Source organism: Ambystoma mexicanum, chromosome 13 (genome assembly GCF_040938575.1).
Source record: "Ambystoma mexicanum isolate Mex_15411 chromosome 13, UKY_AmexF1_1, whole genome shotgun sequence".
NCBI classification, from domain to species: Eukaryota; Metazoa; Chordata; class Amphibia; order Caudata; family Ambystomatidae; genus Ambystoma; species Ambystoma mexicanum.
Window position 1 is genome coordinate 408,469,268 of NC_090938.1, and position 288,358 is coordinate 408,757,625.

A 288,358-nucleotide genomic window follows, 5' to 3' on the forward strand; every position below is an offset into this window, starting at 1 on the left:
GGGAAGGGACATGACAAGAGGTGATATCACAGGATAATTCCTGCTGCATTCAGAACCATTTTGTGCCTGTCCCTGGTGTTCTTACCCCACACACTTGAAATGCCATTGAACATCATAGACTTAAAGGAGTTAACCTTTTAATCTCAAAACATACAAGGGGTTACCTTTTATGTGGGTGCTGCGTGTGGCAATTGAAAGACCCCTTAATGCAAACTCACCACCTCTGTATCTCCTCCAGCTCCACGGGGACCTGTTGCAGGGCAGTGAATGGAAATGGAGAGGGCAAAAGGGCAGGACAGCGAGGGCGAAAAGTAGAGAAGGAACAGGTAACATAAACATTGATGGGACAGGAGAGTGGAGAATGAAGGAGGGCAGAAGCATGAGGGAGAGATTTAGAGTGAGGGAAGGCAGGAGATAAGATGATTGAAGGGAGCCAGGTGAGGGTAAGGAAACATCCAAAAAGACTGTATCCATTCGTACAAATGGTACAAAAGACTGAAAAAGGGCCTATACCATTCGTACGAATGGGAAAATACCGAACATGCGGAGCAGGGGTTGCAGGGGTGTCCCCTGCTCCCCATGTTCAGTATTTTTGGATTCAGGGGTTGTGGGGGTGTCCCCCTCATAGGGGACATCACCTATGTAAAAAAAAAGGAAATGACCCTGCAGCACCGGTTCCCAAGCACATAAGTGAAGGGAACTTGCGTTGCAGAGGGATGTTGGAGATGGCGGCACACAAGGAGGTGTGCCGCCCGCAGAGATGTAGGGGGGTGGGGGCAAGGGCAAATTCTGTAATGTCGAGGAGAGAGCAGACCGATTTTCAGAAAAATTACTTTCTGTCTTTTCTCCCTTGAACATTTCAGCTACGGTCTTCCAACCCCAATCCTGAGGGTAAAAGGGTGAATAGGTACAGAGAATGAACGAGGCCAGGAGAATGGAGCAATAGTTAATGAGGCACAAGAGTGGGGGAAATGCAGGGTAAAGACGATTAAAGGGAGGGGAAATAGAGAGCAGGAGGTTCAGGAGTGTAAGAGAATGGGGAGAGAAGGCAATTCTAAAGAGTCAGCGAGATGTGAAGAGTGAGGGAGGACAGGAGAAAGGTAGAAAAGGGAGGCACGTGAGTGAGGAATGGGGAGTGGAGGTGCAGCAATGTAAAGGCAAATGGTGTGTGATGAGGGTAAACAAGGTAGGGAAACATTGAGTGAAGGTGGCAGGTGAGTATGCGAATAGCAGCAAAATGACGAAAGGAGCAGGATCTTTTTAACAAAGAATCTTTGGCAGAAATGGAGAAAGAAAAGACAGGATGAAGGTAATGAGGCAAAAACAGAGGATGATATAGTGTTCAAAAAGAGCAGGAAAGAGTAGGATATTAGCGAGGAAATTGCTGGTAAGGAAAAAGAGGGGGGCAAAAAGAATGATGTATGGGAGAAAAAGTAAGCAGGAGGCAAAGGAGTAAAACGTGAACTTATTTGTGATGTGAGGTGAGCAGGTGCTTGCTCTGGCTGCCCACTTATACACTGTTACAGCTACAATAGATACATCAACAGGGAAACAATTGAAATGCAGCCTCTTAGATAAGGTTGCATTGAAATGGGCCGAAAAGATCAACATTGTTGACGAAAATCCTCTTTGTGCGGGTTCTCTGTGTTCACCTTATATCAAGTTAGCCGCTAAACAAGCCCAGATGAAACCCAAGTTCCGGGAACAGGGCTCGGTGTGTGTGTAGGGTGACCAACCATCCAGCATTTTGCGGGACTGTCCCAATTTCATGGGCCGTGTCCCGTGTCTCACACACAGCCAGCTCAGGACAGGAATAAGGCCTGAGTTTTCTCCTCTGATGCAGGATCAGTTATCCAAAGTATTCCAAGCTCACGTTCATGTGATAGTTAAAAGCACAGTGAAGCACAGCACCTTTCCCACTGCTCCCCCAGCAGCCCCAGGTTCAGTATTGTGTCAACCTAATTTCAATAAACAGATTAGAGCAGTGGTCTTCAAACATTTTTGGCCTGGGCCCCCCCCTGAGCAAATTTTGGGCAGGCCGGGCACCCCCAAAAATGGCAAATTGACAGTATGTACAAATGGCTATGAACTATTGCGCGCCGTCACCGCACCCTAGTCCCAGGATAGTCCCTGGGCTTCCCCACCTGCTCCCATCACAGTCGCTGGGCTCCCTCATTCCACTCCTACCCAGTCCCTGGGCTCTCCCCACCCCATCACAGACACTGGGCTCACCCTACCCTGCTCCCACCCTGCTCCCACCACTATCCTAGTGCTCCCGCCTATCCTGCTCCCACCACAGTCCCTAGGCTCCCCCCACCCCGTTCCAAACACAGTCCGAAGGCCAGTGGGTTCTGGTGAATTTTTTAAGTAGAGGGGCACACATATTTCCCACAAAAATGCCATAGCGACCGAGCGCAGCGAGGGAGCCCGAACCAATGAAGAGGGTTATCGGGGGGGGGTTTCCCCCATGAATTTGTTTTAAATAATGGGTTAAAATGTTGCATTTTACAGTATACTTTAAACAATAAAATGGGTAAAAAGCCAAACAGTTTGCAATTGGTGCTGGGGGGGGGCCAAGGGAAAAAGCATGGTATTTTTGACTGAACATCTATGATAGATATCCAGTAAGAAAAATACCATCCGTGTCCCCTGGGCTCCACAGTGCCTCAGAAGGAGAGCTTATTTTGACAGGTGGGTAGGGGGATTGTGCAACAAAAGCATTTTTAAAATGCCTTTGTTGTACAGCCCTCCTTCCCCCCTCGATCCCCCACTCGCCAAAATCAGCTCAACGGAGTAAAACAAACACACACATTCACACAGCAATCAATCTATCATTCATACGAGCACCAATCACCGTACACTCACTCATAATACAAGCATACACACATCCATACACATATTTTAATAAAATGTAAATAAACATGAATGTACCGTCTTCAGGGGCCTGCTTGTGGGTGCTCAAATGCCCCGCTCCAGGTTGCTCGGTCCCTATCTGCGAGGAGGCGCAGGAGCTTCCTCTCGCGCATACAGACATGCAGTGCCCCAGCCACCATTTCCAATGAGCTATGCAAGGCTGGCGAAGCAAAACACCCCCAGCTTTGCGTGGCTCAGTAAGCATGTGCGGCTGGGGAACTGAACTGTCAAAATGCTGGATCCTCAGCTCCTCCATTATGGGTGAGATGGCCATTGGGTGGATGCCCCCTCGCCCATTATGGATGAGCCGCCAGGCTCGGACTGGCCTATAGGGCAATGCCCGTCCCAAAAATACAAAATGCTAGTGTGGGCCAGTCAAAATGAGCCACTTTTGTGGCCAATGTGGGCCAGTTTGATGAGTTACTTCAATATGCAGCTAGTAGTTTGGCCATTGTTGATGAAAAAATACTCTTTAAATATCACAATTTGCTTACATTTTGACATAAAACACCCCCTCGGTTACTATTCAAACAGTCTGTGACTAAAGCAATGAATATCCATTTGCAACTGTGGGCCACTTTTTATTGTTGCCTGAGACAGTTTTATGGTCCAGTCTGACCATGTGAGCCACCCCTGCCCATTTCCTTCAAACTAAAAAAATTAAATTAAAAAAAAATTTTTTACATTTCATGCTAGGCTCTTGCGCCCACCCTGGAATGCGGCTGTGCCCCACTGGCGGGGCGCGCCCCACAGTTTGAAGACCTCTGGATTAGAGGTTGATTATCCAGACACAGGGGCACCTGGGTAAGGACTGTTGTCCCTAAGAAGGTGCAATTGGTGGGTGATAATAAATGGAAAGGGAGTATAATGCTGCATGCTGTGTGTAAAATAATGGCTCAAGCAGGTGACCTTATATAGAATTCTCTTTCACTGTTAATACCGTTCTTAAAACCAAATTATATTGTTTTTAGGTCCACATTTCTTTGCAAGCTGCTTCTGCAATCATGCGTTCACGGGGTGAATATAAAACTATACATATCGTTTTGCTTGACCTATTTCTATAACAATGTTTATAATATCAGGTTGGTTTCTTTCCTTTTCAAGGCATTGCTAGAAAAACAAATTATTTTGTTTTTGGAAACCCAACTTTAAAAAATATTTGTGACCTATCACTGGGAAGATATGTAGTCAAGTGGTTAAATCACAACCTTGGTCCAAAAACTGATTTCACCACTTCAATGAAATGTGTGATCCTGGGCAAATCATTTAATCTCACTTTGCTGGATCAGTTGACATTGGGTGTCACGAAGTGATTTAGTTTGCAATTTTTCCTATGAAGTGAAACCTTCATGGTTTACTAAATTATTGAGTTGGTGCATATTAATAATAGTGAATATTTATATATTGCACAGCACATTATTCTCTTAGCTTACACTTGAAAACCTTTTGTAATGCCTCTACCATTACTGAAGACTGATGCCACTGCGTGTAACGTTATTTACTGTGATGTTGCTTCTGTTCATGTCAGTCCACGTTGTGAAAATTAGGGTTGTGCATATCTTTTGCTGGATAGATCCAGAAGACAAATTAGAACATATCAGTGCTTGCATGCTTAACAGTGCCACCATGTTGTGATGTTGTTCTGTGTATGTGCTCAAAAGCATCAGGGAAGGGGGAGGACCCTAGCAGCTCCCCCTATCTTGGCTACTACACAGCAAAATATTTCTTACTTTCATGGCATTAAATGTGCACTTTGCCTTGTGTGCATGTTACAGGCTGCCCTTTGCCAGCTGCTTTCACCTTAACTGAATCTTCATCTTAACTGAAATGCAGAGGCATTGCTAGGGGGCGGCTGAGGGGGCTATAGCCCTGGGTCTTTTAGTTGTAGCCCCGGATAGAAGCTCATGGCCTGCAGAAAAAAAGGCTAGCTAGTCCCAAGTCCCAACAATCCCAACATCAGCTTAGCCCCGGGTCTTTTCCAGACCTAGCAACACCCCTGCTGAAATGTGAGCTTTGCAGCAGGTAGACAGCACGCAACATCCAGCGGTGTTATCACCTTTTTTACTCTGGTTTCATCTGCGTTAGCTCCTTGCTGACAGCAATTACTAACTTTTTTTAGTGGTAGTTTAGTGTTTCAGCTACACTCTGGATGCCTGCCCGTTGAGATCAAAGAGCATTCTTATTTAAGGAATGCAAGGGAGCCACAGACTGTGTCCCCCCTCCTAACTGTAAGCAAGGGGGACCCATTCAAATTGAAATGGGCCCCCACAAGCCATATGTGGGATGTATTTACCCATGCATCCGAGCCATACCTCAAAACTGTGCAGTACTGACATGGAAAACATCATGATGGCCAGAGCTTCCCAGAAAATGCACAGGGAAATGCATGAAGAATAGGCTGCCACTCATTATTGCCGATGTTATGGGCACAGAAGGACACTGCCTAAAACCACCATTGGACTACCCACACAGTAGTCTGAAACCATTGGGAATGGCAATGCTGATTGCCAAAAGCAAACCCATAACTGTTGGGAATTCATTTTCTTAAATCCCAAAAATGGGTGCAGTACCAGTACTCACCACTATCCAAAAGCCGGCATTTTAAAACAACACCAGATTTTACTTTTTGCAAAACTGAATAAATGAACCCAAAACAGGCCAAAGAAAGACTTACTGAGAGGTGGATACAATCTAAAGTTATATTCTGAAGTGACTTGAAGGTTTATAACAAGACTGGCTGTGCTGTGGATTTCAGCAGTTTAAGTAAATTTGGACTGAAAGACACTAAAAAAAAATCTAAATGTTTAAATTGACTGAGTGACCTACTTTTGAGTGTCACATAGGTTGCAATTGTTTAAATGTCATAGTTTTAAACTTAGAATCAGCATTCTAGCTGCATATGTAAAAATGTTTAGTTTTATTTGAATGCAGGAACTGGGGAACAAAAAGTGACATTTTATCTGAAACTTGGCTTAAGGAACTGGATTCTGGCAACTACCCCCCATCAGGAGTGAAACTTGAGTCACAGCTGTGTTCCCAGGCCTAGCTGCCCTTTTGCTGCTCACACCAAAAGGGATATGACACTTCCCTGATTGAATTACCTGGGCTCTGCAGGAAATTGAACAAAGCCCTGTCCTGACTCAGGCAAATGTTTTATTGGCGGGAGTCGTAAATGGAGCTTCCTCTTGGCAGAAGCTGGGAGGGGCAGGGTCTCTGAGCTTGCCAGAAACTGGAAATACTGGTTTCTGTACCTGTCATGACCGCTGTCTCCAAGGAGTCAGACCCAGCCCAACATCCTTGGAAGCAGGGTCACAACTTCCATTCCAGGCACCAGCCGGTCCCCACAGGGGCCTTTTGGACCTTGTCCTGGCGCCAGTGGCGCCAGGCTCATAAGGGAACCCAGTCCCGGCACAGGAAGCGCCGGGCTCATATTGAGAGGAATGGTGCTTGGGTGGACCTACCTGCTGCAGACCATGCTGCTCACTTACTTGTAGGATGATATCCTCATCCATTCCTGGCTGGAACTACTTTACCTTCTGGGTGTGGCCAGCACCACTCCCTGGGACTGGATACTGGAACTGTTCTGGAAGCTGGAACTTCTTTCTTGTCTGGGCGAGGCTGTGGAAGGAGACACCTAAGCACTCCAGTGGCCTATTTAAACCACACCCGATCAGTGCAACGTGCTTCGCGTTATTCTGCACTAGCAGCAGGACGCTCACCGTGTCAGCTCCAGAGAATCTTCAGCTTCTGCATCTGTGAATAAGAAATCTTCAGTCTTACCTCCCGGAAGATCAGTCTTCAGTCTTCAGCAGCGTCTGAAAGTGAACAAGGACACCAGGTTAGGACAAGACAAAACCAGCGCAGCACTTACCTCGTCCATCGGAGCATCCTGAGGCCGCGTGCCGCACTCTTCATACTCCGGCAATCCTGCGGAAACAAAGGACATTGGTTAGTGAACCTCCGTGATTATTCTACTCACCTGTGCCACGTACGCCTCGATCTTCGTCAGGCGCTGTTTGTCCGCATCTGCTAAAACAAGAAGGACATCATTAGGGGCACAGTACGCCATCACTACTCACGTGCCTTCTAGCTGTCATCGGCTTGTCCATTCTCCGGCACGTACCTCGGCGTCCATCTCCACGCCGATTGCTACGGCTACCTGAAAAAGGGAAAAGAGACATTAAGAAGTGCATTTAACTTCGAAAGGGAAAAGAGACATTAGGAAGTGCATTTAACTTCGAATAACATTCTTTTACTTACGTGCCTTCACGAGCTCCGGCATTCTTCTCGCTTACCTTATCTACATACTGGACCTGCAATGGCGAGAGACATTTAAGGGGTCATATAAATAAAACTCCATATTCAAGCAATCACCGTTCGTGCGGCTAACGACGGCCTTGCTCCCTGACTTCATCCTCTGCAATCAAGAGGCTGGGCAATTAACCAGTGAAGCAACTGGCATCAGCACCCCTGCACAGACGCAGGATGGAGAGCTCCGCTTTCACCTATATAAGGTGAGCATATTCAGCCTACGAGTAACGTGGGGAGTCCAGAAAAGGGGAAGGTCAGATTGGCCAACCAGACATACATTAACCCCTTGCTCTCCTGCTTGCAGACACCTCACCCTCCAGGTCAAAATTACGGTGAGGAGAGGGTCTATCCAGGGTGTTACCAGAGGCCTGCGCGTGACCCTAGAAGACACTGAAATCTCCAAGCCCGGACCTGCGCCTCCGAGGGATTCAGGTGAGCGATACAGAACGCGAAGCCTACCGCAAAATTCCCACCCAGGCGCAATGGAAACCTCGGACACAGATCAGTTGGCCCAATTGCTTGGGGCACTGAGAGCTGAAGTACAGGCATCCCGCCAAGAGACAAATGCTTTACGAAGGGAGTTGATCGTTTCAAAAGAACGAACGGATGATCTGGCCAGACAGTTGTTGCACACACAAGCGGGACAGACGCCTCTGTCAGCCTCGGGAGGGAGCTACACCCCTACAACCTCAAATAATCCGGTGCAAATTAATCTGCCAGGGAATGTGCCTTTGGCCCCGCCCGAACGTTTTTCAGGTGATCCAAAACGGTTTGCAGTATTCATCAATCAATGCCGCTTGCACTTTCTGTGTAGACCCGCCGCATTCCCAACTGACCAAACCAAAGTAGCGTTCGTACTTTCCTATCTTAGCGGTAGTGCTGCAGATTGGTCCGTTCCTCTTGTGACACAAGATGATCCGATCCTCCATAACTTTCAAGATTTCCAGACCAGTATGGAAAAGTTGTTCGCAAGACACTCACAGGGGCAGGCCTTGGACAATGAACTCCTATCACTAAGACAAGGGAATCAGGATCTCCTAGCATACATAGCATCTTTTAACAGACTGGTGGTTGAGACTAGGTGGCCTGAGGATAAGAGAATCACGCTTTTCTACAGAGGGCTGCGTGGAGAACTTAAAGATGTCTTAGCACAGGTGGTGAATCCCCCGCAAGATTGTTCCGATTATATTGACCTAGTAGTCCAATTAGATCACCGGCTACAGAACAGGAAGACCGATCGTTCCAGATTTGAAACCCAAAAGTTTTCAAGACCTCAGAGCTCCGCTAAAGGAACTGATTCCGTGGAGCCCATGCAGATAGGGGTTGTTAAAGGACCATTAACCCAAAAGGAACGGGAAAGGAGAAGACAATTACAGCTGTGCCTCTACTGTGGGAATTCCGGACATTTCCTTCGTGATTGTTCAGTGAAACCGGTCAAGAAGGCTGTAGGAGCTTCCGATAAGAATGTTAAAAAACTAGAATCGGGAAACGACCTCGCCCGACAAGTGTAGAGGTCCGCTTGCCGAGCGTTAAAACCAGTTCCTTGACCTCGCATTTGGTAATGCCTATGGTTCTCATAAGTCCAGATCGACCAGATCGCATGCATGCAATTAAAGCATACATTGATAGCGGAGCGATCGGTAACTATGTAGATCAAGATATGGCAACCAGGATGAATCTTCCTCTATGTTCTAAGATGGTTAAAGACATAATCACTACAGTGGATGGTACAGAAATAGCTTCCGGACCGGTTTCTCACACCACCATGGAAGTGATGTTGCTATGCCAAGATGGACATCGGGAGAAGATCGTGTTTGATGTGATCAAGGCCCCGCAGTTTCAAGTAATCCTGGGTATTCCTTGGTTGGAAAAGCACAATCCTCAGATAGACTGGCGAGCCAAGGTAATCCGGTTTCCAGAATGCGCCCCAACTTGCTACCCTCGACCCGATATCAGGCTAGCAGCCATCGCTTCCGAGAGCCCCCAATTGCCTCCAGAATACCAAGAGTTCCGCGACATCTTCCAGAAAGATCAGGCCAATACCTTGCCCCCGCATCGGTCATACGACTGCCAGATAGACCTAATACCTGGATCTACTCCTCCGTGCAGTAGAATATATGCTCTCACTGAGCCAGAAAATCTCCATCTCCGGCAATACCTGGACCAGTACCTGGCTAATGGATTCATTCGTCCCTCGAAATCTCCAGTTTCTTCAGCTTTGTTCTTCGTTCCGAAAAAAGAAGGTGACCTGAGAACATGTATCGATTATCGCGCCCTGAACCAGATTACAGTCAAAAATAGATATCCTTTGCCTCTGATTCCTGAATTATTGGACCAAGTTAAAGGAGCCTGCATATACACAAAGTTAGATCTCAGAGGAGCTTACCACTTGGTACGCATTAAGGAGGGTGACGAATGGAAGACGGCCTTTCGCACGAAATACAGATTATTTGAGTATCAAGTAATGCCCTTTGGACTATGTAACGCACCGGCCGCCTTTCAGTTCTTTATGAATGACGTTTTCCGAGAAATTCTTGATGTATGCGTAATTGTTTATATCGATGATATCCTGGTATACTCATCCTCAGAAGCTGAGCACCAAAGACATGTCACAGCGGTTCTACAGAGACTTCGCCAACACCGTTTGTTTGCTAAATTGGAGAAGTGTACTTTTCATGTAAAGGAAGTCGATTTCTTGGGGTTCATCTTGTCACCCAATGGAGTTCACATGGACTCAAGAAAGGTGGACGCTATCACCAAATGGCCGTCCCCAACTTCCGTGAAAGGAGTACAGAGCATGTTGGGCTTCGCTAATTTTTACCGGAGGTTCATTCCAGAATTTTCCCGAGTAGTTCAACCCATCACGGCCCTTCTGAAAAAGAATAAAAAATTCGAGTGGACTCCAGAGGCCGAACAAGCCTTCAAAGAATTGAAAGCTAAATTTGTCTCTGCTCCAGTCTTAAAGCATCCTCGTCCAGAACTTCCGTTTATCGTCGAGACAGACGCATCCAGCCTCGCAATGGGGGCTGTGCTATCACAAAGAGATCCCGAAACACACCAATTACACCCTGTGGCATTTTGGTCCCGCAAATTTTCGGCCCCCGAAATCAACTATACAATTACGGACAAAGAACTTCTGGCAATTAAGTCCGCCTTTAAGGCCTGGCGGCATTATCTCCTGGGAGCCCGGCACACAGTCACTGTAATCACTGATCATCGCAACCTCCAGTATCTGAAGTCAGCCAAGGCCCAATCTTCGAGACAACTCCGCTGGGCATTATTCTTCGCGGAATTTGATTTTGTGATCACGTATCGGCCAGGGAATAAGAACGGAAAAGCAGATGCCCTTTCCCGAATAGGGGTAGACGAACACTCAGCTAATTCAGAGCCGGTACCAATAATCCCTGAACAAAAGATACTGGGAGTAATCAACACGCTATCCCTTGAAGATATCGAAGCAAAAATCAGTCAACTAATAACTCCTGAAGATTCATTGAATTGGCAACTGAAAGGGAAAGATTTTACGATAGATCAGAATCTATTGTATTTCCAAGGAAGACTATATTTGCCATGTGTTGACTTACAGAAGCAGGTCATCACCTGCTACCATGATTCTCTAATAGAAGGACATCCAGGGGTGGGCAAAACCCTAGAGAAAATCAAAAGACATTTTTGGTGGCCGACTTGGAGAAAAGACATTAAAGATTTTGTGGCTTCTTGCGGCATCTGCGCACAAAACAAGAGTCAAAAGGAAAGACCAGCAGGTCTGCTACACCCAATAGACATTCCACCATGCCCTTGGCATACTCTCTCAATGGATTTTATCACGGATTTACCCTTCTGCTCCGGATACAACACAATCCTAGTAATCGTGGACCTTTTTTCAAAAATGGCTCATTTTATTCCACTGAAAGGGTTACCAACAGCTCCCGTTTTGGCCCGAGAATTCCTTGAAAACATCGTCCGGTTACACGGGTTCCCTTCAGTGTTAATCTCCGATCGAGGGAGCCAATTCATTTCCCATTTTTGGCGAAGTTGTTGTCGTTTAGCGCAAATTGATGTACGACTTTCCACCAGCCATCACCCCCAAACTGACGGGCAGACTGAGAGGACTAACCAAACTCTGGAACAATATCTACGCTGTATGTTGCAACAATCGGAGGGCACTTGGAAGGATGTCCTTTGGATTGCTGAATACGCCTACAACAATTCAATCCATTCAGGAACTGGAAAAACCCCTTTCTTTCTGCTGTATGGAAGTCATCCTCGAACCTCTAATTTGGATCCACCTCAAGCTCTCGGAACACCCGCTGTAGACCATCTGCATGCGACAATAACTCAAGCATTTAAGGAAGCCACAGCTCACCTTCAACGAGCCAAGGAAATATATAAGAAAGGAGCGGATCAACATCGAAAAGAGGCCCCTCAATACCAAGTAGGAGATCAAGTCTGGCTGTCCACGAAGCATTTATCCCTAAAAGGACCACGCACCTTCAACCCAAGATATTTAGGACCCTACACGATCACGGCTGTGATAAATCCGGTGGCTGTGAAATTGGAGCTACCTACTCGGATGAAGATACATCCCGTTTTCCATGTTTCTCTCCTTAAACCTATGCAACCCGGAACCCGTTTGACTAACCCTCCAGAGCCAATCCAGGTGGATGGAGAACTCGAATTTGAAATTCGAAACATCTTGGATTCCAAAATTTCCAAATCGAAACTGTACTACCTGATTGATTGGAAGGGATTTGGCCCCCAGGAGAGATCTTGGGAGCCTTCAGAATATGTCCATGCACCTCGTCTAGTCAGGAAGTTTCATCGAACTTTTCCCAACAAGCCAAAGCCTCCGGAGAAGACAAGCTTGGGAGGGGCCTTGAAGGGGGGTGCTGTCATGACCGCTGTCTCCAAGGAGTCAGACCCAGCCCAACATCCTTGGAAGCAGGGTCACAACTTCCATTCCAGGCACCAGCCGGTCCCCACAGGGGCCTTTTGGACCTTGTCCTGGCGCCAGTGGCGCCAGGCTCATAAGGGAACCCAGTCCCGGCACAGGAAGCGCCGGGCTCATATTGAGAGGAATGGTGCTTGGGTGGACCTACCTGCTGCAGACCATGCTGCTCACTTACTTGTAGGATGATATCCTCATCCATTCCTGGCTGGAACTACTTTACCTTCTGGGTGTGGCCAGCACCACTCCCTGGGACTGGATACTGGAACTGTTCTGGAAGCTGGAACTTCTTTCTTGTCTGGGCGAGGCTGTGGAAGGAGACACCTAAGCACTCCAGTGGCCTATTTAAACCACACCCGATCAGTGCAACGTGCTTCGCGTTATTCTGCACTAGCAGCAGGACGCTCACCGTGTCAGCTCCAGAGAATCTTCAGCTTCTGCATCTGTGAATAAGAAATCTTCAGTCTTACCTCCCGGAAGATCAGTCTTCAGTCTTCAGCAGCGTCTGAAAGTGAACAAGGACACCAGGTTAGGACAAGACAAAACCAGCGCAGCACTTACCTCGTCCATCGGAGCATCCTGAGGCCGCGTGCCGCACTCTTCATACTCCGGCAATCCTGCGGAAACAAAGGACATTGGTTAGTGAACCTCCGTGATTATTCTACTCACCTGTGCCACGTACGCCTCGATCTTCGTCAGGCGCTGTTTGTCCGCATCTGCTAAAACAAGAAGGACATCATTAGGGGCACAGTACGCCATCACTACTCACGTGCCTTCTAGCTGTCATCGGCTTGTCCATTCTCCGGCACGTACCTCGGCGTCCATCTCCACGCCGATTGCTACGGCTACCTGAAAAAGGGAAAAGAGACATTAAGAAGTGCATTTAACTTCGAAAGGGAAAAGAGACATTAAGAAGTGCATTTAACTTCGAATAACATTCTTTTACTTACGTGCCTTCACGAGCTCCGGCAGTCTTCTCGCTTACCTTATCTACATACTGGACCTGCAATGGCGAGAGACATTTAAGGGGTCATATAAATAAAACTCCATATTCAAGCAATCACCGTTCGTGCGGCTAACGACAGCCTTGCTCCCTGACTTCATCCTCTGCAATCAAGAGGCTGGGCAATTAACCAGTGAAGCAACTGGCATCAGCACCCCTGCACAGACGCAGGATGGAGAGCTCCGCTTTCACCTATATAAGGTGAGCATATTCAGCCTACGAGTAACGTGGGGAGTCCAGAAAAGGGGAAGGTCAGATTGGCCAACCAGACATACATTAACCCCTTGTTCTCCTGCTTGCAGACACCTCACCCTCCAGGTCAAAATTACGGTGAGGAGAGGGTCTATCCAGGGTGTTACCAGAGGCCTGCGCGTGACCCTAGAAGACACTGAAATCTCCAAGCCCGGACCTGCGCCTCCGAGGGATTCAGGTGAGCGTTACAGAACGCGAAGCCTACCGCAAAATTCCCACCCAGGCGCAATGGAAACCTCGGACACAGATCAGTTGGCCCAATTGCTTGGGGCACTGAGAGCTGAAGTACAGGCATCCCGCCAAGAGACAAATGCTTTACGAAGGGAGTTGATCGTTTCAAAAGAACGAACGGATGATCTGGCCAGACAGTTGTTGCACACACAAGCGGGACAGACGCCTCTGTCAGCCTCGGGAGGGAGCTACACCCCTACAACCTCAAATAATCCGGTGCAAATTAATCTGCCAGGGAATGTGCCTTTGGCCCCGCCCGAACGTTTTTCAGGTGATCCAAAACGGTTTGCAGTATTCATCAATCAATGCCGCTTGCACTTTCTGTGTAGACCCGCCGCATTCCCAACTGACCAAACCAAAGTAGCGTTCGTACTTTCCTATCTTAGCGGTAGTGCTGCAGATTGGTCCATTCCTACCCCTTATAGTTTTACCGCAATCGCGGAACACGCATTCGCGAATTTTGCCGCGATTTGCAAATTTCTCCACGTGTAAAAATCTGATGCTGCTTGCCTTCCATTTGCCAGAAATTCGTTTAACCTGATAATCATCCCTGAATCATTGCTAGTGTGAGCCTGGACTAATATTAACTAGATACCACTCACCCTGAACCTCTACAGGGAATTAAAAGCATTTTAGCATATTTTTCACTCCATTACCAGCACATATAGAAGCATTTTGGGTTGTGTTTTAAACTTCTGTTGTCTAAGCTTGCTGGGGTGAACTGAATCACATTTGATTGCATTTCTGAGAACTGTGTGCTTTTTCTTCCATTTCCTTGCATTGCATAAAAGGGGGGGGTGAATTGCCAGAGAAAAGTGATTACATTGTTTTGTTGAAATCATATTGAGTATTTTCTGTACTGCATTTCATTCAACATTGCATCCATCTGAAATCTATAAAGCATTCTCTACCACATTATTCTTCTGTCCCTATTTACCAGTGTGCTACCTTATCCATTTCATGTCAACTCCTTAGTGATTATAAAGAAGTGTGCTAGTGCCAGATTCTCCGTTGTTAATCTTTATCATATCAGATTAAGTGTGATATTCAATTATTAATTTATTATAAAGTGTGATATATATATCTATATTGTTTAAAGTCTCAAATAAACCTTTTAACTTGCAAAACAGAACTACTTCTTGGCTCAGTGGGGTCAGGGGGATTCCAACAGAGGGGTGTTATATAGGGGTAGTCATCCAGAACGCATGAACTGGACATAAAGATATATCAATAAGGGTTTTCATTCAGTATTATAGACTAGGCGTTGACTTAGCTGTAGTGTTGAATTGAATCCTCTTACACATATCAAATGTTTAGCCGGGCCCTGTGAGCGAGTGCTTAAAACTGCTCTTTGTTATTCCACTGTGCCTGACTGCCAGCAAGGAGGAGGGCGTCTGTGTTGTGGCTGGTGGAAGAGATTTGGAAGGTGTCACCAGGACACGGCAGGGTCGGCTCGCTCTCTGTCCATCATACAAGTGCTAATTCCACCTCTGCCAGGTCAGAGCCTCACTCAGCGTCATGACGCCATCATGGTTTTTGGGGAACGCTGCGTTACACCTACGCAGCCATCTTGTAATGGGACCCAGTGGTGGCTATAATGGAGAGGGGTACTCCGTAATACCAGGGGGCCACAAGCCGTAACACTGGGCCTGGGTGGGTCTCCATTGTCTGCTGAATGGCAGCTTCAGGAACTACGTCCGCCATCTTGGAGTTCCTAACTTTCTCTTCCTCTATATTTTGCTGGTATAGGTGTTGGCTGGTAGGTCATTCACCTAATGGTGGCTTCCCATTTGGCGGTGGGGCTTAGGCATGGTTGACAGCCTCCCAGATTCCTCAGCCTGGCTCGTGTCCCACTCGGTCCAGATTTAATAATGCTTTTTGCACCTGTGCAAAGGAACCCAAGCACACAGGCCCTGTGGGATCACTGCTCCTTGATTACCTTAAAGGGGGCCTCCGACTTGTCCCATTTATTCTACTGAAGCACAAGGGAGTGTTGAGATTATTCTCATGGTCGATGAAGAGAGGCCCAATCTGCAGGGCAGTCCGTTAAAGGGCCAGTGCCAATGCCCAGGTAGCTTGTGACTGTCCCCTGCCTTGATCTCCATGTGAGAGACTTTGTCACAGATATATTTCCGACTGCTGTGAATCCTCAATTTTTTGGAGGTAAAGTGGTGGGCAAACCCAACGCCAAATGCTTGAGGGTCTTGTTCCACATATGATATGAAATGAAATGTTATCTGTATCGCGCTCATACACATGTGTTTCAGAGCGCAACAAGGCAAGGGAGGGGAACAAGGGGGGGACAAAACAACGATCTTACTAAGACCAGTGACATTGAGAACGTGCAAGTGCAAATCACCTCTAAACATGGCGCTGCAGTAAAGTAAGGGTAAACTGACGGTAAATCCATTACTGCCACGTTCCTGCCACCTTTTACAGAACCAACACACTTATAGTGAAGACAAAAGGCTACGCCAAGCCAGAGCAAAATCCATTTTTAGACGCACTCTCTTATAGGCCTTTGCAATGAGGAGTGGCTACCTGCAAGGGCGGAGAGCGTCTCGTGAAACAGTACAGAACAGGGCCGAGGGATTGTGGCTGGCAATTCGCACAAAAGTAGCCGAGCCCTACAGTGAAAGGGATGTGGAGATACTGTCCGAGAACCTTGTCAGCTGACCCGTATGAATGACTAGTCAATAGGGAGAGGGATCTAAGCTGAAATCTGCGGCGTGCTTACATGGCGCTGTCCCTTTAAGAAGGGAGCAGTTCCCTTTAGGAAGGTTGTGAATGTTCTAACCTACAGTGAGCAGGCCTTGAAACAACACTGTGCTTGTCTCAATAATCCACCGTGCAGCAAAGCCGTCTTTGGGAGTCCAGCACAGATATTGTTCTTGTGTTCCATTAGAATTCGGTGGGGCGCTATTACCCCGCGCTCCCCGCTGTGAACCATAAGGTGACCCTCCTCAACGCCGCAGGAAGTGACGCAGAGAGAGGCCAGTGGAGCCACGGCCAGGCGGGAGCGCAGCCTTCAGCTGTGTTGACTAATGCAGGGATCACGCAGGTCCCAGAAGGGCCTCTACGCTTAGTGGATTCAAAGTGAAGCCCTCCCATCGCACACACATCTCAGGACCAAGTGTTAATTATGAAGAGCAACCCAGTGCTGCTCTGCTGAGAAAAGTGCAAGAAAGGAGGCATGGACAAATGAGAGGGGCACCCTCCCTGACATCCATGCCAGAGACAGTGCCCGTAGAATTTCCGAGCAAATGTACCAAAATGGATTTCCCATAATAAGAAAAATTAGCTTCAGTGAAGCAAATATTTCGGCTTTTCTGTAGGATTTCTATAGGCACGTTCCAGGCACTGCCGCAACTGTACTGTCTGGCTTTGACGTGGCAACAACTGGCAAATGGTATTAATACCTGAGCATATTATGTCAGTACCTGGCAAATTCATATCTAAGAAATGTTTAAGAGCCCAAACTGTTGGCTTAGCCAATGCTGGTTTTAAATAGAAATTTCGGCGCAAGGAACAGATACAAAGGACACATCAGTTTCTTACAAATGAAGGGACCGAAAGCACACTTGGTTAATACAATTGTATGACACAAGGCGCTGGTTTACAGCATCAGTTTTGGCGTTGCCTTTCAGAGGAATGCTTAGAAATAACATTTAGCACCCCCTTAATAGCACAGACCAAGCTCAGAGAGATCCCAGGGGGGTTGTGTTGGGTTGAGATGTGCAGGTAGTGGTGGGAATGGCCAGAAGGACTAGCATGGCCTTGTGCAGGTGATGGGTGTGCAATAAACCAAACAACGTGTGTCCTTCCTTGCATATCATCACTCTCCTATCTTCACTTCCCATGTCAAGAGTTTTGGCTTATAGGCAGCACTTACAGCAGCACCTTGTAAATACCTAAACCTAAAAATGAACACAAACAAAACTTTCCAACATTGATAAAGATCTGCATTTGCATTTGCCGCACGCATTTGTTATAAGAAACCACTGCCAGTCATACATGCTTTGTATTTAAAATGGAGTGGGGGAGTCCCTGCTGGAAACTTTTAAACCAATTTAAAATATTTGAACTAATACCATTGAGTAGACTTCATTTACATTTGTTCATTCTTTTTTTACACTCTCGTGGTAATTCATTATGCCTGAGACTAAGTCAGGAGCAGTACATTTTACACATTCTTTTTACTTCATTAATTTAATTTAAATTTAATTCAATTTATAAAAGAACACGCAAAATGATACTGTTTATGTATATATATATATATATATATATATATATATATATACACATATATATAATATATGTGCACATGTGCACATCCACACACACAAAACAGAAATTCTACTGCTGTAATGTTCTAGTTTCTGGCAGAGTAGGGCATCTCTTCTGCTCTCTAGTCACTGGGAAATGCTCATCCAGTCTTATTATATTTCTTTGCATTCTGGGACTTGTAGCTGCTAGATGTTATTTGCACACTATCTTAAGTTACAGGCTCAAAAAGAGGACAGCCGTGTGTGTGTGTATAGAAGTGTAAACTCATTTTAGGAGGACGCTTACAGATAGGGCTGTAATATTAAATATGTTATTATACCTACAAAGCTGCTGGGTTTATGCAGGATTCCCTAGGCTGTTTGCTGCAAGGGTAAATTAGATGATGACATCGGTGCTAAAATAGCAGCTTTGAGTTGCCAGAACCCAGTGAAGCGCTATTGTCATGTTAAGACACCAAGGGGCCGATTCGGAGCTAATGATAAAAAGAGTGTGGAAATACGACACTCTCCCCCTCCAGTTTCTAGCACCATTCTGAAGTGGGTGGAAGTATTGGAGGGGAGATGTCGTACTTTCCAGCAGCAAAAGCTGTTAAAAACTCCCGTTGTGGAGGAAACATGTGCTCCAGTGGCATTGCAAGCATTTCTTTAAAGACTGCCAATTTTCTATTTTTAAGAAAGTTTTCTAGAAAAGTGGTTCTGGACACCAATGTTCCCTCTAACCTGTGCGCTTGCCCAGCTTCCTTCTGAGTGCCGCTCAGAAGATTTTGAGCAGCGCACGCAGGCAATTCTCACCTTCTCAAGATTTAATAAGGCACAAGCCACAGCAATTACCTGCTATTTGCTTTCTCTTAAAATAACTAACTAGTCATGATATTCTAGCTCATTTACATTACAATATTATGCAAGCATGACCTCAAAAACCTAAACCCCCAAAAAAGAATACAGCCAGAAGAGATAAAAACTCATACGAAAAAGTGGCTCCATTAACATAAAAAGCTAAGATATGTTGCACACATTAACCAAATACTGCCCATCCATGGCTCCTATGCCTCACTCTACCCCACGTTTACTCTAACCTCTGCCCCAGAACATACATATTTAGATATTACCAGACAACCATGAGTCTTCCTCTCTTGGCTCTGTGAATGGTTACCCAACTTGTACCGACATCCACTTGTTTTATGTTTGTTGTAGTTTGCATAACCTTCAAGCACCAGAACTTCTGTTACTCATGGTGCCTTATCAAAAGTGCCCTTTTGGAAGGCCTTCCAGCAACTACCCTGGCAACCCTGAGATTTGTGCTGCATTCTACAGCACGGCTCAAAGGACTCTGGAAGTGGACCACTTCATCCCAACCCTACTCTAACTGCACTGGCTCCTGCTGCAAGACCATTTCATCTTCAAATCCTCTTGCATCATCAACAAGGCTGTCACCCTGAAGTCCCCAAGCTACCTGCCTGAGAAACCCAGCATCTCCAACAGAATTAAGGAAATGTTCAGACTTGAACTATAATGGTGCAGGAAGGAAAGAACAAGAACATCAGCCTTCCCTATTTATGCTCCAAGACTCTGGAACGTCCTCCTGTCAACATCAGACTCAACCCATCATGGCTTCAGTTCAGGAAAGAGCTCAAGAACATACTCTTCAAGTAATGGCTCCTCTGTAAAACATAGGTCCACATACCATCCACTCCTCAACGTACCCGAGACTCTGATCTGCTCCCACTGTCTTCTCCCCTGGTTGCTTGTAGATCCATTGCTGCAAATTGCCCATCCTTGCTCTCTCCTATTAGCTCCCACTCACTTTTTCTCTGCTTCCCTCACTGCTTTCTTCACCCTATGATTGTAAAGTGCTCCGTTGCTCCCAAAGCTAGGCCTGCGCCCAATAAATAGCCTAATGATAATAATAGTAATAATGATAAAAGTATCACCCACACTATGTAACCCAACTATTATCTCAAATATCTGATACTGATGGTAAGTAAGCAGGATACTTGGATGTGTAACCTCATCCCATGCTTACTATTCTTCCTATTCTTAGTGAATATGGCAACAAGCGCTTTGAAGCGGTCCCCTTGAAAGTTAATGCATTATATAACTCAAATATGAATTTGCTCTCTAAGGATTTTGAGTAGCCACGTGTCATGCGCAGCTTCTGGTTCTTTAGCATTGCTAACATTACCTAATGCGTGGAGAGGAACATTGCAATATCATTTACTTGGCATGCAAGGATAATGGGGATGGGCCATGGCTGGTTTTACTAGTCTATATTAGGGCACCAGATATTCAGACAATAGAATGCTTTTCACACAATCTGCATTCTTTCCAAGTGTTCAGAGTTGCATTGGGCACAGGCCTTATCAAATGATTCTGTAACTTGCTGCTATACACAACTGTTTTAATTATCAGTTGTTTAATCCTACCCAATTATAAAAGGGTGGGGTGAGTTGCAAACATTCTTGTATTCACTGCAATATAATTGTGTACATGCAGTTTAATTATATTTTCTTAAAATGCACATAATATCACGGTGAGGCACTACATTTGGATGCAAATATCCCAGTGAGTATTTTGCTGCTGTTATCGCTAACTTGTTACAGTGTCCTGTCAACTAGTATTGGAGGCTAACACAGTAGGCGGGGGAACGGGGGTACGGGTGGAAGGGCAGAGGAGAACACTCCTTGCAGGTAATAAACAAATTAGTAACTTTCAAAAACCAAGTGAGCTATTTTGACAGTACATTACAGTGAAAGAAATATGTTGTTTGTTTCCTAATGGACAGGAAACGCTAGTAACAGTCTAGAGAACTGCACCCTCTGCTTCTTTCTATGCTCAGCTGCTGAGAGCATTTCAATATAAACATGTGTTCTTCATTTATTGACTCTAGCATCACGCAGCATCTTGTTTAACTGACAACAATGAATTACAGAAGGATCTCTAGTTACAGAAGAATGCACTCAAGCTGTTGTACCTCTAAGCATTGATGCGATTAACCTCATATTTTCTTCCACTGGGCTACATAACAAACCTCAGTAAGGCTCTTGTTGAATTTTGTCTAGGATGTGGTTAGGAAGGGTGGGCAAAGGTATAGGCTGTATTATGTGCCCAGTAAATGTAAATCCTATGTCAGGGTTACAAGCAAGGCTCTGATAAGTATGTACTTCCTACTTGGAATGAAATGATTTTTCAGGGAGTACAAAATAATTAGCTTTGTCAACAGGGATACTTTATGCTTATTAAAAGATATTCATTCCCCTTCCCCTTAATATTCATCTTGAGATTGGGCAGAAATATTATTAGGGATCCTTCCTACGCCACTGCTGTGTTGGCACTGATTCGAAAAAATATCAGTGGAACTTTGTGGACAGAAGCCAGGGGTTGGCTCCTGTGTGTTCATTGTTTCCTGTTTTTTATGGGCTCATTTTTAGGGATATGTCTCTTAGCTGTACGGCTGAGTTTGAGTAAGCGCTGTCACAACTCACAGGACAATGTAATGTCGTTAGTAAGCAGAGGCTAGGGGATTTGTATCATCATGTCTGTGGTGCAGTTATTTGGATGCAATTATCATCCTTACACAAATTAAAGGAGGTATGTTCTACTTGACTCTAATTTACTTAAAGTGACACATGCATTCCTATTGGCATGTTCTGACATATTCCTTTTAGTTGCCATTATTCCATCTGCAAATATTGTATCCTGTCTGATTTCTTGACATCCACATCAGTTATGCAAAGCAATAATTGTTTATTGTAATACACATGAGTTTTTTTCCAGTGGCATAAAGCGCACATTTTTCTCTGTACATGACTACTTTTGCTAGCTACTGTGGCAGTTTTTGAGATCTTGAACTGGTTGAGTTCTCTTTATAATGACGCATAAAATATTTGTTTTTAGCCTATGTTTTTTGGAAAAATTGTTGTACGATGCACCTTTCACACAGATTTGTAAAGAATTGCAGTGGTTGGGAAGGGGAAATTAGTTTCCGACCTCTCTTCGGAGATGGTAGCTCACTAACTTTGCACGCTCACAAAGTGGCTTACCTCGTTAGTCAGTTGCGCACGTGGAAATAATTAGAGGGAACATTGCAGCACACTAAGAAATGCATTGTTTGTAAAGGGGAAAAGTGTGCAGTGTAGTTTACCGGCACCTCAAAGGTTCTGCATTTTTACTGCTTTTTTTGTCTTGCTAAACCAGTGCTGCTGGGAGGAGAATCCCCTACATTGGGCTGCCCTGCATTCCTCATGTTTGCTAGGGCTGTAGTCATGCCATAAATCAGTCTCATCCAGAAGCTGCTGCTTCCATGTCCCTGCACCAAATTCTTTCCCTGTCAGAATATGGTGAATTTTTAAAAATGTGCTATTCTGGCTCGGAACAACACATTTCTATTTTTACACGGACCTCTGAATCAGGCCCCAATTCTCTTCTGGTTTGCAATTGACATTTTATTGCAGCGCTAAGTGGCAAACAGGTGGACGTGGTTGTTTGGTCCTTTTAAGAACGTGGGCTCTTAAATTGTGAATGTTCCCCATGTTTTCGTTCACTTTTTCTCACGTTTACTGAAGGGGTTGAGTACATTTTGAACTTCGATTCAGGAAGGGGGTTTCAAATCCTGTTTTTAATAGTTTTTGGAAAGCTCATAAATTACTGTTTTTGCTTTCACTTTCACAACTCTGTCTTTTTCTTCTGGCAGTAAGATCATCAACAAAGGCAGTGCTTCCAGAGGACATGCGGAAAGAATCATTACACAAATTATACATTTTGACAAGTTTCTGGGAACCCCATAGCCCCACATGTAAGGAAACAACAAAAAAATCAGTCTCTTAGACTTCAGAGAGCTGGAAGCCCCCTCTAGCCAGACCAAGTGTGCCGGAGAAATTCGACATGTTCGCTTTAAGCGAACGGGAGGGAAACATGGTAACAATCCGAAGAATTAAATTGTTACTTTCATCACACTGACCCTGCTGCATTGGGAAGCAAAGAAAAGATTTTACGGTAATTATGTGGTTCACGGAACTCGCGCATATACAATGGGGGTCATCACGGCTTTCCCGGTCTGGAATAAATGGCGGTAAAAATTATGGTAATTCCAGCACCAGCATTTATTCCAGACCGGGGAAGTACAAGTTTGCTGGTGGTGGCAGTGATATACCGACAGGCCTGACCTGCCGATAGTTGGAGCCCCTACCAGCAAATACATGCCTGAATCACTAGCACTGGTGCTACAGATGCCGAATAATTCCAGCAATCCCATCCCAATGAGTTTTATGGGACTCCATGGGAATGGGAACTTATTGTCTCTCTGCCGCTCATAATATCCCAGTATAACCGGGATAACGGGCACCAGAGATGGTAAGTGCAGTTTGCTGGTAGTCCGCCAGTGCTACCTGCATATTCTCTGACACAGTTGCCTAGGAAGATGGCCACCCCCAGGTTCTTACCAACTACAGGTGAGACTCACCTATCATCCAAGCCCCACTAAGACAATTGCCAGAGCAAATGACAATTGAAGATGAAAACGTAATTACCGTGCACATACCATGGTGTCTTGGAGATCTAAAGAATGTATTTATTTATTTTATGTATGGTTTATAAAAATCTTGATACATTTGTCACATCAATTCATACACATCACCTAATACAGTTTATAATAATTCATACTAATTCATTCATTATACCTCAAATCTTCCACTAACATCATAAAATGGTCTCAATCATACAATTCCGCAGACATACATTTAATAGCATGAACAGAATACATCTCTTAAAACCATAACATTCCCCCCCCCCCAAAAGAACATAAATAGCATGAATACACTGTACTACAGAAATTATAAAAGCAGTTTGGTTGCTGTCTAAAAGGCGTTACCAAAGCACACTTAAATTAACAAATTCTTGATGGTAAACATATCTACTAAAGGGTATCACATAGTTTCTGTGTTCCCTCGCATTGTATTACTAGAGGTTTCTAGCATTTCCATAGTGAGCCGGCCCACAGAAGCGAAGGACCACAGGGATAAGGACAACTGCCTGTCCGTCCCTGTCCAGCCCTTCCAACCGCCAATGCCACGGAACCTGAAGTACCCAAAATCCCGCTGCCGTAGCCTACTGCGATGTCCATAGCCAGGCGTAACAAGGTTCTCCAGTGACCACTATTCTTGAGTGGCCTCACTTGATTTTGGGAATACTCCTGGGAAGTCCCCTGACATTGGCACCAGATCTCAGATTGAACCTCATCCCAAGTCTGCACCTTCTCCCAGTTCCAGAGGGTTCCCTGTGTGTATTTCCATGCCCAGCTCTGTTTACTCGATTTACACAACACGAGGACATCCACCTTCCAACATGGCCGCCCCATGCATTGCAACCCTCCCCTCCTCGAGCCTCTGAGCCCTGTAGTACCCGGATTGGCTGCTAGAATCTTTTCTAGCCAATCATCTCTCGCCGGAAGATGAGCGCCGGCCCACGAAGGAAGGCACACGGAAAAAGGCTCCTGACCGAGCTGGCCATGCTGCCTGATGCTCCAGGTCTCTTACTCCTACCTCCTCGACCCCTGCATCTGCTATCTCCATAGCCTTTAGCCAGCCAACCCAGCCTGCACGATAAGCCTGCTAAGGCTTCCACGGTGAGACTGTAAGGTTTATGTACAATTGTCCTATTCACTGCAGCCCCTGACATGAGTCTTAAGCTAGCTGCCTCCTGCTGCAAATACTATCGTACCTGGTGCACAGCAACGCCCTTATCACTTCATCACTTCAGACAGGCTATAATTTCGAACTTAGCCTGTGCCTACCTGTGATTGCTTCATTTGAACTGCCCTTTTGCACCTTAGCTATAATCTCGCATTTAGCCGGTGCCTACCTGTGATTGCTTCATTTGAACTGCCCTTTTGCACCTTAGCTATAATCTCGAACTTAGCCTGTGCCTACCTGTGGTTGCTTCATTTGAACTACCCTTTTGCACCTTAGCTATAATCTCGCATTTAGCCTGTGCCTACCTGTGATTGCTTTATTTGAACTGCCCTTTTGCACCCCAGCTATAATCCCGCATTTACCCTGTGCCTACCTGTGACTGCTTCATTTGAACTGCCCTTTGCACCTTAGCTATAACCCCGCATTTAGCCTGTGCCTACCTGTGATTGCTTCATTTAAACTGCCCTTTGCACCTTAGCTATAACCCCGCATTTAGCCTGTGCCTACCGGTTGTTGCATCATTTGAACTGCCCTTTTGCACCCTAGCTATAATCTCAAACTTAGCCTGTGCCTACCTGTGGTTGTATTACTGAAACTGCCCTTTCTGCACTATAACAGCAATTTCAATCTGTAATTGAAGTTGCCCGCCTCCGCACCACACCAGCTAGCTCGAACATAGCCCCTGCCTACCTTGCTGTGTCAACAACCAAACTGCCCACTCTCTCCTCAATTCCAATTATGATCCATTGGCTCATACTCACCATGTTCCCTTTCTGTATCTTAAACAATAACACTCCATGTATCAACAAGAGCTACATACCATATAACAATGGACTAGCCAAACTAGGCTGCCCTAGGCACCACCCCATCCCCTGCCCCACAACCTTCCTCCCCTCCCTTCCACCCTTCACACACACCCCTCACCAACAACTCATCGCTAAAAGCAAGGCCACACCAGCCAACATCCTACCTAACAGTACCAACTCAACAAATGCAACCACACTGCCTCCACCCCTCTCCTTCCCAACCCAGTAGATCACTGCCCCACAACCTACCCCACCCTCCAAGACCACAATAATAGACTCGGCGCTAGACTCCCCACCACATCTAGCAAATTGCCTACCAAACCTATGACTAAGACCTCAACCACTAAGGATAGCGCTAAGACCACTAACGCAACTCCTCTAAAAGGTGCACTACTCAATGTTAGATCTCTAGTAGCCCACCCCACCGAAATCGCTGACATTATCCTCTCAGGAGACCTCGACTTCCTTGCTACTACAGAAACTTGGTTACATGAAGCAGCAGGACCCTGCCTCACTCTTGCCGTCCCCGACAACTACTCTATCCTCAGAGCAGACAGACCTAATGCTCGCAGAGGAGGTGTAGCTATCATTTTCAAATCCTCACTCGACTTCAGACATGTCACCTCGCCCCCGCTAATGTCCTGCGAGCACCTCACCTTCAAAGTACAAACAACCCCTAAGAGTACCATTACCGTGCAACTAATATATAGGCCCCCAGGCCCTACAGGATCCTTTGAGGAAGACATTACCACTCTCATAGCAGAGAACTCCAAACCCCACTCCCAAAATATCATTCTAGGAGACTTCAATTTAGGATTTAATGACCCTAACGACTCTCCAGCTGCTTCCCTGGCCAACGCCTTATCCGAGCACGACTTCATTCAAGTCGTTACACTACCCACCCACCAGAAAGGTAGAACCATAGATTGGGTCGCAGCCCACAACTGCAATATCACTTGCAAAGCCCCACAACCCCTCGTATGGACTGACCACTCCCTCATATCATTTGAAATCAACCTAAATAATCCCAACCCCAAGCAGCGCCCCTATGCACCAGCCTGCCTGTCTAGAAACAAGCGCAATATCTCTGCGGAGACCCTCACACCTCTGATCCTCCCCTCTCTAAACACACTCCCTGCCACCGCCGACCTTAACCTTCTAGGCAACACCTACAATGATGCCCTCACCAGCGCCATTGATGCTGTTGCACCCCTAAAGGAACGCAAAGGTAAACCCATAGCCCACTTGAACCCTTGGTTCACACCAGAACTCAAATCTATAAGAAAAAAGAAAGCCAAGATGGAAACCTTATGGAAATCCAACCCCACTGCAGAAAATAAATCTAATCTCAAAACCATTTCCTCCTTCTATAAGAAAGAGATAATCTGCACTAAAAAAGAAACCTACAATACTAGAATAAATAATGCCCAATCTTCGGCTAAATAACTCTTCACCATCCTGAAGGAATTAGAAAACCCTAACCCTCTTACCGATACCTGCGTGAAGGACAAGCCCTGGTGCACCAGTATCCAAAATGCCCTGGCCAACAAAATTACTGGTCTCCAAAACAAAATTGAGGCAAAAAGACTACAACTCTCAAACAGCAATGCCCTCATACCTAGCACACCCACCCCGACCAGCAACACCTCCGGCTTCACATTCAAACTGGTCACTATACACGAAATCCAAAAAATCATAGCATCCCTTAAACCTTCTAATTGTAAAGGGGACAGCTGCCCCGCCCAGATCATCAAAGATGCTGCACGAGACCTAGCCCCCTTCATCTCCAAACTAATAAACCTATCTTTCTCGACCAATTCTGTACCTAACAACCTGAACCAGTCCTGGGTTCTCCCCCTCCTGAAAAAACAATCTCTCGACCCGGCCATACCACCAATTACAGGCCCATCACTAGGGTCCCTTTCCTGCTAAAAATCCTCAACAGAGTTGCCTATCTGCAAATCCAAGATTACCTGGAGACCAATCAACTGTTAGGCCTGCGTCAATCTGGCTTTCGTCCTCAACACGGAACAGAAACGGCCCTTGTTGACCTCAAAAGTCAGATTGATGACATCAAGGACAAAAACAAAGCAGCCATCCTACTCCTCCTAGACCTCTCAGCAGCCTTTGACCTGGTTGACCATAAAATACTCTGCAACCACCTCTCTTCTGCTGCCCACTTCTCACCCTCTGCTGTCACTTGGATACAATCCTTCCTAGCCAACAGAACCATGAGGGTTTTCTCATCTGTGGCTGCAGCAGACCCCATCCCCATTACATGCGGTGTCCCACAAGGGTCCTGCGTCTCCCCTACCCTCTACAATATCTTTACTAAACCCCTCTTTGACAAACTGGACCATCTGGGTGTCACCTACACCAACTACGCAGATGACACCCAGATACTCCTCACCATCACTGGCAACTACAACACTGACGCCACCAGGATCAATGAAATCTTCGCCATCATTCAGGCATGGATGGCCACACACGGCCTCTGCCTGAATGATGAGAAGACCGAGCTCCTCCTGGTCGGGTCCCCCAATAACCTACAGAAACTCAGCCCTGACTACTCCAAATTCATCATAGATGGCAACATCATTCCAGTTGTGAATCATGTGAAAACCTTAGGCTTCTACCTTGACGCCAATACCAACCTCTCCAAACAAGTTAATATGACCGCCTCAGCTACCGCCTACACGGGAAAATTAATTAGGGCTTGTAGACCCATTCTATCTACAAACAGCTGCCTCATTCTGGCGAGGGCCCTCATACAATCGAAGCTTGATTATTGCAATAGCCTCTACCTTGGTGCCAACCAAGCTATAATCAAGAAACTACAGATCCTCCAGAATAATGCGCTGAGAGCAGCACTAAATATTCCCAGGAGAGAGCATATCTCCCACATAAGAATATCTTGTAAATGGTTATTGACCTGAAAACCCTCTGCCTCACCTATAAAGCCTTAAATCACCGTGCCCCCCAGTACCTCACCAATAAACTCTCCCTCAAGCCTAACACAAGACTCACCAGATCATCCAATACTCTCTGCCTCACCGTGCCCAGATTCTCCGCCAAAAGAGCGGGGGGCTCAAGCTTTACTGTCCTGCCCCTTAACTCTGGAACACCCTGCCACTGAGTATTAAATTGACCAAATCCTTCCAATTGTTCAGAAGATTAGTCATTAGTTGGCTTCTGGAGAAGGAAATCCTCAAATAAACTAAGCTCAGTCCCTACTGCATTTATTGTACATACTTTGAATAGATTGACTAAGATCAGTACCAACTGTATATATTGTACATACTTTGAAATGTTCCTACTACCTGCCTGTACATGTTATATTTGGCATCTTAACGCCACAATTGTATAACTGATTATTTACTGTAATTATGTAACCTGTCCTTAAGCGCCCATTTACCCCTGGGTCTGGAGCGCTATACTAAATAAAACAAACAAACAAACAAACAAACAAACATGATTTTAGGAACTTGGTCAAAAAATGTCCAAATAGGTAGGATCCTCGTTGCTTTGCTGAGGAGTTGGTGACTGTTTTTCCAGTGTTACACCCCATTCATGGGCTTGCATAAACCCGATTGTGAGGGTCATTATGCGGATGTCAGGTAGAGACACATCTGGCAATTACAAGGGCCAATGGAAGACCCCGGAATAGGCACAGAATTCGTACAAGCTAAAAACAGACTGTTAGTGGCAGTCACAAAGGTGTTCCCCAGGAAGACGGATTACACAAGTGCAAGCAATACAAAGGGGAATCACCAACAGATTATTTGGACAGGCTAGGATAGTGTTCAGAAAACACTAGGGTAACCTTAAACCTACAAACAAAGTGGAGATATCAGTAGCTAATGCTTTTGTTACAAAATTACAACCCAAACTGCAGCAGATGATCAGAATGATCTAATTTGGATGGCAGATGAAACCCCTCTCTGAGCTTGTAACAGTAGCAAATTATTGTGTCGCTTGTCAAGAACAGAAAAAGGAGAACATTTAGAACAAGCTAAACAGCCTTTCACCTACGGAACCTATGGAACCTTCAGGGCCAAGTTCTGCGTCAGGAATGGTGGCTTTCCGAGAGAGCGCGGTTCACAGGAGGGGTGGGAAAGAGGCAGAGATGTCCCACAAGATTTCCAATAAGGAGAATTCCCTTGTACTACAGTATCTAATTCCTACAAATAGGAGGGTCACTGGAAAATTTGAACGCCCAAACTGGCCCCAGTGAAATGTTGAACCCCACCCACGGTTACAGACACCTTGCTTAATCCAAATGCCACTAGAGTAAGCCAAACAAGCCAGCACCAATTGGCCCAGATGAGGATCAATACCCCCTTATTCCATTAGACCAAGATGCCCCATATGTGCAATGCTAGTGAGAAAACCACCTCCTGCCTGAAAGATAAGGGGGCTACTAGATCAGTGATCCATTCTGTTTCCCTGACATCCCTTTATCCTCCATGACAATCAATGTTGTAGACATAGCTAATACACCAATGCCACGCTAAGTTACTGAACCGTTTTCTGCCACCCTAGCTTTCATTCCTGACAAACACACATTCTTATTGAGTTCATTACCGTCTGTAAACTCATTATGAAGAGACATCATGTGTATATTAAATTACACTACTAAAGGCGGGCTTGATCAGGTGCTACCAGCCCAGGTGCTTGGGCTTTAACAATGGGCCCTGGCACCATTACGACCCGATCCAGCCTGCCGAATCTGGTGTTAGTGCTATTAGCACCCCAAGTTTTCAGTCCGAAATCCGGGGGTGCTGAAAGCAATGTATTCTGTTTGAATGAACGGGACGTTCGTGGTGTCCCGTTCATTCAAGCAAAATACTTACCTAAAATAGCCTGCGTGGAGATAGAAGGCAGGGCTCCGTTTGGAGCCCCTCTTCCATTTCCATTGTGGCCATGGACAAGGCGCGTCGGCAGCGAAACCGCCATCGCCGAAGGAATCAGGTATGTGGGCTAAGGGGTTGGGGAGGAGAGGTTGGGGGAAGATGGCAGGGTGGCTGAGAAGCCTTCAGGTTGCTTGGAACATGATTGAGGATCATGGGATTCAGCCCGCGATCTGAGCAACCTGATTGGCTGGCTCCCCTTCCCCGGTTGCTACCAGACATTTCTGACACAAACACTACGGCAGTATTTCCCTTGTTGCAAACCTCAAGGCCAACTAGTTCTGACTCTAAAGGCACATCATTTTCCACAAAACTTATAAACCTATTGACCACAGTCCCACATTCCCTTTGGTCAACACACAATAACGAGGCGGGCTGCATTTGCAATGCAGAACCAGTAAGATTCAAAATAGATCAGTCTAAACGATTACCCAGCCTTCCTCACTTTCAACTGTTCCCATAATCTGAGGAAGGTATATCTTCAGTTGTACAACCGTTCCTGAAACAAGAAATAACAGTTCCAACCAGTAGCCCATGTAATACTCTGATATTGCATATAAAGAAGCCTGAGAGAAACACTTACAGATTTGTCCAAGACCGTTCTGCAGTGCTACCATCATTCCCTACGGTTCTGAATCCAGCCACCATACAAACTTGTTTACCCACGACAGCGACACACTTTACATTTGTAGATCGTTGTTCTGTTCTCTTTCCTATTCCTATTGTGAAAAACCAGAGGGTGTTTCACAACCTAGTCCCCGAGGATTCCATGCTCAGGTAGCCGGGGAAAGGCCATCACTTTTGGATCCCGACCCTGGGGGTGTACAAGCGTGGCAGTATCACCTGGGTAGGGGGTCCTCGGGGAGTGGGGAAGAAGCACCTGATGGTGAGACATAGTAACCCCCTTTCTACACAACTCATCTAAACCCTATGCATGCTTATTTTATGGGAAATGACAGCTCCCATATTGCCTCCCCATTTCACATTGACAACACTACTGAGCCAAGGAAGATGAGGAATGAGGCCAGGAAGATTGCTTCTACTGACTTGCAAGGGCTGTGTCACTTTAATGAGACCAGGCAGAGTCAGGCACATAATCCTAACTATACACACCTGCCACTTGTTAACACTCCCAGTCAGGATAAAAGGTGGCCCACACAGGCACACTGTGAGTGAGGCTGGGTACGAGAAGGAGCAGCTCTTTTGGGGCTGATGCAAACCAGGCTGTGGAAGTTGGAAGGCCAAAGGGATGCTCGGCAGTTGCGAAGAATAAGAGTAAGCCAGGCCAGAATTCCACACTTTCGAGAAGCATTAAGCGTTCCAAGATGGAAACCAAGTGTGCGGAAAGGAGAAACCTTCAAGGTGCTTCAGAGCGGCCTGCTACCCTTCGTGCATTCCAAATAAAACTTCAAGGAACGCGCCACATCCAGCTAGTGCAAAGTCCTTTCAGTCGGCGACGAAGGCGTCAGAAAAAACCCAGACAACACCAAAGGTTTGTTGAGGTGGAATTCCGACGGTACCTTTGGCATGTACGTCGGGTACATCCTCAGCACCACCCTTGTTTCGTGGAAGATCCGATAAGGCCTTTTGCAGGACAGGGCCTGGATCTCACCTACCCTCCTGGCAGAGGTGATGGCCATGAGAAAAGCCACAATAGGAACTTGAGAGGGGCCTGATGTATAGACTCGAATAGAGCTCTCGTGAGCCTCGTCATCACCATTTTGAGTTCCCACGCCGGGGCAGGAGCCTTCACCGGTGGAAAAGATTGAAATAGTCCTTTAAGAAATTCCTTGATGAGATGATGGGACCAAAGAGAGGAACGTCCTGGAGACCTGGGCTAGCGGGAGATAGCCGCCAGATGCACCCTGATGGAGGCATATGCCAGCCCCACCTTGGCCAAGGACAACATGTACGGAAGAATCTGCCAGGCTGTGACCCTCAGAGGATTGATCTCCTGCATCCAGCACCACGTTGCGAAATGCTTCCACTTGTGCCCATAGCACTTCAAAGTCGACGACGCTCTGGCCCTGGCAAAGACCTCACTGCAGTCCGCCGGAAGCTCGTATCCTCCGAATTCTAAGGCTGCAAGAGCCAAGCCTTCAGGTTCAGCAATCCTGAGTTGTGATGTAGGATTGTGCCTCCTTCTCTGGCAAGCAGATCCGCGACCAGCAGCAGCTTGACCGGAGGCACCGCTGACATTCTGAGAAGATCCGGGTACCAAATCTACCTCAGCCATGCCGGGGCGATGAAGATCATCCTGAATTGGCTCCGTTTGAGATGATTGATGACTTTCAGTAGGAGCAGCAGCCGAGGGACCGCGTACATGACAAGGCCCTCCCCTGGGAAGGAGAACATGCTCCCCATGCTCCTCGGTTGGTGGCACCTGCTGGTGAATCTCTGGCATTGGAATTCGCTGCCGTCACAAACAGAGCGATCTGGGGTCTGCCCGATTTGAGGAAAAGGCTGTCCACCTGATCCTGCCGAAGCTGCCACTCATGGCAAGCGCGCAGTTCCCTGCTGAGGGAGTTAGCGATGGTGTTCTTGACACCCGCCAAATGGAAAGGAATGAGGAAAATTCCCTGGGCATGGCCCAGTGCCACAAATCCAGCGTGTCTCTGAAGAGCACCAGGGATCTGCTCCCCCTCTACTTCCTGATTTAAAACACTGTGGTGATAATGTCCGTGAAGACCCTCACCAACCTGCCGTTGAGGGACAGAAGTAATGATTTGAGGGCCCAGAACACTGCTAGAAGCTCCAGGACATTGATGTGGAGATCCCTCTCTTCCAGTAGCCCCAGGCCTCTGGTGTGTAGACGTCCGGTGTGGACTCCCCAGCCCTCCAGGGAAGCGTCCGTGGTGACCGTCTCCTGGAATGGGATGGCTGTGCTCTGGAAATCCATACCCCCGGAGATGCTGGAGTGCACGCCGCACCACCTTATCGCTCGACAGAACTCCATTGAGAACAATCCTGTCTGCGAAGCAACCGAACACCCGGATCCACAGAGCGTCCAGAATTTCTTGAAGGGGTCACATCCGCAACCTGGAGAGCCGGATCAGGTATATGCACAATGCTATCATGCCCAGCAGCGACTTTATGGTCCGTACCGTGGAGATCTTTAGTGTCAACAGCTGTTGCACCTTGCCCAGGATGGACTTTATCCTTTCTTCCGAGGGGGCTGCCAGGCAGGAGACCGTGTTGAGCCTGGACCACAGGAACAGCACATCCTGTGATGGAATCAAGCAGGAGTTTGGATAGTTTATGGAGAACCACAGATCCGTCAGCACCCGGTCCTGTCCGTGTGTTCGACTGCGATCTCCCTTGACTTGGCCCGGATGACCAGTCCTTGAGGTATGGGTACACGTATATCCCTTGCAAATGTAGGTGGGCCGCCAGTGGTGCCAGGCACTTCGTAAGCACCCTGGGAGCCGACTTCAGCCCGAAGGGAAGAGCCTTGAATTGGTAGTGGTTTCCCTGTATGACCAAGCATAGGAACTTCCGATGCTTCACGTGAATGGGGATGTGGAAGTAAGCATCCTCCAGATCCAGCAACGATAGGAAGTCCACTTGCTCCAGTTGGCTGAGCACGTGTCGCAACGTGATCATCCTGAATTTTTGGGACTTTAGGAACTTGTTTAAATGCTGCAGGTGGAGAATAGGCCTCCAGCCCCCGGTCTTCTTCTTTACTAAGAAGTATCTGGAGAAGCCCCGGAGTTGCTTTGGAACCAGCTCTATCACCCTTTTCTTAGCATGGCCTGTACCTCCTGCAGAAGCTGAACGGATGTGCTGTTCCTGGCGGTCCACCGGTGGTATCCGCGGGCACTTCTGATTTCTAGAGTGTGTCCTTGGGTGAGTGCATCCAGCACCCATCAGTCGGTGGAGAGCTTTTCGCCATTCGCTGATGAAGCCCGCCAGCTGGCCTCCCACAGGGGTGCATGGGAGGGGGCCTGACGTCCTGGCCGGTTCAATCCTGCTGTGAGGCCTGTATGCCACCTTGGGAGTGATGACGGCAGCAGTGGCCACCTCCAAAAGCCTTGGAACGACCCCTGTAGGCCTCCTAGGTCATGGAACGGGAAGACTGGTGGTACGAGCATGATTCCCTGCCGAAGCCCTTCAATGATCTTCTGGATTTTCCTGATGCACAAATGGAAGGGTGGTGTTGCTGCACCGCACCAAGGGCCCGGACCGTCTCAGTGTCGGTATTGATGGCCTGCAATGACACATCCACAGCCTTCCCAAAGAGATTGTCCCCGTTGAACGGTGTATCCAGGACTCTCGTCTGAACTTCCTGACGAAAGTTGGTGGCTTTCAACCAGCCACGACGATGGAGGCAGACAACGTTCTCCATCTGGCGGAACCCGATGTCCACGATGTCCAGGGGCATGGTGATGGCATGGTTTGATGCCACCTCACCCTCTTGGAGGATCTCCAATGCCTCGACCCATTTGTCGTTGGGGAGGAGATCCAGCAGCGGGGCCATCTTGTACCATAACTCCCTGTCATATCTGGCCAGGATCGCCAGGGCATTCACTGGCTTGACCGTTGTCACTGCTGAGTAGATCACCTTTCTACCCACAGCTTGCAACTTCTTGCCCTCGCTGTCTGGTGGAACGGAGGCTGAAGACGATGGATTTGAGGACTTCTTCCTCGCAGCTCGCAAGACGACTGAGTCTGGGGAAGGCTGCGATTGCAGGCACTTTGGTGCAGACTCCAGCACCTGGTAATTCTTCTCCAGCCGGTTTCTTTTTGCCGGGGCCGAGGAGGGATTTTTCATCATCCCAAACATCGTCCAGGAGAGGCACTGCCAGAACTGTCTTTCTCATCATCTCCCGGCCCTGGTAAAGGAATCCTTCCTGTTTGGTCTCTTCTGACGTCAGCTGGAAAAGTTCCATTGCGTGGGTAATCATGGAGGAGCCCACTTCATCTGGGGGAGATGCTCTCTGTGATGGGGAAACGATACGTGTCCGTCGTCACCGTGTCCGTCCCCGTATCCCTAGGTGGGGAGGGTATGTGAGGCAGTTGATGAGGTGGCATGGGGTGCCAGTTCCTCTCCTTCGCTGGAGGGCAGGACTGTGTCAGCAGAGCCAGCACCGGGGGTGCCATCAGCATCCTCCTCTTGATCTCTGACACCAGCATGTCGAGGGTTGAACCTCTGACATGGTCCGCGTGCAGTGTAGACCCAATGTCCTTCTGGAATCTTCGATGAACTCTCGACAAGGGGCAATGAAAGACGCTCACTAATGCATCCCCGCTTGCTGGTCGTCAGAACAAAAACCGCACAGGCTCTATTTGAGAAACACTGGAACTTTTTGACGAAAAAAGTGCGAAAACGCAGAAAAGCTCTCGGAGCAAAACACAAGGACTCCCAACACTTGAACGTGCGGTAAAAATCGGAAGATGGCTGCCAGAGGAGGGGCTTAGGGAGAGGGAAGTCATTGGCTGGGGTCAGTATGACCCAGAGTTCAGTGATTGGTTTAAATCCACGTCAGACCCCATGCTGGAGAAGCAAAATATATGAACTCTGAATATGCCAAGAGAGCAAGGTATACAAACTTTGAAAAAGGCCAAGAGTGCAAAAGCTAAGAGAATAAAAACTTCAAATACCAAGAAGCATTAGTATGGCATACTAACTTTGAAAGATGCTAAGAGGGCAAAAGTAAAGAAGATAAGAACAGATAGCAAGAAGTAGTGGTGTTGAGAGGTGATGAAGATTGTTGATTGTTCAATTGTTTATGAGAGGTCAAAGTGATCATGCAGAGGTCTGCGTAAAATCCTAGCAGTTTCAAAAGTCTTCGACAGTAAAAAGATATAAATATAAAACATGGTGAAGGAAACCCCCCCCCACCCCCAATGTGAAAGACAGGCTGGAGCCCGGCAGAGGGAAGCCTGTGCTGAATTGTGACAAATGAAAGACAATGTTCAAAGGAAATCCCACAAAGAAAAAGACAGGCTCGAGCCTGGCAGAGGGAAGCCTGTGCTGAACTGTGAGAAAGTGAAAAGGTAATTCTATGGGAAGGACGGTGGGGAAGGGAACCCCCACAAAGAGAAAGACAGGTTTGAGCCCGGAGGAGGGAAGCCTGGGCTGAACTGTGAGAAAGCATAAAGGGTAATTGTGAAAAGAGAGGCAGGCTCGATCCCGGCGGAGGGAAGGCTGTGTTGAATTGTGACAAAGTCAAAGTCAAGAAAAGAACTGTGCATTTGTGGCAAGGCGGACGAAGCCTAAAGAACTGATTGAACTGCCAAAAGCTTCGAGCCTATGCTTGAACTGTTGAATCATACCAGTAAGCCAAAGTGTGCAAGACTGATACAACTGTGTCAAGTACCTATCCTTTTTTTAAGAAACTCTCGAGACCCTGGGCTGCAGAACGTGGGGGAGGGAGTTGTTATCTAAGCCATTCTGACATTTCTTTTAAGATACTATTTTTCCTTTTGTATTCCCTTTACACATTTGTCATTTAAGAAGGAGGGCATGGTTCGTTTTTTTTAGTATAGGCGTTTTTTATTTTGACTAGACTGACTTGGACTTGTTTGCTATTTGTTTAATGGTTGAAACTACTCCCATTCTAGAGTTAGGGCAAGTTAGGAATTCTACCAACCCAACCAAAATACCACAATAAAGGTTTTCGAAAATTGCATCCATTGTGTCTGTGTTTACTGTTGATACCATGCCTTCCTTACACTATACACCCAGACATAGGCCCTCATTACGACCCTGGCGGATTTTTTCCGCCATCGACGGACTTTCCGGCCATGGCGCAAAGTCCCTTTACGCCATGGCGGATGGCGGACTTACCGCCCCATTCCGAGGTCGGCGGGGCGGTAAGTCCCCATTGACCCATTTACCCTTCCCCATTCCCATTTCGGCCCCATAGGGCTCAATGGGAGTGGGGAAGGAGTTAATTACGCCACCGTAAAATACGGTGGCGTAATTAACACCAAGGTCCCAGAGCGCCATGGATTTTTCCGCCCGCAAAAAGCGGGCGGAAAAATGACCATGGCGCTCCAGGAACTCGTAGTTGGCGGTAAGGGGTCCGCGCAGCTAACGCTGGCGCAGACCCCTTAGCGCCAGGGTCGTAATGAGGCCCATAGACATTTATGTGCATTTTCATATTGAGGAATTCAATATACATGGACACACCACCCACTCAGGTATAGGGAATCTCCTTCTGTCTCCTGCCAAGAATTCATAGAGGGTGTAGCTAATGTTAAGTTTACTGGAGTGTTTGTTCTTGTACAGTATGCTGATGGTCGTCTGTTAGTGTCCCCTTCATATGACGCATGAAAACAAGGCAACAGGTACTCTTAACTGCTTCAACTCTCAAGGGACATAAAGCCACCAAACATAAGTTACAACTCTAGGGAGTTCAATATTTAGGACATGACATCATGGCAGGCCACCGATTCATATGAAACACATGCACAGAAGTCATCTAAAAAGTGCCTAAATCCCAGACAATAACCCAAATGAGAGCATTTCTGGGGATGACGGAATACTGCAGATAGTGCTCTTAAGCTTATGCAGATCTTGTTAAGCCACTACAACCGTTGACTAAACTGAATAACCCAGAACCCTTACAGTGAACAGAAAAGAAGAGAAAAAACATTTAATTTGCTTAAATGTCCGATTATAAACATAAATTCACACTGTATTGTTACTAATTAAATTGATTCTCCTTAGCTGTCCTTAGACAAAACATGGAGAAAAGCAGAGGCCAATTGCCTGTTACAGTGCAGCCCTAGACACACTTTCAGTGGGTCTATCCCCATGTCTTTGGAGAGGATCAGTTGCTGGTCCTGCAGCATAACAATGTGAAGGCACGTTATTAGGCTCCCAATAAGAATCAGAATGACTTCAGCAAATCAGCTGCCTCCCCATAGTCTATCACCCCTGTTGGTTAAAACAAAAACATAACCTCTGTCCCTCTCACAACTGATCAAATCTGAGGAGTTACTACTGACTCCTCACATATAACACTGACAAGTTGTGCCATCCTAAATTCAGCTTTACTGCTACCTACTCCATTTAAAAGGGAACCACATGGCTGTTTGCCATCATTGACTAGCCCCTTCAACCTAGAAAAGACTTATTCGACACGCCACTACAAAACCCACCGTAGCATACTTTGTTGACAGATCTTACACCAGAGATGAGAAAGCTTGTCTAATGGCTTGGGAGGATAGCTTAGGGGCAATGTGCTCCCCTTGGAAGCAAGATGACACGGAGGAACACCCGTTTGATCCCCGGGTCAGCGCTTAGAAACATCTGGGTATTAAGCGTGTTATAAATAACCTATCATATCATGGCTGGCTATGCAGTTTGTTCACACCAGGGAATGGAAGAGTGTGGTAGACTACTTGGTGTCTATTCAGCGCAAGTAGCAGAACTGGTTGCACTAACACTTGCACTCAAAGTAGCAGAACAACAGAGTATTAACATTGATAGTGACTCCCATTACGCGTTTGGTTTTGATGATGATTGTGGGCATCTATCAGGTAGCATTATGTTTCCTAGTTAGCAATTATGACGTGTGGTGTACACCAGCCAGTTATTGACGGGATTACACATGGGGACGCATTACCCGATGCTGCTGATAGACAGGGAGCCATTTCCGTGGCAGTGTTATTTTATCTATATACTTCACATCTTGATGTCACTGTGGCCTATCTATAATAGTTATTATATCATATTTGAATGTATAGCCTTAATGACTGACTCCTGATGCTTCCAAGCGTGCAAAAAAGGATGAAGGGCTGATTCAGCCCTGCTGAAATATGAATTTGGAAAGTTTAGGCTGTCACGTGTCAGAGTTGAGCTTTTACCTTGCTGAGCTGTCCAAATGTGACAGGTATGCTGTTTAATCAACCGTGCATTTAAAAAGAAACATATATTAGATTACTTACACACTAGCATCTGTGGTTTCTTCCATTGCTTTGATAAACAAAAGAAGTTATAACACTACTATTACCATGTTTAGTAGTGCCCCATGACAAATTCCTCCTACTTCTAAGCACTGCAATAAGTGTTATATTAATAAGAAATTGGGCCAGAGCCAATGCATTAGCAAATGGTAAGCTGGTAAAATAGCTTAGTGGGTTTAGTGCTCACTGCTGGAATCTATGTATAATCTGCAAGTCACAGGTTTTAATCCTAGCAAGGTCTACTCAACCTTTTATTCATCTAAGGTCGACAAAAAAGTATTAATTTCAGTTGCCAAGTAATCATTTCATATGAGTGCTTAATGCAAAAAGCTTTGCTGAAAGTGCAGTATAAGTAATGGATTATTGTAAATTCCTAGATGTTAACATCAATCAATCCAAGCAAAGGCTCAGAACGCTGTCAGAGTGTTACACATACAAGCCTGTAACCAAGTGTTTCTTTGCTTTCTTGATATATGTGTTAATTTTATTTTATACTGGCATGTCTGAAGCGGAATGTAACTGAGATTTCAGTGCATTGGCAGCGAGCTTATGGCACCTTCACACAGCTCACAGGTAACACATATAAAGGCCCTTTCTTCATTGACTGCCTGCGGTAGTTCAGGTTTGCTGACATCTTGAGTAGGTCCCATTTTATGGCTACCCTTTTGCAAGCTGCATTACTCATTGTGTGGAGAGGGACACTAACATCTATTCAAGTTGTTCTTAATCAATGGTTTTCCTCTTTCTGCTGATTAGTTTTGTGCACATTCATGAGGAAAAAACAAACTGCATAGGGAAGGAGGGGGGTGCGGGGGGGGGGGGGAGTCTGGGCAGACACCAATGTCACAGATGAAAAGTAAACACTGCTCCGCAGGTCCGTGCGAGAAATTAGATGTGCTTAGACTACACTTTTTAATAGCTTTGAAATGGCAGCAGCTGACGTTCAGAGTCATACAATGATCCTGTCAAAATAGCGATGTTTTCAGCTCAGTGCGAGGCCCCTGTAGAGAGCGAGGCCTGGGGCAGTTCATCCATTTTGGCAGCTCCCTTTCCTCTTCCACTCTCTCCCGCGTGGCAGCCTCGATCCCTATGCTGTTCCTTCTCCATTTCTTGACCGAGGTGTGGTGCCCTGGCCATATTCCTGTCAGCCCCCTTCTGTGTGCCCCCATCTCCCCTCACTCCATCCAACACCAATGTGGCCTTTACAGTCACCTTTGTTCCTTTTTCTCTTACGTTCCACATGTGACGCCTTCCCCACATCGTAATTCCCCCGTCCCTCCATGCCATCACTGTCTCTGTTGTCCTTTGTCCTCTTTTATGACCCTCATCTTCTCTCCCTTTCCACACCCCTATCCTCCTAACATTCACATCTGCATATCCTTCAACCTTTCCCCCCTATCATTCACATTCGTTGTGGGGACCCATTTGAACATGATGTTTGGGGTCTCCCTTCGCTACGTGTGGGGAAAATAATCTAGGGCACCCATGGGGTGGTTACATTATAATAGACAGAGGAATGTAGCAAGGAGTTCACGGGAGCAGATAATTCAAGGGACAAGGAGCCAGCGGGGTGCTGAAACAGTAAATGACCATTGAACAGCTATTCATTACTCTCTCAGCAAGGGGCTAATGTTGACGAAATTGGAGTAAAAAGGCAACAAGGGCAAGGCCGAGGTGGCAGCATGAGGGTACCTGCAAAGTCAGACTGCCAATTGAGTGCTGCAATCTGCACATTTAATGATATTGCCATGCGATTTTAAGAAGATGATGCTGTGCCATAAGACTGCCACTAAGAGGGCAGCTGCTCGGGGGGCCCTCAGATGCTTGGCGCCCATTTGAACCAAAAAGTTGGAAAGGCCCCGACACCATCTCTGGTTCTGCAGTAGCCCACAATCTGTCCTAGGGACAGACTATAATAAACACCTAAAGGACAGTGTGGCAGGTAAATGATGACTGCCTTTGGCTGTTTTATTTTTCCTCCACTTCACCTAAAGGAAATGGAGGAATTGCCAATGTTATGATATGATAGCATTTATGACGTGCCTATACACAAGTGTTTCAAGGCGCAACGAGGCAAGGGCGGGGAGGCACAGGGAGGACAAAACAACAATCTTACTAGGCCTAGTGACATTGAGATTGCGCAAGTGCTGGGGGAAGGGAAGGGAAAAGGGCTGGGGTGTGGTGGATGGGCAAGTGGAGGGCATGGGATCAACAAGTAGTGCAGCCAACCGGTGGCACGTGCAAGTGAAAAGTGCGGACAGCAAGTGTCTAATAAGTGCAGGAAGGGGATTGTCGGGTTACAGATACAGACCACAAGTGCAAGGGATGCCAGGAGGTAGTGAGGGTGTGCAACTGGATTGGCAGGGACCTGGGCCCGAATTCAGAGGGTGGCCAGGTGACCAGTGCAGTGTCAGGCAGGAAATCAGCAGGGGAGAGGAAGAGAGAAGGCAGAAGCAAGGATGGTCTTGAGGTGCTTCAGAAACCAGAGATGGTTCTACTCAAGTTTCAGAGAGCCAGGGAGGCTGTGCCAGAGGGAGGAGCCAGCCAAGGAAAGAGATCTGCCCCCAGCTCGTTGCTTGGAGAAGCGCCTGACCCTCAAGAGGTTGGAGGTGGAGGAGCGAAGAGCTTGAGTAGGAAGATATTTACAAAGAGAGAGTTGGAGGTATTTTGGTCCCAGAATGCCTTGTGGACAATGCAGTGTCTTGAACTTGATCCTTGCTGCCACTGGGAGCCAATGGAAAGATTTCAGGGCTGGAGAGATACGATCCCTGGGCTTGAGGGAATGACGGATTTACAACAGACAGTGATTCCTCCAAGCCCCAGTGGAGTCCTTTGGGACCCCATGATGGATAATAACACCACCTTGGTAATTTGATGGTAATGATAAAGGGGTTTCTGGATTTCCAAATGGTAAATCTGTCAAACTCGTAACAAGGCCCATGGTCCCATACAATTACAGCTGCACCAGTTTTGGTAGATAGTTGGAGACAAGGTGGGGGTTTTAAAGGCAAAGGTGTACATGTGGGTTAAGGAGGAGGTAATTTGCAGGGCGATTTTCTGGGTTGGGGATAGGGAAACGCGCAGGGTTACACCACGAGTTGAGACAAGCGATATTGCATAGTGGTACATCTGGGGATGGGGAGAGGGAGATCGCACGGGGAAAATCTGAGGTTGGTGAAGTGGGTCTACACAGCGTGACATCATGGTTGAGGGGATTTTAAAGGGGGAAATTGAGAGTCAGGGAAGGGTGATGCACACGGTAAAAACTCTGCAGCACTCATACACAACAAGTGAAAGACAAACAAGAGACTGTATAAAACTACACTGAAATGTAGTCATGGACGCCCCTATCCGAGAACGAATACGGCCCATTGACCTGTTCTTAGGGAAGGTACCCACTCAAGAGTCTGCAGCCACACTTTAGCTCACAGATGGGAAATATCAGTTTGCACATCAGTCCTTGTCCCGCCCACATGGGCAGTCCAGCACCGAAATGCTATGGCAATTCCCTTCTGAACAAGAGTACCAGCAGCAACCCCGGACATGTATTTTGGCCTTGGGCATCATCAGTGAGGTGGGGATGTGCCTCTGTGAGCACACTGAGCAAGGGGTCCACGTCTGGATGACCCTAGGAAACTTAGGGTAACTAGACCTAAGGCCCTTGAAATAATCAAAATGTAGTCATGGGCTCCCCTCTGTGAGCCAGTGTTGGCCTTAGCAGCGGTAGTACACTGGGTGGCAAAACAAAAATGTGGTGGTTCCCCCTCCACCCTCACGCCCCTGGTTATGGGGGGGCTGTCACATTTTTCAAAAGGTGCCAATGCGAAGACATCAGCACCCTACTGTTTTTAAAGGCGCTCCACTCCCGGAAGCGCATTTAATTTCAATAGGATGCCTGCCGAGCATTCTCCCACCACGCCAGCTCAGGGGAGACCTTGAAAGACACCCCCGAGCTAGTGTGGCAGGGGGCTAATGGCACGCCTGGTGGTCAACTGTGCAGCCCTGCCCTAAGGCCAGCCCTGCAGCCAGAACAGCACACTGTTTTCCAGAGGAAAGTGTCTGCTACGTGTGTGGTGCACCCTCTTGCCTTCTGGCATCAAAATATGCTTGAAGAAGATGCAGCGCACAATCTAAACAATCATTGACAGAGCCAACAGTTCTGGCTTTGTGTAGGTATGGGATAAGCATTTGCCGCCGGGCAGTGCCATAATAGTACCACCTGGCCATAAGATGACAGCTGGAAAATGGTCTGAGTACATGGGCATGTGATGTAAGGGCCTGGCAAATCCCTATCTAGAACCTATAGAGAAGCTAAATCGACTGGTTTGCCAATTCTCATTTTTAACAGAACTGTAGTTTGGTTCTTACGTTATACATATTCTATTGCTAACTGCTCGGAAATGTATCCCTTGAATGTTTTGTAATGTGGTTACTTTTACTTTACATTTACTTGTATTTGCACTACCCTTTATATTGTTATATGTTGTCTTTTATTGTGACTTTGTTCTTTTTTTCTCCTACTTATCAAATGAATGTGTAAGGGTTTATTTTAAATCGTATGCAATAAGAAAAATAATAATAAAAAGGACTTCAGTGCAAGAAACAGCTACAAGCACACATATTGATTATAAAGCAAGCAGCTAAAGGCAGACTGGGTTAAGACATTTTGTATTACACCAGGACCTCATTTAAAGCTGCAATTAAGCCATTAGTTCTCAGAACACTGCTTAGAAGTAACACTGGCAGGCCTAGCTTGTAGAGCGCAAAGTTTGATGTTACTGCACGAGAGTTTGCTCAAAAAGATCCCAGGAGGGTGTGTTTTGGAAGGGGAGGGGTAGGTCGTCGGTGTGAATAGCCATAGAGATTAGCGCTGGTTATGGGCAGTCAATGGGTGGGTAAATAATAAAACACCACGCAAGGGCTGTATGTATTTCCTCACATTACATCTCTGTTCTATCTCTACTCCAATGCAATCGTTTCAGCTAATAGGTGGCGCATATCAACCACCTAACAGCCAAAACTAAAAATGGTGCAGCTAGGGTATGCTGCACTTTCATCGAAGTCTGGGGCAGAGTGGGTGTGATAACAGAGAAGAGGGCAAGGGATCAGCAGCAGTAAAGAGGTGGCAGTGGTGTCAGTGGTGAAGGGTTTGTGGTGGCAGTAGAGAGAAGTTGACAGCTGGTAGCTCCGTTCAATACTCATCAGTCTACTGTCTTTCCAGCGTGGTGAAAAAATTGTGATAAGCTGTTCTTAACATCCTGAGAACGGAATCCTCCCATTTTCGCTTCCATAAGCCTCTCAAATCTGACCTCTTTTTTTTAGCATAGGCGCTATTCTGGCTTACCGCGAGCAGATAACGTCAAACTAGAGACAGTTCAGTCCTTTTGCCAGTGTATTAGAAATTCCCTCTCTCGGAACAAGTGAGGTTTGGAATTGCCTCTGATTTTGAATATAACGTCTTTTTTGGGCATATTTTGAAACCAAGGTAAGTTGTAGCATTTATTTGCGTCTGTGTGTAAGTCACTGGCGTTGAGCCTCAGGACAAGCACACACTCCCCTCCCTATTGTCACAAGGCACCCACGCACCGCCCTCTCGCCCGGGAGCCCCGTCTGCAGGAGGATGTGCAGGCTGCTCGCCCCTCCTTACTGGGGTCACATGGTGGTGGGATGATGTCATTGCGCCCGATGCAGCTGCGGCTTGATGCACTACCCTGCGCCTAATATTTATTTGAGGCCTTTTCAGTGGTGGTGACCGGTGTGAGTGTTCGTGCCCATCTTACTTCCCGTGCATAAGACTTTTTGGTCGCTGTTTTATTTGTGGTAACCACAAAGGTAAGGTGTGTGTAGCGGGGTCGTAAGGATGACAGCCGCCTGATCATCAGGTACTGAGATAAGTCTGGCTTTATTGTTAGATGAGTTCGTCAGCACAGGCAGGACCGATTCTCTGAGGACACCCAGGCATGTAATAGGGATCAGTAGCATTGGTAACCCCCAGACCCATTCAACCAGAAGATCTCTCTCAGTTGAACAACTGCCAGTCTAACTGTTCACCTAAAACCCCCAAACACTTAAGTCACTGTTGTGTTGTGCCCTGCACACACAAGGGTGCCGTGAGCCCCCTCCCGCCACAGATCTCAGGCAGAAACGTCAGTGTGGTTCGGGCTCCCCGGTCGCTCTAAGTGGCTGGGAATGCCCCCTTTATTTATACTGCACGCGGCGGAGTGCAACGTCACTCCGCCGCGTGCATGCAGCCCTTAAAGGGGGAGCATCACATTCCTCCTTTTTCATAACAAAAACAAACAAATGAACAAAGGATAACTAACAACTCTAATAACCAACTTCACTGCACACAAACCCCAGAGCCCCTTTAATAGCAGCCACCCGGGTCCCCGGGACATTCAGGGCTCCCACTCACAGTCTTATTCTAACACATAATCGGTGAGACGGGCAGGTTTCCCTCGCCCAGTCCTCTGGGGGTACCTCCTACCAGTGTCTCTGTTCAGAGTCCCTTCACCCACCAGCTCCCAAGCCAGGGAGGCACATGGAACCACTGCTCTCGTCCGGAACTTCCACCAATTGCCCGCTGGCCACCGGTTCAGTCCTTGGTTCTCCTAGCCGTTTGAAGAAGCTAGCATTGCGTGTCACTGACGTGTGGCTGTCGGAGGCGGTCACCATCAACCCTTTTACCGCCACCACGTCCAAGGGTTCCAGGTCATAGGTCAAAGACAGCTTCCCTTGAGGGTGTCGGTTCTTTACCACCTCGTCCCCAGGCACCAGCCTCTGTGGTCTCAGTCCTCTCTGAATGTTCTCATTTGCAGTCCTTTCACGGCGCTCCCGCTCCACTTCTTCGTTGTCGATCACGGTGGGCTCACGCTCACCGAGTTCTGGCAGCAGGTCTCGTGGGCACCATTGGAACATTGTCTCTGCTGGGGCTACACCCGTGGAGGTATGGGGAGTGTTGCGGTATCCTCTCAGGAATTTGTACAGTGCCCTTTCCACGCACTTGCCTTCCCCATGGGCGATGCGAAAATACCTTGTTGAGAGTTTGCATCATCCTCTCAGCCGCCCCATTTGCCCGTGGCCACAGCAGGGTTACTTTGTGGTGGTGTACGCCGTACTCCTCCATCAGCCCCGCAAAACTCTCACCCTGGAAGGGCGGGCCATTGTCAGAGCAGAGCATCGTGGGCAGTCTGTGGGTGGCAAAGATCTTCTAAAACTACCACCACCTTATCGAACGCCACAGACTCAAACTCCACCTGCGGGAAGCGGGACCACTTGTCGACCACCACCAGGAAGTGGGTGCTCCTTGATGTGGACCCAAAGTCTGCGTGGACCACTTCCCACGGTTTGGTCCCTCTCGGCATGGTCTCAATTTCCGGCTTTCTCTGGGCAGGGGATGCTGCTTGGCACCACACACAGGATGCCACAAACTCTTCCACCCTACGTTCAAGGTCAGGGAACCGGACCTTCTGGCGTAAGCGTGCTTTTGTCTTTGCCATACCTTGATGTCCTTGATGTGCCAGCACGATCATCTGCTGTGTCCGACTCTGGGGGATGACAATGCAGTCCCCTCTTAGCAGCAGGCCGTTCTCCGAGAAGGTCAGCTCCCCCTCACCTTCGACAGTTGTGCTAGTGTGGACTTGGCCTCCTGTGTCGATGACCATCCGCCAGGAGTCCTGTTGGACGGCTGCCTTGAGTATCCGAAAGCAGTCATCCTCCGCCGGCGCCTGTTCGAGTTCTTTCACCAGCACAGAGTTGGTTGTCGCAGACTACACCACGAGCTGCACGTGTTAATCTGCTTCCTCAGCACATGTGGACAGCGCACCCGCCAGTCCCTTCTCGTGGGTGTCTTGACAGATAGTCTGCCGCGTTATTGCTTCCTTGCCTGTATACTAGCGACACTCCATACTCTAACAGTGCCAGCATCCACCGTTCTATTCTGGCCGGGTGTTTGAACGATGATCCCGCCAGTATGGGCAGTAGGTGTTTATGGTCTGTGACCACCGTCACGGGTCATCCGAGAACATAGAGTCGAAAATGGCGGCAGCCCCACAAGACAGCCAGAGCCTCCCGCTCGATTTGGGAGTACCGTTGTTCGGTCTCTGATAGCGCTTTGCTGGCATATGCGATGGGGCGGACCTCTTGGTTGGCGTCTATCTGCGTCAGGACTGCCCCAGGCCAAACGGGCTGGCGTCCACCACTATTTCAGACTCCAGCGCAGGTTTGATGAAAGCCATTATGTCTTCTGCCGTGAGGGCTCCTTTAATGTCATCAAAAGCCGCCTGCTCAAGTGGGCCCCCCTGCCAGGCCATGTCCTTTTTTGTGAGGGCTCTGAGGGGCTCTGATCTCGCTGCCAAGTTTCTGATGAAACGGCCACAGTAAGTGACCATTCTGAGGAAGCTCCTCACCTCTGAGACGTTTTTGGGGGCCCGGGCCTCAATGATGTCCTTTACCTTGCGTGGATCAGGAGACACCCCACCGGCCCTGAATACAAAACCAAAGAACTCAATGGTGGTTCTGAGAAACTCGCACTTCTCCCGGTGCAGGGTCATGCCAGCAACTGAAGGAGTTCGAAAGTCTTAGCCAGCTTAACCAGGTGTCCAGCTCCTTGTCCACCAGATCTTTTAGGTGAAAGGGGACTCGTCGATGTTTGAGGGAAATGGGTTGAACCGAGTCGTCTATGGGTAACTTGCCCGGGTCACCAACCATTTGCCCAATCCCTTCAAAGAGAGCAGTGTGTTTCTCCAGGGGTATCTAAATGTCATCAACGTATACAGAATACATAAAGGTGACGATGCCCAGTGCCTCAGCCGCCGCACAGCTCAGCAGGGTGTTGCTGCTGACAGGCGTTACGTAGAACAGGGCCCTTATCGCAGACCCACCATGTTTTACGTCTGCAATGAACGCACTCTCCAACTGGATGGGGTCCGCGCCTCCAAAGGTGAAGATGCGAGCTTTGGGCTTGGTCAGGATAGGAAGGCACACCATGGTGTCATAGTGTTCATGAGCCATAACATTCACCGATACCCCAGTGTCTACCAGGACTGGAACAGAGGATTAGTTCACCAGCACCTGGCATCGAGGCTGCCTCCTTGTCTTTGCTCTTGATACGCCTATGCTGGATACAAATAACACGTTCTCCTCTTCCTCCTCCTCATCCTCCTCCTGTGCTGGATTGTCCTCTGCCTGATCCACTTGAGCAATATTCGATGGGCACTGTTGCTGGAAGAACCCAGCCCTCACTGGACCTTGGGGCACCACCACTGGGGTAGTGACTGTGCACATTCTTGCATAGTGGTCGGCACCACCACACCTGCCGCATGTCTTTCCCATCGCTGAGCACGCCGCTGGATGGGGAATGTCATACCCATACTTGGAGCACGAGTTGACAGAAGCCGACCCCTTCTCTTGTTGATTCATCCCCCAGCGACTGGCTCCCCTGCCATGTCCCACTGCACAGACCTCTTCAGCCTTGCTGGGGCACACCCCATCCTCTATTCGGGATGCCCGCAGGTCGGAAAACTCCTGGCACCGCCCGAGCTCCAGAATGCGTGGAAGGGTGATGCCGGGTTCCCTCAGGACTTGTCTTCTCAACTTGCCAGACGTGCATCCCTGGATTAACTGGTTCCTGATCATACTCTCTGGATCTACCCATGCACATGGCACTGCCAACCTTCTGAACCTCCCATAGAACGTATCAAGTGTCTCATCATCTTTCTGGCATACTGCCCCCATGAGGAATCTCTCATAGTCTTTGTTTGCAAGGGGGAGGAAATAGTCATGGAGAGCATCCTTTGCCGCCGCATATGAGACATTGCGTGGTTGGAGTGACAAAAATACCTCATTCACCACTGGTCCTGCACAGTACAGCAAGGTGGCCAACTTGCTGTCATCATTAGTCTCCATCGTGGCGCGGAAATACATTTCCAGTCTATCCATCCACATCTTCCAGCGTGACCCCAGGCTTGAAGGTGCCCCTTAGATATCAAACTCAGGCATTGGTGGTAATGCACCTGGGGGTCTTGCACCCGGTAGTTGTGGTGCATCCATTGCAGGGGGACTCGCTGGAGGTTGAACAGCCGCTACAGGAGGTTGTACTGGAGGTTGAACGGCCACTACAGTAGGTTGTACTGGAGGTTGAACAGCCGCTACAGGAGGTTGTACTGGAGGTTTAACAGCCGCTACAGGAGGTTGTACTGGGGGTTGGATGGGCGCCTGAAGGGGCTGTGCTTGTGGCTGACCTTGATCTAGTTGCTGTTGATGTGCCGCCTGGCCATCGCCATCCATAGCATTGAGCGCACAAGCACCTTTGTATGAGAGCCCAAAGGCAGCAACTCAAACTCCTTTTTCTTATAGGCAAGAAGATGTTGACCAAACCCCTTCACCAGCAGGATCCCAGAGTGCACATTCAATCTTGCCAGGAGGATGTCATCACCAAGTCTGTTCCACACTGTGGGTGGGAGTCCCAAAAATTGAGCCAGGTGGGCCCAGAGTCTGCCCTACCAGTTTAGCAGGTCTCCCCTGGATCCACCATTCACTCAATGTAAAACGACAAAAATATGCAAAATCGTCATCCAAACCACAGCATGTGGTATAAGCAGCCTTCCACTGCTAGGCGTTCCAAAAATTGGCCCTGGATGGCCTCTAGATGCTTCAGAAACAAAGCTGTGGCCTTCCTAGGCCCGGTCATGAAATGGCTGCCGACCGCGCAGACTGCATCTTTCCCTGCGGCATGATCGAACGGTGCGGATGTTAAGGAAACACAAAAAAAGTCACTGTCAATATTACCGGCCGACCCGGGATGCAGTCCCGCCTCGTCGCCATTGTTGTGGTGCGCCCTGCGCACACACGGGTGTCCGTGAGCCCCCTCCCGCCACAGATATCATGCAGACACGTCCGTGTGGTTCGGGCTTCCCAGTCGCTCTAAGCGGCCGGGAACGCCCCCTTTATACTGCACGCGGCAAAGTGCAACATCACTCCGCCGCGTGTGTGCATACCTTAAAGGGGCAGCATCACAGTCACTAGCCCTGACATTAACAATACTGCCAGGGTCGCAGCAGGAAAGACAGACCACTACAGTCTGTTATCATTTGGGGTTATCTGATAGAACCAACAGAGCTGGCTCTTGGGTGAGGCCCATTGGATGGTCCCTGAAAGTGGGGGTGGTGCATACCACCTGCGGGGAAATGGCAGCATGGATTGCCAGGCGGCCCAACATTGTGTATCAACGCAAGAGGGATGGCTGGGTGTGCCACAACTCACTGGAGGGGCTGTCAGGACCCCTGGGCATGTCATCCTCCCTCCTCATTTACTTGATGTGCCTGCTTTACGTTAGTGAGTGTGCTGGTAGGTGAGACTGACTTTTTCCCAGACAATTGGATTTCCACCCTTATTTTTAACATGATATTGGTGCTACCCATTTATTTAAATAAAGTTGTAGCTTCCCGTGAGAGCAGAGGGATGACCGGACAACTTAAACCAAAAGCAGAACACACTTTTTCTTTATTATGTATCCAAGGAATTCAAGGCATTCGTCTTAAACGGGCTCGGAAGGGGGCAGATCTGGCTTCCTCTAGAGTCGTGGTTTGCAGCTCCTGAAAAAGTCCTCCTTCTCAGTAGCAAACAGCCATGACAATTCTTTGGGATTTATGGTGCCTTGCACTGCTTTCTTGGCTTGTGTTGTATTTGTCAGGGTGTTGTCTGGATCTCTGGGACTTGTTGATCACATGGCACTACTACCCCTGGTGCATTGGGTCATCTGGATGGGGGTCAGGAGTCAGACTCTTTCACAGGTGTGGGCTTCTTTCCTGCCTTAGCAGGTGTGGTGAGCGTCAACTTCCTGTTCTCCCAGGCCTTGTACTATAGCCTGACGATCCTGCCCCACTGTTCTATTCAGGGTCGAGGTATGGGGTGCATTTAAAGGCTCCAAACAGAAGTCCCTTTCACTTGAATAGCAGGTATTTAAACACTGCAACAAAAACAGCCTGGTTTTTGCTTTTGGTTTTCATGTAAAGTTAAAGAGCTATGCAGAAAGTGGCCTACCTATCATTATCAATGGACAAGCAGCAGTTTCATCTACAAAAGAAGGAGGAATCAAAGAAACCTGTGACATGGAAAACAGAATTTTTAAACAATGAAAGCAAAAACGGCCTGCACATGTGTGTTCAAATAAAACGGCTTTAAAAAGCCACAATGAAAAAAAAATATAACTGCTCACAGAAAAATGTCAGGAAAGCAAAACATTATGTGTGGGCTGACCAAAGCAATGAATATTATGTTTCTCCCACAAAACTCCAGTGACATTTGAAGAGACACTTAGTATTCAGGAAAAACCTGTTTCTAGCTGTGGGCAAATCTTCACAAAGGAAAGCCCCACTTCAGCCTGGATGTCGCATCTCACATCTAATAACCCCGCAATAAAATGTGGTGCTGCTTAAGGCGTCAAAGTTCAGCATGCTCCAGACCTACTGACTTGAAAAGCAGGGACTTCAAGAGAAAGCCATACTTGGCTGGAGCATGACTAAAAGGTGTGAATCCTTGTTGCACCCACTTCAAAGAGCACACACTAACTTCAAAGAGACTCATGAAAAACTCTGATCACAGGCTCGCTCAGGGAGACAGCTGGTGGTGCTGGATGAAGAAGCCCTCCCAATTGTTGAACAGGAACTTAATTTAAAAGACTACTTTCATTTTAGGCATTTTGCACAGCAACCATACTGTGGATTGAGTTAATTTTTATACCATTTTAATGTAATTTCCAGGCAGTTCGGGGGATATAAAATGCATCTGCCTGTAACTCTGGGAACTGTAATGGCCAGTTAGTCTAGGTTTCTGGCTGATCTAAACCTGTTACAAATATGAGAGTTGGTAGAAAATGAAATTAGGGATATGCTGGATAACATACATATTCATAACCGTTGTACATCTTATGAAAAAGACAAAAATATGACACATGGCCATGCTACATCGTACTTATTTGGCAGTCTGCTTATCTAATTCACCATAATCAGCTAAAACAGAAAATATGTTTTGTGTGGCAGTTGCTAGTACAATTATGAAGTCGTGATACATAACTAGTTTTTGCCAAAGATGCTGCTTCAAATCCCTAAACCAATCCTGACAGGGGGCGGAGAGAGAGGGTAACTGTCCAATCCTAGTGGCAGGGATTATTGCAGGGTACTTCCCCTAGATTATAAAATTGGTGATGTAATTTTTGCTATATAAAGGGGACTGCACTAGCACTGGGGGAGACACAAAAACCGGGGAGACAGAAAAAGGAGAAAGACAGGACAACGGAGAGAAGGCTGCTGAAACTTACCATCTTTGAGAGTGGAGTGACCAGACCCCTGCCCTATCTTTCCAGAGTGTCCTGAGATGCAGCTGGCTTTTATGAACCTTAAACAAAGGCTTGCTATGTAAGTAGCAATAACCACAGCCCTAAATTGCATAAGCCATTCATTCTTGTAGCGCTGCATCCAATATTTCCCCTATTGAAAACCCCAATTGCCAGTGCATTTTAGTCATCTCCCCATTGAAATATCCTTGGTTTGCCCATGTAGTTCAGTCATCTCCCCATAGAAGAATCTCTTGTTTGCCTTGTTATGTTAGCTTATCCCCATTGAAAACCCCTTCTTTGTTTGTGTAAATCCTTAGTGTATTTTTATAAGTCAATCAATTCATTTCCCCATTGAATTCCATGGGATCGGGAATGGTGGAATTCTTTGTTAATGGTTATAGTTGTAAAGTGTTGCCCAAAAGAATTAAACCCATTGTGATCTGAGAAACAAATTGGTGCTTGTGTTTAAATTATGTCCTGATAAATGAATTTCCATTTGCCACTGTCATTCCTCTTTGCATTTGCTATCCTAACCTTTAACTGATTTTCCTGTTTTGAACTAACACCTATCCCAGAGCCTACCTGTCATTTGCAGCCTCAGTAAAAAAACAAATTCCATTTGCATTTTCTTTTCCATTAAAATGAAGATTAGCATCCTAAAAAACGATTTTCCGCTTTCTGCGGTCAAAACGAATTTTTCATTTGCATTCCCTTTCCATTGCTCATGTGTTGTATATTCTAAAAATCGATTTTCTCCTTGTGTGCTGTCTTTCCAAACATAAGCAAGAAAATTCCCTGTTTTCTATCTCTTTTCCCTAGCAGTTGTGAGAAATAATTTAAAAAAAAACATTCTTCCATTGGTGCTCCAAAAACTGATTTTCCCATGCTTTGCCGGCTCCCATGTTGTTTCTGTGGGCACCACACCAAAACCGATTTCTCCCCTCTATTCTTACTCCCTTCCATTCAAGGGAATAAAGTCCAATTGATTTTTGGGGGGTTGAGTGCTTAACGCTAGTGCTATCATCGTCTGGTACATTGTTCTTTTTCTGTTCTGCCATTTAAAAAAGGAAGCAACTTGGACAGTATATCTTAACCTGGTTGTTTTGTAGAGATGATTGCATTTTGTGTTGCCACAACATTAGTGGCTGCTGTAATTGGTTGATTTTCCTTTGACATCAAATAATAAATTAACAAATATCTTATTGAGACACACTGGCCTGGTTCCTAGTCCATTGTGACACGGTGTGTTTGTGGAGGTTGGGTGCGAGACGGGTTGGAGGCCTACTCAAAAAGAATCTGTAATATAATCGGAAGTGTTTTATTGTGCGCCACATTCATTTTAGGGGAAGGAGTTCCCTGGCTTGCGTGTGCCGTGTAACAAACCGTGACAGAGGTTGTGGGGGCTTTGACCGCTTTGACCAAGTCCAATATTGGAGCCTTATTGATTGGACTGGGGCGACCATACGAGTACAGAGTCAGCAACAGCTTTGTGATTCAGACCCCAGAGGGGATATACAAAGGACCCCCCAAGCTCTGCAGTCCATTACCAGCATCAGAAATGTTGCACAGTTAACAAACCCTAAATCACCCTGCTGGATGAGGGGGACGGGGTCAAGCCACAAGGGTAACCCCTATGAAGCCACCTCACTTGCATCTCAGAGACAAAGTTCCAGAAAAATACCAAGAGCGAGAGAAATGATCAAGCATTATGCAATACACTGGTACCTCCAGGCAGAGGCGTTGCAAGGGAGAGGCTTAGGGGGCTATAGCCCCGGGTCTTTTGGTTGTAGCCCCGGATAGAAGCTCAGGGACTACAACCAAAAGGCTATAGCTAGCCCCGAATCCCGCCAGTCCCGACATTAGCTTAGCCCCCGATCTTTTCCAGACCTAGCAACACCCCTGCCTCCAGGTATCCCCAGATATGGAGCAGCTTTCCTGCAGAGGGGAACCCCAGGCCTGTAGTGCTTTAGCACATCTGCCACCTGTGACAGCACTTTATCACACAAAAGCCATGTAAACAGAGAGTATAATAAGTGATTTCAGTTAACATGCCACACATATCACAGCACCATCTAGTAGCGATCAATGGACGGTCATATGACAAGGACACAGATTTCCTGTGACCCAAAATACATTTAATATGCACACCTGCAATGCATTGCCTCCTGGTTTTGAACTGGAGGTGAACATCCAAAGATGACTACTTGGTGGCATGTTAACTGAAATGGCCTATTCTACTCACTTTGCATGGTAGAGGGCTTTTCATCTTGCATTTGTTTTATACCCCCCAATAACATTAATGGTTTTAAGTAAGCATGCCTGAATGCTCCTACCACAAAGATATCCTCTATGCCACACTCGTGACCCCCTAGTGTGGTTGAACTGCATATGTGGATTGCTGTATCCGTGGGTGCTGCCAGTCTTTGGCTTATAAAGCTATGCATAAAATAGTGCTGCCTACAAAACCATGACACTGATCTTCTATGTAGCAAAAATACACGCATTTAATGTAATGTATATACTTTCGATGCATTGCTGTTTGATTCTGAACTGGGGGTAAACATCCAGTGATGACTGCCATCTATGTGGCACTGTGAAGTGTGGCATATTCACTGAAATGGTTTATTGTACTCTCCCTTTACATGGTAGAAGTGTTTTTATTCTCCTAGCTTTTAAACCCATCATAATTGTTGTCATGCCCACATCGTTATATGGGTTGGCCGCCGTTGCGGCCAAGGCGCGAGAAAGCGCCGGACATGATGTGGGGGAAAGGGAGGGGCGGGTCCGGGGTTGCGGCAGTTGCCGCCTGTTAATCAATAAAGTAAGTTCACCTGCAACCCGGCTCTCGCGTGTCATTGGCAGAGTGAGCGCCTCGGGGCCCTAGCATACGGTGCCCTTATAACAATGGCGACGAGGGCCACCGACACCCACTCGTGCCGTGGCGAGGCCTGCCGTCGGGCAGTTTAGCGCGTCGGCGTGCCTTGAACGAGATAAACGCTCGTACACCCCGCAGAGGTGTCCTCCAAGCACGGGTGCACTCAGGAGCCGTCGCGTCCATCAGGAGCCACACGCGCAGCCGCCCGCATAGCAGTGGCAGGCTGCGCCATAAAAAAAAAATCATGTTTTCTCTGAAAATCACAAACGTGCACACGCACGCGGCGGTGGCACAGGCGAGGCCCGACAGCGGGGACGGATGCCCCAGTGACATGAGTTCGGCAGGGAGAGCCCCAGCATTGCCAGCTGCCAGAAAGACTGCGGGGAACCCCACATCACGTGCCCGGGAGCACCAAGGGCCCACAGAGCCAGCAAATCAAGAGGGGTAATGTAACGCTCACCTGATTCCCACGGAGGCGCTGGTCCCGGCTGAACTGTTATAGTCTCTTCAATTGAGAAGCGTAGAGCTCGGATGACTCTCTGGACTGGGCTTCCTCTTATTGACCGTCTGGCTTGCAGGGTAAGGTTTCTGCAGGCGGAAGAAAAAAGGGTTAATGACCATTTGGCTGGACTTCCTCCTCACTAATCGCCAACTCTCCGAAAGTCCAATGTCCTGGTGAGCTCTCACCTTAGGCGTATAAATGCTGGGCTCTCCATCCTGCGACTTATGCAGGGGTGCGTGGGTTCCAGTTATGTCACTGGAGGTCCTCAAAGTCTTTTGTGGCCTTAGAAGTGGCACAGGTGCTGAGATGCCAAAAGGTGATGCTGCCGTTACTGCACGAGCGGATGCCAGTAGGTATAAAGAGTTTATAGTCTTGAAGAGATGGGCACCTTTAATGAAGTCTTTGCATTGTCTTTTTCAGGTGCCTGGAAGCTGAGGGCGTGGTCACTGAGAGCGCGACACGTGCGGTTGTACGTAGGTATGGGAATTTCAATGACACCTCAATAATGTCCCTTGTTTTCTGTTTTCAGGTCTTGGGATGTTGCGGGCGTTGTTCGTCCGTTGCCGTTGCACGTGCGAAGTACGTGAGTATAATGATCTGTGACCTTATTATAGCACCTCTAACAATGTTCTTTTCTTATTTGCAGGTGTCGGGACCTTGCGGGCGTTTTCCCAGTCGCAGATGCACGTGGGGAAACACGTAAGTGTTAGGCTTTCTTGCAGTCTTTAATGGCACTTAAATAATGTCTTTTCTTGTTTTCAGGTGCCGGGCTGCTGCGGTTGAAGAGATCGTAATACGCGCACAAAAGCAGGTAAGAAAAGTAAATGCGGCCGCCTTCACCCGATTCCTACTTAACAATGTTCTATGTCTTTACAGGTGCCGTTAGGCTGCTGAAGAGAAGGCCGCGAAGAATCCGTGAAAGCACAGATGGATCAGGTAAGCGAGCGCGGCTGCGAACGTGTTGCAACTTACTAACCTTATGTTTCTTTTGCTTGCAGGTTCTGCCGGTGTCTGGATTCCTGGATGGTAAGTATAGTTCTCGTGTCTTTCTTCCACAGGTTGCTGAGCTGAAGCTGGAGATGTCACTGGAATGCTGGAGCTGACTCGGTGAGCGTCCTGCTGCAGATGCAGAATAACGCGAAGCACGTTTTCCCAATCGGGTGTGGTTTAAATAGTGTTGGAGTGATTGGGTGTCTTCTTCCTCAGCCTCGCCCAGGTAAAAGAGTTCCTGTGTTCCAGAGCTAAGGAGTGGCACCAGCCCCACCCAGGTAAGAAAGTAGTCCCAGTTCAGGGAATAGTTCCTCCCAGCAGAAGGCTGGGGACTTCATCCTGCCAGCATTTGCAAAGGTGAGTATGCAGCATGGTTTGCTACAGGTAGGTCCACCCAAGCACCTTTGCAAGAATTATGAGCCCGGCGCCCCTTGCGCCGGGACTGAGGTTCCTTATGAGCCTGGCGCCAGAGGCGCCAGGACATGGTCCAAAGGGCCCCAATAGGGGTTTGCTGGAGCCGGGGACGAGGGTCGTGAGCCTGCTTCCAGGGATGCTGGGCTTGACTTGGCTTCTCGGGAGCAGTGCTCATGACAGCACCCCCCCTCAAGGCCCCTCCCAAACTTGTCTTCCCCGGAGGTTTTGGCCTATTGGGAAAAGTTCGGTGGAATTTTCTGACTAGACGAGGAGCATGGACGTGGTCAGAGGGTTCCCATGATCGTTCTTGAGGTCCGTAACCCTTCCAGTCGATCAGATAGTATAAATTTGACTTGATGATCTTGGAGTCCAGGATGTTTTTAACCTCAAATTCAGGTTCTCTATTTACTTGAATAGACTCTGGAGGTTTATTCAGTCTGGTTCCAGGTTGCATAGGTTTTAGTAGAGATACGTGAAACACCGGATGTATTTTCATGTGGGATGGCAAACCCAATTTGACAGCCACTGGGTTTATTATGGCTGTAATTGGATATGGTCCCAGATATTTTGGGTTGAAGGTGTGAGGTCCTTTAAGTGATAAATGTTTGGTGGATAACCAAACTTGATCTCCAACCTGGTATTGAGTGGCGTCTCTTCGGTGTTGGTCTGCTCCCCTTTTGTACCGTTCTTTAGCCTGATGTAGGTGGTTTGTCGCTTCTTTGAAAGCTTGAGTGATAGCATTGTGAAGTTGATCTACGGCAGGTGTTCCAAGATCTTGGGGTGGGTCGAGATTGGAGGTTCGAGAATGAATTCCATATAAAATGTAAAAGGGACTTTTTCCGGTTCCTGAATGGATCGAGTTGTTGTAAGCATATTCGGCTATCCAAAGGATATCTTTCCAATTACTTTCCGACTGCTGTAGCACACAACGTAAATATTGTTCCAGAGTTTGGTTTGTCCTCTCAGTTTGTCCGTCGGTCTGGGGATGATGGCTGGTTGAAAGTCTCACATAGATTTGAGCTAAACGACAGCAACTTCGCCAAAAGTGAGAGATAAACTGGCTCCCCTTATCTGAGATCAAAACCGAAGGGAAGCCGTGCAATCTTACAATATTTTCAAGGAATTCCCGTGCTAGAACTGAAGCTGAAGGTAAGCCCTTTAGTGGAACGAAGTGGGCCATTTTAGAAAACAAATCTACAATTACTAGAATAGTGTTGTATCCGGAACAGGAGGGTAAATCGGTGATGAAGTCCATGGAGAGGGTATGCCAGGGATGTGGCGGGATGTCTAGCGGATGCAGGAGACCCGCTGGTCTTTCCTTCTGACCTTTGTTTTGGGCACACACACCACAGGACATCACAAACTCCTTTATGTCTTTTCTCCACGACGGCCACCAGAAGTGTCTCTTGACTTTTTCCGAGGTTTTGGCAATGCCTGGGTGGCCTTCCATCAAGGAATCATGGTAGCAAGAGATTACCTGTTTTTGTAAATCGGCATGTGGTAGGAATAGTCGTCCCTGAAAATAAGGCAGGTCTTTTTTTATGATGAAGTCCTTTCCCTTCAGTTGCCAGTTTTGTAAGTCCGAAGGGGTCACAAGTTGTTTAACTTTTGCTTCGATATCTTCGATGGATTGTGAAGAAATCAGGCCCAGGATTCTCTGTTCTGGAATTATTGGCACAGGTTCAGGAATGACAATATTATCTCCCATTCCAATCCGGGAAAGGGCATCCGCTTTGCCATTTTTGTTGCCGGGGCGATAAGTAATTACAAAGTCAAATTCGGCAAAGAAAAGTGCCCGGCGAAGCTGTCTGGAGGACTGAGCTTTGGCGGTTTTCAGGTATTGTAGGTTTCGATGATTGGTGATTACCGTGACAGTGTGTTTGGCTCCAAGGAGATAGTGCCGCCAGGCCTTGAAAGCGGACTTAATTGCTAAAAGCTCTTTATCCGTGATGGTGTAGTTAATTTCAGGCGCTGAGAACTTGCAAGACCAGAATGCCACGGGGTGCAATTGGTTAGTTTCCGGATCTCTCTGTGATAGAACCGCCCCCATTGCTAAGCTGGAGGCGTCGGTCTCAACGATGTAAGGGAGGTCTGGGCGTGGGTGTTTCAGTATGGGTGCTGAGGTGAACTTGGCTTTTAGCTCTTGAAAGGCCTGTTCTGCTTCTGTTGACCACTCGAAACTTTTGTTTTTTCTTAAAAGGGCAGTGATGGGCTGCACCACTCATGAAAACTCTGGAATAAACCTGTGGTAAAACTTGGCGAAACCTAACATGCTTTGGACACCTTTCACGGAAGTAGGTGATGGCCACTTGATGATAGCGTCCACCTTTCTCGAGTCCATGTGGACTCCTTTGGGTGTCAGAATAAAGCCTAGAAATCCGACCTCCGTGACGTGAAAAACACATTTTTCAAGCTTAGCAAAAAGCTTATGTTGGCGGAGTTTTTCAAGGTCGACTCTAACATGTTTCCGATGATCTGCTTCTGAAGATGAGTACACAAGGATGTCATCTATGTAGACGACTACGCAAACATCTATGAGTTCTCTGAGGACATCATTCATAAAATACTGAAAAGCGGCTGGTGCATTGCATAGTCCGAAGGGCATCACTTGGTATTCAAATAGTCCATACTTGGTGCGAAATGCCGTCTTCCATTCGTCGCCTTCTTTAATCCGTACCAAGTGGTAGGCTCCCCGGAGATCTAGCTTTGTATAAATGCAGGCGTTTTTAACTTGGTCAAGGAGTTCCGGAATCAGAGGTAGGGGGTATCTGTTCTTTACCGTTATCTGGTTCAGGGCACGATAATCTATACAGGTTCTAAGGTCACCTTCTTTTTTAGGTACGAAGAACAGAGCCGAGGATGCAGGAGACTTTGATGGGCGGATAAATCCATTGGCCAGGTACTGGTCCAGATACTGTCGCAAATGAAGATTTTCAGGCTCGGTAAGGGCGTAAATTCTACTACAAGGGGGAGTGGCTCCGGGTATCAGGTCTATTTGACAGTCGTAAGATCTGTGGGGAGGCAGGGTATTAGCCTGTTCCTTCTGAAAGACATCTTGGAATTCTTGATACTCTGGAGGCAATTGCGGTCCTTTGGATGTTGCTACCGCTAGGCCAATACTGGGTCGAGGATAACAAGTAGGTGCACACTCTGGGAACTGTATCGTCTTTGCTCGCCAATCAATTTGAGGATTGTGTTTCTCCAACCAAGGTATCCCCAGAATTATTTGGAACTGAGGGGCCTTGATCACATCGAACACGATTACCTCCCGATGTCCATCTTGGCCTAATAACGTCACTTCTGTGTGGTATGGGTTAACGGTCCGGAGGCTATTTCCGTACCATCCACTGTGGTAATGACGTCTTTAATTACCTTAGGACAAAGGGGTAGGTTCATCCTGGAAGCCATCTCGCGGTCTACATAATTTCCAATCGCTCCGCTATCAATGTATGCTTTAATGGCATGCAAACGATCCGGTCGTTCTGGATTTATGAGGACCATTGACATTATGAAGTGCGAGGTCAAAGAACTGGTTTTTACGCTCGGCAAGCGGACCTCTACACTTGTCGGGCGAGGTCGTTTCCCGGCTCGGGCTTTTCGGAATTATTATCAGAAGCTCCCACTGTCTTCTTCGGAGGTTTCACCGGGCAATCTCGGAGGAAATGTCCTGAATTTCCACAATAGAGACATAGCTGCAATTGTCGTCTCCTGTCGCGTTCTTTCTGGGTTAGGGGACCCTTTACGACCCCTATTTGCATAGGTTCTATGGCTTCAACTCCTTTGGTGTGAGTTAGTGGCTTAGAGAATACTCGAGTTTCGAACCTGGAGCGGTCTGCCTTTCTGTTTTGTAGTCTGTGATCCAATTGGACCACTAAATCAATGTACTCTGAAAAATCTTGAGGGGGATTCACGACCTGGGCTAGGACGTCTTTGAGTTCGCCACGCAAACCCCTGTGGAAAAGCGTGATCCTCTTGTCCTCGGGCCATCTGGTTTCTACGATTAGTCTGTTAAATGACGCAATATAAGCCAGAAGATCCTGATTGCCCTGCCGTAGGGAAAGGAGTTTGTTGTCCAGGGCCTGCCCCTGGGAATGTCTTGCGAAAAGTCTTTCCATATTGGCCTGGAAGGCCTGGAAATTGCGAAGAATCAGGTAATCCTGTGTAACCAGAGGGATCGACCAATCAGCGGCGCTGCCGCTAAGATACGAAAGCGCAAAGGCTACTTTAGTCTGATCAGTCGGAAAAGCAGCTGGTCTACAAAGAAAGTGCAATCGGCACTGATTTATGAACACTGCAAACCTCTTATGGTCACCAGAGAAGCGTTCGGGCGGAGCCAAAGGCACATTTCCGGGCAGATTGATTTGAACAGGATTGGCTGAAGCCGCCGGGGTATAGGTCCCTCCTGAATTAGGTAGAGGGGTTTGCCCCGCTTGTGTTTGTAATAACTGTCTGGCGAGGTCATCAGTTCGTTCTTTGGACATAATCAATTCCCTCCTCAGGGCATTTGTTTCCTGGCGGGCAGCATGTACTTCAGCTCTTAATTCCCCTAGTAACTGGGCCAGTTGATCAGTGTCGGAAGTTTCCATAGCGCCTGGGTAGGAGGTTATTGGAGGGCTTCGCGTTCTGTAACGCTCACCTGATTCCCACGGAGGCGCTGGTCCCGGCTGAACTGTTATAGTCTCTTCAATTGAGAAGCGTAGAGCTCGGATGACTCCCTGGACTGGGCTTCCTCTTATTGACCGTCTGGCTTGCAGGGTAAGGTTTCTGCAGGCGGAAGAAAAAAGGGTTAATGACCGTTTGGCTGGACTTCCTCCTCACTAATCGCCAACTCTCCGAAAGTCCAATGTCCTGGTGAGCTCTCACCTTAGGCGTATAAATGCTGGGCTCTCCATCCTGCGACTTATGCAGGGGTGCGTGGGTTCCAGTTACGTCACTGGAGGTCCTCAAAGTCTTTTGTGGCCTTAGAAGTGGCACAGGTGCTGAGATGCCAAAAGGTGATGCCGCCGTTACTGCACGAGCGGATGCCAGTAGGTATAAAGAGTTTATAGTCTTGAAGAGATGGGCACCTTTAATGAAGTCTTTGCATTGTCTTTTTCAGGTGCCTGGATGCTGAGGGCGTGGTCACTGAGAGCGCGACACGTGCGGTTGTACGTAGGTATGGGAATTTCAATGACACCTCAATAATGTCCCTTGTTTTCTGTTTTCAGGTCTTGGGATGTTGCGGGCGTTGTTCGTCCGTTGCCGTTGCACGTGCGAAGTACGTGAGTATAAGGATCTGTGACCTTATTATAGCACCTCTAACAATGTTCTTTTCTTATTTGCAGGTGTCGGGACCTTGCGGGCGTTTTCCCAGTCGCGGATGCACGTGGGGAAACACATAAGTGTTAGGCTTTCTTGCAGTCTTTAATGGCACTTAAATAATGTCTTTTCTTGTTTTCAGGTGCCGGGCTGCTGCGGTTGAAGAGATCATAATACGCACACAAAAGCAGGTAAGAAAAGTAAATGCGGCCGCCTTCACCCGATTCCTACTTAACAATGTTCTTTGTCTTTACAGGTGCCGTTAGGCTGCTGAAGAGAAGGCCGTGAAGAATCCGTGAAAGCACAGATGGATCAGGTAAGCGAGCGCGGCTGCGAACGTGTTGCAACTTGCTAACCTTATGTTTCTTTTGCTTGCAGGTTCTGCCGGTGTCTGGATTCCTGGATGGTAAGTATAGTTCTCGTGTCTTTCTTCCACAGGTTGCTGAGGTGAAGCTGGAGATGTCACTGGAATGCTGGAGCTGACTCGGTGAGCGTCCTGCTGCAGATGCAGAATAACGCGAAGCACGTTTTCCCAATCGGGTGTGGTTTAAATAGTGTTGGAGTGATTGGGTGTCTTCTTCCTCAGCCTCGCCCAGGTAAAAGAGTTCCTGTGTTCCAGAGCTAAGGAGTGGCACCAGCCCCACCCAGGTAAGAAAGTAGTCCCAGTTCAGGGAATAGTTCCTCCCAGCAGAAGGCTGGGGACTTCATCCTGCCAGCATTTGCAAAGGTGAGTATGCAGCATGGTTTGCTACAGGTAGGTCCACCCAAGCACCTTTGCAAGAATTATGAGCCCGGCGCCCCTTGCGCCGGGACTGAGGTTCCTTATGAGCCTGGCGCCAGAGGCGCCAGGGCATGGTCCAAAGGGCCCCAATAGGGGTTTGCTGGAGCCGGGGACGAGGGTCGTGAGCCTGCTTCCAGGGATGCTGGGCTTGACTTGGCTTCTCGGGAGCAGTGCTCATGACAGCACCCCCCCTCAAGGCCCCTCCCAAACTTGTCTTCCCCGGAGGTTTTGGCCTATTGGGAAAAGTTCGGTGGAATTTTCTGACTAGACGAGGAGCATGGACGTGGTCAGAGGGTTCCCATGATCGTTCTTGAGGTCCGTAACCCTTCCAGTCGATCAGATAGTATACATTTGACTTGATGATCTTGGAGTCCAGGATGTTTTTAACCTCAAATTCAGGTTCTCTATTTACTTGAATAGACTCTGGAGGTTTATTCAGTCTGGTTCCAGGTTGCATAGGTTTTAGTAGAGATACGTGAAACACCGGATGTATTTTCATGTGGGATGGCAAACCCAATTTGACAGCCACTGGGTTTATTATGGCTGTAATTGGATATGGTCCCAGATATTTTGGGTTGAAGGTGTGAGGTCCTTTAAGTGATAAATGTTTGGTGGATAACCAAACTTGATCTCCAACCTGGTATTGAGTGGCGTCTCTTCGGTGTTGGTCTGCTCCCCTTTTGTACCGTTCTTTAGCCTGATGTAGGTGGTTTGTCGCTTCTTTGAAAGCTTGAGTGATAGCATTGTGAAGTTGATCTACGGCAGGCGTTCCAAGATCTTGGGGTGGGTCGAGATTGGAGGTTCGAGAATGAATTCCATATAAAATGTAAAAGGGACTTTTTCCGGTTCCTGAATGGATCGAGTTGTTGTAAGCATATTCGGCTATCCAAAGGATATCTTTCCAATTACTTTCCGACTGCTGTAGCACACAACGTAAATATTGTTCCAGAGTTTGGTTTGTCCTCTCAGTTTGTCCGTCGGTCTGGGGATGATGGCTGGTTGAAAGTCTCACATAGATTTGAGCTAAACGACAGCAACTTCGCCAAAAGTGAGAGATAAACTGGCTCCCCTTATCTGAGATCAAAACCGAAGGGAAGCCGTGCAATCTTACAATATTTTCAAGGAATTCCCGTGCTAGAACTGAAGCTGAAGGTAAGCCCTTTAGTGGAACGAAGTGGGCCATTTTAGAAAACAAATCTACAATTACTAGAATAGTGTTGTATCCGGAACAGGAGGGTAAATCGGTGATGAAGTCCATGGAGAGGGTATGCCAGGGATGTGGCGGGATGTCTAGCGGATGCAGGAGACCCGCTGGTCTTTCCTTCTGACCTTTGTTTTGGGCACACACACCACAGGACATCACAAACTCCTTTATGTCTTTTCTCCACGACGGCCACCAGAAGTGTCTCTTGACTTTTTCCGAGGTTTTGGCAATGCCTGGGTGGCCTTCCATCAAGGAATCATGGTAGCAAGAGATTACCTGTTTTTGTAAATCGGCATGTGGTAGGAATAGTCGTCCCTGAAAATAAGGCAGGTCTTTTTTTATGATGAAGTCCTTTCCCTTCAGTTGCCAGTTTTGTAAGTCCGAAGGGGTCACAAGTTGTTTAACTTTTGCTTCGATATCTTCGATGGATTGTGAAGAAATCAGGCCCAGGATTCTCTGTTCTGGAATTATTGGCACAGGTTCAGGAATGACAATATTATCTCCCATTCCAATCCGGGAAAGGGCATCCGCTTTGCCATTTTTGTTGCCGGGGCGATAAGTAATTACAAAGTCAAATTCGGCAAAGAAAAGTGCCCGGCGAAGCTGTCTGGAGGACTGAGCTTTGGCGGTTTTCAGGTATTGTAGGTTTCGATGATTGGTGATTACCGTGACAGTGTGTTTGGCTCCAAGGAGATAGTGCCGCCAGGCCTTGAAAGCGGACTTAATTGCTAAAAGCTCTTTATCCGTGATGGTGTAGTTAATTTCAGGCGCTGAGAACTTGCAAGACCAGAATGCCACGGGGTGCAATTGGTTAGTTTCCGGATCTCTCTGTGATAGAACCGCCCCCATTGCTAAGCTGGAGGCGTCGGTCTCAACGATGTAAGGGAGGTCTGGGCGTGGGTGTTTCAGTATGGGTGCTCAGGTGAACTTGGCTTTTAGCTCTTGAAAGGCCTGTTCTGCTTCTGTTGACCACTCGAAACTTTTGTTTTTTCTTAAAAGGGCAGTGATGGGCTGCACCACTCATGAAAACTCTGGAATAAACCTGTGGTAAAACTTGGCGAAACCTAACATGCTTTGGACACCTTTCACGGAAGTAGGTGATGGCCACTTGATGATAGCGTCCACCTTTCTCGAGTCCATGTGGACTCCTTTGGGTGTCAGAATAAAGCCTAGAAATCCGACCTCCGTGACGTGAAAAACACATTTTTCAAGCTTAGCAAAAAGCTTATGTTGGCGGAGTTTTTCAAGGTCGACTCTAACATGCTTCCGATGATCTGCTTCTGAAGATGAGTACACAAGGATGTCATCTATGTAGACGACTACGCAAACATCTATGAGTTCTCTGAGGACATCATTCATAAAATACTGAAAAGCGGCTGGTGCATTGCATAGTCCGAAGGGCATCACTTGGTATTCAAATAGTCCATACTTGGTGCGAAATGCCGTCTTCCATTCGTCGCCTTCTTTAATCCGTACCAAGTGGTAGGCTCCCCGGAGATCTAGCTTTGTATAAATGCAGGCGTTTTTAACTTGGTCAAGGAGTTCCGGAATCAGAGGTAGGGGGTATCTGTTCTTTACCGTTATCTGGTTCAGGGCACGATAATCTATACAGGTTCTAAGGTCACCTTCTTTTTTAGGTACGAAGAACAGAGCCGAGGATGCAGGAGACTTTGATGGGCGGATAAATCCATTGGCCAGGTACTGGTCCAGATACTGTCGCAAATGAAGATTTTCAGGCTCGGTAAGGGCGTAAATTCTACTACAAGGGGGAGTGGCTCCGGGTATCAGGTCTATTTGACAGTCGTAAGATCTGTGGGGAGGCAGGGTATTAGCCTGTTCCTTCTGAAAGACATCTTGGAATTCTTGATACTCTGGAGGCAATTGCGGTCCTTTGGATGTTGCTACCGCTAGGCCAATACTGGGTCGAGGATAACAAGTAGGTGCACACTCTGGGAACTGTATCGTCTTTGCTCGCCAATCAATTTGAGGATTGTGTTTCTCCAACCAAGGTATCCCCAGAATTATTTGGAACTGAGGGGCCTTGATCACATCGAACACGATTACCTCCCGATGTCCATCTTGGCCTAATAACGTCACTTCTGTGTGGTATGGGTTAACGGTCCGGAGGCTATTTCCGTACCATCCACTGTGGTAATGACGTCTTTAATTACCTTAGGACAAAGGGGTAGGTTCATCCTGGAAGCCATCTCGCGGTCTACATAATTTCCAATCGCTCCGCTATCAATGTATGCTTTAATGGCATGCAAACGATCCGGTCGTTCTGGATTTATGAGGACCATTGACATTATGAAGTGCGAGGTCAAAGAACTGGTTTTTACGCTCAGCAAGCGGACCTCTACACTTGTCGGGCGAGGTCGTTTCCCGGCTCGGGCTTTTCGGAATTATTATCAGAAGCTCCCACTGTCTTCTTCGGAGGTTTCACCGGGCAATCTCGGAGGAAATGTCCTGAATTTCCACAATAGAGACATAGCTGCAATTGTCGTCTCCTGTCGCGTTCTTTCTGGGTTAGGGGACCCTTTACGACCCCTATTTGCATAGGTTCTATGGCTTCAACTCCTTTGGTGTGAGTTAGTGGCTTAGAGAATACTCGAGTTTCGAACCTGGAGCGGTCTGCCTTTCTGTTTTGTAGTCTGTGATCCAATTGGACCACTAAATCAATGTACTCTGAAAAATCTTGAGGGGGATTCACGACCTGGGCTAGGACGTCTTTGAGTTCGCCACGCAAACCCCTGTGGAAAAGCGTGATCCTCTTGTCCTCGGGCCATCTGGTTTCTACGATTAGTCTGTTAAATGACGCAATATAAGCCAGAAGATCCTGATTGCCCTGCCGTAGGGAAAGGAGTTTGTTGTCCAGGGCCTGCCCCTGGGAATGTCTTGCGAAAAGTCTTTCCATATTGGCCTGGAAGGCCTGGAAATTGCGAAGAATCGGGTAATCCTGTGTAACCAGAGGGATCGACCAATCAGCGGCGCTGCCGCTAAGATACGAAAGCGCAAAGGCTACTTTAGTCTGATCAGTCGGAAAAGCAGCTGGTCTACAAAGAAAGTGCAATCGGCACTGATTTATGAACACTGCAAACCTCTTATGGTCACCAGAGAAGCGTTCGGGCGGAGCCAAAGGCACATTTCCGGGCAGATTGATTTGAACAGGATTGGCTGAAGCCGCCGGGGTATAGGTCCCTCCTGAATTAGGTAGAGGGGTTTGCCCCGCTTGTGTTTGTAATAACTGTCTGGCGAGGTCATCAGTTCGTTCTTTGGACATAATCAATTCCCTCCTCAGGGCATTTGTTTCCTGGCGGGCAGCATGTACTTCAGCTCTTAATTCCCCTAGTAACTGGGCCAGTTGATCAGTGTCGGAAGTTTCCATAGCGCCTGGGTAGGAGGTTATTGGAGGGCTTCGCGTTCTGTAACGCTCACCTGATTCCCACGGAGGCGCTGGTCCCGGCTGAACTGTTATAGTCTCTTCAATTGAGAAGCGTAGAGCTCGGATGACTCCCTGGACTGGGCTTCCTCTTATTGACCGTCTGGCTTGCAGGGTAAGGTTTCTGCAGGCGGAAGAAAAAAGGGTTAATGACCGTTTGGCTGGACTTCCTCCTCACTAATCGCCAACTCTCCGAAAGTCCAATGTCCTGGTGAGCTCTCACCTTAGGCGTATAAATGCTGGGCTCTCCATCCTGCGACTTATGCAGGGGTGCGTGGGTTCCAGTTACGTCACTGGAGGTCCTCAAAGTCTTTTGTGGCCTTAGAAGTGGCACAGGTGCTGAGATGCCAAAAGGTGATGCCGCCGTTACTGCACGAGCGGATGCCAGTAGGTATAAAGAGTTTATAGTCTTGAAGAGATGGGCACCTTTAATGAAGTCTTTGCATTGTCTTTTTCAGGTGCCTGGATGCTGAGGGCGTGGTCACTGAGAGCGCGACACGTGCGGTTGTACGTAGGTATGGGAATTTCAATGACACCTCAATAATGTCCCTTGTTTTCTGTTTTCAGGTCTTGGGATGTTGCGGGCGTTGTTCGTCCGTTGCCGTTGCACGTGCGAAGTACGTGAGTATAATGATCTGTGACCTTATTATAGCACCTCTAACAATGTTCTTTTCTTATTTGCAGGTGTCGGGACCTTGCGGGCGTTTTCCCAGTCGCGGATGCACGTGGGGAAACACATAAGTGTTAGGCTTTCTTGCAGTCTTTAATGGCACTTAAATAATGTCTTTTCTTGTTTTCAGGTGCCGGGCTGCTGCGGTTGAAGAGATCATAATACGCACACAAAAGCAGGTAAGAAAAGTAAATGCGGCCGCCTTCACCCGATTCCTACTTAACAATGTTCTTTGTCTTTACAGGTGCCGTTAGGCTGCTGAAGAGAAGGCCGTGAAGAATCCGTGAAAGCACAGATGGATCAGGTAAGCGAGCGCGGCTGCGAACGTGTTGCAACTTGCTAACCTTATGTTTCTTTTGCTTGCAGGTTCTGCCGGTGTCTGGATTCCTGGATGGTAAGTATAGTTCTCGTGTCTTTCTTCCACAGGTTGCTGAGCTGAAGCTGGAGATGTCACTGGAATGCTGGAGCTGACTCGGTGAGCGTCCTGCTGCAGATGCAGAATAACGCGAAGTACGTTTTCCCAATCGGGTGTGGTTTAAATAGTGTTGGAGTGATTGGGTGTCTTCTTCCTCAGCCTCGCCCAGGTAAAAGAGTTCCTGTGTTCCAGAGCTAAGGAGTGGCACCAGCCCCACCCAGGTAAGAAAGTAGTCCCAGTTCAGGGAATAGTTCCTCCCAGCAGAAAGCTGGGGACTTCATCCTGCCAGCATTTGCAAAGGTGAGTATGCAGCATGGTCTGCTACAGGTAGGTCCACCCAAGCACCTTTGCAAGAATTATGAGCCTGGCGCCCCAGGCGCCGGGACTGAGGTTCCTTATGAGCCTGGCGCCAGAGGCGCCAGGACATGGTCCAAAGGTCCCCAATAGGGGTTTGCTGGAGCCGGGGACGAGGGTCGTGAGCCTGCTTCCGGGGATGCTGGGCTTGACTTGGCTTCTCGGGAGCAGTGCTCATGACAGGTAAGGAGGCTACACCAGACTAAAGACACATCCGCAGCCCCTCACAGACAGGCTAAAATGTCGGACCAGGATGCCGCCACAGCGTCATCTACTGGAGGAGCTGAAACTGTCGCACCATCGTCGAGGGGGGCGGACGCCTCTCGGGGACACAATCAGCCCAATAATAATGAAGGTGGTGCGTCACAAGTCATGCCCATGCCAAATCCATTTGAAATGAGGGACACCTCGAACCTAGGACCTCGCTGGGCTATATGGCTTTGAGACTTCAAGTTCTACGCAGTTGCCATAGGTCTAACGGACGACGCAAGACTAAAAAACACGCTTTTCATGGCAGTGGGACCAGCAGTGAGTGACATTGCGGGTGAGCTGCTTAACGTAGAGACAGTGACATACGGCGAACTCCACGCCAAACTATCTGAATATTTCGCGCCGCACACAAATGTGGATTACGAACGGCATATCTTCCACATGACCAGACAGGAGAAAGGGGAATCCATTGACAACTTTGTCATGCGTCTCCGTGTCAAGCTGAAACACTGCGAGTTCCACAGATATTCCAATGAAGAAGCTCTCAGATCCCAGGTGATCCACGGCTGCCTCTCACAACCATTCCGGAAGCAGCTGTTGCAGAAACAGAGGTCCCTGGAGGAAATCCTGGCACTAGCTCGCATGGAGGCGGCAGTCGACTCCCAACTCGACAACCTGGATAAGGTCTCCATACAACAGCACACTGAAAGTCCGGACACAGTCAACAAATTGCAGGCCACCCCCATCCAAGGAGGCAAACGCCCAGAGGCCACGAGCTACAAATGTGTATATGAATACCCTCACGCAGGGGAATGCCCAGCGCTAGGACAGCAATGCGCCGTCTGTGGTGGCATGGACCACTATAAGGCCATGTGCAAAAATGCCCCGCACACACCCCAGGAAAACCTCGCATGCAGGAAAGGCGCCGATACAGCCGTCAAAGCCCACAGAGACCCAGAGGCGAGAGCGACCGTCAAAGCACGAGAAGAGAGGACAGAGACCGGAAAGACCGCTACATCCGAGAAGACAGACGGCCATCGGACGAGACCAGACGTTCACAAAGAAGGCGATTTGTGCAATACATTGAAATGCGCTCCCCCACCAGCAGTGACACGCCATCATCAGGTGAAGACCAAAGGAAAAAGGGCTACGTATGGGCTCTAAACAGCAACACCACAGTGACCCATCACAGCCCCATACTCACACAACATGTCAACAACACCCCGCTAAAGTTTTTGATAGATACCGGAGCAACAGTCAACATCATCAGTGAGGAAGCTTATGAGTCGCTCACACCCCACCGAAAGTCAAGAAGGCAGTCGTGGACATATATCCCTACGGCGCCACGACGCCTCTACCGTGCAAAGGCACAATCATGGCATGGTGCACCCACAAGGAACATGCAGCGAAAATACCGTTGCACATTCTAAAAACGGAGGCCAACAGCGGCTGTATTCTAAGTTTCAGAACCGCCATGGACATGGGTCTCGTGCACATTTTATACCAGATGATGGCACATAAATACTTTGCCAGAACAGAGGCAATTGAATCAACCTTCCCAAAACTATTTGCTGGTCTCGGCAAACTCAAAAATCGCAAGGTGCACCTACACATAAACCCAGCCATTCAGCCCGTAGCTCAACACTATCGAGGCATTCCTATCAATATCCAAAGAGAGGTGGAGGAGGAGCTTGACAAACTCATCAAGATGAACGTCATTGAACCTGTATCGGGCCCCACACCCTGGGTATCACCCATTGTCCCTGTGCCTAAGAAGTCACCAGACAGGTCTATATGGCTGTGCGTCGACATGTGCAGAGCCAACATGGCCATCGAGAGAGAGCCGCATCAAGCACCCAGAATCACCGACATGATTCACCTGTTGAATGGTGCAAGGATCTTCTCGAAGCTAGATCTGATTCACCTGTTGAATGGTGCAAGGATCTTCTCGAAGCTAGATCTAACAAAAGGATATCATCAAATCAAAATAGCACCAGAATCCCGTTACATCACCACATTCGTGACACACCTTGGCCTATTCCAATATAAACGCTTGAGTTTCGGCATCTCATCTGCCGCGGACATTTTTCAGGAGGAGATTGGGAGGTTGATCAAGCATGTCCCGAACTGCTTAAATTATTATGATGATGTCCTGGTGTATGGCAAGACGCAAGAGGAGCATGACATGGCACTACACAGGGTGTGTCAGGCGCTAGAAGAAGCGGGATTGACGCTAAACAAATCTAAGTGTGAATTCTCAAAAGGATCCCTGAGGTTCTTTGGACATATCTTCTCAGACAAAGGGATGAGACCGGATCCGGAAAAGGTAGCTGCACTCAATGCGGCCACCCCTCCTGAGAACACGACCGATCTCGCTCGTTCCTGGGCCTGGCCAGTTACTGCTCCAGATACTTGAAGGACTATGCTACAGTGAGCAATCCCTTGCGCCTACTCACACGCAAAGACGCCCCGTTTATATGGTCCAAAGACTGCCAAGTGGCCTTCGAGGCGATCCGAAATGCCATTTCCCAGGCGGACGACATGGCATACTTTGATGCCCGAAGAGACACCGAGATAATAGTGGATGCCAGTCCAGTAGGCCTCGGCACAATATTAACGCAACTCGACCCGACAGAGCCACGCAACATCTACATAGTGGCATACGCCAGCAGAAGCCTGACCGCCACGGAACAGGCGTATTCGCAGGCGGAAAAGGAAAGTTTGGCGGTAGTTTGGGCTTGCAAGTATTTTCATTTATTCCTGTTGGGAAGGAGTTCACCGTAATCACCGATCACCAGGCACTGCTCACCATCTACGGTGATCCCGAGGCCAGAATGCTGCCAAGAATAGCCAGATGGGGTCTGCGGCTCCAGGATTACAAATTCACAATAAAAAGCCGCCCTGGAAAGGAAGAGAACCCGGAAGATTACTTGTCCCGTCACCCCACAGCCTCGACAGCATCCCGGCCGTCCATCGCAGATGCATATATCAACTATGTAATCCACCATCTCCAACCACTGCCCGTGGAGTGGACAGAACTGACGGCTCAGTCAGAAGCGGATCCAGCCTTTCGAGTAGTGAGACACTGCCTACAGACAGACAGGAAACACCTCATGAGACAACAAGCCAGGACTGAATCGGACGCGACGCGGGAGGACGTCAGGTGGCTGGACCAGGTTCGGGATGAGCTAACGGTGGTGGAAGACCACATACTGTTAAAGGGGTGCAAGGTGGTCATCCCACGAACCCTCCGGGAATGGATAGTTGACCTGGCTCACGAGGCTCACCGGGGAGTGGTAGCAACGAAGCGTCTCCTTTGACAGAAGGTGTGGTTCCCACAACTGGACCGCATGGTAGAAGCCATCGTGGGAAGCTGCCGCACATGTGCACAGGTGGCTCCACACCCAAACCCACTACAGGCTTTACCGCTCCCAAAACAAGTGTGGGAAGAACTTGCAGTGGATCTCTTTGGACCGCTGAGCGATGGCTCCCATGTAGTAGTACTCATGGACGAACACTCAAGATTCCCAGATGCACAGATTGTTGAAAGCAGCGCAACCTCAAGCGTCATCCCAGCACTCGACAGGATGCTATCAGCATATGGCATCCCCAAAATCATTAAATCAGATAAACGGTCCCACATTCGTCAGCCATGACTTTCAACGCTTTGCCAGATACATGGGTTTCCAACATCGCAAGATAACCCCTCGCTGGCCTCAGGCAAATGGGATGGTCGAGAGGTTTATGGCAAGCATCAAGAGGACCCTACAAATTGCCCATATCCAAAACAAGTCATTTGAGCAAGCCCTCAACCAACTGCTCAGGGAATACAGGCACACGCCACACAGCACGACAGGGATATGACCTGCGGATTTACTGTTCAGAAGACCAATTGCCACAAGATTACCGGAAGACCCCCGACACAAAGAACCCACAGCACTAGAGCAGGAAGCCCGAGTCAACGATGAAGTGAGCAAGGCCAAAACGAAGGAAAGCACAGACAGGAAGAGGCGGGCCTGCGAAAACATCATACAACCGGGCGATGAAGTCTGGTTCAAACAGCCCAAGAGTAGGAAAGAGGAAGCCACCTTCGCACCCACCCCTCTTATCGTAACACACACCAAAGACACTATGGTCACAGCTCAGAGAGATGACTGTTCGTCGGTGACCAGAAACAGCTCATACTTCAAACGAGTGGTACCCCACCAAGGTGACCGCAAGGAAGGAGACCGAGACCGCGAAGCTGACAGAGCTCGCGAAGAGTCATACCACGGAGATGGGGAAGAGTCCGAAAGAGAGGAAAACGCTACCCCGCTCTGGTCCGAGAGGGCTACTCCGGACAGGTCAAGGCACCCCCAGAAGAGCCGCATGAAGCCACTTCGCCTCATAGAAGAAATGGGGTAAGAACTTGTGAGAATGAACTCGCATGTTAAAAAGGGGGGAGATGTTGGCATGCCCACATCGTTATGTGGGTTGGCCGACGTTGCGCCCAAGGTGCGAGAAAGCGCCGGACATGACGTGGGGAAAAGGGAGGGGCAGGTCCGGGGTTGCGGCAGTTGCCGCCTGTTAATCAATAAAGTAAGTTCACCTGCAACCCGGCTCCCGCGTGTCATTGGCAGAGCGAGTGCCTCAGGGCCCTAGCATACAGTGACCTTATAACAATAATATTGTCAGTGTTTGAGAAACGTGTAAACCGGGTCAGTGGTGGCACCTGCCATAACAATGCAGAGAACTGGTCTCAACCAAGACTACTCCACATACCCCCTCGCACACTTGCTCTGCTGGCATGCACGAATGAGATCTCTTTGCTAACCCGATCTGCCTGTGTGTGCAGAGCTCTGACCGAACAAGAAAATCCAATACTCCGCTCAAGAGTAGGAGGACCTGCCGCTGCTGGCCACATCAGTACAGAATGCACATCCAACATGGCAGACCACATTACAGTAACCACGTCTAGCAGAGCTAGGCCCAAGCCCACTATCAAATCGGCATAAGATGGCAGTTCATTACCCGCTCTGCATGGGAGCCAATCACAACATCTACACACAAGAGAACCCTCAAGAAATTAGGGACCATCTCATCAGTATAACAAGGCAGTGTGGTGTGGGAGTTGGCAGTGTGAGGAGAAGGAAAGTGCATGGCACTGTGGCGAGGAGGAGAAATACAGACGAGGAGCTGGAGAAAAGTGATAAGAAGGAGAGGAGAATGTTACGCTCGAGAACAGAAGCAGCGAAGAGGAGCAAGTAGAAGATGAGGAAAGAGCGGAAACTTGGGAAGGAGAGAAAGGTAACAAAGGAGCTGCAGTGTTGGGAGTTGTAGTCCAAGGAGGGCAGGGGCGGGACAAGGTCGTGGGGAGGGAAGTGATGTGGATGGGCACGGGAAGGCAGTATGTGACGTGGAGGAGTGGAATAAAGATGCAGAGAACTCAGTTCCGTCTCTGCCTAGTTTGTTCCCGCCCAGCAAGGTGCACGTGGGTATACATTGAAAACCAGAGATCCGAGTCTAAGCAGGGGGCGCGACCCGACAACGAGGACGGCGGCCTGCGTATATGCGGCCGTAACCACAGCGATCCGCCTGCACATACGTCGGTTGGAGCAGGAAGCTCCCAACCAGCGCAGGCACTCTATGGAGGACGGCGCCCAGCCTGCCAGCGGTACTTCAAGGCCTAGGGCCACGTCAGAGCACATGGGAACGTGTTAAAAGACAAGGGTGCTCGTGCCCCAAGGAGGCAGCTGTTTTGCCCACCAGGGGGAGATTAACATAATTGGAAGCATCCAGTGGAGGAGTACACAGGAAGCACTGGGGAAGTGCAGGAAGTTCACTGGGGAGCAGTGCTCGTGCCTATTCAGGCAGTCGCGTCCAGTGGGTACTACCCACACTGGGCAGGGGAACCCATACACCACTAATTAAGGGATGCACCGTGGTATGCCCACAACATGTCGGATCAGGACATCCCGACCACAGTACTGGTGACCCCATAACAACAGGGCCATCAGCGAGTGGCAGACGCCCTGGTTGTGCAACTACCCGGCACATTCAATGTCACTGACACTAGCAACATGGGGCCAAGATGGGCCATGTTGGTCCAAGACTTTGACCTGTATGTAGGGGTATTTGGCCCAGTGGAAGATGCACGTCAACAGTGTCTAGTGAAACTAGTGGCAGGCCCAGCCACCAGAGACATAATTGATGAGTTCCCGGCTGACCCCATCAACATGATTGAGGGCCTACAAACAGCTCTAGCTACATGCTTCACGCCCCACACCAACGTGGACTAAGAGAGGCATCTCTTCCACACCACAAAGCAGACAAAAGGGGAGACAATGAATGCCTTTGTAATGAGACAACGCAGCAAAATGAAACACAGTGACTTTGCAAATTAACACCGACGCACTCTGCTTGCAGATCATTGCCGGGTGTGAGTCGCAGTTATTCAGGAGAAAACTGCTACAGAAGGCACAGTCCCTGGAAGAAATCCTCATGCTGGCAAGGGGGGAAATGGCTATCGACTCAGAAGTGGAATCATTTGTGAGCCAAAAAGGTCAAATGCCGCAACCCGACAGTGTACACAAACTAGCGGTAGTCTCCAGGGCAGCCGGCGCACATTTCTGTTATCGATGTGGGTGCGAGTACCCACGCGAAGGCTCGTGCTCAGTAATTGGACAAGGGTGCTCAGACTGCGGAGAAGAGAATCACTTCAAGTCAGTGTGCCGCCTAGCGAGAAGTCTCGTTCGGGAGAACGACGGAGGCACATCCAGCAGGTCGCGCAGGCGGCCCACTATCAGGGCCACTGAAACCTCTCACACGGCTGCATAGTCTTTTCAGAAATCAGAACGCAACTAAGCACAGCCCCATGCTACTAATGCAAATGAACGAGACACACATGGAATTTCTCATAGACACGGGCGCAACAGTCAATGTCATCAGCAAACAGGTGTACCAGTCGATGACACACACTCTTAATTTGCGTCCGGCAGAAGTAGACATCTACCCTTATGGCTCAAAAATCCCTGTGAGGTGCTTGGGGCAATTTGAGGTACACTGTCGGTACAAAACACAGGCCCATGGACATACCAGTACACATGATCTCCACCCCTACAGAGTCCGGGTGCATCATGAGCTTCAAGACAGTGATCGAAATGGGCCTAATTCACATCCTCTACAAGCTCATGGTCCATAAATACATTGATACTGTGGACAAAATAGAACAACTCTACCCAGCCCTGTTCAAAGGAATCGGAAGACTACGGAATCGCCAAATCATGCTTCACATTGACCCAGAAATACGACCGGTAGTGCAGCATTACCGGGGAATCCCGGTGAATATCCAGCGTCCCGTGGAAGAGGAGTTACATAAGCTTTTGAGCCAAGACATTGATCCAGCGTCGGGGCCCACGCCATGGGTGTCACCCATCGTGCCTGTCCCTAAGAAAGGATCAGATACCATCCGGCTATTCGTGGACATGAGAAGGCCAATCAAGCCATCAAATGGGAGAGGCATCTAGCCCACCTGCATCACGGACATTGTTCATCTACTAAATGGTGCCAAGGTCTTCTCGAAACTGGACCTGAATAAAGGGTGCCATCAGCTGGTCTTAAGCCCGGAGAGCAGGCATATTACAACATTCATATACCCATCTAGGATTATACAGTTACAAAGGGCTAGGCTTTGGCGTCTCGTCAGCAGCCAAAATCTTCCAGGCTGAAATTCACAATGTGATGAAGCATATCGCGAACTGTATCAATTACAGCGACAACATCTTGGTCTTCGGCACAACAATGGAAAGGCACGATGACACAATGGTGCGAGTATGCATGGCCCTGGAGGCAGCTATCCTCACATTAAATCACGAGAAGTGTGAATTCAGGAAAGGTAATCTCAGTTTTTTTGTTCACATCTTCCCAGCGAATGGGATGACACCTGACCCAGAGAAGGTACATGCACTAAACGAGACATTGCCGCCAACTAACTCTGTCAGAACATCTTTCTAAGCCTGGCGAGTTACTTCGCTCGTTACATCAAGGACTTTGTGACAATAAGTGAGCCCCTGAGGGCATTAACAAAGCAACACACACCTTTTCACTGGTCGTCAGATTGCCAAGCAACCTTTGCAGCCATTCGCGATAGAATAGAGAGGGTGGAAAACATGGACTACTTTGACGCAGACAGGGAGACCGAACTGACAGTCGATGCAAACCCAGTGGATCTGGGAGCTATATTAGCACAAAAGAGCCCTGATAGCTCAGGACAGAGACACATAGGGCCTCATTACGACCCTGCTGGTCCGGAAAGAACGGTCGTGGTAAAACCGCTGCCACCGTTCTTTCCGTTCTGATTAAGAGTCCTGCAGGCAGGAGGTGTCACTCCCGCCAATTCTGACCTGGCGGGTTTAACACCACCCGCCTGCAGGCGGACATGGAAACACCGGCTCTGTCATAGACGGAACCAGTGTTTCCACTGCCCCCATCCCCATGGAGTCCTATGGGGCTCCATGGGAATGGGGACTTACACAATTCCGCCTCCGGAATTCCCGGGTCACCGGGGTCGTAATGCCCCAGTGATTCCGGGGATCACAGAGGCGGAATGGTAATACGGTCCGGCGGTAACCTGCTGGTTTTTCCGGCTCGGTTACCGCTGGACTCGTAATGAGGCCCATAGTCTCATATGCGACCACCATGGCAACCCGCAGGAGAAAATGCCACCCTGCATTGCACGATGGGGCCTGTGGCTACAATATTACTCCTTCAACATCATTCACAGACCGGGTAAGGAGGCCAACCCAGCTGACTTCTTGTCACGCCACCCCAGACAAGAACACACCCCGGAACCGTCAGTGGCTGATCGCTACATCAGGTGTATTATCCAGCAGACCGTTCCACAAAGCATAGAATTTTTGGAGCTAGCAAAGGCGGCTGAGGATGGCGTAGCATTCCAGATAATAACGGAGGAATAAAAGACAGGGAAATGGTGATCAGTTAAAGAAAGATGTAAAGGGGAGTCAGCCAAAACAAGGAAGGACATGGACAGTCTACTACTGGTCAGAGACGAGCTAGCTCTGTCGGAAGAGAATCTACTCTTGAAAGGGAATAAGATCGTCATACCAAATCAACTCAGGGGACAAGTGCTAGACCATGCACATGAGGGGCACTGAGGTATAGTCTCAACTAAAAGAATGCTACGCCAGAAGGAGTGTTTTCCAAAACTGGATGGAATGGTGGAAAACTTACTGAAAGACTGCCCCACATGCAGCCATACATCATCCCAACAAGACACCCTGAACCACTGAACATATCACTGTTACCCGAAGGAGTGTGGCAGGAGGTTGCCATAGACTTCTTTGGGCCGATAGAAGGGCAGAAATATGTTGTGGCAGTGATGGATGAATATTCCAAGCACCCAGAGGCACAAGTGATCTAATCTACGGGGTCCTATCATGTAATTCCTGTGTTAAACAGGATCTTCACTGCTTATGGCATTCCCCGGCAGGTCAAATCAGATAACGGGCCACCTTTCACAGGTCAAGACTTCCATGGGCTTCAGATACTACAAATATCCCAATTTACAAAGCAACCTTATCAGCAAGTGCTCCATCAAATATTAAGGGATTACAGAAGAACCCATCACAGCTCGACAGGGAAGTGCCCCGCTGAAGTCATGTTTCGACGGAGTGTTCGCACGAGACTGCCTCACCACAAAGGGGCTGCTGAACACCATGAGGAAGAGCGAGAGATGAGAAGTAGGAAAACACAATCAAAGGAAAAGCTGAAGGCATACGCCAATCACAGGAGGCAAGCAAGACAGTCCACCTTAGAGCTAGGGGACGTGGTGGTTGTGAAACAAACCAGGACCAACAAAGGGGACACGTTCTTTCATGAAGATCCACTCATCATCACCAGGAAGAAGGGTTCAATTGTCACAGCGGAGGGGGGTCGGCATGACAGGGATCACAGGAAGATGAAAGAGAATATTCCTCAGACGAGTCGTGTTAGGGAGATGGAGAAGAATCTGACGCTTCGGGCCAGGAGGAAGGTGGACCTGACTATCCGAGGGAGAGCCCCGAACCAGGGAACCCTTGTCCACAAAGGGCTTGAGCCAAACCCTGCAGACTCATTGAAGAAATGGGGTAAAGTTGTGTTGTTGATATTGCTGTTAGCATTTAAACTGGGGGGAGGTGTAGTGTCGGAAGTTGTAATCCGGGGAAGGCAGTGGCAGGACAAGGGCGTGGAGAGGGAAGTAAAGTGGATGGGAACGGGAAGGCAGTATGTGGCCTGGAAGCGTGGAATAAAGACATGAAGAACTCAGCTCCATCTCTGCCTGGTTTGTTCCTGTGCGCGGGTATACATTGAAGACCGAAGGTCCCGGTCTAAGCAGGTGTTGCGACCCCACAGAAGCAGTTGAAGGAACTGGGAGGTATTCGGGAGGATACAGGGTTAAGACCAGAACAGAAGGAGCAAAAAAAAAGAGGAGAGATAGTTAAAACTAGAGAAAGAAGAGTTGGCAAGTATTAAGGAGGAAATAAAGTGAAAACTGGTGGAGAGGAGGAGAGGAATATTGAGGAGGAGGGGGGAAGAGAGGAAAAACATTACGGGGGAGGAGGAGAAAGGGAGAAAGTTAACATTGGTGGTGACAGAAATAGTGATAGAGAATCTTCTGTGTGGTGCGGATGATACCCTGAGAGTATTGAGTTTCAGGTTGGCGTGCCCATGGTAAACAGCCACCTCAAAGGGTTGTAGCTTTTGTGGACTCTGTATAAACCATCACATGATCCCAAAACTTTTCTGCTGAAGCTGCTGCGCAATGACTTCTATGCTTTGTCTTCTAGGGCACTGGAAAAAAGGATTACCAAAGTGCACCCTTTCACTAGTGGCAGCACCTTTGAACGTCAGCTCTGCTGGCCTACCCTTGCTCAGAAAAGCCACTCCAGCAACACGTTGTCTTGAGCACCTGAAGCCAGGCAGAAGCTGAGCCGCAAGCACTATAAACCATTGGCTCTTGGACTCTGGGATACCCTTCATTGGCCTTAGCAGGAATAGGAAAAGTATGGAGGACTTTCCTTGGTTCCTAACCTGCCTTTGTCTTCAGCATGGTTACTCACTGATATGCAAGGTCTGCATCCACGCCAGACATTCATGATTTCCGCAATTAATATTTAAAAGAGCACTTGACATCCAATGCATCTGAATGGGGATCACTTGCATTCGTTATACTGAATCCTGCCTTGGTGTGGCCATTCAGGGCCATCATTGAGTGCCCTTGTCCTAGTACCTATGGGGTATAGTGCAGGTGGCTCTATTCAGTTTTCTTCAGGTTACTAGACATCTGGCAGTCATGCCCTAGCACATCACCTACGACTGTCCATTTGTGGGTATCCTCCAAATATATTTCTCTCTGTAGATAGACAAGGGAGAGGGATGGCACATGTTGTTACCCATCTCCTTAGACCCAAGCTACCTTTGGGGCCCGATGATGAAGGTGGGGCCATCCAACCTGGAATGTACCAGGGTGAGACAGGTTTGAAGCGTGCAATGCCTCACTGTTCTGGCTGCTTACAGTTACTGACATTGCCTCATTCCTCCAAGCCCTGTTTACATGTGGCGGCATGCGTTATTGGTTTCCATTTTCTGTGCATCTATTACACTGTGCGCTCGCTCCATGTGTCCTGTGGAGCGTATCTGCTTCAGAGAGGTTTGCAGCATTAACGTCTATACACAAGTGTTTCTAAGTATGACAAGACAAGGGGGGTGCAGAGGGAGGACAAAACAACAAACTTACTAGGCCTTGAGTCATTCAGATTGCGCAAGTGGGGGGAAGTGGATGGGGAGAAGTGCCAAAAGGGGGTGGGGTGATGGAGAAGTGCAGGTAATCAAAAGTGCAGCCAGCTGGTGGCTCGGTGCAGGTAATAGAAAGTGCAGCCAACAGATGGCTCTTAAGCGCAGACAGAGGGGACTGTAGGGTTACAGATACAGACCACAAGTGCTGGGGGAGCCAAGAGGCAGTGCAAGGTGCAACTGGACATGCAGGGACCTGGGCCCAGGTTCAGAGGGTGGCCAGGTGACCAGTGCGTAGAACAGACAGGTCATCGACATGGGAGAGGAAGAGAGAAAGCGGAAGCCGAAGAGGAAGATCTTGAGTTGCTTCAGAACCGGAGGTGGTTCTGCTCAAGTTTGAGAGAAGCAGGGAGGCTGTTCCAGAGGGAGGACCCAGCCAAAGAAAGAGATCTTCCCCCAACTCTCTGCTTGGAAAAGCGCCTACCTCTCAAAGAGCTGGAGGTGGATGATGGAGAGCTCTTGACAGGAGATATTTAGGAAGAGAATGTTTGAGGTAGTGAAGTCCCAGGCCCCAGAAAGCTTTGCGGATGATGCACAGGGTCTTGAACTTGATCCTTGCCACCTCTGGGAGACAGTGATGAGATTATACTGCTGGAGAGATACGATCCCTGGGCTTGAGGCCAAGGACAAGTCTCACAGTCCTGTTCTGAATAGGTTGCAGAGGACAGAGAGTAGAGGCAGGAAGATTTAGAAAGAGGCTGTTGCAGTAGTCCAGCCTAGAGAGGACCAGAGCTCCGGAGACAGTGAGCTTCTGGTGGAAAGTGAGGAAAGGAAGAATAACTCTGATGAGGTGCAGCTGTTAGTTTGACTTCTTAGAGACATCAGAGGTGTGAGGAGAGAAGGAGAGAGTGGAGTTGAAGATGACCCCAAGGTTCTTAGGCTCACGGGTAGGAGTAGGAAGAGGGTCCAGAGTAGGCAGCCAGAGAGAGAGAAAGGAAAGGAGGGAGCTGGTGTTCAGATGAGGAGGATCTCAGTCTTGCTGGCATTAAGGCAGAGATCATTAGCGGCACATCACTCCTGGATTGCGGACCGACAGCCTGGAATGAGAGAAGGAGTAGAGGTGGCCAGGGGGAGCCTGAAAAAGAGCTGCATGTCATCCGCAAAACAATGAAAGTTGGAGCAGAGAGCAGCGATGCGGTGGGCAAGAGGTGACAGTTATTGGTTGAACAGCCAGGGAGCAAGATTAGACCCCTGGGGTACACCACAGGTAGAGAGAGAGAAACAGAAGAGAGGAAGGTCCCCAGCTGGACCTGGGAAGGTTGATCAGTGAGAAAGGAGGTCAGCCAGGCCAGGGCCTGATCAGTGATACCCAGGTTATCACCTTTGTGATTGAGCAGGATGGCATGGTTGACCATATCAAAAGCAGAAGAAAGATCGAGGAGAATGAAGACAGAAGGAAGGTTAGAATCAAGGTTAGAGAGCAGGTCTTCATGGATGTTCAGGAGAGCAGTTTCAGTGCTTCTGGCTGCTCTGAAGCCAGAGTTGTGGTCATGGAGACAACCAACTGATTCAGTGTGAAGATTAAGCAGGGAGCTGGCCAGCTTTCCCAAGAGTTTGCCCAGGAAAGGAGTAATGGAGATTGGCCGATAGTTAGCCAGAGATGAAGGATCGGCAGAGAGCTTTTTAAGGAGGGAGTGCACAAGGGAGTGCTTAAGGGGGAGGGGAAGGTTCCAGTGGCAAAAGAGTGATTGCAGAAATCGGCCAGGGCTGGAGCAAGGGTGATGATGTGGTCCTTGATGGTTCTGGAAGAACAGGGAAGAACCTGTTTTGATGAGACATTGATGGATCAGACTTGTCTAGAAACATTATTGGGGGTGGACAAGCGAAAGGAAGAGAAGGGAGGAGGAGAGGAGGCCACAGGCAGGACAGGAGTGGAAGAGGAGGAGGAAAAGGAAGAGAGGGTGGACAGGATGTCCTGAGTTTTAGTGATGAAATGAGATTCCAAGGCCGTACAGAGGGCCTGGGAGGGGACAGGAGAGGTAGAGACTGCAGCAGGGTTGGCCAGCTCCTTGAAGATTTTGAAGAGTTCGGCCTAGTTGTTAGATGCCGCAGAGACGCTGGCTTGGGTGTGTGCTCTCTTCTTGGCAAGGGCAGAGAGTCTGTACTGCCTTTGGATTAGGCGGCAGGCCAGTGTATAAGAGGGTACACCTGTAGCCTTCCACTTCCTCTCAGCCACCCTGTACTTGCGTTTGAGATTAACGAGGTCGAAGTCGTACCAAGAGTTGCACTGCGTTTAGTGCCTTGGTTCGGAATCTTATCTGATTTTTTTTACAGGTTTTGACATATTGGCATCAATGATGGTTGTGTCCATGGCGATATCGACTTGAAGCCTGCAATGGCTCACACAGGTATGCTATTTTCAGATAGTTGTTTACTACCATCATGTACTTTCAGAAGCAGGACAGATGGCAGCAGGGGAAGGCATCCATTGAAGTTCACTGGGCTTTTTCGAAGGCCGGATCAAGGTCAGGTCATAGGAAGATGACTTTACCAAGCACGTTTTTCAAATTTGCCATCAGTTTTGAATCCTGTGGATGCAGAGAAAACTGTGAGAGTGTTGCCCAGGGCAGACTAAAAATGTGGAGTTTTAAATTCTGTAATGCCCGAGAACACAGTCACTCCTTGTGTGGACCAAGGCAAAGGGTCTTTCTAAAGGCATTTAATGCATGGAGGCAAATGCGTTGGCTAGCATATGCTATGGCGTTGGCTTGGGGATCAGTAAGCAAGAACCTTCTTGAGATTGGAAGGACGTATACTCTTCTGATGTTGGTGGCCCCCAGTGGGACAGTAATGAACAGTCAAGAACCAGTGCCCATTGGGACCCCAAAAAGAGAGCAGAAGCTTCTGAAGAAAGAGCCTCAAGATCAAGTGCAACAAAGAACAGATAACACCACGCCCATGGCATGCATAATGAAAGTGTGTTCCAGATGTAACGTATGAGACTTGTAGCATCGCTGCCTGCAACCTTGTACTTCACCTCCACTGCTCTCCATACTGTTCTTTTATTGTTTGTTTTGGAGCATTGAAACATTCAGTCCCAGTCCAACATAGCTTCTGGGCTGTGTACGTGTGTCACTCAGACATTAGCTGAGCTCGATGGCCTAGACCTGGGGTCTGCAACCTTTGGCTCTCCAGATGTTTTGTACTACAATTCCCAATAACCCACGCAATAATAGTGAATGCTGAAGGATAATCTGAGTTGTAGTACAAAACAACTGGGGAGCCAAAGCTTGCAGACCCCTGGCACAGACAATGGGAGGTGGTACTAAAAGTGAAATGTAAGCACAAAGTATTACACATGACAAGCAGCCACTTTGCCTATGTCCTCTAATACAGGGGACTCCTGGCACTGCATACAGAGAGAACCTAAGCATTCAATCTTCCCAAATCAAGTAATAGATCCAATGATTGTTCTCATATGATCTTGAGCAGGTTCCTGAAAGTGAGTGATGCAGAGTGAATACAGGCACCATAGGAGATCTGCAGTGGCTGGAGCGTGCTGCATGTCTGGATTTGTAGTTCTGGGTGGGGAACTATGCCAAGGAAGAGTGCGTTTTCAGATATAGTCCTCTGTGGGCTCCAGCACCGGATTGGGCAGTATGCTTGGCAAGGGTGTGCATTCCTAGGGGGCATGTGTACTGAATGGGGTGCACCACATTCAGTAGCGAGTTCACCTGTTCGGACCTCTGTATGTAAAGAGGCAGCGTGCATTGTGGGGGGGGGTTTTGGTTTGCGAGAGGTAGACTGCTACATTATGGAGCGTGGCATATGAGCCTGTATCCTGCGCACAGGGCACCTTGTTGACATGGGCATCTAATGGCAGCAGGTGCCTACATGACGCTGCAGTGACGTACAATGGAAGTGCCAGAGCATATTCCATGGCGGATTCAGGAAACTGCGCTGTTTTATCAGTGGTTCGCATTATCTCTAAGGAGCGAGTGTACCAATGGTGCAGCACTCTCCAGCCTGCCCCACAGCCCACTATTCTCCCTCCCAGGCATCAACCAGTTGACTATGGGAGCGGAGCGGAGTCCGTCGAGAGTCACACTTGGGATATCCTTTGTTAGCCCCCGGGGCCCTGTGATCAGGCCTTGCCCACCGTACCTGGAATAAGACATGGGACACAGGACTTCACTCCTCGGGCTCCCGCAGAGCACTGTCGAGCCTGGGCACCCCCACTTTATTTTATGTATTTATTTTATATAACACACGCGACGGCAAACATTGCCGTTGCGCCCACGTGACACCATCACACTCCTCCTTTTTCATAACAAAATTTAAACACAGCCATTAGGCACAAACTGCTTTCAACATGACAGACATGCATGTAACAACACATGAATACATGGTGGGCCCAACGTGGGCAATACAGGGAAGCTAAACTTGTCTTCAAATGTCACCCATGATGTAGTCTTTGAACCGCACGGGACAGTGGCCACCTTCTCTGCGGGGGTAAGGTTCTTCTGCCGCTGCCTCTCCCCTTTCTATGTCCAGGTCGACTGGTGCAAGTTCTGGATCCCCAGCATCTTCTTCTGGGGGTTGTTGTCTGTCCACAGTCCGAGCCGGAAGGCTTCTCTTTGCTGTTCTCTCCGCCTCTCTCCCCCTCCAATCTTCCAAATGTTCCTTATCACCGTTCCTTTCTGATCAGCAGCGGTCACCATGGAGCCTTTTCCTTGGGTTATCCCTATGGGAGTATGTTCATAGTTAAGGGACAGTTTTCCTTCAGGATGGCGGTTTCTCACCAGAACAGTGTCACCCACCTCAATGCACGGTGGTCTAAGCCGACGCCTGATGTTTTCTCACTTGTCATGTGCTAGTCGGTCGTGTGGTCATCAATGATGCCTGGCAGTCGGCCTTCCGTCTCTGGAATGAGCCCTCATGGGCATCTGTTGAAAAGGGCTTCAGCTAGGGTGGTTCGGTATTCCCTTAGGAACTGGTACAAGGTTCTTTTCAGTTCTCCTCCTTGACCCTGGGTTATGCAGAACACTTTTTTGAGCATTTGCATGAAGCACTCAGCCTCACCATTTGCTCTCGGCCATCCAGGCATCACTTTCCTATGTGTGATACAGCAGTCTGCCATGAACTCTGCAACGTTTCCTCCCTGAAATGGTGGTCCATTATCGGAGCATATCACTCGTGGGAACCCATGGGTGGCAAACACTTTTTCCCTCACTTGGCTGATCTGTTTGCAGGATGTCGACTCTACTAGCTCTACCTCAGGGGTATCGTGACCACTGGTCGATCATTATGAGAATGTACATTCCTCCTCCTGTCGAACTGAAGTCCACATGAAATGCATCCCAGGGGGTATTGGTTCTGGCCATGGATTCAATAATTGTCCCCTGATTTACAGGGGCTATTGCCTGGCACCCGACACACCCACCGACATACTCATCTACCCTTGTCTCGAGACCTGGGAACCATACTTTGGGCGTAATCTCACTTTGGTTTTCGCCGTGCCCTGGTGGCCACAGTGTGCCAGTTCGACCACTCTCTCTACCAGTGTCCTCGGAACCACTATCTGGCGGCCGCGTAGCAGCACTCCCTTTTCGGTCACCAAGAGCTCATGTCAGACTGCCACAGCTGTTCAAGTTCTCATGGAGTCTCCCGGCTTCTGCGATTGGTGCTGGACAGTACCGACCTCCACTTGCCACTGACCATGGCCTCTTGGATTAGTCGGAAACACTTATCCTCTTTTGAGGCATCTGCTACCTCCTCCAGCGTAAGGGCCACAGGCTTTGCCACGCCTGCCACCAGGAGGACATGCTCTTCACTGTCCACCATTGTTGTCATTTCCTGGTCATTGCCGCTCCTGGGATGTCGCAACAAGTAGTCTGCAGGATTGTGGGTTCCTGGCCTGTAGTTCAGTCTGACTCCATACTCCATGAGAGCTAGCATCTACTGCTCTATCCTGGGTGGTGGTTTGGATGAGGATACCAGCAAGATGGGGATCAATGGCTTGTGATCAGTAATTACTGTGACCGGTTTTCCCAGAATTTAGATCTGGAAGTGCCGGCAACCCCACAAAACCGCCAGCCCTCTCAATCTGTGAGTACCTTTGTTTTGTGGTGGTGAGCGCCTTGCTAGCATAGGTGTCTGGCTGGAGGAGCACTGCCCCTAGTCCAACCGGACTGGCATCCACAATGATTTCAGACTCTTTTCCTGGATCAAAAAACGCCATTGAGTCCTCTCCCATTACCCCCTTCTTTGATGGTGTTGAAAGTCTTTTGTTCAGCTTCCAACCACTTCCAGGCGGTGTCTTTCCTGGTCAGGGTCCGGAGAGGCTCTGAAAGGGTTGCCAGATTCAGAATGAATCTCCCACAATAGGTCACCATGCCTATGAAACTCCTTATGTCCGAGATGTTTTCTGGAGGTTTCGCCACCTGAATGTCTCTGACCTTTTGTGGATCCGGGGAGATCCTGTTGCCATTAAAGACGAAACCAAAACATTCAATACTGTCTTTAAGGAATTCGCACTTTTCACCGTGCAGTGTCAACCCCAAACTTCTGATCCTCTCCAGCTTCTTCTCCAGGCGAGTCATATGTTCGGTTTCTGATGTAGCATAGACCAAGATGTAGTTGCTCAAGTTTATCACACCCTCCAGGCCGGCCATGGCTCCTCTGATGATATTTTGAAATACCTCGGCCGCTGAAGCGACTCCGAAGCTCAGTCGCTTGTATTGATAAAACCCATGATGAGTCGTGAAAGTCGTTATGTAGTGCAAGTCCGGGTGTTGTTCTAACCCGGACCGCAGATCAAGTTTGGAGAACACCTTTGCCCCTTGTAGCTCCCCCATCATGTCATCCAGTGTCGTCGTCATATGTCTCTCGTGTTTAATGGCGAGGTTTGGCAGCCTCATATCCATGATGGGGGACACCCACAGCCTGGGACCTTCTATTCTCTCAATTATATCTAAGTCAACCAAATTTTGTAGTTCCTTTTCCACTTGTTCTCTCAGGTGCAGTGGTATGCGCCAATGGTTTAGTACCATTGGGCGCACTGTTTCCACGAGCACCATAGTCAATGTTCCACATACAGCCACCATGCACTTGGGTTGTCTACTTTTCTTTTTGAGGGAGTCAAGGCTCGAAATGAAAAAGACCTCTTCCTCCTCTTCCTCAGCTATTTCCAGACCCTGCATCTTCTGTTCAACCACGGCCACCTGTGTCTGTTGCCGAGGCATGTCATTGGTCATTCTGCTTGGCCCTCTGGGAATGGCGACAGGATCGGCTGTCCGGCACATTCTCGCAAAGTGCCCTGCTGCCCCACAGCGCCCCCACACACTCTCCCCTTCGCCGGACAGTCACCTGTATATGGGAGATCGTAGCCACATTTGGGGCATGGCTGTGGTGCCTCGGCTCTCCTCGGGGGCCATCTGGGTGTTAATGGGCCGATGTTCGAAGGTCGCCCAATCGCACAGGCGTCTTCCCCTTTCAGAGACTTGACTGCGGCGCCCATTTTGGTGGCACGGCTGTCTGCAAGTTCGTAGGACCTCCCCATCTCAAGAATGCGAGCAAGCGTCAGTCCTGGCTTGCAGAGGACTTGTCTGCAGCGTTTTCATGAACTGCAGCTGAATGCTGACCATTACATCTTCGTTCTCCCAGTGGCACGTGCTCCCTAAGTGATGGAGCCTTCCACAAAATTGATTGATGGATTCATCATCCCTCTGCTTTTCGCTGCACATGACAACTCTTTTGAAATCTTGATTCGCAAGCGGCATAAAATGTTCCTTGAGGCAGTCTTTCACGACCAGGTACGAGTTATCAGCAGGAAAAAGGGATTTGAAAATGCGATGCACTTCGAACCCAGCTGCGTAGATGAGTGTCACCACTTTGACTTCCTCGTCCACCTCACCAGTTCCTTTAAAGTACATGTCGAGTTTTTCAACCAACAATAGCCATTTCGGCCCCAGCTTCGAGGGGGTACCCGATGTGTCGAACTCGGGCATCGGGGACAACATGGTGTCGCAGCCGCACAGGAACCCTTGCAAGGACCGCGGTGAAATCTCTTGGTGCCCATCTAGTTTAACGTGGTCTAGTCCCAGGTTCCCACCTCAGGATCTTATAGAAGATCCTTTCCCTCTTGAAGATTGAGACAAGATAATTTGTTTGTCTTTTTTGAAAGGGAGGGCCCCACTGGCCCACCCTTATGGCCCCTGTGGCCTTCTTAGGAAGTTCTATCTCTCGTGGTGCGCACGAGCACTCCACACGTGGAGCCGTGACCATAGGATACTCAAAATGGCAGTGGAAACCTGCCCGCAAGGGTTAATGCTCCTGGCAGACGTCGGAAACCATCAGCAATGTAAAATGAATTGTTGGATGGTTAACTCCCTGGCCAGTATTTTCCTCGTCGCCAATGTGATATCCTTTGATAGCCGCCGGGACCCCCGTGATCAGGCCTTGCCCGCAGTACCTGGAATAAGACATGGGACACAGGACTTTACTCCTCGGGCTCCGGGCGTGCAGTGTCAAGCCTGGGCACGCCCACTTTCTTTTATGTTATACGCACAACGGCGAACGTTGCCGTCGCACCCACGTGACACCATCACAACAGTCACTTGGGGCTACCTCTACTCAGTAAGGCAACATGAACGTGAGCAAATTTCTGAGCAAGGTAGAATGCATTCTCCGTGAGGAAAATGCATTCTGGGAAATGCAGTCCTATTGGGATTGTACCCTGAGTGTGTAAGATTGCATTCTGGGACATTCTGTTTACTAGAAAGGCATTCCAAGTGAAACCATATATTCAGAGCCACCAAAATAAGGACACCTCGAAACCATATAGATAATGGGAATACTTGAAGGGCTTAATATTGTGTGTGCTTTGCTGCACTGTGGAACCAGAGCGTCAAGTTTGTCCAGTTCTAATGAAGTATTATCAATAACAGGGAGTAATGGGCCAATGGCAAACAATGCACCTGCTCTATTGTCATTTTAAGACAATTTAGGGAGTACAAAATTGATAGAGCGGGACATTCCCTTGTGATGTGCACAAAAAAAAACACATTCCGCACAGCCAAAGGGCATCTGCAGACCTTTAAAATGGACTTTCCCCTCAAGACACCGAAGCACCCTCAGTCGGTTTAGGAATTAAAATCACTTGGTAACAGGCCCATGAAAGAGAGTGATTACAGTGTAGGCTATGGTTTGGCATCCATGCTGGATGCATGAAATGCTTCTTAAGCGTCTTTATCCTCCTGACAAGACTGAAGAAGTGGTTTAAGGCTCCTTAATGGCTTTATTTAGGTTGAGAGCTACCTGTCTTGTGTTGCTAAACCATGTATAAAATAGCGCTGCCCTATAAGAAAAACATGTCCGGAGTAATATGCATGTTAGCTGATTTGCATTCCCAAAATGCATTGCTTAGGAGCTCTCAGCTGAAGGTGACCTTTCAGAGATGGCTACTGGGGCGCTGTGGCTAAAATGGCCTATTCTACTCTAATCTTTCGTTTTTCAACAAGTGAACAGCAAAAAACAAGTCGATTTGTGTACAATTTCCTTGAGGCCCTGTGGGCATGGTCCTCCTGACTCAGGTACTAGTAGTGATCCCCGTAAGATCACCAAGTACTCCAAGTGGTAGTCATGGCAGAGCCGCCCAGGCCTAACTCAAAGGAAGGTGGAGTGGGGTGGTTCACAGGTACAGTATACACTTTTTGTTTTTACCAAAAAAGAGAGGTTCCATGCACTATATTTGTCTAAAAAATATATTTGTTGTATTAAGAAAAAGGCAAAGAGAAAACAAAGCAGAGAGAACGCAGTGTGTCAAGTAAGTATCACTCTTAAATATGGTTTCTTTCAGAGTCAATAGAAAAGTCCTGCAAGGAAGAAATCAGCAAATGACAGGTAAGAAAATGATTTTAGATTCAGGGAGGAAAGTTCTCAGAGACCAAGAAGCGCCAGTGTTGCAAATAGGGACAGTCTTTGGCGGGAGATTGTTACCTCAGTGTGAAAGTGCTCTCAAGGAGCAGTTCCTGGATTTCCTTCGAAGAGAGACCCTCAATAGTCGGTGGAGACGAAGAAGAGGTCCAGGGATGAAGAAACAAATGAAGAAAAGGCCTGCCAGCAGTGCCAGAGGGTCAGGAGAGGAATGCCCTGGGACAGGGAAAGCAGTTCTGCAAGATGTGCTTGGCGGTTAACAGAAGAGGTTGCTGTGCATGTTGTTCAGCGACGGCCGAGGGCTCCCGGGGTTGCACGCTGAGGCAGATGTGACCCCTGGATCCTTGAGAAGGAGCATTATTTAAGATTTGAGGACTCCCGGGTCAGGTGTCAAGCGACAGAAAAACAAACAGGAGAGATGGCTGCAGTCAGCATTTATCAGTGATGCAAAGCTCCCACATTGTACTGAAGCACAGGATCCAGTTTCGGCAAATGCAGGCGGCTTGGCAAGACCCCAAGGAAGAGCAGATGATGAAGAAAAGCTGACGAAAATACACTGGAAAAGGACTAATCACTGAAGATGGACCAGGAAGGTGTGTTCGGCAGTGCAGACACAGGACTGGTGGCAGCACGGTCGCTAGAGCTTCCCATGTGAGGGGAGGTAGAACCAGAGCATTAGCTTGGGGTTGTGTAGTGAAGATTCTCAGTATGGTTCAGCTCGAAGTGTCTTTGGGGTCCAGAGAGGGGACACCTGCTTCTGTGTTCTGTGATGAAGGCACAGCCAGGAGCTTTGGGGAGATGAGGCCTTTCAGCAGGAGCTGTGATTCATTTCTCATTTAGGGGCAAGATGCGCTGCTGTGGGTTCCTTTTGGTCTTCTTGAGGGAGACAAAGCTTTGCTGTTAGATTGTTCAGTACGTCAAAGGGTGTTGGTGCAGAGATTTCGTCCTTCTCCAAGCAGCAGGCCTTCCAGAGTGCAGATTCAGAGACCCAGCTGTAGTCAAGGTGAGTGGGCAGGGAGTTTTGCTTTTATCTCGTTCAGGAGCCAGTGAGTGAACACTGCACCCAGTCATACACTAAACATAATTCCAAATGAAGGTTGTCAGCTAATGGTAGACTATCTCTTCAAGCATGCCCAGGCATTCCAGGAAGATCTCTCGCACTAAAGAATGAATCTACAGTCCCAGACAGGCATCTGTTAATGTCATTCATTCACAATTGGTTTCAGGCTGGCTACAGCCCCCATTTTTGGGAGAGGCATAAGGAATAGTCATGTGATGCCCTCAGGTCTTGAAGGCAAACATCTACCACCTGCATTTTGATGTGGTAGGGGGACCCCGCTGGGTAAGATGAAGTTGAACCAGTGGATCCATTTTGCACAGGTGAACAAGCCCCCACCACCCTAGTCACCTGACTAACAGAGAGAGGGTACTCTCTTTAGGAGTCTAGTGGGTACTTTTGGGGTACCTGTGCCTTAAGGGTCATAGGGACTCTTAAGGCAGAGCACACAAACAAAGAGCACCACTCCCAGTCACGCCTTTGAGTAAGCCTGGCTGGGAGAAGAACGAGTCACAAAACTCATAAAGTCAGCCCTATGTACAGCAGGCTACCACATGTGGTAAAAAGCAGGCATTCTGCCTAACTAGCAGCAATACACCTGCCTAGAGGAGTCCCTGCCCTCAGATCTGCTTATCTGGGCATCAGTGTAGCAAACTATGTTCTAAAGTGCCAAGACCAAGTGTGGGGGCAAACATTGAGTGCCCCCTAATAACCCTGCTAGAAACCTGTAATACCCAGTCCTGGGGGCTGATGCGCTCTGAACCCACCAGCTCCTTCAAGTGTGGAGCTATGACATGCTGTGCCAGAACCCAATTAGTAATAGTCCTTTATCCTCATGCATGTTAAGAACCTTACTTAGACCCACTTCAGCATCTTGAATAACAATGCCCCTTTCTGTTGGTACCAAATAAATCATCAATGGACTCTGGTTTAGTACCCTTGGAAGAGTCTGTTACTAAGAACCTTAAAACATAGGGCGAAAGTGATTGCATCATTGATTCTGATTGTTTCCACCCTTTTAGAGCATGTATTAAATCGATAGTGTTTTCTGCTGTTTATGTTTTTACTCTGGGATATTTCTACAGGGATTAAATGACCCCTCACTTTGCAATAAGGTATCTTTGATTGGAATTCCATGAATGGCTTGCCTATTATATTGAGGTGTTAAAACAGTAGCTCATTACACCTAAGCTACTAGCTACAGAGCTTGGCCCTTTAGTTCAACCACATATTAGTCTTTGATACAACCACCTGGTTGACGGAGTTCGGGAGCAAACCTTTTCGGATAACCTTACTTTCCTTAGTCTCTACAGACCAGTGGCATTATGCCAAACTACCATCAGGAGGACCAGGGTAGTGATACACTTGGCCTAATTAATCCCTCAGGCAAATCTAAGCCTTCTTCAGCATGACTGCATACATATTCTGGAAAACTAGTCAGACAGGCCCATGTGAAGACATACATATAACAGATCCAGATTTGAAGAATTCCCTGGGCTACAGTGCCTTAAGTCTCTTTAAATGTACATACCAGCCTGGAAGCAAGTAGTCTGTGACTTACCTGAGTATATCTGTAATATCCCCTCTGGGGCTGTGAACAGCCTAGGATAGTGGTAACAGAGAAGGGGATACCAGCATTTGTAACAGAGACGCTGAGAAGCTGGGTGAAAATGATAACAGCCCATGGCGGAAAAGGGCAGGAAGCCAACTTGCCATGGCATTGATGACGCAATGTCTCACAAAACCTTTTACACAGATTCATATTCATTTATTACATCCAAAACAATAAGCAAAGAAAAAAATACAAAAATCATAAAAACAACCAAGAAGTACAAGTTAGTAAATAATCTGTAAAGTGTTTATAATAAAAACAGGCAAGTTGCTCAGAGGGTTTGAAAGAGGCCTCATCCCTCCCTATTGGTAATCTGAGTAGTGTGGAGGGGCGGCGGGAGGAGGGGGGCTAAAAATATGGAAACATTCCTATCCAACCCCTCCCCCCCCAATAACCTTTGCGAAATACAGGAGTGTTTTGAATAGAGCTTAGCAATAAAAAAAAAGTCACCTGTGAAAACCAGGAGTGTTTCCAAGGAATAGGGTGGACACACAATCTCTCTTCTGTCTTTATACAACCTGGGAGTGTTCAAGTGGGGATAGGAGTGGATGAAACATAATCCCCTACTCTAACTTTTCTGACAGTTTGTAGTCTTCAGGTGTGTTTGGAATTAAAATCTCAGGGACAAATCACACTTTCTTTCCCCGGCATAATTCAGGGATTTGTAGAAAATCTCTGGGGAAAAACACATTTCCCGCCGCCCCTCAACCCCCTGTACCCATATGAAATCCTGAAGTGTGTTGGGGAATCTCAGAGATCATTCCCCATTATCCCTGTACGGCTCCGATAAATATGTGGACAATGTGAGTGGGTCCAACAACATGCTCCTATCACTCCCTACTGCCCATCTTCAATCCAAGGGTGTTGGGAGTCTTTGGGCTACAACCTAATTCCATCTTCCATTAATTAATGTGGTGTGGTGTAGTAAGTCTAAGGCCAACACCTCCCCATCTCTAGGCCAACCAAATCTTAGCAAAGCAGCAGGTTTTTGGGAGATCTTGGAGATGGATCAGAGGATCAGATAGTCGAGATGCACGCAGGGCGTTCAAAATTAGAAGGACCCCGTCCTTGACTTGTGATTCAGGAGGTCTCAACCATCCTCCCCACCTCCCTGCCTGTAACCTAGTCTGTTATCGACTAAGTAGCACATCCCACTATCCATTGATTAGAAAAGTCTATTATTCATTGAGCAGGAAATTCCACTATCTATAAGACAGAATATTACGTTTCTAGAATTTGCACAACAGTTGTAGAGGAGAAGGTCCAATTTCCTGAGGATCTTTGGTTGTGGGAGGCGTGCAGAAAGTGAGGTAAATTGAAGAGTTCTTGCGAGAGGTAACAAACCACACCCTCCAAAGCCTGCAGAGAATTGAACTGGTCAGTTAAACAATTTAGGAGAGTAAACATTTTCGGGCATGATTGCAGGTTTTTCGTCGCAGGACACACTGAGTGGTTGCAGGGAACTTTGTGGGGTATACTGGGAGCAATGCTTCAGTGAGTCATGGGGGTCAAGCATTTCCTGTCTTATTGCCTACTTAGAAATCTTATCAGCTCTTACCAAAGATCTGTGTGACAACAGTGCGGTTCAGGTAGAGTACGTTTTGTATGTGTATACTAGTCTGATGCAAGTGTACTGATATCACAGAGGCACGTGAATTATAAATTGCAGCACGTATACTGACGTCACTGCCATGAGTGCACAATAACCACTCACACAAGTGTAGTGGGAATCGCTGCACCTGACAGATATCAATGAGGCACATGTAGAACATCCACTGTCGTAGGTGTAAGACATCACGGTTGCAATAAGACTGCCGGAGCACAGGCACTACATCACAAAGGGAAAAGGGTGTGGTCACGGCACTGAGGATAGCAGGTCAAGCAATGGAAAGGAGGTGGGAGGCAAGTCAGGGGGGAGAAGAGACCCCGCTATGCGTGGTGCAAGGCAGGCATCAGGCGGCCAGGCTCTTGTACATCTGAAGAACTGAAGCTGACTGTCCGCAATCCTGTGTCTGAATCAGCGCATGGAATCAGTTGTCCATATCAACAAGGAGTCCAGTCTTGCAGCACTCAGATAAAACGTGAGGAACAGGGAGTAATCATCCTCCAGGAGCAAGGACAATCTTCCTAAGCTTGTAAAGAAGAAAGATGGTGGATCCACACATCATAAATAGCAAGTGGAAATGTCCCAATAATAGCAGCAGGTCCTGTTCCTGGCTCCTCTGAACCAGCAAGTATACAAGGCTTGCACCCCTAAGTAGTCTGTGGGACACTTCTCGCTTTGCAGACCAACTGGCCCACGTGCCCCGAATCTCCCCCACTTCTCACAAACTCCCCGGTCTCTACCACGCACTATTGCAGTGTGGCAGTGTAAAGCACCTGTTCTCAACACATGCCTAGGGGAGGTGGCAAAGCTGCCTGCCTCAGGCGTTGCTGCCACTGTCCACCTCCAGCTTTTCACTTGGCTTGTAGATGGGTGACCGCTGTTCTTTCGTCTCCTCATCTTCTTCCTTAGAATCCATTTGGGGGTAGACCACAACGCACAGCTTCTGCCCAACCCGGGTCATTGAGTCTAAAGATGAAAAGAAAAGAAGGTCACTTACTCAGAGCCCGTCTGACATGTGCTGCAGTTTAATGAGAGCAATAGTATCACATGTCTCCATCGAGGCACAGTAGCGTCACTCTCCAGATAGTGGGAGTTCCTCTCTCCAGTAGGAGTGGAACCGCCCCATATTAAAGCAGTAAGATCTATTCCCTCCACCCTGGGATTGGTGATGCTGTCTCCTCAGCAATAAGATCTCTCTGACAACCCCAGTGAAATCTGCATTGGGTTTGAAGAAAGACATCAATCCACCTACAAGTCCAGGATAGATTGTCCCATAGAACTCACCAACAAAGTTATTGAAGCACTTGGGCTTGTTCTGCCAGTAGACACCTAGGAAGTAGACAGGCACACCGGTCAACATGATGGCGAGACCAATGCCGCAGACCACAGGCTCTGACCAGAGGCTGAAGACCAGTAGGAAGGCCCAGAAGAGGAGGTAGACCACCGGGAAGAGAAGATTCACCTGCAAAGACAGACACAAAAGAGACATGAGATAAAACAACATAAAGAATATCTCACACCTTCCGCTGAACACCATGAGAAGAAGAGATACTACTGCAAACAGCCACACTGTCTTAAGACAGAAGTACATCCAACGTAAGCAGCTGGCATGAAGGCAGGGAAATATATAAACAATGTTTCCAGCATCCTCCATGGTAAGCCATTGGCAAGGCAAGAGTCTCCATCATGGACTCCTCATCGTATTTAACTAATTTTAGAATAACGGCAGTGGATCAGGTTGACCAAGGGACACTTCCAAATATGCAATCTTAAAATAAAATGTTTAAATATATGTTTACATTAAATAGTGCTGGCCTCAACCAGAAAGGTTTCAAGATTACAAAGCACTACAAATAAAACATTGCATTAGAGGAGCAATAGTGGGCAGGAAAACAACCTGTTCCCGCATGACTGCTATTATTTAGGCGCCTCCTTGGACATCTGTAGTTCCGGGCACCCTATTCTATGGAGGACCCCCCTTGAAAGGCTTTGATTTTCATTATTTCTTTCTTCTTTGTGGCAAATCATGTGGCGACAAGTCATCTATTTGTCTACTTGTCTCCTTTCTTTTCTTTTTACTTCTATGTCTTGTCCTATCCCTTTTAGGACAACCTGTCACACTTCTTCGGTGCCACCCCCCGCTCGCCTACCTAATGCTTCTAACTTATCCTGTCCTCCCATTTCTTCTGACACTCTTCCACAATTCCTTTTTGGTCTCTTAAACGTTTGCTCTATCTGTAATGAATCACATTCTATTCTTGACCTCTTTCTTCGCTCTAATTTCCATTTTCTCTGTTTAACTGAAACATGGATCACCCCCTAACTCTGTAACCCTTTCCTTTCTTCACACTCGCTCTACTTCTTTTTCTCACCCTCCCCCCCCCGTCCACATAGGCGCAGGGAGTGGGGGGGGCACTAGAATTCTCTTTAAGTCCTCCTGGACTCTTCTTTCTCCTAATTCTAATCTCCCTAATTTGTCTTCCTTTGAATTCCATTTTCCTCCTTTTCTAATCCTTTTCCTGTCTCTTTTCTTGTTTTTCTTCACCCTGGGCAACCCACAGATTTTCTTGATCTCCTTCTATCCCATCTTCTTCTGTCTTCCCCCTCTTTCTTTCTTTCTCCTTGGGGATTTTAATCTTCCTGCCACTAATTCTTCACTCCTTCTGTTGCTCTCTCTTGCTGATTCTTATCACTTGCACTTCCTTCGTTCTCCTTCTCATCAGTCTGGCACCTGCTTTGACTGAATCTTTTCTTCTTTTTCACCTCTTCCTCTTGTCTCCTCTTCTCCCTTTTATGCTGCATCGACTATCTTTTACGCACAGTAATCTTTCTTCTTTTGATTCCCCATCTTTCCTTTTGTTATTGCGTTCTTCCCATCCTCTAATTTCTCTTTTCTCTTCCCTCTTTCCTAATTTAGCTGCTAGTACCCTACACTTTTCTGTACGATCTGTCTTGGATTCTACTTTCCCTTAACATCTTTTTTCCCCTACTTGTAAAACTTCACAGCCTTTGCTCACTCCTAGTCGTATTGCCCTTCGCCATAGCTTGCGTAAAGCTGAGCTGCTCTGGATAAACTGACACTCCCCTTCCCATATTGGCACACTCTCAATGCTGCACTTTTCCTTTGATTTTGCATTACTCAGTGCCAAGAAATCTTACTTCTCTGAATGTACACTTTATCTACTAACCTTCGTTGTAGCTTCTGCACAATTTCCTCTGTCGAAAAGCCCCTGATCCTTCGGCATTCTCATCCCTTTTTTCTTCTAATTTTGCGAACTACTCTACATCCAAAGTAGCTAACCCCCGTCTTGCTTTTACTCCTTCTTCCTCTCCTTCTGCTCCTTCTTCTCATCCTTCGTCACTTTACACTTTTGCATCTTTTTCTCTTCTTATGGACCTTGACATTTCTGCTCTTTTGACTCGTGCTCATCCTAAAGCCTCTTTCCTCTCACCTCTCCCTTCTTCTCTTATTCCTCAGTAGACCCAATTTTCTTCCTAATCTTACTTCTCGTATTAGCTCCTCCCTTATACATTCCAGCTTTCAAACATGCACTTATTCTCCCTATCCTAAAAAAACCTTCTCTTGATCCGCCTTCCCCAGCTAATTTCCTCCCTACTTCTCTTCTACCCTTTCTCTCCAAAATTCTTGAACAGGCCGCCTACACCCAGGTAACCCGTTACTTGGGTCTTCATTCACTTCTTCCTTGGAGCCCTGTTTCCATCCGTCTCACTGTACAGAAACTGTTTCTAATTCTCTGTTCGCAGCCCGTTTAATCCAAGATTTCTTCTATTCTTATTCTTCTTGATCTCGGCACTTGACCCCCTTCTTTTTTCTCTCTATACTGATGCCCTCTCTGCTCTTATTTCCTCCTTTCCACATTTACGCTGATAACACCCAGATCTTTCTTTTCCTTTGACTCTGCTCTCCACTCCACTGTTTCTAACTGTCTTCTAACTATTGAGAACTGGATGTCCTCCCATTTTCTACATCTTAATCCCTCAAAAACAGAGGTTTTGTTCTTTCCCTCTCAACTATCTCTCCTACAACAGAAACACAATGCATCAAGATGGATCCAATTCAGGACAGTTGCTCAAGAAGACATAACACCCACAGAGTCCATAAACCCACCATCTGTAAAGACAACATGCTCCTCATCTGCACTGTAAAAGTCATCACTGGTGAAGCACTCCGCTATTCTCAACATCATGAATACATGCCTCACACAAGGCACTTTCAAAGATGCGCTGAAAATGGGACAGATCATCCACCTGTTGAAGAAACCCAACTCGAACCAGGTAACCTGGCCAAATAACACCCCATCACCCATCTACTCTTCCATGGAAAAGTGATTGAGAGGACACTTGCCAAAAAATTGCACAAAAGAATCACGCAGTCCAAACTCCTACAGGACTACCAAGCCGGTTTCCAGCCATAATACAGCACAGAGACCTCCACCATCCAGGTTATCGATGACACAGTACATATCCATGGTAAGGAAGACCCCTGCTTACTTGTAACCAACATTTCTGCTGCCTTTGTTTCCATTAATTACTTAGCCCTCCTCAACATCCTCATCACATGCATGGGCTTCAATGGAACAGTCCTGCAGTGGTGCACATCTTACCTGTCCAACAAGGAGCAACATAATCAGGTAGGCCCCTAAATCTCCCACCATGGCCCTGCAGCCTGCAGAATTCCACAAGGCTCTGTCCTGTCACCTCTCATCTTCAATGTCTAAATGAAACTTTGAGGGGAACTCCTCACCAACATCAAGATACACCAATATGCAGATGACACACAGCTTTACCTAGCACTGTCTGACCTGCATCAAGCATGTATGGCAAGCACCTACATAAAGCTCCACCGGACAAAGACCAAATTCATTCTCCTCGGAAACTCCACCAGGTATGCCCAAGTTCAGAATTAACTGACTGGCATGCAGTTCGATAGATTCAAGCTTCAACTGTCACCCAGCGAAGGATCTCACAGCTCTACCATCAACTGTGCCCTCTCATTCAAATCGCTTAGATGACCCTAATGGCCCCAAAGTCCAGTCTTCTATCCCTGCCTTGAGCTTCATAACAAGTGTCCAAGCCCTGGATCATCTTCCACCTGGATGGTTGCAACACCCTATTTGCAGGAGTCACAGATGCCACCTTAGCTCCTCTGAAGCCGTCCAGCAGACTATAGAATGCCTCATCTGAGGACTAAAACAATTTGAACACATCAGCACCATACTCAAGAAGCTGTATTGGCAATGCATTCAAACATACATCCTGTTCAAGACAGCCTGCAACATCTAAAATCAGTCACAACCAAAGCACAACTCTTCTTGGCCGAGCAATTCACCATGCCAGGAGTCCAGCACACTACCAGAAGACATAACCTTTCCAATCTAGAAACAAAGAAATGCAAAAAGGAAACCAGGAAACAGGTATGTTCCTGCTACGCACCTTCTCTCTGGAACAGGTTACCAATGCGGATAAGAGTGCCCAAATTCATCCTACACTTCGGGAAGGACCTCAAGAACCCACTCTTCAAGGAACATCTCAACAATCGGTGAAGGCTCCACTCAACCCCAGTTCTCCCCCTCTGCTGCTCCCCTGCTCACCTTATACATCCCAGCTCCTCTGTAACCCATGCATCCTTACTTATAACAGCGTGGACGCATCCGCTCTTTACAGCACTCTGTTGCTTCCTAGCTGGGTACACGTTTTATAAATCCCAGCCATACAATACCCAAGATACACATGTAGATTGAAAACATAACACGCTGGAAATGCTGCCTGAAAAGAGTTTGTAAGGTTTCCCTAAATTAAAGCAGAGGAAGGATTAAGTGAACCACATGAGGAAAGGTGAAAGCGACAACCATGGTGCGTCAGCTGAGATCCCTTGTTTTGAGAACTTAGGTGGATTAACATGAGAGATGTTCAGTCTCTGGAGCTCTTTGCTGTCACTATTCCCGAGTGCAACTGCAAAACAAAGCTCCTCTAACAAATTGATACGCTGAGACAGGACTACTGTATTTTAGGATATGCAGCTAATTTTAAATAAATACAAAAACTAAATCTATGTTATTTTCTTTTACATTGGGTGATGCATGGGGCTTTAATGAGTAATAGGACTAAGACCAACTATGGTTCACAGTTATATAACACACAGAATGCCTTCCTTGGTCGCAGTTGGCATGTTTTCTTTCCAGCCTTTGGCTAGTAAGTAGGATTGAAAGATACACTAAACAGTTGACGTCCTTTTGTATATACAATATTGTGTATGTAGCCATCTAAATGGTAAACATCTGATAGAACTCGGCCACTTGCAAATCTGAGGATGAGCTGCTGCTGTGGTCAAACGTCTCACGACACATTGTATTCATGTGCCATAGACCTAATAGGCCTTCACTGACTCTGATGGATAAGGCTTTTTATGTTTTTCCATTATCTCTGGCACATGTATGCATTGCCTCTGCTGCTCCTGATAAAATATGACACTGGACCTTACTTTCCTCATACATGAATGTCAATAAATAAGAATCTCCACACCCTGCATATACCCACCATCAAGCACTTGTTCCCAAAATGCTGAGATACAAGACAGAAGAATGAATCATTCCTTCCAAAACCATAGTTTGGGGTGTTTAAGTGCTCCGCACTTCTTTTATTGGCTCAGCTTTCCAATGTCCTTTTCTCTTGCCCTTCGCGCTTGCACTTCACTGGTGATTCTCTTTGTCTGGAACTAGAGGCCTTGGTGGGTTGTGACTCGGTGGGTTCTACACAAACCCCATAGCTATTAACAGGGTTAAGCTTCTTCTAACTGGGGTACTAATATTTCCTTTCTTTGACAGCCCAAAGAGCTGTCTCTGGAACCCCATAGCCCATCCCGGTCTTCCTGGTCAATGCTGCACAACCCTGATCAGCCTAAAGGGAGTGCAATCCAACCCTCCATGGCGCCTCCTCTACGTCACAATGCTTCACCACATGCCCTTACATCAACCCTTCTATTCACACCCCTTTACATTAGGGTGCATTCCTTTCTCTAACACCTCCTTCCTCACCCTGACTCTACAACAACAACCTCCTCTTCGCTTTCTGCCTACTCTCCAATGTTCAAAGTTCCATCCAACACATTTCTCTGCTCCACACTTCTCTTGGTGTTACATGTTCCACCTCAAAAGGATTCATCACCTCCTGCTCTCCACATCCTAGTCATTGTTTACCACTACGTCTTTGTAACCACTTTGCAACTCCTCCTTGTAACCGCTCTCCACCGCTTATTTCATTCGGCTCACCTCCTCAATTTCCCCCTCAGTCTTCACATTCTCCTTTTCACTTCTCCTTCCCATTTCTCCATTTTCCACCTTCCACCTTCTTTTTCTCAAATGTTTTCCTCATTGCATTCCACGCTACCTTAATCTAGGCATCAGCCTCCTACTTCCTCAATTCCTCCATCTGGCTCCATTTCCTTCTCCAAACTTGTATTTCAAAAGCTGCACTTCCACAGAGAAGGGAATACATTTGAATGTCGTGCTACTCTGACATCCCCAAACCATTGTTGACTGGCGCAAGCTAGACTCTAGCAGAACACAAAGATGCACGCCCAAAGCTTGTCCATTCCTGTCAGTATTTTTGCGATATTTAAGCCCTGTCTGCCCTCTGAATCTTCCCTGGTGCATGGAAGCAAGCAGCCTGTTCCTCGGAATGACAATTTAAATTCAGCAGACTCTTCCCGGCTTTCACCCTGGTCTGTCATGGGCATCTGCTGGTCTTGGGCTGTTAACTTTCCTCCACACGGGTCCCTCACAGGGATGGCATCTTAAACTGGCCGCATGTGGTGAGCCCATGCCTCCATATTGTAACACGGTGGGAATAGCCAGGAGATTCTCCCTACACCACCTTCAGGCCCATCATCACGCAGTGGGTGGCAGCACCAGGTGTGTTGCCTATTCCACCATTTGCATCTAGGGTCAGGCGTGGGACTTAGTCAAGTTATTGAATATTAGTTATGTAAAAGTGAAAACAAAATTTCCTACAATTAAAACACGTTTGCAAAATGAATATTAATCAATGTATTATATAAATAAGTTTACAATTAATATTTTTGTTTTATTTATTTGTGTTACGTTCATATGTACTTTCACAGAATGACACCAGAAATACAAGAATAAAATATAAATAATATCACATTAATATCACAATATCAAACAGTCAAGAATAAAAGAGAAAGAAAAGATATTTGTGAAAGTGTGTTTGTATGTTCGGGGTTGGCTCCAGCCCCATAACAATTGGTGGGCTGAAATTTTGGCCCAAGGTCGGCATACCAGTCTGGGGTGTATTGGCTATATTGAAATTTGCCCAACCCCACCCATTCGGTCTGCACAGGACAGGGCCCGGCCCTATACTATCAGTATACGAGATTTCTGGAGATTGACGATTTTGCAATTGTTGGCTCCAGCCCCACAACAGTTGGTGGGGCTGAAATGCTGGCCCGAGGTCGGCATACCAGTCTGAGGTGTACTGGCGATAGTGAAATTTGACCAACCCCATCCATTCGCCCTGCACAGGGGTGGAGAGGGGTCTGGCCCTGTGCTATCAGTATAGATTTCGGGAGATTGATGATTTTGCGAGTTTTCAAAAATAGGGAGTTATGACACAATCAAACATACACAAGGCTATAGCAGACCCCCACATACATGTCAGCTACAGACCAATGCAACGGAGGGTAGTAGCGCTAGTTTCTTATAATAAAGGAATACAACATATTCGTCATCTTAATAGTTGTAGAGAAAAACAATCTGTAAAAGAAACTCAGTTAACTTCTATAACACTCACTGTTTCAACAACTTACTAATATACATCCAGATTCAATATAGTGCTAGATGAAAGGAAAGAGACTCGCTATTAAGGCAATATGTCCAAAAGGTGGTAGACTTAATGGCTTAATATTTTGCTTTAAAAGAGACAATGTAAGTTTCATAACATATGTGAATACATTTATTTTTTCATAACAACATTTTATTGGCATATTCAAGAGCATTACATTGATCATAACAGCAGCTATGGTGAAGCGTACAATAGTATGTGAAAGCAGCAAAGTTTGCCGGGGGAACCAGAGTGAGGGGCTTCAAAATGCTGGAGGAAGCATTATTGTCCATGGTCCATCCTGTCCTCAGATGCCAAGTGGGATACACGGGATGTGGCGTGATGGGTCGCTATGGTATGGGGTTGTGGTTCAGTAGAGCGGGCTGCCCTGGAGCCATCTGCTCAGCGGGGGCCTCCTGGTGAGGGCCGGGAATTTAGCAGCATAGTCCATAAACGGGTCCCATATGTTCAGGGTTCTATATAGGAAGCCCGTTCGGATCGCCATGATTTTTTCAGCCACAGCTATGTCCCAACATTTTGCCCACCGGAGGGCCACGGAAGGGCCTTCTTTATTTTTCCTTACCCGGGCCATTGCTATTTTTGCTGCCAAGAGTAGATGTGTACATAGCCTGGGGATGTGGCCTGAGACTGGAAATGTACCCCCACCCGTGTCGCCCAGGAGAATGATTCCGGGATCCCATGGGATGGAAAGGCCTGTGATTTCCTTGATGTGTTTGAGTATCTCTTTCCAGTACTTTTCAGCTTTCGGGCATGACCATGTCATGTGGAATAATGAGCCAGAGTTTGGGCATCCTCGCCAACCAGTACCGGGTATGAATTGGATTGGTCTTGTTAATTTGTGCTGGTGTCGTATAGTACCTGTAGTATAGCTTATAGCCCCCTTCTCTGTCTGTGATGCATTGCAAGCTTTTATGTAGACTGGCCCAGATCTTTCCCCAATACACGACTGCAATCTCTTTTCCCAGATCCTTTTCCCATTCAAGCATATACCTTTCTTTTTTAGAGGGGTCTGTTCTGTCTAGGAGTCGGTAAAGGGTTGTGATCCTGCCTTTGTTGGTAGGGGATGTTAAGGAACGTTCCAGTGCTATTGATTCTCTGGAGCACTTCTCCCTGATTGCTCTATGAGACAGTCAATGGCGGATTTGGGCATAATGGAACCTTTCCCGTTCCCCCACCCCAAATTTTACTTTGCACCTTTCAAATGAGATGGGCGCACCAGCCTCCAAGAAGTCGCCAGTCGTCCGTAGACCTCCCACTATCCAGGGTTGAAAGCTGTGCGTAGACAGGCCTGGGGAGAAATCAGGGTTATTCCAAATGGGAGTTAGGGGGCCCATGAGACCGCGAGTGCCCCACTTACGGGCCGCTTCTTTCCAGCAGAGGACTGTTGTTGTCGTTGCCATTAGCGGTCCACTATTTGCCTAAGGTTATATTGTTGGTAGGTGTGGGAGGACCGAGGGCGATACCGGGCACCAAGCCTCTTCGAGTTGTAACCATTTCGGTCTGTCTGCCTCTTAGACCCAAGTGAAGGCGTGAGATAACTGCGCAGCTAGGGTATACCTTGTTAGATCCGGTACTCCCAGACCTCCCTGTGGTATGCCCCTCAACATTATTCGTTTGGCTATGCAAGGTTTTTTCGCCCCCCATACGAATTTTTGGATTTGTTTTTGCAAGGATACTAGGGCCGGACCTGGTATGCGGATGGGGAGAGCTGTGGAATGGTACAGCCATCTGGGAATTAGGTTCATTTTGATGGCAGTGATCCTACCAAACTAGGAAATTTCTTGGGGCTTCCACCTTTTGAGATCATTATGGAGATCTCTGATCAGTTGCGGGAAGTTACTCGAATACAGACTTAATGAGTCCTTGGGGATGTGTACCCCGAGATATTCGATTGGGCCTGTGGACCATGGGATTGGCATTAGGGGGCTGAGAGTGTCTTTTTCTTGTGCAGAGAGATTAACCGCCAAGGCCGTGGACTTGGGTAGGTTTACCGAGAACCCTGACAGGGCCCCGAATTCTGAGATCTCCTCCCAGAGAGCTTTCAGGGACGATGTCAGGTTAGTTGCTGTTATTAGGACATCGTCCGCGTATAGCGCTATTTTATATTCGTGGCCCCCCACCGTTAGCCCATTTATGCTAGGGTTTTGTCTGATTCTTGCGGCAAAGGGCTCCATAGACAGAGCAAAGATTAGGGGTGAGAGTGGGCAACCCTGTCTAGTGCCCTAGTTATGTAGATCTTGTTAGATCTGGCCCCATTGACTCGCAGCTGTGTGGTGGGGGATTGATAGTTGGCCATTACCCAAGTGATGAAATTCGGACCAAAGCCCAAGTGCTCCAGGACTGCCCGAATGTACCCCCAGTCTACCAGATCAAAGGCTTTGTGTACATCCAGTGATATAGCGGCCATTCCTACCTTTAGTTTGTGGGCACTTTCGATGATGTTTATCATCCTTCTGATGTTATCATGAGTTCCCCTCCTCGGGATGAACCCTGTTTGGTCTTGATCAATTAGAATTGGTAGTGTTGGTCCCAACCTGCTGGCCAGTACCTTGGCGAAGATCTTCCCGTCGTTGTTTAGCAGTGAGATAGGTCGATAAGAGGCTGCTAGCTCAGGTTCTCTTCCGGGTTTATGTAGCAGTACAGTAAGCGATTCTGCCATGGATCCGGTTACTGATTTTGAGTCAGTGAAGGAGTTAAATAGGGCTGTCATCTGGGGGGCTAGGATTCTAGCGAACCTTTTATAGAAGTTTGCAGATAGTCCGTCAGGGCCCGGGGCGGCGGGTTTGAGAGACTTAATTGCGTCTATGATTTCTTCGGTGGAGATGGGTGATTCTAGGGAGTCGAGTTGGGATGTGTCTCGAGGGGGAAGTGTACTCAAATATTCTGGCAAATTATCCAGTGCCGTAGGGTTCCCGGACATGATTGATTTGTGGTGGTTCAGCAGCTCTTCCATTTTTTCTGATTCTGAGTAGAACAATTTTCCATCTTTCCCTCTTAGTTTCAGAATATTGTCCGGCTCAGGAGTTTTTTCAGTTTCTGCACAAGCAGTTTATTCGCCTTGTTCCCCTTGCTCTAATACAATTGCTTTATGAATGCTAAGGCTTTTGCTGTGCGATCGGCACAATGCATTTCCAGTGCTATTTTGGCTTTCCTCAGGGCTCTCTCCGTTTTCCTGGAGTTGCGTTGCTTCAGTTCATCCTCTAGGTGTTTTACCTTTCCCTCTAGGTTAGCTGCCATAATGTTCGAGACCCTTCTCTGTTCCGCCCCAGCGCTAATTAGTGGGCCTCGGACGACTGTTTTCATGGTGTCCCAAATGATGTTGATAGGTGAGTTCTCTATTGTATTTTCTTTGAAGTAGTTAAGGAGCTTTTCTTCAGTTTCCAGTCGGATGCATTCGTCTTATAGCAGTGCATAGTTAAGTTTCCAGTGCCTTTGAACAGGATGTTTTCTGCCTGAGATGGCTTGTACAGGCGCATGGTCCGATATCATGCAAGTGTGGATTTCTGCATTGTTAAGGCAGGGGAACAGAACACCAGACATTAGTATGAGATCTATTCTTGAAAAGCCTTTATGCACGCAGGAGTAGTGCGTGTAGTCTCTTGCAGTGCCGTTGAATAATCTCCATACATCTACAGATTCAGTTTCTCTGAGCAGTTTAGAGAGCTGGGGCTCTCTTCTTTAAAACTAATGGTAGAATGGAATAGCTTGGCTCTCTTTAGGAAATGCTTTACATCTCCACATCCAGAAATTCTGGAAATCCTCTACATGGAAATCATGACTTCTCAAAATTCCATGTTGAACAAATGGAGATTGAAAACAACTAGCCAACTGGCAGAAATTGGAGGTTCAAACGACCTATTACTGACTAACCCTATATAGATTAAGAACAAACTTAAAGAAACTGACTGAATCACCACCTTGGAGGCAGCTGCCAGCTATCAGTCAGTCGCACACATGCCTTCGGAGCCACGAAAACTGGACGTTGTATGTAACTATCTAAAACAATTTCCCAATAGAAAATTTAAAGACCAATTTTTTAACATACTCCCTACGAATGAGATACGGGCAATCCGTTGCTTATCAGAAGAGAATAAATGTCATTATTGGAAAGACGTCTCTGTGGTGGAAACCCTGAAACATCTCATTATATTCTGCCCAGCTCTCAAAGAGGCACGCACAGAACAATTTGTCTCCTTACTATCCGAGTACCGGGTAACCCGACTCAAAAATATGGTGGATAAATTTGATGGAATGAAGCAAGACCTGTCATGTGATTGCCGTTGTTAAATTTTTTACTAAATTGTTTTCAAGGAAAACATGCAAGTCGTTTCCAAAAGATGTAGGAGGAAATTCCTGGGATTTTTGTATTTATATTCTGCTTTTCTTTGCTAAAAAATGGTTTCAATTAAATGCAAATAAAAAATATAACATTATATACGTTCACTCTTGCTTTGCAACAGGCTAACTCAAAAGCATGCAGTGCAAGGTGTAGATAGGAGAGGAGTTTTCAAAAAAAGAATCCATATGCAAACGAGGGAAGGATTTGGCAAAGGTGTATTGTCAAATCCTTCTCTCCTTTGCATTTGGATTATTTTTTTGGAAAACCCTCTCCCATCTACGTCTTGCATCGCACGCCTGTGAATTAGCCTGTTGCAAAGCAAGAGTGAATCTATTTAACGCTTATTTCCTGGTGCAAAGAGTTGTGATGTGGCTTAACTAGTGCAAAGTACATCATGCTATAATGCTGAGATTTCAGCCAAGTGCATATCTCTAGGAACAATTATGCAATGCCACATTTGTTAATTATTTTATTGTGGGTAATTATTAAACGCGAACCTAACTTTGGGAAGCTAGTAGTCACTGTACTTCAGTAGGTGTTATATGCATACAGCACATTAGTTGGTTGTAGCAGGCAACAGTCCTTACAACATAGATTGTTTTTTACAAGCAAACCATTCAGGGTAGCAGGGATTCATTAACTTTTAGAGATATTGGGTAACATGTATATGTGTTGAAAGTAATTTGGGGAATGGGTGGTGGGTTGTAGATGTTGATGGTCGGGAAGGAAACTGAGCTGGGCGGGTTCAGAATGGGTGCATCTTGTACAAAAATGGCAATTCCTTAGAGGGTACAAAGCAGGGTTCTAGATTTACACGCAAAAGCAAGTTCTTCCGAACTACGCTTGATGAGGTGTGGAATCTGTACAAATCTGTTCCTGTTAGAGTAATCTCCCAGAGACCTTTTGCTTGATCTCGTAAACCAGCTCCTTCATCGCAATTTGATTCTTACAGATGGATATCAGCCCAAGTTGGCCAGCCTTTTTGGGGAGAATTGTTAGACAGTATGTTCTAGCTGAGACTCTGTGTTAATGTTGCCATGTTACTGTACCTTGTTATTCCCTTCCACTGCTTCTCGACTCTACTGTGGTGTCCCTTATTACTGCTGGGCTATCCTCATGGATGTGTTCCTACCATTTGCCTCTAGGACATCACCGCCTAGGTGGACTGACTGGAGCCCTTTGAGGTCAACAGAGTCAGTGGGTGACCTGGCGTGATGACTGCGGTGTGCCTTACCTCTTCACCTCTTGCCTGGTCCTCGTCATGACAGGACTATTATCCCCCAGTGCCAAGAGAGCAAATGTAAGGTAATGATATAGTTGTTATGGTAGAAATAATAATGATTTGTTTTCTTATATAGCGTTCCATGCTGGATTCCTTTTGCTTCAAAGCGCTGTAATGAAAGCTGTTTTTCTTAACCCATTTATGGTACTCAATTTACCAATCTTGGAAGAAAAAAAGAGTTGGTTATGCTACTGTATTCAAGCTTGCAAAGTGCAAAGTATCAGATGGGAGGGTTGAAATCGTAAGCTACTGAAACCTTGTAATTTTTAAAATGTTGGGACTCTCAGGTCAGGTAAGGTCTCCCCATGTTTTATGAGCGTGTACAAATTAGAGAGTGTTCACTGCTGCTTCGCAAACCTTTTGGCAGGACCCTGTAGCCCTCACAGCTGTTTTAGATGGCTCCAATTATGGCATTGTGAAGCTTTGAAAATGTGACAAGAGGAGGATTGAATACAGGAGTGTGAATATAGCTCTGGAAGGGTGAGTACCCTTATTTATTTTTATTGCATCAATTAGTTACCAAAGGAAACTTTAAATACATTGTGAAGGTAAAAAAAAGAATTTAAAAAAAAGAAAGAAAAACACAATTACATCAATTATATATATAGGGGAGAAACAGTATAGCTCAAGTAAAATAACTAAATGTCCAGAATTGTAAATATTTCTCTCATAAAGTTCAACAAAGCCAAGGTCATAGATACTTTTTCCTCCCTTCTCAGGATTAACCACCTGTCCTGCAAGGTTAAAGTACTTAAATTTGAAAGGTGCGTCCCCAACCATTTCTCTCTGGGCTTAGTTAAGGTAACACAGTTCATCACTAGATGCTGTAAGGTTTCAGCCTCTTGCCCACAACCTCGACACAGCAAACTGGGTTTTTCCTCTTTTTTGTTTCTTCTCCCTAGAACTTCTCTTGTGTGGAAGAGGTTTAGTCTGAATTTTAAGAACCGCTGCCTTTCCGTATTTGAGGGAAATTTATCCAAGTACGGGTGAACGGTGCCTCTGCAATAGTGCTCGTCCATACCTTGGGTGATTGATGGCAAAACACTAAGCCTGTCTAGGGTGGCTGTCCAGGCCCAGTCCAAGAGTTTCCTCTTTACCATGAGCGGATTTGACATAAGATTGTCTAATTTTAGTGCTATGGTATTCAGGATTTCTAAACAAATTATTTGCCACTTGGTTAGGACTGGAATCAGTTGTCTTTTGATTGCTTCATTAATTGCCACAAATCCACTTCTTTCCTGGGGGTGCAGACATTTGCCAAGGAGTGTCAGGGATTTCCAGACCGTAGATATGTAAAGAGAGGATAAGCCCAGTTCCTTACGCACACTTTCCATTGGAATTGATGTCGGTAAGCCCAATACTCTTTTCCAGAATAGGCCGTCCAACAGTTTCCAAACGTCTGAATTGATGAAGAAATTCGCCTCCGCTGCATAAGTGAGAATTGGCACAACTTTCAGTTTATAAAAATCTATCAGAGGACGAAGGGAAAAAGAACAGTATCGTTGCTTGATTAACAAAGCTTGTGAAGCTAAGTTCATAACTTTACTTCTAAGCCTGCTGATACCTGGACCATCTTGGATGCTGTTGTTTAAGGTTACTCCAAGGTATATCATGGACGAGACCACTGGTACTTCTTCCCCGGATAGGTACCACCTTAGATTTTTCATGCCGATGATAGGTCCTAGCCTCATGATCTTTGATTTTTTCGGATTTATACGGAGGCCGTTTCCTTGTGTGTATAACTCGAGTGCCTTTAGTTGCCGCTGAAGTCCGACGGCCGTCTGGTCTAGCAACAGAAGATCGTCCGCAAATAACAGCCTTCCCACGGTGGTCTCCGTGATTTTTGGGGGGAAACACCTCACTGCTTCGAAAGCTTCCTGCATATCGGATATAAAAAGGCAAAAAACAGCAGGAGCCAACCGACAGCCCTGTTTCAGACCATTCATGGCCACCACATTGTTTGAGAGGTTGCCCTGTCTGTCCAACCTTAGTTTGAGGGTTGTCCCCGTGTGTGGTGCTTCTAGAGGTTCTCTCAGGTTGGTCGGACATCCCCATTTCCTCAATTTGTGCCATAGCATTCCGCGGGCAACATAATCGAATGCCTTTTCCAAGTCTATTGACGCGATGTAGATGTTCTTGTATTTCTTGTCCTTAACCATACATTTGATTATATTTATGAGTAGCACATTTAAGGGTGTTCCAATGCCCTTTCGAAAGCCTGATTGCCAAGGGTCCAAATGGTCTGCCAACCGACTCCAATCATTTAGATGTTTCAAAATTAGTGCTGCAAATATTTTGCCGACGACGTCCAAAAGGGCAATCGGTCTGTAGTTTGTGGGCACGGACCTGTCTCCCTTCTTAAAGATCGGCACAATTATGGACGTCGTCCAAGATTTAGGTAACTTTTTTTGTCTTGTTATGTTGTTGTACAAAACCAACATAAACAAAGCCCATTTTTCCGGGTCCCTTTTGAGGATGTCGTTAGTAAGTCCATCAGGTCCTGCGGCCCTTGAAGAATTGGACTGTTTAATGAGGTCTAGAATATCTTGTTTTCCAAATTTGAAGTCCCAAGGCTCATTCAATGGTAAGAATGAGGCAGGACCACAGATTTTCCCCATAGAGTAAAGGTTCCGAAAGTGAGTTTCCCAAACTTCTGAGGCTATTGGAATTACCATTTTTGAGTCAGAAGGGATGTTTATTTCATTGATCAACTTCCAAATACCAGTGATGTTTTTAGTAGAAAGTAGGTGAAGCATCTTCTCACTGTCTTGTTGCATTAATTGATGTTTGTGTTGCTTAAGCCAATTCCTGTAGGTGTTTCTAGCTTTAGTATACAGGACTAAGTCAGCTGGTGCACTGGTTTTAACATATAACCTCCTGGCTTTTTTTACCAGTTTTTTTTTGTCACTACTTGGTGATCATAGTAGTGCCGCTTGCATTGGTGAATTTCCTTGGCGACTACTTTTGGGCGAAAGATCTTCAGTGTTTCAGCATATTCTGTCAAGTTGGGACCTTGGTCCTTGATTAGGGAATCCAGCACCAGGGCCATCTCTTTTCTTCCCATACGTAGTCTATTGCCCCCAGGAGTTAACTCAAGAAACTGGTTTGGTAGATGTTTGCCTGGTGCAGACGGGAACTTGTTCCAGGCCTCAGATTTGAGTTCCAGGATGTTATGATCACTCTGGATCGTGGGGATCACTTCCAACGATATTAATTTGCCAAAGAGGTTTTCTGATGCAAAAATATAGTCCAATGTGCTTGTTTGGGCACCCCGTTTCCATGTAGGGGTGGCCGGTTTGTCGCCCACCAAGTTTGCGTTTACAATGTGTATGTTCCTGGCTATTAGTTCCTTCTCCATGGCCACGCCTCTCGTTATATTTTTTGAGACGTTCAAAGACAGGAACTCTATTTTCCTCTGCTTCTTGTCGTAACATTCCATGTTCAAGTCACCACATAGCAGAATTTCGAGTGATGGGCATTCAATCCTGGCGTCGTCTATGGCTTCCAGTAGAACTTCCATGAGGTTGTCCTCATCTCGGGCTATCGGGCCCCAGTATACGTTGCATATGAGCAACTGCCAGTCTGGAATAAGTGAAGCTGGTTCTCACATGGATAAAATCCTGGTGAGTTGGATCCAAGGGTTTCTGTTTAGAGAAGAGAGCACTTTTATGCCACTAGTGCGCTTTACCCCCAACAGTAAACCCGAACTCGGTCTACCTTTCGTGCCCTTTGTTGCGGGGTTTAAATATAGCTCGAACCTGTCCAGAAGAGGTAGATCACACAACCAGGTTTCTTGCAAGCAAAATAGGTCATAGGAGGACAGTTGTGTTGCTGAATTGCCAAGTAAATGCACGACAGACATTCCAAACCACTGCCCCCCCATTTTCCAACACAAAGGAAAACAGACTAACACCAGACATGTTCCAATACAAGGGTCAGGCAATTTAGCAGAATCACACACATACACACTTGATGGCCCTTTACCTTCCCCACAGGGATAACAGGTTGAGCAAGAGAGCACAGTACAAGCAAGGTGAACACAGCAGACAGCACATTGGTACAGCTACTCAAGAGCGGCAGTTCAAGAGAAGGAGAAAGGCGGCAGGAATCGAGAGGGTGGCGAGGAGAGAAATGACCTTGCCCTTTCCATCCCAGGCCAATGTAACCTTCGTGGAAGAGAGCCTAAGACTGCGAACAATAGCACAAGTCTCTTGCAACAGATAACAGTACACAGGCAAGCAGGACCGAGGGAAGCTCCCGCGCCCATGATACCGGCCTTGACTCTAGGAAAGCCAAAAGCCAAGCAGTTCATCACAGCCGTTGAGTCGAGGGGAGAATCAATAAGAACTGGGCTGTGTTGAGTGAGAGAATCAAAGTGGCAAGTTTGAACCAAGTTTAATGAACTGTGTAAAGAACTGTAAAAAGTGTCAAGGAGAGACCAGCTGCAGAAGTAAAACTGGCACCACGTGGGTGCTAATTCAAGAGACTCTGGTCGATCCCCATCAGAGCAAAACTACGGGTATCAGAAGGCCATAGGAGAATCGCTGGAAGAGGTCAAAGTGGTCATACAGGAGGTCTAGTAAACTTTGATCTGCAAACTATGTGAAAGCAAGGGAAGTAGAGAAAGCAAGGGAAGTGAATACTTCCTTAAGAGAAAGCAAGGGACATGAATCCTGCAACACTTGAGAGTAAAGTGAATGTGAAGTCAAGAAGGGTCAATGCCCAGAAGAGGGGAACCCAGGGGTGAAGCCATCACCCTATGTGAAACTGTGATAAACAATTGAGAAGGGTCCACGTCCGGAAATCAGGTACCCAGGGGTGAACCCATCACCCAGCGAATGTTGGGAACAAACTTTCATTTGATGAAGGAACTTTTTGTTTTTCTTAGTTGAAGACATAAGGTCCTCCAAGGCAGGAGATTTTCAAATGAAACAAGACTAGGCCATCGACGGTCCTGAAAGCTGACATTAGAACTGTCGTCTCGTCCTGGAGAAGACTGAGACTGTACTGTGTTCCAAGCTCCCATCTTACCCTGTGTGCATGGGCAAGGGAGACCCAAGCCGCTGCATCCTGACATTTTATTTGATAACACTTCTTTCTTTTCTTGAGAACTATCCCACACCCTTTTTTGTATTAGTTGTAAGGTTTGGCAATAGCTGTTTTAGCATTAGCCCTTTTATTTGATACAACACCACTAAAACTGCCTTATTTTTCATTTGATGGTCAACCCTTGCTCCCATCTTAGATTTAGGTTTAGATTAGACTTTTTTAACTTGCATATAGAATTAATTTTTCAATAAACACCCTTGAACTGTGATCACTTGTGTCTTACTTGTCACCATGAGTACCTCACAGCTATCTACTTTTTAATATAATTCTGACTCAAGAACATTTGCGGAGTTGGGTTAAAACACCATATAGTGAGAGATTGTGCAGGCTATGTGCTACGATAGTAGAGACTTCCCGCCACATTTTAACTTGATGCCCGAAATCTTAAAAAAAATCATATTGGAAGGGCTATTCGGATCTTACGAATAGCCCCGACCATATTGAGACTGATCAGTTCTGGAGTAGTCTCTACGCAACTGAGTCTGTTATCATTGCAGCATCATTTTATATCTGGATTAGAGCTAAATATATATATTTTGCAGTGAATTCGTTTGATTTCTGTCCTATTTTAGTAATATTTCAATTGGTGGGGCTATTTACATAGCATTTACACAACTGTTGTTTAGCATCCTCTCTGTTTATTGTTTGCTGTTTATTATTTATTGGTCTTTTTAAGCTGTGATATGGAGGAAATGTAAATGTAATAATGTATTTATTCTTCTATTATTATGTGTACTTGGTGCTTGTTTTTTTATTAATATGTGCAGAAATGTTTGTCTAACCAATGCACAATTTTAAAAAAAAGTAATGGGGCCACATCCCCCAGATCAAGCCTTTGGGGCCCAATGCAATGACTCATGCACGTGCAATTTATAGCCAATTGACACTGGGAATCGTCTAGGACTATGACCCCAGACCAGGGCTGCACTTTTTCCTAATGGAGCGTTGAACAAGTTATTATGGATTCTCTGCTCACTCGGAACGGACATCAATGTCGTTCTGAGCGAACAGGTCATTCTTCCAGCTTAAAGATACTGGGATATTAAGCCTTCACCCACTTTACGATCCCTGCCTTTGACACACCATCCCACCCTCTGCAGGACATCCTGCAAACATTAAGTGTGGGGAGGGGATGAAAAGCAGATTAATTATTGATTTACCTCCAACCATATGCCTGAAATCCATCCTTGCATGCAGTTCTAGGATTTGAATGCTTTCAACCGCTCTAACCCCTTCTTATACCAACTACCGACAAGTCCCCCACGATGCGCTAGGTTCTCTGATCCCACTCTGCCTGGAGACCCAATTACTGATGCCTTGACTGAGTATCCTGGATGCTGTGCCAATAAAAGGTACCCACCGCCTAACAGCCATGAGGAGGAAAACTGCCTACCATGCTGTCTTTTACTGCGATCTCTATGTCCTGCTTACACTAAACAACTCCAGAGGATAAGAGGCCTGCTTTCTGTGATTGAACCATGCATTGACATCTCTCCCATACCATCGGCAAAGTTTAGAATATGCTCAGGTACCCAAAAGACTCTGTGGCCTTTGCGCCACTAGCACTAATTATTTTAAATTGCAAAAGCTGGCACTCAGGCTTTGACCACCTTTTCTGAGTGTAAAGACACACTTTTAACTCTGAGGTGAGATGGTTTGCCTCCATCATCACCACTCTGCCTTTCAAGTCCAACCATTGGCTAGAGGTATTCTCCCCTTAAGAATTCAACCTTCTGAGAGTGAGAGTGGATGATAGATGGTATGGTATTGTAAAAGGAAACAATAGCAATTGTGTTACATTAAAAAAGATAATTCTTTATATATAATTCTATAAGCATATACATGTATTGAAGACTGGGCAGGAGCAAAACCCCATACAAACAGACATCTACCCTGAGAGCCAGCTTCCCCTATCAGCTCTTCATCCTCTAAAAACCTGCAAGCAAGGCCCTCGGACCGCAGTGGAGTGACAGATGTCACAGCCAATGTATCCTTGTATTGAATTCCTAAGGTATCCACCTCAATATACTTAGTTAATGGTTACAAATACTTTAATGTTAGGGTGAGTGTTGTGAACAATAAAATGAGCACCAAGCCCAGTGTGCATTATGAATCAAGCATACAATTCTTTTATCCACAGACATAATTGTCAACTATAAAGATTTGTGGTCATTCTTATGTTCTCAAATGCTATTTGATTTTATGCGAACAGCCAGGAACCCTCAGTCACGCTATTTGTCCTCTTCGCCTTTCTCATTAGGCTGTTTCGAAAGATACAATAAGAGTGTACCAGACTATCCATCTGGAATGATAACCTATCAAAAAATAATGTATATTGTACTTCTAGGTTTTGATAATAGGCTATTCTCCAAATACCTAACATTGGGGGAGGCCTCCGTCGCTGCTACTCTCAATCTACTTGCAACCATAGAAAACACAGCAACATACACCCCTCTCAAGATATCTATGTTGTTCACTGGTCGAAAGGCGGCCAGCATACGCAGCTTAACCCTATAAAATGTGCATCTGACAACACAACTCTCAGAGAGAAGGAGAGGCAGAGCCATGGGGTAGGAGAGAAAGCCAAAGAGAGAATGCACAGATATAGAGCAGAACAAGAGAGAAAGAGAAGAGAGCACAGAGAGAAAAGCAGGGCAAAAAGAGAGTGCAGAGAGAGAGTGAGAGCGAGCACACACTAAGTCGGCTTATGATAGGCCGAGTACAGCTAATTAACATTATAATCATCATTTGCTGGCCTCTTATTTATTTTGGTGCTTGTTAGAAGCGTCATGCTGTACCTAGTATCCTGGATCTTAACTTCCTCACCTGCAGAGATGCAGGCCAGAGTTCGATCCTGGATGACTTATCAAACAAAACCTGTTTACAATTGCTGAACATGAAAATGCAGACCCTGGCGAGCTCATTTAGAGCAGTTTAAGCCTCTAAACACCTATTGTCTAAATAGATCACTTCCAACACATAATAGTAAGTACAAAGTAAGGACCATTGAGAACATCCACGCGAGAACAGCCACACGGCCAAGGTGTGTGCACCCCAAGGCCTAATCCACAGAGCGTGCCCAAATAACTTTTCCCATGTGCTTTATTATTTTTCGCAACATGTACATTCAGTGCGCTTGGCACTTTGGTTCTTCTCTTCCACTTCCTTCTCCCACCCCCAAGTCCCAGCCCTCCCACGCGCACTGATTAGCCCATACTCCCCCTTCCAAACAATCACCAGGCATGCAGCGTCCTCGCCGGCACCATTGAGAACATCCACGCGGCCAAGGTGAGTGCACCCCAAGGCCTGATCCACAGAGCGTGCCCAAATAACTTTTCCCATGTGCTTTATTATTTTTAGCAACATGCACATTCAGCATGCTCTGCGCTTAGGTTCTTCTCTCCCTCTTCCTTCTCCCAGTCGCAAGACCCAGCCTGCCTCCAGCCCTTCCACACGCACTGATTGGTTCCTCCTCCCCTTTTCATGAACCCTCCCTGCGCAGCCCGCTGCTCATGCAGCCCCAAGGCTAAGGGCCCAAGGCAAAGGGCGGCTCCCACAGAGGTGGCTTCAGATTGTGTCTGCAGGTGTCAGCAGGGGAAGCCACTGACCAGCCATCAACCAGCAGCAACCATCAAGGTAGATTGCATTGTGAACATTAGCCTGCGTCACATCTAGATAGGATTGTGAAGGTTAGAAAGTGCCACACTTAGAACTGTGAATGTTAACACGTGCCACAATTAGATAGCACTGTGAACATTAGCCTGCGTTGAATCTAGATAGGATTGTGAAGGTTAGCAAGTACCACACTTAGAACTGTGAATGCTAGCAAGTGCCACACTTAGATAGAATAATGAACATTAGCCTGCATCGCATCTAGATAGGATTGTGAATGTTAGCAAGTGACACACTTAGATAGAATTGTGAACGTTAGCAAATGCCCCACTTAGAATTGTGAATGTTAGCAAATGCCACACTTAGAATTGTGAATGCTAGCAAATGCCACACTTAGAACTGTGAATATTAGCATGTGCCACATTTATATAGCACTGTGAACATTAGCCTGCATCGCATCGAGATAGGATTGTGAATGTTAGCAAGTGCCACACTTAGATAGAATTCTGAACATTAGCCACATCTAGAAAGAACATAGACATTTAGCACATATCACCTCTAGATAGCGAGGTCAATAACCAACCCACTAACAATTTCACCCCTCTGCATACACCTCTCAAACTCTAACCAAACACAACCACAACCCTAAAGCACAACAAACTACACAAACTTCACTACACCGGAACAACAAAACAAACCACACATAGCTTTGCACAACACACAACGGCTACTGACCAGAAAGCACCCCCAAGCTCATCGAAAGGTGTTAACCAAACTGAAGATGCCAACAGCACATCACTGCTCTCTTGCACTGACCAGGGCGTTCCCACTAACTCCCTCCCCTTTCCTTTTCAGATCCGCCAGAGCACCAGGGGACCACTTCGGTGGTGACAGTGCGCAGTACAAATATCCTTTAACATTAACATTAACAAATAATGGAGATATTTTCCCCTCCACTCACACATAGTAAGGCACAATATCAGTTGGAGCAAACCCATTCACCAATTAAGCATGGGAGGGCAAGAACTTCATTAGAAATTGTTCTGAGGGAGAGATTGCCCAGGACACCTTGGTCCTATGGTCTTCAATGCTGTCTCTTCCTCCATGTGGCCCTTCTACTCATCAGCAGTATCCATAGGCACACACTAAGAGTGAAAAACAAGGTTTGCATAGTATTCGCCACTTCTCCTACTGCAATGAAATCTACCAGGCCAATATTTCAAGATTACACATTTAGTTTAGATCTTTTAGTCCCTTCAACAGGTATTACATGACCACCACCGATCAGCAGGACACATTGGCACCCACACCTATTTTACCCATACCACCTTATTTCTGGAGCAAGAATCTTCCCCAAAGTCATAGCAATCTGAAACAGCCAAGAATTTTATTGACATTTATCTGCACTAGAATGACTGGTGGATTGGGGCTTCTTCCCACCAAACAATCCAAAGTTCACTTCAACAAAGAGCAAAGGTTTTCAGACAGGACTTTACTGTAAGCATCGCAAAATCCATTACAGTTCCCTCACATAACTTACAACCCAATAGGTGAAAAGCAGACGAGAACGGGCAGAGCATTTTCCAAAAGAAGGTTTCAGACCTAAATCAGATGTTCATTCCTTTGTAGAGTAGAAATGATACCACTTGCTTTTTGGTTACAGAGACTTCTAGATCTATAATAGACGGTTCCATGTAATAATGTCCCCGCTAAAATGTCTGCTGACAAAAATGTCACTGTTTTTTATGGAGACATTATTACATTGAACATGCGGAGGCCGCTCCTGCAGCCCCTGAATTTTGTATTTGTTTACAAGGGGAGCAGGGGGATATCCCTGCAACCTGTCCCCATACATAATGTCACCATAGATAATGTCGCCAATGGCTTTTGCCGGCGACATTATGTATGGGGAAATCATTACCTGATACCTGATAGACTTGGGCAAGCTTATAGTTCAAAACGCTTGTTTCAACATGAAACATAATCAGATTCAGCTGTCCATCTCTGAGGCACGTTAAGGCAAAGACAATCCTCCAGACTTCAGACACAATTCATCGTAGACATACGTTCTGTATTCCAGATACACTGGCCTACATATATCACTGACAGTCCTTCATGATGCAGCTATTCACCTCACACCCCTGAAGTTGAAAGCCATAGGCTTTGCCCTGCACGCTTTCCCCGTTTCACTGGGCAGAAGCAATTTGAGAAATACAGACAAAACAGCAGTAATATTTATATGAAACAGCAGAACGTAGTAAAAACTATTTGCACCCCAAGGATCAATCTTCAGTCTTGGGACTTCAACAGTGAATTTCACATGGTTCTACTATCTGCAAAGTGGAGGCCAGACTTTGCAGCTAGCCTTTCAATAGGGGTGCCTGGACTGCAAGTAGGTCACATGAATAGTCCCCAAAGGCAAAAAGAAATCCTGAATGCCTCCGCTGGCCTTCCTGAACGGGATTAGGCCAGTGATCTATGGGAGAGGCTCTCTTCCTTCAAAGACAGGACAATGCAATGTTCTGCTTTTGACCTCTCTCACTGGTTTGTAAAATTTGTGTTTTTAACTTACTAGATTTGTCCAATGCATTGTAACAGTGAAACCGCTTCACAGTGCTTCATAAAAAAGGACCAAAAACACCCAACAGCTAAACTACATAAAATACCAAAAACAATAAATGGGAAAGAGGCATAACAGCGCAGGCATAGGTGAAAAACACTCAATGCAGGATGATACTAAAAGTTACTTTCTGACCTAAACAGATTTGGTTTTCAAACAAGATCAAAATACCACAACCATTCTTCCCCAATCATAGAAAAAGAGAGCGGACGACAGCTAGTGAGCAAGAGAGTAAGCAAGCGAGGAAGTGTTAGAGAGCAAGAGATGGCCTTCGAATCATCCTCACAGCTGTAAATCACTGTACTAAATAACTGTACAAATGGGCTTTGGGGAACTACAGGAATCTGTTCTCCCAATGACCCAATTATTTTCTTTCGAACCCAGGTAGAAACTATAATGTGCTCCTGTGGTGATAAAAGGTTTACTCCCCAAATACTCAGTGCAAAGCTCTCTCGATGCTAATGAGGAATTATTTTGTCTGAAACCCCCCCCTACATAATAGGGGTTGTTTTGCCATTCTTTAGCTATCCCTCTGTAAATACCTCACCTCTCGAGCTCTTCGCTCCTCTACCTCTAACTCCCTCAGGGTCAGTTGTTTTTCAAATAAACGAGCTGGGGGTAGATCTCTGTCTTTGGCTGGGCCTCCCTCTGGAACAGCCTCCCTGCCACTCTAAAACTTGAGGAGAACCATCTCCGGTTCCGGAAGCACCTCAAGACCTTCCTCTTTTCTTCTGCCTTCGCTCACCCTCCCCTGCTGATCTGTTCTCTCTTGGCACCGTGCACCTGGCCCCCTCTGTCCTCAGGGCCCAGGTACCTGCTGATCCTGCCACCCTCCCGCACTGCCTCCGGGCCACCCTTTGCACTGGGGTCTGTATCTGTACCCATACAGCCGCCCCCCTTTTTTCTTGCTGCACTTAGACCTATCCTGTCTGCTGCCTTAAACATAGCACTTGCAAATTGCTGGCTGCACTACCACTGTTTGTTGCCTTTATTATTTATTTATTGTTGTTTATCTGTTTCTCCTATTCTTTGCACTTTCCACTTCTCCCCCTTCCATGCACGTTTCCCCTCCCCCTCCCCCATGCACTTGCGCGTTCTCAATGTCACTGGGCCTAGTAAGAACATTGTTTTGTTCTCCCCTGTTCCCCTCCCTTGCCTTGTCACACTCTGAAACACTTGTGTACGAGCGTGATAGAAATAAAATATCAATATCAATTCTTTACCAGTGGGAGTTCTTCCCCACCCTGGATACCCATCAATAACTCTACAACCATGAGGACTCCTCCTTCCAACCTTCTAGATGAAAGATCATAACTTCTTTACGTGTGTCTCTACTTCTTTTCCTCACTCTTTTCAAACGATTCTTGGTAACTTGTCTGCCCTTTGCAGCACTGTGCTGCTTGCTATCTAGAGACGTGCTAGAGAAATCTCCACGCATACATGCAACGCAGGTCAGGCAATCACTGGTTATTTGCTCATGTGCCATTTCGGAAGGGATCCAAAGTGCACATGTTTTTAAATGCCTATCTCCAAGAACAACGAGAACAATAATTTATAACCTTGGCAATCACTCAAAGAACAAAGTGAATTTGTTGCATCATGGACTGTTCATTGACAAGGTCACCCCTTTTCCAGGAAAATGCAGATGACTAACTACTCTGAGGCAATTAAAGAAGACACAGAGGTGGGGAATTTCTAAGAAAGAGCCATTTGGAAACCAAAGAGGGTCTACAAGGAAACATCGGGCAGGAAAGCAAGGCTACATTTAAATACTGAAAGGAAACATAATGAGCCAGCAAATGTACAGGGTATATTCAGCAGCTTGAGGCATAGGCTTTAACAGGAGGCAGGTGGGTAGGTAGTCTTCATGGGTTGCGAAAGCGGGACAACCACATGTGCCATGAGGCTGGGTTGAGGTCATTGGACTGGATGAATTAGAACGTTGCTTGGCCTCACTCAGTTTTATTTACCTGTGTCCTTTATCTCAAGGCCCTACGTCAGCTGTTTGGAAAGATGGTAGAGAATTGAGGATTGGGGGTCCCCATCCCCGAGATTAAAGGAGCAGGCTGGGTGGACCAATGAATTCTCTTCCTTCGGATCATGAAGAGGCTGGATGGACAGAAAGGCCTTCCTGCCTCCGATTGCAGGAGCAGAATGAATAGGCCGTGGGCCCTTGTATCTTGGATTACAGTCGCAGGCTGGGTGTGCGTGAAGGTCGTTGTCCATGGATTGCTCATGAAGGTCGTTGTCCATGGATTGCAGGAGCAAGTTGTGCGGGCCAGTCAGCCCTCATCCCTCAGAGCACAGAGCAGGACGAGTGACCCTTACGATGCTAGCCTCTTTGATTACTGGAGGTGCTGGGTAGGCCGTAGAGTTTTTAGATCTCAAATTACATAGCATAATAATCGGCCTCATGAACCTTAATCCGCAAATTAGAGTAGCCGTTTCAACATGACAGCGGCCCTGATTTTATGGATTGCAAGGCAGGCAGGCACAAGAATCCTGCTCCCTCGAATACAAGGTGCCAATATGATAGGCAGGGGATCTGCATGCCTCAGATTATGGAAAAAAGCTTGAGGTTAATAGTTGCAGCATGAATTGGCCCAATGATTCTCATCCTTCAGATTATAGGTGTGCACTGTATGGCCCTGAGTGTTCTCGTCTCTTCAATCATAGGAGCATGCTTCGTAATGTCAGCAGTCTTCATATTATAGCAATAGGCTGGACTGGTTTTCTAGGACTCCGACCACAGGTACGGCCCAACGGCCCTGTAAGCCCCTGTTCACGAGGTTGTAGCTGCAAAGTGTACTGTATATGGTCTATATCCCTTAGTTTACAGTACAACGCTGCATGGACCTTAGTTTCACTCATCAATTGGATTATAAAACCATGCTCAATAAACCGGGGGGTCAGCAGGTTTAAGATTATAAAGTTTAAGGTTATAAAAGCAATTATATCCATTTCAGGCAACACCTCTGGCATTGCGCGTACCCTAATTTACTGAACTCCAATTGCGTTTGTTACACTTTGTTCAGTATAAGAAAGACAGTCTCCAGGCGCTCGCATGGCTCTACAAGAGAGGGGGGTGGGCAGGTTAGTGGCGATAGGGTCTGTAGGTTCAGAACCAGGAGGAACTGGCGCATGTGAGTGTTGTTTTGCATGCTGTAATTTGTGTGAGAGGCCACACACATTGTAACTGTATGGGTAAGATTCAGTGCCTCTGGGGTGTGGTTGTGTTTTGTGTTGGTGTTAGTGTGTTGTGTGGGTTATGGGGACTTCGGTCGTGCACACTGTTTAGATAAGTGTCCATAAGGGGTCCAGAGGCATGGGTGGCCACAGCTGTAAAATAATCTGGTATCTTGGTGTGTAGTTGCATTGTTGGTGGTTTTATGGGTAATGGCGCCAAATGTTTTTAAGACCCCCCTTACACCACATATATATTTGGGGGGGTATATGATATAATATTAATATGGGAGGATGCAGGGGTCTCCCCCCGAACATATATATATTGTGTAAAAGGGGGATCCGTTTTATGGACTATGTGGGGGTTCACTCTAGATGTGCTTCAGCATCTACAGATGCTGGGTGTGAACATAGTATTGATTCTCTGTTTGTTTTTGTGTAGTGTGGCTAGTGCAAGGTTTGGTGTAGTAGCGTCAGTTATGTTGGAGGAGCAGGAAAGGGCAATGGGTTAGTAAGTCGGTCAGTTTGTTGGAGCCTCTGGTGCGGCTCTTTGGTTGTTGCTTGACGGTATCTAGCCAGGTTCTTGTTTGTGGTTCTTTGGTCCATCTTCTCTCCTCTCTAGTTGTTTGTCTGTGGTGTTGTTGTTGCCAGTGTCCCTTCGAGGTTGTAATTGTCTGCTGATTAGCCAGGTTTTCAGCAGTTCCTGAAGGTGATGTGGTCTTCTGTGGTTCTAATTTATTTGTGCATGTTTTTCCAGATGTTAGCAATTAAACGTGAGAACGCTGTTCTGCCAAATTTCCTTTTTTGTAGTATTTTGCTTCTATTTATAGGTCATTGCTGGATCTAAGTTCCCTTGCCGGCGATACCGGCTGATCTTGTCTAGGAGGAATTCCGCTCCTTGTGTGTGCAAGGCTTTGTGGGCGGTGCAGAGTGCTTTGAATTTGATGTGCTTTTTTACTGGTAACCAGTGTAGGCTTTTCAATGCTGGAGTGATGTGGTCTCTTCTGTTTAGTCTCAATAGGATCCTGGTTGCTGTATTTCACACCCTTTGGAGTTTCTTGGTAAGTCTTTCCGGCATTCATAGGTAGAGGCTGTTTGTGTAGTCAATTCTTGTGAGTCTCAGGGATATGATTGTGTGGGTTCTTTGGGGGAAGGAGAAGAAGGGGTGTAATCCTCTGAGCAGTCGTAGGAGGAAGAATAATTTGGTTGGCGATTGTGTTGACTTGCAGTTCCAGTGATAGTCTGTTGTCCATGAGCATTCCTAGATTATTTACTACGTCCATAGTCTCTGTTTGCGCTACAATGCCAATTGGCCAGTCCAGTTGTGGGTTCCCTCTGTCGAATCCTGCAGGTGAGAGCATTATTTCTGTTTTTGCCAGGTTCAGTTTAAGGTTGTTCATTGTCATACAATTGTAGATGTCTGTGAGGCTGTTAGTTTGTTCCTGGGTTCTGTTTGTTTTCACAATAAGTTGTGTGTCCTCTGCCTAGTTGCAGGCGCTAAGTCAGTGGGTTCGAATGATTTTCATCAGTGGGCACATGTAGATGTGGAAAAGCAGAGGGGAGAGGCTGGATCCCTGTGGGACTCCGCAGGATATATTTTTGGTGTTTGAGGTGAACGGTGGAAGGTAGGTTCTTTCGATTCGGTTTCTTAGGAAGGATGTAAGCCACTTCTAGTGTGGATTCCTTTATGCCACATTCCATCAATCTTTTTATTAGTATCGCGTGGCTGATTGTCTCAAAGGCCGCTGTCCAATAGTATGTGGGCCGATTGGGCATCGTCATCTGCGTTTATTTTCAGGGCATCCCATATTGATAGAAGTGCTCATTCAGTTCCTCTCATTGGTCTGAAGCCAACTTGTGACCGGTTAAGTATTCCATTTGTTTCGATGTGTTTAAGAAGGATTTTGTACACGTGGTTCTCCAGGATCTTTGCTGGGTAGGGCCAGTGGATACCGGTTGGATATCGATCTGTAGTTGCTCGGGACTGCTGCGCTTTCTGATTCCTTTTTTATCAGTGGTTTAATGTATGCTGATTTGAAGGAGGATTGTACTATTCCTCTTTTGAACGATAGATTCATTAGGTTCCAGAAATGTGTCACCGGGGTTCTGCGGTTGGCGATTCGTTTGAGGATGTCAGGGGGGCGGGGGCCCCTTGGGGATCCTGCAGGGTTGGTGTCCTTGATCAGTGTGGCAAAGGTGTCTTCTGTGATTGGTTCTAGGCAGGTAAGTTTTGCTGTAATCTGTGTTTCGCCCAATGTCGGTGGTCCAACAGTCGTGGTTGTATTTGCCCGGGCTACATTGATGGTCTCCTGGATTGTGTCTATTTTTGCTCTCAGGTGGTTGGTGATGTTGTCACAAAGTGCTTGTGTCTGGGTGATGGAATTTTTGCAGGATTACATTTTTTTTAATCTCTTTGATGAATTTGAAGAGTTGTTTCTGTGGATTGTTTGAGGATTCTTTTCTTGTGGCATAGTAGAACTTTTTTGCTTTGCGGACAGTTGATTTGTATAGTTTAAGTTGCCTTTGGTATTTTATTTAGTCTCGTCAGGTATATTGTTCTCTCCATTTTGTTTTCTATTTTGTGTTTTTTTACAGTTCTTTCAGTTCTTCTGTGTACCATTTTGCTGCCAGTCATTTTGGTGTTGCTTTGAATGTTTTAGTTGGTGCCAGTTGGTCAAGGGCCTTGGTGATCCAATTGTTGAGTATGTCTTCTGCTGAGTCTATGGTTGCTTCGGTGGGTTCTTTTTCACTTGGGAGGGTTAAGTCTAGGTTTGTTAGGGCCTCTAGGTCTACGTCCATTTTCCTTTCTTGCTGGTATAGAGCATGTCCTTTTCGGCCAGTAGGCGGGTTTGGGATGTGATGTAGAATGGTACTAACTAGTGGTCGCTCCATACTATTGGTGTAGGTGGTGCTGATGCGCATAGTCCTTCCCTGCAGAAAATGTCATCCAGGGTGTGTCTGGCATAGTGGGTGGATTCATTTACTATTTGCTTGAAATGTAAAGTTTCCAGGTGCGTGCAGAGTGAGTTTGCTGTGAACTTGTTTTCTTTTTCAAACCATATATTGAAGTCTCCCAGTATGACTAGGTTGTGATGGTGGGTTGATAGCATTGCGGCCCGCCTCCACTAGTTTCGTTGCAAAGTTGGGGTTGTAAGAAGGTTGTCTGTAGATCAGGAAGAATACTATGTTGGTTTGGTGATTGAGTTATATCTTGATGAGGAGGGATTCATAGTCTTCTTCGTTGGTTGTGATGAGTTCAGATGCTCGGATGTGTTCTTTGTGTATGATTGCGATTCCACCTCCTCTTTGGTTTTCTCTGTTGGCGTTTATTGATTTATAATTGTCCGGTATTGCTTCATTCGCGATAGTGTTGCCCTTATCTTCCCTGAGTGGATTCCTGCCACTGTCACTCCTACGCAGACCTACTCCTCTTTTGAATGTCTTGTCTGCCGACTCTCTCTCTCTCCTAGCCCTTCCCTTATCGTGGCTACTATCTATCGGCCACCTGGTCAAATTTCCTCTTTCCTCTCTGAGTGGGCTGACCTCTCCTCCTCACTCCTGTCCTCAACCACTCAACTCCTCTTACTTGGTGACTTCAACATCCACCTGGATGCCTCCTGTACCCCTTCTGGACTCTTTCGTGACCTCTGCGACTCTCTCTCACTCTCTATTCTCCCGTCTGGGCCTACTCATTCTGCAGGGCACATTCTTGATGCTCTGATCTCTTCTGACCTTCCCCTCTCCGTCCCTCTCTCCACTCCTCTCTCCTGGAGTGATCACTTTCTCCTATCCTCCCACCTCACCCTCCCTACCCCACAGGCAAAGCCACCCTCATCACTGCTACCCACCTTCTCGGTCATCCGACCCATGAAGCCGTGTCAGTTGAGGCTTTCGCTGCCACCTGCTCGTCCCCCCCTCCCCCTTCGGCTGACTCCCACCCTGACACAGGCCTCTCCATGCTCCACTCTGCTATATCTGATACTCTTAATATCCTTGCCCCTGTCATGAGAATCCGCCTGAAGCCCAAAGCCAAATGTAACTCCTGGTATGATTCGGATCTCGTCACCCTAAAACGCAAGTGCAGGGTGGCAGAGAGGAAATGGCGTGCTTCATGTTCATCCTCTGACAAACTGGCCTGCCGCCTGCTCCAAAGGCAATACCGACTCTCTGTTTTCACTAAGAAGAGAGCCCTTATCCAAGCACGCATCTCTGCGGCATCTAACAACTCGGCTGAACTCTTTAAAATCTGCAAGGAGCTTGCCAACCCTGCTGCAGTCTCTACCTCTCCTGTCCCCTCCCAGGCCCTCTGCACTGCACTGGCCTCCCACTTCATCTCTAAAACTCAGGACATCCTGTCCTCACTCTCCTCCTATCACCTCCCCCCCTCTATCCCCGGCTCTTCCTCTGGCCCTTCTGCAGCCACCCCTCCTCCCTCCTTCTCTGCCTTTCCCCTTTTTTCTGCTGACAAGGTTTCCAGACAAGTCCGATCTATGAAAGTCTCGTCTAAACAGGTTCACCCCTGTTCCTCCAAAACTATCAAGGACCACATCGACTCCCTGGCTCCTGCCCTGGCAGACTTTTGCAACCACTCCTTCACCTCTGGAGTCTTCCCATCCCCCCTCAAGCACTCCCTTGTGCACCCTCTTCTTAAGAAACCCTCTTCCGACCCCTCCTGCCCGGCTAACTATCGCCAAATCTCCATCACTCCCTTCCTGGGCAAGCTCCTGGAGAAACTGGCCATCTCCCAGCTTAACCTCCATGCTGAATCTGTTGGTAGTCTTCATGACCACCAATCTGGCTTCAGAGCTGCCAGAAGCATGGAAACTGCTCTCCTGAACATCCGTGAGGACCTGCTCTTGAACCTCGACTCCAACATTCCGTGTGTTCTCATTCTGCTTGATCTCTCTTCTGCCTTTGGCACTGTCAACCATGCCATCCTGCTCAACCGTCTTCATGATAACCTGGGTATCACTGGTCAGGCTCTGGCGTGGCTGACCTCTTTCCTTTCCAATCAACCCTCCCAGGTCCAACTTGGGTCCTTCCTCTCTGACATCTTTTTCTCCACCTGTGGTGTTCCCCAGGGATCTAATCTCTCTCCCTGGCTGTAAAACCAATATCTGGCACTCCTTGCCCACCGCATCGCCGCTCTCTGCCCCAACTTTCAGTGCTATGCGGACGATACCCAGCTCCTTTTCAGGCTACCCTCGGCTTTCTCCTCTCCTTCCCTCATCTTTGACTGTCTGTCTGCTATCCAGGAATGGTGTGCCGCCAATGACCTCTGCCTTAATGCCAGTAAGACTGAGATTCTACTCATCGGCACACCCACTCCCTCCTTCCCTGCAGCTCTCTGCCCAGCCTCTCTTGGCCCTCTTCCTGCTCCTACCTGCAAGGCAAAAAACCTCAGGGTCATCTTCGACTCCACACTCTCCTTCTCTCCTCATATATCTGACGTCTCTAAGAAGTCACACTACCAGCTGCACCTCCTCAGAGGTATTCTTCCCTTCCTTTCCTTCCCCCAGAAGCTCACTGTCTCCCGAGTCCTGGTTCTCTCGAAGCTGGACTACTGTAACAGCCTCTATCTTAATCTGCCTGCCTCCACTCTCCGCCCTCTGCAACTCATCCAGAACAGAACTGCGAGACTTGTCCTTGGCCTCAAGTCCTGGGACCGTATCTCTCCAGGACTGAAATCTCTACACTGGCTCCCAGTGGCTGCGAGGATTAAGTTCAAAACCCTCTGCATTGTCCACAAGGCCTTCTGGGGCCTGGGGCCTAAATACCTTCAACTCTCTCTTCCTAAATATCTTCCTTCCCGAGCCCTTCGCTCATCCGTCTCCAACTCCCTCAGGGACAGCCACTTCTCGAAGCAATGAGCTGGGGGTAGATCTCTCTCTGCGGCAGGGGCCTCCCTCTGGAACAGCCTTCCTGCCTCCCTGAAACTTGAGGAGAACCATCTCCGGTTCCGGAAGCACCTCAAAACCTTCCTATTTGCTTCTGCTTTCTCTCTCCCTCTCCCCTGCTAAATTCTTCATTGAAACTGCACTGAATCTGCAACTGGGCCGCTCTCACCGACCTCGGTCCGGGGCCCAGCCACTCTCCACTTGCACTGCCTCCCTGGCAACCCCTGCACTGCGGGACTGTCTCTGTATCCCCACAGCCCCCCCTTCCCAGCACTTGTCTGCACTTACCTTGCACTTGCCACCAGCTGGCCCTATTTATTTATTTTATTCTACTTACTTTGTACTGCACTTCCCCCCCTCCCCCTCCCCTTGCATATTTCCCTTCCCCTACCCCTGCACTTGCGCGGTCTGAATGTCACCTGGCCTAGTAGGATCGTTGTCTGTCTTCCCCTTGTTCCCCCCTCCCTGCCTCGTCGCGCCTTGAAACACTTGTGTATAGGCGCGTTACAAATGCCATATCATATCATATCATATAGTTGTCTGATAACCAGGTTTCCGTGAGAAAGAGAACGTCTCTGCCTCCTTCGCTTAGGTGGTCATGGATTTCTATTGAGTGTTTTGCATTGGATCTATCGTTGAGAAGGCTGCAGTGTAGTTTGTTTGATTTTCCTTTTGGGTTGTTGCTTGTATTGTTTGTTCGGCCTGGTGTTTTGCCAGTTGGGTTTCTGTTGTAGGTGGGTTTTCCTGGTTGAACCTGTAGGGCGGTTTGGTTCTTTGGTGATCAGTCTCTTTGTCGAGAAGGCTGATAAGGTTTATGGCAGGATTGGTTGGTTTCAGTTTGTTCTGGGTGGTAAATTGTGTAGGTACCATCCGTTGTTCCAGTCTTGTGGTGATGTACGGAATTTAGAGGCTGATGGATTCCACCTTGTCCCTGGTTCTGGTTGTCCATGGTGTAGACCTGATTGGGGTTGTTAACTATGTTTTGTGCTGTGTTTGGTGTCCTGGTGGGGTCTGTATTTGTAACACTTGTTGGCAGTCAGTTTGTTGTTGCTGGGCTGTTTTTGCTTGGCACGCATTTGTATGTGGAGAGGTAGCAAGCAATGTAGTCTATCTTTGTTATGTTATTTTTCATGTCCCTTCGGCCTCTCTGTGTTCTTTAATGTCAATTTTTTCAGAGTTGTACAATCATGCTGGTCGGTACCGTCTTGAGTTGTTTGGGTTTTCATAGTATTTCTTTTATCTGTTAAGTCTTCTTTGTCTTCGTCCGGCGAGACATGATGTTTGGTTGTGGATTGTATTCCTTTGAGTGGGCATCCTCTTTGGATTGGTGTGTTTCCTGGTCCTTGGGGTTTAATCTTTGCAGTTTGTGGTTCGTTTTTGCTTGTAGTTGGCAGGGGTGGACTCGCTTATAGCAAACTCTGAACTCTGGGCCTCTTTTATGTGGTATTTCCAATTTTGCCATAATGTTGGGGCTTGCTGCAAATGTGCAGTATGGGGCCACTTGAAAATTTTTCCAGGGCCTCTTTTGGTTCCCAGTCCACCCCTGGTAGTTGCTGAGGTTGTGGATAGTTGAGACCTTGGTTGAAAAACCTTTGTCGTTCAGTTTGTTTATTGCTCTTTCCTTTCTGGCTCCTATGTGGTTATGATGTTATTTATCTTGGGGGTACTTTGTTATGGTTGTTGGGGGTCCTTTGGTTATGGTTGTTGAACCAGGGGTAGTAAACCCTCACAGTTTTTTTGTTTTAGTGGTCTATTCTTTCTGGCTCCAATGTAAGACCCTGCGGTGGGTGAAAATGTCTGGTTGGAGACACAGTGATTGCTCAAAGGGCACCTGTACTTTAGCAGCCGGGGATTGTGGGCGCCTGAAACTTAGCTACCAGGGATTGTGTGGGGTCCAACAGTCAGTGCATTAATATCTAGACTTTGGACACCTAGAGCGGGGACTGAAAGAGGGGCAACAGACAATGCAGTCACACCTAGGCTTGGGACACCTCTCTGGAGATAGAAGGGATTGAAGAGGGGCTCAACAGTCAGTGCAGTCACACCTAGAATTGTGGCACCTGGACAGAGGGAGAGTGCCTAAATAGGGGGCACAGCAGTCAATGCAGTCACACCTAGAGCTCGGATACATGGACAGAGGGAGCGGGAGCCTAAAGAGGTGACACAACAGTCAATGTAGTCACACCGAGAATTGGGGCACCTGGACAGAGGGAGAATGCCTAAATAGGGGGCAAAACCATCAATGCAATCGCACCTAGAATTTGGACACCCAGGGAGATGGAGAAGGCCCAAAGAGGGCAAAACAGACGATGTAGCAGCATTTTGTTCTGGGACACCTGGATAGAGGGAGAAAGGCCTAAAGAGGGCACAACAATCAATGCAATAGTTCTTTGATCTGGGACACCTGGGTAGAGGGCCACTGCAGTAAACGCAGCAACCTTAGACCTGGGACCCCTGGATAGGTGTCTCATCTCCTTATTGATGCAAGCTGAGGCTGATGCTGAGGTGACCCTTGGGCAGAGGCCAATCTTGGCTACCAGAGAATGGTGTCATGACTCAGATCTGTCGTGCAACGCTTCTCCGTCAATCTCCAAAAAGACTTCATTACAATGACAAAGTGTGCATCCTTTGAGTATGTCCTGGCAGTGATAGACACATTTTCTGGATGGACTGAGGTCTACCCTGTAAATATGCTGATTCCATTACAGTGGCCAAGAAACTGTTGAAAGAGTTCATCCCACGTTTTGGCATTCCAGTTTCCATATACTCTGACAGAGGCACCCATTTCACTGGACAGATTGTACAGAACATTAGCAGTGTCTTAGGTTCTAAAATGGAGGATGAAGTTGACGAGACAGCAGGAAATGACTGTTTTTTGGCTCTGTTTTCGTGTATTCCAACCTGGCTGGCAAATGCCTTCAAGCAACTCAGAGCAATACTAGTGTTGGTATTGCTAGGATTCTGTCTTATAAGGATCATTTTAGGACAATGCAAGAAGACAGCTATTGGGATGAAGATGATTAACATAAATGCTTACACTGGTGAACAAATGCAAAATGAGGACAGCACCTGTGAGAATATAAAGAAAAGTCCCCTGGCACCTCCAGGAACAAAGTTCTACTACCCTAAGGATCACAAGAAATACGTGGGACACTGGATATTGTGTCCACCATCTGGGGATTGCTGCCATATGGCCTGGAGTATGGATGAACACACAGAAAATGCAGGTCACCTGAGGGGGGGTGACGAAGATATGACTCCCAAAGAAGCCACAGTGTGAAGATAAGGTGGAGAAGATTGAGGAGGTGGTCAAGGACTCGACCAGAGGGGGGAATGTAGAGGAGCAGGTGGACACATCTTCCCTAGCTCCTGCCCCCTCACCTCTGTCATATTGGAAAAGCAGGAGAAGAGCCCTATTTGGGACACCAGGTATAATCCCACTGCTGCATCGAGTGTATGAGAGACGATATGCACTTAGACAACCATATTTAATTTACCCTCACACTGAGAGGGTGGACGGATGTCTGCACACATTGGACATCAAGGAATTATACGTGAAATTGGATAAGGGCAGAGTGATGTCATGAAGAAGACATACAAAGACATGCTGAAACGATATGAAAATATTTAAAGGACAAAGTGCAACTGGAGAAACAAGAGAAAGATGCAACCAGATACAAAGAAATCATATGCACCAAAGAAATAAGTGAGTGGAGATGAAGTAACTGTATATACGCAGAAACTCAAGTTAGATGAGACATATAGGGCCTCATTACACGGATGGCGGTAAGGATTTACCGGTACTGGTAAAATACCTGTACTGGTAAATCCTTACCGCCTTACTACGAGGTCCCTTTGCGGGTTGGGGGATTTAACGCCTGCTTTTTGCAGGCGTTAAGAGCAATGGTGGAAGTGGGAATTACCGCCCCGCCAACCCTGGAATGGGGCTGTAATTTCCCTTTCCGCCAAGGCGGTGCCGGTATTTTACCGGCATGAACCATGGCGCTAATAGCGCCATGGTTCTCCGCCATCCGTGTAATGAGGCCCATAGAAGCTTGCTGCAGAAGAAAGCATAACGTGGCTAATGCGGCCACGATGGAAAGATGGACGTTGGAGTCATATTAAAACCAATCAAGCTACCTCAGAGACAGACCAGGGCTGCAGAGACAGGAGACGTTGGAAAAACAGCTTTGTTTGAGGAATAAAGAGGGGTTTATTGGCCTAGGATCAAGGATGCCACATCAAGGAATAATTGCAAGGCACAAGGGGAGTCAAACAGATAAGCCATGCACGTAATACATATTTCTCTTAGATTAAGCAGAGAAGAAAACATTTGCAAGAGCCAAGTATTGGCCAAATAAAGATGAGAAAAACATATACACGGTGGAGTGAGTAAGTCTCCAGAGGCCAAGAGCAGTAATGACACCAAGCACAATTTAATTAAATAGCAGTAAATTCAAGGTCAAAATGGACGTATTCGTGGTCTCCTCACAAGTGATGCAGAAGCCAACAACAAGGGCTATTCCTTAAGCTCTAGATGAAGATAGTGGTGTGGCTACACTCCCTCAAAAGTCCCAGAACAGAGAACAGACTGCAAGGTCAACTACAAAAAAGAAGCCTTGGCTTGGGGCCTGACCGATGACAGATGGTGGACTAATTGGGCAAGTGAGTAGTAGTCTGGCATTGCTCTCTGCACCAGAGCTTCGTTTTGCTTACATGCTGCTAACGAGCTAAAAATCCAAGGTTGGGAGAGAATGCCAACGAATCTGAGGGTCTATGGAGCAACATGCTATACAATGTTGCATAGGGCAATCTGCTGCCATTTATTCCGATATTACCTGTGTTATATGTATTTAGAGGTGGTTCAAGGCATGCCTACCAAATAAGGGACATCCAGTAAAAGTACTAATAGTTATATGATATATAGGCACATATTCTCCCTTAACCAATCCCTTCATTCAATAGATTGTATAGTTTGTCAAGTAGGATGACGTCATAGCTGACGTACATTGAGGCATGTAACATTTGGATAATCAAGTTTGTGTGCGAGCGTGTGGACTACAGCTTGTTGTTCGCCAGATTGCCATCCGTTATTTTGTACTGATAATAAAGTAGTACTTTGCCATATTCTTTGATTCTGTCCGGTTATTTGGGTTTGAGATTATTACTGGTCATTCCATCTATCACACAAGATGCTTCAAGGTAATAGAGCGCACAACCTGCGCTCTAAGGGATGTCCCTTGAGAGCGTTGAGTGCTGACTGCTCACCACTTGTCCTTCTGTATTTTCCTGCTTTCCCGCTGATAATTTCTCTGTATGCTGTTTATTTTCGATCTAATACAAGACACTTGTTTTTATCCATCAGTCCTGTCTCGTCTCATTTCTGCAAAATGAGGCTGATGCCGAGGTGACCCTTGGGAAGGGGCAACCTGGGCTACCACATGGTGGAATGCTCACAATGGGAGTGCACCAGAACTGGAAGGGTGCTTGGGGACAGGAGTATTTTCTCTCCAGATCTGCGTATATGTAGGCCGCCTGGAATTGGGTTTACGCAAGATAGGGGTATTCAGAGAATTTGGCAGGATGCCAGAGTGTAGACATGGCTCCATGTGCTCGAGAATGGGATGTTTTTAACTAAGGACGCCTTTCTGGAGAGGGTGGGCAAGACAGCATGCACTACTCTGCCGTATTATAGAATCATGAATATACTGAAGAAATAGTGGCCCAGCTTTCCATACAATCCTGAAACACATGGAACACACTGCAATACCAGCAGAAACCAGCACTAGACTTTTGATGTGGGCTCAGCTGATCGTCCGTTGCTAATATTGCATTTGCCCACTGGAACCTAGAGCTTTAAAAAAGGAAAAAGGTATTCACCCTTACTAGGAATATCTCCTTGAGCCCTTGAATGTGTCTAATCCCTTACAAGTGTGTTCCCCAACTCTGTTACACCCCGAAATCATTACAGAGATGGAGAGAATACACTACGGATGAGTAACTCAGATGCATAGATTTTCACCAGATTTCTGCACCTGGGGCTGGGTTGAAGTTATGTCCGTTGTTTTGTAAGTAAATACTGGGTACATCATACCACTCTCCATGTCTGGATGCCTACTTGGCCTGTGTAATTGGTTATTTATAATGCGTTTAATACCGGAGAGGTTTCTAAGCTTGGGCCCAAAATTCGAACCTGTTTCTCTGCGTCTAAGGTTCCATCGCTTGCCTTTGCATCAGAGCATTCTGCAGTGATTTTTCGCCTCTCCCATTCTACCTGAGGGTGGTTGTGACCCCCCTCCTCTGGTCCTTTCCCTGATCTGGGAATAGCGTCCCTTCCTTCCACCCCATTTATTCTCCATATGTTATGCTATGTTATGTTACTTGGCATTTTATAGCGCCGTATGTAGCATTGGTATGATCTCAAAGCGCTGGTAGGTTGAACGCCCTCGGTAACTATAGTTCATGTCAATAGAGAGAGATCGTGTCGTACGGTGCGTGGGGGCACCGGATATGTGTGCAGCTGGTGTAGTTGTTAGATGATTGCTGCTTCCTAGCGATAGGCGTGGTGCTGGGTAAATCAGTTGGATGTGTTCAGTCTGGTGGGTGGACACCTAGAGTAAGATCTGGCTGCGTTAGGCCTGAGGGACGCCTATGCGAACAACTAGCCGGAATGTGCTCAGCTAGAGGTGGGATCTCCCCCCACCCCCTGTTCACACCAGCCCTTACCTTGCATTCTCCTACTAGACATCTTCTCCTTCCTACCCTCCCCTGCAACCCCCTGCTGCTGGCCTCCACACCCTCCGGTGCCCCTGACCTGATCTCTTCTTTCTGTGCTTCCCCCATGTGTGACCACGTGCCCAGCCCACTCCCTGGGCACCCTGCTCTGGCCATGCGTGCACTCCGCGGTGTGCTTGTGTGGCATTATAAAGCCATGTCACGGTATCCAGATAACCGCAAGCTTCATACTAATCTCATTAGGTTGGCGTTGGTTGTTACCAAATGGAGGGTTGCAGTTCATTGGATACTGGGGTCATTGGTTTAGGCAACTAGCAGGAGTGGACTGGCCTATAGGGAACTCTGGAGATTTCCTGGTGGGCCTCTGCACCCTGGGCCTCTTTTCTGTGGTATTTCCAAATGTTCTCATAGGAAAAGCATTGGGCTTGCTGAAAATGTGGCATATGGGGCCACTTTGAGCTTTATTTCCAGGGCCTCTTTTGGTCCCCAGTAATTATTTCCAGGGCCTCTTTTAGTTCCCAGTCCAGCCCTGGCAACTAGTGCTTGAAAATGAGGTAAAACCTAACTATTGTAGCAGGAACAGACCCGTCACTAGTTTCCCAAATTTAGAACATACCGCCATCCACATCACATGCACATCACATCACATACTTCTGCAGTAGATCTCATTCAGTCGGATAATGAACGCTTGAGGGTGCAGGGTGAGGACTTTTTTTTTAGGCATGTTGGCACTGTTCGTTCACGTGAGCGGGCGCTCATTAGCACTATGCACCTGGTGGACTGGAGGTGTATACTTGTATGTTGATGGAACTGTGGAGAATTGTATGGCTGTATTTTGATTTTTCTTTTCCACAAACGACATTAAAATGATACATTAAAATAAAAAGATTGTGGGAGCCCAGTGGGTTGGCGCGGGCCACCGGTCTCCCGGGCTCCAGCTACAGGCTGGAGCAGGAGAGGGTTCTCTCCCCTCAGATTCTAGGAGCTGCCGGCTGGGCCCGGGTGCCAGGAATAATCTCAATGGCCCCAGTGTCCCGGTCCCTCGGAATACAGGACGCATCTCTCTAGGATTACAGCAGCAGCCAGAACGCCCGGCGTGGGCTTAGTCCCTCCAAAAGAACCGAAGCAAATGGGACAGAACCAACTCACCCATCCCAAAAATGCAAGGCGCAGCCTGGAGGGGCCTCAGACAATACGGGCTGTTTGGACAAGCGCAAGGCCCTCACAACACGAATCGCGGCGCCCTTTTATCGCGCTCAACTCGCTGTGACCTTGCCCTACCTCGATACGGAGCGCTTTCACTCGGCTGCGCACTCGCTCTGTGCCATGGGTCGCCCATGCAGAAACGTTAAGGAATGAGCCGACGTCAGCCAAAGAAATCATGTCTGCAAATCTGGAGTCAGCGGAATATGGAGGCCACTGGCTGAGATGTGAGGGGCTGGGGGACCTGTTTGCACAGCCTTGTTTACAGCTCATCGGAGCCATTCAGCAGGTGGACTATCTCGGGGTCAGGGCAAAGTCCTGATACCAGAGGAAAGCCAGATAAATAGATTAGGAAGGCTGGGAACTCGTGGACTGAACGGGAGGGGTGGGGGTAGGGGCGAGAGGGAGCGAAGGGGAGAAGGGCCCCTACAGCAGTGGCCTGCAAGGGTATTACTGCAATACACATGATGCAGGCTCCAGGAGTAAGGGGGGAAGCTAAAATGGTGGCCATATACCAGAACCTGTGGGGGAAGGGGCGAAGACTTGCCAGAGGGATTGTATAAAAGAATTAAGCCCTGATCATGGGGGCGGATTTTGACCTGCCATTGCTGCATTCCACACATTACTGTTGCTGCATATGCTAATACGAGCTCCCTGCCTCATTAGGACAGTAAGACCAGCACAGCATTAACTAACAGGGCTTCTCGGAAAATCTGCTTTCATTAATTCTGCATATTTTTAATCAGTTTCCAAACTCGTTTTCAGGATGGAAATGAATTCTGTGCGGTAGTGCATCACGCTGCTACTATGCAGGTAAAGAAGAGGGGGTATTAACCCTTTCCTAGGTTACATTGCATGCAGGTGTGAAGGTTGGTGTGAAAAAAAGGCTACACCCCTGCAGAATTCCCTGGAGGATAGCTCACCAGCAACGTGCTCGCCTTGGAAACAAGGCAACACAGGCTAGATCCCCGGGTCGGCACTTAGAAAACTACGGGTATTAAGCGCGTTATAAATACGCAACTTAAAGACATTCCTGTAAATGAGTAATGGTTTCTAAACGCCTACTCTGCCCCCACACTACTACTAGTAGAACAGCAGTAATATCATTCATAAAGGTGATACAGGCACGGTATGTATGGTATAACTTCTTTACCTTTTTAAAGGTAGCCCGGGCAGCGGGCAGTTTATGCTCTTCAGGGGGGTGTAAGCCAGCATGGAAGCATTCAACACAACAATAGTGCAGTTAGTACTAAAAGAAATGTACAAACAAGGTTCTATAAAAATAAGACTTAGGGCCTCATCACGAGTTGGGCTGTATTCCCACCTTAACGGTAAATCCCCATTCCTGATTGGGTCCATTGGATCCAATGGGGAATTTTCAGTGCTAATACTGCGGGCTAATACAGCCGGCTGTAATACCCCTGAAAACAGGGATTTTCACATCCAGAAAAAAGCTGGAGGTAAAAAAGCCGATTTAGCGCCCAACTCGTGATAGGGCCAGCCCTTAAATGTGGCGGTAATACCGTTACCACTGTATTTAAGGGCTACAGCCCAACTTGTGATGAGGCCCTTAATCTAAACTAAAAGGACAAACTATTAAAAACGCTAACAACCCAACCCTGTAATGCGATGCATATAGAATGCAGACTTTGGGAGATCAGAGCACACTGGGTATTGAAGAAAAGAGTCTGCAGGTAAACAGGCATTTACAAAAGTGAAAGAAACTCAAGAATGTGTCTTTATGACAAAAAGTGACGTCTAAAATGTTGGCCCAAGTTGGCAAGCTGGCTCAACGGGTTGAAATAACAATGGGGGGTGTGGGGGGGCAGAAAGTGAGGGGCTGGAAAATCCCAGATGGCTGACGCCTTCTGCAGAATAAAGGTCCACTTCAGCGACACTGTACTTTCTCCTATCCATGGCTACTCAAATCAAAGTGAATCCATTAAGAAACTCCCTAATCTGACTTCCCCATTGTGTCGCAAAGGCTCATTTGAAGCTCACAGCCCGAATCCACCCCTAAAGTAGGTATGTCCTGTTCTCCTGGGAAAAGTGTCTTGTTTCCCAGCAGAGAGCCAAGAACATCCTGGGCAAGGCCTTCCATGTGCTGTAGGTGAAACTTCCAGGTCAGATACAATACATGAATTGCCCTGCAGCTGCAGGCCCAGTGGAAACCAAGTGGAAATAATAAATGGCATCAGAGTGTACTTTCCTCTCCTTTCCCCAGAAGCTCACTGTCTCCAGAGCCCTGGTTCTCTCTAGGCTAGACTATTGTAACAGCCTCTATCTAAATGTGCCTGCCTCTACTCTCCCCTCTCTGCAACTTATCCAGAACAGGACTGCGAGACTTGTCCTTGGCCTCAAGCCCAGGGACCGTATCTCTCCAGGACAAAAATCTCTACACTTGCTCCCTGTGGCTGTGAGGATCAAGTTCAAAACCCTCTGCATTGTCCACAAGGCCTTCTGGGGCCGAAATACCTTCAACTCTCTCTTCCTAAATATCTTCCTTCTCTAGCTCTTCGCTCATCCGCCTCCAACTCCCTCAGGGTCAGCCGCTTCTCCAAGCAACGAGTTGGGGGTAGATCTCTCTCCGCGGCAGGGGCATCCCTCTGGAACAGCCTTCCTGCCTCCCTGAAACTTGAGGAGAACCATCTCCGGTTCCGGAAGCACCTCAAAACCTTCCTCTTTGCTTCTGCTTTCTCTCCCCCCTCTCGCCTGCTAAATTCCTGACTGAAACTGCACTGGTTACTGGGCCATTCTCACTGATCTCTGTCCCAGGCCCAGCCATTTGCCCCCGGCACTGCCTCCCTGCCAACTCCTGCACCTCGGAACTGTCTCTGTACCCCTATAGTCCTCCTCCCAGCACTTTGTCTGCACTTACCATGCACTTGCCACCAGCTGGCCCTTTATTATCTTATTATTCTACTATCCCATGTACTGCACTTTCCCCTCTCCCTTGCCCCTTGCACTTTCTCTTCCCCCCTTCCCATGCACTTGCGCAATCTGAATGACATCTGGCCTGGTAAAATCGTTGTCTGTCTTCCATTTGTCCTCCCTCCCTTACCTCATCGCGCCTTGAAACACTTGTGTATAGGCGCGTTACAAATGCCATATAATATCATATCATACTTTGATGATTGGGAAAATGTGGGCACCACTGTATTGATATGCAATGTATATGGAGCAAGACAAGATCTATTTGAGGTGCAAACCAGCAGATAAGAGTAAACACTTAGAATATTTGGTTAGAAAGGAGATAATTAGGAAATTGTGTGCAGTGACATTGTTACCAAGAGGGCTGAGAGTGACATTAAAATGCATATTATGCAAAGAGAGTAAGGAGTTCATTAAAAAGTGGGAACCGATTCTAAATAAGTGTTCACTCGATTTGATTTTGCTCACTATCCAGGAGCATGCTAAACAAATGGACACCATCAATAAAGATATCGAAGTACCAAAAGCAGAACCTTCGACTCTATTAGGACAAGAAGAACTTGACAGATTACTTGAGGACGTCAATAGCAAACTTGAACAGTATTGTGCAGAGCTAGAACAGAAAAAACAGAGTAAATTCAAGAGAGATACGTACGACTACCTAAATGATGGGGTATATACCTGAATGGATAAATATAATGTAGCCACCAGAAAACCCAAACAATATAGTTCTTCAAATGTATCTATCTCTGACTCAGAGATGCTCCTGTTAATAGCAATTTAGAACAGCCAAAGTACATTGACACGGAAACAGCCACAACCAGTGGTTCTGGTAGCGGTTTTCCATCAGGCATACCAACAACAAATACTTTTTTAGACAAAAGCACAAGAAGAAAATAAACGGGAGGGGGAAATGGGCGTTAACCTTAGGTTCAGACACGGCAACAGATCAAACAAACCTAGTTGTCAATTTGTCGAATCAAACTTTGAGTTCTGAAGAAAGATCCATACTACAAAAGGAGTTGGGTTTTGTATCTTCCATCAACACAAATCTATTCCAGAATAAAATTGATTTGTTTAGATTCGCACATAAACTCAAACTGAAGGGACTTTTCAATGCTTTGGGGACTGAACAAGGTAGTAGCGGTATTAATATGGATGAATCTAAAGGGACTGAGGAAGAGGACTATGTTGAATTTAAACCATGTAGTACGTTTGTCCCGCATACAGGTTATTCCTACCATCGATTTCTTTCATAATTTAGTCCTTGATGAATTCTCTGAAATATCATACAAAAAAAACAAAACAGAGCAATATGAGTCCAGAACAGCTATCTTTTATTAGCTCACTGTATTCTGATGTGAATATCACCATCCGCCTACCAACAAAGGGGGCACCATTGGTAATTCTTAATACCACAGATTAGGAAGAAGAGTGCCATAAAGACAATGATACATACTCTAGACTAGACAGTGACCTGACAGTTGACATGCAGCCCAACCTGAGACAGTTACTTCAGTTGGCTGAAGAGAAAGGATGGATTAGTGACAATATGAAACAATATGTATATGTACAATATCCTAGAGCATCTGTATTTTATCTGCTTTAGAAGATACATAAAGATCCCATTCAACCACCAGGCAGGACCATTGTAGCCACCACTGAAGGCATCTTGTAGCCTATTGGTACCTATATAGATTTCATTTTACAACACGTGATACAGAATACAGTGACTTACATTTTTGGTGCATTTTAGAACAACAAGACTACGACAAAGGAGACATATTCTTTACAGTAGATGTAAAACATCTATACACCTCAATTCCTCATGACCTTGGAATGGAGACAGTGGAGTGGCTACAGATGGAGGCAATTGGGGCCTCTAAAGAATTGTTGATACTTTTAGAGTTTCTCACAACTCTTATTTTCAGTACAAGGTGAATTTATACCTACAAGTTTCAGGTACTTCTATGGGGGACACTGTGGCTCCTGTATATGCAAATACACTCTTGTACACATTTGAAGCAGATCATATAATACATTATCCAGTGTGGCATCACTACATATACGTTTGAGGAAGATATATCTATGATCTTTTGCTATTTGGAAAGGCACTCAAGCCACTATTGATGATTTTCTGCAGTATTTGAATTTAATTAACAATCAAATTCCATTTACTGCCAGCATAGGAGACCATAATGTAAATTTTTTGGATGTGGAAATCATTCCTACAGAACACCGTCTTGTCACCTCAAGCTTTCATAAACCAACAGATAAGAATGATTTTCTACAGAGATCGTGTTTTCACCCGCCCATTAGACTCTGTAGTTTACCACACAGTCAACTCCTTAGGGTTCAGAGAATTGTCAGTGACGAAGACCTTTGTAAACAGGAGTTGGAGAAATTATTAGAGAATTTCTCTAAGAGAGGTTATTCTGAGAATTACTTAAAATCAGCTAAAGAAAGAGTAACTACCAAAACAAGAGCTCAGATACTACATACCAAGACCATGCATCCTTCACCATCCCTGGTATATGAGTCTAAGTATGCTATACAAAGCTTTAAAGTGAAGTGGTTTATCAAGAAGCACTGGCACATATTGACCAGTGATGGGAAGAACAAAGAAGTGTTTAGCACATTACCTACATTTGCATCGAAGAGAAGTAGTAATCTTAAAGATCTTTTGATGAGCACTAGAAGTGAGACACGAGATAGGGACCAGACCATGAGAGGAGGCACATTTCCATGCCTACATTGCACTAATTGTAATAACTAGCCGGTCCCGTAGTAACATACGCTGTTCCAGCATATCTTAAAGGTCAATATCGGTCAGTAATTCATAGGGTCACTTCTGTCCCCCTTCTTAAATATCAGAATTACCACTGATCTCTTCCAGGAAGGGCGCGTAGGTCCCTGTGACTTATTAATGGTCAATGAAAAGGCTAAACGTATAGGTAACTGTCTTTGTTTTAATTTGAAAGGCATATTTGTATCAGATGGAATGAGAGGTATGTGAAGTATAAGAACAGTGTCTAAATTGCATCGATTACACTGACCTCTATGATGTGTCTTTGTAGATGTGTAATTGTCAACCCTGTTCCATTGCAGAGTCCCATTGATGGCATAAGATTGTGTAGTAGCATAATTACAGCACCTACTTTCAGTTTTAGCTTGTGAGGAGGCATTCGACCTACAGTGTTTCGCTCTTTGGAGACCGAAACATTGTGCCAGTAATAAACTGTTCATTGACACTGGAACCACTGTACCCTGTGTGAAGAGAAGTGGTGGTGGAAAGAAATAACTTGGAATTATTCCAAATGTTTGCGATAGTGGAAGGTGAATGTGACCGCGTAGAACTGTGCTCATTCTGTTTGTTAAATTGATAGCTTTTGTTGAATTAGAAGGGCATACAGAGGTGCACTTTGCCATTTGGACAGCAGTGTAAGGTACCCTAACACGGCTAAATTGCATCAGTTGAGTACGGAAACATACCTAAGCGTTTTAGATATAGAGAGATATATTAGCAAGGGTGATCATGCCAGGACTGGTGAGCACATCCTGTTTTAACAATTTGCCACCTGTGACACATCCAATGTGGTATATTCCATCAGGTGTCGTTGCACAGTCTATCACGTGGGACAGACCACCACATGCGCCAAAATAAGATGTAATAAGCACAGGTCAAATGTAAGGACCAATATGAATTCATCCATAGCTAGACACTTTCGTGAACAGAAACATCAAGTGAGCCAGACCTGTTTTCAAATTCTAGAGAACATTTCCAGTAATGTGAAAGGCATAAATATGCAGAAAAGATAACTCCAAAGAGAGTCCTTCTGGATTCACAGACTGGGTTCTGTGACTACAGGAGACATGAACGAGGAGTGTGATCTAAACATCTATACATGATTACAAGATTGTTTTTCGGGGATTACATATTAGAGACCAGGTGGCATATTAGGAGAGGAGTGCAATGTGTGAATACTTAATATAACTAAACACTGCTGGTTACACACCCTCCAGCCTAGGCGTTCTCCTCAGGCCTAACACAGCCAGAATCGGTCTGGATAACAACCTGCCAGAATGAACACATACTCTTGAGCTCTCAACCACCACACCTACAGCTAAGAAGCAGCTATCACACAAATGCCACTCCGGCTGCACACATATCTGGTGCTCACACGCACCTTTTGACTCTCTCTATTCTCTCTACTGACTTGAACTTCGGTTCCCGAGGGCGTTCAACCTACCAGCGCCTTGAGACCATACCAATGGTACATAAGGCGCTATGTAAATGCAAAGTAACATAACATAACATAACTTGAAAATGGGAGTGGGATACCAAATGCGTGCTGTTTGCGTACTCTATTGCGTTAAGTTCTGTATTTTACATTCTTTTGTACACTGCTTATAATTTGCTTTCTGAGACCTCAGAGGCCCCTAGGAGTATATATTGTTGACAAAGATCTGTCACTGAAACATTGGCTGCCTTAGATAACTTAGTAAGGTAGATTTTTTTAGATTTTGATCAACACTTGTAAATGTATAAATCGCATGCTATTGTTTATAAACACATTGTATAAGTATGACTTGCTGACTTTAAATGATGATCTTTTCCTACTTTGTAAAACTGTCTATACATGGATTTTGTGTATGAAAACTAAACACAGATAGTATGCAAAATGAATTAGAGTAGAGTTACGTTTGCACACCCATACTGTTTACCTTTGTCCGCGTTACACTGTGTATGACATCATCGTGCTTTGAGTGATGAAGTCATTGCAGGCTACCGTGCATGAAATTGGAACAGTCGCACATATAAATACCAGAGTGAACTTTTCCATTTTCAATTGGAACCACGATATTGGAGATTGCGACTTGCCGCTCAGAAGAGAGGGTGAGTTATACCATCTTTATTAACTATATGAATGTGCTTAAACAGTGTTTTTTTCTGTACATTAGCAACATTGCATCTCTTTTATGGTTTACAGTGCCAAGATACATTTGTGGCTGTGTCAAAGTAGATACAGATAAGTTGCTGAGAGTTGGTCCTTGATACTGTATTATGTGGCGACAGGAGGTATGTAATACATATAATTTTGGTTTTATGTCATTACACTGTACCCACATATTATTGAGAATCCGTTTTCTGACCTCTGTGTATTTTAGGTCACTGTATATATATATATTCTCTAGGACTTTTGAGACAGGTACAGTGGATTTGCTTTCCTCTTTTTTTTCTTTTTCCTTTTTTTTAACTTGTAATTTCTTCTACTGGATTTGGTACGAGGTTTGATTTGTCTGACTAGATATTTTTGTATATGTTGTTTACAGTTTTCCCCAAAGAAGGGCCTTTAGTCAGAAATACATTGGCCAAGCTCACATATGTCTCTGAGCAACCGTTTAAGCTATATAAAGAATGACTACCTGATATGAAATATTGTTTTGTGGATTATTATGACCTGATATTGAATGCATGTGATATTCAATGCGTATGCTTGAATAAAAGTCAGTGTGCGGTGTAAGCAAGGCATGGTATCAACAGTAAGACAGACACAAGTGACCACAGTTCAAGGGTGTTTATTGAACTTCAACAAGGGTCTGATAAACACCTATTTTAACCTAAATCTACAGAAGGGAGCAAGCTACGGCCATCAAATAATAATAATGCAGTCCTAGTGGAGTCTCGTCAAAATAAAAGGGCCCATACTAAAAAAAAAACTATTGCCAATCTATACCATTAAATATACATAATGTGGGGTAGTGTTCAAGAAAAAGAAAGAAGTGTTCACAAAATGATATGTCAGGATGTTCATGCCGTTGGCCTCCCCTCCCCAGGTTTTCAGCACGGGTGAAGGCGGTTCACTTGAGCAAAGCACACACTCTGGCTTCTTCGGCACAAGGATACAGTTCCATTACCAGCATCAGAGCCTTCTGTGCCCAAGTCTCTTTTCTTCTTAAAAGTCTCTTGATTCAGAGGGCCTGATGTACAACAACACAACATAAAGTTCCTTCCCTCTTATAAGTATTCAATTCGGGTGATTCACCCTGGATCCCCCTCAGCCGGGCTCAGATCTCTTTTATATTGCAGTCGTTATTGTGGATTCCCCTCTTCCAGGCTCAGATCCCCCGTTTTACAATGTTCAGAGAATATTCTTTCTCTGGAACTCACGGTTCACCCCAGATTCCCCTCAGCCTGGCGCCTGGCTCATGTCCTTGCTCTTGTACAATCAATCTCCCTCAGCCGGGCTCGGACAAATTTCAATTCGCATTAAAGTACCGAAGACTTTCGAATGTGCACAGGTCTTAGCTTGACCCGTTGCAGGACCCCAGTGTTTTCTCCAGTATCAGAGTGTAATTTGGCAATTATTAACTCATCTGCTGCTATATTAAACCAGATATAATAACAATAATAATAATAATATCTAGTGTTGTATAGCGCTACAAACGCGCAGGTATCTAAGCGCTGAAATAACAGTATATATTATCCCACTGTGTGGTACTCAATTTATCGACCTCGGAAGGGTGAAAGGCTGAGTTGGCCCTCCCGGGATTCGAACCTGCGTCAGCAGGCTGAGCACAGATGTCAGAACCAGCGCTCAACTCGCTGTGCGATCTGATCGGCTAACATATATATTTAATTAAAGCTTTGCGGGCAGACAAATGAGGCTATGAAGTTAAAAATATTTTCAACATGCATGCCAGTACTTTTAAATGCAGCCAACGGCTGTTGGAATTATTAGGTTACATAAGGCTGTTTTAGGAAGGCACATATTACTCTATAACTGCTATGTTGCCAAATCACATTGCAGCTGCTGGTGTGTCAGCAGACCAAGCTGTATTTGCGCATATCGCCAGTTATGACCATTACTGTCAACCTCATACTGGTGACCTAAACGGGAGGGGTGCTGGAAGACAGGAAAGCAGAAAAATTAGCTGTGAGACTCCGACAGAGCCTGCAGCAAGTCAGACATACTGTGGCTGGTGAAGACATCCCACCAGAGGGAGGCTAAATAGGAATAGCAGAAACATAGGAACAATGATAGGAAAAGACTTTGGAAAATTGGACTACAAACTATGTGTGCAAAGAGTCATGAAGTTTTGTAGCCAAGTGTATATATTGCCAACAAGCCCGGACTGGTCAATAGTGTGTCCTGCAGGTAGATGGCCATTTAAGGAACAGCAGGAGCATTCCTAATCAGGGCCAAGGCTGCGCTGGGACCAGAATATTCTTGTAAGTGGTGCCTGTCAAAGAAATATTAAAATGCAAAGTGTGCTCATACTTTCCTGCCACTTTGTAACCTGTCACCAAACACTGGGTGTTATTTGGCTCAAAAACATGCTTGATCCGGTGCATCCTCGTGTGAGGACATATTGTGACATTTGCAGGTCCTCCTGCCCCCACTTGGCCATTAAAAGTGAAGCATAAATGAGCAAATACAGTTACTCGGATTGGTACCAAATCTGGGGCTCAATTGAGGACAATTACAGAATTGAATCCTGGTCAAAAACTCATTTGTGAGCAAAGTATGAATGTAAAACGTCACCTCAGCCTGGTTAAGAAACTGCGCTAAATACCACATTATGCGGTTTGTGCAGTATGTCACAACACACCAGTATCAGTGGAGTGAACCATGAGCAACGGTGGTGCCATGAGCTGAGAGTACCCTCTGCTAACGGTGAGGGGTAGGAATTCGCTCCCCTTGAGGCAGTGGTGACATTCATCTATGATTTGGAAGAGCGAGCGCGGCACAGTGTACAAGCCTAAGCAGGACAACACTAGCTAGGGCCGTACAGTAGCGGTGTAGGTTAGAGAGTCGGGGGTGGGGGGTTTCTTACACACCTCCACTGCGTATTGCTGGGGCGCCCAGCATCCCTTAGACTAATGTGGAGGAATGGACCCTCAACCCTTCTTTGGGGTTTTACCCAAGCATCCCTTTTGAGCCCTGAGGAGTTTGGAGAGAGGGGGGCTTATCCCTGTGCCTCCTCTTCAGGCCTGCCTTGGACCTAGCCCTATTCTCCCTCCTGTTATCCTTTTTGGTGTAAGTTTACTCTGGAGCTCCATCATGTGAGAAACCCAGGTGCCTCACACGTTTGTCCCCACGGATCTCTCTCTCGGGTAGATCCAGAACCTGGGGGTGGACCAGTGTGGGAGGATCACCTGGGCATGTGGGACACCGGATGTTGAGACGCGGTATCCCTCTCTTCCCTCTAACACCTTTATACCATCTTACCCAATGGGATATTTAGAAACTCAACTCCCCAGCCCCTGTTTCCGGCACAAACACTTTCTCACAGACAGCCCGTTCTGGGAGAAAACAGACTCACATCGAAGCCTTGGAAATGACATGTCACAATACTATGGTCAGGCGAGATCAGGCAATTATCGACAATCACTCACACCTGACTTGCATTACACTTCCCCACACGGATCAAAGGCGGAGCACGAGAGCACACTCTGAGCGAGGCAAAACACACGAAGGTACAGCAGTTTTGAATTGGTAGTTGAACGAGGGAAGAAAGACGGCTATGCATGAGAGGTTCGTGAGAGGGGCTACACCCTTGTCCTTGTTGACAGGAAGGCGTTACTTCCAAGAAACCTTCAAAGCAGAAAACGTACGACCAGGAAACAAGACTAAAGAATCCTGCATTGTGTGTCGGAGATATCGAGGGTCCTCCCGCAGAACTGACCAAGGCGGGGAGGAGCAGCAGACGCCATGGTATCGTCCTTGGCTCCAAGAACAAAGAAGCGACAGAGAACACAGCTGGTGGGTTGGGGAGACTGGTGTGTGTGGAAGTCAAGGTTGCAAGCGGCAACATTGTAAAGTGAGCGCAAGAAGAAACATTGTTAAACGTGTGTTATGAAAGATGCAAGTGAAGTTAAATTGCTGGTGAATATTTGAACATTAGAAGAGATACGATACCGTTGGCAGAGTGGTCCGGCACTGTGAATGTGCTCAATCAAAGCTCTCTGTACAGTTTCTTGGCGAAAGGAAACGAAAGCAGAACATAAATGTGAAGTGTAATTGTGTGAAGTGAATCGAAGTGGTCCTGTGACTGTTTCAGCAAAACCCATTACACATTCAAATGTCTTCGATTCTGGTATCAAAGGGGGATCTGAGCCCAAACGAGGGGGATCCATGATCTGAGCCGGAACAAGGGAGAACAAACTGTGCACATTGTAGAAAAAGGGTTTGAGCCCAGACGAGGTGGACCCATAGTCCGAGCCAGAAGGAGGGAGACCAGTCTTGAACTTGTGAAAGTGAAACCTTGGCAAAGGAAAGGAACTTTTGTGTTTTGTTTGCTGCATCAGGCCCTCTGCATTAAGAGACTGGGGCCTCATTAGGAGTCCGGCGGTAGCCGTGCCGGTAAAAACTTGCACGGCTGCCACCAGAGTCATTTTTTTACGGCACATGGGACATACCAGGGCATTACAGCTTCAGCTATCCCGGTAATTCCTCATTGCCGGGTGCCAGAACACTGCACTCAATGGGAATGGGCAGGGCGGATTCACCGACACCATTCATGAATGGTGCCAGTGCATCCGTCAAGGTCTGCGAGCGGGTGCCTTTCCGCCTGCCAGGTCAGATCTGGCGGGCTGAAAGGCACCCGCTCGCAGAACTTGTAGTATGCTGGTCCGGAAACAACAGTACCGGCAAGCTTACCGGTACCGTTGTTTCTGGACCAGCAAACTTGTAATGAGGCCCACGGTCATTGCGAGAGAGACTTTGGGCAGAAGGGCCTGATGCCTATATGTTGAACTGTTACCTCGTGGCCAAGAAGCTAGAGTTTGTGCGAAGCTTGCACGTGCTATCTTCCCTGTGCTGAAACCATGGGAAAGGGAAGCTAATTGCTCAATGATCCTGACCTACCATTTCTTGAACACTTCTTTTTATCTACATTGTTATCCCACATCATTTTGTATTTAGAAGTAAGGATTGGTAATAGGTTTATTAGTATAGGCCCTTTAATTTTGACAGACTCCACTAGGACTGCATTATTATTATTTGATGGTCGTAGCTTGCTCCCATCCTTAGATATAGGCTTAGATAGGCGTTCAACCAATCCATTGAAGTTCAATAAACTTCCTTGAACTGTGATCACTTGTGTCTGTCTTCACTGTTTGATACCATGCCTTCCTCATAATCATCATAAGCCATCATAGCTCTACCCAATGCTTCCGATTTACTGAGTATTTTTTTTTTTTTTTGCATAGGTCACGGTTATCTTCCTAGACCAGATAATCATCCCAGGGTGATACATTTCTGGGTATGTTGGACATCCACAAGGTACCACAAACCAAGTGGCAGGAAAAACAAGGAAGAACAAGTAGCACTATATAGGGCTATTGTGGTAGGGGCGTTTCCTCAAAATGGCCCAGACTAAAACATTTACGATGTTCCAGGCAGTATATAAATCTGCCCTTCTCACTCCCCAATAGCCTTTAACTCCATAAAAAGAGAATAGATGGAAACTATTATGCTTGGTGTGTGAGCAGAGAGTCAGGGGCTGCACCATTTGTAGGGATAGCCGTGCCTCGATCTGGGGGTGCCTCTTAGTCCATGCTCCTCGAAGGTGGCCCCATTGGGACTCCATAAACCTTAGTGACCCAGCATGAGGTTTTATGTATCGGCAAAGAGGTGGGCATGTACCTTAGTAGCAGTATTACCGGTACCTTAGTTGTTTGGCTACAGTTATTAAGGAAAGTTACCCCTCTTCCCTCTGCTCATCCAGACTTATGAATCACCGGATCCATGCTCTTATTGCCACTTTTAGTTTTGGCTAAAGCGCCACCTATACGCTGAAACCAATGCATTCTAGTACAGCTAGGGAGAAATGGCATATGAGGAGGGATACAAAGCTTGTAGGTGCTTGGTTATTTACCCATCTCTTGACTGCCCTTGGCCATGCTAATCCCTATGGCCATTCCCACCCACTTCCTGCCCCTCCCCCCCAAAACACATCATCCTGGGATCTCTTTGAGCTACCTTTATCAAGCTTTACCATCAAACTTTGTGCTCGGAGTGCCTGGTAGTGTTTTTTCAGAGAAGTCTTCTGAGAATTAGTGACTTAATTGGAGCTGTAAACATGCTACTGGTGTAATAAAAATGTCTTAACAAGGTCTGTCTTGAGCCACTGGATTTATAAGCACTATGTGTACCCTCCTCTGAAGTCCTGTTAAAAACAAGCATTGGCAAAGCCAACAGTTTGGGCTTGCGTATATGTTTTAGGCATTTGCCAGGCACTGCTATTATATGCTGCCATCGATGGCCGTTGATACCACTACGGCAATGCCTGGCAAAGGCCTTTTCCATGCATACACAAACGCCCAAACTGTTGGTATTGCCCATGCTTGTTTGACAAAGCAATTTGGGGTGTGATAGGGGAATTCTGCTCACATTAGTTGAACCTCAATGTCTTTTCCAGACCTCTACTAAGGTCCACATCGATGCTGTGAGGATCTGCAGCGGCCTACGCTCTGCGACCTGTAATCCTATCTTCAGTATCCATTGCAAGCCGCTGCTACCTCCCGCACTTCGAACCCTGAACCAGGACCTAGAAGGTTCCAGACTCGACTGGCTCGGAAGACGCAAATCCTGGCATGTTGCAAACACAGCCCTGGGAGCAGACTGGCGCTGCAGCATGCCACGCTTGGGCCCGTGATCTGACTGAGCATAGCACCACGAATCACGTGCAAGGTACAATTGTGTTCTTCCAGCCGCCATTGTTCAGTGCCCTTTTATTGTATTTGTCAGTGAGATTGTATGCTGCCCTATACCTCGCCGAGGGCATATTACAATACAATGCCCTATGTGGTGTTGAGAATGCCGCTGCCTGGCATACGGGCGGACCGTTGGCTGCTCTTAGTGATGAGGAGCCTTGCCCTGGTCTCCGTACACTTTACTCCTTGCCCTGGTCTCCGCACACTTTCCACCCACCCTCCATCACTCCCGCCCTCCATCTTACCTTGATGGGCCGAGGAATGTCGGGTTTCTGCCAGCGCAGCACGATCTGCCCCGCGACGGTCACGCCATAGAACAGGTAGTTGATGAAGCCCACGTAGTTAATGAGGGTGTACATGTCACTGGTGACCAGCATCAGCAGGGTGGACAGACACTGTGGGGGCAAGAGAAGGCGGTAAGAGACATACCCACAACCCCGCGCGGCGCAGGACATTGCAGTCAGCTGCTTCCATCTTTCTCTGCGCGTCATGGCTCCCTTTCTCTCTGGCACGTTCCCCTATCGCTCTACATCATGGGCTGCCGCTTGTCTTTCCCTCAAGCATGTCACCTTATTTCCTCCTGCCTCTCTTACTCCTGGGATCTCTTCCCCTATGGGTATGGTTACTTCTTGCCTTGCCTTTCTCTCCATCTCAATGGTTCTTGTTTTACTCCCCTCCATGCGTCTCCTTTGTGTACAGACATGGCCTGCATTCCTTCTTTCTCACCCTCCCTCTCACGGTAGCTCTTCTTTCTCGCCCTCATCATTTGCCTCTCTTCTTTTCCTCAGTGTCAGTTCTCCTCATTCTTCGCCTGTGCCTTGTTCCTCGCCTGTCTCCTGACCTGGCAAGTATGCTCCCGCTCTTTTAGTCGCTCATCTTTGCGTTTTATTCCACGGCTTCCTGCTGCTTCCCATTTTTAGACGCCTGCGCACTTCCCCTTCTCCTAAATGTTCTTCAGTTGCCTGATGCCCTTTCTTTTGTGCCCCTGTATTCCCATAGTGCCTAGAGGAAAGCAGAGCGTTGCCAGGCGCGTTAGGAGTGTGCAGAGAAGGAGTAACAACCAGTGCCGCATTTAACAGTTCAAGATCCTGATTCATCTGAGAAGCTGGGCAGAGGTTTATAGGCAGTGATCGGAAGACAGACATTGTTTGAACAAGGAAGAAAGCAGTTAGGAGGGCGCTGTCTTTTAATGGGAAGCGTACCGTTTTGAGGGTACTGGGCGGTGAAGCGCTTGGGTCTATGCATGGAATGATGGGCCAGGGCGGAATGAGGGGAGTCAGTCTACAGGCGACTGGGCCCCGATTCTAAGGGAACCAGGAGCAGGTCCTGGCAGACAGCCAAGGAAGCGCCTAAAGGGGAGCCAGCCGTCGTGGCGAAGGGGGTGCATAGCAAGACAGCAAGCGTGCCCCCTGGAGAGACTGAGGTGATGGAGGAGAGCAGAGCATAGAAGGTTGGGTGTGGGGGATTAGGGCAGGACTGGCCTATGCCATAAGCAGAACATCTGAAGGGTCAGCGGGGGCGTATCACCTCCTTCTCGCTAGGAGCTACCCTCGCACTCTCTTCGCCGCCCTCCTTCGCCCATATTCTAGTCGGTCACTCATTCCCTTTACTCTCTTATGCGTTCCATATGTATTTTCGTTTGTCCTGTGCCTTGTGTTGCCTTCTCACTCTCACTCATCCTACATTCTGTTCCCCTTCCCATTCGCCTCTTTCATTCCCGTGTTGCCTCCCATGCACACCGCTCTTCTTTTCCGTGCTGTTTCCTCCTTGCTTTGCCCCTCTCCTCCCACTCACTTGCTTTGCCTTTCAACTCTTTCTCTTGCCTTTCCCATTTCCATTCTGTGGACATCCAGTTCCCCGGCATCTAGACTTTGGGTTTTCCTAGCTGCAGTCTAGAACTACGAGGGAGGAAGGCTGGCATGCATGCATGCATGGCTGGTCAAGTGGCACAGCGGGTAGAGCGCTTGCTTTGATATCTGTGCAGAGCCTGCTAAAGCACGCTCGAATCCCGGCTGGGCCAAACTCAGCCTTTCAGCCTTTCGAGGTCGATAAATGCCTGAGGGTTCGTAGCATAAATGCCAAATTATTATTATTATGACGTCACGCCCTGCTGCTGTATTATGCGCACGCTGCCTCCCGCACCTAGCTCCTTTTCTTCTGTTTCTAGCAACTGGATCTTTTCACTTCCTTTCAACTCTTTCTGCAAACCTGACCCCTCCTGGAGACTAGAAGGGCCCCTTCGATGGTGCTGTTCCTTTTTATCCATCCATGAGAGAGCCTGCTCCTCCTGGAGACTAGAAGGGCCCCTTCGATGGTGCTGTTCCTTTTTATCCATCCATGAGAGAGCCTGCTCCTCCTGGAGACTCGAAGGGCCTCTTCGATGGTGGTGTTCCTGCCCAAAACTTCAAACCTATGACTTGATGTGTCCTGGACTTTTTGCCATGGAAGATGGCTTTTCTTGTGGTGATAAGAGCTGCCAGGCGAATCTACGAACCCTGTACCCTTCCTTAAAAGGAGCCCTACTATCCCAGAAGGACGTTGCTGTTCTTTGTGCGGTACCCATCATGGTCCCTAAAGCCATTCCTGACATTTAACGCAATCATAAGATCATGAATTTCACTCGGCCATCCCAGGCCTCAGGCTTCCTCGGCAGAGGAGATGCTGCGTAGCTTGAATGTTTGTAAGGCACTGAAATTCCACCTCAGTAGAACCAGGCCATTAAAGATTACAAATGACCTATTGCCCCTGACGTGGTCTTGCCCCTAGCACAAAAAAGATGGTGAGACCATAGCTAGATGGAATACATCATTCATCTCTCGCACTGCAAAGTAATCCCGTGCCTCCAAGACACCATGCACATTCCACCAGAGGAAAGGCAGCCTTGCTGGCCTTCCAAGGACTTATCCCAGACTCACACATGTGTAGCACAGAAACGTAGGCCATTGTGCAAGATTTTAGTAAGCATCATTCTTTGACTGTGTCCTTTGGGACGGATGCATCCTTGGGCCGAGAAATTCTGCACAACCTACTCACTTGAATGGGGTTGGCTTCTGCTGTCACCCCCCTCCCAGGGTGTCGGATCTGTTTGATCTGGTTCCCAAACAAGTTGGGAAGGAGGGAGAGCAGGCCGACAGAAGAAGGAAAGATTACCTTTGTGGTGATTCCACGCGATCCAACCTGACATGGTCTAGGCTCGAGGGAGAAGAAACCTTACGGAACAAAGTGTGACAGTAGGATGCTCAATTTAGAGGAGCAAGACCCAGACACAAAGGGACTCTGCTCGCTGAGCTCATTCTAGTGACGCTACATCTTCTTGAAATGATTCCTGAGCTGCCAGCATATCCCAGCCAGGTTATAAAGGAGGGAAACCAGGGCGACAGGGAGCCACAAGATGGGGCTGGTCTTTCCAGAATTTCATCAAGATCTCACTCCTCTGCGTCTTAAGTTTCAGATCAAAATAAATGAGGGCAGACTGAATTGGATTTCACTGATATGAAGCTCACCACATTTTTGGATGCCGCCAACCAAGTCCATCATTATCATTTCAATGAAGCCTACATCCAAGCGTTTTCTGGTGCTCTAGCTTCAAGAAGAACTCCCTACAGTGGTTCTGGTGAATTTTCGAACACTAAATACTAAAAGGATCTGAACGGCGATGATGTCTGCTGCAAACGCACAGGTTCAAAGGGCCGTAAGCCATTTGATCTGGTTCTGTCCCAAGACTTATGATTTTCCAAGGTTGATCCTTTTTTTCTGATACTACCTTGAAAAAAAATCAAGATAGCTGGAGGAAGACATCCCAATGAAGGCCTATATCTTCGTTCTAGGAGATGGCAGAGGATTACACACACTACCTAAACCATGCACAAGCTGGCTGCTCAGGGGCATCATTGGGCAAGAGAACCATTGTATGTGCTTGGAAGTCACCCACAGGCCTAAACATTGATGACTGCACTAGCAAACTGTTCATCCTCTCGACAATAGAAATATCCATCTACAAGAGCAGAGGGTACATGGAAACGTTCAGAGCAATCTGAGATTCCTTCTTAGAGGCAAATGGAAGAATCTGAACTAAATACTACAAACATAGTTAGAAATAGCTGGACGCAAGATGCAATTATGCACCTAATCAACATGCGTCAAGAGAATTTACATCATGTATACCTTGAACAGATGTTCAGAGCACAAGAACAATTACCCACTGTTCTAATATTTAAAATAGCTTTCAGTTTCCCTTCCTCCAGAAGTGCCACCATTCCCCCTTCTACGTCGGTATCTGGTGGTATGCACAGAGAGGAGAGTACAGGGGATGCAGGTCTTACGTGGGTATGTAGGTGGTGGAGCTTAAGGCTCTGAATGTGTGTCCGGCACCAACTATTATGGGTTTGTCTGTGCAATGTTCTGGTATGTTGTGCCACAGCCAGGATATCTCATGTGTCTCAAGGGAGAAGGACTATGGACTGGGAACGCTCAAGTTACCAGGAAGAGCCATTTTTAGACTATCTCCCCTGGTTTTGCTTTTCTGTCATCACCCACCCTTTAATTCCCCTTTTCTCTATTTGTCTTGTATATCTCACTCAAGTGCCGATATCACCCTTATTCTGTCTCTCAGAATGTTTTTCCTATTTTGTTTCCTCTTCTTGCTTTCATCTATGTTTCTCTTCCTCTCTCTTGAATTGCTTTTTCTTTCCCTCAGCATAATTGCCTTCTTCTCTCTCTCTCTCTCTCTCTCTTTGTCTTTTTATATCCCTCTCTTCTCATAATTGAAGCCTGGAGGAGATGGTTCACTTAGTGAAGGCTCAGCCAATGGGTGAATGGCAGGGAAATCCAACCAATGGATGAATGGAGGACAACCCTTGTCCAGTAGAAAAAGGAAATATGTTTTTCGTCCAATCGGAGAATGTGAAGACAATGGAGAATAGAGGAAATATTAGCATAAGGAGGAGTTTAGGGGAGGGCTTAGACAATGGAAAAAGTATCTATTTCAACCAATGCATGAAGAAAAGAGATTGCTCAACATATTGGTGTATGGGGTGCCTCAAGCAACAAAAGAACTTGGATATTTCTCTGCCAATGGGGAAATGAGGGAAATGGTTCAATCGGTGGAAGGAGAGGGATAGAGAACTGGTTCCATCAATGGGATTTTATAAGCTAGTCAGATGGACAATGCGCAGACTGGATAATGAAAAGAGGAACAGGTGCAACTTATGAATGAATAGTGGATACATTGCTCCAAAGACAAGCACGTGCAGAGAAAGACAGAGAGGTATTGAGTTATAGTTAAGGGTGATATAAAGACAAGAAAGGGAGAGTGAATTCGAGAAAAGTAGATAGAAAATAAAATCAAAGAGGTTGTGTCATGTTAAAAGAATTCAAACTAGTTTCCTGGTAAACATATAACATAAGGAGATGGCAGGGGTTGGAAGAAATAAATAGATGGAGACATGTAGGAAAGGGTTTGAGTAGAAGCATTCTGAAAATCACATATTCATAAGTACGGTATTGTGAATGTATGGAGAGATGGGTGGATGGATGGGGAAATGGTTTGGTGGGTGGGAAAGGTCTTTTAAGGGCAGGCACACAATCTGTTGAAGGAATATGATAAGTCATTTATAACGCACCTGTACACAAGTGTTTATAGGCACAACAAGACAAGGGAGGGAAGACAGAGGGAGGCAAACAACGATCTTACTAGGCCTTGTGTCATTCAGATCGCGCAAGTGCAGGAACGAGGGGAGAAGTGCCAACGGGGTGTGGAGGTGAGGAGAAGTGCAGGTGACTCAATAAGCACTGCCACTGGGTGGCACTTAAGTGCAAAGAGAAGGGACTGTAGGGTTACAGATACAGACCCTTAAGTGCTGAGGGCTGGACATGCAGCAGCCTGGGCCCGAGTTCAGGGGTGGCCAGGTGACCAGTGTGCGGTGCCATCAGGGACATTAGCAGGGGAGAGGAAGAGAGAAAGCGGAAGCGAAGAGGAAGGTCTTGAGTTGCTTCCAGAACCGGAGGTGGTTCTGCTCAATAGTGGCTAGGCATTCAGAAGAGGGGAGAAGGAGCTGAACAAGCAGATACGTCATGCTTTCTTACAGTAAAGAGCAAGGCTGGGATGGGCGTGCAACGTTTGATGTGGATCATGGCCAAGACGCTGGGCAGGTGACCCTCACGAGCACCAGCAAAAAATAATCTAAAACAAGAAACAAGAGAGCAAGGTCAAAGGTGGACAATCCTTTACACACCCGAACACATATGTTTTCACAGAGAATGATTCAAGGAGCCCACCACAACATACGTACAAAAACACAGACCCACTGTGAACCATCCTACACACTCATGAAAACGCATGTGACGTCACAGAGAAATACAGCACTGCCAGTTGTATGCCCTTCAGAGCCAAGCACAAAGGGATAGAACATAGCAATGAGAAAAGACATTTACTTCATAAGATTCGCAATAGTGCAAGTAGATATACCAGAGGCCAACCATGATTCAGAGAACACAACCTCCGGTGAGGCTCTTATGCTAAGGATATGCAGATCAAGGCCACTTATCCAAAATGCCTACCCGGCTGCCAATCTGGAGCTGCGATGAGCCGTTAATGACGTAAAACGTAATGGCAGCCCAACAGAGATCCTTGTGTTAGCCCCTTCTCCCCTGCCACTTTCTTAGGGTTGTTAACGGGACCTTGGGAATCCTTTTAGCTATTGATATGAGCCTTAAAGTATATGTGTACTCTGGGGTTTACGTGGAGTCCTCCGCCCCCCGCCCACCCCAACTTGAAATTGTATGCCAAATACTTCCCTACATGCCATGCTGTTGTTGCAGGTGCCTAGCTGAATTATGGGAAGGAATATGTTAATTACATCTATTCTGGTCTCCTAGCTATTGGGTTAGTTGGATTCAGTGCATATTGACTCTTGGCACCCGAAGACTCATCCCCGTCTGTACCAGTTTGAAATAAATATATTTGCTTCCCAAACGAGGCCAGCTAGTATTCATTTTAAGGAAGTTCTTTTGCCTAGCATTTCAGGGACTTCATAGAACCGCTCCAGTGTGTAGGCAAAACAAAATGCAATTCTACAGTCCTAGCCATATTTTAATTTCTAAAGACATATCACTTTTGGGTCCTTAAACACGGCTGTGCCTCAAAAGATAAAAGGCATTTCCAATATTAAAGGTAGACCGTGAAGCCGCGTGCCGCTGCATATTCTACAGGCTACCCGCTCTGTGATCTTCCGTCCACTGTGAAGAACTTCCTGTTTTAGGGTATGGCTCTTTTACCACTGAGCTCTGAGATGAGTTAGGGAATTTATTTTTTCAGCTTTAGTGCCGAAAAGAAATTCCTATTTTTTTGAGTGTGCTAGGAAAGGGCCAGATATGAACATGCAAGTCGCACAGAGAACACACAAGAAGGAATGAGACATGCGTAATGGTCCAGGATGTGTGGGCATGTCCCCTGCCAGAGTCATGGAAGATGCATCACCTGCTAGTCTTTGGAAGGTGGGCGGCGCAGGTGGTGCTAGCCTGGCCTGCCGCGTCACATCACGCGCTCACCATTCAAACTCATCTCACCTGGAGGATGTGAAGAGAGAGCCGTTCACTCCTCCAAACGTAGACAAGGCCACTGATATTGGCATGATCCAGGACATGACGCCAAGCAACTTCTCGCCAAAGGTCTGTTGTGAAGGGAGAAGAAAACCAGAAATGCATTGGTGACGCGTTCAAAGAAGGGGAAAGATAATGGAAGAGGGGTGAAAGAAGAGAAAATGAAAGGAGGTTTAACGAGGAAGAAGAGAGAAAAGGTAACACAGAGATTCATGGACAAAGAAAAGAATGGCAGGGGTGAAAGGGGAGACAGAGAGAGATAGGGAAGAGGATCAATTGTGCCACAGAGAATAAAAGACAAGATAGGCGAGAAAGAAGCAGACCAACAATGCAATCGGAAAGGGGGTGGGAGGGCAGGAAAAAAGAAAGGGGGACACAGTAAATGAAAAACAAGGTGAACATCATTGCACAAGCACAAGGAAGACAAGAACTAGTAGGATTCACACTTCACCCGAGTGTCGCAGCATGAACATTGCACAGATTTTATTCATTGAATGAAGCCTCTGGATGATGTCCTGATCATGCACAGTTTGCTAAGGCAGCTGAAAAGGACACTAGGCAAATCTACTCCATGCAGTCACTGGGTGACTCATGCATCATCCTCCATCATCCTAGCCAATCAGCAAAGTGGGACAACTCGAGCATTCTCTTATCAGAGGTAGTAGTAGTCGTGTGTTTTTATTAAGCGTAGTAAGCATTACCAGAAAAACATCTTATTTTAAAGACAACAGAAAGTACATAAAAAGGCACAAACACCTGCAATAAACAGTTCTGAGAGCAAAGTAGCATATGCAATCAATAGGGAAAAATTAAGATAATCATAAAGAAATACTACAATGTGTGTCACTTAAGTCGCCAGAATATAATGCTTCAAACATTTTTTTTTAAAGTGTCAAAGATGTGAAAAACCTAAAGTGAGGGAGTTCCATGAGAGGAAGTGGAGGGCATCAAGCACACCCTCTGACAAACGGGCCTGTCGCCTGCTCCAAAGGCAATACAGACTCTCTGTCCTGTCCAGGAAGGGAGCTCACATTCAAGCCTGCGTCTCTGCGGCCTCTAACAACAACCGAACTCTTCAAAATCTGCAAGGAGCTGGCCAATCCTGTTAGAGTCTCCATCTTTCCTGGTCCCTCCCAAGCCCTATGCACGGCTCTGGCCTCTCATTTCTCCATTAAAACTCAGGACATCCTGCCTCTCCTCCTCTCTTTCCTCCTCCTTCCACTCTAGCTCCTGTGGCCCCCTTCTGGCTGCCATCTCCCCCTCCTCCTCCCTTCTCTTTTTCTCTGATCACTGCTGATGTTCCTAGACAAGTCGGATCTATGAAAGTGTCATCCAAGCAGGTGCTCCCCTGTTCTTCCAGAACCATCAGGGACCACATTGACACCCCTGCACCAGCCCTGGCCGATTTTTGCAATCACTCTTTTGCCTCTAGAACTCCCCCCCGCCCCCACCGTGTGCATCCCCTCCTGAAAAAACATTCTGCCGATCCTTCCTGTCTGGGAAAACTACTGCCCAATCTCTGTCACGCCTTTCCTGGGCAAACTCTTGAAAAATTGGCCAGCTCATTCACCACACTGAATCTGCTGGTTGTCTCCATGACCATCAGTCTGGCTTCAAAGCTGACAGAGGCACGGAAACTGCTCTCCTGAACACCTGTGAAGACCTGCTCTCAAATCTTGACTCTAGCCTTCCTTCTGTCCTCCTTCTCCTTGATATTTCCTCTGCTTTCGACACAGTCAACCATGCCATCCTGATCAATCATCTCTGTGAGAACCTAGATGTCACAGATCAGGCCCTAGCCTGCTTGACCTCCTTCCTCCTGGGCCATCCCTCTCAGGTCCAACTGGGGTCCTTTGTCGCCACCACCTCTCTCTCCACATATGGTGTTCCATGGGGCTCCAACCTCTTACCCTGGCTTTTCAACACCTACGTGGACCCTTTGGTCCACCTCTTCTCTACCTTCTCCTCTAACTTTAAGTGTTACGCAGATGACACTCAGCTCTCCTTCGGGCTCCCCTCTGCCTCCTCTCCCCTCTTGCTCATTCCTGACTGTCTTTCTGCAATTCAGAAATGGTGCGCCTGCAACGATCTCTGCCTCAATGCCAGCATAACTGAGATCCTCCTCATTGGGACCCCTGCTCCTGCTTTCCCTCTTTCACTCTGACGCCCTCCTTGGGCCCTCTCCCTGCGATTTCCTGTGAGGCAAAAAACCTTGGGGTCATCTTCGACTCCACTCTCTCCTTCTCTCCTCACATCACAGACCTCTTGAAGAAGTCCCACTATCAGCTGCACCTCCTCAGAAATATTCTTCCTTTTCTCACTTTCCCCCAGAAGCTCAATGTCTCTAGAGCCCTAGTTTTCTCTAGGCTGGACTACTAAAATAGCCTCTTTCTCAACCTGCCTGCCTCTACTCTCCGCCCTCTGCAACTAATCCAGAACAGGACTGCAAGATTTGTCCTTGGCCGGCCTCAAGCCCAGGGTTCATATCTCTCCTGCCTCAAATCTCTCCACTGGCTCCCAGTGGCTGTGAGGATCAAGTTCAAGACCCTCTGCATTGTCCACAAGGCTGTCTGGGGCTGGGGACCGCACTACATCCAACTCTCTCTTCCTAAACATCTTCCTTCTCGAGCCCTTCGCTCAGCCACCTCCAACTATATGATGGTCAGATGCTTCTCCAAGCAGAGAGTGGGAGGTAGATCGCTCTCCTCTGCCGGGGCCTCCCTCTGCAATAGCCTCCCTGCCCCTCTAAAACTCGAGCATGACCACCTAAGATTCTGGATGCAGCTCAAGACCTTCCTTTTCGTTTCTGCTTTCTCTTCTTCTCTCCCTTGCTGGCCCACTTGTCTGCTGTGCTGACTGGTCACCTGGCTACCTCCGGAACCCAATGGGCACCAGGCTCCTCCATGACCAGCAAGCACCTGCACTGCCTCTGGGCCTCTGCGCACTTAGGTACTGTATCTGTTACCCTTCAGTTCTCCCCCCTGCACTACCCAAGTTGGCTCCCCCACCCTCACTTACTCAGTGAAATCGCTGCCCTGGCGGCACTTCGCACTTCCCCCTTCCCTCGCCCTGGCACTTCACCTCTCCCTCTCCCCCCCTGCACTTGCACAACTAAATGACACAGGGCCTAGTAAAAACGTTGTTTTGTCCCCCTATGTCTCCCTACCTTGTCTTGTCATGCTAGAAACACTTGTATACAGGTGTGCTATAAATGACTCCTATCATTATATCATATCAGAACAAACTACCCTTCACTCTGAATGACCTGCCACCCATTCAAACTTTTCAAAAACCACGTTTCTTTAACTTTACTGGCTTAAAAGAGCATACAAATATCGAAAATACTGATACCAATCAACCAAACCGGCCAGATACAAAGGAGCGGGCTGACTAACCCTCTTCAAGGTCTGGGACAAAACTCGGGCCTGTATTTGCTTCTGTACGATAAGCCAATTCAAAGATAATCTAGGTGAAGAGACACATTTCTTTAATAAAAAAAATAGTACCAATTGCTAGGTTTTGGGAAGCCTGCAACTTGGACAGTAGTTTGTTGCAAATGACTAGATACACTGACATGCATTATCCAGGCTGGACCTTGCAGCAGGCTGAACCAAAAGGTAGTGTAGACTCATGCTCAATAGGGAACAAATCCTCCTGAAGTAGCATAGGGGATAATGAACAGCTTCTGTTGCTGCTTCGGTCTGAGCAGCAAAGCATAACCAGCAGTCAAATACAACAGCCAGATTCATGAGTGAGTTCACTGGGACAGGGGGCTGCCCTAGATGTTTAAGCCAGAGAAAGGGGCGGATTCATGAGGATGAAGACCGCACAACCTCTGTTTTACCAGAATTAGGCAAAATCAGTTGTTCTGCATTCTTTGTTGCACCACACCAGGAACTAAAACACCTCCACAGTAACCCAGAATCACTTTGGGGATCGATCAGGATCTGGGTATCGTCAACAAGGCAGACCAAAACCCTCCACCAGATTTGAGACATAGAAGTTCCCATACAGTTTCTACATTATTCTATCATCATCCACAGATCATTAGACCAGCAGAGTGAGAAATCTGTGCTGGTCTACTTACAATCTCAGGATGATGTTATGTCATCCATAGTTCATCTGGGCAGCTGTGTCCGGTACCTATACAATTTTCCTTGATGCAATGGCTAGATGATTCTCGGGTTATTTACAATGCTTCTGAGTAGAAAAGTACCAAAACTCTACAGAACTCAACCATGCAAGAGTCCTGATGTGCTGAGAACCACAACTGCATGCTGGGAAGCCAGACGCCTATGGGCAAAGCAGGATAGCACAACAATACATCCACTTTTATTATCAGTATCAGAAATGCCACCTCAAGCAAGACCAAGTGAGGGATGTGTGCAATGACAGGAAGGTAAAGGTGATGCAGCCTTGTTTCAGAGATCTCCCTAAAAAACTGCATCTGGAAATCAAGTGTTCGGCAGCCTTCCTGATATATGGCAGTGAGCATGTGGGGCAGTAGTCGAGGCAACAGGGACACAGTAATACTCAGTCGGCAGCAGGGCAGCTGACTGCAAGGACTAGACCCCAGAGTAGGCCACAACTCAAGTGTGAAGATGTTGCTCGATGATGTAGTGTAGGCAGCAGAGAGCACCACACCAGGAAGACCAGAGAAGGCTGAGGCGGCTAAAGAGAACTTACCACAGCAACAGCATTGGAGGCCAGGAGCTCCTGCGGGGACATGGCTGTGATGTAGGCAATGTTTGCAAAGACGTACACAAAGGTGACCAGAGGGATAGAGATGAAGATGGCTCGAGGGAGGTTCCTGCAAAGAGGGATAAGGAAACGGGAACATAAGTATAAAAACGTCAACAGATTAAAAGCAGTGAAAGATAGGAGGCAATCCCAAATAGTGCGATGGACGAAAAGCTTTCGCAGATATCCCCGTCATATCCTCCATTCTAGCTCTCTTTCCCCCTTATATTTCCATTTCCTTTCTCATATCTCCTTATGTCTCCCTTTCCCACCCAGGTTCTTAATATTTATTCCATATCTCCCTTGAAAAACAGGATGGCAGAAGATTAGGCCTTCAGCACCAATCTAATATTTCTATCTCGGGAGGATAGCTCAGGGGCAACGTGCTCACCTTGAAAGCAAGACAACATGGAGCAACACGGGTTCGATCCCCGGGTCCACGCTTAGAAACCTCTGGGATTAAGCGTTTTATAAATAACCAATCATATCATATCACCAGATACTCTTCAAGACACAAATTTAACATGGATGACAGTTATCCTCTAACTTAGTGAGTGTGAGGTTGAGTTCCGTTTTGGTGCACTTGGGAATATGTAAATTGGTTGATCTGCTGCTATGTTGGGTGCATGGGGCTGCCCCGCAGGCCACAAACAAAATTGTGCACGAGTTATTGCCTCATTTCACATGCGCATGATCAGTAGATCAGTAGATCGGAAGTTGCGCGGCACAAGGGCATTTGGAGCATGTGATGATTGTGCATTGGCATTGAAAACCTACATTCTATGACACATCTAATGAACACGCCTGTCTTTCTTTCAAGAGGATTGAATACAGTAGATTACCATTCTTGGCCACTGAATAACCAATGACACTCAATTCAGGAACTTACGATCTAGTGACCATGCGCATGTGAATGGGGCAATATCTCATCCACTATCCTCTAACTTAGTAGTGTTTGCTCCCTGGTTTGGTTATAGACCTCCTTTACTGTAATTGTCCCTGCCAATAAATCATTGGGGGTCATTACGAGTTGGACGGTAAGGGTTAACGGTCACCGTTAAGGGACCTTGGAGCTAATAACGGGCCCGCAATGGGGGCTCAAATGGGAATGGTTAACTGAATGCTTACCGGGTCCGCATAGGTTGGAATGTCCCGGTAAGTCCCCATTCAGCCAGACCAGACCCGGACCCGGGTTTGGAGGCAGTCATGGCGCTAATAGTGCCATGGCTACCTCCAAACTCGTAATGACCCCCATTGTCTTTTCTGTGGAAATCTATGCTGTTGTTCTCTTTTGCACCCATAAGCCCCTACAAGTCTCTGGTTTTCTTCTCTTTATTACCCACTCATTTTCCAGTCAATGATGTCCAGCAGATTAAGGCTCTGCCCTCCCTGGTGGGGGACAGACTGCTCCTTAACTCGGACATCGTTTACGTGCTTTGAGACCACTACAGTAGTGAACTGGTGCACTAAAAAAAAAACAATAATAATAATATGTATATGACGTTCAATTCATTGGAAAGCCAGAGGGCAGGAACCTTATAACAAAAGCAGGTGGGTGAATATCCTCACCCGTTCATAGGCCCCACCCCTGCTCAGTATCTTATCAGCTCAGTCCTCCTTCCGCTAGTATGCATGGATGGTTTTCTCTCGAAAAATATTCGGACACGGGTTACTTTAGTCACCTTTTGCTTAAAAAATCTTTTGGATTTCTTTTCTCAATATAGCTCCTTTAAATGTAGTAACGGTTTGCCTTTTTAAAACAGATGCTGAAATGGTGGCTGCTGCAGATTTACTTTAAATCTCCAATTCCCAATTTTTATTGTGAAAAATGCCACGGATCTTCATATTTGTTTGGGGAAAAAAGCCTCCAATCCCATTGCCACCACTGGCCCTGAATTTATGGGAGGCAAATACAGAGAGTTAATTTCTTTGATTAAACTGCAAGACTTGGGTAAACCTTTTTGATTTTCAACGTGCAAGGTCCACAATGGGACTCCAAAAGCTTAAACTTTTTATCACCCAGTGGGCCGGCGAGCCAAATGTCAAAAACCTCACCCAAAGCAGTATATTAAAAAGCGATATTGTGTGACTTTTGACACAATAGCATCACAGGCAGTGATGCGCCATGCAGTCCCAAAGATAGCTTTTTGTGTCAGGGGCAGTGAGTAGCTAAGGCAGCCCCTCCATCAAATGATCCAAGGTCAGTTGCTTGTGATTTCTTTCAGGCTGTATGTGTTAATAATTTCCTGAAATAGTGGGGGTGACCAAGCGTAGCGAGGGAGCTATGGATCTAGGGAGGGTTGGCGGGGTTCCCCCTCCAAGAATTTCTTTTCAAATATGGGGTTGAAATGGTGCATTTTACAGCAGAAAAACTGACCAAAAAGCCATACGTTTATAATCAGTTATAAAGGGGAACATGAAAATTCCATGTTACCAACAGCAGACAAGAACATTTTAGAACACAACACGTTTTAATGATCTATGTGTCCACAGTGTAAGACAGCACTGTCACTGATGTAACACATTGTCATGCTGGTTGTGCCCAAAATATGCCTCTGTAGCAACATGTCTATCCTGGCTGTTCCCAATTTAGGCCAACATTGTCCTTTACAAAGCATGATTGATGCTGCCTGAGCATGTGCCGTCGGCCCAATACATATGCCAGCTTACCTCTAATACACATTCATTACTTCTGTGTTAATGATTGTTGCTGCCTGTGCATTTTACCCAATACATATGTCAGCTTATCTCTGTAATACACATTCATTACTTCTGTGTTAATGATTGATGCTGCCTGTGCAGTGTTGTGCCCAATACATATGGCAACTTATCTCTGTAATACACATTCATTACTTCTGTGTTAATGATTGATGCTGCCTGTGCAGTGTTGTGCCCAATACATATGGCAACTTATCTCTGTAATACACATTAATTACTTCTGTGTTAATGATTGATGCTGCCTGTGCAGTGTTGTGCCCAATACATATGGCAACTTATCTCTGTAATACACATTAATTACTTCTGTGTTAATGATTGATGCTGCCTGTGCAGTGTTGTGCCCAATACATATGGCAACTTATCTCTGTAATACACATTAATTACTTCTGTGTTAATGATTGATGCTGCCTGTGCAGTGTGCCCAATACATATGGCAGCTTATCTCTGTAATACACATTCATTACTTCTGTGTTAATGATTGATGCTGCCTGTGCAGTGTTGTACCCAATACATATGGCAACTTATCTCTGTAATACACATTAATTACTTCTGTGTTAATGATTGATGCTGCCTGTGCAGTGTTGTGCCCAATACATATGGTAGCTTATCTCTGTAATACACATTCATTACTTCTGTGTTAATGATTGATGCTGCCTGTGCAGTGTTGTGCCCAATACAGATGGCAGCTTATCTCTGTAATACACATTCATTACTTCTGTGTTAATGATTGATGCTGCCTGTGCAGTGTTGTGCCCAATACATATGGCAACTTATCTCTGTAATACACATTAATTACTTCTGTGTTAATGATTGATGCTGCCTGTGCAGTGTTGTGCCCAATACATATGGCAACTTATCTCTGTAATACACATTAATTACTTCTGTGTTAATGATTGATGCTGCCTGTGCAGTGTGCCCAATACATATGGCAGCTTATCTCTGTAATACACATTCATTACTTCTGTGTTAATGATTGATGCTGCCTGTGCAGTGTTGTACCCAATACATATGGCAACTTATCTCTGTAATACACATTAATTACTTCTGTGTTAATGATTGATGCTGCCTGTGCAGTGTTGTGCCCAATACAGATGGCAGCTTATCTCTGTAATACACATTCATTACTTCTGTGTTAATGATTGATGCTGCCTGTGCAGTGTTGTGCCCAATACAGATGGCAGCGTATCTACTGTATTACATTCATTACTTCTGTGTTAATGAAAGAAGCATAATCCAATTCAACAGATAAAATGGGGAAAAGTGATTACCCAAAGGTGAACCTAATTGAAGAAACGCAATGTGAGCACAATCTTAAAGTATGAAGAACTAGACATGGCCGGGTGCCCTCCTCTCCCAGCGCTCAGGGGTGGCCACTGCGCCGGTACTCGGATCACTCGGGCTGAGCTGAGGGCCATGTTGTAGGAACCGTGGAGGGAATTGACCTCATGGTGTCTGCTGTAAAGCCCCAGTGTCTTGGATCTGGTGGGCTACGGTTTTATGAGCTTGGAAAATTCACTCCCACATCTGGCCTTTCTCAGACAAGGGCACGGACACCTACCAAGGGCTGTTTTGCCTCGTCCAGTTTAGCACTTGTCAGTGACAAAAACAAAAACTGGATATAGCCCCAGGCATTTTACCCGCTGTGCTGCTTTTCCGGGTGTGGAAGGCGTGATTGTGTTGCCTAGCCATTTTGGCAAGGAATTAATTCCCACATGCGGTAAAATCATGTGGGAATTCATTCCTTTTGTGACGCAATTTGAACAGTACCCAAGGCGGAGGTTTTTTCAAAAAGTGATGCAAATTGTACTCTCCCGATGCGGAATGTTCAAACATTACGGCAGCCCACACTGCTTTTGAGCCTACGAGATACTGCTGGCCAGATACTTGTGTTTCAGTTTATCTGGCCAGCAGTATCTCAGAGGCTCAAAAGCACCGCATGCTGCAAACATACGTCGGAAAATATGGCAGGCAGTACTTCCCACTGCTGGAAGCAAGGAGAACTAGGCCTCGGTGTGCACCGCACGTAACACTGTGAACCTGGGCTGGGCTGAGCTGCTGGCTCACGCAGGCTCTGCCCTGGGCTCGGCAATGCAGATTTGTGAATGTGGCGCTGTGTGCCCATCACTCTACCCACATACATTACGTGATTATGATTTCCATTGGCTGAGAAGCAGCCAATGGAAATACTGTTATCATGCAAGGCAGTTATTTATTTTATTTATTTCCACTACTACAATGTGCCTTGCATGGTAATAGTATTTCCATTGGCTGTTTCTCAGCCAATGGAAATCGTAATGTGTGTGGACTACAATTCCTACCCTGAAACTGCAGCCACAACGCTCGCTGCGTATAAAATAAATACAAAACGTACAAAAGTAACCCTAATGCTTTGTCTGTGCTCTTGGGCTTCGAGGGCCACATAAAATGGCTTGGAGGGCCACACTGCGGCCCTCTGGCCGCATGTTGGACAACCCTCCCTTAGAGGATTAAATTCAGTGTTAAGAATATGCCAGTTTTGGGAAAATCCAGACCTTTGTCCAAGTTGTTCCTCTTAACATCAAATAAAGACTGCCCTAAAAGATTGTGTTGGCAGCATTCCTATCAACCTCTCCAGCCTTTTCAGTTTGCGAGATAAACTGTTGCCCACAGAAACCTCCAACTCTTTCTCAGTGGTCACATCTCTATGACATCTCTCACAATTCTGGAGCATTCCTGGCTTCTCTTCAGCAGTCCCTAGAACTGCAGACCCCTCAACACAGGAGCCCACTCTGCTGAAGGTCGCAATACTCGGAGAAGACAGGAACACGAGAGGCACACACTCCCTCCCTCAACATTACCACAATCTGTCAGAAAGATATTCACAACTTTCCTGTCACAATTTCCGATATAAACAGTGCGTCACGTCAACAAGTAAAACCGCTGCCATAGCTCTCATCATCGCTAGATGCCCCCATTGCAAGGTAGATCAAGTGAAAAAATCAAGTATAGTGCTTCATGCACCCTGCTCCTAAGCCTTGTAACAATGAGAGTGTATCATGCTTGTAATGATGACGCCCTAAAAGCGCTGGGAGATGTCAACTTGCGACTATTGGTTTCACACAAATCTCAGAAGGGAGGGATTAACTCTCTGAACTACCTTACTCACTGTGATTGTCTACCCTTCAGAGGCGAATGTTGTTCAACTACCAGATTAACTATTTGGATCTCTTTCAGTCACTGAATTTAGACAGAAACGAATCCTGTTTAGTGGGCAAAAGGACATCCGACTTGCACCGGAGACACATTGAATCTTCTGTATGGAGCAAGAACGCTCCGGTTACTTGATTTGGCCACAGGACCAATTGACCTGCCGAGGACCGAACGATCCTTGTGGGAGACGTCAGCCTGAAGCTTCCAGCGACTGTCAGAGACCGCATGATGGAGATGGCATTGCCAGTGACTGTGTAAGAGAGATGCTTCTGTCTTTGGGGGTTTGTTTGTACCAGTCATCAAGATCAAGTGTTCTGGTGGTTTCAGCCTAAGCAAATTAGATCAAGCAGAGACCTCGGCTAAAGACATGGTACTCTTGTCTATCACATGAAAGTGGTCCTGGCTTAAATCAACATTTCCAATGAAGAAACTATAAGATAGGGTACTAGGTTTCGTTCCCAACAGAAAGGTTTTCTTTTATTCTCCCACAGACAACTTTCTTCCTCAGTGCAAGAAAGCTTTTAAGGCCCCACTTCCAGCCCCTCTTAGCCACAGGGTTCTTATCCACACTAGCAACTCGAGTCATGTTCTTAATAACCAAAGAGGAGGCCATCTTCAAATCATCTGTCTTCTAGGTGCGGAGATAGGGTCTAGGACCTTCCAGAAAGGAACTTCCCTCACACAAAGAACAGACAGGTGGAGCTGGCCTCACACTCTTTCAGAGGTGAGCTAACAACCTGTCATAATTGGGGGTTTAACACTTAGATCTAGGTCATGTACAACCACCAAACCCCAGTGTCCTAGCAATGCCTCTGTGATGAGCTGTACATAGTAGAAATACAACCGCCCTGTCACTTACTTGTAAGGATCGACCAGCTCTTCGGTGACATAATTCAAGAAGTTCCAGCCGCCGTATGCGAAGGAGCCCTGAAGGAAGGCCAGCGCAATCAATCCTATATCAGGCTCCTGGAAATTCTCAAAGGCGTTTTTGGGCTCCAGCCAGAAGTATTCACCTAAAAGGGGAGCACAGAGGGTAGCGACAGTCACAGAAGGAAAACAGGAGGACAAAAATATCAGCGAGAGAAGAAACCAAAGAGAAGACTAGGCAGCTTTCAGACCAGGACACAAACAACACAATGACCTGTCTCTTCATATAAGCACCCCCCACTGTAGATTCTGCAACAGCCCATGCACAACACAGACACTACTCTGCACAACAGCACCTGGATCCTGTAAACAACCAAAGTACAGCACATCCACCAGTCTTTCCTGCATTAGTCCAAGCCCAGCACAAGCACATGGCTCTTCTTCACAAACCTAAGTACAAGACATCGCCATGTCCCCTCCACAAAGCCCCTACTTCGTGAGCCCTAGTAGAACTCAACCATCTAGTCCTTTTGCACAGGTCTGGGTTGTGACCAAGCAACCCGGTGGTTCTCGTCACATCGTCAGCCTCGGTATCACACCCCCAGGTCCCGGAAGACAGCTGCTTTACTAGAGGTTTGCTTCCCCAGGCCAAGTCACACGGCCCATATCTGAAAATTTGAAAAGTATCTGGAAGAGTCGGCTACGGATTAGCGAGAAGAAAGACTACGAGGAAACCTTAAGCGAGTACCTGAAGCCAGGCAGGCTGCCAGTGATTGGGCCATGGAAAGTCTATGATATAAAGTTAAAGCAAAAGTGGGACTTTTTCTTTAAATTTATATCCTAGACTTTCCAAGGCCCAATCACTGCCAACCTTCCGGGCTGCATGTACTCGCTTAGAGGTTCTTCTTAGACTTGCTACAGTATAGATGAAAAACTCCCTACCGATGTTTCCTGCTCACAATAAGGCATGTCATACAGACTACACAACCTCTCACCTTTGCAGATCTGCACGATGCCCATGACTATGATGAGGGCCAGGGCAAGCAGTTTTCCAGCTGTGAAGATGTCCTGCACCCTCGTTGCCCATCGCACGCTGTAACAGTTCACCCAAGTCAAAAGCACTGCAAACAAGAACAAAAAAGAGACAGGCATAAACTCTCTGAAAACACCATATTAGGCAATTGCCCCCCAGAGCAGAAACACGATTGGTTAGGAAAGATGTCATCAATGTGTAATTTTCCCTCCATTTGTAGACCACCCAAACGTTTTGCTTTGGTTTAGCTATCCTATCCTGACTTTTGCCAGTGGAGCACAGCCTTCAGCTGCGCTCCCCTGAGCTTTTGCTCACTTGTTATGGGGAAAATGACACGTCCTTCAGACTGTCAGTACTGGGGAACTATGTTCCCTTAGTCTCTGACTATGTTACCATTTCTTGGTAACTTTTTAACAGTGCACAATGTACCTTCCAGTACTGTGCGCTGGGGCCCTTTATATGTTTTATGGCCCTAGACACCGTCAAAGGATTTTTTGGTGAATGTACAAGTGTGCCTGGGACAAACTGGTGGCAGCAGTTACTTTTTATAGGTGTTTTACTTCTTTTTACGGAATCATATTGCGTTTAACACGTTTGGTTCAAGACTGGGGCCAGGTCCGAAAATGGGCGAGCCACAAAGTCTTTTGTTCTGTCCCATTGCCATTTTGTCCCTTGCCTTCACCCAGGTTGAGTAACCCAGAATTTCCTTATTTGGGCATGCAGCCTCCTGCGAAAACAGATCTCTTTCGCAGGCTTCTGCCTGTCACGTATGTGTGCTCATGAAATGGGTTAGGACTGTCTGGTCCCAATCCACACTACTGGTCCCAAGGTGTCTGGAGTGCCTGAATGACTGGGACCACCATGGACTGTGATTGGTCCACGAGTGGGATGCCTGCATGAGACAGATCTTCGATTGGAAGTCCTCTATTTTGGTGTAAAGCAAATCTTGGATAAAAGAAGGGGCTCTGCATCCATTCCAGGTCGATCACCAGAGTTCTCCCCGAACTACAGAAGGAGTCAAGTATCCTGCATGAAGAAACAGACTTGTGAAACCACTGTAGACGCTCTAGAGGATTTTGGCACCCTTCGCCCTCTGCTGTACCGTCGAACGCCTGTTTTCTTCATCGATCAAGAAGGTCTGCCAAGGGCCTTCGCCCCTTTGGAGTAGTGGGAACAACTACTCCCAGTGCCCCCTTCTTACCGACCGAACAAGCCCCTTCGAAAGTGTTCCTGGGCCATCCAGTGAACTGTCCAGCTCTACCTCAGGGTATCCCGCAGAATCGCCACCATCTTGAGTGGAAGCCCAAGACTGGGGCCATCGCTTGTGTGTGATCTTGTGCCCTCTACCACCAATTTTCGCAGGCCTCGCTCCTCTAGGTCCAGAATTAGGCGAGTGTACTGCCCGCATCTGTGATTCCCACGTCACTACCTGGTGGTGACGGTCGCTATAGGTGCCTTGCTGTTCTGCTCTCCTGTGCCCTGAAGCCTGCTGCACCGGAATCTTCTTCATACCTCCTTCGGAAGCTGAGAAAAGGCAACTGTCCCGTCATAGACTGTTGTTCTATTTCGCAGCCGCCGAGAGCCAGAGTGCCGCAAAACTGCAGGACTCGAACCTACTAGCGACCTCAACTAAACTGGCAAAGTTTGGTCGGGACTGTGCCAAGGGTCGGTGAGTACTTGCAGCACTTACCGTTGGCCCCCTGGCACAACCGATCTCTTTTACGCACGAATATCCCTTAACGGTATTCGATCTTGGCTGGCTTAGCCTGTGCTCCCTAGCTATTCTCACCTTTTGAAAACTGCTCTGCCGCCAAGGGCACATCTTACTCGAATAGTGGGAACCAATTCCTCATCGCCGCAAGCGCCTTCCTGACTGGCTACAGCTCTCCCAAGAAGACCCGCTTTTTGTTCTGCCTGCGCGATCCAGAATTTTTACGCACAACTGTACTGTTGAGCACAAGGTTCCCCACTTCTTAGGGCTGACTCGAAAGTTAGGGAACGACTCCGAAAAATTGTCTAATGCTCCTAGTTTGTTAACTCACCCCTTTCTTTACAGGTTGTGGCTGTGTTTTACGCCTATGTCGCATTAGGGAACATATTGTATATGTGCTCTTTAGTAGAGTATTTTGTGTGGTAACTGTTTTGATATAACTAAAGTTTACTTGCGTCTTTTAGTCCGACAGACATTGAACGCATAGATATTTGTCATATACACTTGTCTAAGAATAAATTGTGGTGCGTTGCTGTGTGTGCTCATTGTGGGCTCCGATCACTTTCACCCCTCCTGAGACTTAGTCTTGGCCGCCTGCCAGGCTATCTAGATTGGTCTGGCTTGTCCAGAAGGTTCCCCTGTTTCACTAAACTGTGGGTGGCCTCCTAAACTTCTGCCCATCAGGTCAGAGTTTAGAAATCCATTTTAACGCTATCCCATTCACAAGTGGCATTAACAGCTACCACCCCAGCAAAATGTGGAGAAATATCGTCACCTAAGTACATGCAATAAAATGGCGCGAAGCGAAGACTCCCTGATTAGTCTGAGCCTTCCCGCACTGCAAGGCTCCACATAATAGTTGCCCACTAGTCTCAATACATCAATTACAGCAGGAATCAAGTTTTTACATAGCGCTTCATGCACAGGGTCGGATCGACCCGTCGGCCAATCGGCCTTGTGGCGGGCCGAGATCATGATGAGGCACTGGGGGCCTGTTCCTGAAGCCCAGGCCTGGGCCGGAATCAGGCCCAGGCATGGGCTTCACTTCAGGAACCGGCCCCCACGGCCTCGCCAGACACAAGTTGCAAAGGATCTGTAATTTACTGCAGTTTGCTGGCGGCCCGGCGCGGCCCATGGCGCCAGGCACCAGCAGCACAGTCAGTGTTTCAAAACACTGGGAGGGAGCAGCAGGGCTGGGCAGGGCCGGGGCTGCCTCAGCCCGGCCTGCACCCTCCCAGTGATTTGTAACAGACTCTGTGCCGCCGCAAGTTGCAGGTGCAGCAGTGAGCTGCTTTCATGGGCAGGGGTGGGCCTCCCTCTAGCCCCCACTCATTGACTCTCTGCGAGCCTGCCACCATTCACCCCTCACTGCCTGCGTGTCGATGTCTAAGACAGGGGCATGGGGGACACTTGGGGGCACGAGGGTGGCATCCCCTTTTTCGCTCAGTGATCTTCTCCCTGCCCCTTAGTTCCTCCACCAGCCGTACCTCCCGCTTTTTGAGTCTGTCTCTCCAGCCCCCCTCACCTGCTTACAGTGAGTCTCTCGCCCAAACCCCCCCCCCCCCCTCCCTGCTCTCGGTGACTCTGCCAGCCTCACGTCCTTCTCTGCTGCCACTTCAAGGATCAGACACTCAGGATTTCTAGCCCCCGGGTATTGTTCCAAGCGAACGCCATGAGTAACGATTGGGGCAGCTTTGGGGGCATAGGTCGTTTGGTTAGGTGATGAAAAAGTGGCACCAGTACAGTATGATTTAAAAAATAATTTGAAATGCGGTTATTGCACTTGACTGAAAAGTTTTCTCATGCAATCCATAACGCATTCGGAGATGAGTGCCATTAAATCAATCCAAATTGCTTACAAACTGAGAGCAACCCCCGCCGCCCCCAAACGGACTGTAAAATCTACTTAAGATGTCACAGACATTAGCAATACAGCCTAAATGGCCGGGCAATCTCCCATCACCAGTGCACCAACGGGAGAATGTTCACATGAGCGCGCTTTAGAACGTGCCTAGCAGTGAGTCAGTTCCTGCGTGGCACTACAACCCCTAAACCGCTTCCTGTCCTCTGATGCAAATTGAATGATACACTGAGCGGCTGAGCCAGACCGGCGTGTCGGAGCTTGAAATGGGAAGAGAGAAGTGCACCGGCAGCGTTACACCTCGCTGGCAAGTGCTTGCACACTCCACCAATGGCCGAAGCACAGGTTCAAACCCTTGCCAACACAAAATCCCCAGCCAAGCCACCCCAACCAACTATTCCCCATCAAAGGCCCAGCGGGCCACTCCCCCAAACAGAAAACCACGACCCCATAAGGCGGGCAGTCGACGTGCGCGGGGTGCCCAGTTCTGGAGGGTGACGTTGCATACAGTCAGAGTGCCGGGTTCGGTTGCATTCATTGTTCAATTTAGATACATGGGTACCCTGGGCCATGTTGTCGCTGGGGTTTTTACACAGCTAGACTTCAGCAGATGGGAAAGGGCGCAGCGCCAGCGGGTTGGGATGGGATAGGTCAGAAGTTAGACACTTGGTTGATCTTGGGCGCATCCGTACCTGCGCATGGTCGGTTGGCATGAGAATAGCGAAGGCGGCGACGGTCTGTGCGCTCTCTGGCAGCGGCTGTTCATTTCCATACAGGGTGAGTGAAATGGTTTATGTGCCGCTGCGCGTCGGTTTAATGAGCAAACAGGTTGGAAATGGGGGGAGCGGTGCGGCGGCCATTCTGCCGCGTTGCAGGCAATGTGTTGTATCGAATAGACCCGCGTTGGCAGTGCCACCACTTTGGATAATGGAACGGGTTATTTCTTGAATGTAGTCGTAACAAGAGTTTCCTTTGTTATTGTTGAGAAACTCCTGGCAACGTGGGGTGTACTCTGTGTGTGCTGCGATCCAAAACCCTTAGAGAGCTGAGGGCTGAACAGCAGGCAGGAGCAGTTCTTTAATACCATGGAAGCTCCTCTGAACAGCAGGCAGGAACAGTTCTTTAATACCACGGAAGCTCCTCTGAACAGCAGGCAGGAACAGTTCTTTAATACCACGGAAGCTCCTCTGAACAGCAGGCAGGAACAGTTCTTTAATACCAGGGAAGCTCCTCTGAACAGCAGGCAGGAACAGTTCTTTAATACCACGGAAGCTCCTCTGAACAGCAGGCAGGAACAGTTCTTTAATACCAGGGAAGCTCCTCTGAACAGCAGGCAGGAACAGTTCATATGCCACCAACATCAATTCTCTCACAAATATAGCTCTTGTGGTTTTCGCGTGGCTCAGAAGAGGGCAATAAACAATGTCACAAGGGTAGATGGACGATTTGGGGATGGGGGTGGGATGGACATGTCGATATTGTGTTTCCACCTTGTGTTATAAAAAAAGTTAAAGGTCACAGTTTACCGATGCGCGGGTTGTCCTTCATAAACCCACCTGGCCATGCGTTTTATGTGAATTTGCTGCCCTCTCCTTAGTGCTTGTCCATCAGGAAACTGCTGCACAGCTGGCCAGCCTACAACACCTCCGCTGGTGGAAAGAAGCTGAGGGGCCCCTGGATCACTCAGACTGGTGACATGGCGCACTACAGTGCCTTGCACACTATCCTGAGCTGCCCCTGGAACTTTATGGCATACCCTGAGCTGAGGCCCTGTGGGGATAGCGACCACCCTGGGCACGTACATTGAAGGGATGGCAGTTATAGAGGATGTTGAATTATAGCGGCATCAGGGGAATCAGGGAATGTGTTGTAATGTAGTATTAGAGCATAAATACAACTGGCAAAGTACTTTCCGGTGTCATCACTTGGATGTACTGCTTATTAAATGCAACTCTATGTTCATTACTGGTGGCAACGAGTAGACATGCCTTGAGTCTGGGTCTGCAAAATAAGTATTTAGCTATGTGAGGATGTTGTTTTTTTAAAAAAAAAAAAAATGAATGTTATCACTTTCTCAAGCGTTTATACAAAACATGACATGCAACAGACACAGGAACCCTGCATAAGTAGCATTTTCTGTAAAGTCGTGAATTGACACGATTCACGGATAATGGTTTGAGGGCCACCTTTTTTGAGGCGAGTGGTGGGCCACTTTTTTTGGGTGTCCGGGCCTATTTCTTGTCCCAGGCCGGCCCTGTTCATGCAGTATCACTGCCGCTTCAAAGCACTGTAAAAAGGGGGGGTTATTGTAAGCCATACTAATGAACCTCAATATATCACCCTCTGAATGAAGAAGCTAAATTGGCCCCACTGCAGGTCAGGGGACCTGCCATTAAACTGCTGGTGAAGCTCGGCGGGGGTGTTACTTCCTGCAGAGCGTTATGCGTGCCTACTGCACGCCCTCACCCCCGGGGATAATCTTTGCAGCTTGGCATTCGGTAGGGCGGGCACAGGTCTCTTGCTTTGCTTGGCACGGCTCTTCTCCCTTTTGTTCAGGCTCGCAGGCCTCTATTCCTTGTTTGGGCGCGCATGGTCCTCTCCCTCGCCAAAGGGCAAGCCGGGGCTGTGAAACGTTGCCACCCCAATGGATTATCCCGGAATCCTGAGGATTCGCGGAACAGGGAGCCTCGGGCGAGACATGGGCGGATGCCAGCCTCGCCCGAAGAGGAGCGATGCCGGTAAACAGGAGCAGGTATGAGAGGGAAAACATCGTTTCCATAGTAGCATCGCACCAGGCAAGGGCCAGGACGGGAACTGCGCGTTTTTTGTGAGGTGTCTGTGGAAGCAAATAAACACTGTGCCTCTTTCGCCCTGTGACACGTGATCCTGGGGGGTGGGCCTTGATGTGGCAATAGTCTTTGGGCCGGACAGGCGGGAGCTCCGACTACTCCAGTGAAGGGAGGCCGAGCTAGCCTCCCGAGAGGGGTCCAGGAGGAAACTCCCCATGACTTTCATTCAGGGGTGATACACGCCCACGCGAATGGAACATGTATTCAATGGGTGACCTCGAATCCAGGGAGGCTAACAGGCGGGCAGCTCTCTGGAAGGCTGTGCCCACAGAACCGAGCTACCCTGCGGCTGCTCTTCACAAATCGCCTCGCCCCCTACCACAGGCGAGGCGGCACCCCAAATAACCCCCGGCGGTGCTCTTAATCCCCATCACTTCCTCACAGCCGGAGTTCAGATGCAGTACCCTCTCACACCACGCCCACCCACAGAGCCTAGTTATACCCTCTTAGCGCGGTGACCCAGCCCAACCACCGGACACCACCCAAATAATAAAGCTAGACCCTCTGGTTGCCCTTTAGCCCCGTGACCTCTGAGACCCTCTGGCGGCCGTCTGCCCTCCCCACTCCCGCAAGGAACGAGCCAAGGCCCCCACGAGGCGCTATTAACCCCGCACTCTGGAGGGCTTGGTTGCTCTTTGCTCCCCAGGCGTCGTATGATCAGCTACAACTAAGCTCCCGCCCTTTAGATTGCGCAAGAGATACGCCTTATCCGCGGAGAAGCAGATCCCGCGCGGGAAGCGGCGGGATTGGGTCGTCCTTGGACACTATCAGATAATGAGGAAGACGGCTCGGGCCTGGAGACAGTGTCATGCTAAGAAGGCCGGTGTCTGCACGCTCTGTGACGCAGGGGGCAAGGGGGGCAGTGTTAGCACGGGTATGAACACACACGTGACATGCAGACAGAGACATGATAAGGCCGGTGTCTGTACACTCTGACACGGGGGTAAGGGGGCCAGTGTCTACACAGGCAGGCACACACACACACACACACGTCTACAACATGCAGACAGTGACATGCTGAGGCCAGTGTCTGCACACTGAGACACGGGGTAGTGTCTACACGGGCATGCACACACACACGTGTATGACATGCAGTCAGGGACATGCTGAGGCAGGTGTCTGCACACACTGAAACGGGGAGCAGTGTCTGCACAGGCATGCACACGTGGCATGCAGACAGGGACATGCTAGGGCGGTGTCTGCATAAACAATGGCAGGAGGTTTGTGTATGCACCCATGCACAGGACATGGACTCAGTGACAGGAAGGTATGCACAAACAACAAACATATGTATATCCTACAGTGACAGGAGGGGGGTGTCTGGACACACAGTGAAAGGAAGGCACACACAAATAGGCGCACACAGACACGCATGCATATATGTTAATGTTAAAGGATATTTGTACCGCGCACTATTACCATCGGAGTGGTCCCCTGGCGCTCTGGCAGCTCTGAAAAAGGGAGGGGCATGGGGGGTTGAGTTAGTAGGAATAAACTGGAAAAGTGCAAGATAGCAGTGATGTGTTGTTGGCAGCCTCAACCCGGTGGGTCCGTTGGCTGGGCTTGGGTTTTTTTTTCCGTCGGTAGTCGTCGTATGCTGTTGTGCAATTCTATGTGTGGTTTGTTTTGTTGTTGCGGTGTAGTGAAGTTTGTGCGGATTGTTGTGCTATAGGCTTATGGTTGTGTTTGGTTAGAGTTTGAAAGGTGTATGCAGAGGGGTGAAATTGTTATTGGATTGGTTAACTGGGCAAATGATAATAATCACAATTGTATCTAAGTGTGGCATATGCTGACCTTCACGATCCCATCTAGTTCCAGTGCCGGCTAATGTTCATGATTACGTCTTGATGCAACGCTGGCTAATATAAACTATTACGTCTGGGTATGGCACATGCCAACATTCACAACATTTCCATCTAAGTGTGGCATGTGTTAACAGTTACAATTCCTTCTCAGTGTGGCACATGCTGATATTCACGAGCCTGTCTAGATGCGACACTGGCTAATGTTCACGATTACGTCTGGGTGTGGTACATGCTAATAATCACAACCCCCCTCAGTGTGGCACAGGCTAATAAGCTATATCCGTGTGCGTTACTTGCCCTAGTTTGCGCTGATTGCTTTGCTTATATAGGGTTGGGGGATAGTAGAGAAGAAACTTGCCCTATCACTAACCTTCTAACACACTCAAGAAAGAATAGTCTGATTGTTCAAATATGTTTTAATAGGCACATGCCGTAACCATCCGGGCATGTGTCGCCTGCCTTGTAAATGAAGAGGTTCATATATTTTATTCGTTTTCTTTGTTCAGCAGAAAGAGTAACAAATTGGATGAAACATTTCTTCAACTTAACAGAAAAAGTGTTTTTTTATAAAATCCGGGGTATTATCTATCTTTTCAAAAGAAGCTGTTCAGTTTGTACCCCTAGATATAATGAGGGGCACACGACTGTGCAGGTTTTCCTGTCAGATATTTCTAGGCAGAACTGTAGTCTTTCAATAGTACAACCCCGCGACTAGGGCCACATTTTGTGCCAACATAAGTTACGAGAAATTATACATTCTGAAGACTTGAGTGTGTGAAAATATTAATTAGGGAGGTCTTCAGGCTGATACCCTGAACAGTCCCAAACATGTGTTTTTTACAGGCTAATAATCACCATTCCATCTCAGTGTGGCACATGCTAACATTAACAATTCCATCCAAGTGTGGCATATGCTACTAATGCTACTGGAGCCTATTAACATTGATAAGTATGTTAGTATGCAATGCAAGGCAACATTTACAATCCTGTTATGAGTAGATTCATTGTTGTGGTTACAAATCTAAGTGTGCATGCTGTAAGTCTATGGCAGTATATGATATGGAAAGGTAAGGTAGAATGGCAGGGGCTTTTTGGAGTAGAGTGATTGCTCTAGACCCCACCCCCGCCACACTTACAGTTTGTGTTGATGTCTGTTAACTGTTGGCTTCAGTGGCTTTCCCTGTTCACACCTGCAGACACTTACTGGAGCCACCTCTGGTGGAGCAGCCCTTTGCCTTGGGGTCCTTAGCTGCAGGGGCTGCCGGGCAGAGGGCTGCCCTGGGAGGGACCGTTAAGATTAGAGGACTAACCAATCACGGGCAGAGGGAGGGGAAAGGAACCAGAGGGAGTCAGCGAAGCGAGGCAGCACGCGGGGCCTGGGGGCACATACCAACATGGCCCAAGATTTCAAAGTGGTCGGGGGGGCCCCATCAGCTCACCTGGGAAATGCGTAATTCTGAGTGCCTGATCCCACGGTGCAGAGGCCTGCACAACGGTGCAAGGTGGATACAGCCAATCACGGGTGGATGGAGGGCTGGGGGGGCGGGCGGAGGGAGGGGAAAGGAACCAGAGGAAGCGAGAACCAGAGGGAGTCGAGGAAGCGAGGCAGCATGCGGGCCTGGGGGCACATACCAACACGGCTCAAGATTTCAAATGGGTCAGGGGGCTCATCTGCTCACCTGGGAAACGCTGGATGCTGAGTGCGTGACCCCACAGTGCAGAGGCCTGCACAATGGTGCAATGTAAATACAGCCAATCACGGGTGGAGGGAGGGCTCGGGGGCGGGCGTAGGGAGGGGAAAGGAACCAGAGGGAGTTGGGGAAGCGAGGCAGCACGCGGGGCTTGGGGGCACATACCAACACGGCCCAAGATTTCAAAGGGGTCGGGGACCCATCTGCTCACCTGGGAAACACCGGATGCTGAGTGCATGATCCCACGGTGCAGAGGCCTGCACAACGGTGCAAGGTGGATACAGCCAATCACAGGTGGATGGAGGGCTGGGGGGGGCGGAGGAAGGGGAAAGGAACCAGAGGTAGTCGAGAACCAGAGGGAGTCAAGGAAGCGAGGCAGCACGCTGGGCCTGGGAGCACATACCAACATGGCCCAAGATTTGAAAGGGGTCGCCGGGGCCCATCTGCTCACCTGGGAAATGCTGGATGCTGAGGGCATGATCCCACAGTGCAGAGGCGTGCACAACGGTGCAAGGTGGATACAGCCAATCACGGGTGGAGGGAGGGCTCAGTGGCGGGCAGAGGGAGGGGAAAGGAATCAGAGGGAGTCAGGAAAGCGAGGCAGCACGCGGGGCCTGGGAGCACATACAAACACGGCCCAAGATTTCAAAGGGGTCAGGGGGCTCATCTGCTCACCTGGGAAACGCTGGATGCTGAGTGCGTGACCCCACGGTGCAGAGGCCTGCACAACGGTGCAATGTAAATACAGCCAATCACGGGTGGAGGGAGGGCTCAGGGGCGGACGTAGGGAGGGGAAAGGAACCAGAGGGAGTCGGGGAAGCGAGGCAACACGCGGGGCTTGGGGGCACATACCAACACGGCCCAAGATTTCAAAGGGGTCGGGGACCCATCTGCTCACCTGGGAAACGCTGGATGCTGAGTGCATGATCCCACGGTGCAGAGGCCTGCACAACGGTGCAAGGTGGATACAGCCAATCACAGGTGGATAGAGGGCTGGGGAGGCGGAGGAAGGGGAAAGGAGCCAGAGGGAGTCAAGGAAGCGAGACAGCACGCAGGGCCTGGGGGCACATACCAACATGGCCCAAGATTTCAAAGGGGTCGCTGGGGCCCATCTGCTCACCTGGGAAATGCTGGATGCTGAGTCCATGATCCCACAGTGCAGAGGCCTGCACAATGGTGCAAGGTGGATACAGCCAATCACGGGTGGAGGGAGGGCTCGGGGGCGGGCAGAGGGAGGGGAAAGGAATCAGAGGGAGTCAGGAAAGCAAGCCAGCACGCAGGGCCTGGGAGCACATACCAACACGGCCCAAGATTTCAAAGGGGTCAGGGGGGTCATCTGCTCACCTGGGAAACGGTGGATGCTGAGTGCGTGATCCCACGGTTCAGAGGCCTGCACAATGGTGCAATGCAAATACAGCCAATCACGGGTGGAGGGAGGGCTCGGGGGGCGGAGGAAGGGGAAAGGAACCAGAGGGAGTCGAGAACCAGAGGGAGTCAAGGAAGCGAGGCAGCATGCGGGGCCTGGGGGCACATACCAACACGGCCCAAGATTTCAAAGGGGTCGCTGGGGCCCATCTGCTCACCTGGGAAATGCTGGATGCTGAGTGCTTGATCTCACAGTGCAGAGGCCTGCACAACGGTGCAAGGTGGATACAGCCAATCAGGGGTGGAGGGAGGGCTCGGGGGCGGGCGGAGAGAGGGGAAAGGAACCAGAGGGAGTCGGGGAAGCGAGGCAGCACGCGGGACCTGGGGGCACGGCCCAAGATTTCAAAGGGGTCATATGTGTATGGCCTTTACTCATTAACAAAAGGGATGCATCTGTCCACATATACATGGCCTGTACGGTGGCAATCGTTAGGGCAGAGCCTGCTCACACAGTTGTATAGCATGCACGCAGTAACAAGAGTGCAAAGAGGAAGGCCAGCCCCCAGAGTGGGTGCTAGAGGGACAGCCTGCCCACATACAGGTTGCAGGACTGGGCAGTGAGCGGCACTGGTTGCGCACCAATAATTGTGTGAATATTGTTGAAGTTCGTAGTGTGATGTGGATGTGGTGCCTTTATGTCACACGATTAGGGAATGCGACTTGGGAATAACATGGAGATGGAGGTTCCAGCCGTGTGGCGGCTTTCGCCCACATGCAGGGTCCATGACCGGGCTGGAGGCGACACTGGTTTTGCGCCAAATTTTCATGTCGCTGCAAGGGAGACCGTGCGTGCGGCAGGCTCTGTGTCCAAGAGCTGATGAGGGGCGTTGGTGTTGAGATGGATTTCTGAACTCTGACCTGGTGGGCAAAGGTTCTGAAGCCCCGCCTAGTTTCTTTTAACAGGGTAACCTTCTGGACAAGCCAGACCAATCAAGGTAGCATTGGCGGCAGTCAAAACTAGGTCTCAGGAGGGGTGAGGGTGATAGAAAGCCCACAATGAGCGCACACAGTAAATTACACTACAAATTACCCTCAGTCAGGTGTATATGTCAAAAATACATATACTTTTATTAAAGGCCTTTTAAAATCACACACAAAGCAAATCTCAGCAGTAATAACTAAACCAACACAACACTACTATTAAACATATATACAGTCACCAATGGCCTAAAGGAATGGTAGACAGTAAGGGTATATCATGTAGGCAGTCCTTCACTATTCATAGTGAAGGACTAACTGAGAGGCAGTCCAATCCCTAAGATGAGTGGAGCCTTGTGCTCAAAAGTACTTTTGGTGCTGGTGATTGTGCGGGTCAGCCAAAACGGGATCTCTAGCAGGGGCTCTAGCGAATCAGGAAGGTGGGTGAGGCAGTGAAAAATAAGTTCCCACTATTCAAGGAGGGTCTCTGCAAGAGGTTAGAACAGGATCCAAGAGTTGGGAATAGCTTGGAAGCACAGGCTACCTCGATAAAAAAGAGTGGCCCTCAGGGGACACTCAAGCGTGAAAATGGATGGATGCTCCAGGAGCCACCGGTAAGGGTTGAAAGTACTCACTGACCCTCGGCATTCCAGACCAAACTTCGGCGGCCGAGTCCACTTCGGTTACAGGTTCAAATCCTGCAGTTGCGCTGCTCTCCGGCTTTCAGGGACTGCATCCAAGGGATGATTCAGTGGCAGGACAGTGGCAATTTCTCTGCTCCTGAAGAAGGGATCAGGCCAATTCTGCTGCAGCAAGTCGGAGGGCACAGGGGGGCGCAGCAGCAAGGCACCCACGAAGTTTATCACTATAGCTGTGCGACACAGTGACCACATATGCTTAGGTTCTGGCGTATTCTGCTAATTCCAGACCTAGGAATGCTATTTATCTGAAACGCGGCGGGAGAGTGCCTTATACCCAGACCTTACAGTCTCCAAATGCTCAAGTGCCAACTCAAGACGACGACGGTTCCAAGGCAAAGGTCCCCTGCAATCTGGTCAGTTCACAGGTTGGTCCAGGAACACTTCCGAGAAGGCTCGCTTACACGTTAGTTGGAAGTGCTGAGAATAGTTAGTTGCACCATTCCAATGAGTCGAAGCGCCTTTGCAGACCTTCTAGGTTCGATCAGAAACAGGAGGTCCAACGGGACGACAGCAGGCTCAAGGTGCCAAACCTTCCAGCGGGTCACCAGTGGTTCCTCGGCTTCTTAGTTTCAAGATACTTGGCTCCTATCCTAAATTCGGTGTGAACTCAAGAGGTCGACCTGGAATGGGTGTAAAATGCCTTCTCTTATCCAGAATCTCCTTCGTGCCAAAAGGAAGAGGACCGACCCAATGAGTGATCTGCTCACATACAGCCATCCCAGATGAGATAAATTGCGAGCCCACGCTGCAGGGGAACATGGATACAAGGGGTGGGAGAACTTCCAAAATGTGATCCAGACATCAGAAGAGACAAGGGGAAAGACTCAAAATGGAAGAAGAATGCCAGGGGGCTAGTGCGAACGAAAGCGGCAGACGGGCGAAGAGTAGGGGAAGAAGAGGTGGGGTACACAGGGCACGAATACAGATCGAGCTGCAATGAAAGGCGCAGATAGAGGGGTGAAGAAATGGTGTAAAGGGACAGGTGTCGAAATAAGGGAATGGAGGGCAATGAAAAGGGGGAAGCAAAGGGGGAGAAAGAGGTGAGAGTGCAGAAAGGAGGGGCGAGAGAACTTAGATGAGAGGCAGACTCAAAAGGGGATTGGTGGAAGGAGAGACCAGGAGAGAGGAGGGTCAAGGAATAGAGAGGTGGTGAAGGGAAAATGGGACAGGCCAGGGATAACTATTGGCTCAGAAGAGGGCACAGATGGGGGAGCTACAAAAAGACGGAAAGGGGTGCATTAGAGAAGGAGAGACAGGGGCGAGTGGCAGAGAGAGAGGCGAGAGAATGGAACGTAAGTGGGAGGAATGGACCAAGGTGGACACGTGAGGGAATAAGAGAAAGACGAGAAGAACAAGAGGCGAAGGGAACACGAGAAAGAAAAGAGAGAGGCACTGTGTAAAGCGATAGAGGAGGAGGCAAGAAAGGGGTCCAACCGGGAAGGCATCTGAGCAAGGGAGCAATAGCGATAGGGACGCAAGCGGAGGAAGATAAATAATAGCGAGAGAGTGTGGGAGAGAGTGAGTGAGCAAGGTAGTACATGGAGAGGGCTGACACATCTACAGCACGCACGATAATCCACTGAGCTATTTCTCCAGCAGTTATATAATGCATGATAAGATGCTGGCAGGCTTGTTTTCTTCCCGTGCGTTGCGCTGTCAGTTTTGAACTTTCAAGGTGTTATTTTGCACACATGCTCGTGCCAGTAACCCTACGCACTTTACAAAACACTTCAAACAAGTAGTACGTGGGTGTGATGCAATGGAAAAGCTTCGCCAGTCTAAGGAAATAACTCGCGCGGCTTCTTAGGCCTAAAACGTACACTTGACTTTCAATGAATTCTAAAAAAAAAAAGCTAAGGGGCGTCCAGGGGCTGAGGCGGGGCTGGGTGTGGCTCACCTGCCCACTGTCCCCGGATGAACCAGGCAATCGGTCCCAAAGGACAGAGTGACCCTCAAAGGAACAAGAGGAGGGAGCTATGGGCCCCGGGGCTATCAGAGGTCAGAGAGTCGGGTGTAAACAACAGGCCCAGGCTGGCCAGAATGCCGTTTTCAGTAGCCGATAACAGGTGCCGCGGTAGGAGGGAGGCCAGCAGTTAATGATTACAGGTGCTCAGTCCTGTCCACCCCTGCCTCACCCACCCCTCCATCTGCTGCCCCAACCCATTCACCTGCACTTCATGAAAAATCGAACTTTTTCTCTGGGTTTGAGGTAAGAGGGTCGTACCATCCCAACAGAGACATGAAGAACAGGGGCACTTCAACATGAACAAATGGGTCAACGACCCCAGACCCAAATGCTGAGTACTTCAGTATCTGCCATTGTACAAACAGAGGCCTCACCTGTGTGATCTTCCTCTGGATTAGGGGCAGAGGCCACACCCACTAGAGAGCCTTCCTCTACTCCTGAACCTACCATTGTGTTATGATTTATTTTACGTTACTGGGATTTATACCACACACGGCAGCCATTTTGTGTCTCCAAACACACTGGCAAATCTGAAAAAGGGGTGGGTGTGTTAGGTCTGAAACTTGAGCCTAATCGACTTCAGGACCAGGCCTCCATTGTCCATGGAGGCTAGGTGCAGCTGCCTGTCACTCTTGGATTGCAGAGAGAGGGAACACTGACAAGGAGACAGATGGCCTCACACCTAGACACATCACAGGCATCTAGGTTCCATCCATGGCAGGGATACAGGGAAAACAGAGAAGGCAGGATGTAACACATCCTTCCCCTTTCCAGAATGTACAGGGAATCGGAAGACAACCAAAAGGTATCTGTGAGAGCAGCGCTGGTCATTGGGCCGGCTCTCGGCGGAGCCGAGATCCGGCACCGGATGTGTAGCCGGATCTCGGGATCCGGCCAGAGTCTGCTGCCCCAAACCCCTGCTCTGCGCTGGGGAAAAGAACAAAGAAATTAATAAATAAAGTGCCCGCGAGCAAACTAAATTCCTCTGGTGACCCCATGCAAGAGGAAGTTACAGTCCTCAGCCACGACCCGGTCCTCAGCCACGACCTGGTTTATTTATTTATGCAATGTTTGTTGGATACCTGTATCCGCCGAACAATGCATAAATAAATAAATATACAGGTATCCAACAAAAATTGTATAAATAAATACCCCTATTAACATCACACACGATGCAGTCACCCAACTGCTTTCAGAGGGTACGTAGCTGCAGGAGTTGTGCTGGGTGTGGTTCAGTAAAGGAAAACGTTGCTTATGGCGAACAGAAATCACCCTGTTTGAATAGTACCCAAGGGGAAGTTTAAAAAAAAATGGAATGCAAATTGTGCATTTTAAAGAATCTTTACTCAGCAACACTGGTCCGCAAAGTGAAGTAACTCATCACCAGTGCCATGGAAGTGGAATTGATATATAGTTTGGAAAAGAAGCAGCATGAAAGAAATAGTGCTGTTTTAAACTATTATTTTGGACTGCGCACCACCCTTGACTCTGCCTCCTCGGGCACCACCCCCCAAACCCCGCCCCCACCCCGGCCCTTGTGGGATCCCCCCCCAATTGTTTTCCATGAGGTGAAGGCTGTGATGGTGAGACGGGACATGGATGAGTGGCAGGAGAGATGGGTGAGTGGGGTGAAGGGCAGGTGGATGTATGGTGTTTGTGGGAAAGTGTCAGTGAAGGTGGATGCAGGGAGTCTGGAATGGAGGAGGGGGAGGAGGTGATGCTGAATCGGTTGAGGATAGGGCATGTGGGGCTGAATGACTGTCTGTTTCGAGTGGGAAAACGTGAGTCGAGGGACTGTGCGGTGTGTGGGGTGCCTGAGACTGTGGGACATTTTCTGCATAGGTGTGAGAGACATGTTGAAGAGAAAGAATTGATGAGGGTTCGGTTGACTGCGCTGGGTGGGCTGAGCTGAATGGGAGGGCTTTGCTGGAAGGAGACGGGGTGAGAGGCAGGAGGAGGAGCAGTGTGATGTTGGATTTTGTGAGGCAGACGGGGCGGTGGGAGGCGTTGTGAGTTTATGTGTGCTAAGTATTGATTGGTGGGTCTGGTGCACATCATCCTTCAGGATGGGGAAGCGCCTGCGTGGGTCTGCCCACGCATCCGATAATTAAGAAGAAGAAGAAGAATTTCCACCACTGTGTGAGAGGACAGCTTCTTGAAGGTTAAGGCACAGCATGCGAAATGATGTCACTTTCCTGACTAGCAAGAATGGAAATGCGCCAATGCATACCAAAGACAACTCACCAGGTGCACACATTGTGAGTGATCTACGATCAGCCACAGGATTACAGCATGTCCAGGGGAGGAATTGAGTTTGAACAAGAAGGAACTGCGCTCTGGGAAAAACTGTCTCGCCCGAGCACCGTTTCGTGTAGATGGTAGGGATGACACAGAAGAAGGACAGAGATAGCAGGGAAGGCAAGCAGCCTGTGGCCCACACTGTGATGAAAGAGCCTCCGAACTCACACATTCTCGCATTTGCATATGTACATGCAACTTTCAATGCTCTCACACATTCATGCATGCTTCTTTCTCGTATCCTTACACATTCATGAGCTGGCCAACCAGTTCATTGGCTTTAAAAACACCCTTGGTGTCTCCACAACAATAGGGTTGCAGGTTTTGGTTCTATGTTATAACATCGAAACGGACAATAACACGGCTCAATACTGCGAAGCTGAACTCTTCATACTTCGAAAATGCCAAACACACTGAAATGACAACTGTCCCCGCTTTCCAATTTAACATTCGCGGGGATACCCCTGCAACCCCCAAGCCCATAATGCCGATCTAGGAGACCAAACCCCGCTCCCCATGTTCGGAATTATGTGATTCAAAGTTTTCAACCATGCCGAATGCGCAAGAAACGTGCATTCAGCACTTGTTTTCTCCGTTTTTTTCGGGTAATATGATAGGTTTCCACCTGTTTCCCATTTCCGATGCACAAGCTGCCACACTCAGGCCCACAAGCCGCCACATTTACTTCAGGTCTTAACCCGTTTTCCATTTCAGATCCGCAAGCCGCCACATTCACTTCAGTTGTACCGTTCAGGTATCCATCCCCTCTAGGTATCCTGCACCAACGGGCCCTAATATTGCACATACAACCGTATAGGGCCAATTGCCCATTTCATTGGAGAATTAAGAATTATTTTAACCTCCATTTAACACCTCCAAGTAACATGTTGCTACACTTAAGAACATCACCATGAATGCTTTGCAATTGTTTTTGAATACTGTTAGGAAAGATTTTCTTTTTTCTGCTTTCCTCCAATAGATTTCTCTGGGACACTCTTTCTTTTTGCTTTGTTTGGACTCCTGACCTGACTTTTTGGGGGCAGGTAATGCCTTAAACTTTACTTGCCTTGTCCTTTTGCTCATTCTTATGCAGAAACTGATTACTTCATTAGAGGTACAGTACCGAGAGGCTATGCCTCTCTTTGGGAATTGCTTGTATTGTTACAATTGCACACATCAAGTGTGGTGAGGATACTTTGTATCCATATACATTTTTCTGTAATTACTTTTTGGTTACTTATACAATGTGGCTATGAGGAGCTGGTGGCAGTATTTATTTTTATTCCCTGTGTTGGTAATTTTACTCATGCACTTTTGCATTTACCACAAATGGCTGCTAAGGATGGCTAGCCCCCTAAAATGACTGTGCCAAGAGGTTTTCACTTGTCCTTTGGCCATATTGTTCATAGGCCTTCTTCCTGCCTTCCCAGGTCAGGAAATACCACATATGGATTGTCCTTTCCCAGGAAAGCTGCTCCTTTCACAAGAGAATTGGCGGTTTGTGTGTGAGCCCAGATGTGGGGACCAGGAGAGGCTGGTCCTAAATCACATCCTGGCAACTGAATGTCTGTTACTGTGCAGATGTTGTGGCCAGTGGCAATCCATGATTGGATAGTCACTGCCAGTTTGAATGATGCAGATCCTTGATATTGGTGGGTTTAGGCAGGCTTCCAGGCCAAAACATGAATAAACGGAGGGGTCCTGCAGCCATTCAACATATAATGGTTGGAACCAAGACCTCTATGAAGAAGAGCAGCCTGTTGATAACCCAAATCCCTGAAGCTGGCCAGCATCAACTCCAGTGCTGTCCTGGTGAAGCCCTGCGCCTCTATTCTGATCTCAAGAAGGCCCTTGTCGGTGCTTCATCTCCTGGATCAATGGGAACAACAAGTCTTGACTCCTTCTCAAGGATCCATGCCTTTGGAAATCTGCCTGGTCCAACCAGTGGCCTGACCAGCTCTCTCCTGAGCTACTTCACTTAAATTGTCTCCGTTCTGAGTGCATCCTTAGACCACAGAGGATAAACTGTGTAATAAGTCACCTGCCTCTGCATTTTAAGCTTTTTTGCGTCAATGGAAGCTGGGCAGGGCCTGCACCTTTGTTCGTCCATTGGAGATCGCCTATTGCCACCTGACCGTGGTGCGTCATGTTGCAATTCATCTTCTTCACTCGCTGGAGGTATCCTGAGATCTGCCCCACAGAAGTCTTAATCTTTTCATTATTTGGGTGTTCTGCTGGATGCAGCCTGGATCCAGTTCGTAATCACAGTGACCAAAACTAAATCATGTGACTGAGAGTGACCACTGCATCCACGATCCCTGGGTCTTCCTCGACGAGACCAAGGACAGAAGACTGTGTCCCCTACGGAATCCAGAACCTCTGCAGTGGTCTCTGGAGCAATCAGAGTGAGGGGGTAAATTAGCATAACTGCTTCTGTCCCACCCCCTGAGCTCCATTGGGTTATATGGGCAGAAAGTCCTGTCCCTAAATCACTCTTTCCTGACTTTGGTTGGAGGAGGCTTGGTCAAGGACCCCTTCCTAGGCCTATCTGAGTCATAACCCCAGACATTTCCAATCTCTTAATAAACATGCCTGTAAAGTATCTACTGTGGAACTTGTGACTTTGAGCACAAGGCCCCAAACTATCTCAGGGATGGACTTTATGAGAGCCAGGGAAGCAGTTCTATCCTTATCCTGAAGGTTGTTTTCTAATTCTAATGCATCTGAGTAGAACCTGTGTTGTACTGGTTATTGTATCAAATGCATTCCTATAGCTCCTACAGGTGAAATCATGTGTGACAGTATTTGATTAAAGGCTTGACATGCTTAGTGTGCATTTTAAAGGCCTTAGAAACTATTGTATATTTGAATACTTATGTAAATAACTGGAATTATTGGTGCTGCGCTGTGTGGGCTCGTAGCCCTAGACCACTCTCTCAGCCTTCCCGAGACAACGCCTTGCTGCCCTGCCACTCTGCTATCTTTCTTGATTGTGTGCGACTACAATCTCAGTGTCTCCCTATTTAACTTAATAGGGTGGCCTCCCAAAATCTACCCCCCAGGGATGATTTTGAAAATCCATCTTAACAAATACCATGCTGCTACAGGCAACTGTTATATTAGCATAAATGAAAGGCTTTGATATGCATTCATGCTTAATCCGAAGGTAGTATGCATCTGTAATATTAGCATTAATCAAAGGCTTTGATCTGTATTCATGTCTATACAGGATGGAATGGCGTCCCTAATATAGTGGGGGTGTCAAGGGTTGGGTCGTGCTGTGTATGTTTTGGGTGAAACCAGTGTTCCATCGCTGTAGATTCCTTATGCATGCTCTTTCATCGCAGTGTCCATGCTCTTTCATCGCAGTGTCCATGCTCTTTCATCGCAGTGTCCATGCTCTTTCATCACAGTGTGGACCACAGGCTGCTTGCCTTTCCGGCTTCCTGTGTTCTTCTACCATTTCATCCCTAGCAATGACTCTCCCCCCTGTATAACACATCTCATTGTGCTGTAATACTGTCGCAGATCGTAGATCACTCACAATTTGTGCACCTGTGAGTTGTCTTCGGTATGCGTCTGTGCTTTACCATTCTTGATGGTCAAGAAAGTGAAATCATCTGTCTGCTGCGCCTTAACCTTCACTTAGCTGTCTTAGTAAGCATTCCTCACTTTACTCTTGCGCATGCCTTCTGGTTGTCTTCTGTTTTTCTGTTCATTCTGTAAAGGGCAATGATGCGTGCCTTCTCTTTTTTCCCTGTATCCCTGTGTGATGTCACCTGTCTCTCTGTCAGTGTTCCCTCTCTCAGCATCCCAAGAGTGACAGGCAGTGACACATAGCCTTCATGGGCAATGAATGCCAAGTCCTCTGCTTCTTCTAGTTATCTTCTGTCCCTGTGTAATTTACCTGCTTACTGTCTACTGAAGTGCCGTACCATCAATAAAGGCAAATACTCGAGCCAGCTTGACTCCAGAGCCAGGGACGTCATTTCACCAAAATACCAGGGGTAGCAGAAGCGCCATCACACGACCCTTGACCTCTGCTGACATCACAGGAAGTGATGTCATTTGAACCCACCCCAAAGTGACATCATGGGAAGCGATGGAACACGACCTTTCCCCCTTGACAAAACAGGAAGTGGCAATACATAGCATTGTTTCTAAGTACACTACGATTGTGATATCACTGTAATGTGATCTTCGTACAAGAATGGATCACCATATGTATCGTTAATATCAGTCTGTATAGGCCCATATTACCAAATTACAGTGAATGAAGCAGACGTCCAAGGCCAAATGATAATGATGTGGTATTATATATCACTTAGGATTAAGCGCTTTATATGCAACAAATATACATACAATATCACCCAGCCTGTGTTGGTACGCATTTATCAACCTCAGAAGGATGAAACTGAGTTGGCCTTGTAGGGATTCGAACCTGCGACCTTCAGATCACACACACATTGCAGCAGCAAGCACTCAACTGACTGAGCTATCTTACCGGCTATAGCTATCTTACCGGTTATAGTAAAATGAGCAATTACATGTCTGAATGTTTCAAAGTCAGAAAGCAAATTACAATCTTGTGGATAGCATTAAACTGGTAACTGAGATTCAACAGCAGGCCAGTTAATCTGCAGGTCTGGTGCAAAGTTGGCCACATGTCAAGCCTGAGTGGATCTACTTTTCAGGCTTCAGAGGTTTGCAAAATACATACCCTTGGGAGGTTTCATAACTGTGTATTAAAGAATTAAACATAGCGCAGGGAAAGCAGTGCACTCACATGGCATCCCGAACGCTGGGCACTCGTTACCTCATACATGCAACCAAACATCCTGAACAGCATGCCAGGGAGATAGGAAAGATAGACACATTACAACAAAGCATTAATTAAGCACAATTAAATCAAGGGCCACTTACTTTATGTGCTATGGTAAAACATTTCTACACTGTACACAAGTTTTTCGGCACAAGGATTTTGTCACGTGACCGAGGACACCGAGATGGAATGTCTTGTGATGATCATAACAGAGACAATGGCAAAAAAAACATGTTATAACTGCAATTTTCAAAAAGCTAAATACATAGGGCCTCATTAGGACCCTGGCGGTAAGGGGTTTGCGCCAGCGTTAGCTGCGCCGACCCCTTACCGCCAACTACGAGTTCCCATAGCGCCATGGTCATTTTTCCGCCCGCTTTTTGCGGGCGTAAAAATCCATGGCGCTATGGGACCTTGGTGTTAATTACGCCACCGTAATTTACGGTGGCGTAATTAACTCCTTCCCCACTCCCATTATACCCTATGGGGCCGAAATGGGAATGGGGAAGGGTAAATGGGTCAATGGGGACTTACCGCCCCGCCGACCTCGGAATGGGGCGGTAAGTCCACCATCCGCCATGGCGTAAACGGACTTTACGCCATGGCCGGAAAGTCCGTCGATGGCGGAAAAAATCCGCCAGGGTCGTAATGAGGGCCATAGTCCGAAATGGATGATTATTCTACTCTAAATGCTTTTTGGAAGTTTTTGTCCGCATTGTGAATATGTGGTGTTTAATAACAGACTTAATCAGTGACTCGCCCACTGAAGTGCGCCTGAAATAAACATTTAATGAGTCTAGCAATCATTGCATATAATTCCAGAAAGAAAAATAATGTGTTATTCCTATTCTTTCTTATTTTTGGTTACTCCTCAAAGGCTTACACTTGAGGACCCCCTGCTTATTTTTTAAGAGGGAAAGGCCTGAACAAGAAAGCCAGCCACTCCAGAAATAAAGAGCCACATGGCACTGCCCACAGCCCAGGAGCTTCAATTAACAGGGGTAGCTAGGGAGACCTCAGGGGCCACAGATGCGACCCCTGGCACTACCCAAATGACGTCGCTGTCCAAAGCATCATTTATAACTGAGTTCTTATCTATCTCAGGATCTCACTGTTCCAGGAAGAGGGGAATCATGTGTCATGATCTGGCACTGTTAGATGAATAGAGTGTCTGCAGGCTGTATTAGGAGCAGAAGACTCATCTCCTGGATGGAGGATCTCTCTCTCTATTAGGAATATAGGCATCTTTACCACACGAAGAGCTGCTGTATTACGCATAGCGTTCATGCCCGAAAAGGCCTGACTGAACACGACCAAATCACCTGTGTGCAACATTGCAGAAACCAAAGTACTGCCCATTCCAGGCGGGCGCTCGGATTTTTGCTCCATCCATGCTGGAAAATCTGCAAGGCACGAATTAAAAAGCAAAAGCAGGGGGAGCCAAAACACAACCCTGTATGACTCCCCTGGTTACAGTCAGCGGGCTAGATAATCTTCCATCATTGCCCAGTCGGATTCTTGCATGCTATTAGTGTGCAATGCAATCACAACATGTCATAACCAGAGAGGGCAGCCCATGGCTCGCAGTTTTTCCCAGAAGACTTTACGGTTTACCTGATCAAATGCGGAAACAAAAATCCACATATGTTATATATAGGGGAGGCCCCTTCCTATGACCAGCCCTAGTGATTAATGCATCCAAGTGCCATACATTATGAGTCGTACCAGAGCCATGGCGAAAACCAGTTTGGAAAGGAGGGAGGACATTGTTTTTTATTTCTCCACGTTTGCAGCTCTGTCAGCACAACCGTCGCAAAAATCTTGCCTGTGACTCCAGCATTGACAGCAATCTGTAGTTCTCCGGGAAGGGTGCAATCACCTTTTTAAAATATCGGTACCAAGATAGATTGTTGCCAAAATGCTTTATATATCTTTAGCCAAAGTTCTGCCATCAGCCAAATGAGGTAGTTAAAGATATTTCGAACATGGGTGCCAGTACTTTTTAAGGCAGCTGACCGTTGTTGGAATGTATTCATTTCCATCAGGCAGTTTTATGAAGGCACATGTCTCTTTGGCTACCGTGTTGCCAAAACAAATTACTGTTGCTGGCGTGTCAGTTGACAGCATTGAACAAAATACAAGAGTGAACTATATTTTTCAGCCTACAGCATTTTGAAAGTGAGGCCAGTTAAGAAGGATCAACTTTCTAAGAGAAACCATCATTTTGCATAGCAAAAATCTAAAAACGTAGAACTGCACACCCCGACAGATGGCTTTCTGTCCAGCAGCATTCCATCACTCTGTCCCTTTTTGATGAATAGAGGGCCTACGTCCTGCATAAGAATCAGAGGAGTCATCACCCACCATCTACCACATGAGCTGCTGCTGTTTTAGGAATACTGGCTTTACCTAACTCAGGAACGGCCTCTGTATTAGAAACAGAGGTCTCCTTTACCACTTGAGCTGCAATCGTATTAGGAATACAGGCTTCATCTACCTCATTAGGAATACAGGTCTCATCTACCACAGGAACTGACACTGTTAGGAATCTAGGCCTCATCTACAATAGGAACGGCCACTATGTTAGGAAGAAAAGCCTCCGCTACAACTGCAGCGGTTACTGCATTAGGAATACAGGCTTCTGCTACCTCATGAATTGCCCCTTTATTGGAAACAATGGTCTCATCAACCATAGGATCTGCCACTGAGTTAGAAATCTAGGCCATATCCATCTCAGGAATTAGCAACAAAAGCCTAATCTACCACTGTAACTGCTGCTGTATTAGGAATACAGGCCTCATCGACCTCCAGAGCGGGAAATGTATTATGAAAAAATCCCCCATTTACCTCAGGCTCTGCAACTGAACCAGGTAAATATTTCGATCTCTCATCATTGCCTATGTATGGATTTGCAGTTTATATCGAAGGGATAAAAACGACTAAGCACGATAACATTTACATAATCTATGCCGAATGAAAGGAGCCACCCTGTTATGGTCCTGAGTCTCTGCCTGTCTTCCTTTGCTTTTCCTTAGATGGCTTCCTGTTCTTTGCCACTCCTTTTACCGCTGTTATTTTGAATAAGGCTAATTATCTACACCCCCATGAGAGCGCTCGCCCATATCAGAATTACTTGTTCAGCCTTGCACTGGGCTTCATAATGTAAAAGCACTGTTTTAAAGCATCTTAAGGTTGTCTTTAGTATGTTACTGGCCTGCCGCAGGCCCTGTCCACAATACAATCCAATTTGCCTGGACAACTCAAATATAAGGAAAGAAGCGACACCGTCCCTGCTTAATTCTCAACCTTGTCTCTCCTCTAAAAGTCTCCCCCAGAGGAAAACGTTCCTACATCTGACAGTAGTTCCCTGTAGATTCATATCTGATATACTCACATGATGAGCATTATCCTCACGCCTAGTATGATATGATATGATATGATAGGTTATTTATAACACACTTTAATAATACCCGGAGGTTTCTAAGCGCGGACCCTGGGATCGAACCTGTGGTGCTCTGTGTCGTCTTGCTTCCAAGGCGAGCACGCTGCACCTGAGCTATCCTCCTGAGTAATTTGGTTTAGAAAGATGAGATAACCTAACTAGGGACCATCTACATTAACTCTGCATAAAGGCAACACAAAATACATCCTCAGACTTTTCTCCTCGCCTTCTGGGATAAAAGTCTCTTAGGAGGTAAGCTTCCTACATATAACCCAACCTCCTCTGAAAATTAAATAAAGGGACAGACGTCCGATTTTTGCATTTAAAATAAAACTCGATCACTGCAGAACAACATACGCCGATCTTGCAGATCGTGTGCCATCTCTCTGTCCACACTGTCCCTATTTTGGCCTGTGCCGGCATCCCCATGCTGCATTTAGTTTGGCGCCTATGTTGTCTCTCTGCCAACCCACTTCAACATCTTTATTCCGTCTCTCTGACGACCTGCACCATCCATGCCGCCGCTGTGTGCTTTTATCAGCCCGCATCATCCATCCAAAGCCATGCACACCTCTGTCTGCTTTCAATGTTCAGTGTCGTCCCTCTAACACCAGCTCTCTACATACTTTCCACAGTGCTGCCATCAAGTGGTGAAAGTGTGGGCTGCACATGATTTCCACAGACATCCTTAGTCTTTTATAGATACGGATTCACAGATAGATGGATCCCTGTATGCAAGCCCGTCAATGGATATGATTTTCTTAACCCAAAAATTCGGAAGGTGAAAGGGTAGGGACAGAGCAGAACCCTTCATTTTTAAAATTGTGGCTGTTGATCGGCTGCAGGTGAATGCACATTTAGACTGAGGGGCTAGCAGACCTGTCAAGTAAGCTTATAAGACGTCAACGGTATTGTGGCAGATAGATTTCTTGATGGCTTCAAAGCCACACAGACTGAACAGCTTTGAAAGTTTCAGAGCGTCTAATAATTTTACAAGGCACTAATTCTCTGCAAAGACAGAGATACACATAAAACAAGATGGTTTTGAGGTACCACCTTGATGGTGACTTCAAGGGACAAAGACGCCAAATAGTGTTGATGCACACCGTCTTCATGGTGGCTTTGAGGTGCACAGACTCCAGATGGCGTACACCTTCAAGGTGTACAGACATATGACAGTCTCTTAAAGAACCAAGCCACAGCGGACTTCCAGGCATAGCCACTCCAGTACAGCTTTGGGGTACACAGATTCCCCGATGTTTGCAGGCGCTGAAACCCTCTGATGGATTTAGGAGCACTGCCTGCCCGATTGCTTCGAGGTATACAGAGTTGACCAGTGTTGAGGAGCACAGACACTCCAGTAGCTTCAAGGTGCATAGATTTCAAAACTACTATGAGGTGTAAAGGCAACACAGTAGCTTTGGGATGCAAAGAGCCACATCCTCACTCAAGCTCCTCTCCTCTGACTCGGTCCCCCGATTTGAAAACTATACGAGGGCTTTGAGATATCTGAAACAGCCCCTATAATGGCTTTTTGGTGCAGATTCGACGATGACTTTGCCACTCTGATGTTTTGGAGGAGCACGTGCAGTTTTCAGGTTTGGCTGTCTGGAAGCTTCGAGATGCACAGACATCCCGTTAGCTTCCAAGAAAACAGCCTCAACAAGTGCTTGAGGCCCACAGACTGCCCGGACAGACAAACTCTCTGTTATGTCTTTAGAAGCACCGATTCCGGGGAGGCATCAAAAAGCGCAGAGCATTGGGTGAGCTCAAGGAGCACATACGCCATGACAGCTTCAAGGAAAGGCTTTGGGTTGCAGAGTTGTACAGGCTTGCTCCCCTTTCCTCATGTTATCTCAGAGGTACCTGCCCTCTTGGCGGCCAGTGCAAATGGGTGGACCCAGCATCTACCTTTAGGGACTTTACGCCATCAATTTGGATCTCCCTCTAATTTGTAAATTTATCAGAAGTGCTGCTATTTTAAAAGCCAAAATTGGGCATGGTGCCTGTGATGCTGGAAATGCATCAGAGGGACAGGGCCTCCGTATCCTTGTCTTTTACTGCTTTTTATCGTGTTTTCTGTCATGTTTTCCGCAGAGGAGTTCATGGGGACTCCTGCCGGTGCAGCCCTCTCTTTTGGTTTGGTGTACAGACCCATGGGACAACCTTATGGCACCCATGGGTGGGGGTACAACCCTTTGCCCCTAGTGTATGTTTTTGGGCACCTGTTTGTGGCTCATAGAGCAGGGTACGGGCTGGTGGCAGCTCCATGCTGAATTTGACAGGTGCCTGGAGTATCCTCCATTTTGGGATACCCAGGCCCTGCCATTGGAATCAGTTGATTCCTGGTAAGAAACAAGATGTCCCTTGTGGCCTCTTGCTTTCTATTGCCTATTACCTTGTTTTCCCAAAGTTCTGGGAAACCCTGACTCTGTCCCTTCCCCCTGACCGGCTGTTGGGTAGAAGTTCCATATATGGTGTTGTTTGAAGTCCAGGACAGACTGGCTGGAGCCTTCCCAGTGACTGTAGTTGTGGATACACCCTGTGGGTGGGACGTGGGTGAATGGGGTGTGTGACATAAACGCATTCTGTGTTGTGGGTGTCTAGTATCTGGTGTTTGACACAATGACTGAGACAGCCCTGCCCGAAACTGGTATGAATGCAGTGTGGAGTGTTGAATGGCTGGGTACTTGTCCCAATACACATAACTTGTTGTGAGTGTCTGGAGAGGAGTGAATGGCCTGAATGAACTATGCACCTGATTGGATGCCTGCCTGCATGAATGCCCTTCTGACCGATTGGTTGCCTGAGTGTAACCCAGCAGAATGAATGGGAGACTAACTAGTATATTTGGGGGCATCTCACTGCTAGAATTCGTGTTCAGAAGCTGAAGTCCACTACGACGAGTAACTGGAATAACTGAAGCTTGGCCTTGAAGCCCTGCTGGACGAGAAGAATTGCTGTTGCTCTCCTTCACAATCTGAAAGCTGCTGTACCTCCAAGGACTGACCCAGAGAGGACCTGGTAAGGCGCTCTCTTCCTGAGCTACAAGGGACCATTGTGCACCAGCAGATCTTTGCCAAGGCTCCCTGGTAGACAGCCCTTCAACAGGCTGCCGACCCGAGACGGGGACCACCGCGGAAACACAAAGAGATGCGCCCGTGCACCACTGTCGCCGACCACCATCGCCGACCGGAGCCGCCGTGCTCCCGTTTGCCTAAGAACTTTCGAATCCAAGGACGCTCTCATCCGCATCGTCGCCGCTGTATCCTGCTGGAGAAGGCCTGACCGGTGACGCGCCGAGGATCATCCACCAGTGGGTTTCCCATCACCCAAGGACCACAGAGACGCCGACAACTCGACACCCTTGCTGGGCCTCAGTTCTTCAAATTCTTTGCGATCCAGAAGTATCGACACCGAGGTGCCCCGCACGCCTCTTCCTTGCAGGACGTTTACGCTTCCCCGTCAACGAGCACCGCTAGGAACGAAGCTGCCACTTCACCGTCATAGCTCACCCTGTTCTCCGTCAGACGTTCGACGATCCGTGACTCCTGCCTTAAAGGGAGGGCACTCAAGAAGGGACATCGATTCCCCGCCGAGGAATGCTACAATGCCAGGTACTTTGGGGTTGCAGAACTATTGGGAAGTCTAGTGTGAACAATATATGTACTGGGCTTGTATCTTTATTCTACAGGTTGCCCAGGTGGGGGGATTTCCACACAGAGCTGTGTTTAACGTTAGTGACCAGTATTCTGGCAATTGTTCAACCATCTTGCTTTCCTTCCTCTCTCTACTGCTGGTTTCCTCTTTATTGATCTGTGTGACATATTGACAGTATAGTTGATGCACTTTAATGATCTGATAATATTTGTGGTACCACTGTAGAACTGTATATATTTACCATTGTTGATTTTCTGAGCACAAAGTGCGTTATCGTGATATTGTATATAACCTTGAATATTAATGATATAAAGACTGTGTTTTAACCGATACAGTGTGCGGACATTCCTTTGTGGGTGCTTGGGGACTACACTGTACTTAGGAACAAGTCTGCATCACCTCCAGAGAAGCTAGGCCTTGATTGCTCGACCACGTACCAATAATAGAGAATCTTGGCTGGGGTGCTCTATGCCTCTACTCTACCATATAAAGAGCGGAAGTACAGGCATCCCCCACCAGTCTTTACAGTGCCATTTGTTTGTGTCCTTCATGCCTCAAAATTTCATTTCAGAGTGTGCATAAATTATGTGATTTCTGTGGTGCAAGATGGGCATCCAGTGCCCCCCATTTTTCGACACAGAGTTCGTCTTTCTGTGGACCCACCTCTTTTCCTGCAGCATATCACTCTGGACAGGCACACCACCCTCTCTGTAAGCACACTGCTTCCCTGGAGACATATTGCTCTCCCTGGAGACACGTCACTGTCCCTCCAGACACACCATATTTCCTGGAGACAACCCATGCTCACTGCAGATACACCTCACTTCCTGCAGATATAGCGCTCTTCCTGTATAAACACTGCTGTCCCTGTCGATATACTACTCTCCCAGCAGACACGCGACTCTCTGCAGATTCACCACTCTCCCTGGAGACGTTTTAAGTTACTGTTCATACCACTCTCCCTGGAGACACGACACTGTCCCTCTAGATACACTGCGTATTCCTGGAAACACACCACATCACTGTGCCTGGAGACATATCACTCTCCCTGGAGACATACTACTCTCTCTGCAGATACACCACTCTCCCTGGAGACATGCCACTGTCCCTCTAGATACACAGCGTATCCCTGGAGAGACACCACACCACTGTGCCTGGAGACATATCACTCTCCCTGGAGATATACTACTCTCCCAGCAGACACACCATTCTCCCTGAAGACTCACCACTCTCCCACCCACCAGGTGGAATATCACAGTCCTCAAGCCTCGCAGCATGGCACTTTATACAAAACACATAGTCGGAACATAACTCTCCCCGCAGACCCTCCACAGTGCTCCCAAGCACATTGCTCACCCGGCATCACGCCCTTTTCTGTGTAGATACTTGGCTTTGTGTGTGTTCTTTCATGAACATGTGCAGACACTCCACTCTCTCAGTTGGCATGGCATTACTCTCCCTATTCTTCTTGCAACGGTACACCACTCTCCCTGCAGATCCGCGACCCTCCCATTACACACTTCACCCCTTACACGCACGCCACTTTCTACCACACTATTCTTGCAGGGATCACGCTCGTTTGTCTGCCGGCCCCTTCCTTCTTGGATACGCAGGTGACAGGAAGAACACCATCCTGCTGGCCGAGATCCTGCCCTTCATGCAGACACATGGACTTCCCTGCAGGCACAAGTCACAGAGACCCACACACACACACAACTCGGATTGCAGGGACACGCGAGGACACCCGTGCATGGCGGCCCGAACACACAGCTTTCCCTGCAGACAGAGTGACACCACTCTTCCTTCGGAGTTTCGTGACTCATCAGTCTCGCCGCATGCGCTCTGCGCTCCCCCTGTCACTCCCGCCCACCAGCAGGAAACAGAATCCACGGTAAACAAGTAGGAGCCTGGCAGCTGAAGTTAAAAACACACACGCGCACAGCAGCACCATCCAAACGGAAAACGGAAAAAAACAAAAACGCTGGCAACAACACACACATACCCCGAAACGCATCACAGAGCACTCGCAGCATTACGAAAACACACTCCAGTGACAAAAACACGCAGCACGGAAACACTCGCATCACTGACAAAAACATGCATACCGTCACCGAATGCCCATTGTTCACGGACAAACGCAGAGCAGGAAAACACGCTTCACAAAAACACAAATCAACACATATAACACTTACGACGCCCCTAACAGCGAGAGAGTATGCAGCACCACCGACATCACGCACACACACACACAGCACCAACAGAAACTCGCAAACACCAACAAAGAATGGAAACATACTTATAGTGCTCCATAGAGAGACACAACATTGACAATGACACAACCCGCACAAAAATCGCAGCATTGACAACACTGGCAACACTAACGACAACACATGCACTGGTAACAAGAAGAACTCAGCAACAACAGTGCACTGCTGTAGGTACACAGACAACGCAGCCATCTTGCTGCCTGTCTACCTATTAACAATGACACAAACAGCGCTGAGGACCACGCTCGCAATAATATGAGAAACACACAACAGCGGCAGTAGACATCAGCAACACAAACACACACAGCGCCGACAAAAACAAACCGCATTGACGACATCTCACAGCTTCGACAATACAGACACCACTGGAAACAATGCCCAGTCAAGAAAGCAGCACATACACCGGCAAACATGCAACGCATACACTGACAAAAATACACCGATAGCAGCACAAAGCGCTGACAACCACACACACGCCCCTCGCCCCGGCGCCCCTCATCCCTTTCCTCCCGGGACCGGTGTCCCTAATCTTGTCAAGGCATCTTCGCCCACCATGCCCCCCCCCTGCCCTCAGTTCCCTAGCCCTCTCCAGTACCCACAATCTACATCAGTGTCCTCCTTATCGCGCCCCCCCTGCTCTGCACCCCCTCCCGTTTTCTCCCTTCCTGCCTGCACCCCTCGCCTCGCCCCCTCCCCACTTCTTGTTTTCTGCGCTTCCTCCCCACTATTTGCTTACTCAGCAGTGAGTGGATATCCTGAATAATGAAATAAGTCTAAAATAGCAGCTGGCTTTGCTCCCCCCTCTCCGTGGCCCCCACCGCCACCCCGTCCTAAGAATTCAAAGTACCAAACAGAACCAGTCTGAGCAGGATCACCCTGCACCCCACATCATCCAAAAACAGCTGAGTGAACTATCACCTACTTCTGAAAATCAACATCCTCATCACCCTCCCTCCAGAGCCCAGCAACAGGGGCGTCATTACTCAGCAGAGCCGCAGCCGGCTACGGGGCCTCCCTCCCAGCCCTTGTTCCGGGCACAATGCGTAGGTGCGGGAGGGCCCTGGGGAGCTCGGGGTAGCCATCTGTCTGTCACAGGGGCTGCACGGGTCAAAGGACCTTCTCAGCTTGTGTGGGGCAGGGGGGGCGTGCGGGTACTCTACCCTTGTAGTGTGTGTGTCTCTCTCTCTCCGGTTGTTTGTGTAGCTTTACCCACCCCCCGCAGCTCTTATTTGTCTCTGAACGTCTGGCAGGTGTGATCTCGGATGTGCCCCACAGCACTGGCTGCCTGCGGGACATGAGGTGGATGGGTGCGCCTGATCTGGGTCCTTTGGGAGATGGAAAGTTTTGCGCATGACGGTCCGAAGCCCTTCAGACCCCAACAAAGTGTCCCCACACCTTAGAAAGTCACCCATCGCCAATCTATGTGTTATCCATGGATCGAAATATATCCCAAACACAGGCAATGCCTGTTATCCGCCATTATGCCACTGGACAGGTCCATGTAGCCCTGAAGTCGGGGATGGGGGTATGCAATGGGCACAATGCTGAAGGCTGCCATCGGCAGCAAGAGTGCAGGGTGACATCAACATTCTGTGCCAGTTCTATATCTGGGACTGCACGCGCCACCTCGCTTCCTTTGGCTGTGGCGGTGAGCCAGAGAGAGCACATTGATGGCAGGCCGGGTGTACATCGGAGGGTCACCTGGTAGAACCAAGGTAGCCAAGTTTGGGGTGGAGCCCAGCAGATAGTCACTGACTAGGGTGGGGGCTCCCTACCATGTCCAAAGGGGGACTGGAGGCTTGGAGGTCCGAGTTGACCAATACCAATGCAATGGATCAATGTGCATGGAAGTTGGGGGAGTTTCAATGCAGTGGATGGGTGGGCATAAGTCCTTCTGTACAACACACTCAACCTCCCCACTTACCTTCTACACACTGGCTGATCTGGGAACAGGTATTTCCCTCATGTACACACTGATGTATCTGAGCTACATTGGCTGGTGTGCCGGGGCGTATCTTCCCCCTAGTACTCCGGGGTGCCTGCTATATAGTGGTGGGCTGTCGCGAGGAAACACCGCCATTTATACTCTGAACTATCTGCACTGCACTGGCTGGTGTGATGACATGAAACCTCATGCACCTCTCCTCACACACAATTCAGGACATCCTCAAATGTTCCGGTAGGCTCTGTTTCCAGGGCCCAGGTACATGCAAGGCACTGGGTTATCTGAAAGCATAGCAAGCTCTTAAAGGGACAGGGTGACGAGGCAGCCACGGCCTCACTCTCAGAAGGTGAGCAGGGCGGTCACAAGTATAGCTAACACTATGATAAATGCACAGTACAAAATGCATATATTCTTAGAAAAAGATCTTCTTTATATCAGTAAGATAAACGGGAACAATCGCTACCGTTACAGGCAAGTCACACGTTGTAAGATAAATGGGTACATGGTGAAATGTCTGTAAGGTTCTTGGCAGTTCTGGAAAGTCGTTAGTCAGGGTATGCACAGAACCTGTAAGTGTTAAGTAAATCCTTGTTCTTTATTTTCTGAATAGGAAAGAAAAGGAAGTTCAAAGCAAGTCGATGGGCCAAAGGCTTGCAGAAAAGCCCTGTTCTTTGCAGAAAAGGTCTCACAGCAAGAAGTACAGGGGGCCACCACATCAGGAAAAGCAGGGCTTTCCACCTAACAGCAGCCTATTGTAAATACAATATAAGGTGTAGCATCATTATTGCATTTGTGAACTATTTATTGTGTGGCTCCAAGTTATAGTATGCATGAGATTCTGTGGATCAGATTAATTCCTCACGTTCAACACGTTTCTGTGGAGCAACATCGCCGGGCTCAGTGTGGTGGCGTCACTACGTGGTGACGTCAACATCTTGTGTCACTTCTACCTCTAGTTCTGAGCGCACTGCTGCATGCCCTTTGAAAGCGATGGAGCAGAGCAGGCACAATTCTTTCCCTTCCACTTCACAGCAGCACAGGTTTAGCAGTAATGCAATGTAATAGTCATTTATACAGTTTGAGTCAGTTGGTAACAACAACCCAGCTGGGATGTGGATGGGGCCAAGTGGACAGTCCCTGACAAGGGGTGCCATGCTGTGGCTGGCGCATCCGGCTTGTTAAGTTAGTCTGAGTCTCAATTGGCCAAACTGGTGGATCAATGCAGGGTTTTGTGTTTGTCTTTGTTCCAACAGTTTCTCGGCACCCTTCCCCCACTAAGCGTGTTTCTTCCCAGTTACCTGCACTGTGTTGGCAGGTGTGCTGACTGTTAAACAAACCTTCAGGGTCTTGCACAACTAATTCAAGATTAATACAACTTAAAAATCATGCACAGTGTACATCAAGCTAGTACAATCCTCTAGATGCAGGCTAAAACAAGACTTGTTTCTCCATGTGGTGCAGGAGGTGCTTTCTCTGTAGAGTTGGGGAATCAGAGCCCACCTTGACCAAGTCCCAGATACAGGTCTGCCCTTCAGTGTACCTGCTGGGGATCCACTCGGGAATGTGAAGAATCCTCTGGGTCCCCCACTGAACCCCTGCCTAAAGTCTCCTCCCAGGTGGACAAGGGAAGGCAGACGCTTCCTGATCCTAACCCTGTGGGTGGTGTACTGCGGGAGGATCACCTGGGAGGTAAAGAGGTAATGGCTTATTTTAATTTTAATGTCCCTAACCCTCATATTAGATCTAGGGTTGCGGACCCAAATATTGTCAAATCTGGACAAACTTTACCAAAAGAAAGATCTTTTTGGGTATCCCAAACTAAACACCTTCCTCACTCTCAGGGGGTATAATGTAAAGGAATATGGAAATTTTGTCTTCAGTAAACTACCTTCCTCTGTAACAGAAAATTCTCATAGCCCATCTCTTAATAATTTTAAAGGAATTAAATATATCCTTAAAAGTAACTGAAATGTTACAAAAGCTAACTTGGCTGAAGGGAACTACAAGTCCCAGAATTGCAGAAGGACTGAGGCGAGGAAGAGAGCTGAGGAGGCATGCAGTTGTAACAGTCAGGCAATCAAGCCTACCAGCCATTGCAGTAGTCAGGCAATTGAGACTAACAACCCACACCTGAAGGAACCCGGGAGGCATAAAGGCCCCCTCAGGTGCATGCAATAGGAAGGAGTGGAAGGAGCTGGAACGTTGGCTGGGGTGCAGGCTGTAGCAGTAGAAGCAGAAAGAAGGCACAAGGCTAGCAAACCAAGCAGAAGTGGTAGAACAAGTGGGATGCTGGATTGTGGAAACATCAAATTTCACCTGTGTGTTCTCAGAGAGTCCTGTTCCCCCAAAATCCGAAGTGCAGAGGCTGCGCAGTGGAAGACGTTTAGGAAAGATCGGCCCCATGTGAGCCTGATTGCTGTGGTTGCCGAGCTGAGGACGTGCAGGACACTGAGGCAAGATGCAATTGTCAAACTGAGGGTCTCAGGAGTAAGACAAACTCCCAGAACATATGGCCGGACCAGAAACAACTGTTCAGGAGAAGGGTGTGGGTCCCCAGTGAGCCAGAAGCAGTTGAAGGGGTGGTGGGAATCGGGAAAGCTGTGTGATACGCAGAGCATTTGTTTAAGAAGCCGGTGAGTGAAGCACAGCAGTCTAACACATTGCGCAAGCTTTGCCGGTAACAGTATCCAGCTCCTAGTTAACTCGCGTAAGACTATATGCGAGTAGAAGTTGGAGCTAAAATAGTATGAACAATGGAATTGTAGCATTTGCCTATACCGTGAAAGATCTCTTGCTCACGTGAGAAGCTAAAGTTACTGAAATCCATTGTTCCATTAGAGACTGTTGCTGTCTGAAGGAGTGGTCACATGTCCCTAATTAAAGAGAGGGAACATTGTTAAGACCATTACCGAATGCCTAACCCTGACAATACACAAGTTACAAACTTTAAAGTATGAAAACGACATCAAAGCGTGGTTGCGTGTGCCTAATTGTGATTGCCAAAGAAGACCTGAACTCCTCTATCTATTACCTTTACACAGGAATACAATTACATATCCATCTTTAATCCTTGAACACTTCAAAGAGAGGTTGTGTGTGCCTAATTATGGTTTCTGCAGAAAGACTGAATCTTGTACTGTATCTAAAAGTGACTATAAAACTGTTGAGGAGAAGACAAGCATTGCCAAAGCCAAGGTACACCCCATACTAAGAGGGAAACCAATCTTTCTCAGAGGTAAAGAGCCATCCAGCAATGCTGTGAAATTACAAAATGTTAATTGGCCTAAAAAAAGAGTGTGCAAGTATTATCTGAAGCTAAGAGAGTGACATCAAGGCTTCTAGGTAATTGATTGGACTGATAGCTGGCAGAAAGATGCAGGTAAAGTTGGGGAAGGGATATTGGCTGCTTGTAAAGACTATTTTCGAAGCAGACTCAACCTATACTGCCCAAGACTGTGGAAGCCAGAGAGAAGTGAGTCTAAAAGGCAAACCCAGGTTGTTGTGGCAGATAGACAAGAGACGCAAAGAGGCTGCCCCTTTGAAGAAAGCTATTCAGAGGAAGAGTGCCTTGCCTACCCGAGGAGCTGGAAGCGCTTTAAAAATCTATCTTGTCGAAGTCTGTCTAAAAATCTTTGAAGCTGCGGCCGTAGTCGAAAGTACTTAAGCTGAGGTGGCATATCTGGTTGGCAGTAGAGGTTACATCGCAGCAGTCTAAAACAAGGTAAAATACTGTGGGATAAATGAGACTGTTCTCATGGTGAAGCAAGTAGAAGCATATTTGTTGAAGTGGAAGCAGCAGCACAGAGAAGTCATCCTGACAAGTATACCATTGTGAATCCTAAAAAGAGATCCTAACTGTTAACCAAGAACTGTGTATCATTGGTAAAGTGGATATTACATTTCTTTTGAACTGTGGCAAATCTTCCTGTGGGAGTGAAAAAGCACTGTGGCCAGGATTACCCTTGGGGCTATTTTGTTGCAAGTGGAAAGTGTCTAATTTCACCCAAAAGAGGAGATTTGTTACTAGTGGATCTTTTGTTAATTAACTTTTATTTTGACTTTGAAACATCCAGAACTGAGTTAAAACATTTCCTTCTTTGGTTGAACATTTGCAGAAGTGACTTTGAATCCCGGGGAAGGGAAATCACCCAGGACACTAGAAGTCATTTAGGAACCCTAAATGTTGTTCATATCATGTTGAATTGACAGATCTTTTCTTTATGTATTTGTGGTTTAGTGTGAGGCCCAGGTATCCTGTGTAAGAGTGTATTCCCTTAGCTTTATGTCAGGCAGGGAATTACTCAACAGAGTAGGGACAATGAGGCGTTTTGACATATTTTCTTTTATGATAAAATGGCTTTTCCTGAGAAATCCTCCAACAGTTGTCTGCCTTTCATTACTGCCCCCTCACAGGGCCCAGAGAGAACATTAAAGGACACTGGCCCAGTTTACCTTCCATGTCGTACTCATGAGCACCTCTCAAATAGCAGATGCTTGGGTGCTGCATCAAGCACCCTTCAGAACTGCACACAAGAGCTAGAGGAGCTCCCATTTTATCTGCCCCTGTTTGGCAGACTGAGAAGAGCAGCCAATTAGATCAAAGGGTTACCATTATTAGAGTCCAGCAATATTGTCTGACTCTGAAAACAATGCTGCGGCTACACTACACATAAAGGGATAAATAGAATCGTATGCAAGGCAGCTATCTTATGGATGTAGAAAGGCAATCTTGGCTCAACCCTTGGTAAAGCAGTAATCTCCAAAGTGTGGCTCCAGGATTGCAAAAACAAATCTTAAAACTCCTCTATACTGCAATACCATCTGTTTCTGTTTCCTTGTTATTCTTCACCTGTATGGTTCTAGTAGTCTGTGTAAAAAAATTGTTTCTTTTAATTGTTCCGCAGACCGAGAATATTTTTTTAGTGCGTGTGAGGCAAAGCTTGTGACCTATTGGATTTTAACCTATTGCAGTAAAGGAGGGGTGTTATGGTAGCATCTTGGGTGCTTCCTTTCTGAGATCTGCCCTGTTAAACCCACAACAGTAGAATTTAGAGGGTCCACTTGGGTGCTTAGTCATTGGGACTGCTAGGGGCAAATGACCCTCAGAGTGGATCGGCCAATAGATCCAACACCATCAGAGGCAACACCCAGGAGTAAACTGTTGAACAGTTAAGCGGATACTTACGCAGGCAGACACCGGCCAGCAGCCGCAAACCAGACTCGGGTGCGAAGCAGGTGGGGAAGAGTGGCTGGAGCACGTAGTTGGAGAAGGTGAGGGCGATGACGGCCTGGTTAGTGGGATAAATGACCAGCACTGCAATCCACAACCTTAGGAACCTGGAAGAGAAAAAAATAGAGGGTCAGTGGACAGCGAGGATGAAATTGAAGAAAGGAAGAGAGCGAGCCATTAAGGGGCACTTGAATACATTGGGAGAAGAACAAGGTAAACCCAGCAACAGAAAACGATGCTAGCTGAAATGCACAACCCCTTGTTAACGATTCTTTTTTTTTAGAACATTTTCGAGTCCAAATAAGTGAGCAATTCATTGAGTACATGAGGAGCAGAGGGTCACACACCCTAGCCTGGTGCGTTCACAAACCAATATCACTCAGGGCTTTTCTATCTTTAGTAAAGACTCACAATGCTCAACTCCAAACACTTGAAATATATAGAGTTTGTCATTTAATTATTTCTCAAAACACATCTCATAATGACGTTGAATACATGTGTTTAGTTACACCCTTGATAACGTGTACCCTTATGGATAGAAAAAACTTTTAAATAAAGCTATTTTAATCCATTCAATTTCAACACAGCCATGGGTACATACTAGTGTGCTTAATGAGTTTCGGTCTCATGACCTTCAGAAGGGTCACTAGGTTGTGTGTTCTATAATGTCGTCTTCAAACAGCTTATGTGGTTGCCCCCCATGTTATGGGGACAATCTCCATTGGTTGTGTACCAGTCCACAATCTGCTGTTGGAATGTGATAGGGGTCCCTGCTGTAAAGGGCCCAGCAATAGAGTCACAGCAGATACAGGTAAAAGAGGACCACACAGGAAACATAGGGACATACAGCATCAAGGATAACAGAGAAAAAGAAGCATAAAGAGAGACTTGGAGTAGCAGGAAAGAACAACATGCTGTCCTTGGTGAAATCATTGTCAGGTCATTTTTTCAATGCAATAAATCATAATAGATGTTGCCATATTCCTCCTATTTCCCAGAGTTTTGTTCTTTCCTGTGGGGTTCAAAAAGGGGCGAGAAACAGAGCAACGTGAACGTTTCTAGCCACCAACTATTATCCTCTAGCGATGGCGTCCATACATTGTAATCATACATAAGGATACATGGGCTCATCATTTGTTCCGCCTTCGCTCAGTATGGGCAACGTTGGCTGGCACAGGATCAGCATCCAGTTGTGTTAAGTACACCTGGATGCCAAGAACTATGATATAAGGAGCATGCCAAGTTAATTAATGGTGATATAAACCTCAGGATACGAAAGTTGAATCTATATATTCGATCCAACTTCCAGAGACAAATAAAGTATTAAGAGCCTTTTTAGGCCTAATGCCTGATTATCTTCACTTCATATATCAAATGTCTTTAGGCCAAGTCTACTCAAGGATAAATTGCCCAACAAAATCCCGAACCTGATGGACAGGTCCAACCAGACCAAGACCTCAAGCAAACTTTGCGTTATGCCCAAGTTGGACTATGATCAATCGTATCTGAATGAATCGGGCATAATCTCCCACCACCATTCAATTTGAGCGTTTTGGGATTACGTGGCCATTGAATTGCTGTCTGGGACCCTGCACCAATGTCAGGGTTGGCTAGAAATAAAGATGCAAATGTTTAGATTCTCAGATGGTTTCTCGCTGTACAATCATTCCATTTTGAGATCAGGCATTGTAGGGACATACATCAACAAAATGCTGATTATTCATCTCTCTTCACTGCTCTTTTCCCTAATACTAGGGAGTTGTCGAAGCGGGAGAGGTTGTGTCATGAAGTAGACACACTTGCCAGATGAAGTCTGGGGGAAAATGAACACCTTTTTCATGTTTGTGAACATGAGACCATGTGAGGAAACTCTCGGGTCCAAGAAATAGAAGGCAGAAAGAATGGAGGTGCACTGTTGAGCATCGTGGAGGAGGTAGTAGATGCCTAGCAGGGAACTGTCCATGAGGAGGTCAGAAGTAAACAGTGGGGATAGAAAACCAGTGCTGGGACACCAAAGGCAGAGAGGGCACAACACTGCGGGTCTGCTGATAGGAAGCAGAGGGACAATATTGCCCAGCCTGTGAGGAACATGGAAGAAAGTGGTGTGGCAGGCCAGGAGAAGGACGCAGACACTCATTGGACATGTTTCACTTCATTTTATTAACGAAATATAAGGCCTGACTTTCCTTATCACTATGGGTGGCCCCTGCATATGTTACTAAGTAAGGTGCTCGTCCGTCATTTGTGGATGTCTAAAGGAATAAGTCAGCTGTCCAAAACTAACCTAACTGAACCTACCACTATGAAAACTAACTTAGATGAGGAGAATGACTGCCTTGTCCTGAGGATACTTCTAGTATTAGCCGCTGGGATTCTTGATTAATGCACAATCCTCATACAGCTTTTTGTGATTTTGTGGATTAATTTCTGTAACTCTTCAAGTAGACTATTTAAGTTTCCCTCTTCCTGATAGTCCTTTTAGGGATCTTTTATAGGCTTTTTTCCTGGTTGCTGGGTTCACTATATTGTTGCAAGCACTATTCCTCTGGTAGGCCTACACTCCAAGGCAATTATAGATTAACCTGTTCTGTCCTTTTGCTTTGGTACATAGTTCAATTGGACAGTTCCTCTGAACTCTGGCTCATAATATTCTTTTGCTTAATTATTATATTCTTCTTGTACAGAATGTCGAGTTTCCTCCCCCTTTTCCCAGGGTATTGTTATCCACTGTTCTTTTCTCTTGTATCACAACACTTTAAGTTCATCAGTTTCAGACTTGAGTTTGTCTCACCATTTGTACTGAGACGAGTTGGCTGCACAGTATAATGGTTCCCTCGGTGCCTCCCGTTATTCCCGTTCTCTCCGTTACCTTTGACGGTGAAGGAGAACCTCTTTGGGAGCTGTGTACCTTGTGGACCTTCTCTTGTCCTGGACCGCCCTCGGCTTAGCTTTGCTGGCATTTCCTTTATCTGGTTCTTTCTTCTCCTTATGGCAGCTTGGTGGCTCGATGAGTGACCGGACACCCTGCTGCGGTATACCTCTGGTGGTCTCGGCGATGGTTTGTACACTGGCTGTCCACCGCATATCGTTTGTGGTCTCTCCACCAGCTTCGCCCAGGTTTCTGCCCTTTTGGCTTCTCACACTGGAGATTCTCCTTAGCGCTGGCGTCCCTCTCTCCAGACTTATGCAAGTTTGAATCTTGCGAGTCTCCTGGCTCACGCTTACTCTGCCACCGCCAGGTTTGTTACGCAGCTCATGGTCTTCCCCAGCCTGTGTAGGCATTCCTCTCTCTACACAGATATTTTGCAGTTATGCAGTTCAGAGCCTTCCCGTCCCTGTGTATGTGTTCATCTCTTTTCACAGGTGTTATGCAGCCCGGGGCCTCCCCTTGCCTGCGTATGCCTTCATGCCTCTCATCATTGCTTGTCGAGCGAATGCTGTTCAACACACTCGTCCCAGTGGATTGAATATATGGATTTAAAGGGACATGTTTATTTTCGATATGATGATGGCGTCTATTAAGTGTTTCTTCGTCCCATTCTTGGTTGTTAACAGTCTCTGGTTTTGTAGAGGATTCCATGTAGGCCATGATGTGTGCAGTTTTAGGGAGTTCTTCACAGCAAAAGGAGTCCTTGTCCCGAAAGGGGGAGTCTCTACAGGTGAGGTCTCACTTGCCTCAACCCCTAGGGACGGTGTGCAGAGTGGGCTCACCTCCCTAGCCTTACGGGGGGGGGGCTCCCCCTTGGGGAGAAGGGACACATTCCCTCGATATGTCACAGAGACCAAAGCAAAAGAGGTGGTGACAGAGTCGTGGACAGGCTCGCAAACAAGCGTGTGTTAGGAATAATTTTCCAAAAGCTGCTAGTCAACAACAGAAGCCTTTCGCTGCACATCAACAAGACTAAAAAGGTGACAAATAAAGAGATTTCAGAATGGGATGGCAGTGATAATTGGCACATGAAAGCTGAGAATCCGAGCGATACAGGAGGAGATTAGAGGTGGTGGAAATTGGCACGTAACTGGAAGAGAACCAAATAAATAATTGCATTATAGGAGCCAAGGTTCAAATTCCACACAAGACGACTGCAATGGTGCTGACAAAGCCAAGAGAAGCAACGAATTAATGCACACTGGGAATGATGGTACTTACACGCCAAAGGCCGAGTGTAGTGATGCTGACAAAGCCAGGAGTACCGAGGAAGAGTGTGCACACTGGAGGTTGTGGTACTAACACTCCAAAGGCCAAGTGTAGTGATGCTGACAAAGCCAGGAGTACCGAGGAAGAGTGTGCACACTGGAGGTTGTGGTACTAACACTCCAAAGGCCAAGTGTAGTGATGCTGACAAAGCCAGGAGTACCGAGGAAGAGTGTGCACACTGGAGGTTGTGGTACTAACACTCCAAAGGCCAAGTGTAGTGATGCTGACAAAGCCAGGAGTACCGAGGAAGGGTGTGCACACTGGAGGTTGTGGTACTAACACTCCAAAGGCCAAGTGTAGTGATGCTGACAAAGCCAGGAGTACCGAGGAAGAGTGTGCACACTGGAGGTTGTGGTACTAACACTCCAAAGGCCGAGTGTAGTGATGCTGACAAAGCCAGGAGTACCGAGGAAGAGTGTGCACACTGGAGGTTGTGGTACTAACACTCCAAAGGCCAAGTGTAGTGATGCTGACAAAGCCAGGAGTACCGAGGAAGAGTGTGCACACTGGAGGTTGTGGTACTAACACTCCAAAGGCCAAGTGTAGTGATGCTGACAAAGCCAGGAGTACCGAGGAAGAGTGTGCACACTGGAGGTTGTGGTACTAACACTCCAAAGGCCAAGTGTAGTGATGCTGACAAAGCCAGGAGTACCGAGGAAGAGTGTGCACACTGGAGGTTGTGGTACTAACACTCCAAAGGCCAAGTGTAGTGATGCTGACAAAGCCAGGAGTACCGAGGAAGAGTGTGCACACTGGAGGTTGTGGTACTAACACTCCAAAGGCCAAGTGTAGTGATGCTGACAAAGCCAGGAGTACCGAGGAAGAGTGTGCACACTGGAGGTTGTGGTACTAACACTCCAAAGGCCGAGTGTAGTGATGCTGACAAAGCCAGGAGTACCGAGGAAGAGTGTGCACACTGGAGGTTGTGATACTAACACTCCAAAGGCCAAGTGTAGTGATGCTGACAAAGCCAGGAGTACCGAGGAAGAGTGTGCACACTGGAGGTTGTGGTACTAACACTCCAAAGGCCAAGTGTAGTGATGCTGACAAAGCCAGGAGTACCGAGGAAGAGTGTGCACACTGGAGGTTGTGGTACTAACACTCCAAAGGCCGAGTGTAGTGATGCTGACAAAGCCAGGAGTACCGAGGAAGAGTGTGCACACTGGAGGTTGTGATACTAACACTCCAAAGGCCAAGTGTAGTGATGCTGACAAAGCCAGGAGTACCGAGGAAGAGTGTGCACACTGGAGGTTGTGGTACTAACACTCCAAAAGTCTAGCACAGTCGTGTCCACAAGACAAGAACATCAAGGAAGTCTTGCATGCTGAAAGCCATTGTTCTAACATGAGAAAATAGTTCGGAAAGCCACGAAGAACTGATTGAAAACTGCGATTGGAATATTTCCAGAATACAACGTGGTGTCCATGACCAGCGAAAGACAACCAGCACAGCTTCCTCTATTGGGAGTAGTCGTTCAGATACTCCAACAGTGCCACAGAAAGTCACAAACAGGTGGGAAAAAAGAAACCCACGTACGGATAGTAGTAGAAGTTGTGTGGCAGGAAGAAAGACAGAATGCCAAGAGTTCTAGTCACTAGCTTCAATGAGGCTAGCACAGCTGTGTTGGTGGCCACTGAAAAACCAGCCAGAGAATTCTGCCAATCAAATTATGGAAACACTTGCACAACAGTGCTGACCTATATGAGAATATAGAAAGCGACAGATCCTGATAGACTTAGAAGAGACATGTGAAGGGAGAAATCCTTGTGAACAAGGACAATATGAAAGGTTTGTAAGCTTTTTTTAAACCGAGTTTAACATCATCACTTACAAAGTCTTACACACCTCATGACGGATCCCTTCCACCTGACAGACAACCAAGCTCAGAGCCCTGACCTCTTTTAATTTATGTGTACGTTCACGTGACGGTTTGGGTAATCAATGATGTTCAGTGACGAGGGATGTGGGTTTGCGGTCGCTCCCCATCTATCTTGTGAGCATATCGGGATATTGCTGATGAGGCACAAGCCAAGGACCCTCTGCCGACCGACTACTGCCACATTCACGGTTGACCCTCACTAGGAGTGTCTTCGAGGCTACCCACCTCATCCCTTGTTGAGTCATGAAGCAGTCTCCTCCTCATGACTGCGATGATCTCCAAAATTAACTATCGTTGAGGTTGTTTTCTGCTTTTGGCAGACGTTCTGGTATGAGAACAATGTGCCTTGTGAGTGCACAGTGGGTGGCAAATCTAGGTCTCTGCTGATATTTGTGGCAGCAAGTGTGCACCACAACTTTTAGTGTGTATCCCATGGGTGTGGTGTTGTCTGTTCTTTACTACACTGGATTTTTTAGGCTCTTTGTTCTGAGGCTTGGGCTTTTTTGGGAGGGTCTCAAAAGATTGTTTTTTTTGCCGTCCACCTGGCAGCCACTGCAATCACAGAGTACACCTCCTTTCCTGCCTCAGCAGGGTTCTTGCTTACGGATACTAAGCCCAGCGCCATAGCATATGCAAGCCAACGAGTCACCTCCATATATTAAACCACTTCAGTGAGACCATTTCCCCTGGTCTACACAAGGAGTAACTGCTGTCCAGCCAATCGCATCATTTAGAACTCAACGTTTGTTGACACCCCAGGCAAAACTTTCAGAGGCTCCTCCGTATCCAGATGAGCGAACACTTATGAGAAATTCCCAAAACCTTTTTTACTACAGAAATCTTCATATGACCTGCTCTTGAATCGGACTTGGAAAAACGCCCGTGAACTTTACCCTTCTTCTGAAACAACAGGATGGTAGTAAAAATGTACCTGAAAGTGGCACTAACATGTGGGTCATTGTTTACTTTACTTTTACTTTACTTTAATTTATAACGCGCTCCAGGTACCCGAAGGCTTACAGGTGCACATAAAACAAGACGCAAGACCAACAACGAAAAATACAGTAAATCTAGGGTCATTCCTATTGTGTAGCTGGTTCTCTCGGGCTGCTTCTAATATCTAGTAAAAGGCTTCGGGTCAATATCAATACAGACCAGTGCTATAAATGGAAAAAAAGAAATGCAGGTACTCACCAAGCTACGTAACCAGACATTCCGGCGCTGTGCTTTCGGGGCCGGCCGTTTCGGCACGGCACCGTGGGCACAGGTCCCTTTTAGGCACACCCTGTTTGGAGGCAATGCTCTGTGATATTACATTATGTGCCAAGGATCATGCACTTGGTAAAGCAGTGTAGCTGAGCTCCTTTCACACAAACCTCCAGTTTGTTGTTACGCATTAAAATGGGACTTTCTTTTGTGTGTGTCAAGCTAGCAGATAACTGTAAACTAAGCTTTAAAAGGGGAGTTTTATTATTGCTCGCTTTCATTGCCTGATAAGAAATTCGGTAGGTAACTGGAGAGGGGTGCGAGCTTTCAGTCGAAAGCGTTCCATCACAACTCCAATTACTTAAACATTTACATATTAGTATCGGCACTGCTAATAGCAAAGAAATATCTTAAAGTAATTCCCCAGCTTTCCAAAAAATCCCTGCTCCATCAAAGGACAGCAATGGTAACAGGTTGAAGCCCACTTAGCGAAGTAGTGTTCTGGGCATATGTGCTGAGAGCCGAGTAGATGCATGTTTGTCTCTCCTTTCGTTCTGCAGGGCGGGACCTGAAGGAGACATTATGGGCACTGCGGGAAGTGGAGAGAGGAGGAGGGAGAGGGCGCTGCTTTCCCCAGCAGAGGCTGCAGAAGCTTAGTTCTTTAACTTTTACCTTGCAACATATTTGAGTACTGGTACTCTCTTTCTGGGAATTGAGCAGTGATAAAGTCACGGCAAAAATGTCGCCTGAACAAAAAATGGCATCAAAAACGCTGTGGTTTGACCTGTTAAAGGTATACCCCATTACACCATTTAAGTGGAGCAGGGGTTGTGTGGGTGTCCCCCGCATCCTTTACATGGATTGCGGTGCCAAAACCACGGCCTTTTTGCCACAATATTTTGTGTTTACGGCCATTTCTGCCGCGATTTTAACACATGGAACCTTGCGAAGTGCAGTACTCAAATGCTCAAGAATAAGAAGTGCAGGTACTGAGGGCCGGGTAGGACCGGCCCATTTAAAGCACTGCGACAAACGAGATTCCGAGCCCAGGCTCTAAATGACAAAATTAAGCCATTTAAAGCATGGTAGGCGTAGCAGATTCATGCGTCAAAACTCTAAAAAGCTGCCAGGCCTCACATTTCATACACATGCCATTTTTATTTGCCTATTTGCATGTAATTGCGTTCAGGACGCGGAAATGGAAGCCAATAATGCATGCCGGCACATGTAAACAGGGCTTCATTGAATGAGGGATGCCAGTAACAGTAAAAGGCCAGCCCCGTGATGACTCAAACCGTCTCACGCTAGTACATTCCAGGTTGGTTGCCCCAACTCGATCATCGGGGCCCAGGAGGTAGCTGTGGCCAAAGCAGATGGGCAAACATGTGTGCTATCCCTCTTCCGTGTCAACCTATAGAGGCGAATCAGGTCTGAAGAGGCTACCCAAAAGTGTATAGCCATGAGTGATGAGCTTGCACACGACAGTCAAATGACTAATAACCCGAGGAAGACTGGGAATATAGCCACCTGTTCTGTAAGTGCAAAACAAGATGGCCCTGAATGGCCGCGCCAAGACTATACAAGCAATGACTATGCAAGTGATCCCCGTTCAGGTCCATTGTATAGCAAAAAATTTTTAAAATATTAATTGTGGAAATCATGAATATCCAGCATGGATTTGGACCTCACATATCAGCTAGTAACAGTCCTGCGGACAGATGCAGTTTAAAAACCAAGAAAACTCTTTACTACTTTTACTTTTCCTGCTGATGACAATGAGGGGCATCGCAGGGACTAGTGCTTGTGGCTCAGATACTCCATGGTTAAGACACTGAGCGACTTGAGTGCCTTCCTTAATAAGGGCAAGCCATAAGAGACTCAGAAGATACTTAAGCAGGTGGTCAACGGTGCTGGATCCTAAATGTCCTAAACCTAGCCACTGGATAGGTCGAGCATTTTGGTAATCCCTCTTTCGGGTGTCTGCGCCCACGAACATAGAAGCCATTGTGCAGCAGCTTTAGCAGAGGTGCCAAACATGAAGATATTTTGAGATCAAGAGTTGGCTTATTCCAAGTCTACCCACATGGGGTATCACCTGCACCACATGTAAGATTCTCCAACACTTCTTCTGGCCATCAAATGGATGTGACTGACTTCTGTTCACCAACACGTCTGTAGGGCAAGTGAGGGCACTATCAAGCCCACAACCAATCACTGGCATCCTTTTTGCATGGCAGAGATTGTACTGGTGATGCTCATTCGACCCAAAATCACCAGTGTTAAGGAACTGTTCTCTGTACTCATGCACCATGGCACTCCTTACCCAGAGGAAGCCACTCCGGGGCCCTGCTCTCCCACAGTGCACAAGGCGTGCTACCATCTATTTTTACATATGTGGGTTTCCTTGCAGAAGTATCCTTCTGTGTGGCCAGCAGTTTATAAGTCTACTAAAGCATTATATTTCAAGTGGTGTTTCCCATAAACAGAGCACTTCCCATCACATTCACAACCACCAGGTTCACAAAGTGTTTCGAAGATATTCTGAAGGAGATGTAAAGATGTTCTTTTCTGGCTGAAGGGAGAAACTCAGAACATTTGCATGAAAGGAGGTGACCCCAGAAAGCATGGACCCACAGACTGCACCCTCACTGAGCTATTGTCCATGAGAAGGGTCACCTGGCCCCTCAACACCATCAAGGGTAGATATTGATACCCCTTGGAGGACCAGAGGTTACTCATTGTGTCCTACATCCTAGAATAGAAGTCAGAGAGGGAGGCTTACATGTCAGGATGCATGAAACATCTGGAAAGCAGCCAGAACTATAGGCAAGCATTTGTATAAGTATTGCTGTGGAAACTACAGAGTGGGATAGGAATGATCGCTCTTAGCCCTAGCATTTACTAGTAACATTCAGGGTGCCTGATCTAGCCTCCACAAAATCCGAGGAGCCTTCACTACATGGTGGAAAATGCAGTCTCTTCAGGAGCCTGCTGGGCACTCAATGAGTATGTAATGAAGCCTTAGTGTAGCAGAGACCAATACTCTTGCAACAACAATATAAAGGACTTCAGAATTGATGAAGTAGACACTGACCCTATCCCCGATCTTCTAGAGATGGTGTAGCTAGCCGCTGAGGTGCCCAGTCTCAGCAATGCACTTGCGCAGGGTCCTAGGGACTCATGCAAACTTCAATCCTCACTCACCCACAGGAACCGTAAAGCACGGCGGAGCAAGCAGCAATTCACTACATGCTAGATCTGTGGATCAGGCGGCTATCCAACTGTCCAATAGTACTCGTCCCTAAATGGCATGAGCTTTGACACTTTCGTGTAGATTACAAAAGAATAAACAGCATGACAACGGATGATGCACTCTTTCTGCCAAAGACAGAACTGTGGTTGGGCAAACTTGGGGCTGTTGTTTACATCTTAGCCATGGAGCTCACCTGCAGACCCTGGCAACTTCCACCTTCCTCCCAGCTCAGGACAGAGGCGCCTTTATTGGCTAGATGGAATTGGATGAATTCACATGCATGGCCCTCGCATTAAGAACCCACCAGAAACATTCTATTAGTTGGCGATCCCGGTGAGGGAAGGCAATGATATTGAAATGTGAAGATCTCTCTGGCTTTTGCATATGGAAGACTTTGCTAAAGGGACTCTCTGACTCTAGCCTCGCCATCGTTAAGGATGACAAAGCCCCATTTGGCCTAAAGCAGTACATCTACTATGTTTTGGATAGGAGTAAGTTCAAACCCTGAAATCCAAAATTCTATTCTAAGATGGGGTGGGCGGCTGTCTACATTGGCGCTCCTGAACCCGGTGAAGGTGATCTTTGGCATTCTAGAGCTAACGGACACAAAAGACAGCCTCTCACTCGTTGAACCTCGGGGCCTTGGCCACTTCTGAAACTTCCTAATTTCTGAAATGTGAAATTTTGTAACCTTTCTTCTTTTTTGATACTTTTTTCTTTCTCTTTCGTTTTTCTTTAACAATCTCACTGCTTTTTTAAAATATCATTTCAACTTAATATCTCTGTGTTTTGCATCTAAGGTTTTGTTTTAAATCAATTGATGCTAATAAATAAAAACATGTTACAAAATTAAAGCTGTTGTCAATTTGCCTCCCATTAAACCTATACTTAAGTCGAGGCTTCCTTGCTCTGGTTGCGATCTCGATGCCCAGGCAGTCAGAACCGTTTGGGTTTGCGCAGTAGAAGCACGCACTACACGCAACTCCTACATAGACCATTCTTAACCCGGACTTGGCGGTGCATAATGCAGGGCGGTGCCTCTGAGGATGTGATGAGGCCTGCCCTAAGGTATCTCGGCACGCTGCCATTAAATCCCACAATCCTTGTCCGTAAGCCCCCTACTCTCCGCGGGTTCTCCAGCACTTGAGCACATTTTCTGTGGGTACCCCTGTGGGGCGGTATTGGTGGGCCGCCAAACGCTAGAAGAGTTCCACTGTACGTTTCTCTCCGTGCACATCCTTCTGCGGACTCTGAACAATAATTGCTCCTACACGTATGAGATGATACTGTTGCTATGACAACATATGATTTTTCTCTGTGTCTGTATTTTCCTTAATAACAAGATTAGATCGAAAAAGTAAAATAAATCACTAAATCCTTCACCCGAGCGGCCGATTTTTAGCCGAAAAAACGAATCGCATTTTTGTAATGTATCTATTTGGGGGGGTTCTTCCCTCAACCCCCTCTTCCCAGTTGTTTTGTACCTATTCCCCAGACCCCCCTACCCCTTATAAGCCTTTACCCCCGCCCCCATATTTTTCAATTCGTTTTTTCGGCCAAAAATCGCCTGCTAAACTCTGCGAACAAAACCCTGACGATGAATGAACATTATTGCGCCATTATTTGGCCAAGGAACGCGAGTGCTCACTACTTTGTCGTCAACTCAAGAAGCTTAAAGGATTAACAGAGCTAACATAAAGGGATGGTTAATCAAACCTACAAACCTATGAGACCCACCGCCAGAATGCGTTGGGCCCGTCCAGTGTAGCCTGTGCATGACGGTAAGGAACTCTCCTCAAATCTGTACCCACGCATGCGTACACAGGGAGAGAAATGTGTTGAATTTTCAGCCAGCCTCAATTTGGCAAATAGTTTTTAGTCGGGTAACGGCTATGTTATAAAGTTTTATAATGCGCCCCTTAACGACTGTAGTCATTTTATGAAGCAGAGGCTTGTCCGGGTGATGGTGTTTTGGGCCCCCAGCAATGGTGAACCAGAACTTGGTCTACGGTGAAGAGGTAATGGCGGAAAAGGGGAGAGAGGAAAAGAGAAATGGAAGTGGATAGAAATGCCTCATCTATGACAATCTATCAGCGTGTGGCATCTTGCATAAGGCTGTCCTCCCATGTGAGTACCTGTGTATGGGACAGCAAAGGTGATGCTGTGCCAAGGTAATTCAGTCCTCAGACCAGGGACCAAACAAGACTCGGTAACTTGTTGCAATAGCTGCCTCCATAAACCCAGTTAGTGCGGTTTGTATTGCTCACGTATAAGCAGTGGATCAGACTCAGGGTCCTCTGTGTGCTCAGTGGGTTCATTTGTGACTGTTGAGGGCTGCCCGGTGCTGCTCTGTCAAACAGTGTGTCCAGCACACAGCCATGCACAGAGGCCATTGGTCTTTTCCTCAAAGTGTAGTTCCCAAGTTAATGGCGGCTGCATCTTCCCTTTGAAAAAGCCACAACTTCCTCTTAGGGGCTGCAATCTAGTGCCTAATATTGACTTGGTCTTACCTTCATTGAGACAGGCTGCTGCCCTCGGGAACACTCCTCCCGCCATGTAAAGGCCACTGGTGGACACTGTCGCATTATGAGAGCTTCTAGATCCTGAAAGAATGCCTCTGCAAGATCCCAATGACACCCAAAAGACTAGGGCCGCTATTACATGATGCACCTCTCTGCCTTATATATCCTTGACTGGATTGTAGTGCTAATATACCCCATGAGTGGCAGTTCAGGGAGCTGCTCGCAGCAGACGCCTGAGAACCAACAGGCCCCTGATAGAAGAGTGACCAACAATGACCAGTGGACCAGGCCAAGAGCAGAGAGGGCCTCAAAGCCCTTGAGTTTTGTTTGTTAAAACAACAATGAAGATTGGTCTCAAGTCCTCTTCTAGGAGTGCAAAGAAGGCCACTGTTTCCAGCATTGTTCAGATGCGCGGGAGAGAGCCCAAGAACTGGACACAGCAACCCCTCCTTGAAGTACCCAGATGGGGTACAACCAAACAGGTTTCACAGTAACTGATCTCTAGGACATAGCAAGGACTTTTACCTGGCTGTGGTGTCTTTTCACCTGAATTTTCTTCTTGTGGGTGTCCTGGTAATGAAGGTCATCCGCTTTGAATGCATTGTCAGTCTTTGGGGAGGACTTGTCAGATTGGGAGGGAAGCACACCTTATCACTGGCGCATCTCCAGGTGCAACACCTGCAATGCGTGCTGCACCGTTTCTTTTGGCCCTTTACAACCAAACAACACCTACAAGAATTGTGTCCCTCCTCATATGCCATTTCTCCCTATCTCTAGTCCAATGCAATCGTTTCGGCTCACAGGTGGCGCATCCGGGGAGGGGGTGTAGAATGGCAGTCTTGGGGTACACCTCATGTGAGTTTGGATCTTGAGAGACACACTTGTGACCTTGGGTATGAGAGGTGGACAATTGCATCCTGTAAAGTGGTTGGTCAAGCAGGAGGCGCACCTTACCGGGAGATGGCACGCCTTGCGAGCGGATCTGGGATGCAAGCCCGATGGGTAGTTAATGGTCAAACCACTCGAGGAGCAGAATCCGGGGAAATCCGGGGAAATGCATCCATTCTTGGAGGCACACCACAAGAAGTTTCAAAAATAAGTGTTGCAGCCGGTAAAACGTACCCTTGGCGCCTGCTCCTTATTGCGACTTGGTTGTCTGCATGAGTATGTCCCAAATCACTGTGTGACTGCTCCACAGATATCAAATTGTAAGAGTTTCTTTTGAATTGGGAAAACAAATTACTCTAATGCGCCAACAAGAAGTGCATCAGGAGATGTACACCTCCAGGGGCAGTTTGGAGGTCGCGCCCAGAAAGGGCTGGATCCGGGGTGGTGGGAGGGCCGGCAACATTTCAGATGGAGGTTGGCAGAGTTATAGTCCTGCAAGTTCTGATCTGAAGGCATCACATCCAGAGTTTAAACGGCTAAATCCCATCTTATGGTGGATTTGGGGGAGCATAGACACCGAAGAGGGAGTGTGGGGGGTTTAAACCTTCACGAGGGGCTGGTTTTGAGAATGCACCCCTACAGAGACAGTTTGTCCATCACATCAGGGGAGCCCTCTGTGCGAGTCACTCACATTCAAATTAAAGTCTGGGCCCTTTATAGGTCCCTGAGAAGACGCTGATTTCTAAGTGCAGAAGCTGATTAGAAGAGCAGGCAATTGGAAGAAACAGGCATACAAGACTTACCCTGCCAGCCCCCCAAAGATATCCTTTACGTAAGAGTAGTCCCCTCCAGACTTGGGGATAGTGACACCGAGCTCAGCGTAGCACAGGGCACCCACAGCAGTGATCACCCCTGTCACGATCCAGACGATGAGGGCCAGCCCCACCGACCCAGCATTCTCCAGGACCCCCTTCGGAGACACGAAGATCCCAGAACCAATGATGTTACCTGTAGGGCAGAAGATGACAGGTGAGTAAAATCCGGTGGCAGTGAGAGCTCAGTTCAAAGTTTTATCCTGAAAGTTATTCTATTAACAAATGCGATACACTTCACATAAATAGCTCGCATACAAATACTTCTTTAAATTCTTTGCCATCTGCTAAAAACAGCTTTGATTAACTCCACAACATCTTGTAAAAAATCGTGTCATTAAAATGAATAACCATTGACAAAGTAACATATAAAGATTCATGGCTGGAAGCATGGCATTGTTCCCCTGCAGCTAATCCCATTGTGTTGTGAAGTAACCACAGGGCCACAGTGCATCAGTGCAATACACAGTATAGAGTATAACTGAAAGTGGCATTTCTATCTAGGTCTATCTCTGTGTGAGAAGGTTTGTGAGCATGCATGTGGATGGGTCAGAGCATGTGACGAGCTGCGTGCATGCAGGTGTGTGAGCGCTAATGCATAATCACATGCAGAGGTTTTTGGGCGAACATCCAGGTGTACGATCACACTTTAAGTGTGAGCACTCACCGAGATATGCGTGTGTGTGTTGGTGCACAGGGGTATACAAGCATGTAGAGCATGGGAGCATGTGTGCGGGGCAGATGTCTGCGTGTGTAGGGAGGGGCAGGTGCGAGTGTGCATACAAAAGAAGGTGTACATGTGCGTGTAAGCGCGTAGCACATGCACAGAGATGTGCAAATGAGGATGTGAGTGTGTGCACGAAGAGGTAGGAGAACATGCAGGCTGGGGAGAGCATGCACGGCAGTAGTTTATCTGAGATGCAGAGGTGTTTGCCAGGTGTACACCCACAAGTTCTGTCCGTATGTGTGCATGTGTGGAAAGGTATCTGCACAGGGGTGAGTGGGCACATAGGCACACAGCTCTGTGCTCATGAACGCACTGCTGCATGTGCACAAATGCACCACCACTAAATAGACCTAAGTGTGAATGCAAATACCTCTGTGCAAGCACGCCCCAATGGACCTGCATGCATGAGCATGCTCACATGCAGGGGTGTGTGGTGTTTGTGTGCACATTCACACACCTCTCTAAATGCACACTCCTCTACACGCACAACTCCCAGAACTCCATACACACACACACACACACACTTCCAGAAAGAGAGTGCAAGAGAAAAATACATTGAAATCCCGCTTTAAGTTATACTGCATACTGTAGTGCAGTGACACAATGTGACCCTGTGTTCATTTAGAGCCCGGATGTAGGCGCAGTGGAGCAAAGTCAAACTTCCAGTCATCAATATTTTCTTGTTACTTTATGACATTGGCTCCAGCGAGCCAAAGATTCATTCTAAAATGGTTACTCCGCTTCAAACAAGAGTCAATTTGGGGCCTCGTTTTGGGGAAATGTTTACATAGTGTCCTCCTTTCCTTCAAGATGCTACTGATATCTACTTCAACTATTGTTTTTTTTTTTTTTTTTAAACAAAGACACAGGATACCACTCCTTTAAGGTGTTCATTCAGTCGTCCTCCTTCTGGGGTTTGTAGAATGATTGTTCACCCAGGGCCGTCACGAGGCTGGTGCAGGGGTAAGGGGGCCAACGGCCCCAGGCCTCGCTCTCCACAGGGGCCTCCCACTGAGCTTCAACCAGTGCTATTGTAACAGGTGAAAGATACTCCTCAGAAGGGCGGCTGCTGCCATTTCAAAGCGAATAAACAGTGTAGTCTAAACGCTCTCATTTCTCGCACAGACCTACTTAGCAGTGTTTACTTTTCACCTGTCACATTGGTGTCTCCCTAGCCCCCCCCCCCCACCTCCTATCCCTATGCAGTTTTGTTCTTTCCGCATGAACGTGCACACATCTAATCAAGGGGGTGTTAGCAGAAAGGGGGAAACCACTGATTCATATTTTCAATGAGTAATGCAGCTTGCACAGGGGGAGCCATAAAATGAACACACAATGTACACCCTCTTTTTAAGATTACGTATGCCTGTCACTTAAAAATGCATGGCACGATGAAAGATGAAATGCCGAGGGTATATGTTGTTGCTATGTCTGGCTCAAGAATCTGCTTAGCCAATGTATTTGTATGTATTTGTTATTTTCACATTTATAAGGTGCACTGAGCCGAAGTGCATCAAGGCGCTGGTTGCACAGATACAAAGTCTGAACAGGGTTGGCAACAGGTCAGTCTTTTATGTGCAAAGAGCAAAGTCTGGCAGTGCTTCCTGAATGTCCGGTAGGGTTGTTCTGATCTTAGAGTAGGGGCAGCGTGTTCCAGTAGTTGCAGGTTGTGTAGAGACCTACTCAAGATATGGTCTGAGCTCCCGCAGGCAGTCATGGAAGAAAGGGCCTTTATATGTGTCACCTGTGAGCTGCGTGAAGGTGCCATCACCTTGCTACCAGTGCACTCAAAATCCAGTTTCATTCAGCTTCAGACATGCCATTATAATATCAAATTAACACATATCTCAAGAAAGCAAAGAAACGCCTGGTTACGACTTTTAAACAGGCATGTATGAAGTTGAATGCGAGTCACAGAACTCACACTTAAAGTGACACAAATGTAACACTCGGACAACGTTCCCACCTTTGCTTGGATTGATTGATGTTAACATTTAAGCTTTTATAATAATCCATTACTTATGTACCACTTTCGCCAAAGTAGTTTGCATAAAGCGCTCATTCAAAATTATTATCTGGCAACTGAAATGAATACATTTTGGCGACCTCCGGAGAATAAAAGGTTGAGTAGACCTTTCTAGGATTCAAACCGGTTACTTGCAGATTATACATAGATTCCAGCAGTGAGCGCTTAACCCACTGAGCTATCTTACCAGCTAATTCTCCTTCAATGTGCAAACCACAGCATTTGTTAATGCATTGGCTCTGGGACCATTTCTTGTAATATAACAGTGCTTAGAGCGGGAGGAATGTGCCCTGGGCCGCTACTAAACTTGATAATAGTAGTCTTATATTTGTTTTATAAAAGCAATGGAAGGAACCGTAGATGCTGGTGTGTAAATATTCTGAAATATGTTTCTTTTGAACTGCACGGTTGATTAAACTGCATACCGGTCACAACTGGACAGCTCAGCAAGGTAAAAGCTCAACTCTAACATGTGCCAGTCTGAGCTTTCCAAGTTCATATTTCAGCAGGGCTGAATCGGCCCTTTATCCTTCCGAGGTTGATGCATCAAGTACTATAACATTTGGTAGTAATAACCGCAATGTTTGCAGGGCTTGGGAGCAGCCATGAAGCGTTATACATACAAATATGACATAATGACCAGTATACCTAGATAGGCCACAGTGGCAGCAAACCATGAAGTATGTCTGAACAAAATGAAAGGCCTCAGAAACATAAAACACTCTAAATAAAAAGCTGTGCTTCTGGGGCATCCTGTCTGCCAGGCCTATACACAGAAACAGTACTCTCCAGCTGCACCTTTTCAAACATAGCATTTGAGGAAAAAGATAAAACACATGTAGAATAAAAAAGGCTTTTGGCAGGCGGTACTGTGATGGAACTGTCATACTGCAGTTCACATTAGCAGTGCTGTGCACAGAGTGCTGGTGACTAGGGTGCACCTGGTAGGATCATGGTTCATATCCCTAGATACTGTTGAGCGACCACGATATGATCTTTGCAAGATTTTCAGAATGTGTAGTCTCCAGATTTACCCTACAAATCATGTGGTTGTTAGTGCAATTGACTAACAGCGAGATTTGAGTTCAGCCCAGCAGCACCCAGAAACCTCTTCAGCATATCTATGCCCGCCACATATAAACTCAATGGTGGATCATTTGCGTCTCCCATTGGCGGGGCCGCTGACGCAGTTTAAAAAATCGGAAGGGGGCCTCGCCACTTTTTTTGCCCCAGGCCTCACCAAAACCTGGGAAAGGCTGGATTCATCGACCTGCAAACAGCATGCCAGAGGGCTTGAGCCTTGGGACTTAGGTCAATTGCGTGTACACGACACATCACTGAAACCGCGCGCGCACCTTCTCACACAGGCGCAGACGGTACCACTCGAGTCTTCATTTGCCCGCTAAAAGTCAGGCCTCTGCGAAGGGTGTTTAATAACCACAGACATTTTGCACCCTCCTTACAGCTGTTTGTTGGGAGACAGTGAATGTGGTTGGAGATTAATTGAGCTCAACGTGGGGCTCATGTTATTTATTTATTTATTTATTTATTTTAAGTTGTGTGCCGCGCCACATGCCCGTAGGCCTCAGGGCTCATGTTATGCAATTATAAGGAAGAAGCCAGGGAAACCACCAAGTGAAATGTGCATAAGGAAACATATTCTCCATTGTAATTATGCGCCACGCAGCTCCCTACCCAATCAAAGTGCTTCAGCTATTTGGCACTGGTTTCACCCTTCCCATTCCGTATATTAAACATCGTTTGTGTGATACGCTATGCGCTTCAAGGATACAAAACTACATCATAGCAAACTGCTTGTGATCCTAAAAAGCCCACTGGCCACTTGCCCACTGCTCTTTTGCAGTTGAAACCCCTAAACGACACCAAATCTGCGCAGGTTTTCTGGTAACACGTGCAGGCAGGTTTTCCCAGCTGTAGGCACGGGCCCTTGCATATCTTTTGCCGGCCCTAGCCCGCGTGATGAGATAGCACACTTGTCTGGGGGCTGAGCACGCAAGAGCCGCTGTCCCAGGCATCTGCCAGGAAGCACCCTGTACGCCAAGGGACAGCTGACGGTGCACCCATAGGTGGTCGCGGTCGGCGGATTGCTCGCGTCTGCCCAGTCACATGCCCAGAGCTTTCACTTCCTTCAAATACTGCCCGAGCCGCAAAATGCGGCAAAGCAGCGGATGCGCCAAGACTGATGAGCTGGCACTTGGAAGCAGGCAGGAGGGGGGACTTCTCTTAATAAATGATCGGAAAAAACCGCCCACCTATGTTTGCGTGATGAGCGCTGCTATTGTAAGGAGAAGTTCTACTGCACCAGATTGTGGGCCATAGAAACCCTGTAGGCGGGACAGCTTGAAGGGCGGTGCAGTAACGGCAGGAGGTGACAGCCCCTCTCCGCCACCAGGGCATGGAGGGGCAGGAATGAGCCAGAGTCCTACACAGAGAGGGGCACTCCTATCATATCATATGGGGATGCTAATTCTAGTCTCGGGAGGATAGCACAGCGCAACGTGCTTGCCTTGGGAGCAACACAGGTTCGATCCTCTGGGCATGAAGAGCGTTATAAAAATAACCTATCATATCATATCATGTAACTTTTGTCTCCCTTGGCACATTAGTGCCTGCTATCACTGACCTGTCACCACCCAAAGGCCTGGAGACGGGGCCGCAGGAAGGTGGTGATTTGGCTTCATAGTGTTGGCTGACAATTGGTCCTGGTGTAGACATCTGTCCAGAGCTAAGTGTTTGGGGAGAAGACTGGTCTCCAGGAAAGATACCCGAGCTAACTCCATCAGGTAATTCTGTTGCAGTCACAACTCAATCTAGAAACCAACAAAGATTCTGCCAGACAACTCACCAACAATGATGCCGCAGGCGCTCACCAGGCCGATCTCCTTCTTCAAGGCCACGCCGCCCCCACCCGCAGCGCTCGAACCCGAGGCTGAAGCAGTGTCCGTGCCCGATCCATCACCTTGGGTCTTCTCTCCAGTGCTCCTGAGCCTGGCGCCCTCCTCCATCCCTGGGTGGAAAGAAAACAAAGAGGACAGTAGTATCAAGTTAGGGCCAGCAGAGAGACACCTGGGGGTGAAATGACAGAAGGCGTCACTGACATGTCAACACCACCTTAAGAGAGAACAAACAAACGATAAGGGAGAGAAGACGAGGGGGTGCCATCATTTCAACAATCCCGCGGTCAAAGCTAGAACCGTCAAGAGTTCAGTGAGAAGGGCACAACCATTTCCACAACACCCTCCCAGGTGACATCCAGAACCAACTGAGATCTCAGGCGAGGGACTATCACCTCAAATCCAGAAATAACAAAGAGCAGAGAAGGGGACAGGAAGCATTGTAACTCCAATAACCGTCCCACCCCACCCCACCCGGATGAAAACAAAAGGGAACGGAGAGTATTGTGGCGGCAACAACAACCCCTTACCACCCTCTAACCCCACACCCACAAGCCCGCCCCAGCAAGCAGCAGAGACTTGAAAAAAATTGTGGCAGAACCATAGGCTTGAGTGGTGCAGCAGGAACCATTGTCACCTCAACAACTCCTCAGATCAGAATCAACACCTAGGCAGGGGGAAAAGTGTGCGCTGTGCTCTCAACACTCCATAAAGTCAGCAAGGGACCGAAAAACAAGAAAGCGACCATTGAAGGTGTCAGGATTGCGGGTTCAGAATCAGGTCCAAGGCCAAGAGAGAGACAGGGGAGGGAGGCCAGGCAAGCCGCACCCAGAGCCGCTGGATCAGAACCTGAACCCCATGGGGACTGCCGCATGAAGTGGCTTGGGAGGACACGAGAGCCTGCTCCAGTGCACTATGCCCAGCCCCCTGGCAGCCAATGCTCAGCGGCTACAGCGTAACATCGGGTATACCCATGGGTCAGACACAGACGGCGCCAGGCTGTCCCATGACCAACACCTGCCACCCCTGGCACGGATCCTTGGCAGGATGGATTATCCGCAGGCTCAATGCGCGTGCCCGGTCCACTCTCCTCCCCCATCACCTCCCTAATGGAGACTCACTCTGCTTACGGATCCTCAAAACCATCAAGAGGCTTTCTAATATATCGGACACCAGAAGGACCTAACCCTCCCTGGATTGCAGAGTCAGTCCAGGGACAACAACAACACAGTCCTTATCTGAATGCTGGTGCCTGGAACAGGAGCGCACAGCCAGTACTTGGGCAATTCTACAGTACCTAGACAATATAACATGTAACTGTAGAATTTAGGCTATGGTGACCCCCCAAAACTCTTAGTGGACTTCCATGAAGAGAACACTCTGCATCAGAGGTGGGCGCTACTTGCAGTTCAGGGCCCTCTCTCTCACGGAGTCACCGTCTCTGGGATAAACCACTTGCACTCAAAGAGGACACTGAGAGTCGCCTCTTCTGGCTACCATGTTGCCACGGGTGAGCTGTGAGCTGCTCCACGGTGGGGAATCACAACACGCTTCCTTACTCAGTTGGGTGGCTTAAGGGGCGGCCTGAATGAAATATCTCACACCTTAGCGACAGAGCCCGTGCATGGAGGGCAAAGGCGTACATGGGGGGAGTGTACAGTGCTTGTAGGATATCACCCATATGTGGACGATATAAGGGGCACTATCGGATAAGACAGGTTCCCTGTGGTAGTTTATTTTATTAATAATGTGATACAGTTTATAATTAAATTTGACACATGATTACAAATTATTTAGAATGTGGTAGCATAAAAGCCTTCTAACCTAGTATAGACACCCTGCTTGGGTGACACAGGCAACGCTGGGTCAACATATATATGCTTGGCCAATACACCCCTAACCTAGGTGACAAGTAGCCCCTATTCACTTTCTGGAATATGTAACGGATACGTGGCCAAAGTCGCCCATATCTGGCCCATCCTGCCCGCACCTGGCGGTTGGTTCCAGCCCATCCTACCTGCAGGGCGATGCTCCGCTTCCTCCCCGAGCACCTGCGATGGACGGTAGCGGGGCTGCCTCCCAGCGATGCCGGTCGCCTCACGGAGCCCTGCGTACCATCTCCCAGCCTCTCTCCAGCTGGTCTGAGGGTCCTCCCCTCCCCCCGATGATGGTCTCGCCCGCCTCAGGCCCCTGCAGCCACCCTGAAGGCGTCCCCGTGCGCCCACTGCCCCCGTCCCTTGTTTACCGGCTGCGATTTCCCAATCTCCCTGAGCTGCGTTTAGAGCCGAGCACTGGCTGTGCCCGTACAAGCAAGGGTTTAGGGTTTTATTTACTCCGCAGACTCCTCCCTCCGCCCCGCCCCGCCCCCCCTTAGCAATTTTCAGCGTATTCAGCAGGATGTCTTCCTCCGCAAGCCTTCCATCCTCTTCCCCTTTTCCCGACAGGTTTGGAGCAGCTCTTCCCGGCCGTCACAATAACAAGTGCAGTAGAGCGACAAAGGCCACACCCGCCCTACAACAAGACCAACTGTAGGTGCACCCTACTGACGCAGGTACCCTCCAATGATATACTCTACTACCTATGCACGCACGGACGAGAATATGAAAAACAGCTAATGGGCACTGGGCGCATGCACACTACAGCTAGACAACCTCACACTACACACACAATACACAAGCCAATGGCCTCTGCATACATACCCAGCACACTAGGGTCCTCTTAAGACCGCACGTACCCTACAAAAAGATCCACTGCGGACACGCACTCCCCACAATGATACACTATCAACCCACAGACCCAACGATAACAATCATACCTGATGCTCTACAAATACACACATTGGTAACAGGATCCCTGACAGACTGTGGGTGCATACACCCTACGCTCCACTACGGATACTTCGGATATATATGCCATATAATAGAATCCTTTGCAAAGTATACATACACCCTACAACAAAGATCCAGTCAAATACAGGCTCCCTACAAAACACTCTACTGATGCACGGCTCAAACAGTCTGGATAATACCCAACAGGCTCCAGCTACAGGCACCCTTCAATAGAGTGCTCTGCAGGCAACCGATGCAAACACCCCGCCTACAGCAAGAGCCATTACATGCGCACGCACTGCAATAATGCACCACCACTGCACATGCCAAAAGTAAAGCTAACATCCAATGAGCTCTGGGTACATCACAATCCACCACAAACACACCGACACTACAAAAATACACAACCAATGCACATGCCAAAAGTAAAGATAACATCCAGTGAGCTCTGGGTACACACACCCTAGAACAGAGGCCTCTGCAGAGTACAGATGCATACACTCTACACCACAATCCACCACACACACACCGACACTACAATAATGCACCACCAATGCTCATGCCAAAAATAAAGGCAATATACAGTGAGCTCTGGGTACACACACCCTAGGACTGAGGCCTCTGCAGAGTACAGATGCATACACTCTACATCACAATCCACCACAACCACACTGACACTACAATAATGCACCACCACTGCTCATGCCAAAAATAAAGGCAATATACAGTGAGCTCACCCTAGGACTGAGGCCTCTGCAGAGTACAGATGCATACACTCTACATCACAATCCACCACACACACGCCGACACTACAATAATGCACCACCAATGCTCATGCCAAAAATAAAGGCAATATACAGTGAGCTCTGGGTACACACACCCTAGGACTGAGGCCTCTGCAGAGTACACATGCATACACTCTACATCACAATCCACCACAAACACACCGACACTACAATAATGCACCACCAATGCTCATGCCAAAAATAAAGGCAATATATACTGTGAGCTCTGGGTACACACACCCTAGGACTGAGGCCTCTGCAGAGTACAGATGCATACATTCTACATCACAATCCACCACAAACACACCAACACTACAATAATGCACCACCAATGCTCATGCCAAAAATAAAGTCAATATACAATGGGCTCTGGGCACACACACCCTAGGACAGAGTCCTCTGCAGAGTACAGATGCATACACTCTACATCACAATCCACCACAAACACACCGACACTACAAAAATACACAACCAATGCACATGCCAAAAGTAAAGATAACATCCAATGAGCTCTGGGTACATCACAATCCACCACAAACACACCAACACTACAAACATACACAACCAATGCACATGCCAAAAGTAAAGATAACATCCAATGAGCTCTGGATACACACACCCTAGGACAGAGGCCTCTGCAGAGCACAGATGCATACACTCTACATCACAATCCACCACACACACGCCGACACTACAATAATGCACCACCAATGCTCATGCCAAAAATAAAGGCAATATACAGTGAGCTCTGGGTACACACACCCTAGGACTGAGGCCTCTGCAGAGTACAGATGCATACACTCTACATCACAATCCACCACAAACACACCGACACTACAATAATGCACCACCAATGCTCATGCTAAAAATAAAGGCAATATACAATGGGCTCTGGGCACACACACCCTAGGACAGAGTCCTCTGCAGGCAACAGATGTAAATACCCTACAGCAACATCCATTAATGACGCACACACTGCAATAATACACCACCAACGCACCTGCTAAAAGTAAAGATGATATCCAATGAACTCTGGGTACACACATCTCTGTAGAATACAGATGCATACACTCTACATCAAAATCCACCACAAAGACTGCTACACTACAATAATATACCATACACTGCACATGCCAAAAATAAAGATAATATCCAATTAACTCTGGATACACACAACTTAGGACAGAGGCCTCTCCAGAGTACAGATGCATACACTGTACATCAAAATCCACCACAAACACTGCTACACGTCAATAACGCACCACCAATGCACATGCCAAAAATAAAAGGTCAAATCCAATGATCTCCGGGTACTGTGACGAATTCAGGGTATTCTCCCCTTCTCCCCTTTGAGGCTGGAGAGGTGAACCTGCTCAGCCAAATCCTCCCTAGGGGGTTGAGAAAGCGGGACCACACTGAGAGTGACTCCCCTTTAGGGGACATTGACTCCCATTCCCATGGGGAACTCCCTATACACAAGGTATGATCTGCCTACATGGGAATAAGAAATATTGGCAATACAACTATGTGCATGACAACATGTGGCAAACAATGTGCCCCCTCTCATAACAGGAGCAAGAATAAGGGGCCTACAAACATTGAGTAGAGGAGGAGGAACTCAACAACAAGGCAAGACTCAGATGTGAGAACGTCTGCGAGGGGAGGTCCGGCACAGAACAGCAGCGTAGGCTGCAGCAAGAAAGGAAACGGATGCCTGGGGGAGACGCTGTCCAACCCAGCACAGCAACATGCAAGGACTTAGAAGCAAAGGCTGAGCAAAGCGAACCGTACCTGAAGGCGCAACCACACAGAGGACGTGGTGGGCCCAGTTCCCGCAAACCGACACTGAAACCAGGAACCGAGGCAGGAGTGAGTTCTATGCTTCCATCGAGAGAGCAGAAAGGCGAGGGAACGCAGAAACGAGTGGAATCCAAAAATTGCTCTTGTCCAGTCAGGAAGAGCAGTAAGCCGTGGAGAAAGCCACTGCTGCAGAAGACACACACCCTCACTGGAGCAGACACAGCAACGCTGAAGATACACGGGTTGCGCAAATCGGAGGGAATTGGAGAGAGGAAAGAGTGAGTGGGGAAGAAGGAAAGATTGTCCTAACCATATACCGGGGTCACAGAGGCCCAGAGAGAGGGAGAAGGAACGAGAGAAGGAGAAGAGTTACGGCAGTCAGAGAAACCGAAATAAGATAAACCTCCAGAAGGGTCATAGAAACCCACAAAAGCTAAGAGAGGCACAAGAAGAGAGGGGTTACCGATACCCCAGCGAGCTAACAGAGTCACTGGGACAGAGAGACCCAAGGGAGCCAGAAGGGCCCAATAAACAAAGCGAAGAACAGATACAAGGGTAGCATGCAGGCACCCAGTACAAGAACCAAGTGGGGAGAGACCCACACAAGTGGTGGATCGGGATAAGGAAATATCCTGACATCTAAAGAAATGTGTACATTTTGCTTTTGTTGGAACTTTAGACTTTTTATTGTTGAACTTTGGGAAACTTTAAGGAAATTTTGATATACTGACAAGAACTATTTTCTTTGAGAAGACCTGTTACTTACTTTTAACCATTGGATTCTGATCCATGACCTGGGACCAGGGGTGAAGTCCTAAAAAAAAAAGTGGGGGTACTCATTAACATACGCGATGGGATGTGACATCGACAGAAATTAGTATATCAAGGTGAAATGTGCACATTTCATTAAATTGGCTTTGCATAACCATCCAAATTGTACCGGACGAATGACATTTGCTTTTCATAAAATCAACACACACAAAACCAGGAGAGGATATTTTCGTCTAATATTGTTTTTGAAAACATTAAAAGGTGTTCATGTTTTAAACTCCAAGAACCAATACAAATGTTTTCCCTGCAACCTGCATTACCGAAATCGGACATTTCCCCTTTAGTTTGTTATTTTTTATCAGGTTATACAGTGCAGTGGGGAAGTGTCCGGCCAGCAAACCTGACGACTGCTGTTTGATCGCATTGGTCGGTTTAATTCATAAATTCAAAGAGGACAGTCAATATTTCATAATTTTGCTTGGGGGCGGAGTCCACCCTCTGAAAAAAGTGGGTGGACGCCATCCACCCGTGTGTATCCTCGACTTGAGCCCTGCCTGGGACAATGAGAGACACCTTTGGAGAGAACCAAGAGTGCACGGCACTTCGCCTACATTCTTTAACATTTTACTAAGTGGTAGGGGCAGTTTAGTGAATAGGTTTGGAATGAGGACTACTTTGGCTTTTGGACTATTGACGAGAACCTTAATTTAGTTTGATAGGAAGGGAACTCCCCTTTAGCGAAAGGGTTAGGGAGGTGTTTTTTTTAAATTTAAATTAAAACGATGTACAAATATGTCCTTTGGTCCGAGGTCTTCTGGCTTGCCACGTATAGTGTCACAACCTAACACAGGGTTGGCCCATGTCATAGAGTCCACTGTTTCGACACCCAGAGTAACACCTTAGATGGTGCTGGCCCACTCCTGCCAGACATTTTGGACTGCAGAACCCTGGTTGGCCAAAGACATGTGGCCACCCTAATGTTAATGGAAGCAGGCTGGCCAGCACTTTCCACCTCGTGACTTCTGAAGCCATCTTACCCATTCGGAGGAATGTAGAGGGGAATAACTATCAGATATTTAATCCCTATGATTACTGGATCCCAAGCAGAGATAAGACTATCATTGACTTAGACTTTCAGCTGGACGTTCCGAAAAGGTTCTTTATATCTGTGACACCCGCCTGCAAAACCTTGACGGAAGAATGGTCTTATGATACTGTCCATTTTACCCTGTGTAGGAGAGTTGATGTTTATCATCCTGAATTACTCTTCCCAACCCATCGAGATCCAGAGAAACGAATTGGTGGGGTATTCAATACATGAGGTCCTGGAAAATCCATCAAACCCGGGAGACCAGAAAGAGAGGTATAGAGAGACCTGGCAGACAGGGTCTTAGTACAAAACCCTGAGAAATGTCTTCAGTTCTCACTGGGCTAGAGAGCAAGCTAGACCCTATGCTTGACTTGACACCTCCCTTGAGAACATAGGGACCCCTGATCTCCAAATGACCGGTGAAGCATTCTCCCTAGTAGAGGAAAGGAACTCTTGAATCTACACCCTCTCTGTCTTCCCGCACAAACATTTTTTCTATGGAGAGGAAGAACTTTCTCCATAGAATGGAACATACTGCTCAGAGGGGTCTGAAATATACAAGCAGCTGGAGGAGATAGATCTAGACGAGATTCCCCAGGACTGTGAACCCTCTAACGATACTCCCAATGGGAACATTATGGGGGCTTATATAACTCCACAGCTGCTTATACTTCCCACCAAAGAGCAGAAATGCTATTCATACAGGGAATTCGGACATCTTACGAGATGCTGTCCCCTATATTTGTGGCCTCTTCCCACATCACCGACCAGAAAAGTCTGCAGAAGACCTCGTCTACCAGGTCAGAAACTCCCAGGATTACTTTTGCTACCACCCTATATGCCCAGGCATCAATGATATCTCCACCCTCAGGAAAAGAAGGTCCATTTCAATCTTTCCATAAAGGTAGGAAGTCCAGAGGAAAGGAGAGAAAGAAGTATCTCTATGTGGGAAACAGAACTACCTATAAGGTTCCTGCCACTACAGAGAGGCCAGAAGGTTTGAGCCCATCTCGACACTGGGAGTAAGGGGTGTGCAATACACTTGAGATTTATAACCCTGGGATGGAGAGAGTCACAAAAGGGGGAAGTCCAGTGTATACATGGTCATACCAGGAGTTATCCGCTAACTCTGGTACCTGTGACTTTCTTGGGGTAACTTTTTGTATAGAGGTAGCAGTCGTCCCTAATCTCCATGAAGATTTGATCCTGGGCGGTGACAGTCCACAATTCCATCAGTGGATGCTCTTGATTACTGAGGGTTTTTCTCAGTAGAGCCAAGACCATGGTCTGTGGGACAAACCAGGGAAACCTCCTCCCTTTTGTTATCAAGGGGGGGATTTCCAGAGAATTCCTTAAATAACTCATATTGACTGGCAGAGAAGTGTCACCACCCAGGTGATAGCCACCCCAGTAGAGGAGATCCAGACTGCAACAGTGGGGTATGTGACGAATTCTGGGTATTCGTCACTTCTCCCCACAGGGGAACCCACTGTCTTTGAGCCTACGGAGGTGAGCCCTCTCAGCCTTCCCTCCCTAGGGGTTTGGGAAAGCGGGACCGCACTGGGAGTGACTCCTCTTTAGGGGACAAGTATCATCTTCCTACATGGGAAAAGGAAATACTGATAATACAACTACGTGTTTAGCCCAAGGTAATACTGGCAATACAGCTATGTGTTTAGCTAAAGGTAATGCTGGCAATGGGCTTCATTTCAAGTGTGGCAGTCTGGACCACCACACTACAACTCTGCGGGCAGGGGCCATTGCGCCGGGCACCTGCCCGCAGAGATTTCACAGCAGCACCAGCAATGTTAGCAATGGTGCCAGTCCTTCCGTGTCCCCATTCCCATGGATTCATATGGGACTCTATTGGAATGGGGACATACACTTTCCGCCGCCTGATATCCTGGGCTGCAGGGACTTGTAATGTCCCGTTGGCACTGGGATCTCAGGCGGCGGAAACAGTGTTACGAGTCCGGTGGCCACCCACCGGTAGCACCGGCTCTGACTTCCGTAACTCTTCTCCTTCTCCAGTCTCTCTCCCCAGGCCTCTGTGACCCTGGTACGGGGTTAGGACAAATTTCCTTCTTCCCCACTCACTCCGTAGCACCGGCGGGTTACTGCTGGAATTTGTAATGAGGCTCAATACGTCTATGTACTTGGCTCAAAGGATTGCTGAACTTTCCACATGCTTGACAACCTGTGCTAAACAATACGCCTCCTCACTTTACACGAGCAAGAATAAAGTGCCTATGAACATTGAGTGGCAGAGGAGGAACTAAATGTCAAGGCAAGACTCAGACGTGCAAACGTCGGCCAAGGGCAGAGCTGTGCAGAACAGTGGAGTAGCTTGTAGCATGGAAAGAAGCAGACACCTGAGGGAGACGCAGTCCACCCCGCACAACAACACACAATGCCTAAGAAGCATAGGCCGCACAAAGCGAACTGTACCTGGAGGCACGACCACACAGAGGACGTGGCTGGCCCAGAGCCCTTGAACAATCTCCTAATCCTGGGACAAAAGGAGGACTGGGTCTTCTGCTCTCAGATCGACAGCCAACCGGAGAGAGAGAAACCATATGCAGAGGCAAGCCTCCGATGTGAGCACGTCGGCGAGGGATGGAGCTGCATTGAGCAGCGGAGCCGGTTGTTGCGAAGAAAGATGCCGCAATCCCTTTACAGAGACGTGTGGGGCCTTAGAAGCCAAGACCACCCAAAGCGAAACTTACCTAGAGGCGCAACCACACAGAGGACGTGGTGGGCCTGATGCCTGCGAACCAACGTCAAAACCAGGAACAGAGGGAGGAGTGAGCCCTCTGGTCCCAACGAGAGAGTAGACAGGCAAGAGAATACCAAAACGAGTGAAATCCAAAACACGCTTGTGTCCAGTCAGGAAGACCGGCAAGCTGCAGAGAAAGCCAATGCTGCCGAAGTCACACGCCCTCAGACCCTGCAACGCTGAAGGTACATGGGTTGCCAAGATCAGAGGGAATTGTAGAGAGTAAAGAGTGAGTGGGGAAGAAGGAAAGATTGTCCTAACCTCGTACCAGGGTCACAGAGGCCCAGAGAGAGAGAATGGAGAAGGAGAAGAGTTACGGAAGCCAGAGAAACCCAAATAATATAAACCTCCAGAAAGGTCGTAAAAACCCACAAGAGCTAAGAGAGACACAAAAAGGGAGGGGTTACTGATACCCCAGAGAGCTGAGAGAGCCATTGTGACAGAGAGACCCAAGGGAACCAGAGGGCCCAATAAACAAAGCGAAGAACAGATACAAGGGGAGCCCAGAGTCACTCAGTACATGAACCAAGTGGGGAGAGTCCCGCCCAAGTGATGGAGCGGGATAGGGAAATATCCCTCCTTGTAAAGAGATTTGGACATTTTCCTTTTGTTGGTACTTAAGACTTTTTGTTGTTGAACTTTGGGAAACTTTAAGGAACGTTTGATAGACTGACAAGAACTGTTTTCTTTGAGAAGACCTGTTACTTTTAACCATTGAATTCCGAACCATGAGGGACAGCGGAGGATTAAATCCTCTGGAGGCCCTAGGGAGCTGAAATGTTGGGGCCACCTCGCAAATTATCTACTAATAAGTTTTTCATGTTCTGCACTGCTTTATTTTGATCCATTGTCGTGGGGCCTCTAAAAGGAGTGGGGCCTATAGGCCGGTGCCTCCAAGGCCTAATGGATAATCCGGCACTGATGCTTGGGACAATGAGAGACACCTTTTGAGAGAACCAGGAGTGCAGGCACTCCACCTACATTCATTTACGTTTTACTAAGGAGTAGGGCCAGTTTAGTAAATTGATTTGGACCAAGGACTATTGACAAGTTTGATAGGAAGGGGACTCCCTTTAGCAATAGGGTTAGTGAGGCGTTTTCTTTTAATTTAAATAAAAACTAGATACAAATGTGTTCTTTGGTCCAAGTCCTCCTCCTGGCTTGCCACAATACACATGCCCTATGACAGAGTCCTCTACAGACTACAGATGCATACACCCTACATTACGATCCACCACAAACACCCACCACTGCAATATTACATCACCAATGCCCATGCCAAAAATAAAGGAAATATCCAATGATCTCTGCGTATACACACCCAAAGACATAATCCTCCACAGACTACAGATGTCTACACCCTACATCAAAATCCACCACAAGCGCGCGCACACACACACAAGCGCGCGCGCACACACACACACACACACACACACCGAATGTTAAATAGTTTCCTGAATGAAAGTGACTACAAAATTGCATGTATGTTAGAGTCTTTAGACATCTAATTAAGGCCAGTTTTGGAATGACTTTCCCAAAACTCTCGTTCAAATGCTTTGCTTTAATATATTCTTTTTTAAAATGTGTTATCATGCAATGGTTGAAGCTCAACCTTCTGCAACACTAATAGCTAATTATACACACATACATCAATATACGTACTTACAATTAATCAGAAGACTTTAACATACACCTTTTCAAAACCTTTTGATTAAAACCTAGCATACGTTTCTACTTTTAAAATAAATATATCGACCAGCAATCCCTATACCAATACAGTAGAATTAATCAAATCTGTCTCAACATCTCTTTCCATATATAGAAGGCAAATGCTGTAAAAACCCTGAACCTGGCCCATACATTTTGCTCCACCGTTGATCTAAATACACAAAAATGTCTTAATTGCCCTTCAGTGCATAACCTTTATAATAAAACCTCATTAGTTTAGGACAACAAGTGAGTACATGTTGCGTTGTTTCAATTGTATCCTTACACATCCTACATGGCCTGTCTGTCGGTAAGGTCCCTCTCCGTCTACCCGGATGCTCGTTGGGGGAAAGGATATCGAACCGTAGATAGGTAATAAAGCGCCTTAGTTGAATGTTAACGGGCTTCAGCAGATATGAGCATGGGAGATTCGGGGTAAAACTCAGTCATGCATAGATCTTATGTCTTTTTCAAATGTAAACTAGACAAACATTTATCAACATCCCATACTGCAGTTTTTCTTTTTAGGCGAGATGGTGCTTGTGGATCATACATCAGATCGTCCTTGGGAATATCAATTACAACTAGGTGACCCTCAGCAGTTTCCTGAAGTTTTGCATAAAGGTATTTTTCGCAGACGGGTGCATTTAGGCGATCAGGGATAGGAGAGTATACAACCCTGCAAATATTGTAGTATGACATTGTTTGCACCTGGCGATCAGACAAAGGGATCTAAGTGAGAAAACCCCTAGTTCCAATATTTGTGCTTCACCCGGCACAGAATGAGGAACACCTAATATAGATCTCAAAATGTTCCCTTCAATCACTCCTAGCCATGAGTTTTTTCTTCATCCAGAAATACAGCACCATATAAGATCCCAGGAATAATCAATGTGCAGTACAACGTGATCATACACCCTACACTTCCCCCTCCTTTTGTGTTAATGATCTCTCTTAACAAAAGCCATTTAGTCATAATCCTAGGACAGAAAAAGTCACGATAATATCTTCTGCTAGGGCTGACTTTGATAGGCAAGCCAAGGTAGAAGTAATTACTGACTGCCTCAATCGGAGTCGAGTCAAGTCTCCATATATATATTCTGGAGTTAGCTTTGGGATCTACCCCTATTCGACATTGCATAATCTTAGTTTTATCAATACTAATGATCAGGTAATTTTGGGTGGCATAGTCCATAAGTGCCATAATAGATCGCTATGGGCTTATGGAGGTGTGGTCCAAGAGAATGGTATTGTCTGCATAGCTAAGGCAGGGAATGCATTCATCCCCCATAAGTGGTGGGACATTTCACACCCTACCCACGGCCTGTGCCATGTCTGAAGTATATACATTATACAAAATGGGGACGAGTCCACATCCCTGTTTTAGCCCATTGTTAGTAGATACAAAATCAGTCCATAACCCCTCATGATTTACGCAAACTCTAACTATTGTATCAGAATATAATAGTTGGATGAAGTATAGTGACTGCAGATCAATTTTCCACTTCGTCAGTTTGGCCCAAAGAAGGGCCCGATTGACGGTGTCGAACGCCTCAGAGAAATCATTACAACATATATAGAGAGGCTTGCCCTCCGCTACAGCAGCCGATATCAGACTTAACAGTGCACAAATATAATGGGAGGTTGAGTGCTGTTTTCAGAAGCCCATTTGGAATTTATGCAATATTTGATTAGTTTCCACCCACTGGTTCAAATCTTTTAGCAATATGGAGGCCAATATTTTGGAACTGCTGTCGAACATTGCTAGAAGCCGATAATTAGCAGGATCATTCTCTACGCCCTTTTTAAATATAGCTATCAGGATGGAAGTCCTCCAACGGGGGGGAATACAGCCCGACCTCCAAATTTCAACAAACATAGTGTAGAGCATCCGGGCCCAAAACTCAGGGTTAGCACGTAACACCACGTTAACCAACCTGTCGGGTACTGGTGCTCTAGAGTTGTTAAGGGCTTTTATAATAATTAAGACATCTAGTTCATCAAAATCATGCTCACTCGCAGTACAGTTGCTCTGAGATATTACATTAAACGGCACCAGAACGGGTTTGTAGTATAGATTCCTGATACACTCTACCCACTGTTGTGTGGAAACCGAGACCTCCTCAACTTTTGCACTATCCACTAAAAATTCCCTTATTAGGGACCAAAACCTCATGCTATCATTAGACTTGAGAAGCTCAAACAAATGAGACCAATTAGCACTCGTTAATGTTCCCTTATGCATTTTAACCCAGTTTTTGTATTTCGTTGACAGATTGGAAATCAATTTTTTTGTTCCTCTTCTTCTTAATACCAGTTGTTCTTGATAACTGCTCTTGAATTTTGATACTCTCTTTTCCTGAATTTCCACATCATAAACCTCTCTATGAGGCACTGTCCTTGGGCCAACCCACTAATATAATGCAAGATAGCCTGCCACTTTCTTCATTAGCATTTGAAAATTCCACTGATTTGTACTAAGCCACCTCATGGGTGGCAAAGAAACAAGAGCGTTTACTGATATTACTATACGATCAGTTGAGGCCATTAGATGGTATATTAACCTTGGGAATAATCCCAAGATAAGATAGGGTATAAGGCTTTGGTAGCGTAATGACACACTTAAGGGTTGCATGGTCACTCAGTGGGTTAAATCTGATAGTCAGTGCACCACAGTAGTTCCCAAGTTGCCGATCCAACAAGACATAGTCAATACAAGTGGATGAAATGTGGTTAGTCCAGGTAGACGGATATCTCGAACCACTTATATCTTTTGCATTTAGACAGACCAGATCATACGTTTGGATAAGGTTCCTCTATTTCATGCACAGGGACGAATATCTTCCCTGTATTCCATCCTCCTTCATCGGACCCTTAGTAATGTTTCTAGTATTAACATATTCCTGTAGCTGAGAAGAATTAAAATCCCCTGCAATCAACAACATTTCTTTCGGTCGCATATCTTCCCATGCCATTATCATGTAGTCAAGGGCCTTAACGATAGCACAACCTAATGGAGAACCCAACACTGGCATATACACATTTAGAATCAAAATTGACTCTTTTGAGGTACCATGGAGGTGTACGATTGCTGGTAATATACGCTGGATGTCCACATCATAGGGAAAGGGTTTCAAATCAATATGGCACCCCGCTCCTATCGCCATCGCACCCTTGGGTCTGCCTCTGACCGACTGGGTAGCAATGCGGCTAAAGATACAAAAGCCGTCCAGTTGAAGTGGAGAGGCCAGCCAAGTCTCTTGTAATAAAAAAAAGGTCACTGTTTTTAATTAAAGAAGAGTTGGTGTTATACTTTAAAAAGGCACTATGACCTCTAGTATTCCAACATAGACAATTAAAAATGTTTGATTTTGTGGTGATTCAATAACTATCCATTTATAGTTGTCTCTGTGAGCCAATGAACCCTAGTTCCTGATACAGTATTCCTCAAGTTAGGGTAGTAGGTCTTTGATCTAAGGCTGTCTCTTGACGCTCGCAGCAACTCCGGAATGTCTTTCTGTTGCCCTATTAATGTCTCATGCTTAGCCACCATCTTCCCACAAACTGCAATTTCAAATCCCAAAGCATGCAGCTCCGTGGAGCAAGAGCACAGGAGTGCGACCACAGCCGGGGATACAAACTCTATAAGGGCCCAATTGTAGTTTTCACCTACCGCTGGTAGCTCAATACATGTCATATGAGTTGAACTGAGATAGATCAGTTTAGGGATCAATGACCAAAGGATCATCAGATTATTATGATTCAGGAAGGGACTATCAAGCACCAGATGCAGTTCAGACAGTATCACCCACCTCCTCACAGGTAATTGTGGCTTTTAGTTCAATGTTAAGATAGCCTGACTGGGGGAGGGGCAATATCTTGTGCAGTATCAGCATGTGTGCTGTCTTCCCCATAGGAACTAGCTTGCCCCTTCTGGGGTCCGAGAACTGTCCTCTCAGTCCGTCCCCTTTCGGTCTCCTGGACGACCACTGTATGCTCTGGACCACAGCCTTGGCTTGCAAAGATATGGTGTCAAACAGCAACCATTTTAAACAAATATAGGTTGCATCTAGTGAACATGAATCACAACCAACATAAACCTAAAAATCAATTTTTAATTAATGTTCTGCTTTTAAACACACATCACATTTTGGCTACACTTCTTGATAACAACATGTATATCACTTCTTGAGTTATCAATAACACCAGAGAAGCGCAAGACTACGTATAATCGAACAGAGCCCATAAAACATGACCTCATTTATTTAACCTTATGCAGCTCAATATTTTCATTTAGTCCTGTCAAATGGCTATTGGTTTGGAAGATGAGTTTTTGTTCAAGATTAATCTGTTTCCTATTAATTTCATCTTGAGATCTTCCTTTAACCTTTTTTAAAATACACCATTCAAATTCTGTAAATAAATGGCATTTTTCTGTAAAATGTACCGCCCCACGAACTCAGCAGGAGGCCACACCATCCTCCAGCAGTTCAACCGAAACCAGCACGCTCCGCCGGTCGGTCCGTGCACTGCACCAACGGGACATGCCACCCCCTCGCTCTGGGAGTGCCGAGTGAATGTTATGGCAGGCTCATGTAGGCTTCATGGACTCAATGGGACTTGTGTGGGGGAGTTGTGGGGTGAGCGGGATGGGGCTGAGGGTATGTGGGAGAGTTGTGGGGGGAGATGAAGGGGGGAGGGTTTGTGGGGGAGTTGTGGGGGTAGAGGGAGGGGGTGAGGGTGTGTGGGGGAGTTGTGGGGGAGGGGGCAGGGGGTGAGGGTGGTGGAGGGTTTTGACACGTTAAAATTTTAACATTCAATACAACAGTTGTGTGAAAAAGAAGACCTGAGTGGACATTCATCATTGCGCATGTGTCATTTAATCATTCAAAGTGCATAGTGTACATGTACCCCCACACCCAGTGCCCTATGCCCAAACATTATGTCACCCTCTGCTGACATGTGTGTCAGAAATATTGTTCGATCACTGACTGCCGCACATCACGTCTCTCCTGTGCATTGGCACCGTGATGAGGTCCTGCCACATCTTCCTCCTCCCCTTCATCATCATCAGGTGGTAGCAGTTCCATGTCAGGGGACAGGGGCACGTTCCGGCGGATGCACATATTGTGCAGCATTACACATGCCATGGTGATCTTGGCCACCTTCTCATGCCTGTAGAGGAGTGCACCACCCGACCGGCTGAGGCAGCGAAATCGTGCCTACAACAGGCCAAAGGTCTGCTCGATGACCACACGTGTACGGGTATGGAAACAATTGTAGTCCTCCTCATGCCTGTTCTGTGGGTTTCGGACAGGGGTGAGGAGCCACGGCTTCAAGGGATAGCCACTATCACCTGTATGAGAGAAACATGAAGGTAAATGTCAGGGGAATCATGAAGGACAGCTGTACTAGTCACACATGCCTGCAGGTTATGGTTGCCCATATGGACATGTCCCTGGATGCATTGCCGCCATTTACTGTCCATCCATGTGTCCTGTGCCATGGTCTAATGGTGTGGGTTTCATCTTCAAGATGATGGTGTGCACTGACGTCTAGTTGCACATGCATGGTTTATGCATACAGCTGTGTAAGTGTCAATATAGTGAGGTGTTGTGTCCTGTGAGATTTGGCAGTAGTCAGTGCAATATTGAGCAATCAGCATTGGCATTCCCATGGTGACATGACTCCTGTGATTGTGCCGGCCCTGTGCCTGACTGTGGGTTCCCTAGTAGGTTCAGTATGATGCACTCCCAGGGATGCTTGTCCTGTGTGGTGATATGCTGGGGACATCAACATGGTGCATATGCACTGCGTGGTGCAGGATGGCGTTACGGAGGGTGAGGGTCGCTGATGGGTGGTGCACGTGTCGTGGGATGTGGGGTGGTTTCCTGTTAGTCATGTAGTGATAGGTGTGGACCTTACTTCATTCATATTGGATTTGTGTGTCAATGTTTGGTGATGTGCACATCGTGCAGTCTCATCAACATTGGCAGCATGGTGGTGTGTGCATCTCTCCCCCCTTTTCAATGCCATGTGCCAGTCCTGCTACTTACCAAGCAGCCAGGCACGTCGTCCAGCATGTCGCTCCATGAAGCGTGGTAGCATGGAGTTCCACAGGATCCAAAGAGTCATGAGTTGATCCGCGATATCGGGCACAATAATGTGTTATGATCTTGCTGGCATTGCATACCGTCTGCACATTGATGGAGTGGTATTGCTTGCGATTGCGGTACACCACCTCCATGGCATGAGGGACCACCAACTCCACGTGGGTGCAGTCGAGGGCACCTACACAATTTGGCATGCCTGCCAGTGCATGGAAGGCAACTTTTTAATCAAATATCTCCTGGGGAGTCCGTGAGAGGGATATGTAGTCCCTTGTGTGCTTGAGGAGGGCATCCAGCACTTGGTTCAGGATCCGGGAAAATAGGGGTTGTGATATGCCATGCATGTGGCCCACTGTGTGCTGGTAGGTGCCGGTGGCAAGGAAGTGGAGCACAGACAATACCTTCAGTAGAGGGGGGATGGCGGTGCGTATTTCACTGAGGCTCACTATGTCATTGTGTATCAGGTCCACTATGGTGGTGATGGTATCCCGGTCCAGACGGTACAGGGTGTGGATCTGCTCAGGGGTTAGGTTGAAGAGAGTGGCTGTGATGCAAGGGATTGGGGGCTGCCGGCGTGGTAACAGTGGCTGCACTGGTGGGGCATGCTGGGCCTGTCTCACCCTCCTTTTCCTCCAGCGTCTCCTCTGTGGTGGCGGCTGTTGTTGTTGATGTTGAGGCAATGCAAGCAGGTCCTCCAGCTCCAATAATGCTACTACTATTGGTATCATCTTGGTGTGGGAAGGGGTGTGGTGTGTGGGTGTGCTCCTTTTGTACTGGGCCTGACTCCATTGCCTCCACCTGTGCTGATTGTGTGCACCTGTGGCAGTTGGAAACACTGCTCAGGGCTCTTTACGGCAGGTCGGCAATGCCGGTATTTATGGCATGCCGGAAGGCACTTTTTCCGCCTTCATGGGGCCGTTATTTGCATGTCCGCCTCACTTGTGACCTACTCCGGTTTACGGCATGCCGCTAATGCCGGCATGGTGGGTCGCGTGCACGCGCCCAGCCCGCTATTAACCGCATTGTACTTTACGGTGCCGTTAGTAGCGGTCTGGTTGATCAGAATAGCCTGTAGCGGTAAGCGATGCCGCTAATCCTTTACCAGCATCGTTTTTCCCTTACCTCCAAACTCGGAATGAGGCCCACAGAAATCCTGGGTTGTGACAAAATTCCAACATAGTTCTTTGTAACTCCAACTTGACAACAGAAAGGTCTGCCACTCCAGTGATTCAACAAAGAAAATAGAAGGTTCTTTCTCTTTCTTGAGCAAGAGTAAGATTCAGAATTATCCTCTTCGCATAAAGAATATTTTCTCAGTTCAGCAATAGCAACAATAATGGTCTTTGTCAGGATGATTTGCCACAACTGTGTATTTCTGAAGAAATGATATGATATGATATGATATATGGCATTTATAACGCGCCTATACACAAGTGTTTCAAGGCCCAACGAGGCAAGGGAGGGGGTGCAGACGGAACACAGAGACAACGATCCTACTAGTCCAGGTGTCAAGCAGGTCGCGCAAGTGCATGGGAAGGGGTAAGGGGGATAGTGCAGGGGAGGGGGCAGTGCAGTAAATGGGATAAACAGAATAAATAAACAATAAGTAAAAGTACGGCCAGATGGTGGCAAGTGCAAGGGTAAGTGCAGACATCAGGTGTCAAGTGCTGGTAGGGGGACTGTAGGGATAAAGAAACAGTCCCCAAGTGCGGGGGTGCTAGGGAGGCAGTGCAGGTGTCCGACTGGCGGGGGGGGGGACCTGGGCCCGAGATCAGAGGGTGGCCAGGTAACCAGTGCAGTTTCAGTTTCAGCATGGCAATTCAGGAGGGGAGAGGAGGAGTGAAAGCAGAAGCAAAGAGAAAGGTTTTGAGGTGCTTCCAGAACCGGAGATGGTTCTCCTCAAGTTTCAGGGAGGCTGTTCCAGAGGGAGGCCCCAGCCGAAGAAAGAGATCTACCACCAACTCGTTGCTTGAATAAGCGACTGACCCTGAGGGAGCTGGAGGCGGATGAGTGAAGAGCTCGAGAAGGAAGATATTTAGGAAGAGAGAGTTAAAGGTATTGAGGCCCCAGACCCCAGAAGGCCTTGTGGACAATGCAGAGGGTTTTTAACTTAATCCTCGCAGTCACTGGGAGCCAGTGCAGAGATTTCAATCCTGGAGGGATACGATCCCTGGGCTTGAGGCCAAGGACAAGTCTTGCAGTCCTGTTCTGGATGAATTGCAGAGGGCGGAGAGTAGAAGCAGGCAGATTTAGAAAGAGGCTGTTGCAATAGTCCAGCCTAGAGAGAACCAAAGCTCTGGAGACAGTGATCTTCTGGGGGAAGGAGAGGAAAGGATGAATACCTCTGAGGAGGTGCAGCTGGTAGTGTGACTTCTTAGAGACGTCACAGATGTGAGGAGAGAAGGAGAGTGTAGAGTCGAAGATGACCCCAAGGTTTTTAGCCTCGCAGGTGGGAGCAGGAAGGGGGCCAAGAGAGGCCAGCCAGAGAGTGACAGTAAAGGAAGGAGCGGTGTGCCGATGAGGAGAATCTCCGTCTTACTGACATTAAGGCAGAGATCATTGGCGGCACACCACTCCTGGATAGCGGACAGACAGTCAGTGATGAGAGCGGGAGAAGAGGTGGCTGAGGGTAGCCTGAAAATGAGCTGAGTGTCATCCGCATAGCACTGGAAGTTAGGGCAGAGAGTGGCAATGCAGTGGACAAGAAATGCCAGGTATTGGTGGAACAGCCAAGGCGAGAGGTTGGACCCCTGGGGAACACCACAGGTAGAGATAGAGATAGAGGAGAGTAAGGACCTAAGTTGGACCTGGGAGGATCGATCAGAGAGGAAGGAGGTCAGCCAAGCCAGGGCATGATCGGTGATACCCAGGGTATCACAGAGACGGTTGAGCAGGATGGCATGGTTGACCATGTCGAAGAGAGATCAAGTAAGATGAGGACACAGGGGGTGTTGGAATCAAGGTTGGAGAGCAGGTTTTCACGGATGTTCAGGAGAGCAGTTTCCATGTTTCTGGCAGCTCTGAATCCAGACTGATGGTCATGGAGACAGCCAACAGATTCAGAGTGAAGATTAAGCTGGGAGATGGCCAGCTTTTCCAGGAGTATGCCCAGAAAAGGTGTGATGGAGATTGGACGATGGTTAGCCGGTCAAAAAGGGTCGGAAGAGGGTTTCTTAAGAAGAGGGTGCACAAGCGAGTGTAACTCCTCTAGAGCAGTTTTATACAGTTCGTCCTTCAGAACTATAAGCAACATAGATTGTCTTTGTCAGGACCACTTTAAATCACTAGATCAACTTCTACCTGGTCTACTCCCATGCCAGGCCTACTACTTCAGAGGTTTGCCATCTGGGTATACTCCCCTGCATGAACAGCATTTCATAAATAGGAAGTGCTTCTGTTTTTAAGATCAACTTATAATAGCTTTATAATAGCTTTACAACAGCTTCACAATGTTAATTATTTTGCAACATCAAACTTTTAGTAACTCTTCAGGGAAAACAGATTCACATTGGTGCTCTTTAATACTCCTCTGCAAATGATGCGCCTCTCCTACTGAATAACTTTTTCCAGAAGGGTAGCCTTCTTGCCACTCTCGTTTCACCGCTGCTTAAGAAACCGAATACTGACAAGGATAGGGGGTTATTCCACTTCATCCTTGGCTTTGGCAATGTGGGTTTATACCAGCTTTTACTATATGCTTCTCAGAATATGGCCAACAAGCTTCGCAACCTATGGACCTTTCATTAGTCCACTTCTGCCTTTGTCAATATCTGTTGGATTTGCATTGCCTTGTTTCTGGTGTTTCTTGGCTTGGGAAATGGTTCTAATTATAAGCTTTTAACAATGTAGCCCCCTCAGGTTGCTGGGTTCTCCACAAACTCACATGCTTAAAGTTACAGTCATTTGTTTTTTTCAAATAAGGCGTTTGCAGCTTTCTGATAGTCGGTATTCAAAATTACTCTTAGTATCACTTCCACCCACACACAAGTATTTTCTTCTTGAGCACCTGAGCAGTCTCGGAGCGCTCCGGGTCACTATCAGCTGGTGAACTCACCAGGTAAGGCACATGTGTCCGATCCCCCCGTTGCTCGCAGGTGTTCTGCTTCAGTGGCTCCTCGTGACCCAGAAAACTCCTACTCCTGGTCTGCCGTAACCTGCGCCACTTGTAAAAGGAGCTCTCTGGTGCTTGCCAGCAACCGAAGACAGCCTCCTGGAGAGGAAAGGTTCCCTCGCTTTCGCTTCCCGCTGCGCAGCCTCTGCAAAACAGGTCTTCGGTGGGCAAGCTTCCCTCTTTCCAGCTTCCCGCTGCCTGACCTTTGCAATTAAGGCTTCTGGAGGCACAGACTCTCTCAGGATCAGCCATTGTTTTCTGCTAACAGTGGTCCCTGTGTCTTCTCCCTCCTTCAGTTTCTGCGTCGGCTGCATACACGCATCACACTGCTCTTCCTTCTTGTTCTGCTGGACAATGGCCTACACCTGAGGGAGCTTTTCAAGACCCTCAATCTCCCGCAGGTGTGGGTCATTTCTATTAACATTCTGATCACTCCTGCAGCATTGTTCCTCTTTAGCCCTTTTCTTTGACCCAGTACTTTGGGAATTATGGGACTTGAAGTCCCTAATGGCAGAGTTCGTTTTTCTCACTTCCTCTGTTTTGCAATAAGCCATTAGGGTTTTGGAGAAAGTTGAACAAGGGTGTTTCCCATTACTCTTTTTTTTTTATTTCTTTTTTTTATTTTAATAATTTTTATTGAGGTATGTAGTATACAATCATAAAGTCATAACTTCATAGACATAATGCAGTGAAACTTTTACATGAGAATAGATTAAACAATGGTAAAATAGAAGTGTTCCAATAGAGCAATTAATTAATTACACTGTGTACAATGTGAAGTTGGGCATATAAGGAACAAATTGTCAATAAAATTGAAAACTTACGCAAAAGAACTATAGCACAGTGTTGTGCACAACTTAGTATGGAACAAATTCTGCATTATGATGTCTAAGTGGGGGGAGGACAAACATAAGACTGACATATGACAAACACGACATATGGGGGGAGCGGGGAGAAGGGGAGGTGGTAGGTATTGATGAAGAGAGGCACATGGGCATATAATACAGTAAATATTCAGTTAAGTGACCAGATTAGTATTCGCTTATAATGATCTTGGGAGCATCAAAGGAGTGTGAGAGATTTGGAGAAGTCACATTCCATGCGTGGTTACATTAAAATGGTTCAGAAATCGAGTGAAAAATGACCACTTAGCATTAAACTTAGGTATAGAGTTAAGATTGTTTGCCATACACATTTCCATCTTTTGCGTGAGACATATGTTATTCCACCAGCTTCTTATACATAAGGAATGAGAGTCTTTCCAATTGGCAGTTATACTCTTCATAGCCAAACAAATAAAGAGATCATAGAGCCTGGAAGCATCATATGGCAAGTGGGTGGTAACTGCCAGGCTACCTAAAACAATATTCATAAATGAAAGTGGTATATCGGTGAAGAAAATAGAGTTAAGGTATTTCCATACTTGTTGCCAACACTTAAGGGTATAGGGACATGAGAAGAACATGTGCTCATACGATGCAGGGGTAGCTCCACAAGTCCAACAATTGTCATTTTCATTAATATTGGATAGAAATAATTTGGCTGGTGTAATGAAAGCTCTATGTATAAAGAAGAAAAAATGTTGGGAGTTATTTGCTGATGTTGAAATATATTTGATTCTAGAGAAGAGCTTAGACTTTGTGTAATCGTCTAAAACATAGCCAAAGTCATCTTCCCATTTGTGGCGTATCGAGCACAACTTCAGGGATGATATTAGGTTTCCCATTCCCCTTAATCTGCTCCCCCCCCCATGTGATCCTTCTGCAGAATACAACCCCCAGTGTCGGGATCAGAAAGCGTCTGCCTTTCCCTGGCCACATGAGAAGGGTCCCAGGTTAGGTTTTCTGGGGAATCATTGCTAATTCATCACATCTGCCTTTTTATTGGATAATTTGAAACTTTCAAGAATCAATAACAGTAGCATTTCCAGTGATGCCTTTTTACGGCTAAAGAAAAAACAATTCTCTTACTCAGTTACATGGTCATGTTTTGAAGAAGTATTTAACATCTAACAGTATTTCACAAGGTTTACAAGTAAACATAGTGCCATGCCTATTTCTTGATAATTTAGAGTATAAAACTTCATTCAGCCAACTAGCTACAAAATGTAGCCATGCTTTGTTAGTACTCACTATCAGTAAAGCTCAATGAGTAAATCGGCAAGGGGCGCTCGAGAGCCCGAGCATAATGGCTGCAGGGTGACAGAGATCCGGTGCAGGCAAGCTTCTTTATGCCGCTATACCCTGCCCAGCCTGCTGAAATCCATATAACTCTGGATTTGAGGAGTGTATGAGTGGAAGATTGGAGTGTGTCCATGATTGCCTGACAGCCGCAGGGTTTGCCTTGATCGAAGGGGAGGGAGCCCTGGCGGCCTGTGACTTTGCTGCGCTTTTCGGCCCTGGGGCTGCTGAGGCCTTAGCTCCATGGACCCTGCTGTTCGAAGCCCTGCTAGGTGGGTCCTGTACCCGGTCTGTGTGACAGTGTCTGGGGACGGGCTGTACCCTATGTGCTGCGGTTGAAACAATTTGGCGGAAAGAGCAGTAGGCCGCTGCCTGGCCAATGGGCTCTTGGAGGAGGAGGAAACTAATGTCATTTTGGCGGCTGGAGCTACCGTTGTTGCCGTGGGCGGGAGCTGGAACATTGGGGACGGTGGACCCTTGTTGGATCGTGGAGATGCTTGCATGCAACTTGCCCCCTTTCATGGAGCCAGAGAGTCTATGTATGCTTAAAGTCACCTGCTAATCGTCGCTCCCTGGACCCAGCTAATAGCCGCACAGCGTCAAGCTCCCTTGCTTTATGATTGCAGACCTTGCAGTATGATGGCTGATGGCGTCCTGAGCTGCCGCCAATGACACAGAGATGAGCCGCAGTGCCGATGAGTGAGAGCGGCTGTCTTTGATCCATCAAACACACTCAAAATATAATAGCATGGTACATAATACAATACAATTTTGCTCATCCATATATAAAATACATTTCCCAACATAGGCTCCAATCACAATACAACTTCGATAAAATCACATAACATACAAAAACAAAAAAGGTTTATAAATTCCAATACATAATACGGCCAGTAAAATACCTCCATACATACATACAATTGATGGATCAGGCAGATTTAATTAATAACACAGGTGCCCTCAGAGCCACTAAGGGCACCCGTTCATTTGGGACAGAACCCCTGCCTGCTAATTGCTAGAGAGCAAAGCCTTTCGGGGTGATTAGATGGATAGCCCCTTTCTTAAATACATGGCTTGTTTCAAGTATGATAGCAATGCCCAAACTATCAAGACAGAATCTGCTGACAAAAGGAATAAAGCTACCAGCCTATAGGTGCGGATGTTGGCCGACCTAAGCGTCGGCAATAAAGTGGATCACCTGATGTTAGTGTGTGCCAGGCAAAACAATAAAAGATGAGCTAAGCCCTCTCTCTCTGCACCACACACTGAGCAGCCCCCTCATCTGAATACCGCTTTCATTTTCCTGTTGTGCCCTTCAACTGCATGCAGTCAAATCTGGCACGGGTGAGCAGCCAACAATCTTTCCTGGTGGAACCCCAGATTAAATATGATTCCATCCACCCTAATGATCACTGCATGTGCTCGATCTGAGGTGGTTGCAAACTCCCCAAGTTCCCTGTTCCTCTGGAGGCTTCTCCCAGACTACATTCGAAGGAACTCACTTAACTTCTGGACAGCAAAATTACTGGGGGTAAGAGTGCCTCCATATTAAGATGAGACAATACTGTATCAATATACCAAAGCCAAGGAATTTTCCTCCAATTGTCCCTACTCATTACTGACCTAATAATAAAGTGACGCAAAGATGCGTGTTCATTAGCCCAAAGTCTTATCCAAAAAATAGAAGGGGCTATGGCCCACTGGTCCTGCCAAAATTCATCACCCAATTCTCTATGTATAGAGATAGACGGGGATGAACCCGGTAGACCCAGTAGCCTTCTAAAAAATATATTTTCCTTCACTTGGATTTCAGTGGCTTTCTGAATTCCCCAAATTGGCGTGCCATTCAGTGTTACTGCTTTTGCCTGGGTCTTATACATTTTTAAAACAATATCCAAAGGTTGTTCCTGGCGGCGGGACAGAAAACGGGAAATCCCTCCCACTTTTTTACTGTACTTCGCTGATTGCTTTTTAATGTGCACAGTACCTATGAGCGTCTCTGAGAATCTAACCCCCAGGTAGTCGAATTCCTTCACTCTAGGTATTGTTTCCTCATTATAAAGCATTGGCAGCATTTTGGGTGACCTCCTTCGTCCCATGCATCCCATTACTGTGGATTTCCATAAAGGCTGCATAGGCAGATATCGGCACCTGCAGGGCCCTAGGTGATCTGGCAATAAGCACAGTGTCATCTGCATAAGCCAGAACTGGAAAAGCCCTGCCCCCCAGGTACGGCTAATCCGCCCTCATTTCCACCAGGGCTTTTAAAAGCCCATTAATGTAAAGTGTGAAAAGGATCAGGGCCAAGACACATCCCTTCCAGACACCACACTCAACCTTAAAAGTATGCGTTGCTGTGCCCTCAAGGACCACTGCGAATGTACGCCTCATTTTCCCGATGCAAAGCTTTTAATACTGCCAAAATGTCTACCGGGCAGTCCATAGAACCACGCACGGACCACAACCTGGAATGATCCACTTTGTCGAAGGCCGTGCTCAGGTCCATGAAGGCAAGGTATACTCCTTGCCCTCTACAAAAAACTGAATTTGCGGTGAGCAAATAGAGGTTCAGGCTCTGTTCCATCATTCCCACCCCAGGACGAAAGCCAAACTGTATGTCAGAGAGGACCGCCCTCTCCAGCAACCAGGACTCGATCTACCCCAACAAGACCCTCCCAAAGATTTTGAAAGAAGTGTCCAATAATGAGATGGGTCTGTAGGACAAACGGTTAGCAGGATCCCCCTTCTTAAAAATGGGGAAAATAATGGATGCTTTCCACGAGGGTGGATACACGCCCGATCCATACAGGCATTAAAAACCTTTGTCAGAAGTGGTGCCCAAAGTTCCAAATGATCCTGGAATAGGGCTCATGGAATCGCATCAGGGCCTGGTGTTTGGTTGTGGGCCTGTAACATAATGGCCAGAGACACTTCCTCGAGACTAAACTGTAATGGAGAGTCACTTCTCCCACAGCCATCAACCTGGGACCCACCACTGAACAATTTACCAAAATGACCCACCCGTGCCGCATCTTCCACATACGTGTGCCCAGGCCTCTGGCCATTTGCCCTCACTGGGCCCCCTTTTACAAACTCCCAGAACATTTTCTGGTCATTACCCCTCGACGCCTCCAGTAAGCCCTCCCACAGTTCCCCTTGTATTTCATTCTTCCTTCTCTTAATTTCCCCCGGATAGTATGCTCTAGCCTGGGCAATCTCCCTTCTTGTGCTTAGTGGGGCTTTCACGGCCCTTAGAAGTCGTTGCTTGGCATATTTACATGCCTGAACAAACCACCCTCTTTTAGGTTGAAACCTTTGGCCAAAGCCCCCTGTAGCTTCACAAATTGTTCTACTGAATGCATAGGGGCTACAGTACTATACAAGATGTCAAAAATTAGGGGTCGGTTTTCTGACAGAATATGCAAATGTAAGCTAGCTTCCTGTATTTTATCCCATTTAATTCTCCTAGATGCAACAGAGCTTGGGTTCATCGGGCACACAGGGGTGGTGTGATGCCCTACATCACCCCCCCACTCCCCACCACACCATTCAATTTTAGGCAGATTGGGTGATGGTCACTACTAACAACCAGCAACACTTTGAAATCCACGATTCTGCCCCACAAAACTACAGAGATGCAAATGTAATCGATGGTCGATGAACCCTGATGGTTGTTAAAAGTAAGGTTACCCGGTATGTTGGCCGGTATACGTCCGTTCACCATGCGTAATCCTGACTCCAGCAGCCAGAAACACATTTTTATAGACCTTTGGCACACACCCTCTCATCTTTAATCCTCGGCAGGGGGATGTTTTGTGCCCAATCCTTCAATGGATGTAAAAGATCCCCTGGGGGATCCACACCCATTCTGAGATTAAAGTCTCCTCCCCAAATGCAGTGCTCCTTAGACTTCCTCCTATTCAGGAGTAGCTACAAATTGCTTAACCCTAGCAAGTCTATTAGCCTCAGCCTTATGTGGACTATTGTACAGATTCAAACAAATGATCACCTTCCCTACAGGATAACAAAGCCTTAATCAAGATAGCCAGACCCCGATAGCATCTTCCTCTAGCTTTTTTCCAGTCTGAATCCCATATGATGAGAAGTCATCTAACAACGGGGTCTCCAAGGCCCAGGTCTCCTGGAGGAGGATAACCTTGTGGGTCTTCAGGAACTCCACAATAGAGTTTAGCAAACAAGCTCTTTACAAAAAACAAATGTGGGTCTTTAATCTTATAACTATTGAACAGAGACAAAATCTTTAAGGAGAATGGCATTCTTTAATTTAAAGATGAATAGGGCTTCTTTAGAGTCAGTTTGTTTCTACATGCATGGAAGTTATATACTTAAAATGCAAGGTTGATTTAAGATGGTTGCTGTTGGGGGGGGCGCTGTTGCGCACGGACGGAAATGGCAGCCTCCATGGGAGCTCCGGCAGTGTGGGACACGCCTGCCGCAGAGGGGGAGGTGGAGCCCGGCGCCTGAACAACTCGAGCGGTGGCAGTAATGGTCGGGGCCGCCCGCCCAGGAAAGGGAGAATTGCGGGAGCCCCGATCCTCGCTGAGCACCTGCCGCCCCCATTCACCAACACCACAGCAGTGACACATGTGAAGGGAGGAATCGCCCTCCCCCCCTGGCCAATCGGCCCACGGCGGCGAGGGTAGGCCGGGCCTAGGCCGGAACCTGTGGCGGGACGTTGCGCCCTCCGCTCGGCTTGCGAGCGGCTCTGCAGCCGCAGGGGACAGCGAGGTGGGCGGGCGACCACCCCCCCAACGAACATATTCTGCTCCACCATATACAACAGAACATTGGAACGCACGAAAGGGAGCGGACAAGAGCCGAGCGGAACCCCCACCCCGCTTAATCCATCATCGATTGGAGGGAATACTGGAAGACCGGGTCCTGGCCTCAGAAATATAGTGCAACTACGAAGCAATTGGCGAAGGCATCTAGAGGAAAGCGCTCCAGATCCGGAACGATGCCCAAAAACTTTGGCCATAAAAGGAGCAGAGGAACTATCAATAAGTTTACGACCACAATGCAGAAAGATACCGAGCCTGAAAGGGAGGGAGAAATGCCCGCACATGCGGAACAGATTCCCTCTGCCTCCATGATGGATCCTCAGGCTGTTTTCCAAGATATACAGCAAGGTTTTGCAGCGTTGACAGACAAGCTGGATGGTATCACAGCTAGTGTCGCGAGTATAAAAACACAACTCGACAAAACAACAGCTCGCATGACAGAGGCCGAAACAAGAATATCAGGCACAGAGGACGCTGTGGAGACCCTGAAGACAACAGTGTCAACGATGGCCATCGAGCTAGGGACAGTGAAATCCAAGTGTGAAGATTTGGAAGCAAGATCCCGAAGAAATAATGTCTGTATTATTGGTGTTCCGGAGGGGGCTATTAAAGGATCAATGGAAAAAGCGGTGGAAGACCTGCTACGCACACTACTGGGGAGCCGGGATGGTCGCCTGTGTTTATGGTGGAAAGAGCACACAGGTCCCTGGCTCTGAAGCCGAAACCTGGGGCATACCCCAGACCCATTATAGCGCACATACTAAACTACAGAGACAGAGACCTGATCCTAAAAACAGCTAGGGAGAAACAAAAACTGAAATGGGAAGCCAACACTATACGCATCTTTCCTGATTTCACCTTGGCGGTTCATCATGAAAGGAAACTATTCTCAGGAATCAAGAAAATGCTACACGAGCGACCAGTACAATTTGCAATGCTCTACCCCGCAAGGCTCAAAATTCAACATCAAAATAAATCATACTTCTTCACATTCCCTGAAGAGGCCGCGAGCTTCATAGAGACACATATCCCCCCAAATAACAGACAAACCTGAAAGAAGAGCTATCGAAACGTCCATAGGGCAAGACAGCCACCGCGGCATACAAGAAGTCGGAAGGAACGGCAAAGACATAGGCTTCCTCAGGAGCTCCACATTGCAGAGGATGTAACACAGGGATCAAAACACATGGAAAACGTTCATCCAAAGACGTCAGAATAAATGAGAGTAACAAGCCTGAACTGGAGGTAACGCCCTTACACGATAATGGCTTGGGCACTGGAGACGCCGCAGCCCCCTGTAGCAGGTGCTCATGTTGTTGTTGGGAGGGTAGGGGGGAGACTCAAAGGCACAGTTGAAGTTTGGGGGACTGTGAGGGTGGGGGGTGGTTCCCGATACGGGGAAGTTGGGTTTTTGTTATGGGAAGAAGGTTGGTAACACAAAAAGCACACAGGTTCTAGGCACAGAAAAACTTAAGCATAATGCAGAGCTATATTGGTGTAAAGACACATACAAACTACCCATAGATAATGGCTAAACCAGACAAAGATGGTATTAATGTGCTGAGCTGGAATGTGAGGGGGCTAGGCTCCAAGATCAAGGAAAGGAAGATCATGGCCTACCTTAATAGACAGGCCGCTAAGATAATCCTCCAGGAGACCCACACAGGACCCAGACAGGGCCAACAGCTGAAACCAAGTTGGGGGACTTCACAACTTACTCTAGCAGAGCGAGAGGGGCTGCAATACTAATACATAAAACGCTGCCGTTCGTCTGCATCAAAGCTGAATGTGACCCAGATGGGAGGTTCGTTTTGCTGCATGGTAAGCTCTATGACAGGGAAATAGTGTTCCTAAATAGTGTTCCTAAATATCTATGGGCCAAACATTGACCACCCAGACTTTTACTCCTCAGTATTTGAAAATCTAGCGACATACCCTACGGCACGAGTGCTTTGCGGGGGAGACATCAATACAATTCTGGATGTTCAATTAGATCGCTCATCAACACAAAATAGAACACTAACCAAGGCAGCACAGACAATACTTGCACAAATGGCAGATCTACAATTAAAGGACGTCTGGAGAACACTAAACCCCGGCAGGAAAGAGTTCACGTACTACTCCACCGTCCACGACACACACACCAGAAATTACCTATGGCTGATAGACAAAGACAGCATGGCATGAGTTACAGATACACACATACATCCTAGGACCTACTCAAATCCTTCTGGAGACAGTGATCTTCTGGGGGAAGGAGAGGAAAGGATGAATACCTCTGAGGAGGTGCAGCTGGTAGTGTGACTTCTTAGAGACGTCACAGATGTGAGGAGAGAAGGAGAGTGTAGAGTCGAAGATGACCCCAAGGTTTTTAGCCTCGCAGGTGGGAGCAGGAAGGGGGCCAAGAGAGGCCAGCCAGAGAGTGACAGTAAAGGAAGGAGCGGTGTGCCGATGAGGAGAATCTCCGTCTTACTGACATTAAGGCAGAGATCATTGGCGGCACACCACTCCTGGATAGCGGACAGACAGTCAGTGATGAGAGCGGGAGAAGAGGTGGCTGAGGGTAGCCTGAAAATGAGCTGAGTGTCATCCGCATAGCACTGGAAGTTAGGGCAGAGAGTGGCAATGCAGTGGACAAGAAATGCCAGGTATTGGTGGAACAGCCAAGGCGAGAGGTTGGACCCCTGGGGAACACCACAGGTAGAGATAGAGATAGAGGAGAGTAAGGACCTAAGTTGGACCTGGGAGGATCGATCAGAGAGGAAGGAGGTCAGCCAAGCCAGGGCATGATCGGTGATACCCAGGGTATCACAGAGACGGTTGAGCAGGATGGCATGGTTGACCATGTCGAAGAGAGATCAAGTAAGATGAGGACACAGGGGGTGTTGGAATCAAGGTTGGAGAGCAGGTTTTCACGGATGTTCAGGAGAGCAGTTTCCATGTTTCTGGCAGCTCTGAATCCAGACTGATGGTCATGGAGACAGCCAACAGATTCAGAGTGAAGATTAAGCTGGGAGATGGCCAGCTTTTCCAGGAGTATGCCCAGAAAAGGTGTGATGGAGATTGGACGATGGTTAGCCGGTCAAAAAGGGTCGGAAGAGGGTTTCTTAAGAAGAGGGTGCACAAGCGAGTGTAACTCCTCTAGAGCAGTTTTATACAGTTCGTCCTTCAGAACTATAAGCAACATAGATTGTCTTTGTCAGGACCACTTTAAATCACTAGATCAACTTCTACCTGGTCTACTCCCATGCCAGGCCTACTACTTCAGAGGTTTGCCATCTGGGTATACTCCCCTGCATGAACAGCATTTCATAAATAGGAAGTGCTTCTGTTTTTAAGATCAACTTATAATAGCTTTATAATAGCTTTACAACAGCTTCACAATGTTAATTATTTTGCAACATCAAACTTTTAGTAACTCTTCAGGGAAAACAGATTCACATTGGTGCTCTTTAATACTCCTCTGCAAATGATGCGCCTCTCCTACTGAATAACTTTTTCCAGAAGGGTAGCCTTCTTGCCACTCTCGTTTCCCCGCTGCTTAAGAAACCGAATACTGACAAGGATAGGGGGTTATTCCACTTCTTCCTTGGCTTTGGCAATGTGGGTTTATACCAGCTTTTACTATATGCTTCTCAGAATATGGCCAACAAGCTTCGCAACCTATGGACCTTTCATTAGTCCACTTCTGCCTTTGTCAATATCTGTTGGATTTGCATTGCCTTGTTTCTGGTGTTTCTTGGCTTGGGAAATGGTTCTAATTATAAGCTTTTAACAATGTAGCCCCCTCAGGTTGCTGGGTTCTCCACAAACTCACATGCTTAAAGTTACAGTCATTTGTTTTTTTCAAATAAGGCGTTTGCAGCTTTCTGATAGTCGGTATTCAAAATTACTCTTAGTATCACTTCCACCCACACACAAGTATTTTCTTCTTGAGCACCTGAGCAGTCTCGGAGCGCTCCGGGTCACTATCAGCTGGTGAACTCACCAGGTAAGGCACATGTGTCCGATCCCCCCGTTGCTCGCAGGTGTTCTGCTTCAGTGGCTCCTCGTGACCCAGAAAACTCCTACTCCTGGTCTGCCGTAACCTGCGCCACTTGTAAAAGGAGCTCTCTGGTGCTTGCCAGCAACCGAAGACAGCCTCCTGGAGAGGAAAGGTTCCCTCGCTTTCGCTTCCCGCTGCGCAGCCTCTGCAAGACAGGTCTTCGGTGGGCAAGCTTCCCTCTTTCCAGCTTCCCGCTGCCTGACCTTTGCAATTAAGGCTTCTGGAGGCACAGACTCTCTCAGGATCAGCCATTGTTTTCTGCTAACAGTGGTCCCTGTGTCTTCTCCCTCCTTCAGTTTCTGCGTCGGCTGCATACACGCATCACACTGCTCTTCCTTCTTGTTCTGCTGGACAATGGCCTACACCTGAGGGAGCTTTTCAAGACCCTCAATCTCCCGCAGGTGTGGGTCATTTCTATTAACATTCTGATCACTCCTGCAGCATTGTTCCTCTTTAGCCCTTTTCTTTGACCCAGTACTTTGGGAATTATGGGACTTGAAGTCCCTAATGGCAGAGTTCGTTTTTCTCACTTCCTCTGTTTTGCAATAAGCCATTAGGGTTTTGGAGAAAGTTGAACAAGGGTGTTTCCCATTACTCTTTTTTTTTTATTTCTTTTTTTTATTTTAATAATTTTTATTGAGGTATGTAGTATACAATCATAAAGTCATAACTTCATAGACATAATGCAGTGAAACTTTTACATGAGAATAGATTAAACAATGGTAAAATAGAAGTGTTCCAATAGAGCAATTAATTAATTACACTGTGTACAATGTGAAGTTGGGCATATAAGGAACAAATTGTCAATAAAATTGAAAACTTACGCAAAAGAACTATAGCACAGTGTTGTGCACAACTTAGTATGGAACAAATTCTGCATTATGATGTCTAAGTGGGAGGAGGACAAACTTAAGACTGACATATGACAAACACGACATATGGGGGGAGCGGGGAGAAGGGGAGGTGGTAGGTATTGATGAAGAGAGGCACATGGGCATATAATACAGTAAATATTCAGTTAAGTGACCAGATTAGTATTCGCTTATAATGATCTTGGGAGCATCAAAGGAGTGTGAGAGATTTGGAGAAGTCACATTCCATGCGTGGTTACATTAAAATGGTTCAGAAATCGAGTGAAAAATGACCACTTAGCATTAAACTTAGGTATAGAGTTAAGATTGTTTGCCATACACATTTCCATCTTTTGCGTGAGACATATGTTATTCCACCAGCTTCTTATACATAAGGAATGAGAGTCTTTCCAATTGGCAGTTATACTCTTCATAGCCAAACAAATAAAGAGATCATAGAGCCTGGAAGCATCATATGGCAAGTGGGTGGTAACTGCCAGGCTACCTAAAACAATATTCATAAATGAAAGTGGTATATCGGTGAAGAAAATAGAGTTAAGGTATTTCCATACTTGTTGCCAACACTTAAGGGTATAGGGACATGAGAAGAACATGTGCTCATACGATGCAGGGGTAGCTCCACAAGTCCAACAATTGTCATTTTCATTAATATTGGATAGAAATAATTTGGCTGGTGTAATGAAAGCTCTATGTATAAAGAAGAAAAAATGTTGGGAGTTATTTGCTGATGTTGAAATATATTTGATTCTAGAGAAGAGCTTAGACTTTGTGTAATCGTCTAAAACATAGCCAAAGTCATCTTCCCATTTGTGGCGTATCGAGCACAACTTCAGGGATGATATTAGGTTTCCCATTCCCCTTAATCTGCCCCCCCCCATGTGATCCTTCTGCAGAATACAACCCCCAGTGTCGGGATCAGAAAGCGTCTGCCTTTCCCTGGCCACATGAGAAGGGTCCCAGGTTAGGTTTTCTGGGGAATCATTGCTAATTCATCACATCTGCCTTTTTATTGGATAATTTGAAACTTTCAAGAATCAATAACAGTAGCATTTCCAGTGATGCCTTTTTACGGCTAAAGAAAAAACAATTCTCTTACTCAGTTACATGGTCATGTTTTGAAGAAGTATTTAACATCTAACAGTATTTCACAAGGTTTACAAGTAAACATAGTGCCATGCCTATTTCTTGATAATTTAGAGTATAAAACTTCATTCAGCCAACTAGCTACAAAATGTAGCCATGCTTTGTTAGTACTCACTATCAGTAAAGCTCAATGAGTAAATCGGCAAGGGGCGCTCGAGAGCCCGAGCATAATGGCTGCAGGGTGACAGAGATCCGGTGCAGGCAAGCTTCTTTATGCCGCTATACCCTGCCCAGCCTGCTGAAATCCATATAACTCTGGATTTGAGGAGTGTATGAGTGGAAGATTGGAGTGTGTCCATGATTGCCTGACAGCCGCAGGGTTTGCCTTGATCGAAGGGGAGGGGGCCCTGGCGGCCTGTGACTTTGCTGCGCTTTTCGGCCCTGGGGCTGCTGAGGCCTTAGCTCCATGGACCCTGCTGTTCGAAGCCCTGCTAGGTGGGTCCTGTACCCGGTCTGTGTGACAGTGTCTGGGGACGGGCTGTACCCTATGTGCTGTGGTTGAAACAATTTGGCGGAAAGAGCAGTAGGCCGCTGCCTGGCCAATGGGCTCTTGGAGGAGGAGGAAACTAATGTCATTTTGGCGGCTGGAGCTACCGTTGTTGCCGTGGGCGGGAGCTGGAACATTGGGGACGGTGGACCCTTGTTGGATCGTGGAGATGCTTGCATGCAACTTGCCCCCTTTCATGGAGCCAGAGAGTCTATGTATGCTTAAAGTCACCTGCTAATCGTCGCTCCCTGGACCCAGCTAATAGCCGCACAGCGTCAAGCTCCCTTGCTTTATGATTGCAGACCTTGCAGTATGATGGCTGATGGCGTCCTGAGCTGCCGCCAATGACACAGAGATGAGCCGCAGTGCCGATGAGTGAGAGCGGCTGTCTTTGATCCATCAAACACACTCAAAATATAATAGCATGGTACATAATACAATACAATTTTGCTCATCCATATATAAAATACATTTCCCAACATAGGCTCCAATCACAATACAACTTCGATAAAATCACATAACATACAAAAACAAAAAAGGTTTATAAATTCCAATACATAATACGGCCAGTAAAATACCTCCATACATACATACAATTGATGGATCAGGCAGATTTAATTAATAACACAGGTGCCCTCAGAGCCACTAAGGGCACCCGTTCATTTGGGACAGAACCCCTGCCTGCTAATTGCTAGAGAGCAAAGCCTTTCGGGGTGATTAGATGGATAGCCCCTTTCTTAAATACATGGCTTGTTTCAAGTATGATAGCAATGCCCAAACTATCAAGACAGAATCTGCTGACAAAAGGAATAAAGCTACCAGCCTATAGGTGCGGATGTAGGCCGACCTAAGCGTCGGCAATAAAGTGGATCACCTGATGTTAGTGTGTGCCAGGCAAAACAATAAAAGATGAGCTAAGCCCTCTCTCTCTGCACCACACACTGAGCAGCCCCCTCATCTGAATACCGCTTTCATTTTCCTGTTGTGCCCTTCAACTGCATGCAGTCAAATCTGGCACGGGTGAGCAGCCAACAATCTTTCCTGGTGGAACCCCAGATTAAATATGATTCCATCCACCCTAATGATCACTGCATGTGCTCGATCTGAGGTGGTTGCAAACTCCCCAAGTTCCCTGTTCCTCTGGAGGCTTCTCCCAGACTACATTCGAAGGAACTCACTTAACTTCTGGACAGCAAAATTACTGGGGGTAGGAGTGCCTCCATATTAAGATGAGACAATACTGTATCAATATACCAAAGCCAAGGAATTTTCCTCCAATTGTCCCTACTCATTACTGACCTAATAATAAAGTGACGCAAAGATGCGTGTTCATTAGCCCAAAGTCTTATCCAAAAAATAGAAGGGGCTATGGCCCACTGGTCCTGCCAAAATTCATCACCCAATTCTCTATGTATAGAGATAGACGGGGATGAACCCGGTAGACCCAGTAGCCTTCTAAAAAATATATTTTCCTTCACTTGGATTTCAGTGGCTTTCTGAATTCCCCAAATTGGCGTGCCATTCAGTGTTACTGCTTTTGCCTGGGTCTTATACATTTTTAAAACAATATCCAAAGGTTGTTCCTGGCGGCGGGACAGAAAACGGGAAATCCCTCCCACTTTTTTACTGTACTTCGCTGATTGCTTTTTAATGTGCACAGTACCTATGAGCGTCTCTGAGAATCTAACCCCCAGGTAGTCGAATTCCTTCACTCTAGGTATTGTTTCCTCATTATAAAGCATTGGCAGCATTTTGGGTGACCTCCTTCGTCCCATGCATCCCATTACTGTGGATTTCCATAAAGGCTGCATAGGCAGATATCGGCACCTGCAGGGCCCTAGGTGATCTGGCAATAAGCACAGTGTCATCTGCATAAGCCAGAACTGGAAAAGCCCTGCCCCCCAGGTACGGCTAATCCGCCCTCATTTCCACCAGGGCTTTTAAAAGCCCATTAATGTAAAGTGTGAAAAGGATCAGGGCCAAGACACATCCCTTCCAGACACCACACTCAACCTTAAAAGTATGCGTTGCTGTGCCCTCAAGGACCACTGCGAATGTACGCCTCATTTTCCCGATGCAAAGCTTTTAATACTGCCAAAATGTCTACCGGGCAGTCCATAGAACCACGCACGGACCACAACCTGGAATGATCCACTTTGTCGAAGGCCGTGCTCAGGTCCATGAAGGCAAGGTATACTCCTTGCCCTCTACAAAAAACTGAATTTGCGGTGAGCAAATAGAGGTTCAGGCTCTGTTCCATCATTCCCACCCCAGGACGAAAGCCAAACTGTATGTCAGAGAGGACCGCCCTCTCCAGCAACCAGGACTCGATCTACCCCAACAAGACCCTCCCAAAGATTTTGAAAGAAGTGTCCAATAATGAGATGGGTCTGTAGGACAAACGGTTAGCAGGATCCCCCTTCTTAAAAATGGGGAAAATAATGGATGCTTTCCACGAGGGTGGATACACGCCCGATCCATACAGGCATTAAAAACCTTTGTCAGAAGTGGTGCCCAAAGTTCCAAATGATCCTGGAATAGGGCTCATGGAATCGCATCAGGGCCTGGTGTTTGGTTGTGGGCCTGTAACATAATGGCCAGAGACACTTCCTCGAGACTAAACTGTAATGGAGAGTCACTTCTCCCACAGCCATCAACCTGGGACCCACCACTGAACAATTTACCAAAATGACCCACCCGTGCCGCATCTTCCACATACGTGTGCCCAGGCCTCTGGCCATTTGCCCTCACTGGGCCCCCTTTTACAAACTCCCAGAACATTTTCTGGTCATTACCCCTCGACGCCTCCAGTAAGCCCTCCCACAGTTCCCCTTGTATTTCATTCTTCCTTCTCTTAATTTCCCCCGGATAGTATGCTCTAGCCTGGGCAATCTCCCTTCTTGTGCTTAGTGGGGCTTTCACGGCCCTTAGAAGTCGTTGCTTGGCATATTTACATGCCTGAACAAACCACCCTCTTTTAGGTTGAAACCTTTGGCCAAAGCCCCCTGTAGCTTCACAAATTGTTCTACTGAATGCATAGGGGCTACAGTACTATACAAGATGTCAAAAATTAGGGGTCGGTTTTCTGACAGAATATGCAAATGTAAGCTAGCTTCCTGTATTTTATCCCATTTAATTCTCCTAGATGCAACAGAGCTTGGGTTCATCGGGCACACAGGGGTGGTGTGATGCCCTACATCACCCCCCCCACTCCCCACCACACCATTCAATTTTAGGCAGATTGGGTGATGGTCACTACTAACATCCAGCAACACTTTGAAATCCACGATTCTGCCCCACAAAACTACAGAGATGCAAATGTAATCGATGGTCGATGAACCCTGATGGTTGTTAAAAGTAAGGTTACCCGGTATGTTGGCCGGTATACGTCCGTTCACCATGCGTAATCCTGACTCCAGCAGCCAGGAACACATTTTTATAGACCTTTGGCACACACCCTCTCATCTTTAATCCTCGGCAGGGGGATGTTTTGTGCCCAATCCTTCAATGGATGTAAAAGATCCCCTGGGGGATCCACACCCATTCTGAGATTAAAGTCTCCTCCCCAAATGCAGTGCTCCTTAGACTTCCTCCTATTCAGGAGTAGCTACAAATTGCTTAACCCTAGCAAGTCTATTAGCCTCAGCCTTATGTGGACTATTGTACAGATTCAAACAAATGATCACCTTCCCTACAGGATAACAAAGCCTTAATCAAGATAGCCAGACCCCGATAGCATCTTCCTCTAGCTTTTTTCCAGTCTGAATCCCATATGATGAGAAGTCATCTAACAACGGGGTCTCCAAGGCCCAGGTCTCCTGGAGGAGGATAACCTTGTGGGTCTTCAGGAACTCCACAATAGAGTTTAGCAAACAAGCTCTTTACAAAAAACAAATGTGGGTCTTTAATCTTATAACTATTGAACAGAGACAAAATCTTTAAGGAGAATGGCATTCTTTAATTTAAAGATGAATAGGGCTTCTTTAGAGTCAGTTTGTTTCTACATGCATGGAAGTTATATACTTAAAATGCAAGGTTGATTTAAGATGGTTGCTGTTGGGGGGGGCGCTGTTGCGCACGGACGGAAATGGCAGCCTCCATGGGAGCTCCGGCAGTGTGGGACACGCCTGCCGCAGAGGGGGAGGTGGAGCCCGGCGCCTGAACAACTCGAGCGGTGGCAGTAATGGTCGGGGCCGCCCGCCCAGGAAAGGGAGAATTGCGGGAGCCCCGATCCTCGCTGAGCACCTGCCGCCCCCATTCACCAACACCACAGCAGTGACACATGTGAAGGGAGGAATCGCCCTCTCCCCCTGGCCAATCGGCCCACGGCGGCGAGGGTAGGCCGGGCCTAGGCCGGAACCTGTGGCGGGACGTTGCGCCCTCCGCTCGGCTTGCGAGCGGCTCTGCAGCCGCAGGGGACAGCGAGGTGGGCGGGCGACCACCCCCCCAACGAACATATTCTGCTCCACCATATACAACAGAACATTGGAACGCACGAAAGGGAGCGGACAAGAGCCGAGCGGAACCCCACCCCGCTTAATCCATCATCGATTGGAGGGAATACTGGAAGACCGGGTCCTGGCCTCAGAAATATAGTGCAACTACGAAGCAATTGGCGAAGGCATCTAGAGGAAAGCGCTCCAGATCCGGAACGATGCCCAAAAACTTTGGCCATAAAAGGAGCAGAGGAACTATCAATAAGTTTACGACCACAATGCAGAAAGATACCGAGCCTGAAAGGGAGGGAGAAATGCCCGCACATGCGGAACAGATTCCCTCTGCCTCCATGATGGATCCTCAGGCTGTTTTCCAAGATATACAGCAAGGTTTTGCAGCGTTGACAGACAAGCTGGATGGTATCACAGCTAGTGTCGCGAGTATAAAAACACAACTCGACAAAACAACAGCTCGCATGACAGAGGCCGAAACAAGAATATCAGGCACAGAGGACGCTGTGGAGACCCTGAAGACAACAGTGTCAACGATGGCCATCGAGCTAGGGACAGTGAAATCCAAGTGTGAAGATTTGGAAGCAAGATCCCGAAGAAATAATGTCTGTATTATTGGTGTTCCGGAGGGGGCTATTAAAGGATCAATGGAAAAAGCGGTGGAAGACCTGCTACGCACACTACTGGGGAGCCGGGATGGTCGCCTGTGTTTATGGTGGAAAGAGCACACAGGTCCCTGGCTCTGAAGCCGAAACCTGGGGCATACCCCAGACCCATTATAGCGCACATACTAAACTACAGAGACAGAGACCTGATCCTAAAAACAGCTAGGGAGAAACAAAAACTGAAATGGGAAGCCAACGCTATACGCATCTTTCCTGATTTCACCTTGGCGGTTCATCATGAAAGGAAACTATTCTCAGGAATCAAGAAAATGCTACACGAGCGACCAGTACAATTTGCAATGCTCTACCCCGCAAGGCTCAAAATTCAACATCAAAATAAATCATACTTCTTCACATTCCCTGAAGAGGCCACGAGCTTCATAGAGACACATATCCCCCCAAATAACAGACAAACCTGAAAGAAGAGCTATCGAAACGTCCATAGGGCAAGACAGCCACCGCGGCATACAAGAAGTCGGAAGGAACGGCAAAGACATAGGCTTCATCAGGAGCTCCACATTGCAGAGGATGTAACACAGGGCTCAAAACACATGGAAAACGTTCATCCAAAGACGTCAGAATAAATGAGAGTAACAAGCCTGAACTGGAGGTAACGCCCTTACACGATAATGGCTTGGGCACTGGAGACGCCGCAGCCCCCTGTAGCAGGTGCTCATGTTGTTGTTGGGAGAGTAGGGGGGATACTCAAAGGCACAGTTGAAGTTTGGGGGACTGTGAGGGTGGGGGGTGGTTCCCGATACGGGGAAGTTGGGTTTTTGTTATGGGAAGAAGGTTGGTAACACAAAAAGCACACAGGTTCTAGGCACAGAAAAACTTAAGCATAATGCAGAGCTATATTGGTGTAAAGACACATACAAACTACCCATAGATAATGGCTAAACCAGACAAAGATGGTATTAATGTGCTGAGCTGGAATGTGAGGGGGCTAGGCTCCAAGATCAAGGAAAGGAAGATCATGGCCTACCTTAATAGACAGGCCGCTAAGATAATCTTCCTCCAGGAGACCCACACAGGACCCAGACAGGGCCAACAGCTGAAACCAAGTTGGGGGACTTCACAACTTACTCTAGCAGAGCGAGAGGGGCTGCAATACTAATACATAAAACGCTGCCGTTCGTCTGCATCAAAGCTGAATGTGACCCAGATGGGAGGTTCGTTTTGCTGCATGGTAAGCTCTATGACAGGGAAATAATGTTCCTAAATATCTATGGGCCAAACATTGACCACCCAGACTTTTACTCCTCAGTATTTGAAAATCTAGCGACATACCCTACGGCACGAGTGCTTTGCGGGGGAGACATCAATACAATTCTGGATGTTCAATTAGATCGCTCATCAACACAAAATAGAACACTAACCAAGGCAGCACAGACAATACTTGCACAAATGGCAGATCTACAATTAAAGGACGTCTGGAGAACACTAAACCCCGGCAGGAAAGAGTTCACGTACTACTCCACCGTCCACGACACACACTCCAGAAATTACCTATGGCTGATAGACAAAGACAGCATGGCATGAGTTACAGATGCACACATACATCCTAGGACCTACTCAAATCCTTCTCCGATACAATTGACATTGCACATCCCGGACAAGATCAGGGACCGACCACCTTGGAGATTCAAACCTGCGGCCTTAAGGGATCTATTATATAAATACTCTATGGTGCAATACATACAGGAATATTTCGAGATCAATGAACACTCGGTATCTAGTCAGGCTACAATATGGCAGGCATTTAAAGTATGCTTAAGAGGTCAGTCGATATCTATAGAGGGGGGAATTCTCAAAGACATTCGGGCTAGACTGGCTAGGTTGGAAGCACAACTAACATCACTGCAGACCCAACATGCCATGTCCTCCTCCCCTCATCTGGGTACAGAAATAAAGACTAAGCTAGATGAGTTTCGGGAAGCAGCAGACCAAGAGATCAGATACTTTGACAGACCCACGGCGGCGCGTAGATATGGAGAAGGGGAACGCCCAGGGAAACTATTAGCCAGAATGGTGCGCGGAGAGAGAGGCCCCACGAACATACCTTGTATTCAATTAACAGATGGCACGATGTCCACAGATCAGGAGAAACTGAAAGAAACATTCTACACGTTCTATAAAGAATTATATTCCCCCCAGTGCTCTGTCACAGAACAATACCTCTCTCAGATACCGACAACGCTTATAGCAGATGCGACTAGGGAAGCGCTATAGGAACCCATAACAGTGGCAGAAATAGGTGCAGCAATAAAAGATCTCCCCAACGGGAAAGCCCCGGGCTGCGATGGGCTGGGAGCGGAGTTCTACAAAGAATTCAGTCAACTTCTAGCTCCCAGGCTGCATGCTGTATGGACGGAAGCACTAGATATAGGTGAACTCCCAGAATCTACAAGAGAAGCAATAATCACACTTTTACTCAAACCGGGGAAACCTCCTGGAGAATGTGGATCATACCGCCCACTGTCCTTAATAAACACTGATGCCAAAATCCTAGCAAAAATACTAGCAACCAGACTCACACCATTGATGCCATACATAGGTCATGAGGACCAGGCCGGTTTTATACTGGGTAGATCCACAGCAACAAATATAAGAAGATGTCACCAAATAATAGCCACGATACCCCCTACCACTCAGGGAATAGCCGTCTCACTTGACATGAGGAAGGCCTTTGACACAGTCTCCTGGCCCTTTCTCTTTGGAGTGCTACGGAACTATGGGTTCGGTCCAAAATTCATAAAATGGATCCGGATACTATAAACAAAACCCTACGCTAGGATTAGAATCAATGGATCCCTCACAGACATACTGGAACTGTTGGGTGGCACCAGACAGGGTTGCCCACTCTCCCCATTACTCTTCGCACTGGTGATAGAACCTCTAGCGGACATACTTAGGTCACGTTACAGTACGTTTGGGCTAATGCTGGAGGGCAAGCTCCATATTATAACGCTATATGCGGACGACATTTGACTCTATCTCAAGAACCCGGAACGCACACTTGGCAGGGTGCTGGCAGAGGTGGTAAGGTTCTTTGGTGAATACTCAGGGCTGCGCCTGAACCCCAAGTCAGAGATATTCCAGCTCACAGACAACACCACACAACCCCAAAACCTACATGGGCTTTTATGGAACCTGGTACATATTGTTTATTTAGGAGCTCATATAGCCAGAATTTCCCAACTGTCCCGTGCTCTGAACTATACGACACTCGCTGATGCACTGTGTGCCAAGATGAAACGCTGGAGCGTGTTACCCATATCACTGGCCGGGAGGATATCCTTGATAAAAATGGTAATATTGCCGAAGCTCTTCTACCTTTTTAGCACAGTGCCAGTGTGGCCAGGCTGCGCCCTGTTCTCTAGAATTAATAGCGCCTGCACAACATTTGTATGGGGAGGGCATCCCAGATTGAGTTGGAGGGTACTAACAGACACACACTCCAGAGGCGGACTGATGGCACCAGATATGGAACTATACTACCTAGCAGCGCAGGCGCACCATGCGGCTGCGTGGGCCACATCCTTTTTCAACCCTGTCCCTCCCACCCCCCACACTGAGGGAGCGCGAGGCGATACTGGCTCTGCATGGGATAAAAAAACCCACACCTAAACAGTACAACACGACAAACCCACCCAGGGTCACTATCACGGCATGGTCCAGGATTGTTGACATATACAGAGCCAATAAGCTATACCAACCAAGTATACCTATATGGGGGGACCCACACACACCCTTCGCTATCGAGAGTTAAATGGTAATGCACTGGAGTGCTAGAGGTGTCACCTTTTTTTTGTTGCTTTTATTATTTATTTATTGTTATTTATCTGTTTCTCCTCTGCTTCGCACTTTCCACCTCTGCCCCCTTCCATGCACTTTTCCCCTCTCCCATGCACTTGCATGTTCTCGATGTCACTGGGCCTAGTAAGATCGCTGTTTTGTTCTCCCCTGTTCCCGTCCCTTGCCTTGTCGCACTCTGAAACAGTTGTGTACGAGCGCGATAGAAATAAAATATCAATCAATCAATCAAACCCAGTGGGGACGGTTGTTCCCAGATCGTAGCTTTCTCCAATGGGAGGACATAAAAGATGTAGTAGGAAATACAAATACACGTAAGTAACAATACCATAGGGTGGCAGCCTTCGCACAACATATGTACCCAACATTCCCGCAGGAACCTGAGATAAATATGGCACTAGGTTATATATTCACGGAGGGACCCAGACAATAACTGTATCCACTCTATATAAAACCATACTGCAAACACGCCCAGCGGCGACTCACACAGTTAAGGGCAAGTGGGAACAAGACCTGGGGCAGTCGATAGAAGACCAGGAATGGTCCCGGATCTGTGCAATGACCAAATGGATATCTTGTAATTCACGATTCAAACTCATTCATAATAAAATAGTCCACAGGACACATTACAAACCGTCCAAACTTGAGCAAATATACCCCACCTCCGCTGGTACCTGTCCAAGATGTAACTCTGAGAATGCAAACATATTTCATATGCTATGGGACTGTGCTAAGTTGAGACAATACTGGGCAGAGCTTTGTGGAGCACTGGATAAGATGGCAGACCAACCGGTGAAATGGACACCAAGGATCTGCATGTTGGGGGCAGAAGGGAAAATGAACCTGACGTGGCGGAAACTATTGAATCCAAGCCTTCTAATAGCGAATAGGGTAATTTTAATGAGATGAAAGAATGCGCAATCACCCACACTAGAAGACTGGAATAGAGATATGGTGTGGGTCAACGATACTGAAGAACTTTACATAGACTCAGTTATGGCCCCCTGTAGACCCAGAAACATATGGTCCCGATATAAACAATATCAGGCGGAACTGGCAGACCTCGATAACCTGAACATTGAAGAGAATTGCTCTGTATATGTATTTATGCTTGATTAATCGATGGTATAATAGTAAGTGCATAACCTGTGTGCAAATATAAATAAAGTTGTTAAAGAAAAAATGGTTGCTGTTGGACATATAGTGCGCATATCAATCGTAAGTGAACACTTGTTGATGGTAAAACAGTATACTAGCTGTTCCTAAGGGAAGAACACCCTGTCCCTGACAGGAGTGCCTGTCCCTGGGAAGCGTATGATGGAACGCCTGTCTAATAGGGATAGTATGAAAAAAGCTAAGTTTCTAAGAACACAAATTCACAAACAGGACCACAACAACTGTTTGTGAATTTGTCAGGGACAAGGGCCCTCATTACAACCTTGGCGGAGGATCATGGTGCTATTAGCACAGCTTCCATGCCGCTAAGGTTACGCTTCCATGCCATTCCAAGGTGAGTGGGGCGGTAATTCTCCATTCACCATTTGCCCTTCCCCATTCCCATTTTTGCCCCCATAGGGCATAATGGGAATGGGGAAGGCGCTAATTACAGCACCGTAAATTACGGTGCCGTAATTAGCTCCAAAGTCCCTTTGCGGGTTGGATTTTGTAATGCCTGCTAAAAGCAGGCGTTAAACACCAACCCGCAAAGGGACACTTGTAATCAGGCGTTAAGGGTTAACGGCGCCGACGGCGCCGTTAGACCCTTAACGCCTGAGTTGTAATGAGGGCCAAGGTGTTCTTCCCTTAGGGACAGCTAGTATACTGTTTTACTAAATTACAAGTGGTCACTTACGATTGATATGCGCACTGTGATAATTTGTTCTCCCAATGAACCGTTGCTTTTGTGCTAAAATATAGATTTGTTTAACGGTTAGGGAAGGTAGGGAAGGTATTTGACTTTCCTTGGGTCTTTGAACCTACCCCGTTTGTACGTATGCTGTTGGACATACCTACCGGACATACCCATCTCAGGATTTCTGAAAAAACCTTATTACATCCAGTATATTTGTAAGGCGCACATTTCTATGCCCCAATCTTGGTCATCCAGACACAAGATACATTGAGAATGTAATCATTTAAGTGCATTAAAAGGCACATGCGAACCGGCATTATATATATTTTTTCAAATGAAGTACATTCGTTTTGCTTCTTTTTCTCATTATCATGTCCTGGTTCCAGATGGTTGCTGCTCGGCATATTACATTTAAGTCTTTGAAATATACCCATTACATTCATGGGAGTTGCAAAATGTCAGTTGTTAGGCGCATTTCATTAAGGGTTCCCATAGAGTCATTTTTGTACATACATCAAGGCGTGACTTTTTGTGCCCCAGTTTTCACTGGTTGGTATTCCGCTCATAAAAAAAAACAAAACTTAAGGGGCACTAAAGACGCATGCAAACTGCCATTATACACTCTTTCAAATTCAGTATAATATTTTCGCTCTCAGCTTAATAACCTGTTCCAAAATCTATGCGACCGGCACACTCAATTTATGCATTCAAAACAGTCCTCTTTATATCCATTACATTTATGGAAACACAAATTGAAACGCCTGCTCTGCGACTTGTTTGGCATCCAGTACACACACACTACAGAGTTAATACACCACGCGATGTGCCTTTCACTAGAATTAAGTGTACATAAGGTACATGGCTTCTGGCTAAATGTGTTTCCTTAACAACTCATGTAAGACGTTTTATTAAGTATGGTTCTTTTACATTTTTCAGCAATCAGTTTCAGCCTTCGGTCCTGTTGTTGTGCGTACCCTTATGGTGTGTGCACATTTGGTGGAGGGCCTTCTTCTAAAACGTCCTTTTGGGGATACTTTATTAAGTTCAGTTTTCCCACTTGTCCGTTCTCAGAGGTCGAATTTTAAATATCTTCCTGGATGAAAGAGGCTATAAAAATTGCCTTGATGCCCGCGGCTGTGTGAGCGCTTTAAAAATGCAAAATGCAAAAAAATTACGGTATGTTAAATATATTATTTGGAGTATTTAGATAGCTAATTAAGGCCAGTTTCGGAATGACTTTCCCAAAAATCTCATTCACATTTTTTGTTTTAGTATTTGTCACCTTGATGAAAAACATCGAAACAAGTTAGTGCTGATGATAGCGATTTAATTGTTCATTCAACAAAAGTCTGGTGATGGCTAAGGCTAAAGAACTTGACATGTTTTGTAGGCAATGAAAATCTAGTCTTTGCTTAATGAACCCAAATCGATCAAGGAATATTAAAGACACTCTGGTGAACCAGAAGAAAGAGTCGGACTAATGACAGAAATGTTTCAAGCCTGTTTATTGAAATGAACAGAACATGCCTATCTAGCCCTATCGATATGGGGGAAGTTTCCTGCCTAATAAACTAAAACTATTGGTGCTCATCAAATTTCCCAGAAGAAACAGTCCTTAGTCCAAATCCGATTCCGCTAACTAGCCCCACCACTCAAGAAAACTTAACAAAAGAAGGAGAGCGGAGCAACAGCCTCTGTCCTTGGCGGTTGCCTGGCCCAAAGGCTTGGATCTCTACCCAACAGAAGGATTGCACGTTTTTCCAGTTCTGATTGCACGTTTTTCCAGTTCTGGATCGCGTTCCAAACAAAGGATTGTAGAAACGTTTGTCAAAATTCATCAGTTTCTTGCAGTACAGTACTCATTCTCTCTGCAGATTTTGTATGCCACGTTTTTCAGCATATATATTTCATACGGTTTCCTTTTCTTCCGGAAAGACAAGGTTTTCTCACAACTCCACCACTTCCCATTTGGTGCTTGAACATGTCCTTGTCTTGTTTTCCAACAATTGAACCCTCCATGTTCTCTCCCTTCCCAGTTGTTGTCTAGGTTTCTTGTTCCCAGGACTCCCAAAGTCCTCTGGCCCTCTGTCAGGCTTGCAAAGCCTCGGTATGGCATTTGCCGGTTCAGATTTTCTGGGCTCCGTAACCCTTGTGGCTTTTCCAGCTTTCGCTGTGAATGTCTTTCAGGTTCTCAGGACTCCCCAAAGCACTCTGGCCCTCTGATAGGCTTGCTTTATCTCTATTCAGGTTAATCTTGCTCCTGTAACCCTTGTGGCCGTTCCGATCTCTAATCACTCTGTTCGCCCCTCTGCACGGCATTACCTTTTCAGGAGCGTTTGCTTCCCTTCCGCTGCTTAGCTCGGCAACTAATGCACTTCTTGTGCAGAGCTCAGGTATTCGGTCTCTTTGCTGCACTCTGGTCTTGGTGTCGGTTACTGGGCCTCAGGCCAACCACAACTTCCATGTAGTTGCGCCAACAGGTGAGATGGTTGCTTTACCGTCCCTATTTCCTTCTTCACCCAGGCCTCCTTGCCGGTCAGGATGTCAGCCTTCCAGCGTTGTTTGCTCTCCATGCAACTGCTGGCTATTGTCCATAGGTACTATTTTTAGTTCTTGTAGTGTGTCAATTACTTCAAATGTTTCAGGTTCATCAAGTGATCTTAGTAGGTGAATATTTTCAATCTGTTCAATAGTGAGTGTAAAATGTTAATTTACGTACATATTTAAACAGATCAAGTTGATCAATTTGAGGTTCTGAATTGTCAAAATTGCATGTTGGTGCAAATGAGAGCCCTTTGTTGAGCAGCAAGATTTCCTGTATTGTCAAGGTTCTGTCAGATAGGTTAATGACTAAGTTGTTCATTTGAGTTTTCTTGCCGCCTCTTTTGCAATCGCCCATGTTAGTCTTCTGTAGTCGTCTAGGACGTTGGGATTCCCTAAATCTACCACGCCCCCTCCTCCCTCTCCTCCGGATGTAGGTTGACCTGTAGCCGAATTGGTAGGGTGTTGAAAACGGACCTGCTTTCTTGGGGTGTTTCTATTTCCCTTTCTGTATCTCCGAATTTGATTAATAAACCCTGCTCGTTCCATTTCTGTACCTTGTGCCCCGTCTCCTGTTATATCACTTTCACCTTCCTCTGCATCTGAGCTGCCTGAGATAGTGTTAGGAGTACTTCCTTTCATATTTTGTTTATATTTTTCCTGGAAGGTGTGTGTACACCCGATCTTCTCGGTAATCCCCTTCATCCCGAAAGAATTTCTGTAGTTTTCTTAATTTGATGTCATCCTGGTAATCTTTAAGAATTTCATGTAGTTTTTGGTAATGTTTTCCATTTCTGCAATTCTTTTTCTCATTATCTCTATTTATACAGTAGCTTTTTTGTGTTCCCTTGTTGCATGTTCAATTCGCAGCTCCAACATTGTCGCACCTATATGGAAATATGAGGCAGTACTGGTCACCTATAAATATGTATCCTAAACAGGAAATCAGCTGACACATCATTGAGATATATAGTCGAATTCAAAGTTATCTTTACAGGAATTAAAATCTGGAGGTATACCCATGCTTTCTATTTTTTCTTTAATAAGTGTATGTCTCTCAAAAATAGGAGGTGTTCGTTCCCAAACAGTAATTGGGACACAGTGTTTAAACTTGACAACTCAGATTACTAACATTTATGTAGCGAATCACCCATAAAACAAGGGAGGCGTTGTCACACTTAAGCAAGATGAAATAACTAGCATCATACCGAATAGAATTCTAGCTAATCATTTATGTTCAAGATAGATTAGAAAATGCGATACAAAACAACATGTTTTTACTGATTCACATGCAATAATGAGTTTGACTTTCCCAAAATCTGGTGGCCGGGGGCCGAGAAAGTGAGAAAGTGACGACGGGTTTGCTAAGTACCCATGGCAACCTATAACAACAATTGCGGGCTAAGTGGCACTTCGACCACATCTCGGAGAGCCGACGCCACGCGGAGAAAAAATTATCAGAAAGTAAGTAAAACAATCTCAGAATGATACACTCTCTGTATTTACAAGCACGCATTCGTTCTGTAACACTGTAAGAACGTACATGTTACACAACACTATAAGAGATTTATGTAACGCGATCTGCTCAACGCGTGTGAACACCGATAGACAATATTGTATGGATATATTTTGTTAAACGCTTGTAATACATAGTGACACAGTTTCATATCACTCCGACTCTGCACATATCAAAAAAGGCCAGGTTCTTGTACACATGGGTCTCTCCTCATGATGCCGGCTTTACAGCTTGCTATATTAACATATTTAATCACTTCAATGTAACTGTAAGGTCCGGACGGACTAATCTGTATGTTTTTTCACTGAATAACATATAGTCCGTAAAGAATAACTTTATGGACTACAATACATTTCAGGTGGGATTTAACGCAGTAATTTTCTAATATATTGTACTACATAAGAAGGCTGACCACAAATATACGCGGTACGACATGAGACAAATTAATTTCACATTTGTTGTTCTTGATTTCAGTAGTCTACACAAGGCCAATACTATAGTACAAGAGATAACATGCGAAATAGTATGGGCATAGGAAATGTTATGACCCAGATTATGGGACCTAATTAGGATCATAACCGTGCATGTTTCCGAGAATAAAGGAAGACTTGTGCAAATGTAATAATATAGAACAACAGACAGATGGGTATACAATACGACTTGAACTTCAGAATAGTATCACAATGGCTGCAACAAAGATCAAAGAGACTCACATGGGTAACATAAGACTGTATTATGAAAAATAATAAAAGCAATGGCTGTAATACAGATGACATAGTACTCATGATAGAGATAGGACTACCAAATTATGATGTATTGCTTGCTTTGGTATTTATTTGCTTTTTCTAATCCCTGTTGTTGGTTCATTTTGTTTTGTTTCTCAATATTTAATGTTCTCTGACTCTAAACACTCCCCCCCCCTTTACCACTCTGTGTTTTTCTGTCTACCTGTGATTGTGTAACAATGGTACTGAAATATCATACAATAGCAATTGAAATGTTTATGTTAAGAAAAGCCCTGATTTGAGAAAGGCACCAGCAGTTCCGAAACACGTGTAATCGAAGGGCACCTCCAATGAGAGGTTTAACACACGAGAGTGTTAAAAATAAAAATAAAAAACTGTTTCACTTTAACAACTTTGTGTGTGGCGCAATTTAATTTAGAGGACAATTACACTAACTATAAATTGGAGGTGGGGTCTTGACCTCAGTTCCTCACATTTGCAACACTACCCTAAACAGGGTTCATCTCACCAGGTCGCACAGCATAAGAAGTTGATGTAACAACCCCCTCAACAAATTCAACGAAATATCCAATGACCTCTGAGAAAACACAGTCTATGACAGAATCCTCTGCAGACTACATCAACATCCAACACAAACAAACCCACACTACAATAATACACCACCAATACACATGACAAAAATAAGGATCATATCCATTACATGCTGGGCACACACACTCCCTATGATAGAACCACTGCAGACTAAAGGTGCATACGCCCTACATAAAAATCCACTACAAGTGCATGCACACTACAATAAAATGCTCTTCCCTTTCACAGAACAACAAGGATTGGATCCAGCTGACTCTGGGTGCATACAAACATTGATACAGTTCTCTCTAGACTGCGCATATATACAACACACTGTACAAGTAGAATACAATGCAAATAATATGTGCCCCTTATACCAAGATCCATTAGAGACCCAGGTTTCCTATAATAACCTATGTTACCAACAGTCACAAACTCTATTATAGGGATACTATCCCACCAACTCTGCATGATTACACCATAAAATAGTATCCTTTACACTAGAGACTACAGATGCATGCACTCTACAAAAAGATTTGCTACAAAAACGTGCACCCAACAATAATATACTCTATCAGTAAACACCCCCACACAAGAATAATATCTGATGGACTCCATATATATACAGCTTACAATAGGATCCTGTACCGGCTACAGATACACAAGCACTACAATAATAATCAAATACAGCTGACCTTACAACAAGATTCTTGACAGACACATGCACTCTACAATAATCTACTCTACAGATTTACAGACCCGATAACTAAAATAATATCTAATGGATTCTGGGTGCATACACTCTTCAACAGCATCCTTCAATACTACAGAAACAAAAACACACTGTTCAACAAGATCACCCCAAGTGCAAGTTGCCACAGATTGGTATCAAACCAGGACTGTTGCCAGTGAGCAATGAGTATATGTATTTTGGGGTGATAACATAGGATCCCCCGGTGCAGAGACACAGATGATACACAGGAGAGAAGAGCAGATCCAGTCAGCCAGAAAGGCCATGGACCACAGCTCTTTTCAGAGGGACGCACACACTGCATTGCATGAGAGGATAGAAACATGAGTGGTTCGCAGCTGCAAGAAGGGCTTGTGTAGACGGTTGAAATATAATTTCTGCCTTCAGGGACTTTGTGTCCCAGCACCTGTCAGGGATATACAGGTGACCTTTGAAACTGCTCTGTGGCACTTACAGTGCAGGAGGCAGATGGCGCCTTTAGGATTTCTCAGCAGGGTACATGTGTACACTATAATTTGCCATGGAGCATTTTTGAACGGCGAGCATGATTAGCAGACCACCCTTTCAAAAACAGAATTACCTACATCATTTTAAGTTTCAAAAACATTAAAAAACCTTGGGGTATCCTACATCCACCACATGGCATTCTGACACGCTCCTACCAGCATGCATTTCTTCCCACTGGCCTTAGCATTGTTGGCGGCCTGTGCTATTCTAACCCACTCAAGTTTGCCTTCCTGGGTTAAGGCTTTCAACTTCAACAGGATCTTTGTTTTCCACTTGGTCCACTGGCCCTAGACAGGGCCTCGGATGTAGCCCCCAGAAATACTTACTGCAGTCTCTGAGATACAGTACTCAGCAAGGCTGTTGTTTGGTGCCTCTCTGGGTTCTTGTTCAGCCCTCCCATCGCCAGGATAATTCTGCTGGCTTTGCCATTTCCTCTCTTTCCCCTAGGCATGCACATAGGTCCTCCCTCTTGTCGAATAACTCAGCTGAGTGGTTCCTTGCCAGTCCCTCTCTCATCGTACACTGAACTTGGTACACTGCAATTGGGCCTCCGGCAGGCCCCCTTAGTTGGTTTTGTATGTTTTCGTTAGGCGTTTCAGGTGTGTGCATTCAATGTCCCTCCCAGGTTGGGATCCTGAGTAAGAAATGTCCTGTGACTCATGCAGGAACCATAGCGATTCCACACAGGCGTTCACCACCTCCATCTTCCTTTCCTGTGCTTCACTACCAGGTCTGCATCTCTGTATGTAGACCGGGGTTCCTTCTCTATAGATTACAAAGATTTCTTGCTGCCTAGTTGTCTGGCTGGTTATGTAACTTGTAAATGCTGGATACTGGGTCGGTCTGGGCCTGTATGGACCTCTTTTTATAATACAGGCAAGGATGAGAGATATGAGGGGACTCTAAGGGACCTTCCTTTTACCTTTTCCCGCTAGCACATCACAGGGCTTGTGGGTATCCCCGGCCACCAGAGTGCCACCACCTATGCTGGTTTTCCAATCACCATACATACAGTTTACAGTAAGATACTCTATGTGTGCATGTAACCTACAACAAGAGCATTGTCCTATGGACACATACACACTATAGTAGGACCACTATGGACACACACCAGGGTTCGAAATTGAGGGGAGCTAGGAGCTATTTGGCTCCTGCCTGCAGCCTAGAAGAGCCTGGTTAGTTTGGCAATAACAGCTACGAGGAGCTACTTTTGGCTCCCCGGGCCAACTGATGACTAACAGGCACATTTTTGTGAATTTAAGTCTGTACCTTTGGGACAATCTATAAATAAGCATCAGGACACAACTACACGATATTTAAAGCATAAGTGGTCATAAATAATGGACAAAAAGAACGGTTTTGCATCTTATGTGGAAGTTAGATTTGTGGGTAGCTTTGTACTAGCTCCTCGTTCCCCAGCGGTAGCTCCTGGTCCCAGGTTAATCGTTTTCGCAGGCTCTTCTCTCCTTTTCGTGGTCTCCTTGCTTCTTGTGTCATGTTCTCTCATCTCAGAAATCCAGGAGAGTAAGGGTGGGCACTGCTTGATTATTCAAAGTTTGTTGTATAAAGAGTGGTTGGTATCGGAGTGCACCTTAAGGCCTTGGCATAAGGGTACTGTTACTGAGTAGAGCGAGAACTAGAAGTAAATCTAGACCTAAGCGCGCTCACTTTAGGCTCTCCTATGGAGTTGCTGTGGGGTTATAAATCCAATGTTCAAGATTCTCAATCTAAATCAAATAGACAGAAAGTATGTTGGTATAGCCAATATACAAAATGTTAATTCAGTGGCATGAAGAGTGCCCAACTGTTCAGTGCCAAAATGTTACTGTGCTAATGCATTTCAGACTAGGTCCGTCATCAGGGCTTCAGGACACTGTGTAAAAAACATGTAAATAATACAACACCAAATGCATGTGAACATGTAAACGTAAGTACCATAGAAAAAAAAACATTCAAAAAACCATTTAGATAGTGGGTAAACAAACAGTGAATATACAATCAAAAAGTCAATTGTAAGTAGATAAATAGATGTAAGTAAAAACACATACCATTTGTTCATAAATCATGTAGATGTTGGACCTGGAGAGAAGGGAGCAAAATCAAGCACATAATTATTAAGTTATAGTTATAAGCTGCGTGAGGCAGTAGACTTGATATTGATTCCAATAAGTTAAATCAGTACCTGAGCACGTTGCCTCTAACTGTTACGTTGTCATGAACCGTCGTCTACGTCCATTCTGGACCTCCTGGTCCCTGACTCGCAGGGGTTTGCATGCAGTTATCCTTCCAACATGGCCGCCCGGAACGGAATGCTCCGGATCAGTCTATGCGTTCCACGCTGCCCATCCTACAAAAGAGACATGCCCCCGCGGCTCTGCGCGTCTCAACGCTACCGCTACCTGTAGTCAGACGTGCTTAGCCGTAGTTCGATGGGGGCTCTCGCTCGATTCCTTGTTCCCAGTTCCTTGAATCCCCTCCTGTTTCCTTCCCTCTCCAATCTCCTGGAAAACCTTCCGCGCTCGAGTCACGGTCCTCCGTGCCTGCGAGCATACCTTAATTACTTCCTGGAATTTCCCTGGACTTTGTGAACGCTCCTGGGAACTGAACCGCTACTCTCACGCTGGACGCCGAAGAGCGGCGTTCGGGTCTATACAAATCCCGGACCGTAAAGAAGAAGAAATCCCAGAAGGTCGCAAGTACACAACAGAAACAGGTGAGAAGGGGAGAGACTTGTGACAGATTGAGAAGACTTAAAAATGATACAGATTCAGATTTGCAAGCCGCCGTTCAAGACCTCATGCGAGGCATGCAGGAATTAACAACAGCGGTACAGAACCTCAAGGCAGAGAACGCAGCATTAAAACAGCTAGTTCTATCACGTGATTCCGAAACCAAAGAAAATGTAATATTGGGAGGAATAATGGACAAGTATGACGGTTCTTCCAAGACTCTCCGCGCCTTCCTTGATTCATG

At 47.1% G+C, this 288,358-nt stretch overlaps 1 protein-coding gene across 2 annotated transcripts; it reads right to left on the reverse strand.

Moving 5' to 3' along the window:
* Positions 1–94,258: 94,258 nt before the first annotated feature.
* On the reverse strand, positions 94,259–234,764 carry SLC7A8 (solute carrier family 7 member 8). Of its 2 annotated transcripts, none has more exons than XM_069634014.1 (12): positions 234,712–234,764; positions 232,418–232,579; positions 226,730–226,934; positions 211,936–212,087; positions 173,352–173,477; positions 172,349–172,502; positions 165,529–165,652; positions 160,810–160,913; positions 159,328–159,424; positions 153,489–153,638; positions 97,015–97,192; positions 94,259–96,696 (listed from the first exon to the last, which is right to left on the reverse strand). In XM_069634014.1, the coding sequence occupies exons 2-12, from the start codon at positions 232,575–232,577 to the stop codon at positions 96,548–96,550; spliced, it is 1,599 nt and encodes a 532-aa protein (XP_069490115.1). In that variant the 5' UTR covers positions 232,578–232,579; positions 234,712–234,764; the 3' UTR covers positions 94,259–96,547. The 2 variants fall into 2 exon arrangements, with proteins under 2 accessions (XP_069490115.1, XP_069490116.1); XM_069634015.1 differs by having other exon boundaries at positions 234,484–234,760.
* Between the last annotated feature and the right edge of the window lie 53,594 nt (positions 234,765–288,358).

Bases quoted from the DNA above. Each gene is read 5' to 3' on its own strand.
- SLC7A8 (XM_069634014.1), bottom strand. From the start codon at position 232,577: ATGGAGGAGGGCGCCAGGCTCAGGAGCACTGGAGAGAAGACCCAAGGT. The intron at 173,478-211,935 runs GTAAGTATCCGC...TCTTGTTTGCAG, and splicing joins GCTGGCCGGTGTCTGCCTGC to TGCTTTTGACTTGGGTGAAC. The intron at 172,503-173,351 runs GTGAGAGGTTGT...CTCCCCTTTTAG, and splicing joins CATCGTGCAGATCTGCAAAG to GTGAATACTTCTGGCTGGAG.